This window comes from Cydia amplana, chromosome 9, assembly GCF_948474715.1.
Source record: "Cydia amplana chromosome 9, ilCydAmpl1.1, whole genome shotgun sequence".
Classification (NCBI taxonomy): domain Eukaryota; kingdom Metazoa; phylum Arthropoda; class Insecta; order Lepidoptera; family Tortricidae; genus Cydia; species Cydia amplana.
Window position 1 is genome coordinate 13,224,410 of NC_086077.1, and position 288,358 is coordinate 13,512,767.

A 288,358-nucleotide genomic window follows, 5' to 3' on the forward strand; every position below is an offset into this window, starting at 1 on the left:
AGACTAAAAATTTACGTTATTCACTTCTTTTATTTTCAAGTTTACTTAATTCTACGGTTAATTTAAACAAGAGTAAATGCATAATAAAAAAAATGGAATTACAATTTTACAAGTGCATTATTAATTCTGTAATGTTAATATTAATAATGCACTTGTAATCTTAATATGACTAAATTACGTACAGTCTAATGCATCAACGGCATCAACTGTTTCATTATACATATTTATCAGCATGTCGAAATTAACTTCACACTTAACACTTTCGCATCTAAGTAAAAAAAAATAATGATCCTTTAAACGCCACCACTTACCCGACAGGTTTGAAAAAGATACCTAAGATAGGACACTTTTTAATTTCATAAAAAGCTGAAGGCTTCGCCTAAAGGCGTATTTGTTGACGCAGTTTCTAAGAACTGTATACATGTTCCTTTTGCCGTTTCCTGGCTATATTTCCTATTAAAATCGTGAGCGCAAGCGAGGGTTCTAAGCCTATCCAGCGTAACGTGAACTTTAGTATCAACTGTATGTTAATTGATAAGCGCACATACACATGTTTACCCGTGCTTTCGGCTTACTAGTAATGCTGGTTAATAATTCGAGTCCTTGAAGTCTTGGAGACTCAATTATTAAAATAGTCATTAAACAAACAAATTTGTTAGAGACTTAAGTCTTCTCTAGAGATTTGATTTTTTTGAGATGGGTTCATATTTTATCTACTTACAAGAGTCACGCTTTCTGCGCATACACTGCATGTCTTAGCTTAAAATAACAACCTGAATTAACCATTTTTTTAACTCTTAAATAAAATGAACAACACAGAATCTTGATAATAGGACTCAAATCTTTATGAGTCGTTCTTTAATTCTAATTGAAAAAGAATTTCGCTTACGGCTAAAAAGATTTGGAAAACCACCTAAGTTCCTTAAATTTAGACAAATCATCACCGGCAAGTCACTTGTGCTCGGTAAGCTATTATAATGATACTCAGCAGATTCTTTCCATAATAGTTCCTAATAGCGACTCGCCTGTAATCATAGTTGGGACATCCTAACGTGGACAGAATAATTTTGTGCTTGCCACAAAGGGATGAAGATAATTTCTTATTAAAAGATGTCGCATGAACTGAATGGTACAGATGATTATAAAATACTTTAGATATCTTAGATAGGTATTATCAGCATACGTAGAAATTAGTTGTGAATAATATTTTGTCATAGCCTTGTTTTTAACAATGTTTATAGATTTACTACCTATGAAAAATTACATCAGATTACTTTTTAGTTACCTATATTCGGCACGTTACAAGTGGTATAACAAAAAAAAACGACAAATCGAATACTAAACTAGTTATCAATTAAGCCGTTGCTACTTAAGTATTTCAAATTACAATTAACGAAAAAGAATAAAATGCCGATAAAATCCATAAATTCAAAAAGTATCTACTGAGTACCGTCTACATAAATACGAATTTTGACTAATTAATCGATTGAACAATAAATATCGCGCAACGGTCACCCTGGGTTATTTCCAGATATTTATCCAAAAAGTAACCATAGCTGCATAGGTTACTCCTCTGGATTTACATATTATGTTATATTGTGATATACGGTAGCGGTAATTTCAAATCGATGTGCGTTGCAGGCAACGCGATTATATTATTATCACATTGACATAAAGTATTACGTGTCTGAATACTCCTCCAGACATACTATCCGCTTGAATGGCCATTTCTTACATACCAACTCTTGCAATACTAATGCTAGTAGCTTTAACAAGCAGAACCAGGAGTTATGACTATTCTGACCCGTTACGCGATAAAGCAGATAGTCGTCGTAAAACAACTTTGGATAACAAGTGTGCTAGCGAGATGGATTGTTATGGCTACGTACGCGACTGTGGCATCCGCCTGGTGGCTGTATCCTATAGGACACATACACATACCCCGGGGTTTATTATGAGGCCTGACAGTTCAAAGGTGACATTACCTTGGCAGACAGACACACTGAGGCAAGGTCAGAAGTAGACCGGGAGAAATTATGAGTGAAAAACGTGCTAGTTTAAATCAATATATATACCTGGGGAGGTTTTGGGTTGAAGATTTTTTGGGGTGCTCCCGGTCTCGGTATAGGTTTTCTACACAAATACAGTACCTGAACCGGGAATTCCCGGTTCTTGTCATACAAACGCAGTACCGGGAGCATTCCATATTTTTATACTAGCCAAAAAACAGTTAAAAACAGAAAATATACTCAAACACACCCATTAAAAAAGAAATATAATTATAAAATAAAAATATGTTATTAGATAAGTACAAATAATATCTACACAATTATACACACATTTTAAGTGATTTAAAAGTTTTTTGTCTCATAAAAGTAGTTTCTAAATCCTACTTACGGTCTTTGGTACACATTTTTCATTACTTTATTTGAATTAAACTTAAAAGTGCGAATTGTAGAAACAATACAATCAGAGCGTAACAAAAGCAATAAAGCCAATGACAAATGAAGATAATGACATTTTACATATGTCAGTAATTTCCTGACTTAATTACTTTACTGTTAAATAACTGTGTGTGTTTACGGTTTCAGATTTCAATATACCAAAAGTAGTTACTTGTATATTTTGTACTAATCTAAGTAGTGTAAAATATTGTCTTTGTGCGACAGTTGTGAAAGTTCTGGTAATTAATTCACTTGTCTTGGAAACCATGTTGTACGTTATCTGCTTTCATTAAGATTAAAATGAGTATATCCGAGTAATCATAAAAACACAAATGTACATTCAAGTCCCTTTCCTTTGTACAATAAATTGTAACTTTAAGAAGATAACATTTGCGCAAAACGACATTTGTTGGAGATCAACGGATTTCTTTTAAGCATTAAGGCATTTACAAACGTTGCAATACATGGCATGCGATTTTAGATAATTGCCGGATAAGTAGGAACAACGAATTCAATTCATCGATCAAATGCCGCAATGTATCGCAAATCGCTTGCGATTTTCGGTGACGTTTGTAGAGGTCGATACTAAATGGAGTTATTAGAAAAAGTAAGTGTAAGGCCTGAGTGGACGCTCGAGTTGAGCGTGCAGCGGGGCGGGGCGTGCGGCGTGCATGTAAAGCCGGGTCTCCACCAAGCGCACGCGCTCGCGAGGCAGCCTCGGATGTGTGGCTCGCGAGCCTGGCCTCGCGAGGCAGCCTCGCGGTTTAGCTCGGAGACACTGAGGCGAGCCTCGCGAGGCAGACCGAGCCATCAGAAGTCCGAGGCAATTCACGTCGGATAGTTGTGTTATTTCTGCTGGTGCTATTTTTCTAGTGGTTTATTGTTTAAAAAAGAGGAAAAACTCACGTTTTAAGAAAAGACCAAGACGCTGGTGGATAAAAAAACTTTATGAGCGTCGCAATAAACACGGGAATACCTATATTATTTCAAGATTTGAAACATGACGAAACCGTACATAATTTTACACGTATGTCCCTGGGAGATTTTGAAAATTTGTGCTCATTGTTGTCTGAGAAAGTTAAAAAGTGCGACACAAATTATAGAGAGATTACTATTTTGTCGCTCAGCCGTTTCTGGTTGAATGGGTCTATCTGAGGAACAATGGGGGCACGTAGTGCATCTGTTGTTACTAGCCGGTTAACTGACCTGGCTTGTGCAAATTGTTTTGTTGTTCCTTCCTGGTTATTTATTTGTGCTTTTGTTTTATTCTGCCACGGTTTTTCTTTTGTTCGTTAATATCTCACGTGTACATAGTCGAAACTAGCAAACAGTGTCCCTTTATTTGTTAATGTCATCCTTTTCTAGTTTAGTGATAAGGAATTGGTTGAGGACACATTTCTAGTGAAGTGCACAATGTAGTAAATTCACATTTTTACTACATTGTCTACACAAAAACAGCGCTGTTGGTCGTTACCAACAGCACTGTTTTTGTGTTGGGTAAGGACAAAGCAAAAACATGTTATGTTACAAGCACCGATTATTCAAAACTATTTGCGCTCGCGAGCCAAAACCACCACCAGTCCACACCGAACGAACAGCGCACACTGAGGCACCTTTGAGCATGTCACATTTACCGACAGCGGACGGCTCGACCCCGAGGCACGCTCGGCCGAGCCAACGTGCGCCCGAACGGCCTCGAGGCACGTCCACATAGACCGAGGATTTGGCTCGCGAGGCTGCCTCGAGGGCGCGTGCGCTTGGTGGAGACGCGGCTTTAAACAAATGCAAACGTATAGTAGCGGCCTTAGTGCACGCTGCTCAAATCACTTGAGAGCCCGACGCCCCGCCGAACGCTCCGCTCCGAGCGTCCACTCAGGCCTTACTAAAGTGTTGTCTATAGAGATAATATTTATATTAATAAAAACTGCTGCCTGTAGCAGTGTTGCTATAACATCAAATGTGATATCTTATCAGTGTAGTCCATTTAACAGGTTTTTCGATAACATGCCTAACAGCGGGGTGGAAAAATGGGATGGAGGGTAGTTTCACGATTTATACACGTGCGTAAAGTATTGAGAAGAGGCTAGTGTTGTATAAACCGGAATACGGTTCTCGGGAAGCTATTGAAATGACACGCCTGAGCACAGATTCAACCTAACCATGTGTTAAAAATCCTATTACAGATAACAAGCGAAGAATGTAGACCACCTCACAGATTGCCTAACGCGTACTTAATGAAATAAATTCCATTACGAATTCACTTTCAATCGTTACTAACAGTTTCGATTGTAACTACTAAGTTCGTTGCCCTTAATAAACAAACCAATTCGTTAAACAACACTTTTTCAAAGTTTCCGAACTGTTGTACCATCGTCTACGAAGTGAAAAGACAATAAATGAACCTTATTGTAAGGACATAGGGTAAAGCAATGGTCAGTTAGTATTGCTGTTAATAAGTAATAGTTGTAACACCTTGCCGCTTTAACGTGACTAATGAAATACTAAACAAAATTTTGAAGAGGGTTAAAGTGATATGGTTGTAAGTTTTCGCTCATGACTCACACCTTCAGTGTGGAATGATTCAGCTATAATTCAACTGATTGGTCAATTTTATGCTTTTTATTGATACCCTAACTGTGTAACGACGGTAAAAGTAAATATTATTGCATTAGTTTAGCTCAGGGTTTTCAGTATTCAAAATTATACAAAGTGCTATATTGTTTTTGTTGAATTCTTATTTAACTAAGTAAGTAAATATATATTTTAAAAACAACTTTGTATTAATAAATTATCGAGATTGTCCGGTATCTAAACTATTCGTACATATGCACTTATTAAGTACTAATTAATTCTAATTTTAAGGGTGCGTTGTCAGTGTCGTAATTGTCATAACATATAATATCTAGTTAATTAGGACTAAATATTTATATAAATGCACCGATTAGTCCATCTACAGTTGTAGCACTAACGTTTTAAACAGTAAACGCAAAAAATAAGAATATATTTTCATCAATAAATACATAATATATACACTAGACAAATGTTGTTTTTTTTTTTAAGTTAACCTCTTGTCTGTGCAAGATAAGGATCTTGATCGAATTTTTAGTCATGTTTAATTTGCATTTTTTCGAGATTTTTTCCGCTATATCCAACACAACCAAGGTTTGAACCCGCGATTTTATACCACCACACACATAAGAAAGGTTAGTACCATTACTAATTGTCATTAGTCCAAGTAGCTAATGAGAAAAAAACTCAACGTTATGTTATAATTTTCTTGCTATATCGGCTATATCGGCTATAATAACGTTTAATAACAACAAGGCGAGTAATATCGTCTGTAACTGAGGGCCTACCGCGAACCACGTTCGACGTGTTGCCTCTCTGTCGCACTTGTAAATTCGTACGTAAGTGTGACAGGGAGGCAACACGTCGAACGTGGTTCGCGGTAGGCCCTCTGATCGCTGCAGGTGAATCGTGCGGTGTCGTACGAATACTAGGGGCCCGATTCGGATTTTGTAATAGACATCTATTAGATATCTTTTAGACATCGCCAAGATACGATAACGATATGTTTAAGATCTAACCTGTCAAGTTTGACATTTCCGCGATTGTGGAGATACTCTTGAACGATTTCCACAAGATATTAGAGACTTAGAGATCTAATTCACATCTAATAGATATCTAACACGATTTATCATAAAAGTGACATTGGTTGCCCGAATGGCGCTGCAAAAGAGAACTAGTTAAAATCTAAACTATAACGTATCTAGAATGGATCTAGTACGTGTCGTCTCTTGTGAATATCTTGAAGTTCGAATACGGCAGTAAGATCAAGAATGCACGTTGCATCATTCCGATCTCGCGGAGAAACTTAATCTGTATTGACAATACAGATCTCGGGTTGGCGCTGTAGATGGAGCTATGCAGTGCTACTGGGTCTAATTTTTTAGATCAAAAACCGGCCAAGTGCGAATCGGACTCGCGCACGTAGGGTTCCGCACCATCAACAAAAAACCGGCCAAGTGCGAGTCGGACTCGCGCACGGAGGGTTCCGCACCATCAACAAAAAATAGAGCAAAACAAGCAAAAAAACGGTCACCCATCCAAGTTCTGACCCCGCCCGACGTTGCTTAATTTCGGTCAAAAATCACGTTTGTTGTATGGGAGCCCCACTTAAATCTTTATTTTATTCTGTTTTTAGTATTTGTTGTTATAGCGGCAACAGAAATACATAATCTGTGAAAATTTCAACTGTCTAGCTATCACGGTTCGTGAGATACAGCCTGGTGACAGACGGACGGACGGACGGACGGACAGCGGAGTCTTAGTAATAGGGTCCCGTTTTTACCCTTTGGGTACGGAACCCTAAAAATAGAGCAAAACAAGCAAAAAAACGGTCACCCATCCAAGTACTGACCCCGCCCGACGACGTTGCTTAACTTCGGTCAAAAATCACGTTTGTTGTATGGGAGCCCCACTTGAATCTTTATTTTATTCTGTTTTTAGTATTTGTTGTTATAGCGGCAACAGAAATACATCATCTGTGAAAATTTCAACTGTCTAGCTATCACGGTTAGTGAGATAGAGCCTGGTGACAGACGGACGGACGGACAGCGGATTCTTAGTAATAGGGTCCCGTTTTTACCCTTTGGGTACGGAACCCTAAAAATTGCCTGTCTGCATACCATTGTCGAATTTAAATTGAGTATGGATCACCTGCCGGCCTAGCCAAGCTGACAATCGCTATCGCTTCGATAATTAAGCGCTTTGTGTCTCTCTATCACTATTCAATATTAGTGCGACAGTGATAGTTGCGTTTCGATCGCTACGGAGCGTTAGCGATTGGCACGTTGGCTACGCGCCCTGAGGGCCTACCGCGAACCACGTTCGACGTGTTGCCTCCCTGTCACACTTACGTACGAATTTACAAGTGCGACAGAGAGGCAACACGTCGAACGTGGTTCGCGGTAGGCCCTCTGATCTTTTTTTGCGATTTCAGGGTAGCCCTCTTTAAAAAAGTTGCTAAAGTAGTCATGAACTCATGAATGAGTAAAGTCGCGTATGTATATCTTGTGTCACATAAAGTATATTGTTACACCCCGTAATATTAATGCCAATTTTAGAACAAATAAGTCTTAGTCTCCTTGAAACCTTTTTATGCAGTTTTTTTTAATCAGAGGTAGGGACGAAAACAAAAAAGGTCACAGAGTAAATTTGTCGGGTAGATTTGCACCAACCAAATGTGAAATTTAAAAAATATGAATTATAAATATGAATTATAAAAAAATAATTATACGCTCTCATTCGCACTAACGTGTAACCAATTGTATATAAATCAATCAATGGGAATTGATTTAGTACCAGTTTTCGCTTGATGTAAGCCATATACATAAATATACGTATGTAGTTACATGGCACCTCCGGTTTGCGGTTTCTAATACAATAGACAATAGAAACTCAACTGGCTCACTTGGTTGAGCATTAAAACTAAAGACTTTAAATACGTTTAAAGAAGAAATACTGCGGCCGTACATATAACATAAGTAATGTACACAAATGCAAGAAAGATAGGCTTAATATTTTCTTATAATTTTTACTTAGCATACACTGGATATAAATCTTAACCAAACGAGCACCGCGCGATGCCACTGATGGTAAGAACGATAAAAACAAAACTGACAGATCGTTTAAAATGCTTTAAAAACTTCATCCAATCCGTCACCGGGAACTTATTACAGATGGTATGTGGTGGAGATTAAGATGTGGAACTGGTTTGCTACTAGGTACTTCTGTTTTTCTTTATTTGTTTGTTTCAAAACTTGCGAATGGTTGGCATGGCTCCCGGTACTGAGTTTGGATGGCGAGAACCGGGAAGCCCCGGTTCTGGTATTATGTACTTATGTAGCTATGGAAAACCAGTAGGTATGGTATTACCTATTGGGCAGCTGGGAACACTCTCTAGCAGTGTTCGGAATCGGCTTTTGGCAAAAACTTTGAAATAACCATATTTTTCGATTTTTCTATACTCGAAATGTAGGACTCAGTTGTGGTTACAGGTAACGACTTCGTATTATTAGATTGCCTAATTAGAAATGAAATAATATTTTAGCAAAGAGCGAAAAAATACCGTTTTCGTTCCCATACAAAAAATACCGTTATCCGATCTCTGCTCTCTAGCATGATATAAAATTCAAAATTAAGCAGAAGTTTCTTAGCGTCCTAATAAACTATCGGTTCACAAACGATGCGATTTCGTCGCACGAGACGATGAAATAGGTACCTAATCATAATATATAATATCTCAGATTATCCTAAGTACTAGTATTGCATGTCATCGAGCGAACACATAAATAATTTTCTCCTCGCAATCGCTATAAAATCCTACAGATTGTAACTGTGCGCGTAGGTACAATCAATCATTCTAGAATGCCTCATAATACGTATAGTGTGTCAACATTTTTTTTAACGCTCATTTTGTAACACAATTAGCATTAAATTAGAGTGAAACCAAAATACGTCTCACAAATTTTGAACATATACTTGTTACATAGAACTACATGACGTCCTATTTTACAGATGCAAACGAAGAAATTGGATGGCATATTGTAAGCCGATTTAAATTTCATACCTTGTAGGTACAAAAATAATATATAGTACTAAAAAAGAAGTAACATTTATAAATATCCAACAGTAATCTGAAGGAAGGGCGAGCAACGTTAAAATGTTTAAAACTGTTTGTAATTTTTGTATATTTTCCCAATCAATTACTTAAATTTTAAATAATATTTGCCTTATATCTTACCTACTCTTCAAAGTAGTTCCAGTTCCTCAACTCCTGAAACAAAAATAATTAATTTAAATCACAAAATCACTTGACCCTTTTGCACAATTTAGATTAGTTTCAATAACTCCACAAAGTATATACGGTAACACTCGTACCAGTGAAAGCGAAAACTATAATGACCACTAAATTCGAAAAAAAAAGCCGGCAAATTTGAAATAAAAAAAGCGGCCAAGTGCGAGTTGGACTCGCCCATGAAGGGTTCCGTATTTAGGGGATTTATGACGTATTAAAAAAAACTACTTACTAGATCTCGTTCAAACCAATTTTCGGTGGAAGTTTGCATGGTAATGTACATCATATATTTTTTTTAGTTCTACCATTCTCTTATTTTAGAAGTTACAAGGGGGAGGACATACATTTTACCACTTTGGAAGTGTCTTCCGCGCAAACTATTCAGTTTAGAAAAAATGGTATTAGAAACTTCAAAATCGTTTTTGAAGACCTATCCATTGATACCCCACACGTATGGGGTTGATGAAAAAAAAATTGAGTTTCAGTTCTAAGTATGGGGAATTGGGGAACCCCCAAAATTTATTGATTTTTTTTTCTATTTTTGTATGAAAAGCTTAATTCGGTTCACAGAATACCAAGTTGCAACAGTATAGTTCTTATAGTTTCGGAAAAAAGTGGCTGTGACATACACGGACAGACAGACAGACAGACAGACAGACAGACATGACGAATCCATAAGGGTTCCGTTTTTTCCCATTTGGCTACGGAACCCTAAAAAGAACGCAATTGTAGTAGACACATAATCGACATTGGCGGTCTGAGATGGCCGTTAGCAACAAAAGTGAATCGGGCTTTGGTCTTATCGTTACGGCTCTAGCGTAGTGAAGCGCCGATGCCGCGAGAATCGGTGAAATCCCGGAAATAACCCATATTGGTCTAGACACGGGAATATATTTTCTTCTTGGCAGAACAATGTTTCCCAAGCATATTTTGTTTTTTTTTTTATTTGCTTAAACAGTTACTTAAACCTAGATAGTGAACATAACATTTTTCGGTCGATTAATAATTTAATTTTGTTTTGATTATTCAGATTTTTATTTTTAGATGGCACTCGATATTAAAAATGTATTTTTTTTCATGCGATTTAGTTTTTATAAATTTTATAGTGATATTAACGAAATAGGCTGGAATCTATAGATGGTCAAGCAAATCTTGTCAGTAAAAAAGGCGGCAAATTTGAAAAATGTAGGCGCGAAGGGTTGTCTTCTCATAAAAAATTTGATTTCGCGCCTTTTTCTACTGACAAGATTTGCTTGACCATCTATACATTATCTTAACATAAAATTATTTTTTTTAATATCCCCTTAAAATGCCAATATAAGCACAACACTAACTCCAGCGTAGTGTATGAAGAATGTTTAACAATCTCTATTGCTGACTGTACACCGGACAGCCGTGTCAATTGAGTTAACTTTTTTACCCATTTTTTGTCGGCTCGCAATTTTTTCGTCGAAGAAAGTGGTCGAAAAACGATTATTATGTTAGGAAGCTTTTATGCGTCGTTTCATTATCGTCACACGATAATAGAAGCCGACGGTAAATATTTACCTACCTACAATCATGACTCGCGTGCATGTAATTTGCAAAATATCACGTTTAGTTTGCCTAAAGGTGTTTCACGTAATACGGTAAAAGTATAATTTTACTTTTCAATGACCGTGTAGTAATGATGTAGTGTTTTCCACGTTTATTATTCGGAGTTACGTCTTTTACTACCGTAGTAATTCTGATGTTTTTCTGTGTTACAAAACTTTTTCAAAACTTTAACGTGTATTTGTTTTGATGAAACACCATTTTTTACAAAAGTTTGTGAATTCATTTTTAAAGGAATGAGTATTAATATTGAAACGGATCACTCACGGTTTTTAAAGTCGAAAATTGCTCTCGTTTTTGTGAGTGGCCAGTTTAAATATATTTTTTTCAGACATTAAACATAGCTAGAACGATTTTAAAAGATCAGTTCGTCGTCAAAAGTTTATATTGTAAATGTTTTCGTAAAGTACCTAGAGTTCGACCAAACTACTCCTTCAAATATAAAGTGTGGAAGTGTCATCACAAACGTCAAATTTCTGCAAAAGTATGATATTTATTATGGCACTTCACACTTTACCAAGTCAAAGTCGGTAACTTATAAAAATATAAAAGCAAGTCCCATTAAAGTTTTGTTGCAGTAATCTTGCAGGTATAAACGGAATGATGTAACCGGCCGGCTATTATATTTGTAATTGATTCGCGGATGAATATTCATTAGAGTCATGAGTCTAAGTAGTTATAATCGTCAATTAAACCGTCAAAGTGGTGCTTAGCCGCGATCTATTTAAGACCAATCGGATCGTTGGTTTATTCTATTGAGTTTATTGTGTATTGGGGTTGTTAGTTCAAAATGTAAATATCTAAAAATTTTGTAAAAAATGTTAGGTATATTTAAACTGCAAAATACCTATGCTAAGTACAAATCATAAGTAAGTAAATATTAATAAAGGAGATAGGCATACCACAATTTAAATGCCGACAATAGTGCGCGATTTGAAATACGTTTGTTCACAATAAGTTTATAAAATAAATATTGTTACGAATAAACTTACTCATTTTCTTCAGCCAAGCCAGACCCGATAATAAATCCCGCGCGATTTAGAAATACGAATAAATACGAATGGCAGTCGTATGAAATACAGGTCTTAGAAATATGAAATATCCTTTTAGCATAGTGCACGGAGTCCGTGCACGGCACCGCCCGGACAATGTGCATCGGATCTACGGACGGACAATGCACAGATATAGAATGGCACAGACGTGCAATGCATATACAGTGTGTAAGTCTAATACGGGCAATAAATTAAACCAGATATAGAATTTACCCGTCTTATCATTAATTAAAATGTTTTTTTAAGTTACACTTAATTATGACCCCGTGATTAATTTTTTCCACATGTACCGAGCAGCAATGTACTGCAAACATTAAGAAACAGAAGATGACATGACATTACTAGATACGAGCTTTTTTTAGTAACTGCCAACAAGCGTTGACAGTTACTTTAAAAAGCTCGTATCCCGTAACTTGTGTGGTGTATTACATTGCGGGCCGAATTATTTTGTATGGTTAAAATTTTCAATGCATTTCTAAGTAAAATCTATCTCAATATACTTTTTAGGTCCTATGCTAACCACCGTTTAAATATTCGCCCGTATTGGATTTACACACTGTAGATCACAGCCGTCGCCACAATGGAGACAGAAGGAGCGGACCTCACACGGAGATTTACGAGGAACAGATATAATTATGGTAAAGCTCACGGGGTAAAAGTAATAGTGGGCACTTGAGAGTCATACTTTGTATAAGTTAGAAATTGTAGTAGGTACAAAGGCGCCACCGCATTCAAAAGTAGCTTGCCAAAATAGTCGGGGAGAGATAGTCAAAATTCTGGACCTCGATGACGAGGCTGAATGCTAAAGAGCAGAACGAACCTGGACAGGCGTGGTTCACTCCGAGATTTCATCGCGTCGCTACAAGTACATGCTGTCCACACCAATTTTGGTGTTAGCCATAGTAGCTGCCGCGCACCGCTACGGAACGGACACCTGCTCGCGCTTGCGCCACCTAGCTGTCATAACTGTCGTAATAGACGTTATGCTGTAGAGAGTGAACATTCTGTACCTAGTACTATTATTTATTCTGTGCTAGCGATCAAGTGTATTCTAATGCTGATATAAAAGGAAAGCCCCATTTAGACCATTCAAAAACTTGCATGCGATTTTTGTTTCGTATTTGGTCGATCGACTGAATTCATTGTACTCTCAATGTATCGAATATTGCATACAAATTCTTGAACCGTCTAAAGTGTTAAGGAAATTTTATATTAAATAACGAATATATCTTCCCTAATACTTAGGTAAATATTTTATTTTAATTGGGTCATGAGTCCGTGGACAATTTGTAGACATTTATTATTAAATATGTAAGTATATAATTATTATCTACAATATCTTGAATATAAACCAGTTATACTGGCAAATTTATAATTAAACTTTATGTCTTGCACATTATAAGATACCGTAACAACTACCGTACTTTTAAACGTTAGTTGTAGTTAGAAATTAAGTAAACCTATAACATATAGATAACTACATATAAATTACACCATTAGCTCGTCAGAACCCAGACGTATAATATACCATAACATATATCTTCTAACAACGATATAATATTCAATACTGACATCATATGTGACATGTTTGTACCTTACCATAAAGACGAAAATTGCTTGTATATTTATACAAACAACCTGCCAGAGCGTCCATATGGCAAGGAACAATGTGGTACCTTTTGATTGAAAACGTCACCAAGGGGTTAATTCTAATTAAAGGAACTTAATGTTTCTATATATCTCCACTCTAGATCTATGTCTTGCATATTACGTATATTATATATTTTTTCCCCACAGATCCTCGTAAAAGCTCTTTTTATTATTCAAGACAATCTTAAGAGGCAAATAATCGTCAATGACCTTGAAAGCTGCCATTTGTTTGCATACTATATCTTCCATTCCATCTTTATCACTGTACCACGTAGAAAGAGATCTTTCTCTACAGACTTTTTTGTATGTAGAAAGAGGTTTATATAGCACGGGACTCCACTCTTATGGTGAGATCTGCATTAGATGTGTTCTACATTCTATAATAATTGCAAATTAAAATATAATCCGATAGAAAAAGTCAACAAATTTAAGCAAAGTAATCGTTTGTGAAAGCTGCGAAAATCATTTAAAAGGCCACACACATCGTTTTTATGTAAAAAAAACTATGACAACGGCGAGGTATCACACAATACTCTCCCAAATGCACATAGTCATAAAATTCAAGAAAACAATTGAACATTAAACGTCAGCCCTGAAGCATTGATATCGCAATCGCAAGATGCAAATTTCGATTGGAAATTCAAAATTCGATGTCACCCGAATAAATCCCTCTGCGCTTTACGCAACGGACAATCGCGGTTGAGTTTATTTTTACGCAGTCCCATGCGCATAGAGATGTCACAGAGGTGCGTCTATAGTCAGCAAAAGCCAGGAATCGGGAATATAAATCAGTGCGACGCTACAATGGCCATGAAATGTCTACAGTAGGATTACCAAGCTGAATTTGTATTAAATATAGCGTTTTCCCGGTTTTGTATGTTTCGTTTTGCTTTTGAACACTATGTTGTACCAATGTTGTTTATGCAACTAGTGACACTTACTGCTCAATTTTGCTTCTTTGATCTGCGGACTTTAGAAGCTCGCATAATAATGATAGATAAATTAAACAATTATTGTTGGATGATTTTAGCTACGCAGAAGAAGTGATGGAAAGAAGCTTTCAATATTTGCACTGCATAAAAGGTTTTATTCATTCTTCATAAACAATTAAGAAAAAAAATATAATTATATCCTCTAGAGAGGCAAAGTAATTTGACACAAATTTTAAGTTTTTTTTCCTCACGTTGGCTCATATGATGGATGGATTTACGCTGTAAAGGGTTCGAAACGTCGGGATGTAGTATAAATTCAATATACACGATATAATCTGTTTTAATAGTTTAATTTCATTCAAAAGCATTTAGATTCGTTTTGTAATGTTTTTCAAGTATATGTAATCCTCGGTTTAAGATTCACTTTTGGTATTTTTTCTTGCGCGGGTATCAATCCTTTTCCCCACAAAAACAAATAAGCAGAACTAAATTAAATTAGAAGAATTATAAATCCAAGGCCATATTGAAGGCAGGCGGTTCTGAGTTAAAAGACTTTAACTCAGAACTTGTTACAGTTAGACGTAGCACTTTAATAAATAGTTGTACATTTCAATCACCACCATGTTAATGAAAATGGATATTATCCATATTGAATATTCATTCCATCCAGGTACAACTTATGACTTTAGCTAAAGTTATGTAGCCGCTGCTAGTGTCAAGACTTATGGAGGGTTAGCTCTAGTTCTATAGCCTAATGTCCTTACATACGATGTAGATGATTTTGAGCTTTATTGCAACTAGGCAAGATGTAGTTTCACAATAAAAAAAGTACGAGATACGACCTTGCGAAAGTTTCTATTTATAAAACAAATTTATATTTGCTATTGGATAAAAATAGAATACATACAATTTCATGGCTTTCGTTCGATGAAAGCGGTTTATGATCTGAATCGACGACTTTGTAACGCCAGATATCCAATAACGAATGACTTACGCTGGTTTACAATGTATATTATTTATCACAAATAATATCAGTCCTATGTGGCTACCACGAGTTTGGCACTGACATAAACGCCAATGAGAACGTAATTTATTTTCTATGCATCTCGGTCGTACTCGCATATTAGTGCGAGCGAGATGTATAGAAAGTAAATTACGTTCTCGATAGCGTTTACGTCAGTTTTGACACTGTCCTCATGACTCATGGTACGGGCTCTGGAAAATTGAATGTTTATTGAATTTTGTCGATTAGGGGAACAAACATTTTGTTTTTGAGGTCTAAGTTTAAAAGAGAACAGTTCGGCAATCTCATAGTTTATTAAAAAAAACCGGCCAAGTGCGAGTCGGACTCGCGCACGGAGGGTTCCGCACCATCAACAAAAAATAGAGCAAAACAAGCAAAAAAAAGCAAAAAAACGGTCACCCATCCAAGTACTGACCCCGCCCGACGTTGCTTAACTTCGGTCAAAAATCACGTTTGTTGTATGGGAGCCCCACTTAAATCTTTATTTTATTCTGTTTTTAGTATTTGTTGTTATAGCGGCAACAGAAATACATCATCTGTGAAAATTTCAACTGTCTAGCTATCACGGTTCGTGAGATACAGCCTGGTGAGAGACGGACGGACGGACGGACGGACGGACGGACAGACGGACAGACGGACAGCGGAGTCTTAGTAATAGGGTCTCGTTTTTACCCTTTGGGTACGGAACCCTAAAAACAGTTCTGATAAAAACCGGGTGAGACAAGGTCATTGTGGTAAGGACGTCGCCTTAAATGCCTTAGTAGAGAACTTTTAAACACAACAAAAAATATTCAAACGAATTGAGAACCTTCTTCTTTTTGTAGTCGGCTAAAAAGTAAAATTACGTTTTTACGGAGTTACAGATGAAGTAAAATGATGAAGATTCTAATCATACACATAATATTTACAAAATTTTACAGATTGTACAGGAAAGTCAGCAACACCCACAAAAAGGTAAAAACCGGCCAAGTGCGAGTCGGACTCGCGCACGGAGGGTTCCGCACCATCAACAAAAAATAGAACAAAACAAGCAAAAAAACGGTCACCCATCCAAGTACTGACCCCGCCCGACGTTGCTTAACTTCGGTCAAAAATCACGTTTGTTGTATGGGAGCCCCACTTAAATCTTTATTTTATTCTGTTTTTAGTATTTGTTGTTATAGCGGCAACAGAAATACATCATCTGTGAAAATTTCAACTGTCTAGCTATCACGGTTCGTGAGATACAGCCTGGTGACAGACGGACGGACGGACGGACGGACGGACGGACGGGGACGGACGGACGGACGGACGGGGACGGACAGCGGAGTCTTAGTAATAGGGTCCCGTTTTTACCCTTTGGGTACGGAACCCTAAAAAGAACCCTTCTATAGTGCGACTTTGTCAGTCTATCTGTCTCTCTGCCACATTGCTATTTTACAGTAGATGTTGCTTAATTTGCTCCTATCTGCCACATGTTCTATCTATATGTAAGCGATCTGTGCTATATGCAATGCGTACGCGCCGGCATTCAATAAACTCGGTTAGTTAACATGCGTATCACACATCGGACTAAACGATGCCAATTTATCTGGCCCGTACCTCCGAGCGGTGCTCAGGAAACATAGTATGCGCCGTTTTTTGTTTTATAAGGGTTCTGTAAGGGCCACTTGCACCATTCACTAACCCGGGGTTAATCGGTTAAACCTGGAGTTACCATGGTTACCAGTACAATTTGACACCGGGTTAACGGTTTAACCGCTTAACCCCGGGTTAGTGGGATCGTGCAAGTGGGCCTTAGTGTTCAAGTATGATTTAAGATATGGGAGCATTTTTTTTAAACAACTGATACACAAACAGGAGATATATTTTATTGCAGATAGCTAGACGTCATCATACTCCTAATAAGTAAATTTGAACTATTATTATCTCTAAATTTAAATTTTTTGTAGCAATTTATTTCAGATATCAAAAAAAAGAGAAGAGATTATCAACCAAATTATATTGCGCCCCGACGAAGTTCAGGGTGACTTTGGGCTGTCGGAAGCTTGGTTTCCAGTCGCGTAACTCGTGTAGTAAAGTCTTTATTATTGAAATAAAAATCCCATCAAAAACATTACATGTAAAAAGGTGCAAGTCTCGCAACGCTTTTACTACAAAAAAGTTTTGAGATGTAATGTGAAACCAAGTCGGTTATTTTAATCAGTGCCAGTAGGTATTAAAACCGTATCAATAAGATATCTTTAATTTGCAATACGTATAATGACTTGGCCATCGCACGGCTGCATAATGACAAAAGGATCATCGTCACCTATTAAAAATAATTCTAATTGAACATAACGCTAGCGCTAATTGCAGTTTGAGCAATACACATATTTACGAGTACGGTACGAGTAAAGCATTATGTGCGATTGCCAAGTCATTATATGTATTACAAATTAAAGATATCTTATTGATACGGTTTTAACACCTCCTGGCACTGATTAAAATAACCGACTTGGTTCCACATTACATCTCAAAACTTTTTTGTAGTAAAAGCGTTGCGAGACTTGCACCTTTTTACATGTAATGTTTTTGATGGGATCTCAACTCTTTTTGTAGGCAGTCCTTCTTTTCGGGTACTCATACTATGTATACACATATCATAACTAAACATATCTTCATTTATACTCACATCGTACATCGTAGTGTACCTTTACTTTACCTGCTATTTGTAGAAACTGCAACAGTAACTTTGTAATATCATATATTTATATGGGATTACAAACTTACTTATGCAGTTCTTAGATCTTTAAAACGTGACTGATATTTACTCACATTTATAGACGGGTCTAACGCGAAATTTATTCAATTACCTTTATATACCGACGTTTCGACACAGGTTTCTGGTTTCACAGGTGACTGATATTGCAATATTTTAAGGTTTTCCCTTTATGTGGCCATTAAACCCTAACTCTGTACCAAATTTCAGCTCTCTGAGTTTATGGGAAGTACTAGTTCCATTCTGATGATCATGAGTGAGTGAGTGAGTGTCATAAATGCGAAACTTTGCTTTCGCTTAACTTCGGAACCAAATGACCTACAGACTTAAAATTTTGGATTTTAAGTATGTGATTATAGCTTACTGGATGACAAAAATTTCTGCGTTCTGGTCTTATCCAGAGGTTCTCAAATAGAGGCCTGAAAATGCGGCGAAATGGTTCCAGTAAAGGATGGTACGGCAGTGTTTGCTTCGCGCTCGACTTGGCGGGGGCACTGCCGTGCCCCCAGATAGTAAATGATCTGCTAACAAATACAAATGTTTTCTCATTTTTGAGAAAAGCACTATATACGAGTACATACATACCTATGACTCGGCTGGATTATTGCTGGCTTAGGATTCAATTAAACGGACTCCCAAGGTAGTCCGTTTAAAACGAATGCTCAGCCAGCAAGTAGCTACTTCCGAGCCTCGACAATAATGTACTATTATTAATAACAAAAAGTTACAAGCCGTGTCTAACGAACAAGTCTACTTAAACTTTCTTAAAAATATTAAATTTACTATTGATCCGCAGTTAAGTTTATGTTTTAACCCTAAAAACTGGATTAAAGTAACAAACAAAGCTGCGGTCCGGTTAAAAATAGACTGCACGCCAAAATTAAGTGCTATTATATTTTCTGTGTTTGCACTATTAGTGGAGTCAATATAAAGTTAAAGTTACATTAATTGCACAGTCAAATGTTTCTACACGGGTGAATTATATATCATATTGAATACCCGGCTGCGAATTAACAACTTGATATCTGTTCCCGTTTTTGAGAAATAACATTTTTTTTATTTTATATTTTATACTACCTAAACAGTAATTTCACACTAGAGATTTTTTGAAGAATGGGCTATGAAGCTTACACGACTACACGGTCAGAATTTCTCCCGGCAATAATATTAATTATAGATTTAATGAAAAAAACAATAACTTTGTAAGTTTTTCATGACCGAGAATATCCCACACTGAGAGAAAAGTTTACTATTGTGGTTAATAGTGTTTGTTTCGATCATGTTTAATTTATCTGCCTGAGGAACTGCTATATTCGCAGAATAGCAGCATGATATTGGAAACAAACAGCAAATAATGTTCTACACAATTAATGGACACTTCTAGTTTTTTGACAGTAAGTGTACAAGTTATTGAAGAATAACATACTTATTTTTCTCGCAATTATTAAATCAATTTCCAGCATAAAAAGTCAATGAAGTATGCTGTATTTCCAGGCTTCCACAGAGGCCAAGTCAAACTTTGTTTAAGATGTCAAAAAGATATCATTTTGTTATCATTCGCCCAACCGTCTCGCTCGCACCAATACATATTTCATCTAGTACGAGTGAAATGCACGCGCGAATGATATAAAATGACATCTTGTTATAAAAGAGAAAAGAGAAGTTCGAATTAGCATCAAGGTATATTAGGAAAATATACCTTATGACTTATGGCATTGCGTTAAGGTTTAATAATTCAATGCATAAAGTGTCTGTGTTTATGTGAAAAATGATAGGTGTCAATTTTTATATCTATTCACAAAACGTTTAGAATACAGGATGCACAGTCAGATATAAATAGACCCTTGAAGTCTTACAACTATCTATGATACTGGATCTCAAGCTTATTTGGTTAGTAAGTACCGTCCACCAAGTTATACTTCGAATAGCCACCCGGACAAATTCCAAAGCTAATTTCGAATTTTAAAATTTGACAATTCACGAGAAGAGTAACGTAACGTCAAAGGATATGTTTGTCCCTTTTCAACGATCCTGTCATCCGATGCTTGAGTAGAGTGAAACTAAAAGAAGCAAATATCAGCAATTCGTAACGCTTAGTTTTTGTTAGCGTTAGCGCATCGCGACATGAGAACTAGTATGAGCCTGGCCCTCGATTACGTATAATTGCAAGGAAACTTGGGATCAAGTTATCTTAGTCAATTTAGAGCAGTTGGAATTCAACTCATTGTGAAATTTTTGAACGTTTTCAAATAATTTGTTGGATTAAGTAGTAAAAGTGTTACAGTGTGTTATATATTTGTGATCTACTTACAAGGCCCTTTCATTTGGTACCCCACATGGTATGTTTAAAAGAAAAATGGTAAAAACTTTGCGTCATAGCAACTACCCTCACCACTTTCGCGCTTGTCATCTCATATATTTGTGTTCAGGTAATTATGCTGAATGCACTGATACCAAATGTACTCATATCCGAGACGACATGAGCGTAATTTTTTCTAGAAGACTTTTCGAGAAAAGGCCAGGCTACAATATCTTTACAGGTTGATTGATACTGAGTGTATTAACACCATGTTCACCCATATCCAAGACGATATGAACGAAAAGTAATCTAAAGCCACCCTACCAACATTTTCGTAACAATGAGAGATTATTTCTTGGAAATAATGTTGTAATATAAACTCCTTGTAGAGCACCTACCTGCGAAGAGATCGTGCTGTCAAAGTTGTTAATGATTTAATATAATATTGTTAATTAACTAAAGTTTTATTAATGCATCATTTCATTTTATACACCGCGGGATTTAATAACCCGAAAGATTTAAATCACGTATTTTTGACGACAGTACGAGTAAATAATGTTATATCAACATGGGTCCAATTATATATTTTAATTAAACTACTATTTCAGTACAAATTAAATCATATTAATTTACCGCTTCTTTGTGAACAAACCTTTATTCAGAGAGTGAGCGAGTTTAATTAATCTCAAGTAGAGACACAGAGAGCGAGCATGACATTTCATGAATCACTCCGATATCATACGATGCACGGCGAATGCAGTGACATGTGTTCCATGACAAGAAGTGTCAAGTTATGTCTAGGATCATGTTTACGTTGAAATTATTTCAATTGATTGGCACCTCAAAATACCACAAATTGTATCAAAACTTTATTAATTACTACAACAGTAGGTATAGTGCAGTTATTATTGTTGAAACTTTGCGATAAAATCTTTTCCTTTGAGTGAGGTAACCAAAGCCATTAACCATGATTATATCCGAAAGAAATCATGCCTCTTATTGTTTTAACTCATACTACAGCTGGAAAGGGATGATTACTTGAATGAGCTTTTGTTAAAATATCGATCATGCTTATCAGTACGTATTTTAAATTCTCGATGTGTTGATTTATACTGAGTAAAGTAAAATAAACAACTATGTTAAACAATTACGCTTTTTTATTAATTTAATGAATTAGGTTTTCGAAGTGTGTACCACCGTTTTCAGCACAAAGATTTAATTTTAAACGGATTTCATTATTTAGGTTTACAAAAGTGTTCTTTATTTCTTCGGAAGCCGTTCGAATTTTTATTCATAATTCTTCTCCAGAGTTCACTGGTGTTGAGTATTCCTTCCTTATCTTTCAGAGTTCCCCATAGAAAAAAACCAATGGCGTTAAGTCGGGTGACAGGGCGGGCCAGGTTAGGACGTTGCTTCCACGGCCAATCCACCTCTCAGGGTATTGTTCGTCTAGCCAATTTACGAACTTCTAGGCTGAAGTGGGTCCGTCGTGCCGGAAGCACATAGTTCTTCGGGTTTCCAAATCCGTACACAAAGTGAATATCCGCTAAATGAATTTTATTTATTACAGTCAATCAAATTTAAAGATGTTATCTTGCGCATATCTTGTGTGACATATGAAATATGTCATTTTATTGACATCAATTTCGTCATTTTCGTCAAACTGGCCAGTTATCGTAAAGGTAAATAGTTTGTACTCTCGTGATTGAGAACAGAACAAAATTTCGGTAGTGAAACCTTTTGTAGGATATCAAACTTAATTAAGTGAAACTGGCTAATAACCATGTAGTTAGTGCGTCTGCGTGTAAAATTAGTTGGTGGCTACGTCACGCATAAGGGTGTGTTAGAATTGAGATTTTTTTACTTGTGATTTGTTTTAAATAATTAATATCTCTTAAATTAAGGGTTTTTGGACTATGTGTTATATAACTTTATATACTCTAATTAGGCTCTAAAATCGTTGGTTTAAATCTTTCGGGTTATTAAATCCCGCGGTGTATATAACCCTATTACCCTTTGAATGACCTTTTTCACGTTTTCTACAGCAATGCAGTCGACTGCAGCAATTTTGAAGCGCGACATTGCTACCGACTGCATTACTGTGGTAAATGTCAAAATCGAAGTTCCTGTCTGGATTTTGGCGTCCATTAAAAATAAATAATCAAAGGAGGTCATCGATCAAATGGGCCGGAGGACAAGCCATCGTTAACTGGTAGAGAATGCCTTATGGCATTAAGTCCGCCTCTTGTACTATAAGGTTTTTCTTTTGTGCAATAAAGATTAACCACTTTATTCATAAACTTTACGGGCCTGATTTAGTTCAATTATGTTTATCCCTTACTTACAAATACATAAGTTAAAGTGACAGATAAGGACAAACGATTATTACTATTATTAGCTAATTGAGGTTTGTAGCGCGTTTATGAATAACGGGGGTTAAAGAAATAAAATAAATACAGATGATGACAGTAATTATATACGCATTTTATTACGGAAAAAGATTTAATATTGGGTGTAAATGAAACGGGAATTGGAAATATAAAATAAAATGATATTATATTATTCATTTCCGTAAGTCAAACCATCATCTTTATTAGCATTGACATAACGCTCAACTTCGCACAAACCGTATGGTTTTTCACTAAGGAGTGATATATTCTCTTTACGCTAAACTTTATGGTGGGTTGACAAGTCTGTATACTTCTTTGGAACTAACTGCCACAGTCTGTCATAGCCATGTCATAGTCTCATAGCTGACATATGTGACGTATAGGAGATACAGCAATGCATGCATGCATTGCGCGTTTTATAGGAGCTTGGCCTGAGGTGTGTTAAGTAAGCGCGCAACGCATACCGATGAAACTGGGTAAGATAGTCATGGGAGAATTAACGGTCGACCGGATCGCGAACTCTCGGCTGTTGAAGCGGAACAATCGTCTGCCGCGAACATTGAAGTGAGACGGAGATATGGAAGTCGATAAAACGTTCTCTACAGTGAATCAGTACCCGCCATTTAGGGTAATTTAAATAGCTTGGATGATTTAATAATGGTTTTATTCCATACAATATTACATATACGTGGGAGATTTTTTGTTGTTACACTAACATGAGAAAGAGATTTGAGAAAGTGAAAAACAAACCCACTGTCCATTTTCTCGAAGCAACGAAAACATTTTCAAAACAAAAATGGTTAATAGTAATTAAATGGATTAATTTACGTGAGAGATTTTTTTGTAGGATATAGTAAATATACAGAGCTTAATTAACATGTAATTGTTATGTACACATAGTTGTTATTTTTATATAAAAAAATATTTTTAATAAAGAAAATTATTGGGAGCTGGTTTTGGTGTCAAGCTGGGAGAAAATATAAATACATAATGAGTATATGTTTGAGAACTGCATATTAAAAAATCTCGAGTGTCGGATTCATGTTTTGATATATTTTTTCTATTTTAATAATAGTTTGGATTTATTAAAACCATGTGACATATTTTGTGGAGATTTTTTTTTAAATATAGTATTTGCAACATAGGTTATCACATCTCAAAAAATCTCTAGTGTGAGAATTCATGTAGAGCTCTCATACATTATGAACTGTGCTGACCCGCCTATATCGGTATTCACTGTTAATACACATCTTAATAAAGCTACAACACACTGTATTTCTCAACTATACCTAATAATGACAAGCTAAAAACAGCTTAAGCGAATTAGGATAAAGTTCAAATTCAAACCAAAATCTGCGGCGTCATAGGAGGTTGAAGAAATTATAACCTTTTGGACCGGGTACTCTAGTGGAGTGTAATGTGTACCCTCGATCATCTTTAATGGTGGTATCGTTAGCCTTTGATAGGGCCGATAGGTGTAAGATCAATTACATCGTCATTAAACAGCAGTTAATTATTTAGAACTCATAGTTAGTTAGCATAAAAAGCATTGTAAATACAAAGTAGGTACCTAATAACTCCAATGGGCTTAAGAGTCACACGACTCGCCAATAAAAAGCCAAATGGAACTTAAGAAGGAAGATTAAGCCACCGCGAGGGCGTTCCGTCAACATGATTTTTAGCTTTTAAGATTTTTTGTGTATTTGCATTCTTAGTTATTTGCATGAAAATAAATTATTTTGATTTGATTTGGTGCGAGAGTAATTCGGAGTAATGTGAACAACCTTTATTTATATTTTGTGCTGCGAGTAAAGTCAAAATGCGATTAATTTCTGATGATCTCGTCTGGTTTCCAAAGGCCCAAAGGCGCCTCTAGACGGTTTAGCGGAGGAAGTCATCAATATAAAGTGAATTTATCTAACTAGTATATCTTATAATAGCAGGGGTTGCCAACCATTGGCACGTGCTCTTGGAAAAATAATTTAGACATGTTTATTTGTTTAAGAATTAAATAATTAGGTTGGTTTATGATGCGTCATGGCTATACACTTTTAATTAAATTGCGCCTTCAGCCATTTATTTATTAATTCTAAACTTTATAGCAAATTAAGAGTAGGTACAATAAGCGAAATTAATACATTCTCTACCCTTGAAAAATATTATAGGGCTAAACATTAAACTGTCAATGCTAGAAGGTTTGCAATCCCTGACTATAGGGAGAGTATTTGATGGGCTATAGATCGCCGATAGCGTCTAAAGGGTTAATTCTTGGAGGTAATATTAATTATATTAATTATACAGGTTACACCGTTATGATTTTAAGCTTCCCATTCCATGTAATCCATGGTTAGTTGCTATTTGTATGGAAATTTTCTGCAACGGCCTTTAGGCAGGAAAAGTTGTCTTCATACACTCAGGGGCAATTAAAACATTCAATACATGTTTTCATATAAATTGGCCTGTTTTATTGCTAATAGTCAATAGAGTCTAGAATATTACAGAATCAGACTCTAAGCCCCATTTAGACGGATCAAGGACTTGCATGCGATTTTCGTTAGATTTCGGTATTTGGTTGATCGACTGAATTCATTGTAGGTACTCTGTAGTATATCGTATGCAAGTTCTTGCGCCGTGTAAATGGGGCATAAACCGATTTCGATACAACGTAAAAGATTACAAAAGCAAATTGTAGACAGTAATTAGACCATCGTAGTCCTCTGCCTCTAAAAGTGTTTTATACGGAGAACATCTTTATTTATCTTATACCTTTAAACGAGCAATTCTTGTTTATTTATTTATATATATATATTTCGGGGATCTCGGAAACGGCTCTAACGATTTCGATGAAATTTGGTATATGGGGGTTTTCGGGGGCGAAAATTCGATCTAGCTAGGTCTTATCTCTGCACTCTAAAAAAAATTTGGTTGGCCCTATCAATATCTTGATAGTCGTAATCAAGCATCTTGATTCCATACGAGCCTAACAAGAACTTAGACACATCAAATAAGGTAATTCTGATTGCTATTACTATATCTATGTAACTGAACCAATTAAGATCTTGTTCAATATTTACACGAAAAATAATTATGCTAACTAATTGATCCTAGCAAGATCAACTAAGGGCTTGATAATTATTATCATGATAAGTTACTGTACCAACTAATACAAACAAGTCAGTTTAACTAAGATGTAGGTCAATATTAACATGAAGAATTACTGTATTAACTATTTGACCCAAATAAGTTCAAATAAGTTCAACTAAGAACATGATTACATCGACTAATGCACCTTATTAGCCTGAACTAAGATATTGTTAAATTTGAATCTCAATTGTTTAATCATTTCAACTAAGATGTAAATCAATGTTAACATGAAGAATTACTGTATCAACTATTTGACCCTAATAAGTTCAACTAAGAACATGATTGCATCGACTTATGCATCTTATTAGCCAGAACTAAGAAATTGTTAAATTTGAATCTCAATTGTTTAATCAGTTCAACTATATGAAGCTTGTCTAGGACAATATACCATTCTTCATCAATTGTACTAGTACAATAAAACACAACAACAAACAACAAGCTTCATAGTTGAACTGATTAAACAATTGAGATTCAAATTTAACAAAGTAAAGTTTTATGAAAAGGGGGTAAATGAATAAAACAAAAAATATATATAATAAGATGTTATTTATTCGTCTAAACATTTAGAAAACTAAACGTTTTACATTTAAAAATCGAACTTTCTTTTACATACCTTACATATATATTATAATTAACATTTAAAACGGGCTACAAATATAATGACCGTTTGGCGTACAACCGTCGATTTCCCCCTTATGGGTACCCGTTGGCGGCAGGCTCGGGGGACGTCTGTCGCCTACACGAGGGTCCCTGGGATGGCCAATGCGCAAAAAATGGCGCACTCTTAGAGAAGTAAAGGGAAACAGTTCCTCCGAAATCGAGTCCGCAGTTCGGACAGCCGCTGGCGGGGTTTCGGAAGCATGGTCCCGATCGTTTCGCGTGCCTCGCCTTAAAGCCTTGAGGCGGCCAACAGGGGTTTTACTGGGTCGACCTGGGATCTCATTAGTCCACAACAGGGATTCTCACATAACTATCCCGGCCCGTCCCCGCGCCTTTTATTCCCGTCGCCGCGATTAGCACTTGCTCCATGTTGCACATACACTATTATACATTAGGTACACAAAGCAAAGGTAACACGTTCACTGTTCCAGGCTTGCCGTGAAATAAAGGCACAAGTAAAGTTTATTTCGTTGACGCGTACTTGAATGACTAAGTAGTTGAATGTTGAACGTCGAGGCTGAGACTGACTCCCCACTCGCACGGTCACAGGCGCCGCAGGGGCGCGGGCGGGGAGGACCGCGGGTGCACCGGCGCCCCCCTACTTATCTCTTGATTGAACGGATTAACTGATTATTTAATTTAATTATGAAGAAAATCGATTTAACAAATAATTCTTAATATAATGGAATATTAGTTTCGTAATTAATACAATAACTTGATCATAATGGGATTGAATGTTTTATCTTCGTTGTTCTAAATATTATATGTTTAGTTGATTAAAATACCAAGTCTTATGTAAATCAACAAAGAGAAAATAATCACATAAACTATTAAAATGTTCATAACTATTAACATATTTATCTGTTTTAATTAATTTGTTAAGGATTGAATCAACCTACGTTACATAATTATGCCAACAAGTTAATGATAGATGCAAAGTATACAATTGTTAGGATTAATAACATACCTACTTTATTAGTTCAATCACAGATACCCTTATTGTTTTAAGTAATCAGGTTTCTTTGATTTATATAAGATCGTTATTGTTATAATTAACTTAACGTCAACTAAGAGAAAACTGCTCTTAGTTGGTCTTCATTTTTTAGAGTGTGGGAAAACGCTATTTTTTGAGTTTTTATATGTTTTCCGAGCTTTGCTCGGTCTCCCAGATATTTTATTGTAAAAAAAAAATTCTTTCAAATTCAAAATCATTACAACTAGGTACCTACTCTTTGTTTCAAGACAAAACTCATGTCAAAAACTCCAAGAAACTTTTCCCTCGAGCAATTATTATTATTATCTAATTCTATTATCAACTATTAATTCCCGTTAACGGTGATCATTTGAACCTCTCCACGCAAGGAGGCGTAAAGCTCTGTTTATTTTGATAAATGACCGTAACAATATCAGTTAGTAACTTACGAACAAAGCAACGACAGCAAACGTATGGGCAATCTATTTAAATGTTAATAAGTTTGGTGATTGAAGAGAAAAATCAATATGTATGTACAGTCGACTCTTGTTAATTCAAACCTGCGATAATTCGAACCTCTCTATAATTCGAAGTTATCACGAGTTCCCTAGAACATCTCTTTATACATATTTCGAAATAAATCAATACATTTTTAAGCACTTGGTAATTCGAACAAAAATAATCATCGCTAAGTAACAAAACGACGCGTTAATTCGAACTCATAGGCGTCAAACACTCTACAATTCAAAGTTATCAGATTGCAGACCTCACAGAGGTAATTAATAGACCGCACATTTTGGGACAAGTACAAGTTCGTCGTTGCAATCTTTCGTTGGTTATGTCACATAACTTATGTGTACAGATTAAAAGTTAGTGTTAGTTACAACTCCTAAAAAGTATAAATGCTTGACTATTGCTGAAAAGAACGAGTTAATCGAAGGTGATAGGTGAGAAGACAAGTGCATGATGTTGCAAAAGAATTTTCAGATCACTCTCAGCAATGTGCATTGAAGAAAACTCATGTTTCAGGCTTCTTCCGAAACTAACCTTATGATATTGTAAAAAAATAGCAGTTAATCAATATTTGATTATTATATACCTACATACGTACTCAATAATTCAAACTTTCATATTTTTTCTCTCAAAAAATTCGAACCATTTGATATTTTAAACTCTCGATAATTCGAAATATTTTAAAAGTTCTTCCAGTTTCGAATTAACGTGAGTCGACTGTATAAGGAATAATTATAGCAAATATAATGACGTCTGTGATAGACGGACAAGTGAAGTGACCATAAGTCATGTTTGTCGTTTTTGGTACAGGAAACTTAAAACGAAAAAGCATGAATACAAAAGCTCTTTTACAATGTTCTATAATAAATAGGTAATTAAATGAAGTTTACGTTAAGCGGACCACCATACAAAAAATATTAGCAGTATTAGAAAATACATAGGTATACCTATGTATTTTATAGGTATACAATATATATATATAATGAATTTATTATTTCGTTTTGAAATCGAACAAAACAAATTCGTTCACAACTGTTAGGTTTAAGATATCGGGTAGATGATATTTTCACGTCAGCCGGTTACACCCGGAAACAGTCTTGTCAGTCGGAATATAGCTATACGATAAACGGCCGTGTCTCATTTCTCGGCACCCTTTTCCCTCCAAAATAACAACAACTCTGTTCCATTTAATTAGACGTAATTTGTACCTACTAGTATTAAGACCGTTGGACGCTAGCGTATACTCATAATACTCGTATGAACTTGTGTGTCCATATGTTCCGTTTGTCTATGACTCAGCCCTCAGTTGTCAGTCAAGTGCGTGTAAGAATTTGACTCATTACGCGAGTGAGGACTGAGGAGGCGAATGCCTGCGCAATAACTAAGAAGATATGTCTGAGCGATTTGTATGTTATTGGTAGACCAGTAGATGTGTTATGAATTACAATTTTCTTTCAATACTTAGTAGGACATGGGCATTGGTAGCCTAGCGGTAAGAGCGTGCGACTATACGTAAAACCGGAGGTTGCGAGTTCAAACCCCGGTTCATGTCAATCAGTTTTTGGTATATTGTACAATCAGAACGTGTGTGCATACAATATATCATTTGATATTAACCAGTCGCTTTTGAGTAACGAAAACGTGAGAAAACCGGACTAATCCCAATAAGGCTTACGGCGCGATTCGGGAAATGATTTAGAGATTCACTAGATATGAAAAAGTATAGATATGTGACGTTCCACAGCAAAAGGTACCATTGCCCCGGCTGAATATTGGAGCGGCGTTAATAATAGCGTAAGCGCCAGCCGCCATAAGGTACCTTTTGCCGTGGAACGTCACATATTTTTACTATTTCATATCTAGTGAATCTCTAATTCCTTTCCCGAATCGCGCCGTTAATTTCACATCGGGATTGGAATGCCCGATGGGAGTCGCTTTGGTAAAAACTATTCTCGGGATAAGTTACCATACGGACGTCAGGTTCCCGTGAACCATAATAAAATTTCGGGATATCGCGATGAAGGCGATGATGACCTAGCAGGTCATTATAGATACATATATTTGCTTAGGCACTTACTATGTTTTGGCTTACTGAAGTTATATAGGTAGGTACATTTGTATTTTTTCTGTTTTTTTGTATTTCGGTTTTTCGTGAAGTTTTTGTACAGTTGGCAGTGGGTGTGCAAGGCCACTTTATGAATGAATTCCGTTCCTAATGTGTCTATGCAGTCTTGCAGCGTGCTGTACACAACCTCGGCTTGTGCTGTTGATACTTGTGTATGTAACTGATTTGTAATTATATTTGTTCTTTGTATATTTAATTTTTATAAGTGAGAACCTGTAATTGGCTCTGTAAATCTATATTAGCTCTTAGACATGTTTATATTGTTTATAGCTGTTGGTTTTCCAAGTATGTAATAAAAAATAAATAAATATGTTTTTATAGTTTAGCGTTGCACGTTGTGGATAAAACATTCGTCACGTTCTGTCTCACAAGTATGTAAGTGCGAGAATAATGCGTGTCTTATTAAGTACGCTAAACTATAAAACCGCCACTATAATAGGCCTTTTATAATCTCTTACATGAAACAAGCCTATGTTGTAAAGAAAACGGGATGTGTTGGTATTAGATTGAAATCGCATTGTTCCGTGCGCACGCTAAGTTTGCGCTAAGGTGCAACCAAATGTGTGCATTGATAATGCAATTGAAATAAATGAATTGTCTTAAGACAATAATACACGCTAACGGTAGAAATAGAATAATTTAAAAAAAGCTTGTCTTATGTCGGATCAATTTCAGACAAGTCAAGTCAGACTAAAAACATATATGTACAATACAATAGAATACTATAACAAGTACTCCTTATTGCACACCTCAATATAGAAAACAATACAATGAACAGGCTGTCTTATCGCTAAAATGCGATCTCTTCCAGACAACCTTTAGGTAGCGGAAGTTTCATCACTCTTCTTTTTCATAAAAGGTGTAATTCTATAACGTACAGGGAGTAATAGCTTATATACTTACTTCAGTTTCGAATTGTTTAATCAAGTATATAAGAATGTCCTCAACTCAACATGTAAAAATGTCGATATGTATCACATAGAAATGGAAGATACAATTTATTTTAGAACATATGCGTATGCGCAGAAAAAAGACTAAGTCTGAAATGCCTCTAATGCTGAGTGATGGCAAGCAGCCAGTGTAATATCTTGCGTCATGCGTCATGACCGTGCATCCTAATGCCTGTAATTAGCATCATTCGTCTGGAGATGAATCGTTCACGCTGGACCTTAGATAGGGTTAAGGCTGCTACTTAAATCGACTCTTTCGAGTACTACTATAAATTTCTTTAAAGCTTAAAATAGAGAACCGACTAAAAACTAAATTGCTTTCAGCAAAGCAAAACCTGTACAACCAAGTGATTAATAATATACAAAATTCCTGGTCATAGCGTAAGTTCCGGGGCAAATTTCCGAATTCGACTCAAGAGCAGACGATTCTCGTTGATTGTTTAGTTTTAAGTTTATAAAATGTATGTACATAAGTTACTTGTAATATAGGCCTTGTGTGGCCTAATGGAAATTTTAAATAATATTCTCAAATCTTAGTTTGGTTTCGAAAGCAGCAAATCACTGAGAGTTTCTTAAATGTCCACCCATTTGTTCTTAATACACGTACAGTACGAGTATATGTCAATTGCAAATCCAAATACTTCGGGAAAAGTATTTGCAGAGCAGTGAGAGACATATAGTCCTTCAACCAAATCTTGTCAGTAGCAATGTAAAGCAAACTAAAGTAGGGCAACACTCAAAGAGCAGTATTGCGCTAAGAAAAGCAGCAATGTACATCGAACCAACAGTTTTTTTTTCCGCTGAGCGCGCCCTGTACGTCAATTCAAATTGTCACTCGCGGTTTATTGAAAAAAATTGAAACATGGACGGACAATTTAAAAGCGATGTTAAAACAATGTTAATCAAAATGATGAACAAATTTGAAGATATCAAAAACAACTCTCTATCGTAGTGCTTATATTCTCTTTGTTCCCTATCTATGTCTTCTAAGTTTACTAAAATAAAAGCATATCAAAATGCAGATAATTAGATAGTGCATATATTTGTTATTTACAATATAATATGCCACTTGTTAATGTAAATTAGTGTACTGTTCTGGATGAATATGACATACCTGTGTAATTTTTTTGATTGGTATATATTGTACAATATACATATTAAAAATAAAACAACTGATATTTGGATGTTTATTTAATTTAAAGGTAAATAAGATAAGGGTCACTTTTCGACTTGGTTGCGTTGTACACGTACATAAACCGCCATAGGTAAGTATTGTCTGAAAAGATACTACCTACTACGAACGCCTTATATTGGGCAAGATTTAATCCTGCAACAAACATGTATGGATTAGGTAGATATTGCGAAAGAACGGCGATATAATCAAGGCTCTTAATACTGTTTAAAAGATTTACCTTTGTAAATAGTCACAACTGATTGCTGAAAATATTAGACATGTGGGCCTATGGACGGTTTCCAGGACACAATTTATGGTCTTGTTGGATAGATTTAGGCATACGTTTTAATTTTATTTATGCCTTTTAACCCTAAAACAAAAAAACTGAACATAATCTTAAAAGTTCGAAAGAGTTCTTCCAATACTTGTCATAACCTCAATTTTTAGTAATGTTTACCATCAACGAGCATGATTGTACATTGTAGGCCCCTTAGCTTTGCTTATTCTTATTTAATGTATTGGTATTTAATGGTGACAGCAGAAATATCTCTTGAAACAGAAACGATTCAGAATGAAAACCAAATGAAAACAAATAAGGTGACGGCTGTCATTCACGGTCCACATTCCACAGATAAAACACAGATGACACGCGTTTTGGAATTATTTGAACACAGTGTTGCTAACCCGCGATTTTTCAAATTTGCCGCCTTTTACTACTGACAAGATTTGGTTGACGGACTTTAATACCCATATCGGCTATTATGAAAAAGCTTACAAGTTTAATAAAAAAACTTCCGTGAGACACAGCCAACGCACCAGTAACACCCCTCAAGTTGCTGAGGACTAAAAGTTACAGCTTTTATTTTCTAGAAACTATACTACTAGTTTCCAGACAGTGCCAGCCCTGGATATAAAATGTAATAAAATAAATATCATCCAGGGCGGAAGCGTTAATCCTTCTGATTAGAAATGCGCCTCAGTTGCACCAGTCACTCGCAGCCTTACTTCTACCAAAGACCAGCTAATAATAAGGACGCATAATCTGTATAAGATCTTGCGATCCTTATTATTTATACTGTGGTGTTGTGCATGTACCTACAGTGTGTTGCAAAACTTGCAAAATTGCATGAACAAAATGAATGAATTCATTTATAGGAGTACGTACTCTGCTAAAATTATAATGCTTTGTGCTTACCATTTTATTATAAAATATAATAATTATAAATAAAAATCTTAATCTTAATAACTAATTTTACCTAGTCAGCATGTGCATAATGACCTTTACAAACGTCACCGACAATCGCATGCGATTAGCCACACATTGCGGCGTTTGATGGACCTATTTAATTCCTTACACCAGTTATACCTGCCAGCATGATCCCAAATTGCATGTCATTTGTTGCAACAGTTTTGAAGCCTTACGTTATAAACTTCGGATTCAATTAATAATGTAAATACATTAAATCAATTCTTCATTGTATTTTTTTCTTTTAACAAAATACCTTGTTTTCTCAAACACCGTAAAAGTAATTTAGAGCCTCTGTAGAATTTCTTAATTACATTGTTTTATACGTTTCTAGATGGTATCGGGTCGAGATAAGCAAATTGTGGAAGCGGCGGCGCCCGGCGTCAGTGAGCATCTGGGCTAGGCGATCAACACCACAGAACTTATTAAAGAGGTTAGAATGGCTATCGCGCACAGTTGGTATCGGAACCGGTGTCGCCGCTCGTTCCTCTCCACATTTACTAACACACGCGCAACGGTAGTAAAAACTAGCTAGCGCCTTGTGTGCGTGGTGAATGGATACGCCTCCTTTAGACAGATTGGACGTCTGGCTTCTTAATCTGAACGTTATTGTGGCGCAAAAAGGCATGTTTACTTCATTCTCGGTCAGCGCGGGCGAGTAGCATGCGAGCGTTTGCTCAAAACCCCGCGGCGACACGTACCCTGCTCTCATCGCCATTCTACTTGTTCTGTGATCAACACCGATTACTCTGACTTTGAATAATCTGAGTGGCTGGCTAATTACAACCGAAGTCACCCTAAAGGTGTGTAAGTCACGCGTCAAGGCCGCAGCAGTATTGTAGCAACAGTAGTACAGCCTGTACAGCTGCGTGCCTTATAAGACACGTCTGTGGGCGCGTATTATGGAATTAAGTAATAGTTTATTAACAAGCTTTTATTAGGTCGACCTGTATGTAACTATGTAATGGAATCTTGCAAGTTGAATTTGATCCACTTCCCGGTTTCCGATTGAGCTGAAATTTTGCATACACATGTAAGTCGGGTGACAATGCAATATTATGGTACAATCGAGCTGATCTGGTGATGGAGACAGGAGGTAGCCATAGGAACTCTGTGATGAAACAACGCAACCTAATTGTGTTAGGGGTTTTTAGAATTGTCTCGATGAGTATTAGTTGTCTGTCGTAAGAAAAGTACAGTCAGCGATAAAAGCTTGTACCAAAAATGAAATTTTTACGAAAAACTTATTTTATCATAGTTTGTATATCATTATGTAATTAGTTACGATAGTTATTTAAATATACGTTACTTTTACCTATCTATTTTTTTTTTTTAATTATATGATGATTATAGAACGTAGAAAGTCAAAGAAGTAGGGCACATGGTTACCAGAGGGCCTACCGCGAACCACGTTCGACGTGTTGCCTCTCTGTCGCACTTGTGAATTCGTACGTAAGTGTGACAGGGAGGCAACACGTCGAACGTGGTTGGCGGTAGGCCCTCAGAACTTCCTATGATACACAGATTAATGACTTGGATCTTCAAGTGTTCACAGCCGAACCTTAATTTTAATTTTCACTTAATTTAAACTACACACTCATGGGACTATCTAATCACGTACATACATAACTTGCATTAAAATTTTAGTTTTCATTACATTTCGGACCTAACATTGTAATGTATGGGCAGTATGCTTGTTTTCTATCGACGTAGTATAAAAAAATGAAGTGTTTTTATATTTTAACATAGTATTTTTGAATAATTTGAAATGAAACATATGAATGCACTATACGCTTAAAGTCTGTGCGGAAAGAGACAAGTTGTGAAATGTATGGGATCCAATACATTCTACGACTCTTCTCTTTCCGCACAGACTCTATCGTTTAACTTCGTGATCAACTTCCGTTTAGTTAAAATAATCGTGGGTACTTACCGATTTTAATTCCGTAATTAGGCAAGTGGGTCTGCATACGCTTCTCACCTTCTCAATCGGGTGTTTCTATCTGCAACAAACAGATTAGCATCAACAATCGCCTATTAGCTGCGACCCAATTCGGCGAGGAGCCGGCGCTTTGCGGTAACGTGAGAAAATAATCAGTTTCAATTATTTTCATACGCATTCACGTCAAAAGAGAAAAATATATTAACATTAGCACGTTTCCAAACAATGTCTGAGTAAAGTCAGCGTCATTCTCACGCCACTACGGTATTTTAATAGTATTTGAATGTTTGTATTATTTTAATTCCTTTGATTTATTTTTATTTGGTAACTATCTAGTATGTAAGCGACTTGGACATGCTCTGTAATGCTAATATCAAATCAAATCCACATACAGAGTGGCTCCATAATACGTTGACGAAAAATTGACAGCAGCATATTTTTGATAATTTTAACAAATGTTTGTTTTTGTCTATCAAAGCTAAAGGATTTTTTTTAAAGATAATACTTACGTTTCTGTTTTAGTGATATGATTGTAGTATTCATTTATTATTTTTAATGACATTTTGTAAAAGATGAGCAAGTAAGAAAATTATTCATTAAAAAACTTTGAATTTTTGGGCTACCAGGGGGTGGGCGTCCAGGGGGACGGGGTCGTCTCTCGCCACATAATAATTGATTGTCCTAATCTAATGTTACGCATAAAACTCTTTTCGCATATTTTTTCTGCAGCTGAAACAGATAGTATTTTCGAAGAACAGGGTGGGTTAGGTTAGGTTTCTTTTATAAATTTTCAAAAATATTAAAAGTTTCAGCACAATAACAATGATGCAAAGTCAGTTTTATGCGTAACATTACATTACGACAATCAATTATTATGCGACCCAATATGGACCCCCCTTGGAACGCTTGTGGAATCGCGCACGAGCGCGAGAAAGGTTATTTCAAGTTAACTGATCAAGTGATCAGCGAAATCATAGTCTGCCTACCGAGTTATATTAAGATGATAATTATACAAATGGCGACTGCAACAGTGACTGCTGCAGCGTTGCAGCAGCAGCAGATTGAATGTTTTATTAGTGATAGCAATGCGGCAACGCAACGTTACGACATCAACGCAATTTTTTGCGTCAACTGCAGTCTCGAGTGTATAATGTAAGTATGTAAATATCTAGTAGTTATACACATATATAATTCATTACTACTACCTATCTGTTTAAAAATTAAAAACAGGATATTAACCATGTACGAGTACATTTGTTTCAATAAATGCACAAATTTACATAATAATACCCCGTTTCTGATAAATGCACTTTACATGATAATACCCCGTTTCTAATAGTTTCAGTAGTAAAGGTAATATAAATGACCATGTTAGATTGAAATCGCATAAGTATGAAATTATCTAGGTATGTCATTCTTAAGGAATCTTGGAATATTAAAACGATTAGCACCGGATATTTAAAAATAGCTTTGCCGCCACATACAGACATAAGTAATTTCTGTATTACAATCATAAAACCGGATAAGATGCAAATATGGACCGACCAATAATCGATAGTAAAACGTTTTATTACAATCGTTTAATAGTTAGAGTTATCCAGCATGACATCACTTTCCTGTACGTCACTTTCTAATGTTGTTTTGACAGCAACTCAATGTTACGAATCACCAGTCAGTGTTTTAATTGATAACAAGAAAATTGAAAGGGTTAGGTTGTCTCTCCATACCATCCACTAATGGGCTTGGCCAAGACTGTACGAGTATAGTGTAAGTATACAAATGAAAGTAGGGAAGAAGTGACATGACTTTTGTGTTAGTCGAATGTTTGTATGTGATGAAAAAATAATAATGCAAGTTTTTTTCATAACCTGGCTCCTTCGTGCCAGTTCTCCCCTACTTAATTATTACATCCGTTAATTTTATAAGTAAATAAATAAACTAAAAAAGCAATTGACTGAGTTAGTTAAGGTTGGGTTTCGACATTACATATAAAAAACACATTGTTAGTGTATGTAACCCGCATAACATTAGTGGATTGTACGCGGTGGGCGAGACACCGCGAAACCCATCACAGCATAAACACCAGCAGCTACCATCAAGCCATTAAAAAGGAACAAATTCCTTTCCTGTCCAATGGAAGAAAGGGTTATTAGCTAAAACAATAAAATCAGTCCTCACTCGCAATAAAGACGTAAAACTGCCAGTAGCCCTTAATTAGTACATCCAATAAATATAGTTTAGATCGAAACAAATTGCTAATCTAAGAACTGTTTTTACAGTCCTAATAAAAGCCAGATAAAATAGGCCGAGACGTATTGAGGTTGATTCTGTTGAAACAATTTGATATAATTTTCATTTCATTTTGACACGACCGTGAGTCGTATCTTCAGGCATCAGAGGGCCTACCGCGAACCACGTTCGACGTGTTGCCTCTCTGTCGCACTTGTAAATTCGTACGTAAGTGTGACAGGGAGGCAACACGTCGAACGTGGTTTGCGGTAGGCCCTCTGGCCCCAATAACTGCAAGCTAAATGCCTTATAAGACTCCTGACCAGCTATCATGGTCGCATTTTTATCACAATGTCATGCCATGCCCATGCGTCACTTTCGCACTTATTTGTTAGAACGTGACAGCTATGGTGACAAATGATAAAGAGTCGGCCATCTTAGCCCTACTGATTGCATTTCGCCAGCATCAATCAGCTAGAGCCGCAAACGCTCATTGGTCGTATCATATCCGATTGTCCAATCACAATCGGCCTCAGGTTCCTCTTAAAATCCATGCTCATAAAAGGTGAAATTATTCAACATGCTCATGTTCTGCTATATTATGTTCGTTTTAAGATACTACGCATTTTACGAAGGCAATTTGATGACAATGAGTTTGTGGTTAGAAATTTTGCCTTGCTTTTCCTAACTTGCGTTTTAACGTTAAGCTTTACTGCGCTAAGTTCACATGTACGACTACTGAACGACTTTTGATGTGGAATGACATGACCCGTAAATCGAAAGAAAATTTTCATATACAGGGTGCCATCTGAGTCGTGATCAGTAATATGTTTTTCTAACTCCATAAACAACGAGCAATTTAATGCCCCTACTCTTACTAAAATTAGACAAGATTTTTTTTTTGTTTATTTTGTGTCATTTATTTTACTTTTACAGTGCCAATGTGGTATTTAAACAGCTTTGCAAGATGTTTCAAATGAAAAATTAAGTAAATTTTATTTCTAACTGGGACAAATGACAAAATTGATGTCAATGACAGTTCCGATTCAAAGAGGCGATTCAATTTACTAATTTAAATATCTTAATAAGCCGTTGTAATATCCTAAATCCACTTATAAAAGAAAAATAAATAAACAAAAAAATAAAAAAAATCTTTTCTGATTTTAGTAAGAGTAGGGGCATTAAATTGCTCGTTGTTTATAGAGTTAGAAAAACATATTACTGATCACGACTCAGATGGCACCCTGTATTATTTAAGGTCATCAGAGATTTAGTTTTTTTCTGGAGAATCTGACTACGCGTCAAAATCTTCACTAACAGCTTTAGCTGTCTCTATAAGTATATTAAGTATGTAGAATAATTAGACTACAGTCTAATCTTTTGAATTCGAACTGTAGAGATTTTTCTCTGTTTGAAAGAGTTTTCCAGGGCGACAGATACGAGTAATTTTGATGTGTTTGTTACCGCTACTATTGATGCTGACTGTACCAATGATCTATTTGGTTTTATTTGCGTTATTTCTTCCATTTCATAATGAATGAAAGAGCTACAACATTTATATTTCCGACCATAGTTGGGAGGTTTTAGACTATACTTGGGTGGTTTTACGGCACTTATAAGCATAAATTATATCAAGCGCTACCTGAACCCTTTGCACGCGATGATTTATCGTCAAACGGTAGTATTGATGGTCGATAAATCGCTTAAATGACTTAATCTGCCCGTCGTGGACGCAAAAATGGCGGAAGCAATCATAACATTCCGATCGTATAGATAACTGTTGATGTTTACAAGTTCAATATCACACTGACTTATTTCATTATAATGCACCTGCATTTTAAAATTTGTAAACAAAGGTATCAACAATTTTTCGCTAATTTATGCTAACTAGAATGGTCTTAACTAGCTAAGTAGGTATCGTACATCGACAAACGCCAAAGGGAAATAAAAAATGTGTCGGGGAGACAGTTCCTACGAAAAGTCACGTGATTATTTCCATACATTATTTAAGTTTCGATTTAACCATCGTAAGCTTGGTTTGGCCCCCAGGTCTGCATCACCTAGTAATCAACTAATCATCGTCGAAAGCGTCAGTTACAGTCAATACGATTTCAAAGTAATATGTAATGGTAATTTACTATATAAATACTATTAAAAACGCATTGTAGGGCTAGCACAGGATGGGCGCGACATGTATCTCGCCCGCGAGACAGACTACCCGTGCCACTCTAATTAAAACAGTCTATCTTGCGGGCGAGATACCCCTCCTGTGCTCTCCCTAAAGCTAGGGCTGCCATCTCTAAATTCGCCGAACACGGACATAGAATAAAAAAACCCGGACATTTGGCGTAAATCCCATATTTGTAAAACCTTCCCGGACGGCCTCCAAACTAGGACAAATCCGGGGAAACCCGGATTATGGTAGCCCTACCTACATCGCGACAGTTAGTCCGAGAAGATGGACTAAATTATACTGGGAACTCTCCAAAACCAATACACATGTTAAATACACTTTATAGGTACCCCGTTTCCAAACTTCAACTTTGGACAGTTTCCAAATTCCAGTCAGTCCAGTAGAACGATAAAGGAAGCCTTATCCTTATAAGGGATCTCTTTCAGTCAATCTTCAAGTACAAAGAGCATTTAGATGTACCTGTCCATATTTTACTCTTAATATAAGCATATTAGCATATAAAACTAAGTTCAACATAATCATGATAAACTAATGCAATTATAATTATCAGGTAAGCAGTGCATGATGACATCAAGCGAGAATCGGTGCATGAACCCAAATGGATTAAGATGTTCAAAAAAACCGCTCACAAGTTTGTGACAAACTTAGTAAAATAACCCTTATGCCAATTGTTTTAAAAACGTTAGTAACGGCTTTATTAAAATTGTTTTGTACGTATTTTGCCGCTATATTACACGAATGAGGTAAATATTTAATGGAAAACAATGATGGGAAAGATTTGAGTTAATTTAGAGTGAGTGACGGAAATTAAGTGAGACATGGCCCGGGCCGTGTTCGGGTTGTTGGTGCGAATTAATTATAATAATGGCCTTTAGTTTCGCTTAGTCTGGGTATATCTGGTGGTGGGTGGGTGGTGGGTCTGTGTTATTATTCCTGACGTATTGGAACGGGGTATAGGTATAGCTACTCTATTGACAATTTAATTATGTTCATTTTTCTAGAATTTACAATGATACCTAATTTTAATTGTATATTATATTTCCGACATACCCATTGTATATAATAATGTAAATAACGCGGCTGTGACAATGTATGATCAATACAAATAAAGAATATGAATATGAATATGAATATAAACGTTGTATCTTATCTGAGATGAAAGAAAAAAAGAAAGAAATTTAAGAGAAAATAGAAAACGATTTTCAAGTACAGTTAGCTGCAGAGATGTCTGACTCAAAGGGTTTACGCAAGAAGAGTCAGGCTATATGCACTAACTAAATGCACCAGTTTATCCACAGACTATATCAAGTACTAGACGGAACACAAAAGAATAAGGGCCATCCCACACTAACGTCTTCTGAGCGTCGACGTATAGTCAACTGTATGGCTGTATGGCATACGGTATGGCTGCTGCTTGACGCAACGTTGGCTCAACTGCGCAGCGACGCCTTTTTCCATAGCGATAGCGCTGATTCGACGCTAACGCTTAAAAGACGCTAGTGTGGGGTGGTTCTACAGATCACCACACAATTTAGTGCTCTCGTAAAAAAATAGTAGGTATGCGAAACGGACCGATTATTTAAGTTGAGACCACAATTACAACCAGCATTCTAGTGAATTAAAAATATTTCCAAATTAAGCTTTAGGGGCTGTCATGGTATAAAATGGTATACCTAGAAACATTTGGAAATAAAATTGCACCTTTACCTCTTGGTTCAACATGGCCTATGGCAGTTACTTCACGTCTCTTAATTTAAATAATAATTGAAGAAATATATTTTACCGTATTTTTATTACTAAAAAGTTCAATTTCTTAATAAATTAATATGCTAAACTTCCAAACAATGTTTAAAAAACTTTTTAATGACAGTTACTTCATACTTACTTGACTGCGACTTGCTTGCCGACCAAAGCCATAAACTTTTTAAAGATTTTTTACGTTTTTGTGAATCAACTACTTAGGAAAATACTTAGGTAGCTTTTTAATTACTGTCATATTTTTTATCTTGTAATTTTATTACCTATAGCTTTATATTATTACTTACTTAATTTTACAGCGCATTGGCGCCCTTTAGGTATAATTACAGATGTGTAAGTTGCGGAAAGTTTCCAAGACTCGGAAATTTCATGAAACTTTCACTAGGAAATATGGGAAATTTAAATTTAAAATTGGAAAGTTTCAATTCTCGTACAAAAATGTAAGAAATTTTCCGAATTTTTCCTACGTTACATTTTCAACAAGTTTCCTTAGGCACATCAGTAGCTGTACTGCGGTAAAATTTTATTTCAATAAATGTCAATATAATAATGAACTGCTATGGGGGCCATCATAAGACGCGAGAGGTAAATATGTGTGCGTGCTCTCTGTAAACGTTTCACAATGCGGCGTCTGTTTATTAGTCTGTGAGTTTATCCAAACAATCATCTAGAATACATTTCCCTCTCATCAGAGTTCAAAACTATGCAAGTCGATTAGCATGGACATGGACGGACGGACGGACGTTTGACGAAATTGCCCACGAATGATTGATGCCCGGTGAATGCGATCGTCTCACGGATTTCCTGTAACGCGCAGCGAAAGTGAAAAAAAAAAACCGGCCAAGTGCGAGTCGGACTCGCTCACAGAGGGTTCCGCACAAACAAGCAAAAAAACGGTCACCCATCCAAGTACTGACCCCGCCCGACGTTGCTTAACTTTGGTCAGAAATCACGTTTGTTGTATGGGAGCCCCACTTAAATCTTTATTTTATTCTGTTTTTAGTATTTGTTGTTATAGCGGCAACAGAAATACATCATCTGTGAAAATTTCAACTGTCTAGCTATCACGGTTCGTGAGATACAGCCTGGTGACAGACGGACGGACGGACGGACGGACAGCGGAGTCTTAGTAATAGGGTCCCGTTTTTACCCTTTGGGTACGGAACCCTAAAAACGTTTAGACTTTCTTGTGAGCCATAATTGTTAATCTTAAGTATTGTTACGTGTTACATATCATATATCATGTATGAAGCACGTAATCGTGCGCAATGAAATTAGTTATTTTGAAAGTTATCGTTTCGAGCAAGGGTAAATGCGCTTACATTTGCATGTGTGCACATTTGTTAACTATTAGATTTACTGACATTTGGTTTGTTCCTATTAAATTAAAATTAAATTCTCATAAGCCTTATAAATATTTTAACATGAGTTACATATTTGGTGCTAATGTTCATATGCCAATAAAAGCCATTGAAGCGGATGAACCTATTTTGATAAAACATGTCTAAGAACCAGCGCTAGAAAACCTGATTTTAAATTAAAAAAAAACGCATACAAATCGCTTTACCCGTTTAAGATCTACGGTGCCACAGACAGATACACACACATAGCGTATAACATCCCTCTTATTGCGTAAGCCGTTTAAAATACGTCACGTCACGAACTCACTAATAAGATCTTCAAATGATATTTGTGAGCTGTGTAGCTGCGTTTCAACACAGCGATACAATTCTTCGGTTTCCTCTATCAACCCTATTTTTGCACGACGAATCCGAAATGTATCGGAATATCCGCGGATCCAGATCCAGATCCGGATAATTTCATACATTTCGGATCCGGATTGCAAATCCTATCAGCCACCTATAACCCGATCATAGTGCGTTTCCAAAATCTAACATCTAGCGCAAACCTCACATTCTGTAACCAAACATGTACATAACAATATAACTGTTGAACGTCTAGGACGTTCCACAGAGCCCAGCGTTCAGACCCTACAAGTGCATGAAGGAATGCGAACGGAAATGCCAGTCTATTCGCGAAACGTTACGTTGTCTGGTACCTTGTTTCTAATATAATTAGATCTTAACCCTTTGCAGGCCAAGAACCCTTGAATCTGTTGTAAGATTTTTTATTTTATTATTTATTAAATTATATTTTTCTACTCCAGCACTTAAATGTGTCAATTAAATGACTGACAGTGATATCTAAAGCAATGTCATTTGAATGATTTGTCTATAGGCTCATAAGATGACTGCTAGCAGTCATCTTATGAGTATAATACAACTGCTTTATTTTTTTTAAAGATACAAGTTCCGATCATCTTGATTGAAAGAGGTATGTTTTCATTTACAATAATAACTCTTTTTTTTTTTAAATAATAACTCAATTTTTTTTAAATAATAACTCTTTTTTTTAATAATCTCTTTTTTTTAATAATAACTTTTTTTTTTTTTGCTGCAGCTGTCATAGAAAAAGTAATGTATGCAACAGCTCATAATTGGTTCTTAAAATTCTCGGGTCTTTTTTTACAAAACTCGACTACGTCTCGTTTTGTAACTTCGACCCTTGAATTTTAAGAACCCTTATTATATCACTGTTGCATAAACTACTATAGAGAAGCGCCAGAAAATGTTTTTATTCTTTATGGCGTACGCTGTCAAAGTTAGGTACCTAACCTTTCTGACATTATTAGGAATTAGATATGTAGACTGCTGTTTGGTGAATGAGTATTTTTTAGTATTTTCAGTGTTTATTATTATTTGTCAAAAATAGTTACATTATAGATATAAATGTATACATTGATAGATTTTCTCAAGATGTTCGAATGATAGCTCAAGGAAGGCCACAGTGCGATTGTGGTTTTAATTGTGACAGAGTTTTTCCAACACTGTTGTCGTTTTTAGATATCTACTTTTTCTGATCTTTTATCGAGCCAGTAGGTATGTCAGTAATCTTTGTGAATGTCCACAGGATACAGGTACCTACGCGGTAAACCAAGCCCGGGGCGATCGCTGCGTCTGTAATTTCTAACCGCCGCTTAATGGGTAGTGTGTAGCCGCCTTTAGGCACAGACCATACGGCAGAGAGCTGCGCTGCGCTTCACCGCGTTGAGAGGGGACGTAAAGCCAGAAAATTAGAAGGAGACAAAACATATGGCGCGGCGCGCGAAACTTGCAACGAAAGATATGGCCGGCGCGTGGGTTTTTACTTTTTATATCAAATACTCTGTAAACAATAAATATAAGGTGCAAGGGGGGAAATTTGGACTGTGGGGGGGAATGTACATAACATTGTAATAACACCTGTAAACCAACCCTTATTATAGCAAAATAAATTGATTGATTGTGGGAAAATTTCAACATATATGGCACTCTAGTTAATAATGTAAAACATGGAACATATTTCCATTACATGAAATTTCCCCGCAGTCGAAATTTGCCCCCATGCACCTTACCTACTTCTGTTTAAAATTTTTTTTTTTTTCGAGACAATTTTGATCTTACGACGAGCTAGTTATATGTGACATTTCTGTATTATGTGTATTTTGAATATAGGTTCTTACCTATATTGACGATATACAAACCTCACAGAAGCAGATGGGTGGCTTCAGTTTTAACACCTACCTATTGTTATAATTTTTGTATAACAAAAATTGCATAACGCTCTGCACCCCTAATACCACATGATTAGCGCGACAGCATCTCGCGGCGAGATAAACTACCTGTCTTTTTCTAACTATGTTAATATCATCATGTGCTAGCCCGGCTCGGCTGCCGCGGTGCGCGGCAATAAAGCCCCCCGTGTGTGCTCTTATGACTTCAGAAAAGTGAAATTATTATTTGTATTTCATTTGTCCTTTGGATTGATAGGTACTTATATGCGAGGATTAAGACCAGTTTCGCACCGGTAATGTTATGATAATACGGCGGTTATTTTGCATCATTTTGCACAACTGCCACTATTTTTTATGTTTTGTAGGCTATCAATACCTACAGTCAGACTTCAGTTGTTTCGATTTAAATACTATTTACAATATATTGTACATATTTTGCCTTGCCTAAAAATATTTAATTCGTAATTTTCCGACTACATATTAACTAACAGAAATAAACTTCGATGAACCATTATATTCCTTGTATCAACAGAACTCTAGAGCGATCAACGCATCGCACCGAGAAATTCGTGTACTTTTTGTATTTACTCCTTACATTATAATTTTTACCAATTTACAAGTTAATATTTAAGGTCATTAACTAAATGTTTTTGCAATTTTATAGTAAGCAAATTATCAGTAGCAAGAATACCTACATTATAAAGGCGGGCCGGTACATTTTTGAGGTGACCGCAACACGTAGGCTCAATGTAAATATAGTTTGTGAACGTTTATGCAGATACCAAAGCCTCGCTATGTTGTGTGGTTAGTCTGTGGCAGATGCTTTTGAATTTACGCAGAAACTAAAACGTTATGGTGAGTTTACTGGACATTGCTTTATATTTAATGCAATGTTTACAAAGGATCGACCACAGTACGGTTACCATCAGTTTGTCACTGACATAAACGCCGTCGAGAACGTAATTTACTTTCTATACATCTCGCTCATACTCGCATAATTAGCTCATAATTAGTGCAAATGAGATGTATAGAAAGTAAATTACGTTCTCGACAGCGTAAATGTCAGTTTTGACACTGTCAAGTGACTCATGGTACGGGGTCAGTATATGGAAATTCAGTATAAGCTCAGTTTCGTTACTTAGATATAATCAGACAACGCACAGCCCACCCCGCAAAAAGGAGGACTTCGCGATATGATTTTTTTTAAAGCAGAGTTCCCAATGATTAAGAAAATCCTTCGTTTTGAAGTCTGTTAATCTCTTGGCTGTGTTTTTTTCTGCTTTATACAGCACATCCGAGGTTACATATGTATAATGAAAGATAATCGACGAAAAAGATGGTGGCAAGTTAGCCGTAAGCCTAAGGACGACGTGAGAACTCTAAGAGGTCATCACCAACGCTCTCGTGCTGGCCATTCTTGCAGCAACATCTCATTGACCATCGGTGAACCTTCCTGTCTTAGCAATAAGGTTCATGAAATGTCAATTAACAGTGTAGACAATAATACTTAATCAATAATCATTGATCGCACGTTCACGCTGTAAATCACACCGGATCCTTCTAGACTGACAGTGTAATGTTTGATGAAGTGGTTTTAGCCCGATTAGGGGATAATGACATAAGAAGAAGCAATCTGATCTAATGCGGCATTAACAGTAATTAAAAAGAAAACGCGTTTTTGTCGTATCTAGACTAGCCTACCGATCCTACCATACACGGGGAAGTCTTACATGTGAAATCGATAGGTAATTTTTGTCATTAAGAGATGTACCTATTTAATTACAGTAAAAGGCTAGCCGCTATTGAATTTTGGCTTTCATGTTAGTATATTAACAGACAAACAGAATCATGTAGATTACCTACGACCGGCCGCGAGCTTTTAATATAATTTTTCATGTGACATGGACATTATGTAAACCAGTGTTTTAATAGTAGTTTCTGTGACTGGTACATAATAAAAATCATTAAAATACGACCGTGGGTTTATGATATGAACTGAAAGGAAGTTTCTTAAAAACATCACATGTTTTAATGCCTAATATAATTATGTACAGTTAAATACATACACTGCTTTATCTGCATAAATACATTATAAGCTCTGTATTATGTGTTGCTTATTAGGTATGTATGAGTTATGATATATTATGAATTATGAGCTAAATATTTAAGAACCTACTACTAGTTTGTGTTATGCTAAATGTAGTTTATATAAATGTGTCCAATAGCATACTGTCCATCGAAATCAAAATAAATCCGAAGAAAATATTAAGTGTTTTAAATTATCATTAATTAAAGAAACATTTCTAGGTATGAAACACTTATTTTTTATCTGTGCATAGGAGTAATGTCAGTGATAATAGAGACATAAATAACCCCACACCAATGATCGCACTATTTTTTACAAGGAATACCACACTCTTTTCTGCGAAACTGCCTCCTTATATGGATTGCCAGGAAGGCATTGAAATAGAAACAAGAATTTCTAATAAGAAAAAATGTCGTTCGTCGTTATTCAATTATTTTTCATATAATGATCCCAAATACCAAGAAGTGAATAGGGACATAAAATAAAATAAAAATCTTCCAATAGAACTGGATTAGTTAGATATTTAGCGTCTTTTTTTACCCAGTTTTCTTATGCATTACCTACAAATAAAAATAACTCTCCTATACAAATACCTTGAATACAAATATGTACAAGTAGGTATACCTCCTATTTCCATTAAAGGTATTTTTATTTATTCTTTAATTTTATTGCACGTGACAAATAAATAAATGGTGGACTTAATGCCTCATGGCCTTATTTACCAGACCAGTCAATCATAGGGTCAAACAAAAAATGTCACTAAGATGGATAACTACAGTGGGAAGAGTTTAGGAATTTAGAACATTTTCTCTTTGGAGTCTGAATTTTCAAATATACCTAGATCCTAGAATAGTTAGATTTTTTTGATGGCATTTTCCCTATTACCTATCTAAACTTGCAACGTATCTAAGCTAAAAATATCTTAGTGTCATTTACCTCCGGAAACAGATTTTTCTGTAGGTATTCTCAACTTTTTTGCCTGGTGATATTGACTTCCAAGTCCCATTTTAAATTGAACAAGTATCAACTCTCAAGAAAATGTATTACAATTTCAAATGCTGCCCCGATATTCGATTGGATTTGCAACATTATAACGAAGGGAACGGCATATTTGATCGAGAGCCATTTCAGGGCAGGCTTGAGGCCGATTCTGTAGGCCTTTCTAAAGGTATTCTATGCGGCATAACAGAGTGAGATGGAGCGATAGTTAGAATGTGACAACGGATCGCAGCCGACATGTTGGAAGCGTTGCCGTTGTTGCTAAGCAATCGTGTCCGACATGATTTCGACTTTTTTTACGCGCAGTTTTCAATCGTACAATAATAATAAATATAATATATATAATAATAAATACAATAATATAAATAAATATATATAAATTAAAGGAATTATTTAACATTTATTTATTCTTAAATAAATGAAAACATATCGGTTGAAAACGTCGTAAATGAGAATTCATGTCATGTTGTGGGGGTGTGGTTAACGATAATATGAAGCCAACGTTTTATAATGTACTTATTTAGAGATCTCGTTTTGACATTTGATATAGTTTTCATACTATTCTGATACGACATTGAGTCATTCACCAATCAGCGTTAGTGGGTCATGCTCAAGAAATGCAATCAGAAAGCGTCTCGTGAGCCATCTCGCTCCCACTTGTTGGTGCGCGTGAGATGCCAAATAACACAACTTAACGTCGTATCAAAATAAGGTGATAGCCATATCAAAATGTTGACACAGAATTTATCTCTTGTTAGAACCCGGCTTTAATCATTCAGATTACAAGGAATCCGGGAAATGTATTCGTGTTGGCATGTCTGCTAACGTGATGTTTGATGTAGCGTCATTTATTATTTCTATAGTATACGGTAGTAGCCTATAGATCTTAGTGTAAACTCAATGTAGTCTTGATCTGATTATTCTTCATAACTCTCATAAGAGTCATAATTAAGTTCTTAAGAAAAGCGAATAAGCCGCTCCCATATATTTGAGTTTACGCTCTCGTTTTAAAACGACATTCAAAAATAATATGAAAGACATGAACGTTCAAGAAACATATCTATGTCTGGTACTAGTTCTAATATTCTAGTTCTAATATACTGCGGCAGTCATCAATTATTATTATTATTATTAATTAATTAAAATATTTACACAGCATTACAGTTCGCACCAAAGCGCTGTCAAATTTATACATACAACCAAAAGCAAAAAAAAATAACATAATTGAATTATAATTAGTCATGCAAATAAGTCAATCAATGATTATGTTAATATTTAAGTTTGATCTTCTTCCTCGCGATGTCCCGGCGTTTTGCCACGGCTCATGGGAGCCTGGGGTCCGCTTGGTAACTAATCCCAAGAATTGGCATAGGCACTAGTTAGGAAAAACTAGGCCTTATTGGGATTATTCCGTCACGATGTTTTCCTTCACTGAAAAGTGACTGGGTAAATATCAAATGATATTTCGTACATAAGTTCCGAAAAACTCATTGGTACGAGCCGATATCATGTTGATAGGTAAGTTTGATGACATACTAAAATTAATTTTCTTTCGCCGCGCCGTGGAAGTGGAAATGTTGTAAAACAGGTAATTTGACGTAATTATCGCGCTGATACAATCTCAGTTACTATTACTTATTAAGTTATTGCTTAGTCATTACATGCATGGTTACGTGAGACAGTGTAATTTATATGTACAGGTTGTCCCGCGGCTGTAAAATATGGAGGAAGAAAGTGCTTTAAATACTTAGTGTAGTTTGTGTCAAGTTAGAGTACGTAATTTTATTTTTAAAAGTTTTAAATTTTTTAAAGATAAATCTGATCTAGATTAATTTTTATACTGTTGTTACCTCGTCCAAAACTTAATTTGTGGATTGTAACAAATTTTAATTATTATGTGTTTTTTTAGAAATACTTAAGTATTAAAAATAGTTTAAATAACGTGAAAAATCACTTTTTAAATATTACATAAAAATAAAAATCAAGTGTAGTCGATGTTGTAATTTTTTTTATACTTTATTAATAATTACAGCATTTTTTATAAATTAAGGAAACTATAGGTCTATTTACTGCTGCTTAATATACTGATTAATGTTAATGAATGACTGTTCCTCAATAAATAAATAAAAAAAATTAGGTAAGTTGTATTTTATAATTTGGCGTAAGTGTTTGTGTAAAGGTAAACGAACGTTTTATTGTGTTTGCAAATGTTTTCCGCCTAGTGTTTGCATGTGTGCTTAGATGGACAGATTAGATTAAATTTGTCGTTAGATTCGTGACCATGCACAAGGTGTCTACACATAATTGAAATGAGCAAACACATGAGTGATACGTGGGTTAAAACTACTACAATTTTAAATCCAACTGTCAAATAATTTTGATGACAATTTTGTCACGGACATAAAAAATTGAAAATGGCACTCATTTGCCATTTTAAATTTAGTGCCTATTGTACTGTTTATTTTTGTAGTTCTCAAGGGCGAAAACATGACAATGACGGGCGCACGCGGGTCCAGTGTCAAAACCTTAACAAAATATTACATCACAACCAGTTTCCTAGTTACAAATAGGTTTTCAAAACAACCATGACAACTGTCAGTTCTAACTTTAACTTATTCTAAACGTTGGCACAATGATGAGCAAATCTCGTTAAAACAAGTAAACTCGTGTTAAGGATGCCTTATATTGCTTTAACCACTTCAAGAAACATTACCATTAAGTCCGTCTAAATTATGGCCAAGTTTAAAGCGGTGTAGCAAAAGCGGGTTCTGTGCTTTTTTTTTAGTTTTTAGTAGCATGATTTTTTATTCATTTTACTCAAAGAAAAATACTTACTAGATTGTACTTATATCCGTTGATAGTGAATTTGTGGGTTAGTAAATAGGTTTTATTGCAGAAATTTCTAGTCTAAATGTAAATCGCAATCGGGAAACTAAGTTTATTAAAATACTCAAAAATATCTCATAAGTATTCGAAGTTCTGCACTTTATTATTAACATTCATATCTGAAAATGCAGTTAACTGCATTGATATTTTGGACAGTGAAATTAGACGACAAATGAAAACAAAAACAAAAGCACCATTTTCTTACGGAACTCAGAACCATGGCAGTTTGATGAAAAAAAAAATGGTGGTCAAATAAAAAAGATCACGAATGAATACAAAAAAACGTTGTTCTACTTTAGGCACATTAACTCTAATTTTGTTTTAAATGTAAAACGTTTACAAATGTACCTAGTGTAAAAAACTTACCTACATTTTTATTCAAGTTTAGCATTTAACGGTTGTTCAATTGAAAATCTTTTCATGCGGTAATGCGATAAACTTAATAAACTTTATGTTTATCTTTATAAAGTAAAGACGCTTAGCACGAAGGATTTCTTACATTTCGTAATAACTATGGTTAATGTACAATTTGTATTTTTGTAAAAAATATTCTAAAATTTCAATATGCAGGATGAAAAATGGGGAGTACGTTTGTATGAAAAAGCGGTCGTCCATTATCATCTTACGGTGTTATTCATAAAAGTCTGTTAAGTTAATCAGCTGATGATCATCGTTTGTCCCTCTCTATGGCATATCGACAGATAGTGACAAACTACGATCATCAACTGATTAAGTTAGCAGGCGTTTATGAATAACGCTATTCATCTTTGCAATAAGCTTTACGTATTATCAGTCAGTCTGGACGATCGGTACGTTGCAAGACTTGCAAGAAGTGACTTAATAAACCTATTTCTCGCTACCGTGCCCCTAGCCTTGGCAGATAAGTTGTTTCCATTCTGACGCCTGCAGTCGCGTGTCGGCATCCAACGAGCCGTGTCCGTTCGTCCGTCCGTCACTGGAATACACAGACCACCTAACACTAGATAGAACAACTAGCACACGTTGTCTGACACCACGCATGGGCGCTGTTCCAAATCTAAACGGCTATTTTATGCTCTTCTTTCGTATAAGTCGTTAATTTCCTCCCCGCTGCTCTGGGGGCCTAGCCAAGTTGACAATCGTTTGCAGAAATGAAACGAAGCGTTATTGTATTAAGCAGGACACCATCGCAAGCGCGGACTTCTGGCCGAAGGGGGTGGTGTTTCGGCGGTTCCGGGGCAACCTGCCGAACCCTACGCCGAGTCCGTCGTCTACGAAGCCACGCTGTTACGTCGTCGCCCAAATCTAGTGTTTAGTTAATTTGTCATTGGTTTTTATTTGTAATTTTATTTGTTTCCTTGTATCTTGTTTTGTAGTTTCACAGTGCCTTGGTTTTTTACTAAATAAAAAATAAAATAAAATAAATTGTTCTATACATTATTTACGTTTATGTTAGCGTTTCAGCTATGCCCCCGTACCTTCACATTTCTCAAGAGTGTTCCTTGACTTCCGCCGTACTTAAACTACATGTGTCGAACTTTATTTGTTCAGTAATGTTTAAAGTATTTTTTAAATTTAAAAAAAAATGTAAACATGTAATAGTCTTAACCTCCAAACATAAACACTTTTACATTAATTACATTAAAAAGGAAAAAAGTGCAAGCATAACTAAACTAATTTCTACTAACTTTAGTTGCAGCATTCAAGATATTGCGCGCGTACCCAAAAACCTCAAAATAATTATAAAAAGAGCGCACCTGTCCTCCTTCTTCCTTCACAATGCGGAATCTAACAAAGGCAATCTATCCTGGAAACACAGCAAAAACCCACTAGAATATGTAATGTATGTATTCGGATTAGATTTAGCCGCCTATTCCTGCAGTTTTCCGTTTCTACGTGACAGTTGTAGCAACAGACATATTTTTAAATTGCAAATCAGTCATAACTGCATGTGTTGCATGTTTGGAATGAGCATGGGCATATTTTCAATTTAAAATAGATTTACATGAGTGACACTCAACTATGTATAAGGGCCACCTCACATTTGGCGTCTTTAAGCGCTATGGCCGCTGCTCGACGCAACGTCGACGCTACTGCGCAGCGACGTCATTTTCCATAGCGCTGACCAGACGCCGACGCCCGAAAGACGCCAAATGTGGGGTGGCCCTAAAAATTAGAAATTTTAAATATCAAGATCTGTGAGACTCGAACTTATTAAAATTATTTTCAACATGTTAGGGCTCACATTCAGTCGGTACGAGAACTCGCATGTGCGTTTCATTACATTTCGTATTTGATGGTGATCGGGTCGGGCGGCTGAATTGGATGTAACCGCAATAGTCCGCAATGTAACTAGAATCTCATGCGAGGTTGCGCGCCGTCTAAATGAGACCTTACTTACTAAATTTTAGTTGACGCATGACATGTTTCAATCCGTTTTGTGGAGGATGAACAATTTAAAAAAGACTTCGAGAAAGATTCGGTAAGAAGTCTATAAAATTGGAAACTATTTCAAAACGCGTAACGCTCCATCTAAATCCTAAAAAAAAGGACACTAAAACATTAATAAAATAGCAATTAAAGTAAGGAAAATGTACCGACATCAAACAGCCGGTAGAAGGTGAAATTAAGTTGACAAATCAATCCATTAATAGTCCAACATGACTTACGATTTGCGTGGCGTAACGCGCGGTGTCACATAATGACAGTAATATATTAAATTATACACCTCGGTGTTCCACGTTAGGCGATTCGCGCGTTTAACTTCCTAGTAATAAGGGTATGTAGATGTATTCATGTTGATACGGATCTGTAGACAGGAAGCTGATTTGTAAATGCATGTTAAGTGTATCAATTAAAAGTGGTAAAATACCTACTGTACACAAAAAGAGGTAGGAGTTTTTTTAGACTTGTGTAAATACAACGCATAGGAATACTGGGTGAATGATTCTACTGTTTAGTGGTAGCTGCATTGTGGTGACTTAAAGTTAATACTTTAATTTATATTAATTTTTTTGACTTGACTTGAATTTTAACTTAGGTGAGTACCACCTATTTTATGATAAGTATAGACGCGGGCAAAATTCACTGAGAACAATTAGAAGTCAAAATCAAAATAAAAAAGTTTGAATCCCGCTCTAGTAAAAGATTGGAAAAACAGCATGCTACCTATTAAATTTACGAGAGCCCGCGAGAGTTATTTCTGTAAATACTTGCAAGTCTAAAATGTAAATAGAGTGTAAGTTATCTGACTTAGAAATATATGAGCTGGAACCCTTATGTGGTCCTGATTTACACCGTTTATGTTTGCTACTATTTATTTTGAATATTTATGGACTAAATGATTTAAATATTTTCTAACTATTTGTTAAATTATGGTAATTGGGTAGATCAACCATTTCTAGTTGTTAATTTGTCCCGTTATACATCACTACATAGTATAAAACGAAGTCGCTTCGCGCTGTCTCTCTGTCTGTCGCTATGTACTTATGCTTAAATTTTTAAAACGGATTTAGATGCAGTTTTTCTATAATTTGTTAACCCGTGCGAAGCTGGGGCGGGTCGCTAGTTGGACAATAATAACAAAAGTTGTTTAAAATAAATGTTTTACCACGTTTGAGTAACATGTAGATGGCCCATTGTGGAAATTTAACTGCCACAAAATGCTAACCAAGGTTTTAAGGGAGACGCAAAGCGTAACCATGACAACGAGTGACACCATGGCAAAATGTTGATTCAGATAGGCATTTTTTAAGGAATCTTATCAAACCACCCGTGATAATTTTAGTTGCTTATATGCTATGCGTCGAAAACTTTAATGTATGTCCGACAAGTGAGAGTTTTATATTATACTTCCCACTAATGGATCATAATTGGTCGGTGTCTGTTTAATTCATAAGAAACTGGCATACCATATTAATTAGTGACCAATCACCTGTAGTATTTTGTCGCTTTTACTTACTTGACTTTTAGGTTTATTTTAAATCAACAATTTTTAAACGAAAAAGTGCCAACGATTCAAATTGGTTTTACTTTCGTCACGGACAGTAAAATGAAACGCAGAATCTGGGTGGTACACATACCTATAAATTTCCCTTTTAGTTAATTATTAATTACATTATAATTATATATGATTAATAATTAATTACTTGGTTATTATTTATTAACTTGTAACTTGTATGTACCAGTACACAAGTAAGTTGTCTGATTTAATATTTTCGGCTTTTTTCTGGTATGGTTTGACGTAAAATTTTGTAACATTTGTTACATCATCAAGATATTTTAATGATGGAGACAGCAGATGATCATAGGAACATAAAATAAAACAAAACAACCGCAAACTTAATGAAAGCTCACGTGTGCTCAATAATGTGTTGAAAATTATTAATTGACAGATTTTTTTTTAACATCGTTTCCAGAAAAATTTGTAAGTGTATGTTTATGGCTTATGGCTAAATCATACAACTAGCTGTTACCCGTAAGTTATTTATTCAAACACGACGACTACATTTGCTGCAATAATGGGAAACAAATGACAATCGATCGTAAATGGTCAAACGTGTGAACATTTGACCATTTCGCATTTCGCTCGGACGTGAGTCCGAGCGAAATTCTCCCAGACTATAAAATATATAATGGAAAGTATATATATAGGCGAACTTAATGGTCACTCGAGAGTCATTGTAGATTATTGTGCCTATTTTTTGTTGACAATTCGTGAACATTATTTCAAAGATATAAGAGCCATATTCAGTATATACATAATATTTATGGAATGGGTCACTCACGTATTTATAAGTCGAACATTGCTCGATATATTTCGCTCCATAACGAGGAGCTTCAATTGAAGCACGCGTTGGCGGTACAACGCAAACTGAACGACATCTGCGTCAGTCCGCCAACAGGTAAGCGAAACTTGTCGAGCAATCTTCGACAAGATACGAGAGTGACCCGTTTTAAAATATTGAATATGTCTGTGTCTCACGGCAGTTTTGTTACTAAAATTGATATTTAAGAGCCACCGCTGGTCAGTTAAGGGTGTTGTTGTTAGTACGGTCTTGGAACTTAATTTCTGTTCCATTTTGTACCGTATCACCGTGACAATAATGTTACATATCTACCGAGTGACAGGTATGAAATGGTACCGAAATAAAATTCCTTAACCGTATATTGTGAAAAAAGTTCATTTTGCTGGCACGTCATCACGAAGTACCCGCCTACGAAAAATCGGTACCTACTCGTGGTAGCCAGTTGGAGTGTTTTCGTATTTCGTTTCATGTTTTGAGTTTTAATATTACTTAGTTTAATATGAATTTTATTGTAATAGTGTTGTTTTTAAAGTAGAAGGGTACTGAAAAAAACATATGTAAAGAAATATTTTTATTATTATTTCGCATAAGTCGACTAGGTATTAATTATTACAACCTAGTTTAATTACTTAATGGCTTAATAATCGAGTATTTCACATTTTTCTCACGATTGAGGTCCAACCTGTATTATTTTCAGTTGAAAACAAGTCTAAAAGCCCGATTCGGATTTTGAACTAGACATCTATTAGATATCTATTAGACATCACCAAGATACGACAACGATATTTTTAAGATCTAGCCTGTCAAATTTGACATTTCCGCGATTCTGGAGATACTCTTGAACGATTTCCACAACATCTAAAACGTCTCATTATTTTTAGTTAGATCTCAGAACGATTTTGAAACGATCTTAATACGATAATTTAACGTAAAAGTGACATTGGTTGCCCGAATTGAGCTGCAAAAGATATCTAGTTGAAATCTAAACTACCAGGTATCTAGTACATATCGTATCGTTCTCTTCTCTAGAACGGATCTTGTTTTCCGAATACCGCGGTAAAAATATATTCACCATAAAATTAACACAGCATACAAAATGAATTATCTCCACCATCAACTCGATAATATTAAACAAAGCGCAGACTGTTATTATTTAACGCCTGATTAAAACCTAACTGTCAAGTTCATGGAACTTTGTACAGAAAGAAAGTAAATTTGCAATTTGCATTCTGCAAGCGCGACGCTAATTGGACTTTCGTTAACAATGATACCAGAGACGAGTGAGTAATAAAGAGTTACAGTCGTCAAAAGACGCGTCTCGCATTGATTGAGGTGGTACTATCAGGTGCCACTTCTCAAAATATTACTTACTGCGGTGCCTTAGCAACCGAAAAGTGGGTCTTAGCCACCGATAATATATGAGTTGGCATCAGCGCGCCCTCTCTTGCGCGATTTTTTTACCAGTTTTCTGCGTTCAGGGCCAGTAGATCTCTATCAATTTGGTCTCTCCAGCGGTACCTACAACCTACAACAGGTCGACCAGATGATCGTGGACCATCGAAATATTAGGGTGACCATAATCCTTACTTTTTGCTTTTACACTTCTTTTCCTTTATCTATTGTATTGCTTCGAAATAACACATCATAATGTCTCTTAGTAACTTTAATATTAGTTTTCCTGGTTCTAATTTGTAGGAATTTCCAAATAACTAAGCAATTGGTACCAAACCCCAGCTCAATGGCAGTTTATACCTATTACCCGGCTATTAAACCCAGATCAACACCAGCAGATTTGCATAATGGCCGACCAGCCGTGTTATTTGTCGTAAACCAACCGTATTATATTTGCCTATGATTGAGAAGCTGGTTTTGCTAGCAAATGTCTTTTATGCACGCTCATTGGCTATTCCGGGAACTTCTTCCCATTCCGTTTCCCTGATGGTAGTCTTTTGTATTTTATAAGAGTCATTATTGCATGATTAGTATTTATAGTAAGTAATTATCAGTACAAGTCCGGTAGCTAACTGTGATAATTAGTGATAAATCAAATAAGCGCGGTATTTACAAAGTGCATAGAAATAAACATAAGGATTTATGTTACCGGGAACATTAGGCAGCAAAATTATAACTTAGTGAATACACATTACATGTAAATAATAACATTAATAACATCAGTAGATATTAATTTACATTAGAAAACAATAAACAACAAATCTGTTAAAAAAAGAAACTTTACTATTTATTTTCATTTCACGATAGATAGCATCGATCGACGAACGATCGGTCGGCTACCATAAAGGTTTTCGCAGATTTGTCCCACTTGAGAATTATTTGGGTATCGTCCGGACGGGGTTATTAAGAGTTACGCGAATTTATAATAATTGAGAGCTAGTCCGAGCTTTTGTGAATTATCCAAGGATCGACTCTGTATATTTTAGCCAAATTCTTAATCCGAAATATACATTTTTGCTACATTTTTTTTTTAGAATAAAATAAATAAATGCGGTTTTACCCAAATGTCAGGGGACTTAAACTCTTTGTTACCATCTTCAATGTTCAACACAATTTGTCGTAAAAGTCGAAAAATAATAAATAATTTACCAAGAATCTGCTTCCGTGATAACTGGCAGTTACCTGAAAAGAGAGAAGATTGTTTAAAAACAATAAAATTCCAATCTAGTCATTATTTAAAAATTATTACTTGATTTATTTCATGATCCAATGCTGCGTATAATCGCTCCCACATCTAAGCCCGTACCATGGGTCACTGACAGTGTCAAAACTGACATTTACGCTATCGAGAACGTAATTTACTTTCTATACATCTCGTTTGCACTAATATGCGAGTACGAGCGAGATGTATAGAAAGTAAATTACGTTCTCGACGGCGTTTATGTCAGTGCCAAACTGATGGTAGCCGTACTATTCATAAAGCGATCAGCTGATCACAAGCGAAGTAAAAAAATATAGTAAATAAACCAACACGTTATTACACGTTACATCAGCGTTTTGTGAATATTTGATATTGCAAAAACTTCTAAGCGGCCACCAATTACATATATGTTTATCTTGGCTTGCTGCTCACGTAAACAATAACATACATCCCTTTCTATTTAGCGAGAGGGAACAGGTACAACACGATGCAAAATCAAGCAGAGACAAATAATTAATAAAGACAGTATTTTAACGTAAAAGTGACATTTATTGCCCGAATTGAGCTGCAAAAGAGAACTAGTTGAAATCTAAACTACAACGTATCTAGTAGGTACATATCGTATCGTTCTCTTGTCTAGAACGGATCTTGTTTTCCGAATACCGCGGTATGTCATTACCAGGATTATAGCATTAGAAAAAACATAAACAATCTTTACGTGTCTTTTTATTGAAAATATGTAACAATTATGAATCATATACGGTTATTTACATTCTTTTGCTTTCATTTTAAAAAGCGTTTTAAAAATCAGTAGTTTTTCTAATGCTAAAAACACGAACTATAGAACCTTGACTTTGACTGTACAAAATTAGCTGTATTTTTTGTTTACTGGTCCATGGTAAGTAGATGTGTTAATATTTTTAGACAGGACTATACCAGTTTGCGTCAGATAGTTGTTGCCAATTAAAATAGGTCCAGTTTTTATCGAACCCTCCTAAAGGTCAAGAATTCGTAGCAATCGCGAGTGGGCATCGTTATAGCTCCATTTCGGCATAATCCTTTGATATTGAAATGCCAACCTACGCAAATATATTTTCTTTAAGAGGTACAGGTACGACTGGTACTTAGACCTACACACGTAGTCCCTATTTTGAGTTCTGAATATAATGGGCAATGTTATACGTTAAGCCCTTCGTTTAACTTAATGATTTTTTTAAAGGTATAGAACTAAGAGGCAGAAGCGAAAATAATATTGGAAATATTTCCGTGAAAATACGATGGAAAATAATAATGCACTACATCTGTACCTGTTTATTAATTGCAATGCAACAAACAAAGTATAGATAGGTTTTTGACACATACAGTATGACATAATCCCAATCACTGTAGGATGACCACATTGTATCAGATATAACATGTTTTGATCATATTGATCCTTTTAATTTTATTCGAATAAACCTATTTCTTTGGAGTATTGTAAAACATCCCTCAGTGTTCTGGTTATGATTTTGATCTGGATTTTTTATTGATATGAATCTATCAGTGTGAAAAGTGACCTTTCTGATTGAAAAAATGCCTTTTTTTGACACTGACATTGACTCCATGTCACAATAATAATAATATTAGAAGTTCACGAGTTGCGGCATCTTTCTTTGTCACTCTAATTACGTCTCAATTGGAGTAAAAGAGAAAGATGCCCACAATTTGCGAATTTTGGTGTGCGCGGTAGGCCCTCCGGCTACGCGTTGATGTCTTTACAATAGGTATTAATTAGAAGCTTACATCGAGGGCAAACTAGTATATTTGGATGCGAAGCGACTCTTGGTTCACAATAAAATTAAGATTCTACGTTAGTTTTTACAAAGTAAAAATAAAACCTAATAAATAATGATAAGTTGTAAAAAAACTTGGAAGTGTCCTTAATTGGTTAAATTGGCCTTAATAGGAATCCTCTTTTTCTCGTCAATTCCAATAAAATAAATAAAATCCAAAAAAGGAAAGAATGTTAATTGTTTGGTAGGCCTATTATAATTATGTTTTGCTCTAATTGGCTAATTTTATTGTAAAAATTCAATACAATACAGAGGTCTCTAGTATAGGTAAAACTAGCGACCCGCCCCGGCTTCGCACGGGTAGTTCAACGAATTTACACAAAACCTTTACAAATTATAAACCAAAACCTTCCTCAAGAATCACTCTATTCATTGGTGAAAACCGCATGAAAATCCGTGCAGTAGTTGAACACACCGACAGACAGAAGCAGCAGGGGTTTGTTTTATAATATGTATTGATTGATAAAATAAAAAGTTTTGTTTTAATACCAGTTGAAATTCGTTTCGGCAATTCAGAAAAAAAAATTAAGTGGTTCTTTTAAAACTTATCTGTTTATCTTGTCAGTAAAAAAAGGCGCGAAATTCAGATTTTCTATGGGACGATATCCCTTCGCGCCTACATATTTCAAATTTGCCGCCTTTTTCTACTGTCAAGATCTGGTTGACCAAGTATAGTATAGTAAGATATACTTGGTCAACCAGTTGATCAGAAAGATGATGTGCGGCAATGTTGCCCGAATGATTCTTTTTACATTAAACATTGCAGGTTTCCAAAACGCGCTAATTGTCAACAATCAACATAATTGTAAATAGTTTCTTTGTGTAAGATAATCGTGAATAATTGGTGCGCAGAACAATTAAAATCGCGATTCATTACTTGCGTTTTCTTGATATGGATCGGTTCTTTTAACATTATTTTATGAGAATGAGGAATGGGTGTGGTGTAAAAAAGAGTGATACTTTTACGGAAAAATGATGTACACGCTATAAAATGTGAAGAGTTTTTTGCATAACACGAAGCATATTACACACAGCTTACAAATTGAATTTGATTGGATTATGACCATCCGAAAGAATTAAGAAAAAAAATTGTAAATACGTTTTGATTTTTTTTAACGTTTTGAATAGCATGAATTAGGTTTAAACTTGGTTCAGGCAATAATAATACATACATATATATTGTTACGGGGGGTAGTAGGTAGGTACCTTTTTTATTACCTATATTTTAAAAATGGCACCTTCTGTGTATAACTACCTAAAGGCTAATTTATAATTTACCCTTATTGAAAAACACATACCTGTAGTACAAACCCCTGAGCATATTATTTACGCCTTCGCTAAACATAAATATATGTATCAAGTTACTTCGCACAATAATAAATAACTTTTACGAGATAACCACAACGTAAGTACATAGGAGTTGACATTTACCCCGGACTCTGCGACCAATTTGCTATTAATTTAAAAACACATGGTACCGTAAAAAGGGTGAGTAGGTTTCGCGGGGAGAGGTGGGTTATGAATGGGGAGAGAAGGTTTGAGACGGGGTGAGAAGTGATTTTAAGGCTACTGCTACAAAAATAATGTATTCCAATTTAAAATGGAGTTATAGTAATACGCCTAATAAAAAAAAATCGATCCAACAATCTTCCAAAATCACCTTTGTATGAAAACCCCTCTCACCCCAAATACGAGGCACTACGGGGTGAAGTGGGTTTTCCTCTTTATCGTCAAAGTTATGAAATGGAACTACCCAAAATAAAATAAAAACTAAAATACAAACGTCCGGAACACTTATTATATACACCATTCAGTTTTCATATGTAAAAATAAAATGTTATTGAGGTTTGAATTTCAGTTTTGACCCTACTCACCCCATTTTACGGTAACACTAGTCATGTTGACAAGTGGGTGACCAATTTAAATGTGGATCGAAGACGAATTCGACCTTTCAGAAGCAAAACAAAAACAAAAGATGGTAATGTATTCTCACTGCTTGCGGTAGTCGCTGCAGCGAGTCGAACCATTGTAGCAAGACCTCAGTATACGTAACAAATGTATGTACTTCAAGAGTGTGCTTCTTGATCCGCCTTCGACTCGCCTATATTCGGTAAGCGTTTGGAATGCCTACCTTGTTGTTGACGTATTGTCGCTTCGCATTAACGCAATAAATGGACGGCTATAAGAAAACAACCGCTTTTTCTGTCGTTTAAAATTGATGTGAAATTTAAGTGCAGTCTGATGGACGTGAGGAATAAAATATTTAAAAATATTTGCTGTAAAAACTGTATCATTAAAACATTTAGCAGCCAGAGGACCAGGCGGTCTAGCATGAGTTGCGTTCTCGCGCGCGACTCCATACTTGAAGTCGCGCAAGATGTATGGAATCGCGCGCGAGAACGCAACTCATGCTAGACCGCCAGGACAGCCTAGTAATTTAGATTAAAGATTTTAAGAACGAAAAAAGTAGGTATCTCATACATTACGTAAAATCATTGCCTAGTCATTTTTAGTGTTCAGTATTTTAGGTTTATTGCAGTTTTGCTAATCTCGGTAATTCTCTCGATTATCATTCCATACCAAATAGGTCACCCAGCTATTATATATAGAAGTAGAACAATACTTCTAAAAATGTGTAAACATATTTGCCATAATTGGCCACTGTGATAGAAAGGGTCTTGAGAAGCGAAGAAGAAGCAGTGCAACCTGAGGGCCTACCGCGATAATCGAAATTTCTGTCTCTTTATCGCTCGAATATGCAAGTGATAGTGAGGACATAAAAAAGAGAAAAAAAATTTAATGTTCACTATTCGCAATAGGTCACCAGGACTTCAACATGATGGACCGATCTACTCGTAGTCTAGAGGATCGCAATGAGTACTTTATATTTAATAGTTATGTAAGATGTGTTCAGGTAATTCCGAATACCTACTTCAGATTGTCGAGTAACGTCGAAAATGAATTCTAATATGAGGAAATCATGTGTGATCTACGTAAATAGGTACCCGGATACCTAAAATACATACATGTAGCTGTACTGTAGATACTTCAATTTGTGCTAGCTAGAAGCGATTGGAATCAGACCTCAGATCGCTCAAGTTTCAGACTTGCCCTATTAATTAAACGGGTGCATTGAAAAAACGAGCGAGAATCGGACATATAGACTAATGAGAAAACCAGTTTTCAGTGGTCCAGACATCTTTATTGATCATTCGGGATCTAGATACTACTATTGATAAACTCAACACATTACAATGAGTGTTTGCTGGACAAGTATTCTTGTTAGCTACGCGAGCGACGGAGGATAGAATATTTGAAAAACCAGTGTAACTTGGCTAAATATTCTTCGTTACTGCAGGAGATCGGAGAACGATCTTATACTGGTGATCTTAAGTGGTAAATTCTCAAAGAGAATGTCATAGTGCAATGAGACAGCGGGATAATTTATTATTGCGTTGCGTTTGCGCATCGTGAGATAAATATGTCGTTAAAATATCTGATGAACGAAGTAACTGGGGTGGTTGTAAAAGCCTGATACATGTTCGATGTTGGTTATTAAAATAAATATATTTAATCATCTTTAATAAAAATACGGCTTTCAAAAATGTCTGATTTACACACCAGAATACTGTTATACTATGCAAATTGTTTTTAGATTAGGCTAGGTTAGATTTGTTTTGCTGATCGTTCAAATATAAATAATAAGTTATCAGAATATTTAAATTTAAATATGTTTTTCGATGATTTCCAAGAGTAAATATTTATTCACTGAATCAAAAAACGTTCGAAGCAACCTTTTGAAGACATCAAATGCTGACCCACATGTTGATTTTACTTTTTTTTTACTTTTACACAGTTACGTGTTCCCTTAAAAATATAATTTTTAACATCTATTGAGACTAAGAGCGGGGCACAAAATACACCTTCATTCCAAATTTCATTAAACTATAATATATCTGCTTAATAGTTAGTATGGACAGACAGACGTACGGACAGACAGACGGACGGGCATGACAAAACTATAGGTAAGTATTCCGTTTTTGCCATTTTGGCTATGGATATTTTGGATCCCTAAACAATTACGGCAAAATGTATTGTTTACAGTGTTGGCTAAACCTATCGGCCACTCCATTTGTTTACATGCACAACTGAAACACATTAGCATACAGTTAGTCGTTCATACGCTGCTCACGCGCACATTCCGCCATTTTAATTTTCAGTTCACACGACCGCGTTTCAGCCCGTCTTTAATATTGATGAGACCAAATTAGGTGCTTACGCTTGCTCTGCTTTTTTGCGTAAATCAGTGTCATCTGTGATACTACGGATAATATGGATGTGGTTATTATACATATTATTAGTATACAGATTTTCACTTCATTATTTTTTACTCGTTATTATTTTTCGCGCTATGTGTAACAAATTTATCCGTGAATATATTTAATCGTTCTAAATTGACATACGAACGTTTTTATTTAAGCATGGGAGTTAACTACTTATTTAACGTAATTTATTTAGCTGCTGACGTTTTAAACTTGATGGTCTCCATTTTATAACACAAGCCAGTTTTCATATTCTGTGATTACTTGAATTGAAAGCATATTATTATAAAAATATAAAACTATAATTCCAACGCATATTTTAACATGCTTCCTTTTAAAAGTAGCACTGCTGAACAAAAGACAAATTAATTAGCATGCCAAAATGACACCTTCACGGAAAGTCAATGGTTGGTTCCGACTTCGATTCCTTATGACCTCACCGCTATGTCATTGTGAACTTCTTTAGTCATAAACTTGCAATTTGTTTTCTAATTGCAAGCACAAGAGTTGAGGACGCTTCGAATAATAACAGAGCAGATAAATACGGAATTGAACCTTATCATAAGAAAATAAATGACATATTTCTGAGAATTCTGAGCATTGTTTCTGCCACAACGCGTCCTCGTCAATTAAAATGTCAGTTGTCAGAATAAGGAACAAAGTCAACATTACCAACATGTGAATCTTATTACCAATTACAGCGTAAATACTGCGTGTGTGCGAGTTTATACTGGCAAAGCATTCATACAATTTCATTTCTACCAGGCGTATTATGGATGGGTTTATCCATGGGATAAAAAAGTGACTAACATTTTATTTAAACCACGCGATTGAAAGACACTCACTATCACGCTGTCACGTAGATAAATACGATCATACCATACCATATATTATGTTTATTATAGCCATTTAAGGGTAGATGAAAACATTATACGATTAAATGAAATAGGTTAAAGCCAGAACGATGAAGAAGAGATCCAGGCAGTTTTCTATTTGGTTGGTTAACTGATAATGATAAATATTTTAAGTATCCAAAAATGTAAAAATACATTGTTTAAATTTACAAAGATACGGACTATAGTCGATCTGTGTAACATTATCCTCAAATACGGAGTAACAAACATTAAAAAAACAACGGGTTGCACTCAGGGAGTGCCGGCAGAAGTGAAAACTCAATGACCAGTGCAAAATGCACTATGTATAATTGAGGTTAACGCCATCTAGCGTTATTTCGTCGCATTACTTGAAACCCCTAAGCACATTGGTTAGTACTCGGGTTATATTAATACCAGTTAGAGCGAAACTCACTAGATGGCATTTAAATCAATAAAGAAAAACTCAGTGACATTACATGTAAGTTTTTCGACCAGGTCACGTGTCCGTCTTACGGTCACGTCATCTCTCGCGAGGTTAACTTAAAAAACTTAAAAACTTCAAAAAGTGCACAGCGCCGCTAAAGAAGTTTTCACTTCAAAACACAACCGAATTGATAACCTTTTGAGATTTGGAAGTCGGTTAAAAATTAGATACGTCTGCCGGGTGCATGGTGCAATATGGATTGAAGAAAATAAACCGGTTTCCTAGTACCTAATACTTATTCAGAAGTATTAACAGGGTATAGGTACTTAATTAGGTGACGAGCGATAGTCTGGAATGATGCTGCAACACACGACTTGGTCAATTTGCGTTTTATTTTCTTGACCAACAACATCATCTTCAGTGTTCATCATCATTTAATCTTCAATTTTGTAGGGAAGTACTAGTTACTTTACATAAAAAATTAAGTACCTAATCTACTTACTAAGTATCAACCGGGAATACTTCTTTACTTCTCAAAAACAAGTTGTCTGGTTAATAATTAATCGTCGTCTAATTAACCTGCATTTGTAGTCCATTTCTGAATGAACTTCGTTAACAGAAATAATTTCCAACAGCTAGTTTAATTAAAGTTACAACTTTGTAATTTAAACTTTATTCGCTCTGCGTAGGTTTCATTTCTCTAAAACACAGATGAACGAATTACGAGATCTTGGTAGTTATTTTTACTGCCAAGCGAAATTAACTTTAAAACTTCAGAAGTTCGTGCTTCATATGCCTATAGAATTACATCGCAAGTCTTAAGGCTCTATTTGGCCTGCAGGGTCACCTGGGGGCCTACCGCAAACATCGAAGTTCACAAATTGCGGGCATCTTTCTCTTTTGCTCCAACTAAGGAGTAATTAAAGTGACAGAGAAAGATGCCCTGAATTTGCAAACTTCGGTGTTCGCTGTAGGCCCTCTGTTTCTGCATATTCCGGCCTTTAGTAAGAATTTTAATGAGGGTTGTAGACAAATTTATGCAAACGCGGTGGGCCCATTCATGGAGTAGTTAATGGCTGAAGTCTCGTATGTTTAAGGCAGAACTACATGAAGTGTAGGTAAATTAACTTAATGTTTAAGGTTTAAATTATATCCTTTATCTAGAGCTTAACGATGTGAATGGCGACCGGACCGTTTCGTAGGACTCGCGAGCCGTTCATGCCTCGTTCGGATTAATATTTCAGCTTTTCTAGTTTTCTCTAAAGGGGACAGACCAGACGATATCGGCCTGTCAGGTAGAACAAAAAGTTGACTGTTCCGAACAACTGACAGGCCGATACTGTCCGGCGGACTGGTAATCAGTGGGCCCATTTAAAGTAAGTTCTCGATTTAGTAAGACAGACCGGCGGACATATTGGCGGTTCTTTGACAATTCATAAAATGGCGATTTTTCCTAATTTTGCAGTGCCATTTTGCGGTCCTTTGTCTTATGTTTGTTATTTTCATGTAAAAACTTGAATTTTATATATTTAATACCAAAACGAACGGACATGTCGCAACTATAAGATTTCCGTGTTAATTACGTAAGGATTTTTTTCGGAAAATAAAGGTATTTTATTTTCTATGCTTCCAAGCATAAGGGACCACATTTGCACAAGGTAAATACGGATTGCTGAACAGAGCTTTGAAGCGGCATCCGAACTAATTTGATCTATCTATAATATATATCTATTACTCTTCAACAGCCTCCTAGCCCAGTCACTGCCTAAAGTGTCATTCTATAGAACTTGTAACAAAAGTCACTAGTAAATTCATATTTTTTGACAGTTTCAATATGGCGGTTTGTTAACATAGTTGGCAAGTTCCATAGAATGACACTTTACGAAACAGGAGGGGAGGGTTGAAATCCTGATAAAGGCATTTATTAGTGTGTTCATCACAGATATTTGTTCCTGAGCTATGAAGTTCGTCGTCTAGTACCTAGTACCCACAACACAAGCCTTATTGAGCTTACTATAGGGCTAGGTCAATTGTGTAAGATTGTCCCATATATACAGGGTGATTCATGAGACGTGAGCAGGACTAAATGTAAAATAATCGTTCACCACAATATTGAAGTAGGTACCTAAAACAAGACGCTTTTTTCTGTTGTTATAATTTTCGGTAAGGACAAATTTAATTATCTACAATCATGGATACCCTACAACATTTAATTAACAAAGATAAAACCTTTTTAACCGTTATGCTTATGACAGCACTTGGAGTATGAAGAAAATAAAATGTCACACTTGAGTGAGATACGATTTTACATAAGTAACCAGACTCCGATGACATTCAATTTGGCACTTATTATGGACACAACAAATAGGGTGACCAGAAATGTCGTAAATAAATTTAAACTTCTTTTTTAAAGTATAAAATAAATTAAAGCTAATATTACAAATACTGGTACGAAACAGTTGTTTACAACTTACTGTATGCATAGGCTTGATCCTGCTCACGTCTCCTGAATCATCCTGTATGTATAGTACAGGACCAATGCCAAAATCGCCAAAATTGGCTGTTTCGTACATTCCGGCTGTTTCGCAAAGTATCTCTTTATCATGTTCGACACATTTTTGACTATAACCAGACAAACATTAACTATGCAATTAAGTACAACACAACAAATTGTGAATGGCTATTAATTACGTTGGGTCGTAAAGCGTGTTAGTAATGTGAAATGATTGATAATAAATCATAATGGCCAATTACCGTCCTTAAACATATCGGTACCGGCGGTCAATGAACTGGCGGCGCCATGACTGTTCTGTGCGAGACAGACTACCAGACATAGACTCTGCATATGGTTTGCACGACGGATCCGAAATGTATGGGAATATCCGCGGATCCAGATCCAGATCCGGATAATTTCATACATTTCGGATCCGGATTGCAAACCCTAACTCTGCATTATGAAGTGGCGAGGGCTGCTCGTGGATGCTTGCGGTCACGTCAAATAAGTAGGTATTCAATACCGTAAAATGTGCCTACTTTGCTCCAATGGTACGTATAAAATATTCGGCTCAACATTTTTTATAAGTATATGAAAACTATTTCACAACCGCATTTAAGTGTTACAACATGATAGTAGTGATTGTCTACTTTAAATCGGCATATAGATATTAACGTACCTGCAACATAGTGATATATTTTAAAATTTTAAATTATTAAATTTTACAGAAAAGTATGCACATTTTGTTGTAAATTTAGCCAAACGCGACTCGAACCGCAACGAATTTTAAATATTTGACAACCGTTCATATCGCTCAAGTTACCCTCTAAGATACCTATGATATGTGCCTAGAACTAAGTACATCTTTGTAGAAATTTGGATAGTTTGGGGCTAGACGAATCTGTGTAAGGTTGTACCCGAAACATTTAATTTGGGTAGGTACAAGCAGGTACCTACTGGTAACGTTTTCTGTTCCTGGATCACTTGGAAATTATACTTTTATACAAATTTTTAACAATTTCTTTCTGCTGTCTACTGAAAGTCGGTCTGTGGAAAGAATATAAAAAAAGGTTTCACCAAAATTAGGTAAAAATATTATTTCTGTGTAGGGAAGTGATCTGTGATACACTCGCAAGGCCGCACCAGCATTTCACTGGGCCCATGAAGCTTAATAAGTTATTAAATTTACGAGTATACAGAGTGGCTTTCCAACATGGGGATTCCAAATCCGAGAAACTGTCTTGTCTGTCTATGCGCATATCGGTATCAAAGGTCAATGAACTATCGCAGTCGCAGCGCACTATTCTTTGCGTAACAAGGCCAGAAGCCCGATTCAGATTGAAGAGTTTTTTACGGTTTTGGTCTTATTTTGATACGACCTTGAAAATCGCTCTCCCTGATTGGTGCATGCGAAATGAAGTAAGACAATCATCAAGGTCGTATCAAAACCAGTTCAAACCCATAATTCTCAGTAAACCTGAATCGTGCTACGGGTGCGATACCATTATTCTCATGAAGCTTTAGAGATTTTTTAACTAGGACAGAATAAGGAACTATTAAAAAAAATCGACTCAATATTACCTACAAAAGAATAATATATTTTCATGGAATGAAATATCGGAACAGCTTAAATTGAATTTATCTATGAACTGATTAGAAATTATTGCAGCGTTGACTACTCAAATTAGCAGAAACAGAGGATCTACCGCGAACCACGTTCGACGTGTTGCGTCCCATGTCACACTTAGGTACGAATTTACAAGTGCGACAGAGAGGCAACACTTCGAACTAGGTTCGCGGTAGGCGCTAAGCTCTCAATTGACACCCGGTTTATCACCTCCATTGGACTTCTTCATTGGATTTGAGTTGGCAATTATTAGAAAAGTATCAAGCAATAAGGCAGTTACATAATTATAATATCTTAAAATATCTCCTCTCTTATAAACTCGACAGTTGCAAATGATTAACGATCTTTTTTTAATAACCATCCTGTATAGGTAAACAAAATCATCAAATTACCACAGAACTTTCAGAATAGACTCCTCATTACAGCACAATTCGCACCCGCAATCTCATTAACAGTAGCATTGTTACAAATTCACGGGTTATTTGCCACTCGTTGCCAAAACAACAAAGGCCAGTGAAAGGCCCAGCATTTGCATTGCAAATTAGAAATTCGTTTAATTACATTATCAAAGTTGGCAAAAAAATTTGCTCTCTCCGGTCTTTGACTCGTTGCTCCATGCGGTTTTTGAAGAAATCGCCACATGTAGATCGCACTCATCAGTGGCGTTTCACTTGATCGTTTGCGGCAAATTTGCTTTGGTCTTGATTGTCATCGTACACTGTGTGGGGCGTAACATGCTTTTGCAGTGTTTTCACGGGTCTCTAAAAGTTTTATGTCATAATGTAATGTTTGTCCGCATTTTCGTTAGTCATAATTTATTTGGTTTAGAAACGTGTCAGGATTGCCACAAAACAAACCTAACCTAACCTGTCTGGATAACCTTACCAAAATCCTGAAAGGTTAACGGTTTCAGTTTCATGACTAATGATAATATGACAAACAATTCATTACGACTTAAAACTTTATGGGAAACAAGGGACCCCTGTTTTCACAGCCAGCGAATCGAGTCGCCCCTTTAGAAAAGAACCCCTATTAATATTATCAAATTTATAAAGTTACTCATCACTCTGTCTGGTAGTCACTCATCATTCCACGGAGACGAAGTTGCGGGCAGAAGCTAGTAATAACATAAATACAGATTACAAACAGCAGAGTCACGTAAAAGTTTTTCATACAAAAAGATTCGCGTAAAATTTTTCATGCCGATGGGGTCATGATAAAGGTTGAAAAGCACTGTTTTATGGCTCCTCTACACGATGGGCCAGCGCCGGCCACTCCAAGGGACGCATTTATGCGTTAGAGGGAGCAAGTGATATTGCTATCTCATTCTACCGCATGGCTGCGTCCCTTGGAGTGGCCGGCGTTGGCCCATCGTGAAGAGGAGCCATTACAGCAATGCTGCCGTCTTTGCATATAATGTATTACTTTAAGGGGCCCACTGATTAACAGTCCGCCGGACGATATCGGCCCGTCAGTTAGAACAAAAAGTTGACAGTTCCGAACAACTGACAGGCCGATATCGTCCGGCGGACTGGTAATCAGTGGGCCCCTTTAGATGTACACAGCGTACCGCGTCAACTGAAGACCAAGGCCGAATAGTTTCATGGCGTGTGACGTACAAACGGTATTGTAGGGTTCTCTCTCTCAGATTTGGTATTTTTTATGTTCTTTCTTTCGTTTTTTCGATCCTTCCTTACAATCAAAGAAAGTCTGTGAAAATTATAAGTAACGGAATAGAAATAACAATCTTAGGACACTTTTTCTCCTATCAGGATCGAAAGAGATCGTGTATGAGTAGAAATACCTAACACGAAAAATCTCAAATCTGAAAAAACAAGTGTACCTACAATTTAAAGTAAAATCGCCCAACAATCAGTCATTTAAAATTAAATCTCTACAAACCGAAAAAAGTAAATCAAAACAGCATAAAAGTTGCTACCGCGTGATCAAAAGAGTAACACTTCCTCACTCTTGACCACAAACTGTGTTTTATTTTTGTTGGATTTCTTGCTTATGATTTATTCTGACGTGTGTATGAATAAAAAATCCATATCGCACATGATGAATGAACGACTTTAAATGAATGACGCTGAGTTTCTACAACCGCATGCTGCTTTAATTTAAGTAAGTGGCATATTACGTAATATTAATGTGGTTACTGCTTGAATTATTAAAGTCAGATCTGAGAATTAAAAGTAGTGATGTAAAGTTCCAAAAGTAACTAAAATTAGAAAATTAAAGGAAATTTTTACAATAATAAAGCAAAAATAAAAGTAATGCAATCTTTATGGGTTTATGGTAAGGTTTATGGGTATCGTTCCCATGTTAGACTGGAGGTGTCATTAGAACTTTATTTACAATTATAGGTTTCTGTGCATCTCATTAATTACATCATAATAACATTGGTCTTGTCTTATCGATCGAGGTGGACTGCAAATTAAATCTCGGCTAGTAGCTGCTTTGATAGTGCACGACACCTTGCACTTTGTGACTATGCGCTGAAACTTGGCACAATTGATTCTTAGCTGGTCTTGAGTTGACTCTATCAACAGCCGACGAGAGCCACCTCCTTTTAGTGGGTGGGGGGAGGGGGGGAAGTTCGACGCTGCCGCGCTTCAATTAAAGCAGTATTAGGGCATGTGATATATCATTTTCGGATAAATTAAGGACGAGGAATCTATTTTTAGAACAAAAACAATGCACTTTCTAACAAAAAAAAATGAATAAAGTAGAAAAGACTAAAAAAAGTATATTTGTTTTTTTATAATTACCAATTTTTTTTAAAGTATGACAGAAATCTCAAAACAAAAAATATAGTCGTAAAGCTACACTTATCTAGTTTACAAAAATATAAGTTTATTAAATAAATCTGTTGAAACACGGGAGATAAAAAATAATATTCAGCGTGGGTCAGGGTGATCTCAATGCATGATCGTCCGTGAAGTAGGGCTTAGGTACTGTTTTAAACACACGAATGGTGAATATATTATTGTTTTAGATCTGTTAGCGCCACTTGCATCATCCCACTAACCCGGGGTTAACCGGTTAAACCTCACCATTTAAGCTGCCGGGTTTTCCAATTGAACCAGCCACGGCACTGTTTTATGCATTTGCAGTATTTGCACCTGACAATTTCTAAACGTGCTTCTGCAGCAACAGGCAAGTACGTCCATATAGGCTCCCGGTTGTTGTTGACCTTCGTGCAACCTCAAGTAGACGGACAGGGTAGATTTTGAGCTTGTGCCAATAACTGACACCATACATGCACCCCTTGATATAATATGGCTTTTAAATATGCTGATCTAAAGTAGCTTTGGTCTGTGGGATGTCTTCTATCTGCCGGTCTTTCTTAGTATAGGTACTGTTATTTACGGCACTCATTTACTGAAGTATACGATGCTGATCTGAAATAACAATTATGACCCACAATCTTCTGGTTTAAGCTTGGAGATCCTATTATAATTTGTTTCAAAAAGCAGAAAATCTGACCTATCTTATAAAATGACACTCGAATCATGGTGCATGCATCTGGTGCTGTCGATCGAGGCTTTACGACACTCATAATACGTACTGTGGATACGTACCTATGTGATGTGGTGGTACTGGCAGTTGCACAATTGCACATGTGCAAAATTTACCTTAGCTTGAGGAACTGTGGGTGCATATAGGAACAGGAAAACATAATCAGTATGTGTGCTGTCATGATATCGCCACCGCCTTAGGTATAAATGGTATATTTGGTGATAGAAAATTAATACGTAAATACGTAAAAGCGCCATACGTAAAAGAATTTTTCATAGAGTTTTGCAAACTATCGTGTTAGGGTCGCGGAATGGAAAGATCGAAAAATGTATGGAAATTTTGGGACACTTTTTTTCTCCTATTAGGATAGAAAGAGCTCGTGATTCTGAGTAGAAATAACATAAAAATCCCAAATTTGAAAAAAAAGTGTAGGGGACCACTTTAAAAAAAACGCCCAATGGTAACGCACGGACAGCTATTAAAAAACCGCTGGTGCGCACGTGCGGCGTACGCTCCCGATATTGATATACTTGCGAGATTTCACGTGCTCTTAACAACCGGAGGTGAACAGTCTAGGAATATATTTGATGTTTACATTGTAATGATTAATAATGAGTACCATATATCCATCACTTTACCGGTTAATTTCTAACTAAGTACCGACTTAATTTTTGTTTTGACTTAAATCTAAGTAACTGTAGGTCGGGATGGTTAAAACTGCATATGTTGCGTGTGAAAAAGTATGAAAACACTGAGCAATTATAATTACACGTTGGGTACACTTTTATCCACAATTATTTTTAAATGATAAATATTAATATATTTATTATAAAGGTACTGCGCCTAACGCCTATTGTAGCCTCCGCTATCCATCTGTATTTTAGTCTGTCAGAAAGGTGTCTCAGTCTGTGGTTTTCTACATTTATATTACAAAAAAATAGGGAAAAAAAAAATAGGGAAACTTGGAAGTCCTTGGAGGAGGCCTTCACCCGATGAGGGGTTCTGGTCCGTCACGAAAAAAAGAGACTAACTATATCAGTGTAAATACCTAAATAAAATGTAAGCTTTTTCGACATACCTAATCATAATTTTGACATAGAAACAATGCAATGTAATATTAAAAATAACTAGCTAAGACTATAAAATTGATGTACCTTCTTACATTTTTTCCAATGACTAGAAATAAAGGCTTTTTTATTTATTTATTATTACAAAAAAAATATCTCAAACAAAAACATGATTCTCGGTGCATTTCGGTTTCCGTCCCGAAGGATAACAAAAAAAAGTGTGATGTTACGGAACCCAAAAGCAGCGCATCTGGCACAGATTGTCGGATTTTTATGTGTTTAACAGATAATAATTACATATTATATTATCTGAATGGATCGGCACTTCAAATGTTTTATTAACTTATAATATTCTACGTCCGTGTATGCTCGTCGGTTTATATCTAATATCTTATTTATCACGAATCACGACGATACCAACCTAACAAGTGTTCTAGATACTCACATTAGCGTGTGAAACTAACAATGAAGATGTCGCAGTCAGATCGTATAATCCGCCGTATTACATTACGGCTAGCCGTTTTCTAAAACAGGGGCGTTTTGAAATGCGGCGGTTCGACGATTAGCCGGATTGTCATTACGATACGTTCTTCAATAAGGCGGCCTACGTTTAGCCGCATCGTATTACTTAGATCGTACATCGTACTATTTAGATTATAGAGTGACCAGTTCTTTCGGTCGCCTACGTAACCGGAGTTTGACAATGTTTGCAATTTAATTTATTTTTACCATGGTATGTATCACTACATGTGTTTCTTTTCCAAAACATTTCCCTCACAACTTAAATAGACGGAGCCCCGCTTTGCGGGGCTCCTATTTCTGGGCGGTTTGCCCTTCGGGCATCTGAAGCTACCTAACGAACCTTCGCGGGGCTCCGTCTAGTTAAGTTGCGCAGGAAATGTTTTTTGAAAAGAAACAGTCCGACGAACTCCAGATTTGATGGACACCCCAGCGTTTGTCATAGTTTGTTGTTGTTATGTCAGGCAGCGCCACGAGTGTTAAAAATGGGAACTAAAAACTGTCAAAGCGGCGGCTAATGACTCGCTGTATTACATTACGGGTAGCCGTGTTGAAGAACGTATGGCGCCGAATACATTCCGGCGGATTCTCATTCAGCCGCATTCAATCCCGCTAATCGTTAAACCGCCGCATTTCAAAACGCCCCGGTTTTAGAAAACGGCTAGCCGTAATGAAATACGGCGGATTATACGATCCGACTGTGACAAATACATTAACATCCGTTACACCGTTTTCCACCGGTCAAAAGTCACACACATAATTGAAACATCAAAAACATATTTCACTGAAAAATAAATAAAACTAAAAAATTTACTACTTACATTCTAAATTCTGTTACCAAGTACCAAAGCTCAAATTTGAATTAGCTTTGACTGTCATGAACATCGTTTTAACTCCAGAGTTGCAAAGTGTCCATCATTATAAAGTCATAATTTAGCGAAAGTGACAGCATCACAATAACTTTAAAACAAAACAAAAAACCACGGAAGTTTGAATTTTATTCCTTTGTAATAAAATCCTAACCCATATTTTAAAGAGTAGTGCACACTCGCCATTTGCGTGCCAAGTCAATCTGCGGCTAATTTTAGAAATGTCATATTTGTAATTTTGATCGTTTTAAACTTTCAACTTTATTTACTATACAGGAAGGTTGATTTTGCAAATAACAACTGAGTATTTATTATACCTAAGTGGGTAGATTCGAAATTCGTACGTCAATTTTCGTTTGACAAATTGCGAGTAGGTATGGCGATTCGGTCAGAGGAACGTTTTAAACAATTACGTGCCCACTTTCGTCCGATGAAATCGATTTGAGGCGTGTGAATTATCCGAGCACATTCGTTTTCTGTAACTAACTACTGATTTCTAATTTAGTCTAAAACATATTGGGGTTAAATTACTTTAAAAAATTGCGAGACGAAACCGCAACTTTTTGTAACTCTACTGAGCAAGTGAGCACGTTTCAAAGATTTGTGGTCGAATCTAAACGTAAGGACTGCCAAGTTCTATTAATAGTTATAGCAGGCGTGTCTTACTCCGCGATTTCGTCGCTTTGCTACAGGTAGCTAAAAGTACATCCGTTCGGCCCCAATTTTGGGGAAAGCCATAAGCCGCGCGTGGCGCTATCGCCACCTAGCGCCACAGATATGCTGTGCTGATCGTAACAGACGCGTTTTGTTAAAGAGTGAATCTTCTGTACTTAGTTATTTATTCTGTGGTCATAGTGAATAAAAATGCCCAACATATTGATAGGTATTTAAATTTGATATTTGTCGATTAGAATCGACAGTGATCATTTTAAATATACAAAAATAAATTCCTGAAAGGCCTAATAAATAATGGGCTGAGAATCTACTGCTATTAGGTAGAAATGTTACCACACAATAAAATTGCGCGTTTTTTCTATCGATCCAGTTATTAGAAAACTGTCAATAAAATTCCTCAGATACCGATAATCCAGCAACAGCTTTCCACAACCGCACTTCTAACTTAGTATATTCAATTATCGTATTGTATAAATGCATTTACAAAGTCTGTAATAATACAAGGATTAAGCTTAAAATCGCTTGAAAAACGTGCATTGGTGGAAAGAAATCAGATTATTAAAACATGAAGGTCAAGATGGTTTACTGGCGATTTTCCGCCGTTCGATTTTCACGGGCCACTTTTTTAGTCTCGTCATCTCGTGTCTTCTGCAGTTAGCCGATATAAAATCGACTTTCCTACTGATAGGATAAAGTTCAAAATTCAAATGTTAGTTGACGAGATATAGGAGGTTCTAGAAGTAAGTGGGCGGCTAGCCGTTCCGCACTACATATCTGATTCGCGTCCAATAAGCGATAGCCGACGAATTCCTAGAATAAAGTGACATTGGATTAATAACAGGCTGTTGTTCACACGTTAGCGGACGATGAAGCGATATGCGAATTCTTTTTTAATTTGTTGATGTTTTTTTTTTGTTAGATTTGCATAGTATTTGGCTGGTTTAAAGAGCTCCTCATTCTGGGCAGAATAAATACGAAATCTCAAGTTGTACCGAAAAACAAACCGTCGAGTTACGAAAATACCACGTTTTCGTTTCGTTTCTTTATTTCTTAGGACATACGATGTAATTACGCTTTTTTTTTTACAGAATAGGGAACTGTTTTATAGACATCTGACGGATTTTTTTTACAACAAAATAAAAATCGGCTCAGATAAAAGCACAAAGTATATTATTTCATCATGTAGGTACTTTGTATTATTACATCGAAATTAAAACAGAAAATCAATAATATTTTTACAGCCGCAGTTAAGTACAGTACCTTCTCAGGCACTCACTGTGTACCTATTACCTATATTAATAAAATAAAATAATGCCAATAATTAGAGCAATATTTTATTATTATATTCAAATAGAAGTTTGAGTATAAAGTTTTATTTATAAATTATCCTTACACGTTCCTATGCAATTATAAGGAATAAAATAAATCATAAAAACTTAATATCAAACACTATCTTTTTATGGCAAAGTGATATTACACTGCAAAAGTGTAGTAAAAACAGGAGCTTAAGCAAAAATGAAAACGTAATATTTATCACTATAATAGTACTTAGTTGATTTTAGTATCGAGTACAGTACAACTATAAATGGGTATAAAATAAATTGTCTTTTAATATACAGTGTGGAAAGGTAAGTCGAGCCCTGGAGGGAAACTACCTTAAATCCTTAAGCTGGCTCATTTTACTTAATGGAGACATTCCTTTATTTTTAAAAAGAAACAAAACTGCATTCAAAGTATTTTTCTTTTTTTCTTCGATTTGGCTTGTCTAAAAAAATCTTGAGTACATATTACATTTTATGGATATTTTGTACGACAGACGAGTTTAAGACCTAATGTTTCTTGGAGAAATGTCATCATTAACATTAACTGTATCGACTAGTAGAATAAAATTGCGAGTTTTTATTTTTTTGAATTTTTAGTCGGTTCGAGTCCCGGGCGAGGCAAGCGAGTTTTAGAAAATCTTTGAATGCAGTTTTGTTTCTTTTTAAAAATAAAGGAATGTCTCCTTTAAGTTAAATGAGCCAGCTTAAGGATTTAAGGTAGTTTCCCTCCAGGGCCCGACTTATCTTTCCACACTGTATAATCTCAAAAGTACTTTAAGATAACTCTATCTAATGCCCGTTAAAATTAATTTACGTAATAAAAATGTTACGAAGCCGATTCTGATGTATCCATTTGTTATCGTTTTATGCATCTCACGCGTACCAATAACTGCGAGCGACATGTCTAATGACACCACTTCCAGTAGATTTTAGTCCAAACACCATGAAGGTCGTATCAAAACAACAAAATCTTAAAAATAAAAAACACCAAAAAGGCGACAAATTGTTAAATCAGAATCAGCCTCAATATTAATTGAAGCTTATCGTAAACTGTTGCGGACTCAATAATTTTTATTATACAGGTTGATGTGATCGAACATAAATCTGTAAGCAAGTGTTAATAATTTGCAGCAAAGTAGCCCTTACAGTAGTTGGACCTTGCAGTAGTAGGGCCGGGAGCTGAAAATAAATATGGTTTCCAGGATTTTAATTATTTTTACCAACTCGACTATTCTTGCGGAGCAAATTCATTGACTGATATTATATTGCACATATTTCAATTATGCAGATTCATTAGTATGTGCAATAAGCGTTAGGCTTTTTTATTATTATGCCCTGTTCTACGTTATGCACAATTATGTTATGCCAAATCAGTTATGCGAATTCATATTATGACAAATAATGTTAGTCGTATTAAGGGGCACCCATTGCACACAGCTGTAAATATTACAAAATAACTACGCTTGTACCCAGAACAGCTATATCCTAATTGCTAATAGCTTAGAACTAAAAAAATCTACAAATACATCAGTCATACTCATTGTCTTGAGCCGACATTGACAAAATTGTATGTATTTTCCGTGTACGAAACAATGGTATTCCGTACATTTGGGAAGCGTACGCAAAAACAAAGGCCACAAATAGAAATATTTTCGACAAATGAAATGTAAGATTGAGGTACACCAAGTGGATGCTGCCATTACCCGTGCCATGGACCGCACGCAGAGGCAGCACCCACCATGGTCTTGTACAAACTATTGAGAATTGATGAAGGCGTAGTGATAGTCATTACTAAATACTGGATAATAAAAAACTATGTGCGAGAAATCACAAAATCAAAATCGTAAACAAAATGACCCAGTTCAACAGTAAGGTATATCAGCCATATTCGAACTTTAAGATACGTCAAATACTAGAGATTGAAACGAAATGGATTGGATATGTCAGTGTCAAACAAGTGTCAAAAATGACGTATTTGTTTGAAGAAACGTCACTTTTCACAGTTGTTTGAAACTGACATACCTATCCAATCCATATCGTTTCAATCTCTAGTATTTGACGTATCTTAAAGTTCGAACATGGCTGTAACGTGTTGGGTGTACATGAGAAAACATCAAATATCTGTAATAAATATACAAATAAATACCTTTACCGGGATTCGAACCCGGGACCTCCGGCATCGTAGGCAGGGTCACTGCCGACTAGGCTAGAATACCGTAGGTTATGAATGTAATACAAATAATCTTTAATAGAAAAAAACCGACTTCTCTAACTACTAGCCTAACCCACTTAACGGTGCTTATACTTTATTTGGTAATATGTATACATTTTATGGTAATCATAGTGGTTGATTTAGTTTAGGTATCATAGTGGTTTTCCGGGTCAAGGTAGTACGGAGTCCGAGTACGGGTCCGAGTCCGGAGTCCGGGGCCCAATCCAAGTCAAAATCGAAATTGAAAATCCCAAAACGTGTACTATGCGTCGTTGAGGAGTTCTGTTCTGATCATCATCAGCAGTTCCACTTCATCAAATGCCACAGTTTTTAATGTAAATGCTTGATTTTCTGATGAAAATATATAAAATTCTATACGGATGCCTTTAAGATTTGAGAAGTTCCCTCGATTCCTCATGGATACCATGTTCAGGACTTGAGATTGACATAAATGTGCCTAAAAACCTAACTTGCTTAACAAACATAACGAAAAGGACAAATCGCCAAATGCGAGCTATGCGTCGTTGAAGAGTTCCGTTATGATCATCATCAGCAGTTCCACTTCATCAAATGCGACAGTTTTTAATGAAAATGATTTTCTGATGAAAATACAAAAATCTCTATACGCATGCCTTTAAGATTGGAGGAGTTCCCTCGATTCCTCGTGGATCCCATCATCAGAACTCGAGCTTGACAAAATTGTGGCTTAAAAACTTAACTTGCTTAACAAACATAACGAAGAGGACAAATCGCCAAACGTGAACGCGTCGTTGAAGAGTTCTGTTCTGATCATCATCAGCAGTTCCACTTCATCAAATGTCACTTTTTTTTATGTATATGCTTGATTTGTTGATGAAAATACAAAAATCTCTATACGCATGCCTTTAAGATTTGAGGAGTTCCCTCGATTCCTCATGGATCCCATCATCAGCACTCGAGCTTGACAAAAATGTAGCTTAAAAACTTAACTTGCTTAACAAACATAACGAAGAGGACAAATCGTCAGACGTGTACTATGCATCGTTGAAGAGTTCCGTTCTGATCATCATCAGCAGTTCCACTTCATCAAATGTCACTTTTTTGAATGTATATGCTTGATTTGTTGATAAAAATACAAAAATCACTATATGTGTGCCTTTAAGATTTGAGGAGTTCCCTCGATTCCTCATGGATCCCATCATCAGAACTGGGTTTTGACAAAAACGGGACCAATCTGTATGCATATACATACAATCAAAAAAATAATTTTCAAAATCGGTCCAGTAATGACGGAGATATGGAGTAACAAACATAAAAAAAAATAAAAAAAAAATAAAAAAAAAACATACAACCGAATTGATAACCTCCTCCTTTTAGATTTGGAAGTCGGTTAAAAAGTAAGTTATATTGTTAGTGTTTTTAGTAAAAATAAATAAAATAAAAGATAGTTTATTCAAGTAGGCATAATTACAATGCGCTTATGAACGTCAAATAAAGCTAGGTAGACCGGCTCCAACCCTACACCTCTGCCCCGAGAAGATTTAAATCCCCCCTCAATTGGAGGAGGGTATCCCAATATGGGACCGGCAACAAACTCGGCGGGACACATCTTTTCAAAAATAATTACATCTTATAATTAACATGCATTACGAGAAATTACGTCACCCTAGGCCTGAGAAAATCTCACTTCCTGGCCAAGGCAAAACGTAAAACTTTAGACAAACCACGGGCGTAAATTCGTAAAGCCCCGTAATGTACTATTATTGATAGATACGACATGAACAATTAATTAGGTCAGAAGCATCCTGTATACTTAATCCTGTTATTTCAATCCTCATTGGCTGGATTAATTGCGTTCTAAAATAAATCGACACAGGAAGGACCTTGATTCGCACCGTTACTCTGCACTTATGTTTATAAGAAAAACAAATTAATGTTAATGCTTATCGGATACATAATAATACAAGTGACAGTTTTATTTGGTAAGTTTCATGTGTGAATGAGCGCACCGGTTTATGTACAGTTGCCATCAGATATATCGGAGCGGCCGAGTTGCTAAAAAATATCTGAACACGTCCAAAATCTTGACAATAGAGGCGTGATCAGATGTTTATGAGAGCCGCTCCGATATGTCAGATGGTGACTATACAAACATAATGCATGCGCCCCTCTTACACTAACATAATTATTATTATGTTATGTAGGTAGTACCAGTAGCAAAAACTGATGGGCAGATAGTAACTTTCAAAAGTGAATTTTATAAAATTTTAGTTCTACGTTACGGGGTAAATTTAACTTGATTAGATTATGTGGAAGATTATATTACTGTAAAATACACATAAATCATCAAATTTGTAACCGGCGGGAACCAAGTCTAGACTAGGTAACGTTTCTCTGTAAATTGAACCACAATTACCGAGACAATAGCAGTTAGGATCAATGCGATCTTTAATTATGTGAATTTTGTGAAACTAAATTAGCATAGAAATCGTTCTGATCCAAAAAAACCATCAGGTCTAAAAAAACAGATCTTGAATAAGGCAGCCTAGGCAACGACACAACTAATTTACCAATCATTCGTAAACTCTGTTGCAACGACATAAGGTACATTATTGGTTAGTTACCTCCGTATGATTTTCACAAGGCAAATAACAAGGCCATAAAAGTCGACTCTCATGACGACTGGTATAAGAAGAATCTCATAAATTTGAATTTTAATAAAAAAAAAAGTTTCTTGGTCTGCCGCCGGCCTAGCAATGGACCAGGGATCAAATACCGGTATTTTTTTATGGGAACGAAAACGGTATTTTTTCGTTCTCTGTTAATTACTTCATTTCTAACTGGGCAATCTAATACTACGAAGTCGTTACCTAAAAACACAACCTAAAAAGTCCTACATTTCTAGTATAAAATAATTCAAAAAATATGGTTATGTCCAAGTTTTTGCAAAAATACCGGTTCCGAAACCTGCAATGGACATCATTTGGTTGAATATGCCGCCACCACCACGTAAAAGTGCCATTATGCAAAGCCTATTGAGAAAGGATGTGCACTCGATTAAATGTTTAAATTGTAAACCGCGGGAAGTGTGCTTGTAAACATTAGTGTATAACATTTTAACGAGGTAGAATCTAAAGAGCAATCAACTAGATGATTGACTCTAGAATGCTTCCGACAGAAGATTAGTATTCTAAAGCAAGATCTACTGAGTAAGTGTGTGCGAATAATTGGCATCAAAATAATTCAAAATAAATAATTTAAAAATATTAATAGGTAAATAAGTCTGAACTTAACTCCCTTATTCATAAACGTCTGCTAAGTTAATCAGCTGATGATCGTCGTTTGTCCCTCTCTATGTAATTACGACAAACGACGATCATCAACTGATTAAGTTAGCAACCTACTGACATGACATTTTATTAATTCCCGCTACTAGAGATCGCTTTTTACCAATAAGACCGCCTGTTGTTTAACCTCTTTTTTTCTGTATTATTTGTATTGTTTTCTGTAATGAGGTGTGCAATAAAGAGTATTTCTATTGTATTGTATTGTAAAAGGGTACATTTATATGTCAATAACCTAGATAAAATTATCAAGTAAAGTAAACATTGCGAAATTGACACAAGTGTTAAAATGATGCAACGGTAAAATTTATCTGGCAAATTTTTTTTATTCTTACTTGTCACTATTTTTAATTTATTCGCTTCCGTTTTTATTTCCATTTTCATATGCCAGAATAGGGATTGCATGCCTCGTATTTCTAAACGTATTATATCACTCTCGACATGCAATCATTATTTCTAGACTTTAAAAGATTGTGCTATTCTTCCACAAAGTAACAGCCCTATTCAAGCCCCTTATCAAGACTTTAATGGGAAGATCGTTAATATAATTTAAAAAAACCTTAAGAATATATACATAACCAAATAACCATACTAGCCTTCCATGGCTTTAAAGTTAGGTTAGGACAATGTGGAGCCGACCGCGACCGTCTATAAGGTAAGACCATCCACAAGGTCGATCTTCAAGGTTAAGGTTCCTACATATCTATATTAGCCTTCCATGGCTTTAATGTTAAGGACAATGTGGAGCCGACCGCGGCCGTCTATAAGGTAAGACCATCCTCAAGGTCTTCAAGGTCAAGGTTCCTTATCCTTAAAGTCAAGGTCAATTCTTGTTTTAGTACACATAATTCCGCTAACAGAAGGTCGGTAGACCAGAAGGAGCGAAGCTCTTCCTTTCTGTAATAGGTACGAGAGTTCATAAGATGTCGGTCATCCCCACATTTACCTAGGTACCTTAAATAATTTTAACTAGGTACTTTAATAAAATACTTTAAAGTATAAAATCCTTTAAAATTAAAATATGTTTTAATATTAAGGTAAAAAGTTAATAAAAATATAAGTACTTAAACATTATTTTAAGGACTTTAAGGTTACTACTTCTAATCAGGAGATATAAAACTGAGCTCTAAGAGATGCAAAGTGGTACAAGATATTGAGCTTATCATAATGTAAAAATAATATAAATTTTGCTTGCATAAAGTTACTTACATTATTATGTAATTATTGGACAACTTTGTTACGAGTAAAATAATGTTTTTTATCCAAGTACTTACACTCTTATCGTAAGTAAATGCAGTTTAGAAAACGTAGACAAAACAAAATTACTAGCACTTTAATTTTACTAGCAATAGAATTTAACTACTTATAAGTTTCTTGTTACAAGGAGTTACTTTCTGAAACCAATATTTAGAAGAAATCTGTGTGGGTTGACTGGTCAATAGTAATTTGATATAAAAATACCTATGTATAAAACATATGTGTGTCTGTGTAAACATATGCGTTGGTGGTTGACTGTACTTTGCATAGTGGTAGAAATTATGTCAGCTGACTTTGAGTGCACATCAACATATGTATATATTGTATATTTAACTTATTTCTAGTATCAAAACTATAATTCCTACTACACAAAGTGTGACCCCAATTTTTTTTTAATTTCCCGCCAAAAATTTGTGTAATATTTCAACTGCCAGACTTCTATATGAGTTAAGTTTTTTTTTCTAAACGAAAATAAATCAATATTATAAAGTAGATTTTAGGGCATACCATGCACACTGCGTTTTTTTAACGCGTTTTTTCCCTACAATTCACATCAGAATCGTCACTATAGTTTGTGTGGAAAGAGAAGAGTCGTAGAATGATTGGATCCCATAAATTTACCGACTCTTCTCTTTCCGCACAGACTCTAATTTAAAAAGTTAGTCAGGCTATTCTGACCAAAGATTTTACAAAATAATATAACGATGGATGTACACTATATAACGATTCCCCGTAATGCATACTCTGCGAGTCTACTTCGAGAATGTCTATCGATTAAATCCTAAGTATCTTTCTACTAAACACTCGGGGTTGTACTTGACTCGTTACTTTTTGATGGACCTTGAGGTTGATTCTGATTGAATAATTTGTTTTAGTTTTGATCTTATTATGTTTTACCTTGACACAATTCACAGTGCATCTGACGCGTACCAATAAGTCCGCTCGTGACTGGCACAGGACAGCAGTTTGTCGTATCTCTCGTATATTTTATCCGATTTTTTGCGCAATTTTTAGTGATAACTGCAATATTCTTAAGATTTTCCCTTGAAACTCGGCAATTTAAGACTCCATACAAGGCGACGCTGAAATTCGACAGGAACTTCACTGTTTTACTCGCACTTACGGGCGCAAGCGAGATACTAAAGGTCGTATCAAAATAAGATGAAAACCATACTAAAATTTTAAAACAGAATTGGTCTCTGGACGTTTTATACTTGTTCCTCAAGCTTGTACCGTAAGGAACATAAATATAATTATCTACTCTAGCTACCAGCTGCATACCTACTACCTACTTCAATCTTAATCTGTAATGAGAATTTTAAACATCGTCAAAATTACACCGAAAAATAAGTTATGACTTTAAATGGCGTTTTTTTTTTTCTTAGCCGATCAATTACATAATGATTAGTCACTACATAGTATAAAACAAAGTCGCTTCCCGCTGTCTGTCTGTCTGTATGTATATATGCTTAGATCTTTAAATATACGCAGCGGATTTTGATGCGGTTTTTTTTTAATAGAGAGAGAGAGAGAGAGAGAGTGATTCAAGAGGAAGGTTTATGTATAATTTATTAACCCGTGCGAGGCCGGGGCGGGTCGCTAGTATTTTAATAAAGTGTTAACGGTTTTAGTAAGCTCATGCCGCCGTTGATACCTTTAATTTTTAAATTACCTATTCATTTATCATTTGAAATTAATTGACTAAAAGATTTGAATATTAAAGATTAAGGGGCAGACAAATCGTCGGTAGGTAGTTATTACATAAATCGAATTTTATATGTACATTTCCACATACAATGCCAGGAATTAGTATAAATAACGGAATTTACAGTTGTTAAGTATGTAATCATAGAACTAGACGGATTAGGAATACAATTTGAATCCATGTTTATGCAAGTTTATGGCAAGATGACAATAAAATAATGGCAGTGCCGTTATATTGAAATATAATGATAATTAGATTCCAGGCAAACGGCAGACTCACCTATTTCAATATTTAATGTATGAATATCAACATCATTGGTTGTGTAGAGGTAATACGCTACACAAAAATAATATCGCACCGACGAATAATTTTCTCAAACTCGTATAAAGCTTAATCTTTCCTTTTAATCTAAACCTTATGCAAACCAAGTAAAGTCGAGGATGAAACTAAGAACAGTATTTTAATAATGTCTTAGGAAGTTATTTCCGGATAGTCCGATATGACACACAACTTTCTATGTTCGCACAGAAATCTAACACTTTCGCGGTATGTTAGCTATTTCTCTGCTAAATCGATTACTCTAAACGGTAACGTCGAGAATGTGGAAAAATTGGTGTTCTTGTTTATAATTTTATGGTCCATTTAAGAGATTCTAGTGTGCTCGCACTCGCTTTAACGATTTGGATCGAATAAGAGATTGAAAGTGCCTATGTATATGTCAAGATGCAGCTTTTATTGAATGTGTAACTTACTTAGGCCATAAAGGCCACATCCACATACTTAATATAATTATTGTCGTCCATTTATAGTAGGTTTACCAAAGGCATATTTATACTTGAATACCTAGATACCTACCCTTACGCAATTGGCAATAAAGTGTTTGTGTGTTTTATCAGACCTTAGTCATTTTAGGTAAGTATACTCGTAACCACATCTGAATAAAGTTTTGTATTATAATATATATTGACTTTTTATTTGTTTTTATTTTAGTCTTAGTGCACTTGTGGACAGTACTATTACTTATGTGTGCATAATTAATCTAATACCTTTAAACGAGCAATTCTTGTTTATATATATATATATATATATATATTTCGGGGATCTCGGAAACGGCTCTAACGATTTCGATGAAATTTACTATATGGGGGTTTTCGGGGGCGAGAAATCGATCTAGCTAGGTCTTATCTCTGGGAAAACGAGCATTTTCGAGTTTTTATATGTTTTCCGAGCGAAGCTCGGTCACCCAGATATTATGTTTTAAATTTCACATTCGGTGTGATAATTTCTCGGACGTATTCACCTACTGTTACTATGTGTTTAAGCCGAGAGTTGATTGGTAATTGCCTTCTAGTATCAAGTTCGTCATAAATAAAATAATAATAATATACGTCCCACTGCTGGGCACAGGCCTCCTCTCATGCGCGAGAGGGCTTGGGCTATAAGTCCCCACGCTAGCCCAATGCGGATTGGGGACTTCACATACACCTTTGAATTTCTTCGCAGATGTATGCAGGTTTCCTCACGATGTTTTCCTTCACCGAAAAGCTAGTGGTAAATATCAAATGATATTTCGTACATAAGTTCCGAAAAACTCATTGGTACGAGCCAGGATTTGAACCCGCGACCTCCAGATTGAAAGTCGGACGTCATATCCACTCGGCCACCACCGCTTACCGCTTCGTCATAAATACATTAGAGAAATATCAAATAATAAACACGCACTAGGAATTCAGTAACATGTTCTTGTGTTTAAAATTGAGAGAAAACAACGAATTAGTTTCAGTGACAATTATGGAATTTTATCATTATTTATTGCTCTAAAATAATTACATTACGTAATTGGCAGATTGGCTATAACTATTACTGTTGTAGTTATTTTTACCACAAATAGTTGTAAAAATTACACAGGTATTACATTGTTGCAAATAAGCAAACAGGTACAGATAAGTGTTTTCTTAAGTTATTATTTCTTTGCAGCGAAACTTTATGATTTTTATTTATTCATAACACTTGTGCATGCAGTGTATGTTAAAAAGAAGAGTGTTGCCCTTGGCGACATACATGTAGCTGGCTATTCCTTGACACTTGACAAATTATATCGTATCTGTTTTACTTATAGCTTCACCCTATGAATATTTATAGCAAAATTAATATTCCGAAGAAATATTATGTGAAAACGTGTAAATATTAAATCACACAGGCATTATTAAAATTAACTGCTTTCGATTTTCAATAGGTAAAGTATTTTTGTGTTATCTATTAGTAATGTATTTGTTTTATATAATAAATGGGTTTTACGTTTAGGTATATGAAATGCTATTTATTAAAATAAAAATCTGTTTTCATTATAATACTTGAAATATATGTCGACCATATTTGTCTTGAAACTGCTGAATTAGGTATATTTAGTTTAATTTTTTTAATAAATTAAATTATATTACATATTTGTTATTCGACTACTACACTTTAAATATAGGTACTTTATTAAATTCTAGCTCAGTTTGTTTTTATTATTCTCTCTAAAAATTTAGATTTTTAACATGTTGGTATGAAAAAATAAAAAAAACAAAAATATTATTCTTAAAACATAACAAAACAAATGTATTTAAAATTTCAATTGTAGGTACTTACAAATATTTCTTCCAAAAAATATCCTAGACATGCATACGAAATAAAATAAAAAACTCACCAAAAAAACCCTTCGCATGTAATCACAGAAAACTCACAACAGCAACACAACACTCGCGGTGCGCGCGGTGACTCGCGCGCTAGTGGCGCAGTGCGCGTGCGCCGCCCGCTTTTACGTGCGCGGGGTGCACTTTCGCTCGCAGGGCTAAGGGTGCAACTGCCTCTGCCGGCATTTTCAGCCGGATTCTGAAAGGATCTCAATATGGTATTTGACTATTTTTTATGAATGGTATCAGTCGATCAGGTTTGTTTTAAGGATCAAATATCAGTATGGGACCCATTGTTAAATCAATACAAAAGTCACAAATGATGGTCAAAGTCTGGCACCCGCGCTTCACTGACGAAACGCTTCAAACAAATTGGCAATATATCGTAACGTCACCATGTAACGTTAGAAGCCGTTTCGATGTATGGAAAACAAGGAATTTTGTTGGTGAAATATTGCGTTTGTGTATATTGTTGCCATACAATTTTTTTTTAATAAAATGTAAGGAATCGGATGGTACCATTTTTTTCCTATTTGGAAGTTAATTTTTTTTTTTACTTTAAGGTCTTGTATTTTTTTTAATATTCCCATAAGTATATTTTTTAAGTTTCCAATGTATTGTGATAAATTGCTCATTTGTCTTTTTGCATCTGTTATATATGAGTAAATAAATTATTTAGTTTTATTTCCTTTTCAATACATACGTGATTCTACGCGTGCTGCAGGATTCACTTGCGCTCGTACAGGTCTAAGGGTGCGAACTGCTGACAGTATGTTCAGTCGACATCCAAAATAACATCTATTCTTTTTTTGTAACTCTCACAAAAATTACGCCGCAGCGTTTTTAGAGTTACTTATATTTTTCACTCATTATTAGTATCGCCTTTTACGCAGGTTTGTATGCACAGGGCTAAGCAGACCTAGGTACTTCTGCCGATAATTTTATCCGGATCCGAAAAGATTCTCATTTCCTTTTTATTATTACTTAGTACATTTTTCCTGCACAATAAGTCTTTTTTTATCTTCAGCTTGCACGAGTTTTTCAGTATTTACATACAATTTTGGAAAACTAAAGGGGCCCACTGATTACCAGTCCGCCGGACGGTACCGGCCTGTCAGTTGTTCGGAGCTGTCAACTTTTTGCTTGGAGGATATAATCAAACGGAGACGCCATGTCTGTAATTTTCTGTACAAAACAGTCTGCCGATTTTTGCGGGGGAGGGGAACGTCAAATGTATGCGTAACGTAAAAATAGCCATGTCAGATAAACGTCAGTCCATACATTGTGTATGACCGCTGGCCGCCTATTTTCGACAGAGGGGAAAGCCTGTTAATGGCTACTCCGTTTAGTTGTATCCTCCAAGACTTTTTGTTCTAACTGACAGGCCGATATCGTCCGGCGGACTGTTAATCAGTGGGCCCCTTAATACGAGCAGCTGCCCTACGTTTCCGCTACCGCAACTGCATTGTTCTAATCTAATCCAAGAACTGTGGGACGGATTTTATTTCCTCATTTTGGGGATTGGATTAAAAAAAGCGGCCAAGTGCGAGTCGGACTCGCCCATGAAGGGTTCCGTATTTAGGCGATTTATGACGTATTAAAAAAAAACTACTTACTAGATCTCGTTCAAACCAATTTTCGGTGGAATTTTACACGGTAATGTACATCATATATTTTTTTTAGTTTTATCATTCTGTTATTTTAGAAGTTACAGGGGGGGGGGACACATTTTACCACTTTGGAAGTGTCTCTCGCGCAAACTAATCAGTTTAGAAAAAAATGATATTAGAAACCTCAATATCATTTTTGAAGACCTATCCATAGATACCCCACACGTATTAATAGGTTTGATGAAAAAAAAATTTTGAGTTTCAATTCTAAGTATAGGGAACCCCAAAAATTTATTATTTTTTTTCTATTTTTGTGTGAAAATCTTAATGCGGTTCACAGAATACATCTACTTACCAAGTTTCAACAGTATAGTTCTTATAGTTTCGGAGAAAAGTGACTGTGACATACACGGACAGACGGACAGACAGACAGACAGACATGACGAATCTATAAGGGTTCCGTTTTTTGCCATTTGTCTACGGAACCCTAAAAAGAACATATTTTCGGCCAGTTTCAAACATATGCATATTAATAAAAAAAACATTTTCCTGGGATATTTGTCTTAAATTTTCTGATTAGAAATTTACATCCCAATTATAATTATGATCAACGGAAGCGAAACCATTTCAAAGCAGTATACTGCATCATAAATCAATTATATTAATTAAAATGTCGATTACAGAACAGATTTAAAATAAAAAGAATCTGCAGGGATCCTAGGTTTACGATGAAATCTTATCATTTTATGGTTTTATAGAATCTTCCTAGCTACGCCATTAAGGGCTCTAGAGACAAATTAAAATAACGACTACCAAAGTCCATACAAAGTTTACTGTAGGTAAGTATTCTATTCATGGTTTAGGGCGGCGCTAGTCAGAGTTGTATATAAAAAACAGCTCATCGCCATCCAGTTAACTCTCAGCCAAAGTTAAAATAAATATCGTTATGGTGTAATTTCTGTGCTATTTTGTATAGTTTAACAGTCTTATTACCTGTCTCTGTGACCATAAAACCATTAAACGTTTAGGTATACGAGTAGGTATTTTATGCAAGTAGCAAATAAACTAAATAAAATAAAGACGAATCACCTGGTTGTGTGTCCTGTATTTTTACATTGTAGCAAAGACGAAGTGCAGAGCCAGCAAATTCTTTAAAGGTCTCACCTCGCACTCGTATTTTTCATTATCTACAATCATATGACGGTAATTTGCCCTTTTCTACGTCTCTTAAGCAATCCAGTCTTTCCCGGCGTCTACGTCATTATTTTCATTATTTATATGGGATTAACTACAAGAACGGCTTAAGCGCCAGTAAATTGTTATTCAGCTTTGAGCAAGTCGGTGTTTACCCTATAATTAAGCCACGTTATGCTTTGTTCTAATTGGCTGCAATTGTATCATGTTGCGTTTTTCATTAGCGCTTTATGAATATTAATCTTGAGCCCTTGTTATACTACATCGGATGAAGTTTAAAAAAAACGTCTTTTGTACTATTTTTAACACCTGAGGCCGTAGCCAATATGATAAATTATTCAAATCAATTCAATATATTTTTAATAACAAAACTTCCGTGAGACACAGACATATTAAATATATTAAAAACGGGTCACTCACGTATTTTAAGTCGAAAAACGCTCGACATGTTTCACTCCGTACCGAGGACTGTCATCAGGAGCTTGCGTTTACGGTGACGGACAGGCGTTCCTGATGACACTCCTCGGTACGGAGTGAAACATGTCGAGCGTTTTTCGACTTAAAATACGTGAGTGACCCGTTTTTAATATATTCAATATATGTTTATTTCGAATTTCGAAGGGAGTCCTTCGTAGAGATTATTTCACGAGTGACATCATCATTTCCATATTCGTACATCCGATCCCTGCTAATATTTTAAATGCGAGAGTAACTCATCTGTCTATCTGTCTGTCTGTTACCTCGTCACGCTTAAACAGCTGCGCTGATTTAGATGAAATTTTGTATGAAGATAGTTTGAGACCCAGGAAAAAACGTAGGTTAGTTATTATCAATCATCATCGCCATACCACGCAGACGAACTCGCGGGCAGAAGCTAGTAGGCTTGGATAATCTAATCTTAGCTCAGTCGAACTGTTAATCTGGATGGGATTTCATAATCCTACAAAATTCCTTTTATACTCGTAGTTTCGCCATGTCCAGTCTTTTTAGGAGAACAAAGAGAACATATTCCTATTTTATATTAAACTATTTTATAAAATACCATTTTATTTATATGTTTGTGTTATAAGTACTTTTTTTATTTACTAATTTGAGCGTGTTCGTGCTCAAATTGGATAAGAAACTTACTGATAAAAGATAAGCCTTATTAAGATCTTGAAAGGATTGGCGGTCCTATAAAGCCTATAAAAGAGCATTGTAAAGATAGACCGGAACTCTGATCAACGAACTCAGACTGTGTTGCATAATTGCCTGCATACCCATTAGATGCATGCACACCAGATGAATGAATAAACCACCGTAACGTGACCTCGACTATCATAACAAGTATTCATCATTAAAGAGAGCACTTATACTGGTTAGTTCAGTTCGTCTGTGGTCTGTTAGATGTTGGAATAAACTTGGCCACGCTTTAACGCTTTTTATGGTCCAAGATGTCGGTTTATTTTACTTTAATATGGGCTAATGAAGTCTATTTAAGACGTTATTGACAAGCTACTAGTTTCAAAGGTAAAATGTGTAAGGTGTTTTTAATAGGGGAGGTAATTTCGGTCTTGTAGTTTCATTGCTTTCTTGGAAATATGGATCGATGGGAGGACGTGTTGATCGCAAAATTAACAAGTAAAACATAAAAACAGCATATTAACAGCCTGCTTTAAATCGTACCTAACATGATTGGATAACAAGACTTGACAGAAAGGACAAGAATTAGCAGATATAATATCTTTCTTTTGACAAATTTTAGTTACAATGATTTTTAGCTGCATGACTTATTTAGGTACATATATACTAAACTCTTCAAATAATTAAAATAACTGTAGAAAACCAAATCTAAAATGAACCCCTACCTACATGTACGTGCCTTATTTCTGTAGATACTTTTTTTACGCGGTGAATACTAAATGTTCATGTCTTTTTGAATAATTCAGACAAGCCTCGTATTTTTCATGTCGCACTCCTGTGGTGTCGCAAAGTGTCATATAAACGTTCATAAAATTACAATCTGCAAGGCACTTGGGAAGATACGCTGAATAAACAATTGATTTTTATATTATAAATAAATACGTCCGTCTTGGGCACTAAAAAAATAAGTGAAGTGGTTCAGCAAGACGTGTGATTTTCAAATCAATAGTTTCTAGTGGTTGTGAAATTAAAGTTAAAATCTGAATAATTATCTCAACAATTGCTTTTATAAATATGGGACCGCGGAAATTCTTGGGATTTGGTTTTAGATTAGCAAGGGAATTTGAAAATAAAACTATAGCAAACTATAGTAGGATCACAGACCTCCAACCAGATAGGGGGATGATATAAAAAAAATACTGCAAGCCCACTGTGGAGGAGAGAAGCAGCAAACCGGACTGCGTGGAGGAAAATTTGAGAGGCGTATGCCCAACAGTGGGCGCATACGCGCTGAAGAAGAAGAAGATGGTATTTTCCTAACTCAGCGGAAAATTACATAGGTGCTTGCATATTTTGTCCCAAATTGGATTTTGTACTTACTCCACCAAGAATGAGGCGCTCTTCAAGCCAGCCTTTAATACGAATCTAACGAAAAATAAATCGAATACCAAATGAAAATCGGATGAAACAACCAGTATGAAATGTAAAAAAACACAATTTCCTGTAAATTCTGAGAATAATCCGGCTTTAAGCTCGCTAGTTACATAGTTACGCAGATACAATCACATTAATTCAACGACCGACGAAGATAAAGCAATCTCGAGAGCCTTTGAGAACACCAATATGAGTTCCACGATCGTTGCGTGCACGCACTTTGTGAAAGATTTTAATTTTGAGGCGTTTCAAAACCGCTGTACTATACAAAATAACCCGTTTATTTTTATTCAAATCAAAATCAAATCGAATATCATTTATTATCAGGCAACATAGATACATACCTTACAAACTAACATACATACAATAATAAAATTCTATCAAGCTAAAAAAAATATTTCGGCGACACGGTGGTGGTGGTGGTTTATTTTTATTAAGAATAAATTTTGATTCGATTTCGTATCTAAAGCTAATCAAGTTACCATGTATATGTACCTACTTAGAAATGTCAATAATTTAATTTCCGAACAAAATAAGCTGAGAAAATACCCAAATAATTGAATTGATTAATCGGTATGTAGGTACTATGTAGCATTATGTCCTTGCTATTGTGTCTATTGTACATTGTTTGTACGGTTAATTGAGGAAGCTTCAGCCCTTGTTGTGTAGGTAAAGGTAATAAACGACGTTTCATTAGTTGCTCAAAAAGGTGCGCTTCATTGTCATGTTCTCTTCCTATGTTAGCAGCAAAAATGTACTGAGAGGAATGTATACTCAATTATAAACAACGTACCTATAGCATTAGGACATGCTTAATATGGAATGATATTGATATACGTAGGTATCATAAACCACATTCTTCATATGATATTTTATCGATATTACGACATAAAACTAAGCTTCAAGATGTACTATATTTAGTCGTGAACTTGACAAAAGCCCAAAACCAATAAAAATATTAAGAAACCTTTAAAAATAGTATGGCTACCGGCCCCGCGAATCAAACAAGCATTAGTTACAGGAAATTTGAAGTGTATCCCACTAATTAGACGGCAACAGAGGAGTTTCTATATCAGATCGATAGGCGAAACAGACTGTGTCAGGATGTACGGGCACGCGACCGATGTACAAGATAAATGTACTTACAAGTATTTTCCGAACTGTGTTCAGTGGGCTTTCGAGTAACAAAGTAAAAAAGGGATTTAAATTTGAATGTAATGAGGTATTTTCCAGAATATTACGAGGATTTTAATTGTTGATTATTGAATATTTGAATAAAGTATAGACCGATCTCCGTAGCGTTTGGCGCAATAAAGTACAAGATACTCGTAGTTATGTTAGGATCTTTAATTGGGCCAGCAAGTTGCTGGTTGATATAAGATTTTAAGAATAAGTAATAAGTACTGGAGCTTTATTCCTTTTAGTTTCTTAAGGACTCTTTCAATATTTGGCATTCATTCTAGCATAATATCAAACGCACGGCTCTATTTTGCCAAGTTCATTACCTAAATATAACTGATCTATATTGGCCCTATCCATCCAAGGCAAACCAAAGAAAAGCTCCTTGTTGACTCTCCATCCTATTAAAGAAAACTCTCCTCAAATTTCGCTCAAAAAAGGTCACAAAAGGCCAGGTTTAAGCACTATTTTACGCCACTTCTGAAGAATAGAATCAACGAGTTATGACCAGCAAATAATGCAAAAATAAGCAGGCACAAGCGTCTACGTATTTACAGTTCGGTCGTATTAAAATAATTGTAGCGCGTCTGCTATGCATGAATGAAACACCTAGTCACGACTCTGCAATGATATAACTTGAGCCGTATTCTGTTTGTGACTAACGTGACCAAAACTTGATCAGAAGCTATGACTATAGGTAAGCCCGCAAAGAGCCAATATTAATGTATCCAGACTTCTAAACGCTAGTTTCATGTTGATGGAAAGTAAATGATTGACCCAAAATAGTATAAGAGACCAGATCAGAGGACAAACCAGTAAGGTATCTAATAGACGTAACGTCAAAAAAAACTGTTCTTAAAGAGTTGCTCATAAAACTGGGCAATTAAAGACATGATTCTGATCTTTTAGCAAGTGGTTTATGAACCCTTAGCTGCGTTGAAAGAAAAAGGAGCAGGAACTACGTATAATAGACAATGCTTGCCAAAATGACATTAGTAATCAGTAATCACAGTATTAATGTCACAGTATTAGTGTGTTGGTATAAATTTTTGACTTTGTGTTTTAATTATGTAATTTGATAAGATGTGTACGTTAATAAAATAAATTATATCTAAATAAAAAAAAACATGTTAAATTGTATACCTATGTTATGAAACTTGTGAATGTATTACCCGCCGTTTACAAGTAAATTTTGACATCCGTCAATATAAGTACATTTTATGAGTTTTTAGGGTTCCGTAGCCAAATGGCAAAAAACGGAACCCTTATAGATTCGTCATGTCTATCTGTCTGTCTGTCTGTCTGTCCGTCTGTCCGTCTGTCCGTCTGTCTGTCCGTCCGTATGTCACAGCCACTTTTCTCCGAAACTATAAGAACTATACTGTTGAAACTTGGCAAGTAGATGTATTCTGTGAACCGCATTAAGATTTTCACACAAAAATAGAAAAAAAACAATAAATTTTTGGGGTTCCCCATACTTCGAACTGAAACTCAAAAATTTTTTTTTCATCAAACCCATACGTTTGGGGTATCTATGGATAGGTCTTCAAAAATGATATTGAGGTTTCTAATATCATTTTTTTCTAAACTGAATAGTTTGCGCGAGAGACACTTCCAAAGTGGTAAAATGTGTGTCCCCCCCCCCCCCCTGTAACTTCTAAAATAACAGAATGATAAAACTAAAAAAAATATATGATGTACATTACCATGTAAACTTCCACCGAAAATTGGTTTGAACGAGATCTAGAAAGTAGTTTTTTTTTAATACGTCATAAATCGCCTAAATACGGAACCCTTCATGGGCGAGTCCGACTCGCACTTGGCCGCTTTTTTTAAATAGCGTCGGATCAAGCCAACTCTACATTATATTTGTAATGACACAGTATGGCAATGTCATTACAAATATATATGTCATGTTTCTGTATGAAGATATAGCGTTTATAATGTCACTCTCTCACTTTGTTCTCTTCAAATCGGTGCAAAGTTGACAGTTCACAATAAAATTTTAAACGGTCAGCAGCAGTACGGTTTTGCTACAGTTAACTCGCCAGTTTCCAGAATCAGGCGTCGGTAATCGTAGATCCGATATCTTTGTTGCCCATTCATTGAGTCCTCACTTTCATCCGACTCCATTAGTTTCAATTACAATGATATTAGCACGTATTTTTTATGACAGAGATAAGTAGATCATTAAGACCATTTACTTGTCTCGCTCTAAGTTTGCAGATTTACCGAGGGAGTTTGGATGGCTAGTGGATTTAAAAAAAACCAGCCGAGTGCGAGTCGGACTCGCGCACGAAGGGTTCCGTTCCGTACCATTCCGTAATATCGAACAAAAACCGGCAAAAAAATCACGTTTGTTGTATTATTCTGTTCTTAGTATTTGTTGTTATAGCGGCAACAGAAATACATCATCTGTGAAAATTTCAACGAAGCATTTGTGTATTTATGTTTTCAGTAACTTTTAAATGATAACTGTAAGCCGAGTGCGAGTCGGACTCGCGCACGAAGGGTTCCGTTCCGTACCATTCCGTAATATCGAACAAAAACCGGCAAAAAAATCACGTTTGTTGTATTATTCTGTTCTTAGTATTTGTTGTTATAGCGGCAACAGAAATACATCATCTGTGAAAATTTCAACGAAGCATTTGTGTATTTATGTTTTCAGTAACTTTTAAATGATAACTGTAAATTGGCCTGAACTGTAAATCGTATCGTAGCTTTCCTAGTTCTTACCTACCGAAAAAAGAGCCAGCATCCAACGAGTACCACGATTACGGCCAACGTGGCACACAAGAGTCCACTAAACCACCAGCAGCTCTCGTCGCAGCAGATCGGCCTCTCCTTATTTATCATTACTCCTTAACTCTGTTGACAACCGAAAGTCAGTATTGAGAATGGCACTGTGCATGTAATGTCTCCCAAACCGCCATGGGGCCTATAAAATCCTTCCTACTGTTATACTTTATCCATCAAGAACGCTAAGGTATATTATATTAATATATTGTGGCAAACCAAGGCCGTAAATTTTTTTAAGTTGCCGTCTTTTTCTACGTACTGACAAAACTGGATTGTTTGGCTATAAAACCGCGGTTTTCAACTACTAAGCCGTATAATGCTTCAATGCTATGTAAAAAAAAGTACTCAAAAACCAGTTTAATGTCTTATACACAGAGCAAAGAAGGCTTTTTTTGAAGAAATCATAATACATAGTCAGCAAAAAATTAGGTATATATTGGTGAACTAAAACAGGTAAACAAACAAAAGAAATTTTAGGATTCACGACAGTTTATTTAAAAATGCAATTTTCATCGATTTTCGTAGAATTTTTTATTTTAAACCACAAACATTCCAAATTTAATTTTTGTGTCTTTAATCACAGCATAGGCAAAATGGTAGCACAACCCCAGGGTCAAAATGCTGCCAACCATCCTACAGAACCAAAAGCAGCTTGGTTCGTAACACACTGGTCTTCCCCGGTTTTCTGGTACGGCCCGTCCGACTGGTATTCTGATGACAAAAAAAAATCGGTTGCTAATATGTCATCGTCGTAATTTACCGTCCGTAATTAAATTTTATTTTTTCTGCCCTTTTGGACGCCAATGACCGATATATCCGCACCGTAGGTTCAACGCCAAAGACCGATTAATCGGTCACAGACCACAGAGCAACATCGACCTACTGCATATACGAGTACATAAAGTTCAACTTCAGTTTTGACACTTCAATGATGTGGCGTCTGAGTGACAGCTTTTGTGTTTGACACGGCATGGAAAAGGTTAAAAATTTCCGACCACCCGGTGGATGGATACCAGGTTTCCAGCTTAATGCAGCCAAACAGAAATAAGTAGGTACTCACAGTCGGATCAGGAATTTGTCGGATTATTTGGTAACTTAACTGTGTTTTCGGAATTTCTCTCCTCTTTACCTACATATTAATGAATCTGTGTAACTATCAAGAGCAAACTCATATTGACCATGTTGTCTGTTAGACATCGCGAAAATATTGCTGTCTGATAGACTCCGAAGAGTCCGAAGCACAACATTTTGGGCGCGATGGGCCGTGGCGCCTCAAGATCTACCGCGAAAAACGTAAATCGTTTTTTTTAATGGAATAGTCATTCTTTGCTTTGCTTTTTCCGTTTCAAACAAAGCCAGCAATTGCCTGTTTCCTGGTTTAACTATGTACGTTAAACCATTAGGTATTCAATAATCGGTAATACTTACTTTACTTCCCGGTTTCCATGGTCCGGCAACGGACTCATTTCTTCGGATGATGTATTACGTTAATTACGTATTAGCCACGTGCCGTCAGCCAAATATCTAAAAATTATGTATTTTCAGTTACTATGTATAGTATAAAAAACACTTAAATGGACTTTTTTCTCTTGTGTCACTCGCAAATATGTGAGTGCGAGAAAGACAATTAGACAATTATCTTTGCAAATAAGTACGGTCAAACATCAAACGTCGCACGTTGGCAAAGTATTCTTTTATTTGAAGTAAACAAGCGATTATTGCGAATTATTGCGGTTACATCAAATTCAGCCGACAGATTAAATACCGCAATGTAACGAAACTCGCATGCGAGTTCTCGCACGGTGAGCCCTTTAGTGAGAGAGAGGCGATAGACTCGAAGGTACTGTATGTATCGGTCTACAGTGGTGTGGGCGAAGTGGGCCGTCGCCCACGGCCTCGCGGCCCAAGAGGGACCGCGCGAGGCCCCTTCGGGCACAGTGAAAGAAAAGGGCCTCGCATATGCAATTTCGCCCACGGCTAGATTAGTTCACGCTAAGCCGCAGTGGCTATTTAATGGAATAGAGACCTATATAATAAAATCACGGATATTATGGTAGTAACATGGAGTAGAACTTACTTCTTCGAGTAATCGTAGAGAGGGTTATACTTTGGATAATTTAAGCCAGCCATATAAAGGAACAAATGGAAAAACAATACGAATAAAATAAGAAATATTACAAACTCGATATACCAGAGCGCGCTGGTGAAAATAGCATGTTGACCTGCCATTCCGGGTATGGCTGAGTTATTCTGTCATTTTTGACTGTTTTAATATCATTGAGCGATTTTTGCGTTTTTTTTTGCGATATTTATATGCCAGCCTAATGATAATTCCCGCATAATAAAACCTTTTTAGGATTCCGTACCCAAAGGGCAGTCTGTGCGGAAAGAGAAGAGTCGTGGGACGTATGGGACCCAATACATTCCACGCCTCTTCTCTTTCCGAACAGACTCTAAAAAACGGGACCCTATTACTAAGACTCCGCTGTCCGTCTGTCTGCCCGTCCGTCCGTCTGTCTGTCACCAGGCTTTATCTCATGAACCGTGATTTTATAATAAAATAAGTAGGTAGGCATTCACAAAGGTGTCCGGTAAGCCCCAAACTAGGCTGAGCATGTATCTTGGGGCTTACAAAAGAGTAGGTAACATACAGTAACTAAACCTAATTAAAATTATATGTGAGACAACTTTAGTCACCCGCGCTACATATTTCGGAGAGCCTCTAGGCATCCATTATCAAGCACTAACAGTGCGTGAGCGCCGGTCACTGTCACGCACGACGAGATGTCATTAAAATATCTTAAATACCGACCTAGTCTCTATTAATTACGCTCTTAAAATATCGTGACGTTAATTGCAACTACCAATTGTAATAAATAGGGTATGTATTACCAATTGCAGGCTTGACATATACTGGGTGCTTCCTGTAACAGGAGCAATAAATTAAACTGTAGGTTCCTCAAACTGACATACATTTGTTCAGCAACTTTTGAAAATAACTTATGTTTTGATTTTTATTACACTTTTAAGTTTATTCTAAGACCCAATCAATGTATTGCAAATTTTGTTATGTTTAAAGCGTGACAAGCAACGTCAAACACACTGATGTCAGCGTACATTGAAGGCAATATTTATTTTGTATGAAAAAGAGGAAGTCTAAAGGATTCATAATTTTTAAAAGTTGCTAAACAAATGTTGGTCAGTTTGAGGAGTACAGCATTTAGTTTAATTTATTGCTCCTGTTACAGGAAGCACCCTGTATATTTTAAGGCGGTTATCACACTAGCAGAGCAATCGTTTTTTTTAATAGCCTATTTTGCGTCCCACTGCTGGAAAAAGGTCCCTTTCTTCCGCCTCTCATCGCGGTTTGGTAAATGTATGATCCAGCCAGTCGCTGCAAAATGCCTGGAGGTCGTCCCGCCATCTCCTTTTTGGTCAGCCTCTACAAATCTACAGAGTGCCTACTAAATAAAAATAATTAAACTCCTAAAGTGATCGTACGACATGCAACTAAATACATAATTGTTTGCACGTATTACATATCACCGCGCGGAAGTCAACAAATTGATAGCGCACAAAAAGTAAAAATTATCAATTGGCAGACTATACCGAACCACTTTAGTCTGATCTTATTTCAATTAAACTTTTTGCGGTAGTAGGATGTCCGTGGACCTAATCACTTTTGAATTACTCGATCCAGTGAAAGCTAACGTGCAATTTCTTTTTTCGCGCGTACGATTTTGTTTTATTTCGACTGTGTTAGTGGGTTCTCTAATAATTGTGAAAACTTGCACTTTCATAAGATTAGTCATATGTCTACACAAGTACTTACACAATCGTAGGTAGGCCGACGACGGTTGAAGTCAGGGTTCCAACTGTAGGTTAGGCCTGTTAAATGAGGCTGTCGGTAAAGAATGTAGGGTACTACCTACCCTAACAATTATGGTGTGCTACAGGCTGGTTAAAGGCTTAACTGCATGAAGACTGATTTTTTTTACCTATCTTGTTGCAGGCAGTAAGTAGTTACAAGTAGGTATGCCCCGAATAGTCGTTTTAGCTGAGTACCGAATATTCGGCCCCTCGAGGCCGAAGCGCCGAATATCCGGCGACCGAATAAACAGGGGCCATTATCCTAAAAAAATCTTGATAGCAACCCAGGAGAATCCTAAACTAAAGACAGTTTGCAAGAATCACACCTAATCACATTTATTTATTCATAACATAATAATTTAAGTAACTAGGGTAACGTACCTACCTATACCTATATGTAAAACATGAACCCAGACAGGGTGTAGCAAATTAGTTTTATTTTAATAGTAGGTACCGAAAGGCATCGAAAGGTATCTACTTAAACTAAAGTTTTTTTACCGCATCTTAATAAAAATCAAATCATAGTGGGGCGATTTAGCATTTTACTTTCATTTGCAATCATTTACTACCGGGCCTACTTTCCCTAAAACCTAATCCAACCAGTATATCATCCCCCTGCACCCTGCACTTATCCATTTCAGCCCTACTGCCCGACACCATAATCATAGGGAATATAGGGATCATCGGTTTTTTCGAAATAATACTTTTTGACTAAACATTAGGTTTTGTTTACAAAAAGCTTTTAAAAATGTGTGCCGAACAGTTTTCAACCAAACGTCAGTTTGACATTGACACATCAGCTGGAGATATTTTTATGTTTTTACGTTTTGGTTCACGCATTCTCAAAGAAATCACAGAATGCAGATATAGCTTCATGATGATTTCCAAACCCACGATGAACATTTTTTTTTAAACAGCCATCGATAGCTGTTATCATCTTACTAAATATAAATTCCTAATAGTTTTTATCATAAATTGTAACATTTTAGCATAATAAAATACTAAAAAATTTGTTTGTCGCGCAGATTGGAACGTCAAATAGGTTGTAGCAATAGTGTTTTTGATAGATGACAAAATTTACTTATGATTTCATGGGGTTAAAATAAAATATTTTCGAAAATGTACCATATTATTCGCCACAATTCTCTTCAATCATCTTTTAGTGCTGCATACTTAGTCAAATTAAAAATCGGGGTCATTACATCCAAAAATTGAGTGCCAATGTGTCAATAATAAGTGTAAAACTCACACGTTTCAATATCGCTAACTAGTTTACCATATTTAGTTAATTATACCGCTAGTCAGTTAGTGTTTATCAGCGAATGATGCGATAATATTTATCTAAGTTATGTATAACTACGACTTGGAAGAGCGTAAAATGAATAGTTCACTCCGGGACTGGCGCAAAGCACTGCGTACTCCCGCCACTTACAGGGTCGGTAACGCTGTGACATTGCAGCCCCGCTTGATATTTTTAGTCGGAATGTTTGCCGCGTTTCTTTTAATATTATTTTACTGTAACTGGACGAGCAGCCAGCCGCATATTGTGCAGAAATGGAGTAGTATCACAAGGCCATACAATGCCACTTATCCATTGACGAAACCTGTAGTCTCCGGGGATGTGGTGACATTTAGAATTGGTATAGTGGCTGACATGGATACTAATTCGAAGAGTAGTACACATCCTTATACATTCCATAGTTATTTCAAGAAAGGGATGCTGCATTATGATGCAGTGAAGAAACATGTGACAGTTGCGTGGGACAGTCAGCCAGCGACACTTCTATCCTCTACTTACTCTCACAAGGGTAGAGGAATGGAGCTGTCGGAGCTGATTGTGTATGATGGGAGACTTCTGACATTTGACGACAGATCAGGAATGGTAAGTTTTTTCAAGTACAGCATAACCAATATTAAATATTTCGTAGTTTCATATACAAAAATAATATAAGTAAGATAATAATACTACATTCAGTGCCGAAAACCCGTATCGGGTATTTTATGATTTCGTTCCCAGGCCGGACAACCCAATAGTCGGGATCGTGATACTGCAGCTTTATATGACGAAATTGTTGTGTCCTGGTGCGGATGTCTTATTTGGCTGGGTGGCAATGAATGTGTTAAAGAACTTAAAATTATTAACTAACCCTATTCAACTATACTTACCCTGATAAAAAAAAATTGTTGAATACATATGGAAGTACTACTTGATTTAAGTTATTATCATTCCTTTGTTCAACTTCTCAAATTGACATTGAACCTGAGATAAGAACACAAAAAAATTATCATCATTATAATTTATAAGACATCAATCAAAAGGTCAATTACTCCAGAGCACAACTTATTATCATTATTTCTTGAATAAAAACCTCTGAATATTATTATGTTAACATACAATATATTGATAAATGTGGAGTATTTTTACCATAGAGCCTCAATGAAGTAAATTCTGAATTAAGGTGTATTTGGGATATTCCCAATACTTCAGAATGGCAGGTAATTCTGAAAATGATCCATAATTTCTTCTTATTAGAGTCCATTTTGGGAACTACTCAACATTCTGAAGTAATTGAACAATAGACATATAATGAGGAAAAACCTATTTTCTCATGTGAATTAATTGTTAACATTGACTGTACATAGTTAACTAAAATAATTACAACTATAAGAATAACTATAAGTACCTAATTATAAATTTTTTAAAAGTTGGGAAGATGTTATAGTAAACCTTTTTGGCTTTTGCTGAATAGCAAGTACAGTCAGCAGGCGCGGATCCACCGTTGTGGGCACGATGGGCATGCCCACAACCCTAATAGTATGTCCTATCGATTCCCCGGCTAAAACTACGCCGATTTTTCGCAGAAACTTTGGCAGAGGAACCTTTCGCAGAATTTCTTTACGCAGAGTTGTTGGCATAATACCTATTGATATGCGGATTAACTTTACTAGACTGATCGTTTGGTACCTAACTGTCACGATTACCCGAGTAGGTAACCATTAGTTGAAACGGTAGGTAATGTGATCAACTGGTACCTATGAATTAGAAATTCTCGTAAGTTAATATCAGTTGACAACAGAGTCCTAATTATTTGCTAGCATAAAGATTATTTACTAACAGGGGCAATTATTTTTAGCTTAAAGGGTCTTAGAAATCTTAAACATTCACAAATATTAGTACAATTGTCTAAATTAATAATGCTAGCTTTTAATTTACAGGTGTATTTAGGAGTTTTTTTCCGCGTAATAAGCGTTGCATTTAATTTTATATTTATCTATGTATAAAAAGTGTTATACATATATGCATCAATGAATCAATGTTGTAAGTAACGCAATTGCTAAATCACTAATTTACCTGTAACTTTAGTACTTTTAGTAGTCTAGTCTACAAGCTCAAAATGATGAAAAATATAGATACTGCACCCAATAATACGTGTGATAGTGATAGGTGTGATACCTGATTCGATTCGGAATAATGTCTAGAAAATGTATTCGTAGCGCACATCAAAAATTGCTAAAGTTATAATTATAAACATGAAAAAATACATATGGTATTTTATTTTTGGCCAGTACATGCTCATAAACTAATTTAAGATATGAAGACAAAATATTCCAAAAGAGGAGGAAATCCCCATTAAAAAATTCTAGCTCTAGGTTAGGTACTCTTTATACTCTTTATAGTTTTCATTTAACACTAAAAATAGCCCTCCGCGCGTCATTTTCAGGATGCGCACGCGGCATGAAAGGGTAATATGTTTTTTCATTTCTCATGCTCTGAAAGAAGGTCATTGTTGTTCTAAAAGGTGTGCAGAAAATGATACGTTTCTGCACTAGAGCATTTTACGTTCCAAGTACGACTATATATTTTTTACGATAACCAATTGAAAATTGGGTTTAAATGGATTTGTTATAAAATTGTCATTCTGATATTTAACTCCCCATTCCATAAATATTGATACTTTTGCCTAAATGTTAATTGAAAGTACCCTCAAGATTTACTATAAAAAATTGTACTTTCTCATGTTTAAAAAAAACACGTACATTTTACTTTCTTCGTATTCGAAATGAAAAGTAGAGTGTTTAACTCGGATGAAAGGCATCATTTCAGCCTCGGACTATTGGCGCTCTCACTACGTTCAAGCGCCAAACTACCTCGGGAGGAATGAGTGCCTTTCATCCCTTGGTTAACAATCTACTATTAAAGGTATTAAATATTCATTTAAAAATTTGGAAAAAAATAATGCATGGTTTATGGTGTATTTTAACCATGTCATTTTGACGACCGGTCTGGCCTAGTGGGTAGAGACCCTGCCTGTGAAGCCGCGGTCCTGGGTTCGAATCCCAGTAAGGGCATTTATTTGTGTGATAAGCACAGATATTTGTTCCTGAGTCATGGTTGTTTTCTATGTATTTAAGTATTTGTATATTATATCTATCGTTGTCTGAGTACCCACAACACAAGCCTTCTTGAGCTTACCGTGGGGCTTAGCCAATTTGTGTAAAAATGTCCATTAATATTTATTTATTTAATTCATGTTACTACTGTTAGAAATTTTTAGACATTATCCCGAATTCAATGAGCCATCACAAGTATATCTACTTTCCACCACCCTGAACTTCTCGACTAGACTATCTACTTAACGAAATCTTTAAAAAAAAACCGGTCAAGTGCGAGTCGCATTCGCGCACGAAGGGTTCCGTAACATTACGCAAGAAACGGCAAAAAATCTTACTTTAATTAAAAAAAGATTACTCTGCCAAATGAAATTCTTACAATAATTGTTCAACACAAAAGCGAATTGAACGGTATGTAAACCAAAACTAGAAAATGTCGTCTAAAAGTTAGATGTTCGCCGAAACTCTCTGAATCGATAATCTGCGCAAAATTGCTCGGAGAATCATTAGGTACCCCCCTAATAGACTTATGACGTCATCACGGTCTATTGAGATCGGGATGGTCGTTCAAGAGTCATGATTGTTCATGAGCGAGTTCGACACCTAATACTCTGACTCGTACTTTAAGATTTTTGGGTTGCTGTGACCACAACCTTTTTTGAGGGCTGGATCCGCGCCTGACAGTCAGCAGCAAAAGTCGCCCGCTTAGCGAGGTGTTAAAAATGATCTTGACTCGACTTTATTGTTAAGAGAATAAGAGCGTGTCAAGGTAATTTTGAACACCTCGCCCGCTTAGTAACTTCTGCTGCTGGCTGTACCTTACACAAAACATGGACTTTTCTAAAGACGAAACTATATATGTTTCCAGGTATTCGAAATAGTGAACCACAAGATGATACCATGGGTGATATTGATGGACGGCAACGGTCATGTAGAGAAAGGCTTCAAGACGGAGTGGGCGACGGTGAAGGATGAGATACTTTACGTTGGCTCAATGGGGAAGGAATGGACTACCGCTGCCGGTGACTTCCAGAGCTATGATCCTATGTGGGTGAAGGTCATTAACATTCATGGAGAGGTAAGATTTATTCATATATATGTTTCATTATGTAGCTGTAGTTAGTTAGCTATAGTTCGTTTTTAGGGTTCCGTACCCAAAGGGTAAAAACGAGACCCTATTACTAAGACTCCGCTGTCCGTCCGTCCGTCCGTCTGTCACCAGGCTGTATCTCATGAACCGTGATAGCTAGACAGTTGAAATTTTCACAGATGATGTATTTCTGTGGCCGCTATAACAACAAATACTAAAAACAGAATAACATAAAGATTTAAGTGGGGCTCCCATACAACAAACGTGATTTTTGACCGAAGTTAAGCAACGTCGGGCGTGGTCAGTATTTGGATGGGTGACCGTTTTTTTGCTTGTTTTGCTCTATTTTTTGTTGATGGTGCGGAACCCTCCGTGCGCGAGTCCGACTCGCACTTGGCCGGTTTTTTAGCATTAGAAAAAGACTACGCGATCTTGACGTGTCTTTTAATTGAAAAACGCTCTTTAAAAATCAGTAACTATTAATTATTAAAGTAAAAGATTGTAAATAATCGTAAATGATTAATAATTGTTACATATTTGCCGTGACTTATTTTTCAAGTGTTTTTCAATAAAAAGACGTCAAGATTGTTTACCTTTTCTAATGCTAAAACGAACTATACTATTATAACATAATAATTTTCCGTAATCAATGTTCCAGGTCCAACACTTATCCTGGATAAACCAATACAAAGCCATCCGCAGCGCGATCAAAATCCAATGGCCCGGCTACATGATCCACGAAAGCGGAGCGTGGTCGCCCGCGGCCCGCGAGTGGAAGTTCCTGCCACGGCGGTGTAGCCACACTTCGTATAATGAGACTAGGGATGAGATCATGGGCTGCAACTATCTTATTACTGCGGATGCTGCATTCGACAGGGTTGAGGCTGTGGAGGTTAGTTGCTTGTTATTATAGAAAAAACACAAATCGTGACCAATGGCCCGGTTAAATGATCCACGAGCGGAGCGTGGCGGTGTAGCCCGCGAGAGTTCCTGTCGCGGCGGTGTAGCCACACTTCCTATAATGAGACTAGGGATGAGGTCATGGGCTGCAACTATCTTATTACTGCGGATGCTGCCTTCGACAGGGTTGACGCTGTGGAGGTTAGTCCCATGTTATTATAGAAAAAACACACAAATCGTGACCAATGGCCCGGTTAAATGATCCACGAGCGGAGCGTGGCGGTGTAGCCCGCGAAAGTTCCTGCCGCGGCGGTGTAGCCACACTTCCTATAACGAGACTAGGGATGAGGTCATGGGCTGCAACTATCTTATTACTGCGGATGCTGCGTTCGACAGGGTTGACGCTGTGGAGGTTAGTCCCATGTTATTATAGAGAAAACACACAAATCGTGACCAATGGCCCGGTTAAATGATCCACGAGAGCAGAGCGTGGCGGTGTAGCCCGCGGAAGTTCCCGCCGCGGCGGTGTAGCCACACTTCCTATAATGAGACTAGGGATGAGGTCATGGGCTGCAACTATCTTATTACTACGGATGCTGCGTTCGACAGGGTTGAGGCTGTAGAGGTTAGTCGCTTGTTATTATAGAAAAAACACACAAATCGTGACCAATGGCCCGGTTAAATGATCCACGAGCGGAGCGTGGCGGTGTAGCCCGCGGAAGTTCCCGCCGCGGCGGTGTAGCCACACTTCCTATAATGAGACTAGGGATGAGGCACAGATCATATAATACTAGTACAGATACCCAATCCCATACTAAAAACGCGCACCGTCCTAAGTAGCAAATACTTGTAGGCAATTTTTTAGTTCACAGTAACAAACTAGATGGCGCACGGAGCCCCACGGAGCTAATAAAACTCTTACGACAAACATGCGTTGAAATGGCGTCAAAACACCTCTCGCGCGACATCTGTTGTAGCTTTCACGCACTAAACCTACACATCACATTCATTTTTAAGGTCAATCATTACTAGAGGGCGTTTCAGCCATCGGCGACAAAATTGAAATTTATTTATTTTTATTATTTTTTTTGAAATAATTTACGATTATGAAATCAATTTGACTTTTTAATTTTTTGTTATATTTTTTGTATTGTAAATATTCTTGTCGTATTCTTATCGCTTACCTTGCTTCGGCAAATCGGCACGACAAGCGTTCGGGTAAACCAGCATAACTGTGACTTTGAGATACACAATAATAATGCATAATCAAAGAGGACTCTTATGCTGGTTTGAAGGTATCTACTACTAGCACGTACCTATGCTTCACATTAGGGCAGAAAGAACACGGCATTGCGGTATGATCTGTTTTAATAAAATAATTCTTGGAGCTAAGCGTTGCATTGCCGCGTGCCGTCCACATGGCCTTGAGAGGCCCAAAGCCCAAGGTCGCGCCGACGAAACAATCTATTTTTAACGTCCGTTAAATAAAATCGAAAGTATTAACTTGAAAAAATATGCGCATATTAAAATCTAAATTTATATGTGACGTTATCTATGAAAATGGATCTTATTGTCGATGGCGCTTACGCCATTATTGACGATGTTCAGATATAAATAAAAGGCCACGCGACGCCGTGCGGCGTAAGCGCCATCGACAATAAGGTCCCTTTTCATAGATAATGCCCCATATTAGTACCTAGAGATATAGATATAATACTACGCGGTATTTTCTTAGATTTATTATGAAATAAAAAACCGGCCAAGTGCGAGTCGGACTCGCGCACGGAGGGTTCCGCACCATAAACAAATATCGAGTCGAGCCAAAACAAGCAAAAAAACGGTCACCCATCCAAGTACTGACCCCGCCCGACGTTGCTTAACTTCGGTCAAAAATCACGTTTGTTGTATGGGAGCCCCACTTAAATCTTTATTTTATTCTATTTTTAGTATTTGTTGTTAAGTTGTTATAGCGGCAACAGAAATACATCATCTGTTAAAATTTCAACTGTCTAGCTATCACGGTTCGTGAGATACAGCCTGGTGACACGGTGACAGACGGACGGACGGACGGACGGACGGACAGCGGAGTCTTAGTAATAGCATGCCCTCCCATTCCGAAGGCCGTATAATTCTTTTTAAATCGATATCATAGATGGCGCTATATGTCACAATCGGCGATAACGAAATTTTTATCTTACAGATTAAGATGTATTAAGAGACATTTAAAGTGTCATAAATTAAAAACATTATAAATGAAATACAAACATTAATAACAACACGAATTCAATGCATTCATTTTCAAAATTTGAAATCACAATTATATCGCGACTGACTACGTTATGAACAACAGCGCAGGACAGTTATGTGGAGCTGTCGAAGTAATATTGAATATTGTCACTAGATGGAGCCACCACGGTTCTAATATGTGGAGTTTGATTTAGAATAATTACATTTGAGTTATGAAACTTATGAATTACGAAATTTAGTACATAATGTAAAAAAAATAGATCGGTCGATAAACATGCCTACTCTAAATGAGTACCTATTTTTTTTAAAGTAGGCCTGACGTTAAAATATAAATTTAAAAAACTCGTAAGCCGATGTTTTTCAAAAGAAATGAATGCTTTGTTTTTAAATACAATGCAAGTTTTTATTTCGCTTGATGTCCAAGTCAAACGCACATTTTACTCCTTTATTGACCGACGCGTTTGCGAAGGTCTCCGTTTTAACTCGGGCCAAATTTCGTTTGAGGAGAACGTTCTCCTCGGTTTAATTCTCAACCGATTCTCATCAAATTTTGTGACCAGATTCTAGGATAAAATAGTTTTTTTTTTCAATGTGATTATTTCAAAATTGCGGAAACAAATATGTAGTCGTATCAATATTATAAGAGCATTTCTTTTCTTTTTGAGATATATTTACAGTGCTTGGCAAAAATGTAGAAATGTTGTAATGGTATAGGCGGTATTTAGATATGTATGTAGGTTTTTACTCGAAAATAAGTAGCCAAATTTCGTCAAATTGGCTAAGTGCTATCATGGCGCAGTTTGCAAACAGTTGCTTTGATGCATGGAGGTTCCAAGTTCGAACCCCAGTAAAGTGCGCTGCTAACTTTTTGTAAATTTTTACACTTATATTATTGTATTATTATTTGTGCAAAGCACGGGTTAAACGTATTCGTTTCATTTTTCCAATCTTTTATTAAACTTTTTGTTAATTTAGTTTTCCTAAATAATTCTAAACGGCGTACCCATATATTTTTTATTCAGTTTTAAGCTATGCTCGCGAGGTCTACAGTTTATTAATTTCCTTGTTGTAAACGACGATCGGCTTAAACCGCGAAAATCGAAGTTTGCAAACTTCATGAGGTAGAACAAACTAAATTGACAGCGATTTTGATAACACAGACTATGCAAGTGTTCTTTTAATTACATAATCTAATAGAAGTTTGATGTTTAAAATAACACTAATAAAATATGCTTGGTATGACTCATGCAACTATCTCTGTCACTCGAATTACAACTTAATGTTAGTAAAAGAGCCCAAAATTTGCAATATTCGGTGTTCGCGGGTCGCGGGGCCTGCCTAGTCGAATTTTTGTTGACGGACAAACTCCGACAATGACTGCACTCATGACTACGACGGGAAGTATGGGGGTGGTCATGATTTGGTCATGGACTGGCCACGGTGTGACATGCGAGTTACCCTTGAAAAAAATGCTACCTAGGTGTTCGTATTTCCAATGCAAGGTCATGACCGCCATGACTGGTCAAAAGTCGATGTTTCGTTTCTAAACTGAACACAGTGCGCGTTTGCAAACTTGAATTGACAATACGGTGTGTTATATCTATAGGTTTGTATTTATTTTTAATTTAATACGAGTACTTATGTTCTCAATCGCTCCAGCGTCTCAAGGCCGCACAGCGACGTGCACACGCACACTCGGATTAAGTACTAATTGTAAGGTGCGTCTGTGTGCTTACAAAAACTACCATACAACTAGGTACATAGGCGTGAACGGCCACAGTCATTCGTGCCGTCCTCTTCTTCTTTCTAATAGGAGCGACAGGGACAGCATGCACGGTTTGAAACTTCTAACAGTTCTAACCATGTTAATAAAAGAGGGACGGGCAATATATCTCGCCGCGAGATACTGTCGTGCCTATCATGGGCTAGCCCGGCTGTAAATATTTGTTTTTAGTGCAAATATTTCCTTTTTGTATTTTAAAATACTACAAAATAAATCGTGTTACTGCCGTTTGTACGAGAATGTACATTTTTAACATGAAATAAATGTTTAATAAATAAATAAATATTATAGGGACATTCTTACACAAATTGACTAACGATACAAATGTGTAATATACAATTAATACTTAAATACATAGAAAATATCCATTACTCAAGAACAAATATCTGTCTCATTATATAAATAAATTACACTTTATTTTCAATATAAAAAAATCGATCGAGTAGGTAATTCAAGGTCACTTTTTTTGTAACGTTGTGGACCTGCTACTTACGGGTTAAACACCCTGACCATGGAAACCGGCATACCCTTATTATTTTCCCTCCTCTTTTTTATTTCCGAGACTTGGTGCGCGACTGACACTATCAATAGCTGGCGCGCTCGAGTAACATTTTTAATAACTAATCCGTTTTGTATATATGTTTTCTTAGGTACAGTCAGCAGCAGAAGTTGCTAAGCGGGCGAGGCGTTCATAATTACCTTGACGCGCTCTTATTCACTTAACAATAAAGTCGCGTCAAGATTATTTTGAACACCTCGCCCGCTTAGCAACTATTGCTGCTGACTGTACATGATAGGACAAGTACGGCTACCATTAATTGACATTTGACTTTTACGCCACCGACTGCGTGAACTCGATCGCACCAATACATCAATGCGAGTGCGAGCGAGATAGACTGCGATCGACTTCATGCAGTCGCTAGCGTACCTAAACGTCAAATGCCAACTCATGATAGCCGTAGCGAATAAGCTACAAAACTTTTAGTAGCTAAATAAAAAAATGAATAAATCGGAAATACAATTAGTTTATTTATTAATTTAAAAGCATGGCAAAAAAAAACGTTACACACATTTTTTATTGCAATATTACGAAATAGAATGTAAAACACGCAAAGCAACGTACATATATGGGGCATTATCTATGAAAAGGGACCTTATTGTCGATGGCGCTTACGCCGCACAGCGTCGCGCGGCATTGTATTTATATCAGAGCATCGTTAATAACGGCGTAAGCGCCATCGACAATAAGGTCCCTTTTCATAGATAACGTCACATATGCTACTTAGGGCGGTGCGCTTTTTTAGTATGGGATTGGCGGATTGGGTATCTGCATGTACTATGTAATTATGTATGTACTAGTATTTTATGGGGCATTATCTATGAAAAGGGACCTTATTGTCGATGGCGCTTACGACGCACGGCGTGGCGCGGCATTGTATTTATACCGGAAACCGGAGCATCGTTGATAACGATGTAGGCGCCATCGACAATAAGGTCCCTTTTCATGGATAACGTCACATATGATCTGTGATCCTTACAAAATACCTACTCCTTCCTTTCCTATATACATGGTCTTTTTAGGGTTCCGTACCCAAAGGGTAAAAACGGGACCCTATTACTAAGACTCCGCTGTCCGTCCGTCCGTCCGTCCGTCCGTCTGTCACCGTGTCACCAGGCTGTATCTCACGAACCGTGATAGCTAGACAGTTGAAATTTTAACAGATGATGTATTTCTGTTGCCGCTATAACAACTTAACAACAAATACTAAAAATAGAATAAAATAAAGATTTAAGTGGGGCTCCCATACAACAAACGTGATTTTTGACCGAAGTTAAGCAACGTCGGGCGGGGTCAGTACTTGGATGGGTGACCGTTTTTTTGCTTGTTTTGGCTCGACTCGATATTTGTTTATGGTGCGGAACCCTCCGTGCGCGAGTCCGACTCGCACTTGGCCGGTTTTTTATTTCATAATAAATCTAAGAAAATACCGCGTAGTATTATATCTATATCTCTAGGTACTAATATGGGGCATTATCTATGAAAAGGGACCTTATTGTCGATGGCGCTTACGCCGCACGGCGTCGCGTGGCCTTTTATTTATATCTGAACATCGTCAATAATGGCGTAAGCGCCATCGACAATAAGATCCATTTTCATAGATAACGTCACATATAAATTTAGATTTTAATATGCGCATATTTTTTCAAGTTAATACTTTCGATTTTATTTAACGGACGTTAAAAATAGATTGTTTCGTCGGCGCGACCTTGGGCTTTGGGCCTCTCAAGGCCATGTGGACGGCACGCGGCAATGCAACGCTTAGCTCCAAGAATTATTTTATTAAAACAGATCATACCGCAATGCCATGTTCTTTCTGCCCTAATGTGAAGCATAGGTACGTGCTAGTAGTAGATACCTTCAAACCAGCATAAGAGTCCTCTTTGATTATGCATTATTATTGTGTATCTCAAAGTCACAGTTATGCTGGTTTACCCGAACGCTTGTCGTGCCGATTTGCCGAAGCAAGGTAAGCGATAAGAATACGACAAGAATATTTACAATACAAAAAATATAACAAAAAATTAAAAAGTCAAATTGATTTCATAATCGTAAATTATTTCAAAAAAAATAATAAAAATAAATAAATTTCAATTTTGTCGCCGATGGCTGAAACGCCCTCTAGTAATGATTGACCTTAAAAATGAATGTGATGTGCACGGATTTAGAGTTAATAAACTGGATCGAGTACATTGACCAAAAAGTGTGTCCACATGAGAAGTCAAACTAGAGCCCTGCATCTCGTTCTAATTAGGGTGACCATAAGACATCTGTATGTGGGATATTAGGATAACATGAAATATATCAGTAGGGTGTGTCATTTTCTAAATAAAGTTCAATTTTAAGTAGTCGGGTTTTTTCTTTCATTTGTAGTCGGCCTCTTTAGGGAGCGTTCAAGTATTACGTAACGAATTTGGGGGGAGGGGGGGGGGGTCTTGTAAAACGTTACGAGGCGTTACAGGGGCGGGAGGGGGGAGTTTGAACTACGCGTTACGTAACATTGTTTTTTAACCTTTCAGAACTTTTCGCCATTTTACGGTAAGTACTTTACGCCACATAATTGTGGCCTTTAGGTAAAAAAATGGTCACTTGGTGGTTACGTCACGTTTTACTAGGGGGGAGGGGGGGTACAGAAAAACGTTACGGCGCGTTACATGGGGGGGAGGTGTCCAAAAATTGCGTTACATAATACTTGAACGCTCCCTTAGCACTCACTCATGGTATGTTCATAAAGGTAGGCTTCCCTTTTGTACATTTCAGCTTTTTTTAAGTGTAAGCGTCATTGAAGATCTGTTTAGCAAATATGACGTTTTTTTTAAAGTTGGTGCCTTTTTTCTATTGACGGAAATGTGTCCTACCTATAAAGAATCGATTGCATATATATAAACAGTTTGACACACCTTTTCCGTAACAAAATATTATGTATAAATGAGAGTCTGTAATGTTTAAGGAGTTAAGCACTTTGGTTTTTAATTTTGGCAATTGAAGGGATGTTTACAAAAACAACATAACTGACTACACTGGTTGACACCTGAAACGATTAACATGTTCTTAAAAAAAATGACAACCGCTCTAAGCAGTTATGTTGTTTTTGTAAACATCCCTTCAATTAGGTATTCTATAACAAATCTTAAATTAAACATGCCGAAATAAAGACATACCTATTAAGTTAAACTTACTTTTACATTACCTACGTTAATAATAAGAATTCTGTGAGACCGATTCACAACGTGCCGACATCATAGTCACCCTAATGAGTTTGACAATGTTGTCTTGTATTTTTATAGTAAAATGTAATCATTGTGGCTTTCTTGTGAAACAATATTCCACAATTAGCAATTATTTCACTCCAACAACCTTTAACACAACATTTCTTCACAATTTTTAAGAAATTTCGCATTCACGTGTTTTGAAGAAATGTCATCAAATTGGGGATACCAATTAATATTTAAAGTTACTACAAATCCTACCATACTAAAATTTAGGTTTTTTTTGCTGTGTATGCGCTTGGTTTAATCAGTTAATAATATTGGCATCATAATTATTTACAAATTACTTAAAATATATCAGAACTGTAATCTGAATATAGCACTAAAATTGTATAAGAAGGTAATTAAATTCAGTAGTATAATGATATAATTTCTACCACAGTGGTATTTTTTTAACATTGGCAACATGTGCGAGTGAGACACAGGGCTCGGGTTTTTCTATCTCAAGTGGACCGTTTTCTCTAGTCTGGTACGAACAACTTTCTGTCTCGGTGATAAGGTTCAAATTAGTATGGCAAAAAAAGTGACAACTCGCTCCAGTTTAAAAAATATAACTTCATGGTGATGTGTAGGTTTAGTGCGTGAAAGCTACAACAGATGTCGCGCGAGAGGTGTTTTGACGCCATTTCAACGCATGTTTGTCGTAAGAGTTTTATTAGCTCCGTGGGGCTCCGTGCGCCATCTAGTTTGTTACTGTGAACTAAAAAATTGCCTACAAGTATTTGCTACTTAGGACGGTGCGCGTTTTTAGTATGGGATTGGGTATCTGTACTAGTATTATATGATCTGTGGTAATAGGGTCCCGTTTTTACCCTTTGGGTACGGAACCCTAAAAAGACCATGTATATAGGAAAGGAAGGAGTAGGTATTTTGTAAGGATCACAGATCATATGTGACGTTATCCATGAAAAGGGACCTTATTGTCGATGGCGCCTACATCGTTATCAACGATGCTCCGGTTTCCGGTATAAATACAATGCCGCGCCACGCCGTGCGTCGTAAGCGCCATCGACAATAAGGTCCCTTTTCATAGATAATGCCCCATAAAATACTAGTACATACATAATTACATAGTACATGCAGATACCCAATCCGCCAATCCCATACTAAAAAAGCGCACCGCCCTAAGTAGCATATGTGACGTTATCTATGAAAAGGGACCTTATTGTCGATGGCGCTTACGCCGTTATTAACGATGCTCTGATATAAATACAATGCCGCGCGACGCTGTGCGGCGTAAGCGCCATCGACAATAAGGTCCCTTTTCATAGATAATGCCCCATATATGTACGTTGCTTTGCGTGTTTTACATTCTATTTCGTAATATTGCAATAAAAAATGTGTGTAACGTTTTTTTTTGCCATGCTTTTAAATTAATAAATAAACTAATTGTATTTCCGATTTATTCATTTTTTTATTTAGCTACTAAAAGTTTTGTAGCTTATTCGCTACGGCTATCATGAGTTGGCATTTGACGTTTAGGTACGCTAGCGACTGCATGAAGTCGATCGCAGTCTATCTCGCTCGCACTCGCATTGATGTATTGGTGCGATCGAGTTCACGCAGTCGGTGGCGTAAAAGTCAAATGTCAATTAATGGTAGCCGTACTTGTTCTATCATGTACAGTCAGCAGCAATAGTTGCTAAGCGGGCGAGGTGTTCAAAATAATCTTGACGCGACTTTATTGTTAAGTGAAAAAGAGCGCGTCAAGGTAATTATGAACGCCTCGCCCGCTTAGCAACTTCTGCTGCTGACTGTACCTAAGAAAACATATATACAAAACGGATTAGTTATTAAAAATGTTACTCGAGCGCGCCAGCTATTGATAGTGTCAGTCGCGCACCAAGTCTCGGAAATAAAAAAGAGGAGGGAAAATAATAAGGGTATGCCGGTTTCCATGGTCAGGGTGTTTAACCCGTAAGTAGCAGGTCCACAACGTTACAAAAAAAGTGACCTTGAATTACCTACTCGATCGATTTTTTTATATTGAAAATAAAGTGTAATTTATTTATATAATGAGACAGATATTTGTTCTTGAGTAATGGATATTTTCTATGTATTTAAGTATTAATTGTATATTACACATTTGTATCGTTAGTCAATTTGTGTAAGAATGTCCCTATAATATTTATTTATTTATTAAACATTTATTTCATGTTAAAAATGTACATTCTCGTACAAACGGCAGTAACACGATTTATTTTGTAGTATTTTAAAATACAAAAAGGAAATATTTGCACTAAAAACAAATATTTACAGCCGGGCTAGCCCATGATAGGCACGACAGTATCTCGCGGCGAGATATATTGCCCGTCCCTCTTTTATTAACATGGTTAGAACTGTTAGAAGTTTCAAACCGTGCATGCTGTCCCTGTCGCTCCTATTAGAAAGAAGAAGAGGACGGCACGAATGACTGTGGCCGTTCACGCCTATGTACCTAGTTGTATGGTAGTTTTTGTAAGCACACAGACGCACCTTACAATTAGTACTTAATCCGAGTGTGCGTGTGCACGTCGCTGTGCGGCCTTGAGACGCTGGAGCGATTGAGAACATAAGTACTCGTATTAAATTAAAAATAAATACAAACCTATAGATATAACACACCGTATTGTCAATTCAAGTTTGCAAACGCGCACTGTGTTCAGTTTAGAAACGAAACATCGACTTTTGACCAGTCATGGCGGTCATGACCTTGCATTGGAAATACGAACACCTAGGTAGCATTTTTTTCAAGGGTAACTCGCATGTCACACCGTGGCCAGTCCATGACCAAATCATGACCACCCCCATACTTCCCGTCGTAGTCATGAGTGCAGTCATTGTCGGAGTTTGTCCGTCAACAAAAATTCGACTAGGCAGGCCCCGCGACCCGCGAACACCGAATATTGCAAATTTTGGGCTCTTTTACTAACATTAAGTTGTAATTCGAGTGACAGAGATAGTTGCATGAGTCATACCAAGCATATTTTATTAGTGTTATTTTAAACATCAAACTTCTATTAGATTATGTAATTAAAAGAACACTTGCATAGTCTGTGTTATCAAAATCGCTGTCAATTTAGTTTGTTCTACCTCATGAAGTTTGCAAACTTCGATTTTCGCGGTTTAAGCCGATCGTCGTTTACAACAAGGAAATTAATAAACTGTAGACCTCGCGAGCATAGCTTAAAACTGAATAAAAAATATATGGGTACGCCGTTTAGAATTATTTAGGAAAACTAAATTAACAAAAAGTTTAATAAAAGATTGGAAAAATGAAACGAATACGTTTAACCCGTGCTTTGCACAAATAATAATACAATAATATAAGTGTAAAAATTTACAAAAAGTTAGCAGCGCACTTTACTGGGGTTCGAACTTGGAACCTCCATGCATCAAAGCAACTGTTTGCAAACTGCGCCATGATAGCACTTAGCCAATTTGACGAAATTTGGCTACTTATTTTCGAGTAAAAACCTACATACATATCTAAATACCGCCTATACCATTACAACATTTCTACATTTTTGCCAAGCACTGTAAATATATCTCAAAAAGAAAAGAAATGCTCTTATAATATTGATACGACTACATATTTGTTTCCGCAATTTTGAAATAATCACATTGAAAAAAAAAACTATTTTATCCTAGAATCTGGTCACAAAATTTGATGAGAATCGGTTGAGAATTAAACCGAGGAGAACGTTCTCCTCAAACGAAATTTGGCCCGAGTTAAAACGGAGACCTTCGCAAACGCGTCGGTCAATAAAGGAGTAAAATGTGCGTTTGACTTGGACATCAAGCGAAATAAAAACTTGCATTGTATTTAAAAACAAAGCATTCATTTCTTTTGAAAAACATCGGCTTACGAGTTTTTTAAATTTATATTTTAACGTCAGGCCTACTTTAAAAAAAATAGGTACTCATTTAGAGTAGGCATGTTTATCGACCGATCTATTTTTTTTACATTATGTACTAAATTTCGTAATTCATAAGTTTCATAACTCAAATGTAATTATTCTAAATCAAACTCCACATATTAGAACCGTGGTGGCTCCATCTAGTGACAATATTCAATATTACTTCGACAGCTCCACATAACTGTCCTGCGCTGTTGTTCATAACGTAGTCAGTCGCGATATAATTGTGATTTCAAATTTTGAAAATGAATGCATTGAATTCGTGTTGTTATTAATGTTTGTATTTCATTTATAATGTTTTTAATTTATGACACTTTAAATGTCTCTTAATACATCTTAATCTGTAAGATAAAAATTTCGTTATCGCCGATTGTGACATATAGCGCCATCTATGATATCGATTTAAAAAGAATTATACGGCCTTCGGAATGGGAGGGCATGGATGAGGTCATGGGCTGCAACTATCTTATTACTGCGGATGCTGCCTTCGACAGGGTTGAGGCTGTAGAGGTTAGTCGCTTGTTATTATAGAAAAAACACACAAATCGTGACCAATGGCCCGGTTAAATGATCCACGAGCGGAGCGTGGCGGTGTAGCCCGCGAAAGTTCCTGCCGCGGCGGTGTAGCCACACTTCCTATAACGAGACTAGGGATGAGGTCATGGGCTGCAACTATCTTATTACTGCGGATGCTGCGTTCGACAAGGTTGAGGCTGTGGAGGTTAGTCGCTTATTATTATAGAGAAAACACGCAAATCGTGACCAATGGCCCGGTTAAATGATCCACGAGAGCAGAGCGTGGCGGTGTAGCCCGCGGAAGTTCTCGCCGCGGCGGTGTAGCCGCACTTCCTATAACGAGACTAGGGATGAGGTCATGGCCTGCAACTATCTTATTACTGCGGATGCTGCGTTCGACAGGGTTGAGGCTGTGGAGGTTAGTCGCTTGTTATTATAGAAAAAACACACAAATCGTGACCAATGGCCCGGTTAAATGATCCACGAGCGGAGCGTGGCGGTGTAGCCCGCGAAAGTTCCTGCCGCGGCGGTGTAGCCGCACTTCCTATAACGAGACTAGGGATGAGGTCATGGGCTGCAACTATCTTATTACTGCGGATGCTGCCTTCGACAGGGTTGAGGCGCAGGAGGTTGGTTGTTTCTTACAGAGTGACTATACTGAGTGTTCCAAATTCGGCAGAGATATCACGTCAGAATTGTCAGAAACTACAAGAGATAGCTTCTTAAGACGAAACAGGAGCTGAGATTTAAATATTTTAGGTAAATATACCCGTCTCGCTAACGGAAGCGGCTCCTAAAACTAGTGCGATAAGGACAAGGCGAAAAATCTGGCTTCCTGCGTAAAAATCTCAAAAATCGAAGTCTCGTACTCGACTGTTTCCTCCTCCAAAACTTAACCAATCGTAACCAAATTTGGAAACCTAAATAATTATGAAATTATCTGTGTCGGACCGTTTTGCTTTTTTGGCTAATTGATATCAGTTTTGAGTACCACGCCTCTCATTGCGGCATAGTCAATTAGCCCATTTTTGAAGGGCTCTAGCGCCTTAAAAAACTAAAATATCATAAAAAGCAAAACGGTCCGACACAGATATTGACAATATTAATCTGTGTTGAAAAAATCATTGCTCTAGCTTCAAAACCCACGGAGGAAACAGTCGAGTACGTTTGTATGGAGAAATGACCACTCCTGTTGGCTCTTAAGAAACACGAGGACTATAAGTTTAACATGAAAAGAGATTTATTCTTTATCATTATCATTTACACAGGTTATCAGATCCCGTGGTAACACTACATAGTATAAAACAAAGTCGCTTCCCGCTGTCTGTCTGTCTGTATGTATGCTTAGATCTCTAAAACTACGTAACTGATCATGATGCGGTTTTTATGTATAATTTGTAAACCCGTGCGAAGGGCGTCGCTAGTTGCTAATATAATAAAATATTTTGCTAACTAATGCATAATTTTATTTGTTCCCAGATAACAAAGCACCAGCCGAAACTCGGTTTTTCCTCATTCAAGTTCATCCCCGGCTCTAACGACGAGGCCATAGTGGCCCTGAAGACCACAGAATTCGAGGGTAAGACCGCCACATACATATCAGCCTTCAGGACGGACGGAACAGTGCTACTGCACGACACGCTAGTGGAAAACTTGAAGTATGAAGGCCTGGAGTTTATTTAGTTAAAGTTAAAATAAAGTATTCATAGGTATTTGTATATATGTATAATAAACGTTTAGTTTTGTTAGACCTTGTTTTCTTAACACATTAATTGCCACCCAGCCAAACAAGACATACCGTAAAATGGGGTGAGTAGGTTTCGCGGGGAGAGGTGGGTTATGAATGGGGAGAGAAGGTTTGAGAGGGGGGTGAGAAGGGATTTAAAGGCTACTGCTACAAAAATAATGTATTCCAATTTAAAATGGAGCTATAGTAATACGCATAATAAAAAAAAATCGATCCAACATTCCTCCAAAATCACCTTTGTATGAAAAGCCCTCTCACCCCAAATACGAGGCACTACGGGGTGAGGTGGGTTTTCCTCTTTGTCGTCAAAGTTATGAAATGGAACTAACCAAAATAAGATAAAAACTAAAATACAAACGTCCGGAACACTTATTATATACACCATTCAGTTTGCAAGTGTAAAAATAAAATGTTATCGAGGTTTGAATGTCAGTTTTGCGCCTACTCACCCCATTTTACGGTACGCGCCAGGGCACAAAAATTTCTTCATATAAAGGTAAAGTACCACGATCCCGTCTATCGGGTCGTCCGGCCTGGGAACGAAATCATAAAATACCCGATAGTCGGGTTTTCGGCACTGAATATAAAACTGCACACTAATAGGTAACTTTTTTTAATCGATAGACAATCTACTCTAATAGTTATGATTGCTAAGACTAGAAAGCTTTTTATACCTAATAGTTGCACTATCAACTATGCGCTTTAACACATTCAGTGATAGTACGAGCTACGCGCTATGAGCCGGGAAAACCCGTATGTAGCGAAAAGCGCCTACGAACAGAGATAATTCTCTGGCGGGATCTAAAGAAAACATGAATATTACTATTGGCGGGATTGATAGGGAAACCTATACTGGCGCCATCTGTAAATAGCTTCGACCGGCCAACTCCATTGGAAAGGGGGGAAAACTAAAAGAAAACAAAATTCTTGTGCCCAAAGCTTTATTTGACCATCAAAAATATATAACATTTCAAAACGATTAACAAAATAAGGGTTATACATTTACGTAGTTAAACTACAACACACATTTCCTGGTGAAAAACATTAAAATCATAGACTAAGATCCAGTAAAATAAGTAGTCATTAGATTTAGTGCATCTAGCACGCTATCACTTTCTAAAACAACGAATTAAACAGAGACAGCAAGTTTATGTAACTGGTTATAACACTATATACATGAACTGATTCTCCTAAAACATAACAAGAAAAAAACACGTATAACAGTCTATCTAAATATAGGTATAACAGGAACATATCACCCGAAAATCACATAATACATTCGAGCAGCGATTTCTGCCAATGTGTGCGCTTAACCATCTGAACGCCAAAGGCCTATAAAATACTCAGTGTATAAAATCTACTATTAAAACTATTTAGGGTACATTTGAAACGAGTATAATGTAATATATGTATTTCCATTGAGTTATACTAGATTATTTTTAAGAATAATTTACATTTGTGACCGCTACATATTAGGTACGTCAATATATATCGTACAAGAGTACCGAAAATAGGTTTAATTCCTATAATCATTTCATCAAAATTAAATCTGTTCAATCAGCTCCTACATTCAAAAATCAACCTAAGCTCTTCACTATAAGGTTCATTTTGCAAGCGCATGGCATTCAAAAGATTAAGGTCCATAGATTCAACTCTTAGGACCATTTTTAGGGTATCATTTGAGACCTATAGATCTAGTAATCTCTTCAAACACTGTCCAGGCCATGGCAGCGGTGAGGGTACGACGAAGCATTCTGGGCACTGCACCTTTGAAGTAGCCTTTCATCCCATATGTCTGAAAGAGAGAGATATATGTTATTGTTGAGAATAAGGGAGATAACTAAAGGTAGTTTAAATAAATATAGGGTTGTATGTATTTGACATTTAATGCCAGTTGCACCATCCGCACTTGACAGACTCATCAACGTCACCAGGCGCACCTCGGCGGTTACTATGAAGCTTTCCATACAATAAAATTTAGCTAACAGTTTTATGATGACTTGATGACAAACAGTTTGGTGCAACCGACCCTTAGTGTTATCTATGAATTGTATAGGTGGGTGAATCAACTTTTTCTTGTCACTCGTTGCCATGATTACGTTCCTCTGGGTCACTCTTTAAAACCTGATTTTTAGGCATTTAAATTCTTCAAACACGCTTTTTTGTGAAACTTATAAACCCTTTCCATAGAGGGTCGTTTACCGAGCGTGTCAGAAGAAGGTGGTGTACAATGTCTTCTAACAAACTACGCTACTATTGTCTCTTGGCTGACCGGACAGAATAACAACAAGAAATAGTTGATCCACGTTGCCATACAAAACTAGATTTAATTATGTAGGATCGGCCATTTTGAAAAACTAACTTGAACTTTATTTGTACATAAACAGGGTCCTGAATTTATGCGCTGAAAGCGGTAGGCAACTCGTCTGAGTTTTGCCACGTTTTGCCCGTTATGGTGGTATATACTCAATTAGAACTAATTAATCTAATTGCAACCTTAACTCTAAGATTGTAAGGTATATTTCCTTTGTTCACGTAGATAACGAGCTCAGGACGAACGAACGAGTGTTGATACTTCTCCCGCTTCAAGCAAATTAAAACCGTAAATCAAAGTCGTAAAGTTTATTATCTGATGTACGTAAAGGGTTGCGGTGAACGCTTTAGGAAACTTCTCATCTTCGTTTTCAGAACATCGGCAGGATTGGTTACTACCGACGCCGCTATGCTCATGCACTATAAGCTAATTTCAACCTTAATTCAAAGTCGTAAGGTGTATTTACCTGATGTACGTAAAGGGCTGCGGTGAACGCATTAGGAAACTTCTCAGGGTATAGCTGCATCTTCGTTTTGAGAACATCGGCAGGATTGGTTACTAGCGACGCCGCTATGCCCGCTATGACGCCGCACGTGAAATGTATGGCGCTGGCCGCGCTTGGTGATTGCATCCATTCTGTAAAGAAAGGTTGAAATTGAGTCTTAGTGTGAAGTGATAAGTTTTACATTTGAGTGGAGGTGAGACTGAGAGTTAAGGGAACCTGTTGAAAAATGTAAAGTAGCAGTCAAAACTGTGCCTTACTTTGAAGATGTAAGGAGCAAATTGGAATGGAGTTATTATACGATTGAGAGTGAAGATAGCAGGATTTAAAAAAGAATAATAAATGTTGGTGATTAAGATTGTGTTTTATAAGGTAAAATTACAATGACCATACATTTATTAAATAAAATTTAAAATTGTACCGTAAGTACGATCATGTGAATAGTGTAGGTACTTAATTATAATTAATTAAATATAAAAAAAAAGCTGTAATAATAGTAACTTTGTTTGTTCGGAATGTGTTTGCTCGTAAGTAATTATTGTATGGTAACCGAGAGCACATAACGTAAAATAAAAAAATAGGCGCATACAATTAAAATTGAACCTTATGGCAAATATTCTATGGCTCATTTTTAAATGAAACTTTACCTGTTATTGTAGCTATGATGATTAATATCTAGCAAATATTAAACACAGATGGTTACGTATTTATCGATACAGTTGCCAACGAATACTTTACAATGTAAGATAATGATGATGATGTTATCATAGCCTCCTAAGGCCCAAGGTCCTACCCATAGTCAGGGCCGGATTAAGCATGTCGGGGCCCCTAGGCAGTGCAATGCTCGGGGCCCCCGTACAGTTAATTCTGCATACATAAGTTCAGTTGTTCAGTACAGGCAAGTAAGTTTGCAGTTTTAATTTCAACCTTCAGGTGTCGGTTGAGCCGATCCGAACATGCCGAATGTTTTTTTCGCTCTTGCGTGGACATAAAGGTTTTTTATATTAGTTTTTGCCGATTCCTCCTTGCGTCCAGTGTGGGGAGAGCTCTTTTTTCTCAATAAGTAGTTAAATATTTTGCGAGGCTGAACAGCGATTGTCCGACCATATGAGCCACATGATTAAAATTAACCTAATAATAAAGATTTTACATGTGTTTAAATGGTTATTCATTAACCAGTCAAACTAGCATGTAAGTACAGGGTAAATCGGAAAAGTAATAAAAATCGCGAGCGCAGCGAGCGCGAAATTTTTTGTGAAAAATTTGTGAAAGCGTGTTAAAAAGGCCTAAAAATCCGAAGTTACCCAGTGAGGTGAGCTTTCATGCGAGGTCAAAGCCGTGCTTCTGGATAAGCTCAGCTAGATCACAGACGACAACCAATGTCCATTGTATTAAAAAGCGAGACCGCAGGCCGAGCTTGGCGCAGCGAGGCCAAAGGCTAAGCTGAAGAAGAGATTTGGTAGGCGAACCAAAAATTGAGGTAAAAAGTGAGGCTGAAGGTCGAGCTCAGCAATCTCCACATACTTAACAAGCCCGAAGCGTACTTATAACCAGCGAGGTGAGCTTTCATGCGAGGCAAAAGGCTAAGCTTCTGAAATCAATGAATCAAAGCAGCGCTCTGATACGAACCAATCGTCAAATGTTACTCAACAATAATATATGTGTCATACAATACAAGAGTTACTCGGAGGGCCGAAGTTTCATTAATGAGGTTTTAGGCCCACGGGAGCCTGAAATTCGAGCTCGATTTACAGACTTTAAAAGCTATAAAATAACATAATTTACATAATCATTTGATGATTGTGTGTCTGAGAAACTGATATTGAACATTAGGTATAAGTAGGTAACATAAAAAAATATTGATGAATTTTGGCCATATGCCAAACTTGGCAAATACATTTTTTTTTTGGCGCGCGCGGGGCCGCCGGGGCCCCCTAGCAGAGGCGGGGCCCCCTAGCCGAGGCGGGGCCCATAGGCAGTTGCCTACTCTGCCTTAGGGTTAATCCGGCCCTGCCCATAGTACTTATTAACTTTCTTATTCAGACCCAGCTCCTACAACAATTGTGCAGTCATAGCGTACCACGGTCCTACCAGTAGGACTTAATAGAAAACCCATTTCAAATTTTGCGCTCATCGAAATTGGCCTGTACGAACTTCTAAAGGACTGTTTTGTTTTGTCTGTAAGCCCCAAGCTCAACAAGTTCGTAAAAAAAAATCAAAGTGCTGTACAAGGTGCTGTATAAGTACAATAACATTAAAAAAGCGGCCAAGTGCGAGTCGGACTCGCCCATGAAGGGTTCCGTATTTAGGCGATTTATGACGTATAAAAAAAACTACTTACTAGATCTCGTTCAAACCAATTTTCGGTTTTCAAACCAAACCAATTCGGTGGAAGTTTACATGGTAATGTACATCATATATTTTTTTTAGTTTTATCATTCTCTTATTTTAGAAGTTACGGGGGGGGGGGGGACACACATTTTACCACTTTGGAAGTGTCTCTCGCGCAAACTATTCAGTTTAGAAAAAAATGATATTAGAAACCTCAATATCATTTTTGAAGACCTATCCATAGATACACCACACGTATGAGTTTGATGAAAAAAAAAATTGAGTTTCAGTTCGAAGTATGGGGAACCCCAAAAATTTATTGTTTTTTTTTTCAATTTTTGTGTGAAAATCTTAATGCGGTTCACAGAATACATCTACTTACCAAGTTTCAACAGTATAGTTCTTATAGTTTCGGAGAAAAGTGGCTGTGACATACGGACGGACAGACGGACAGACAGACGGACAGACGGACAGACAGACAGACAGACATGACGAATCTATAAGGGTTCCGTTTTTTGCCATTTGGCTACGGAACCCTAAAAAAGTCTTTTAAGTACTTGGGTCTGAATGAGTATAAAACAATAGTACTACTGGTAGGACTACGGGCCGTACTGACTACATACTCAACTTTTCGTTGGGCCTTAGGAGGCTATATTAATTTCACTAGGTATCTTATTGTCGAAGAAGTTTCTAGTACGTAGTTATATTACTTTTGAATTAAACGTGGAAAACATTTTTTTATCTAAGTAATCATAATATCTTCGTGTATAAATGATAAATTGGTGTAAGGAAATATTTACTCGAAAATTGACAAAACATGACATGACTTTTTTATTTAATAAAAGATAATGTTGTTTACTGCTTTTATCATGCTAGGCATTCATACCTTAAGCATCATAGAGTAGATATTTGATATTTATAATAACGGTAAGTATTTTGACATGAACTTTTGAAGCAGGGCATGTTGTATAAAACCGAGTATTAACTTGTAATGTGAACCACTTACTTGATTTTGTTTCTGTGTGAACTCTATTGCCTAGGTAAGAGAGATCGCTGGTAACTAGAGCAATCAAAACAAGTGAGTCGGTAACAATAGGGCCTTCGGCCTTCTACACTGTTTTCAGCCAGCCTGCTTGATCTGCGTGTAGAACCTACGGTAGAGCCCCAAGAACGTAGCATCCCTTGCTAGAGTCGGTTCGAGGCCGCAGGACAGGCTTCGCAGTCCTTCGGCCTTGTATACTGCCTCCGGTTAGATTCGTACTTGTAGACAGTTACCTTTAGGAACAGCCTGCTTGGTCTGCGTGTAGAATATGAGGTAGAGAGGACTCTACCTCTCTTCGAGGGTTCTCAGGAGAGAACGGAGCGTCCCTCGCTAGCGTGGGCCCGAGGCCGCAGGACAGGCCTCGCAGCCCTTAGGCCTTATAAAATGCCTTTGCTTAGACTTGTGTACTTGTAGACAGTTTACCTTTAGGAACAGCCTGCTTGGTCTGCGTGTAGAACATAAGATAGAGTCCCGAAAATGGAGCATCCCTCGCTAGCGTGGGCCCGAGGCCGCAGGACAGGCCTCGCAGTCCTTCGGCCTTGTATACTGCCTTCAGGGCCCCGGTTAGGCTTGTATATTTGTAGACGCCAGATTCGTATCTGAAAGTAAATAAAAATAGTTATAAACTGATATGTTTTATAGGTACGAAAGAAAAAAATTACCAAGTTGTCCGATGCCCAAAGTTGAAATAATACCAGCCATAATAATAATTCCGAATTTACGGAAGATATCATAATGTAGTTATTCTAGGTGAGTGCACCTTCATTAGTCAAATTCTTAAATAGTTTTACGTAGTAATGTTTTCAATTGTCATACGAGGTTTTTATGGTAATCGGGTTAACTTACAAAGTTTTTCATCACTACCTACTAATTTAAGCAATGCGATAATGCAAATTGGTTATCATTCAATGTAAATGAAATTATATGCAACTGCGATTCGACCGCATTAGTACTTCTACGCGGTAGTTCATGTAAATCAAAACTGGAATAAACGATTTACGTATGTGATTATTTACGTCATTGTATGGGATCATAAGTTATCGAGAAATCAAGGAAAAACAATTGAAGGGATGTTTACAAAAACAACATAACTGACTACACTGGTTGACACCTGAAACGATTAACAATGTTCTTACAAAAGTATCAACCGCTCTAAGCAGTTATGTTGTTTTTGTAAACATCCCTTCAATTGCACCACGCCCCAGATTTGAAAGTACGTCATTCGTCTTTATTGATTGTGTTTTTGATAATGATAATAAAAATGTAGGTTATTACAGCAAATATTAAATATACTCTGGCAAACCCACTTTGTCAGTAGAAAAAGGTGCGAAATTCATATTTTCTAAAACAAGACAGGACCACCCTCCACGCCTATTTTTTTTTAATTTGCCGCCTTTTTCTACTAACAAAAATTGGCTTGCCAAACTCTATCTATGTAAATAGTTGCTTGGTACATTCAAACTTCAATGACTTATAGAACCCTATGGACCTACTACTATCCTGCTACTTCCTGTACTAATTTTAAAACAAATCAACGCATTTGCGTTATAATTCAACAATTAAAACAATAATAAAGTCGCAACTAACCTCGTCTTGATCACAGTAATAGGTATCAGCGCCACGCCGCTCATGCTCCTCGCAACAACACCCAAAGCGACCGCCTCCAACGCCCCCAAGTCCTGGTTCCTGGTCTTTCCCATCTTGGCTTTCAGCCAGTGCAGGGACGAGAAGTAAAGGCCGACGCCGGGAACGCAGCGGGCGACAGACGGCACCATGCCGCGCCATAGCCCGATGATGTGCTCTTGGCGGACGATATTCGCGAAGATTGTTATCATGCCAGGTTGGATGCGGCCACTGAAAGGAAAATTGATATCAACCTCCGATTTTCTGAGGATCCTGACAGAATTTTCAGTTATCTATTGCATTTTTTTCGAGAACAATTTTTTTGGTCTGTTTTAAGTACAACAACCACGGTTTTTGACGACATATGAAAAGTTAACGCCTGGTTCAGATCTTGTATAGGCGTAAGAGGGAAGATAGTCTCAATTTTAAGAATAAATAGTCGGTAATTCTTATAATTTTAATTATATTTCTCATGAGTTTTGACAGCATACGACCGCTGTTAGATCTTAAATCGTAAAAAATTAAAATAGGGTCACATTGCCTTTTAAAAAATTAGATTTTTAAACACAAAATGGGAATCCTTCCACCGCCATTGTTTAGAGTCCTATAATTTCGTGAGTAGATATGAGATAGATACCCCCTTTTTAATTGCAGATAGGTTAGGTACCTACCAACTTATCAGGGATCTTTATTACTGAAATCATAAAACTATAACATAGAGCAAATAGCTTAACAGCATCGTTCGCAGTCGTTTCTGCTTGATAAAAAATTAATTTATTACAATATAGTTTCAGATTAAGTCATAGACTAGGAATCCTCTAGACTGAGTTTAGAGCAATTATTTCATGAAACCGATGCTGCCAAAAATACGGGGGTGCGGGGGGACGAGGTGAGCGAATCCCGTGCCGTGATTGGTCCGTTCAAAGACACCGACCAATCACGGCACGGGATTGACTCGAAGATGGAGTAAAACTACCGTATAAGTTGCAGAGGGGGTAGCGTTACTATACTAATTCTAGAGGATGTCTTGTCTGTGGATTAAGTAAATTAGAAATACTATAAGGGCAACTCCTATCCACTTCTATGAGAAAATTACAACACGAGCTATAAACAAAACAGTCAAAGTTTTGGCTTTAAGTAAATAGAAAGTAAACAACCCGGGCACGTGCCATCGCGTGATATCCGAGAACTTCGTAATAACCCGACCCGTGATTATATTATTTGATGACAAATACTACTACAAAATAATGATCTAATGTACCCAATGCATTTTAATAGATTCTTATGTGCTGATAGATATTAGGTCTCGTCGGTTGCCAGTTCAATTTTTGTGAGAATAAATAGTCTTTATACTTGCACGAGTGAATGAAACGTGTAATTCCCACAGTAGAACCTCACCCGAGGCGATTTTTTTCACTTCATAGGTACACAGTACACAGTACAGTTCACAGGTACATAGTATAAAACAAACTCGCTTCCCGCTGTCTATCTGTCCCTATGTATGCTTAGATCTTTAAAACTACGCAACAGATTTTGATGCAGTTTTTTAAATAGACAGAGTGATTCAAGAGGAAGGTTTATGTATAATTTGTAAACCCGTGCCAAGCCGGGGCGGGTCGCTAGTTCCAAATAAATACAAATGTAACTCACTTGACGTTAGCCGCCGCTACCAGCTGCCCAGGGTTCTGGAGCCGAGTCTTCACCAAGTCCAGGGGCTGCAGGAGCACCGTGCTGAAGGTCCCGGAGAAGGAACCGGCCAGGAACGCCTTGAACACCGGGTGGTACTGCAAGGAACAGCTCCATTAAACTCTGTGCATTACAAATTTCAATTAGTTGACTGGACCTCAGTCTAAAGTATTAAGATGGATTCGGATAACTTCGAACGCGGAATAATTTTTATAAAGACAAAATATCTACTAAACTGGAAGCAGTTTATACTGTAGCAACAGTAAGCAAGACGTATGTGTGTGTAGTTTAGTGCTTCTGGTTTATAAATATTTGCAATTTTCAAAATTATCCCGCGTTCGAACTTATCCCAATGCACCTTATTAACGAGTTCTTGTTATTAGTGGTTTTGGTTGTCAACCGGCAAGACCATCTGTAAGTAATAATGTCTCTATTCACACCATTCTAGGCTCTAAGCTTTAAGAAATTAGTATAATAATTCCGTGAAACATATTAAATTTAGCTAGTGTCGACGTACGAAGTACGATACACTTTGGCCTCAAGTCGATTTAAGATAAGACTTTTTGTTTCATAATGAAATGATGAAGTAACCGGGTTTCTGGTAAACTTTAACAAAATAATAAGTCAGTGTTCCTTGAGAGGAAATTGGTGTAAAAAAAGGTTGAAAACAGAGACTTTAGGGTCGGCCGTTCATCAGTTAGCCACTATAGTAGGTACACAATTAGCCAAGCGAATATTTACTATTTAGCGAACGCGACATTGCCGCTCGGTGCAACCAAGGGATTAGATAACCTAGGTACTCATAACTTACATTTGCCACAATATCCATGATGACTTATAAACGCTGTCAGGTAATATCTTTGGAGTACACACCAAACTTGTAATTATCGAAATTGTAAAGCCAATGGCAGAATGATCTGGAGAACGACTTTACATACAATCTTAGATCGTATCCGAGTAATCTGAGTAGTAGATCGGGTTGATACGGAACATAAGAGTAATGGTCATTTTTTGCAGCAATTCGCTCGAAAAGAAATGCATGTATGCGACTGTCAACGCGAATTGTTGAAAACCTGCAGCACAGGCGACCGAAAACTTTGAAAAGTCTTTAAAAACAAACACAGAAACGAAACTAATTGGGGGAAAGGAAATCACTGTCAACGAATTTAGCCATTTAGGAAAACAAAGGAGAAACGAAATTATATAACGAGTTGAACACAGTTGAAGAGAGTTTTTGTGGATACGTGCGCACTGTACGAAGCGTAGCAATGTACTGTTCGTTCTTGGGTTGTTAGCTCCTATATAGAGGTTCTTATCTTCTGTCTTGAGGCGTAGGTTACGACCCCCACTGATTATTAGTATCCGTGCCTTCTGACTAGGGGGTACAAGCTACTGATACCCTCGTCTGAGATATGCTCTGTACATGTACAAAGTTGAAGTGATAGTGGTTTAGCCAATCGTTAAAGAGTATTTAGAGCTAAGTATTTTCAAATATTTAAAGAAACTGTCACTGATGATTTAGTCAAATAAGAGTTTACACAACTATTTGAATAAGTTCTTAATAAGATGCTTTGTTTGAATAGGTACTTTGAACTTAACGACTTGTGTGATTACGAAGGTATATCTCAATTTTTGTGTGTATTTACATGTAGGTACTATTACGGATTAAGTTTTTTATTTATTTAATTCTGTCAGTCTTTCTTATTATAAGTATGCTTATAATTAATGAGGTCACTGCAACTGCATACACAGTAGACAAAAGTCAATATTATTTTGCAGGTAAACGACATACCTAAGTCACATAAAAGAGTAAGAAATAAATATAAAATATATAAAATAGTGACGTAAAAAATAACTATCATTTAACAGAACACCATAGCAACTCTCAGTGTTACTATGACATAACATTTACAGTTATCTGGTGTTACCACGCGTAATTCGATGTTTTTCTTTAAACAATCACTTAGTTATGAGATTATAACCCCGTTTAGGTACAAGCTGATAGAAGATAATTAATGTTAAATTTATACGTAATTTTTGAGTTGTTCGAATTTCGATTTTATATTAATTAAAATCAAATTTCAAATATAAATGACGTAAAATGTCCGGGAGCCGGTTCCTGCCACTTCAAGGGATAAATACCTATCTGGTGAAATCTGGTGTTATGGCATCATGGATTAATTTTTAAATTTATATAAATGGCCTAAACCTAAAGTATAAAAGGGACCCACTAAATTTCTGCGCAAAAACAAATTATCATGAAGAAACCTTTAGATAAAACATAAATTGACTATTCATTAAAAATATCAATATCCGCATATTAAATTTTGCACATAAATACAAACTAAAACTCTATTCATCATACATAAGATTCGTTTTTGCTTGGCTGCGGCTGATTTCCATTTTTCACTACACTAACACATGATATCTCCAAATCAAAGGTCAGGAGAGTTCATAATTAACAAATAAATAAAAGAGATATCTGCTATTATGTTATGCAGTCTAATTGACTAGCTGATATGGGTTTGAGACATCTACTTGTGGTTCAGTGTATCAGTGTACCAGGGATGTTGCGGATGCAGATTTTTTGACATCCGCGGATGCGGATGCGGATGCGGATTTTTAAAGGCTCACATCCGCGGATGCGGATGCGGATGCGGATGTCAAGATTAGGTACTTAGAAAACGTCAAATATTACATTTTTAGTATTTTTTTATTTAAAAAAACCAAACGTTTAGTATATGAGCAAGAATATAGGTGCGTTATATTTAATAAACAGTAACTTCGCCGACTTTTCTGGATCTAGACGATTTCGTTATAGGTAATGACGAAATTACCTAGCACTTACGCCGCCGCTAAGACGTTCCTGTACCGACTTGTTCGACATCCGCATCCGCATAAGCTCCGCATCGATTTTATGCGGATGCGGATGCGGATGTTGAAAATAATGCGGATGTTCCGCGGTTGCGGATGCGGATGCGGATGTTCGCAACATCCCTGCAGTGTACCATCAGAGGTGCACATTGTATTTATAATAGACTTTATGTTAATACAATAAGGTCCGTTTTGCAGTGTATTTTGGTGCTAAAAAAAGGTTTTCGACTGTATACATCTCTAATAATTTAATGTTTCAATGATTCCATATTTGATATATTTTTTTTGTAAGTTTGGTTATTTTTATTCCCTGCAAAAATTTTACATGTAAAAGTGCCCCTGTGGCCTATTTGCTGAATAAATGTTTGATGTTTGATGGTACCTATGTAGAAATAATTTAATTAGCATGTTTAAATGTTGACAAAATAAAAGCAAGAATGCTTAATAGGGAATTAGGGGATCACCTTAGTACCAATACAAATATTTATTTTTATATCTTGTGTTAATTTTTGCACAACATATTTTCACATTAAGTTTTCTATTAATTAAATTTTCCATAAACAGTGATTTATAAAATTATTAAATATATTTATGAAAAGTACTCCTTTATGTTTATGTGATAAAATGATTAGTAATATTTAAATGCCGTTATCTTGTTTATGAAGATAAATATCTTTTTCTACATGTTTTCCACTGAAAAAGAACAATAACATACCCAATAAGGAAAACTAATATGAAGAAACCGTGATAGCTATGCCTATTCTAAACTACCCAATTATAGGCCTTTTAAAGTTCTGCATTGTTCCTTATTTTTGGCCAAGCAATTGGTTCGGCAAAGCAATGTCTATAATAGACATCACTTAATTATGCTTAACAAGAGCTTAACTGATGTTACTGGCCCGAACATGTTAATAATCCACAAAACTAATATCTAGTTCACAGTAACTATACCTGAGTTAAGTATTCCATCGTTTAAAAATATCCACCGAAACTAACAATCTTGTGACCACAGCACTAATGATTCTGATGACTTACCATCCATGCCGTTAACTAGTAGGCTCGCATGACGACATTTTAGCGACTTTTGCAGGAGATCTTTGATAAGACATGAACGTAGAGCCACATTGTTATTGTCATCGCCTGACAAACACATGGCTTCAAGACCATTGAAGCATAAATTTAGTTTTATTATATTAGCTATTATGGATCATAAGGATACACTTATACTGGTTGGACTGAGTGGATGTGCTTGGTTAATGAGAATAATGAGTAAAAGGTCAAAGGCGACTTATCGATAGCTTTGACAAACAAGTCCGCAGGGGGCCGCACTTACTTCGTTATCCTTATCGCTGAGGTCAACCGGAGCAGCCGTGTCAATCGCCCATCCGTTCTGAAACGCGCCTAGCGCTTGAGGCATACTTAGCGGAAAATATTTATATGCAAACAACGTAATGATTTGCGCATGTTGAAAACGGCGTGATAACGCCAGCTTTTAAACAAATATTTGTGCAGGAGGCACACCCCATACGGAAAAACATCACTGTCGGACGGTTAACTATTTTTCTGGTCGTCAGAAAACATTGCAATGCAATTTTATTCTTGTTTTTCACAAATTGCGCTAAACATGAAAACCACTGACATTGAAATGACATCACACAACAGGTGACTTTGACAGTGACAATTCAAAGGCGAATTTTTCTATGGAATTTTTGTTTACATTTTTTTTACAATTCTGGCATGGATGCGAGTATTTTAAGTTTGCTTACTTTGGTAAAGGTATTTTTACAAGGTTGTTTTAACGCCTCTAGCTATGACCAACCAAATCTTGTCAATAGAAAAAGGCGGCAAATTTGAAAAATGTAAGCGCGAAGGGATATCGTCCTATAGAAAATTTGAATTTCGCGCTTTTTTTTACTGACAAGATTTGGTTGACCAAGTTTATATAGATGGTCAAACCAATTTGTCGGTAAATAGGAACAAAAAAACCGGCCAAGTGCGAGTCGGACTCGCGCACGGAGGGTTCCGCACCATCAACAAAAAATAGAGCAAAACAAGCAAAAAAACGGTCACCCATCCAAGTACTGACCCCGCCCGACGTTGCTTAACTTCGGTCGAAAATCACGTTTGTTGTATGGGAGCCCCACTTAAATCTTTATTTTATTCTGTTTTTAGTATTTGTTGTTATAGCGGCAACAGAAATACATCATCTGTGAAAATTTCAACTGTCTAGCTATCACGGTTCGTGAGATACAGCCTGGTGACAGACGGACGGACGGACGGACGGACGGACAGCGGAGTCGTAGTAATAGGGTCCCGTTTTTACCCTTTGGGTACGGAACCCTAAAAACTATACTCATCCTTTTCTTTTGGGTGCTAGTACTATAGTTCGTTTTTAGGGTTCCGTAGCCAAATGGCAAAAAACGGAACCCTTATAGATTCGTCATGTCTGTCTGTCTGTCCGTCTGTCCGTCTGTCCGTCTGTCTGTCCGTCCGTATGTCACAGCCACTTTTCTCCGAAACTATAAGAACTATACTGTTGAAACTTGGTAAGTAGATGTATTCTGTGAACCGCATTAAGATTTTGACACAAAAATAGAAGAAAACAATAAATTTTTGGGGTTCCCCATACTTCGAACTGAAACTCAAAATTTTTTTTTTCATCAAACCCATACGTGTGGGGTATCTATGGATAGGTCTTCAAAAATGATATTGAGGTTTCTAATATCATTTTTTTCTAAACTGAATAGTTTGCGCGAGAGACACTTCCAAAGTGGTAAAATGTGTGTCCCCCCCCCTGTAACTTCTAAAATAAGAGAATGATAAAACTAAAAAAAATATATGATGTACATTACCATGTAAACTTCCACCGAAAATTGGTTTGAACGAGATCTAGTAAGTAGTTTTTTTTTTATACGTCATAAATCGCCTAAATACGGAACCCTTCATGGGCGAGTCCGACTCGCACTTGGCCGCTTTTTTTAGCATTAGAAAGAACTTGCAAGAAGGTAAGCGATCTTGACATGTCTTTTAATTGAAAAACGCTTTTTTAAAATCAAAAACTATTACTTATGAAAGCAGAAGAATATAAATGATCGTATTAGATTTATACTTAATTGTTACATATAGCTGGTCAACCAAATCTTGTCAGTAAAAAAAGGCGCGAAATTCAAATTTTCTATGGGACGATATCCCTTCGCGCCTACATTTTTCAAATTTGCCGCCTTTTTCTACTGTCAAGATCTGGTTGACCAAGTATATTTGCTGTAACTTATTTTTTCTTTATCTTAATTTTTAAAGGGGTTTTGTCACTCAGTGACTATGTCACCCCAGAACTTATTTTTAAAATGTGTTTTTCAATTAAAAGACACATCAAGATTGTTTACCTTATTTCTAATGCTAAAAAAAACAAACTATAGTGTAAGACAAAGATAGTATGTCTCTTCCTATCTATGTTTGAAATAAGACAGTCCTTTGACACACTATAGCTTATTTTTTCTCCTCGTATACTCGTCCTATTTATTTGATCCATATTTGATCACTTTTTATCTCCTAGTTTATAGTGTGTCAAAGGACTGTCTTATTTCAAACAAATTGGTTTGACCAACTATAGCTTTCAGGTAGAAAGAACCTAAAATTTCTCGGAATTTGAATACCTACCTTGTCAGTAGAAAAAGGCGGCAAATTTGAAAAATTTAGGCGCGAAGGGATATCGTCCCATAGAAAATTTGAATTTCGCGCCTTTTTTTACTGACAAGATTTGCTTGACCAGCTTTACGTCCTGAACCTACAATCTTCTGAAAACGCCCCTCAGCAGTTAAAAGCTGCTTTCTTGCCGGTCAAGAGATAAAATTGTGGTAACCATCCGGGTGAATAGAAAGGTTCAACGCAATTACATTAAAAATATAATATATTATAAACACAAACTAATATCGAATGAATCTAATGATGGAACAGCTTACCTACGTCAACGATAATAATATATTAAGGTCTTATACGTAAACATTAAGATTTTCCAGCGCCTCCTATTGGTCCTCGTATTATTTTTCCACAAACGTCTGATAAAAAGAGGTCTTGTTTGAAATAGCAGGTTTATCGAGGGGTCATTAGGCGATAAAACCGTCGCTGGGGGTACAGTGCAGGGATGTGGCGGAGGCCGATTATTTGACATCCGCGGATGCGGATGCGGATTTTTAAAGGTTCACATCCGCGGATGCGGATGCGGACGCGGATGTCAAGATAGATACCTACATAAAAACATCAAATATTACATTTTAGTAATTTTTATTTCAAAAAACCGGCCAAGTGCGAGTCGGACTCTCGTTCCAAGGGTTCCGTACTTCCGTACATTAAGTCCCACTCACGCTTGACTGCTCAATTCTAACAGGTTTTTTTGGCTAATGAATAAATTACCTAGCAGTCTAGCACTTACGCCGATGCTAAGACGTTCCTGTACTGACCTGTTCCACATCCGCATCCGCATTAAACACCGCATCGATTTTATGCGGATGCGGATGCAGATGCGGATGTTGAAAATAATGCGGAAGTTCCGCGGTTGCGGATGCGGATGCGGATATTCGCAACATCCCTGGGACAGTGAACGTCTCTCCTTGGCTGCTATTCAGAGTACTTGCCGTTGACGACAAAATTATCAGTCATCTCTGAGCTCAGATGCTACTTGTTTGTTATGAACTTTAAGCTCAAATTACAGTGAATGGACTAAGTCGAATGAGATTTGGTAAGCGGTGGGAGTGTCAGGGCCTTGTCTCCATCCATATTGCTGGTGCTGTGGTCTCGACTCGTCTGGGACCCGGGACATATCCATTAATCATATAGGAAGATTCCAATAAATATGTTTACACGTTTTGTTATTCAAAGATAGGTTTGGTATATTAAACAAAAACAAGTTTTATTGATTTTCGATTCCTACCTACATATATATTATGTATATCTTTTGCCAGGTTACAATACAAATTCACATAGAAAGGTTATTCTAGGTAGGTACCTACTTCCCTATCCTTCTAAGTAGAAACATAGCAGAAAGTTTCCGGCGAAAGGATAGAATTGGTTTTCAGAAGTAGGCTGGAAGTAGGTAGGTACACTACTAGAATTACTAGAAAGAACACTCAGGGGTTCGCGACAAGTAGGTAACTATTTTCTCGTAAATTAAATGAAATTGTTTAAAAAATAGGTGAATTATATTCATCATCATCATCTCAGCCATAAGACGTCCACTGCTGAACATAGGCCTCCCCCTTGGACCTCCATACGTACCGGTTGGAAGCGACCCGCATCCAGCGTCTTCCGGCGACCTTAACTTGGTCGTCTGTCCATCTTGTGGGTGCGCCTGCTAGTCCGTGGTCTCCACTCGAGCACTTTTCGACCCCATCGGCCATCTTCTCTGCGTGCAATGTGGCCCGCCCATTGCCACTTCAGCTTGCTAATCCAGTGGGCTATGTCGGTGACTTTAGTTCGTCTACGGATCTCCTCATTTCTGATTCGATCACGTAGAGAAACTCCGAGCATAGCCCTCTCCATAGCTCGTTGAGCGAGCGAGTTTTGAGATGAGGCCGATAGTGAAAGACCACGTTTCGTTATACCTATTACTTAACATTATATTACTTAAGTATAATTCCCGTACAAAGTGTCCCATTATCTTCGCTCATGATTACATTAGCGTGCTCATCGCGTGCTGAATATGGACTTCAGCATCTTTTGCGCAGTTAGCTTTTTGAAATGATAAGTAGACCATGAACCAATTAACTTGGCATGTCTACCGCACGATAAGGTGTCTGAACTCTTAACCCTTGGTTGTCAGAAACTTAAAAAAGCGGCCAAGTGCGAGTCGGACTCGCCCATGAAGGGTTCCGTATTTAGGGGATTTCTGACGTATTAAAAAAACTACTTGCTAGATCTCGTTCAAACCAATTTTCGGTGGAAGTTTGCATAGTAATGTACATCATAATATATTTTTTTTAGTTTTATCATTCTCTTATTTTAGAAGTTACAGGGGGGGGCACATTTTACCACTTTGGAAGTGTCTCTCGCGCAAACTATTCAGTTTAGAAAAAAATGATATTTAGAAACCTCAATATCATTTTTGAAGACCTATCCACAGATACCCCACACGTATGGGTTTGATAAAAAAAAAATTTTCGAGTTTCAGTTCACAGTATGGGGAACCCCCGAAATTTATTGTTTTTTTTTTTTATATTTTTGTGTTAAAATCTTAATGCGGTTCACAGAATACATCTACTTACCAAGTTTCAACAGTGTAGTTCTTATAGTTTCGGAAAAAAGTGGCTGTGACATACGGACGGACAGACAGACAGACATGACGAATCTATAAGGGTTCCGTTTTTTGCCATTTGGCTACGGAACCCTAAAAAGGGAGATAATGGTTTGTATATTGTGATACTTGAAAGTGCTTTTATCGCATAATTAACATCGCTTTCGCTTCTCTCTGTTACTATGAGGGGTCGATATGAGAGAACAAAGGGAGGGTATGATGAAACGATCTAAAGATAAAACATCATTCTAGTATATCGAGCAAGGTACTGGCGCATCAGAGAGTAGGTATAGGTAGGTATATACCCTTGAGAACCCTGAATATCTGCTTCTTGAAGAACCCCATGCAGTGTTGTGAATAACGCTTATTTTTAGGCTTAAAGACTCGACTCGAGCCCTCAAGACTCGTAAGTCTTGAAGATCGACTATATTTGAGAATTGTATGTATTTATTTATTTAACGCGTATGGATATAAGAAATCGTCTTTGCCGCCTTTGAGGCGTTAAGCCTCGAGAGTCTTAAGAGTTCGAGTCTTTAAGCCTCGAAATGAGCGTTATTCACAACACTAACCCCATGTCGTAGCGCAAAGGCAAAAACTCGGGAGGTAACTCTTTCCCCATTCTGCACGTTCGGGAAGAAACGAGAGATGCCTCCGCTTATAGGCCTCGTCAGTCACTCTTTTGAGCCACTATTAGTCAGTTTAACTTTAACCCTTCAGCTCCCAGCAGTCAAAAATTGGCAATTGGACATACCTATATGTCTTTTATAAAATCGCTGTGGGAGGCAGAGGTGATTTATCTCACTTATATGTCGATACAAAACTGCTATGGTTTGTGTTGAAAGGTGGTTAACATAGGATAGGTATATAAATACCTAACTATGTAGTCTATAATTATTGTATATTTTTTTTATGGGAACATATAAAACAAACACAATATAATTTAAGTACTTATTTATTCCACGTACTGCATACAGCTATGAAGTATATATGTACCTACTTTTGTTAAGATGAAACTTAGTCTAACGTCTTCGAGTACGCAATACGAAAATATATAGAAGAATGTCCATAAAAAAATATTAATCACAGTATGTACTAATGTAGGTACTTATTAATACGTCTAAATTGTGGAATGATTACTTTATATAATTAATAAATTAACAAGGAAACCCTGATATACGTATAAATCAATTTATAAATGTTATACACATCTTTTCAATAGTTTTTGGCTCCTTCGGAGCTTGAAGGCACATTCAATAAATGCAAAGTTCGATTTATTATACTTTTGAAGTTATTGTATGGTAATAGAATAAGCAGAAATATTAAAATGGAAGAAAATGTAATAACATTGGCACAATTCTAAATTATTTAATTATTAAGTCAAAAAGCTAAGCCAATTTTAAAATGTCTTAAATTCGTATAATACTAAGTCAAAGTCAGATTTAACAAAAGATCTCAACAAATACACCTATGGTACAAAAATAATCCACAAAATGGAATGACTTGGGAATGATAAAACGCTTAAAAAATAGAATGTCAATTTGAAACCGAAATTCAGTTTTAAAACACGCAGAGATTCAAAACTCGAGATTGTAGAGAAACGCCAAAAATGGTCCACTGTCAAGTCTTCTAAAAAAACATTTTGTTTACTAATCTAACTAGTCTATTAATGAAATCTCTAGTGCAATTAATTTGTGTCTTGTTACATTATCAATTGTATGTATGGTGTATGAAAGGATGATTAGCTCTAAGGTTACGAATGCTCGCACTTTTCCATCATTGTCCGAGTTTGAATATAAGTTTGAAGAAAACTTTTCACATAGGCCCCGCTCGATTGAGTGGAAACGCAGTGCCGTGTTTTCCAGAAGTTCTTAGTAAATACATTTAAAATTAGAACACTATTTCCTAGTGTTAATCTTGTCATTACTCACATACAAATGCAATTTATGTTAATGTATCTTAGACACCATGATGATGCATTTTGCAATCTAGTAACGTATAGAGTTCCATGGAAAATAACGCGCCAGCCGAGGCTTAATGCTAATCATCCTTTAGATATAAATAGCTTAGAGTTTATATGGTAAAACGTTTGTTTCGCAAAAACGTTAATTTAGGCTAATTTAAAAATTTCCCTCTGAGCTGAAAGATATTTTATAGCAGCCCCTCTCGCATACTGCCTACGCCAAATTTTGGAATAGGTGTAGCCTACGGGTCGGCATACCACGGCTCTTTCGAAGTATTTTTGCGGTTCTTCAAGTTACCACAAAACAATTAATAATCAAAGATCTTAGACCAGACTTAAAAACTTCACCACCATGGTACTTTAGGTACTTTTGCCGCTCTAAGTTACCCAAACATTTTTATCGACTCCGTTTGGCTCTTCATATCAAAACCCCGCCCTTTTAGGATACAACCGAGAAAACATTAAGAAACTAGACGTTCTTGACTTTGTAATATTTTTATGTTATTTCAGATTGTGACCATAGCCTTACCTAAATTAGCCCTTCCAGTAATCCGTTTTACCATATAAACAGCACGTTAACAACAGCCTACATATGCCTCGTGTTGCCGAAGTTGATGCCGCTCTGCGTGGCGCCCTTGTTCGAGCCGTACTGTAGCGATATGACCCCCTGGCCGGCCCTCAGCTGCTCCTCTGAGAAGTTTCTTACGTTCTTCTCGGACTCTTTGGGCCCGATGGATGGCTTGCCGAAGTTGTGGGCCTGGAAAAAAGAAACATAATCAAATACCTTATGACGAAAATACTTAAAAATCCGGCAAGTGCACTCACATTTTGCCGGCGCAGTTTACCTTTTGGAGTAGGTATCTTATAATTTGACATATCTCTCGTCAAATTATAAGGTAAATAGCTCACCCCCGCCGAGCTCTGCTCCACAGTCATGCATCATTATTTTACAGTTGACAGCTGCTAAATAGTATTTTTTTTTTTTTTTTTTTTTTTTTATTTATTTCAAAAAAATACTTATGTCTAGGTATACAAAAGTTTCGCCAAACTGTAGACAGTTTGTTGGCGAATAGTGCGCTCTCGATTATGTTTATAAGTATGTACTTTATGCGTTATACCTACAGAGTACAGAGCAAACTGTATATATATTCTTAGGTTAAGTTAAATCTAAAGTTACCATGCATAATATATAATAATTGAACAAGACCGGTTTGTAACACTGTACGGTCAGCATGCGTAGGTACCTACTTCACCTCACGACAACATCACCCTGATCCTTATTATTATGATTTTATGTTTTATTATTGTACTAGGCTTCTCTCGTGAGGTGAAATATTCACCCAAGGTTAATGCAATATTGCAATAATACAAACGAACACTAGTAAAACTATACATTCATACTATGGATTTATATTATCTAGAAATAGTGATTTTAATCTTTTTTTAAACATCTGTTTACTTTTACATTGGTCTATTGAACTATTTAGTTGGTTAAGAATCTTAGGTATTAAGTATTTACGAGTTCTTTGGCCGTAATAATTATTAGTATTATATTGTACATATTTTCGTTTTGTGCTTACCCTAAAATTACGTAATGGTTTTCTACATGTTTTAAAGCTGTCAAGGCCATAGTTTTCTATACATAATAAGTATTTAACTTTTTCATGAACTGGTAAAATTTTTAACTTTTTATACAATAACGTGTAGTTTTGTTTGCAATTAAGTTTAGTGTTTTTATCAACTAATATATTTTTAATTATTCTAATTTGGATGTTACATATTTTATCTAGGTAAGTTTTAAAAGTTCGCCCATATGCATTTAAACCATAACAAATTATTGACTCGGCTAACGAATGATATAAAGTGTGCAATATTTTCCTGTTTACAATATTTTTTAAACTATATAATTTTGTCATAATTGCTCGAAGTTTATTGCATACTATATCTATGTGGATGCCCCAATTGAACTTGGTATCAATAGTCAAACCTAGGTACTTATACTTATCTACAAATTCAATACTGGAACATTTACAATTTATTTGGTTCTTATGTAAACATTCATAGGTATGCCCTATTATGTTAATAATAATATCGCTCGGGGCCTGCAAATAAGGTGACTTAATTAACATACATTTAGTTTTTTCTTGAAGGTATATTCGCACGAAAGTAAATATTTTCATCACGTCGTCGTGCGTTGGCGTCGCTTGTATTTCCCCCACCACCAACTTCGCACATAGCCCATATGATAAGGACAGGGGTTTCCAATTCAAACTACGGCCCGCGAATGGGCGGCAGGCGAGCTTGGTCCGAAAGAGTCGAGCTATGAAAGCTAAATTTGTGAATTTATCTAATCGAAGGTGGGCCTCAGATAAAAATAATTTCGGGACCGTGGTAAACTGTGGCAAATTGGCAATACCAGTTCACGAGAAAAGTCAGAAATTCATACACGCTTAGGAAAAACAATGTTAGAAAAGCTAAACATCAACCCTTGATCTACAATTTTGAACGCTCCCGAACCGATTTAAGAGTTAAACTCCCTTCAACTTCACAGTTACAGTTTTAAGTCGTTCATAAACTAGTGATGCTGATTAGTACTCCAGCAAACTCGTGACGTTGTTTGCCTCATGCATAAAGGAAATGGGTTCTCGCATAGGTACTAATTATTTATTTTGCACAAGCTGATTGCGAATGCTTAGTGTGCAGGCGAATCTTAAGTTCAGGCAAACCAGTGAAACTGTAACCCCTTCGGCCTTCATTCATTTCTGTTCATTGATTCAATTAGAATGCAGTCTAAATGACAAGAAAGTAGTTCTTCGGTCAACCGGTAGGCTTTAATCCCATTGTGCGAATCAAAATATGCGCATACAAAGATTGTACCTACATTTTTCTTTATACGGGTAAGTACCTGAGTAGACTTCTTGACAGACAGACAGACGAATGGACAAAATTCATGCATTTAAAAGTTAACTACTAAATAGCCTCGTGCCGCCCAATGTAGGTACCTACATTAATTAGGACGTACACTCAGTTTTAATGGAATGTCAACCTTAGTTAAAAACAAATTAGGTTGCATTTCATTTGTCTCGGAAAATTTTCGAACAAATGAAATTCAACCTAATTGAAAATACAACAAGGTTCTAATTTCCTTGGCTATAATTTTTTATGGTGGGCGGCACGAGCCGCACGAGTACCGGATCCGTACGCCGCTCCGGTTCCGGTCCGGTGTGAGAGCGAGAAAGCACTATGCATATAGTAAGAACGCCTAATTATAGTTCGGTTCACCAGCGCTCAGTAACCGCTTGGAATAATATTTCAGGGCAGGCCTAAAGGCACATAACGGTCGTCAAGTTAACGATAATTTGCAAAGTAAACATGTGACCTTTTCTCATTTTCCTTAAGTAATTGAGAATGGTATTATGTTGCTATACCGACGTCGGTCAGTTCGGGAAATCGGTTGCGTGATTTAATTTTCGGAGTAAAGTAAAAAAATAAAATAAAATAAAATAAAATAAAATAAAAATAAAATAATCTTTATTGCAACTTTGAGTGGTTACATAGCATTGGTTCCTGGCTCTCAAAGTAGGTGTCCCTGTGTCTCAAGAGCCAGTTCCTTCCCAATTACAAGCGTCAGTAATGTTACAAGTTAGACATTTTATATTTCAGTTTCAACAATATTACAATTAAAATTAAAGAAAGATAATCTAAACATACGAAACTATGATGTGTGTGTACGCGCGCGTGTGTGAGTATTCTGTATGTCTGATTTTTAGAATATGTGTGTGTTTATGTGTGTTTACGCGCGTGTGTGTCTGGTTATTTTAGATTGTATGTACTAGAACACGCTTCGTAATAGCTCTTCCGCTTCAGTATAATTTAATGATTTTAACCAAGTCTTGATTTTGTTTTTTAATTGAAAATTACTAATGGTGTTTATATTAAGGGTTTTGTTTGCTTTATTATATAAGTATGGTGCCAAAAAAGAAAAATGCCTTTTAGACCATGCACTATTACAGCGAGGTACGGGGTAGTGAGCTATGCGTTTGTTGCCAAGTGTGATTGTAGGTGCTATTAGTCTGTGGTATCTTCGTAGTGTTTGATAAATAAAAAGTTTGCGTACACTTAATACTTCTGCTATGTTGAAAAGTAGCTCAGTAGGGTATCGATATGGAAGATAGAACATTACTTTTAGAACTGCTCGTTGTGCCCGCTCGAGCTCGATAAGATGTGTTTTGGAGGCACCTCCCCATGAGCATATGCAGTAGGTCAAGACACTTTGACATAGGGCATCATATGTCTGTAATAAAAGATTTTGATCCGCCACCGTTCGCAAGCTTTTAAATATAAATATTAGTTTTCGAATTCTATTAGCGGTGGTAGATATGTGGGGACCCCATTGCAAGTTATCGTCGATCACAACGCCAAGATATTTAATTGTAGCCACTCTAGATAAGATACCGCAGTTACAGTTCGTGGTAATTTCACTGTTACTTGTCTGTCTGTTGCAGGGGTAGGTATGAATTTTCATAGTGTCAAGTGCTGAGTCAGGTGCTCCTGCAGACGTTTTGCTAAAGCATATATATTTGGTTTTACTAATATTTAAATTAAGGAGGCTGTCCTCGAGCCAGCATGTGACACTACTTAATCCTGCCTCTACTAGTACTTTGACATCTTCCCAAGTTTTTCCGTGGAATACCAAAACTGTATCATCAGCAAACATTAAAAGTTTAGCTCCCTTGATCTTAGTTTTACAAAGGTCATTTATATAGGCCAGGAACAAGGATGGACCTAATGTGCTCCCCTGGGGGACACCGTAATTACAAATAGCTTCATTGCTTATGTGGTTGGAGATACGCAATCTTTGGGTACGGTTTTGGAGATAACTTTGAAACCAATCTAGAGGGGTTCCCCGGATTCCCATGTTCTGTAGTCTAGCTAGCAAGATAGGTATTGAAACAGTGTCAAACGCCTTTTGTAAATCCAAGAATACTGCTACGCATTTGTTACCGTTATCGATGTGAGAATTCACCATAGAAGTAAAAGCTAGGACTGCATCTTCAGTTGAACAACCTGACCTAAAACCAAATTGATTACTTTGGAGAATATGCTGAGATTCTACATACTGTACAAGGCGTTTATTAACTATTTTTTCTAATATTTTAGAAAAACCTGTCAGTAAAGCTATCGGTCTGTAATTTGACGGAAGTGATTTGTCACCTGATTTAAAAATGGGCGATATTATAGAAGTTTTGAAAATTTTAGGAAATATTCCTGATGAGAGGCTCAGGTTGAAAAGATATGTGAGGGGTTCTACTAAACTTTCGCATGCCGATTTAATTAGTTTATTCGTAATGGTGTCACATCCGGGTGCACTACTCTCTTTGAGGTTAATAATTAAGTTGCGAATCTCAGTCGAATCTGTTGGAAGTAAAACCATTGAAGTTAGGGGAGAAATTGACGAATGTGCAAAATTGGCCAAATCGTTATCCGTTTTTTCCATTTTTTCCAAAATACTGTTTGCTAAGGTGCGTCCCACAGAAGTGAAGTATAAATTTGCTTCGTCTAGTGCCTCAATAGGGTCATTCTTGACTTTAAGTAATTCTGTATTTTTTATTTTTGTTTGGTTAAAGTTACATATCTCTTTTATAGTTTTCCATGTCTCTTTAGAATTATTCTTACACTGTAATAATTTAGTCTTGTAATGTTTCTTTTTAAGTTCTTTAATAAGCTTATTGCACCAGTTACGATACGATATATATTTTAATCGAATGTCATTATCATTAGGATTTCTTTTTACTTTTTTATATAGTTGGTCCCTTTTTCGAATAGATTTTACAATGCCTACTGAAATCCGTGGTTTTAGCGGTCTCTGTTTTTTAGGAATATTACTAGGTCTTGTGTTAGAACGAATTATTTCTTGTACTTGTAAATGTTTCGGTTGCGGTATTTACATCATCAATGCAGTAGAGGTGATCCCATGACAGTGTTTTTAGCTGATCCACGATTTTACGCACGTCAATAGAGACCTTATTACAGGTGGCAACAGATACTGGTTTTCCAACATTGCGAAGATGGAGCAGGATAGGGCTGTGGTCCGTTAATGGATCAAAAACCAATGACAGTACGTCACTGTCAGTTTTAACCATAAAATGATCAATACAGGTTTTCAATCTTGTCGGTAGGGAGATAGCTTTACGTAATCCGTGGGTGGCCATTAGTAACAAATAATCTACCGAGTGGTTAGCATTATTATCCGGCATTACATCTATATTGATATCACCCGTAAAAATTATATGCCTATTTCGAACGGTTTTCAATATGTTGTCAAGAGAATTAAGATAATTTAACGGATTGTGGCATGGAGGTCTGTAAGAACATACTATGGTTAGACTGTTAAACAATGAAACAACCAGGCAGTTACCGTCAGCTATAAACGGTTCATAACACGAAGAGTGTAAAGTGTCTCTGACGTACGTGATTACCCCGTCGTTTTGGTTGATTGAGTACGTAGTATGGTATGATATATAATTGTTTATTTGTGGTATTAATGACTCACCATCTGTCCAGCACTCGGTCAGAACAATAACGTCTATGTCAAGGTTAAAACTGGTAAAGTAATAAAATGTAATAAATTCCATCGGCATTATTAATTTTAAAATAAACATACGTATCAAAATTAGGTAGTAACTTAGGGTAAAGAAAGATTAAAGGTCAAATTCTTATACGCCTTTCCTCGGTATTAGCATAGAGAAAAAAATACATAGAGTGCTCACTCCATACATCAGTTTTAGTACCAAAAAGACTATTAGCATCTAGCATCGAGTAGCGGAACTATCAGTACTGCTACTTGACAATAGATGTCGCCACCGACCGGAAAGTCTTATGCTGTTGAGATAAGACTTTCCGGTCAGTGCTACATCTATTGTCAAGTAGCAGTACTGATAGTTCCGCTACTCGATGCTAAATGTAGATACTGAAATTAATAGTCTGAACTGATGTATGGAGTGAGCACTCTATGTATTTTTTTCTCTATGGTATTAGACACAAACAAGTAACTAGGCGATTACAAATTCTTTTTGACATTACTACAGGGATTAAAAAAAGGTCAGGGGAATGGCATCTACTGTGCTTTCTTACCACGTGAACAAGAAGTAGAATGGCGGTAATTGATGATAACGGAGTTGAGGTTGTGACGCTACCACAAGTCCACCATCCAAGTAGATGCAGCTAAATGTAGGTTTACCTTTCTTCTAAAAGACTGCACGCAATTGACCACAGGCGGTCTAGCACAAGTTGCGTTCTCGCGCGCGAGTCCATACCTACTTGAAGTCGCGCGCGAGAACGCAACTCATGCTAGACCGTCAGAGTTAAGGTTTTGTCGTTCCACAAGCCTGCCGCCTACATCTCTTGAGCAGGAACGCTGCCGCCTTGACTACCATCTTGAGTCACTTAAGGTTTAAATTTCCACCAAGTGACTGATAGATGACCACAAAGTTAAGGTTCTGTCGCTCCCAAAAATCTACCGTCTGAAAGGTCTCTTGAGCGGGCACATTGAGCAACATATGAATATTCTTCATAGGTACTGTGGAAATAAGTCTCTAGAGGTTTACCTTTTTGCCAAGTGACTGCAAACAGTTGCCACGGAGTTGAGGTTCTATCATTCCGATAAGTCGACCGTCTGGAAGGGAAGAACTCTTCATACTGTTTAACTAGATGTCGCTAGACGTTTACCTTTCTGCCAAGTGACTGCAAGCAAATCACAACGGAGTTGAGGTTCTGTCGCTCCCACACAAATCCACTGGTCGGAAGGTCTCCTAAGCAGGTACCCCAAGCTACATACGATAACTCTTAATACTGTGTAACTAGATGTCGCTAGAGGTTTACCTTTCTGCCGAGTGACAAGCCAAATCAGAAAGTGCAAGCAAATCACAACGGAGTTGAGGTGCTGTCGCTCCCACAGATCAACCGTCTGGAAGGTCTGAGCAGGGACCTCGAGCTAGATACGAGAACTCTTAATTAGACGACCGGTCTGGCCTAGTGGGTAGTGACCCTGCCTGTGAAGCCGCGGTCCTGGGTTCGAATCCCAGTAAGGGCATTTATTTGTGTGATGAGCACAGATATTTGTTCCTGAGTCTTGGTTGTTTTCTATGTATTTAAGTATTTGTATATTATATATATCGTTGTCTGAGTACCCACAACACAAGCTTTCTTGAGCTTACCGCGGGGCTTAGTCAATTTGTGTAATATGTCCTATGATATTTATTTATTATTATTTATTATTATTTATTATTTATTAATACTGTTTAACTATAGATATCGCTAGAGGTTTACCTTTCTGCCGAATGACTGCAAGCAAATCACAACGGAGTTGAGGTTTTGTCGCTCCCACAGATCAACCGTCTGGAAGGTCTTCTGAGCAGGTACCTACTCCGAGCTACATACGATAACTCTTAATACTGTTAACTAGATGTCGCTAGAGGTTTACCTTTCTGCCAAGTGACTGCAAGCAAATCACAACGGAGTTGAGGTTCTGTCGCTCCCACAGATCAACCGTCTGGAAGGTCTCCTGAGCAGGTACTCCGAGCTGTCTCGCGGCCTCCAGGAAGGCGTTTATGTTTTCCATGCATTTGAACGCCATCTTTGACTCGTTGATCTTCTTAACTTGGCCCGGCTGGATGGTGTTGACTAGCCTGGAATGTGACGTTTTGATTTATTAGAAACTAGCTTTTGCCCGCGACTTCGTCCGCGTGGAGTTAGTAATTTGGGTAGCTTATTTTTGATCCAATCTGCTTTTTATCGATTCCCCGTACAAACTTCCACCCCCCTTTTCACCCCCTTAAAGGATGACTTCTGGGATAAAACTTACCCTATGTCCTTCCCCGGGACTTCAACTATCTCTATACCATATTTCAAGTAAATCGGTTCAGCGGTTTAAGCGTGAAGAGGTAACAGACAGACAGACAGATACACTTTCGCATTTGTAATATTAGTATGGATGAGCACAAGTAGTTATATTGAATTCGTATTAACATTATTTACCTACTTATCGTGGAATATACTACACGAGTAAAATACAGCTGTATCAACCAAATAAATTGAGCGAACATATTCGTTGAATGTTAATTGAAAATGTCGTCTCCAAGTTAAATTTACGATGGATCATCTTCATTTTATTACCACGTTCGTTATCTGATGGTATACCTAATTGAAGAAATCTAACTTGCATCAATATCCGAGCAACTGTTAATAGTATGCCGAATCGGTGTAAATAAGTAAAGGCACGACAAATATTATCGGTTGGTTTAGTAGTAAGCACTTGGACGAATGGAAATCCAGAGATTTTATTTGCGCGTTGCCAATCCATTGGATGGTTGTCTCTCAACAATAGTCACCTAAGTACCTATATATCTATCATTTATTTATTTAAACTTTATTGCACAGATAATAATATTATTATACAGTGACAAAAGGCGGACTTAATGCCTCATGCAAGTCATTGAACCGTAAAAATTAGTCTTTATTTGTTATAGTATGGCTCTTCTGAATAACCACATTTCATTTTTAACACCACACTAAGTATCAAAATAATATGAGCGCCGTATCGCTTCGGGGCGGTTTATCGTCCTACACTACCAAAACGTAATATCTAGAATATCAGTGACATTAAATTTGAACCTTAATACTATGACGATACCGGTTGTTTTTCAATATGAATGTTGTACTGGCACGTGCTAAGTCGGGAGCAAGCGGTTTTGCGATAATAGAGACAATGGTCTTTGTTTGAAAGATTAAGGTTCGAAGCGAAAAGTTCACCTCAGAAGAGCCGTACTATAACTTCGGCCCGCCGCGCCGGCGAAGCGTCGAGGCTTGCGAAAGGCCGAAGGTTGAGCTCCGCGTAGGGCCGAAGGCCCGAAGCGTCACCCGAGAGGGGGAAGTTGGAGCTTAAATTTACACGACCCAATAGTAAAATTGTCTTGACAAGCTCACGTCGGGCCTACGGCCTTTTAACATATACACAAAAACATGCTTACTTGCAAAGCAGGGTCCCGTCCTTGAGTATTTCGTAGAAGTTGTCCATGTCCCCGGACACGTTTTCCGGCTCGCCGGTGATCTGCCGGATCCATTCCAGGCATTCCTGCGCGAGCTCCTCGCTGTATTTGCTGTTTATCTGAAATAAACAAAAGGAAATGTTAAACAGGTAAATAGCACGATAGCTTTAGGTATGCAATCACATCTGGACCTATTTCTCGTACCTACATTGACAAATTTGTCCGTCAGACACAACCGACAGGAACATCATTACGTATTAGGTAATTAGACTTAGAATACGAAAAACTTGTTTTAATATTTTCAGCAGTATTCAAAGTGTTTCGTAAGCAACACTAATTGTGGAATACTCTATGACTAAATGTGTAGGTATGCTAGCAATTATCCCTACACCAAATTGACCAAATAAGAATAATTTAGAGAAATATTTCATTTGAATGGCAATAACAAGATTAACAAGCTATCGCAATATTACAATACATATTTCTTGTTTAAAAAGGTTCTTTAAAAACAAAATGTGTTTTCAGTTTTCTGCTTCCTGTAGGTAAATAGCAATAATCAAAACTTAATGTCGAGACAAATATTAGGTTATCGCAATTTCAAGATATATGATAATTACTTCAACTAATAATACAGATGACACAATATTCATCATACTCGTATTGTTGTGGTTCGTACCGTACGTAGCTAATGCAAACACAGTGATGTGTTTAATGTTTATGCAACAATTTAGCTCGAAGCGGAAAGTGAAGGTCATTTTGATAACGCGACGGTTTTCCGATAAAATATGCTCATGTCTGAGATGCTGCTTCGATGTTATATTAATTAGAAAGGATTGGTAAATCTCAAATAGGAGACTATTTGGTAAACAAGAGAGCATTTCTCAAATAATTTGTACATTCCGATCACATCTTATGAAACATTCCTTTTTTGTTACCAAATGTGTAAGGAAATCTGGTAACAAAAACGGAAGTTTCATACAAACTTTCTTGGACATTTTGGGAAATATGGTGGAAATTGTTCAGCTTCATGTCCTACTTTACCAGCATACCAATTTTTATAGAAATCTAAGATGTGATCGGAATGTACAAATTATTTGAGAAATGCTCAAGAGGCTAATATTGATAGCTACAAGTTTTCAACTTGCAATATGCTATATTAGGAAGTGTGAAGTGGCTATTATTAGTGTTGTGCAGATCTTACGAATATTTTATGTTATGTATGACGTCCTCGGACCTTCGAGAATTCATAATGGAAGACGTTCTAGAATCTAGCTAGATGGTGCCACATCTCTAGCGCCAAAATTCAACGCGAAAAATAAATAAGTAATAACACATACGGCTCTTCTGAGGAACAAAATTATGGCTCATAAAAATCAAAGATACCCAAAGGTCCCAAAGAAGAAAAACTGAAATGGCGGGCGATCTAGCATGAGTAGCGTTCTCGCGCGCGAGTCCATACTTGAAGTCCAAGTATGGAGTCGTCTTCCATTATGAATTCTGCTGTTTTTTACTGTGGCTGGCTCTTTTTCTCGAAATGATTCTTACCCCTGACCAGACCAACTGTTTTGACAACTATTGGTATTTGATATGGTTAGTAATTAAGAATAGTACTTATCTAAATTATTAGTAACCTACTCATGCGGTCAGAACAACAATATATGTGGAGTACTCAGGAGTGACGAGCTGACGAGTGAGACATTTAATAAGGGCAAATTAGTGGTCTGAATGTAACTAGCTAAAGTTGTTGAGGTCAAGGCTAATAAAATAAACATCTTGGCCTGTGTTTCCTGTATGAAATTACTGAAATTAGTTATTATTACTACTACATCGACCGTCCAGTGGCGCCGTCACCGAGGAATTATATTTTCTAATAAACCAATTAATTTATGTATAAATCAGTATATCACCTACTATGGTTGTATTGCCGATTCCCCAACTTTTGGTCTTCTTTAATTTTGCTTTATCACCTAAACGGAAAAATGTGGCCACCTTAATAGTATTTTATGCAACCGTTGTTTAAGAGGGGTCAAAAAAGGCGAGTGGCGTGAGTAACAATTTGAGGCGAAGCCGAAAATTGTTAATAAAGACGCCACGAGTATTTTTTGACTCAGTTAAACAACGTTGCATACAATACTTTTTCTACGACCAAGCACTTACTTTGAAATGCAATGAAATAATAATAAAAATGGATGATGATGATTGTTTAATTTCCTAATATGATAGGTTGTTCAGTGCGTGGGATTCTTAAAGGGGACGAAAATTTGATTATTTTTGCGCTACGACGCACGGTTTAGGAGATACAGCATTATAAAGTTTTTTTTTGTTTTTTTTTTTAATTTCTTTTTTGTTATTTTTTTTAAATATTAATTAGGAGTTTCTTACAGAGGAATGAACATTTTATTATTTTTGCGCTACGACGCACAGTTTAGGAGATACAACCCATAAACATTTTTCTTTCTTTTTTTTAATTTTTTTATAGTTTTTTGTGTTTTTTAAATATTACTTACGGGCTCCAAAGGGAAACGAAAATTTGATTATTTTTGCGCTACGACGCACGGTTTAGGAGATACAGCATTATAAAGTTTTTTTTTGTTTTTTTTTATTTCTCTTTTGTGTTCTTTTTTAATATTAAGTAGTGGCTTCTTACAGAGGAATGAACATTTTAATATTTTTTTCTACTCCAGCACTTAAATGTGTCAATTAAATGACTGACAGTGATATCTAAAGCAATGTCATTTTAATGCTTTGTCTATAGGCTCATAATCATTTTTTTTTTTTTTTTTGCTGCAGCTGTCATAGAAAAAGTAATGTATGCAACAGCTCATAATTGGTTCTTAAAATTCTCGGGTCTTTTTTTACAAAACTCGACTACGTCTCGTTTTGTAACTTCGACCCTTGAATTTTAAGAACCCTTATTATATCACTGTTGCATAAACTACTATTGCGCTACGACGCACGCTTTAGGAGATACAACCCATAAACATTTTTCTTTCTTTTTTTTTCTTTTTTTTTAGTTTTTTGTGTTTTTTAAATATTACTTATGAGTTTCAAAGGGGAACGAAAATTTGATTATTTTTGCGCTACGACGCACGGTTTAGGAGATACAGCCCTATAAAGATGAAAACTGATGATGATGATGATGATTAACCAAAACATGTCTATGGTTCACTCATCTGTCAGAAATGACAATTAAAATTAGGTTGGCAACAATGTATTCCATACAATATTTTTAAGTGGTGATTACACGAAGTATCGTAAAAGTGCCAAAAAGATACTGCGTGTATGCACAAATACTTTTTTGGGGAATAGACTAAAGACTTGTCTTGACAACTATAAGAGAGGGGTTTAAATGTGTGTGCACGACCCTTTAAGGGCCTACTGCAGCCGCGTCTGGCGCTTCGTAAACCACGCCCGCTAGTTCTTCCCTCCCCGCTAACACGCACACATGGAAACGCTTCGCGCCGCACGTGAAGTTTGTGTGACCTTTTAGCACCATCTAACGTTACAGAAGTTAACTACCATTATACGTGGTCGCTGCGGTCGGCCAGAAACTTAAATTCGGAAAAAAATTAAACAGATGGCGTTGTTACTTGTTCATAATAGCAAACAATAAAATAATTAATTCATAAACCTGCATATTTATTGTTATTTTGGAAGATGTTAACATCATAGAAGCAGCAGCGTATATAGCATATAAGTTAAGAGTATTGATAATAAGAAAATAGCACAAGAACAGAAAAGAGATTATTTTTGATAAAATATGATGAAAACAGATTTACTTGATTACGCTCACCTGACTTTGCGGTCACTAAATGCAAATTTCAACCTTATTGTTATGGGGTTACAATAACCCTGGGGTTGCAGGCGTCCATGGTCGTTATTATTATAAATGCTTTGGTTGAAATGCTTTTTAACCCTCGAATTTTTCATAGGTACAGTCACCTGCAATAATATGTTACTCTTCGCCGCCCGAAAAATATGTGACACGCTCTTATGGCTCTACAAATAAGATCTAACATGATCTACCGCAAAACGGCCTTCGGTGTGTAACATATTATTGCAGCTGACTGTACTCGTATTCATTGTTGTATAGGTAGGTATTAATATCTTTTATCCGATCGATTTGCATTTATTTGAAATAAATCACAGTGTTTAGTAATTATATGTTTTATTGAATAAGAGATTATTTAGGTATGTAAGGAATACAGGGTGCCTTTTTGAAACACTCATTTTTAGGGTTCCGTAGCCAAATGGCAAAAAACGGAACCCTTATAGATTCGTCATGTCTGTCTGTCTGTCTGTCCGTCTGTCCGTCCGTATGTCACAGTCACTTTTTTCCGAAACTATAAGAACTATACTGTTGAAACTTGGTAAGTAGATGTATTCTGTGAACCGCATTATATTTTCACACAAAAATAGAAAAAAAAAATTTTTTTTGGGGGATTCCCATACTTAGAACAACTGAAACACAAAAAATTTTTTTTCATCAAACCCATACGTGTGGGGTATCTATGGATAGGTCTTCAAAAATGATATTGAGGTTTCTAACATCATTTTTTTCTAAACTGAATATGAACTTCCAAAGTGGTAAAATGTGTGTGTCCCCCCCCCTGTAACTTCTAAAATAAGAGAATGATAAAACTAAAAAAAATATATGATGTACATTACCATGCAAACTTCCACCGAAAATTGGTTTGAACAAGATCTAGTAAGTAGTTTTTTTTTAATACGTCATAAATCCCCTAAATACGGAACCCTTCATGGGCGAGTCCGACTCGTACTTGGCCGCTTTTTCTGGATAATTTTGAATTTCAATTGTCAGGGGTGCCTACATTATTTTTTAATACATTTTACAACGACAACAAACAAAAGTTCAAATTCGCCGTATTTTTATTACCCGGGTCAGGTTTATTATAAGGATGTGTGTTTCTTCATGTTTTATGTGTCTTTTTGTACAATAAAGTGTTTTACTGCTACTAATATATCATATTAACGATTAACTAAAAAGGTATTTACATCTAATTTAACTGGTAAATTATTAAAGTCCGCTAAAATTAATATATATTCAAAAAAATATTTGTTAATATGTCCCAAAATCATGGCTCATTTTTTACCTGACTTACCAAACATATCGCAACGAAGGCAAGGGTACAACGCGGCATCGTGAACCTAATAACGTAACGTTTCAGTTACTTTTTTAGTCGCCGACCATTTTATCCGGGGTAGGAAAAGAGGTATTAGATCTATCCTGGGTCTAATATGTTATAAAAACATAGTTTTTTGAAAAATGTTCGTAGGTAGTACACAAAATTTACATTTTCTTTTAAATGTGATTTGGGTCATCGTTCTCCCTGGTGACTTTTCTGGTGACCCAAGAGACATCAATTTTATTATGACAGGCGACTTTTTTCTATGCACTTTGATTTTTTTGATGCGCTAATTTTGTAATCTAAAATAACTTTAAACTGCTGATATACTTATATCACTTTGCTGATGAGTGGAAGTGGAATTTAAACTTAATTTATTGTTCTCTCCCTTGACATTTTGGCATACATTTGACATGCTGCAGTGCACTCCTAACGTTAATAAAGACATAATTTTTAGAAAAAGCTTTAGGAAAACTCACTCTTGAGCTTAAAACGATTAAGTCCTTATCATATTATGTTAGATTTTTAGTACAGACCCCAAATCAGAGAAAATGTGTCTTAGCCAACTAAATTTGTCTCTGGGAAAAGTAGGTACGATATCCCTAAAAATTGTACGTACATTTCGCATTTTTCTGAAGGAACGGAATTCATAAATTGGGTTATTATTATTTTTTCAGATTATTTGATTGCATTGACATATCACCAAGATAGATAGAACATTTAAGTTACCAGAAGAAATGCATTTGTGTTCTTTTATACAGTGTGGAAAAAGTAGGTTCGATTCCCGGGCGCGACTAAGCGAATTTAAAAAAAAAAACAACGTGTTGCATTCCGGGAGTGCCGACAGAAGTGAAAACTCAATGACTAGTCCAAAATGTCTGCAGCACTATGTATAATTGACCCATCCTCCTTTCTATTGAAAACTTTTGGTTCCGAAATTGCTGGTCAGTGAGCTTGTTTAAAATTCGAAATTCAAATTTATAGCATTAATTGTTTAAAATTCGAATAGAAATTGTAAAGTTACCTTGCAGACCTCGCGTCTAAATATATTTGGTCATGATATTTTGAGTTTTATTCACCAGTACTAGAGTTCACTTTTATTAGCGATTTCATCAAGATGTAGCTTTATTGAATTATATTTGAGTGATATAAAGTTATAATACTGTGAGATCCTCGTATTTCAGCCCGTACAAGATTATAACCTTTTTCATGTAATGTCATTGAGTTTTTCTTTATTGATTTAAATGCCATCTAAACCTTACGGTCACATGATCGCCTTACGCTGTCTCGAGTTTATCATTTTTTCCCCACCTCATAAAGTGCCTAGCGCCGCTAAAGAAGTTTTACTTCAAAAATCTTTGAATGCAGTTGTTTCTTTAAAAAACAATAATGTTTCATTTAAGTAAAATGAGCAAACTTAAGGTTTTAAGGCACTTTCCCTCCAGGGCCCATAATTTTTTTCCACCCGGTAGTAGACAACTATTTTTTTCGACTAAATGAAGTTTTATTAGATAAATCGTTGATCACATGGTTCGTTTCACACATCACATCAAATCGTTTGTCATCACAATCAAAATTTGTCAAAAGTAATGAAATTTATGCCAAAAAAACATAAATAAAACATATAAATTCAACACATTTTTTTAATAAAAATCTTTCTCGATGATATAAAAAAGAACATCGACAAATTATGTTCAAAGAATTAATATCAAAACAGATGTCATAATTAGGATTGGCTACTTTAAGAAAGGGACAGAGAGATTTAATCCTCTCGCTCTGCACGTTTTTCTCATTCCTCCTTGTCAAGCCAAAATAAACTATAAAATGATAGTAACACAGTACATTGTAATATTCACTTTTTCCACGGTATCATGTCATTGTAAATTACTTATGTGAAATTGTAGTGGCGTGCGACTTTCAAACCGGAGGTCACGGGTTCGAACCCCGGCCCGTGCAAGTGAGTGTTTGTAAGTAGAGACCTTTTTTAGTGGTACTTAAATATAATAACTTTTCGTATTATTGAAATAAAATATTTTATTCAAACATACTTAATAATATAATAATTAAAACGAATAATATCAATTAGTTTTTAATATTTATTCAATTATTTTAAATTATTTGAGCATGAAACATACTAGATTTATTTTTATCATTACAATAGAAAAAAAGCAAAAAATATATTCTTATAGATATTTTATTTTCAAACAAAAATAAAGCAAAAAGTTACGGTTAGATTCTGATGGCTAAATACCAAACAGCTACCGATACATTTCAATATCTGTCGAAATTTCCTAACCCGTTGTAACTGACAAAGAGTATAGATTTCGACGTAGCATGACGTAGCTAAGCAAACACGCACACATGCGTAACGTATAGGCCTGTAAGAAAGCACCATCATAAGTTTACCTCCGATTCCGTTACTACTCAATGGAGTTACGACTCAACGTTTATTGGATATTAAAATTTTACGTAATTTGGAGCGCTGCGCGAAGTGACATAGATCTTACCTCTTTGAGGCACGACGGCCATCTAACATTACTGGCATAAAGGATGCATTTATGACTTTGACGCATGACAGAAAGAGAAACCGAACTGCGTAAAATGGGCGTTTTCTGTTGAATTCATAAAATCAAAAATCGATAATAAATCCATCGGTAAAGGATAATAAGTTAATATTTAGTTCTTTGAAAGTTAACACGAGATGAAAACCTTTGCTGTAAGGTGGATTGTGCTGGATATGGATGTGTTTTCTAGTTACACGAAGCTAAAACCGAAAAATGAACACGTAAGTTTGGATTTATTTTCTATCGAGAAAATTTTAAGCATTCGTGTTTCGACTACTACGGAATGTCTTATCATATAGTCAAGAAACATATATCCGAAAATCACTACTGTTTGTTTCCGGGGCTAGCCACTGCCACGTTTCTAAGATCCTGTTATTTTTCGATGCACGGCCTTAAATGACAAATAAAAGTACGGGAGTAGAAAAAATATATTAAAAAAGTGAACAGAAGTTTCAAAAGTAGGTAGTTTGATTTCAGTGTTATTACTGATCTACCTATAAAAACATACAGAACCTATATTTCTACCACAAACGTTTAGTACAAAAGTGGCACACCTAAAGCATTTTACATAGAATTAACTTACTAGTTAGCTATTTATTTGATTGTTATAAAAACACCCGGGTCAGTCTCCAGAGTTGTGCCTCCGTCTGAACTCTCCCAAATTATTCTATAGTACATTCTGTAGGTACATTACATACCATAATACATTACAAAACTGCCAGGCTAAGGTGAGGCCGACCAAGCCATACGTCAACAGGTTTATTTTAGCTATTATAATCTGTTTGTTTCATTCTATTTTTCGATGAGGTAAATTGTAGCTCTCACGTGGTACCACAAAATTGGTCGGACACGGGAACCTGCCAACACAGGATTTGGCCGACCACTTTTTTTTTTACTGTCCTCAAAGGCAGCTATCGTACCATACAAGTTTCATACGATTTTTCGATAAGATTTTTTTGATGATTTAAATTTTTTATAAATGTGGTCGAACTGCAAAAACTGCCAGGTTAAGGTGAGGCCGACCAAGACATACGTCTACAGGTTTATTTTAGCTATTATAATCCGTTTGTTTCATTCTATTTTTCGATGAGGTAAATTGTAGCTGTCACGTGGTCCAATAAATCTGGTCGGACTGCAAAACTTCCAGGCTAAGGTGAGGCCGACCACTTTTTTTTACGGTCCTCAAAGTCAGGTATTCTACAATACAAGTTTCATTCTATTTTTCGATCAGGTTTTTTTTGATGAATTTTTGTCCAATTTTTTTGCCATTTGTACAAAATCTGCCAGGTTAAGCCTAGGCCGACCAAGTGCGTTGGAAGCTACTAAATGTCAGGTACCTCCACAGGGTAGGTATATTCTATTTTTTTATCAGGTTTGTTTCATGCAGCCGGCCACCGGACTATAATAAATATCTTTAACCCGAAATAGGGTAACAGCACCAGTGACCAGCCAGGTACCAGTAGTCAGCCTTTTGAGTCGTTTATTGGTCATAAATATCTGGTATATTCGTTTAAACAAATCGCGAGTACTCAAATAGGAGCTTTGATTCCTTATTGGTTAATACGTCACACGACAGGTGCGGTGAGGGAACGGGGGCAAGAAATATACTCGTTCATACAAGTGCTGTTTGTCGACGAGTGCAATAGTGTCATGTCCGCCATATTTTTTACTGCACGTGGTGTTCTCTTAACAGGCAAGAAAAACTATGTTTTAATGTTAAAAGTTATTGTTTTTGTTAATGATTGGTTTATTTATTAGTTTATCAATTAAATTGCATTATATTTGAATGAAAATATCAATATTTCACTTATAAATTGAGGGGGCTGGCCACTGGATAACACTTTTTTCCAAAGAATCCAGTGCCCAGCCCCCCACGGCTGACCTTTGGGTTATTCGTTTATTTTATTATTTTCGAGCCAATGCGACCGTTAGGACCGTTAAATTTACATTTTCAAATTTAGTTAGGCATGCCCTAGTCAATTTAAAGTAAAACCCAGTAGTCAGCCGCATTTGAAATAACGTTTTAATGCGGCTGAGCACTGGGTTTCGCGGATCCAGTACTCAGCCATTGACCTTGCATGGTACGTCGCCGCCAAAAATATGTCCACATTTTAAAACCCTATCTCATTGAAATAAGGTTCAAAAGTGTATACATATTTTTGACGTTAACTATACATAACTATCATTTTGTTTTTTCCTGGTCGGTATATTAAGTACCTATGGCCAACAAATTTCGTGTCATAAGAATTGTATGTACCTACCTATAAGATTTTTTTTTTATTAAATAAGTAAACAAGTAGGTAAGTATTACATATATGGAACAAAATATAAACTAAATTTAAAAACTACAACTAACTACAATAACTAAAATTATAAATAAAAAATAGATATTATTTTAACATCGTTGATTTTGATTTATGCAAAAAATTATAAACTAAAATTAAAAACTACAACTAACTACAATAACGATAACAAAAATTATAAAGAAAAAATAAATATTATAATATCGTTGATTTTGATATAAATATTAGTGATTTTAATCTAATTATTATGAATAGTTTATATAGGCTGAGTACTGGGTACACAGAGGCTGCTTACTGGATTTTGGAGGCTGACTACTGGAGAAAAGTGCCACTTTTTGTTTAAACTTAATTAGAGATATTATAAAGATGATTGTTATTTTTTAAAATATTTTGTTTTAAAACTATGATAAACAATTGATCTAACCATGCCATTTGTTTAATTATCCGACTAATCCTGTAGAAATGCCGAACGTTCAAACTTAAAAAAGTCGTTATAAGGCTGACTACTGGTGCCTTTACCCTATGCGATCTGGGGCTTTACGAATTACCGCCCGTGGTTTGTCTAAAGTTTTACGTCTTGCCTTGGCCAGGAAGTGAGTACAGACCTAGAGTGACGTAAAAGCTATGAAAAGTTTGACGGAGTTGAGGCTGCCCGCAGTCTATAATATTTTGAGAACGACCCACCCCAGTCAAGTTTAACATGAAATTTGCTGCATAAGGTAGGTATATTCGTATCTCGATTCTTGGAATATTACTAGGTCAACGCGTCGTGTAAGCAATTCGTAATTTAAGGAAAACATCACGTTTACAGAAACGTACAGTCACTTTTGTTGTAAATACCAATTTCGGAATGTGTTACATTATATTTTTAAACAGACTGAATGATTTTAAAATGACTGAGAAACATGGGTAATAATCTAATAATTAAACGTTCATAGACATTTTACATTAATGATGACATTGCCACACTTTTTCATTGCAAATGTTAAAGAGTTAGAGTAAGACGAAAATAAGTCTGCAACGATTTTGATAGCAGACGCAATGCAAGTGTTATTTATATATAGGTACGACATAGAAGTGAAGTTTGAATCAAAACCATTGCAGACTTATCTTGGTCTAACTCTAGCTTTGTCCGACTCAAATGTCGATGTCGCAGTGCAATAAAACTTTCAAAGTCACCGCGAAGCTAAAACCTGCTCATTCGAAACCACATTCGCATGTTTGCGTTCGAAATCAAACACTGCAGAGGTGTATGACCCCGGTCGAGTTGCGGCCGTATGGCCATTGGCCATAAACTGAGTTTATGAGTGAAAACCTCTTCGGAATAGAAATATGACCGTGTCAAGTGCAGGGAAACTGGCTAGCCAGAGACAAGTGGATGTAAGGACTGGCTCAACTTAATCTTGTGAATCATACTAGCTACTAGGCTAATTTTGGTACCGTTTTCGTATAAATCGGGGTATCCGAATTGATTTATGGTAAGTATCATATTGACACCATTCCGAAGTAAAAACATAATATAATTTTTTTTTTCTCTTGGCGTGTAGTGGTGTAGGATGGCTTATAGCGCGGCGGGATGGCGATGGGATGGCCGCGGTGTCAGTTTTTCGTCCGCACATCAAAGGTAGTGGGCCAGCGATTGTGCGTACGTATCTACACGTGGCCCGGGAGCCATAGGTAATATATGCAGAGGTCGCTGCACTACACCAAATATTAAGGACTGTCACGCAGCGTACTTCGTAGGCGAACAACACGCGAACGCGAAGCGATACGATGCGGCGCGGGGTCAATCATTCCTTTGATAGCTATGGAAGTGTAATGTTATAAACCTAGCTAACGTAAGGTGTCCCAACTGTGTATGGAAGTCTAGTCTTTATAATTTACTAGTCGCTAGGAACGTAGGAACAATAGTGCATAGTTAGTTTGTTGTTGCTCTCGGTAAATGCGTTCGAAGAATGGGATTGGATTGTTTTTGTACCTTCCTCTAGCTGGTACTACGTATGGTCGTATAATATTCTTCAATTTCTTAGGTGTATACTGCTGTATAGTGTATAGTATGCATACTATGCTTAAGTGAAATTAGTTCGTGAGATTTAGCAACCATAAAATCCAGCTCTTAAGCTAAACCTAAGTAATAAACTAAATTAGTGTAGTCAGCATCGATAGGTAGTAGCGTATGAAAATGGTATGAAACAACGCGCTAAAAGTATTTGCCACCCACGAGTATTTTTCCAATTACAGAATATTGAGGATGATATTTGATATCTTTGCAATTTTAACGGTTTGGCAATACATTTTATATTAATAACAATAACCATAAAAGAAAATAACAGAGGCACATTAATATTTACTCAATGATTATTTCAAATGAAACGATCTTAGGAGTGATCATCATAAAATATCTAGCAATTGACTGAACGATACAGACTGCTAAATTACAATCGTAAGTTGTCAAGGTGTGGCGTCCATTAAGGGAGTGGTACAGACAGACAGTCAAACAATGCATTGTGGTACATATATCGTCGTCACTATACTTGCTATCGTGACGTACATACTTGTATCTATGCGGGCAGATACAGGATGAAAAAAAAACGTGATAGAAATGAAATGTTATGATATGTTTGACTCAATTTAATTAAATTTAACTTTATTTCAGGAGCCTACACAATTCCTAAAAAATAAACTGAATATTTTTATTTTTTGTCATTAGTGAGGCGGAAAACGCTAATTTTGAATCACGTCGTTCGTTACATATCCTGAGACCATGTTTAATTGTTGAACACGAATTGAATGACTAATAGCAAAGCGAGACAGATATAGCTACACACGTTATCAATATATTCTAGATACAATTTTGATACATCGAACGCGCATTCGAAAACCAGGCCCACATCCCGTAACAAACAATTGCACGTGCTTGAAATTGTCGCCATTGATTTATGCATGTGGCAACTTAGCGCCAGTTTTAATCGCTTCTAGCATATCGAATGAACATGGCATTCTAAGCCGCAGCTACTTGTGAAGTATATTACATCGAATATTTATCGCTCTTCCACTTCTTTGTGGTTAGAAACCAATAATGTATTAAACTTACATACATTGAAACCATTCGTTTCTTTAAGGCTTATTATTAACCGAGCAACTAAAATATTAAACAGGAACTTCATTAGGCATATAATAATATAATTTGGCTGTGCATTAATATTTTAGCGCCAATAAATTTATATTAGCCTCAAATATAAGCATCATATTAAGAAAACTGGCAGCAAAGTCAAGCCCCCCAAAAAATTTATAGGGAATTTGAAGTGATAGGCTGGCGTCTAAAATAATAAGTTGGCAACTAATATTGTAAAGCGATCATTAAATTTGTTTGTCATCTATTTGTTCACAACTAATTAATCATATTGAGCATATAGTTTCAGCTACGTAGTACATATTTTAATACGAAAGCAGTTAAATTTAATGCGCAATGGTCAGTACACTTATAGTCGAAATTCCTAATCATGACACACCTAATGGCCATTATACCATTAGATCTTTCAATTTTTAATTACTAATTTCAATAGTTACCACTGTGTTCTGCCAGAGTCAAAACATATTATGTGCGATGACGAGCGAAGCGATGAGGAGCGTGTTAGGTTGACCATATAGTGACCAAACAAAATATTAAAAAAAAAACTTCATTTTTGAATTAATAGATAGCCGTTTTATTATTAAAATGCGCTTCATAAATGGTCTCCAATATAATAATACAGTTGCCAAATAAATACTTGGTACCTGCCTAAAAATTATCAAAAGCTGTAACAGCATTAAAATACAACTTATTTTGATATATTTTAGGGCACCGTTTTTGTTGCCAATCTATTAATTTTAGTACCCATTTCTATTTTTTTAAACTACCCAAATTCGATTAATTATTTAGTTGACCGGTTAAATACGTGCCTCTCTTTAAGTCGTCTGTAATCATCATCATCGGTCGTTGTCATCGTAATCTGTCGTTTTAAGCCCCTAGCGCTTACAAACAAAGCTATATAGATATATGGCAGTTTTAATAACTGTATTGACAGCTATTAAAGTTCAAATTTAAACAGATAATTTTAAATATCATGCAGTAAAGGGTTAAGTTCGGTTGAAGGATATGACGAAGACAAAAATGATACTGTGCAATGAGAATAAGGCCCACAAGGTAACGGGCGCGCTAATTCTGTGTTCATGTAGATATGATATAATACGTGTAGGTATATTAATATACATATTACATTCAGTAATTTTGCTTATAACATGGGTTTTACTATCGAATTAACACAATTTAAATGCGCTTTTAGACTAAAGATTTATGTTTAAAATTAAGCTAATGATATAACCAACCGATTTTGTACAATGACTAACTAGCCGACTAGACATGTACAGTGTGCTCGTGCGCATGACGTAATCGAGGATTCTTTAAACGTGATTCAGAAACGAGGTCCGACTGAATTTAGGACAAAAAACCTGACTAAAGGTCCGCCCAGTGATTCAAGAAGTGGCGAAATGAAACAGGATTTTTAATTTAAGGTACTGACAACGAATGAATAATTTAAGAAATTAAACAAAATTATTTAAACAAGTCTTCACTATTGGTAATTGACGTTACAGAAATACTATTAGTAGATGTGTATAAACGACAATACAATAAACGAAAAAGGAGTCGATGGAAAACTTTATATTTTGCAAAGTAAACGTCAAGTGTCGTTAAGTTTTACATGATATGACCGAAAACTGGAATTATAATTAATACATGACTGCTTATTTGTGGCTTTTTATCAGAAGAGGTTCCTTATGCTGCATAAGGACCCTTCTCAAGCCACATTTTTATCACATATTGTGTATTTTTGTGAGCGCTGTTTTCATTGACAACATTTATTACATGTTCGCCCATAAAAAGGCGGTATAACACTTTGCCTAGATGGGTCGAGCTGATAAGCGAGCTTCATCAATATTCTAAACCGCCGTCTAATTTACGTTTGGAGACAGAGGAAGTGGTCTCTTGTAAACTAAGCAGGCGTCCTCCTTGTGCTATTTCGGCGCACCTGCTTCTATCGGACGTGAATTCCAAGAGGGGACACTAGTGGAGCGGTTGTGAATATATTTCACGAATTTATAATAATGGAAAAATTCATAATGTTCTGCAACTTGTAGGCTAGCAAGTCCCCGAGCATCACCCGAATGGCATAACTCATAACTTGTTATTACAATCAGCATATGCCTCCAGCCTACAGGGTGAAATTTCTGCTCTTCAAAACTAAAGCGTTCATTTTCTGTACAAACACACCCCTTTCATGCTTTTCGGTGCCCCTATTGTTGCATTTCTCTTTGTTGAAAAAAACTTATTACTCCAGATAAAATGTAGTAGGTACTTATGTTACCTCAAATACCTCAAAATCGTTTCGGATAAAACACTTTTTGGTTAGAAAATGAATATGTAAATTATTGAAATTATATTATGAAATAAGTACGTGACATATCTTTCCATAGTCATATAGATATGGATTCAATATTGCATTGCATAGTGAATGCAATAGGCAATATCATTCAAGAATTCTTAGAAGCGATGCAAAGCCAAAGGTCGATGTATTATACAATCGGAATACGAACGTTAGTATGCATGCTATTTAATTAGCACGTACGATAATATTATCACAACGAATTCATATTCATGATAAATGTTCCTAACAAGCTTTTCAAAATAAAAATGAAATAATTACCTATTAAGTCATGTTTAATTAAACTGTACCTATACTAATTAACAAATATACATTTATTGCTAAATTTACTATGTTATACTTATTATACTAAATCTAATAGCGTGCACGAAGAATTCACATTGTTCAGATCAAATGACTATTATTATAATGAAAAATGCAATTGTATTTGTTTTTCTCTGCGGATCAGTCATCAAAATCTAGGATGATTTTATTATTTTCACTTAGTTATAAAATAGCACGAACCTCCCATATGTTTATGCATTGGAACAAACTATGCTCACTCAACATGCGATCAAACTTTGATCCGAAAAATTTGACTCTGTTATTTTACTTTCGGAAAAAGTAATTTTACGAGTAGGTAAGTATAGAATTGTATCCATTTTTTTTTAAATGTAAAGAATTATAAATTTAATATCTTCATGAAACCGTCCCGCTTTACCAATAAGCATACCACCATACCGCATGGAAAATTGGTCGTTACGTCCGTTATCAACGCGTTCATTCATTCGCTAATCTACACATACCTACACTCGATAGACGTCAAATAAATATATACATTTGTTTCCTTATTACAATGGAATAAGGTGCAAAGTGCACACGTATTTGTACAAATTCAGGCTAGTAACCAACGGTCATGGACACAAATAACGATGAGCAATGTCGCCGGACTTAATTACGTCACTGGTAGGATTTCATGTGCTCAATTTGTACTTGGATGCTGGTTTAGGTATTATGAGAGTGTGACTTTGAAAATGCACGATCGCATGGTCATTATAAGAGATAGCTTTAAGTCATTATAATTAAGTTAGATTTAAGTTATATTGCAGTGCCCTACAGGGTTTCATAGCTGAACCAATAAAATGTACCAACCTGTATAACCTATGAAAGCAATAAACACACTGATTACTGATTACTGATTACTGAATGTTTGTTTTACTAATTCCTACCTTAAGAGCCAACAGGAGTGGTCATTTCTCCATACAAACGTACTCGACTGTTTCCTCCGTGGGTTTTGAAGCTAGAGCAATGATTTTTTCAACACAGATTAATATTGTAAATATCTGTGTCGGACCGTTTTGCTTTTTTTGATATTTTTGTTTTTTAAGGCGCTAGAGCCCTTCAAAAATGGCCAAAATGGCCTAATTGACTATGCCGCAATGAGAGGCGTGCTATTCAAAACTGACATCAATTAGTCAAAAAAGCAAAACGGTCCGACACAGATAATGTCATAATCATTTAGATTTCCAAATTTGGTTACGATTGGTTAAGTTTTGGAGGAGGAAACAGTCGAGTACAAAACCTCGATTTTTGATATTTTTACGCAGGATTTTTCGCCTTGTCCTTATTGCACTAGTTTCAGGAGCCGCTTCCGTTAGCGAGACGGGTATATTTACCTAAAATATTTTAATGTTAGCTCCTGTTGGCTCTTAAACATTATTCGTGTAAATAATCCTTTTCAGCATAGTAAAATATTACTATGTAAAACAATAGTTTTACATTCATGTTTTGAATCAGCTTGCAACACCTCTAGGAATTACACATCTACAGTTTTTGCGCAACAGAAATACTAACTACAATGTCACATGCAGAAGCCACACTTGCATCCCGTAGGTACGACTCAGAATGTTTTTGGTGAAAATTTATATAACTACTACCTAATTAATTAATATTAGGTATTATAAGACTAAGTGACCTTGGATTTTTCGCCCTGTATACGGTTCATAGACACGAATTAGAATATTCGTATGTTTTGACTTGATCTACATGGGTATAAATAATGACCGTGAGCTATAAAATCTCAGTTCATATACGAAGATAAACGTCATCAGCAATGGAAACGTCCAACGGTAAACCATAAAGGTACCGAACTAAAAATACTGACCCCGTGGGTAGATCCCCCTGTATGAAATTCAAAAAGCGGCCAAGTGCGAGTCGGACTCGCCCATGAAGGGTTCCGTATTTAGGCGATTTATGACGTATTAAAAAAAACTACTTACTAGATCTCGTTCAAACCAATTTTCGGTGGAAGTTTACATGGTAATGTACATCATATATTTTTTTTAGTTTTATCATTCTGTTATTTTAGAAGTTACAGGGGGGGGGGGGGGGCACACATTTTACCACTTTGGAAGTGTCTCTCGCGCAAACTATTCAGTTTAGAAAAAAATGATATTAGAAACCTCAATATCATTTTTGAAGACCTATCCATAGATACCCCACACGTATGGGTTTGATGAAAAAAAATTTTTTGAGTTTCAGTTCTAAGTATGGGGAACCCCAAAAATTTATTGTTTTTTTTCTATTTTTGTGTGAAAATCTTAATGCGGTTCACAGAATACATCTACTTACCAAGTTTCAACAGTATAGTTCTTATAGTTTCGGAGAAAAGTGACTGTGACATACGGACGGACAGACAGACAGACAGACATGACGAATCTATAAGGGTTCCGTTTTTTGCCATTTGGCTACGGAACCCTAAAAACCATAAATCTAGTATTTTAACTGGATAGGGCATGAGTGGTGGGGATAACTGACAGAACGGGATAGTCTTATATATCTTTCAGTAGGAGTAGCAGGGAAAGCGCTATTATTGTTTGTTCTCGTCACAGTCTCATTTTTTTTATTCCCCACCGTAAATTAGTAGGTATGGGTTATGGTGGGGTATCATTGCCTATGTTTTGTCCCTCACGGAGGCACGCGTATACCATTTCTATAGAATCCTACCTTCTATGTATGTCAAAAACGGACTACAAGTTCCAAAATTACATCAGCATTTAATTTATTTTTGACCTGTTCCTTTGTATTAAACTCAATCAAATCTCAGGTGATAAACATAACTGCAACTGCACCAGTTTTGAAGTCCAATGGCCCATATAAAGCAGGCAGCCTTGCCGACAATAAGACCAGCACGGCAATAACTATTATGATAGCTAAAATAGGACTATTATTTTATTATGAAACCAAATAAAGTCTTAATACTGTCGCCTTGAATAAATTACTAAATTTGTAAGTACCTATTAAGTTAACATGGACACTGCCCTGACTATTACGCGTTATTTACAGCTGTTTTAATATTTGTGTAGATATTGTTATTTTGAATAAATTACCTGAACAACAACCGGGCAGAAACTGCACTTGGGAATGGAAGTCTAGAATAGTTCTTTGTCCAGAAGTGGGAAACTACTATCTATCTATCAACCGAAAAAAAAAAGTATTATTAATTTTACTGACCTCTTGGATTTTTCACCCTGTATAAAGTTTTACATGGACGAAACGTTCCGAAATTTCAGCTGCATTTTTTAAACATTTTTGACCTAAATCTATTAAAACGGATTACGGACGGATTTTTGACCTGTTCCTAGCCATGAGCCTTGCCATGCCAACAATACCGGTAGCTAAAATACGATTAATTATTATGGAACTAAGTGTCCTTACACCTATTAAATACATTTAAATCATATTGGTGAATATTGCTCGGACATAGACACGGACTATACGTTCCAAAACTCCCGTATTTATTCGTGTGGGTACTGTATTTTTAACCTGTTCCTTAAAAAAGCGTGAGATTCAATAAAATCTCAGTGGATAAACATAACGGCACCAGTTTTGAAAACGTCCAACGGCCCATAAAAAGCAGGCAGCCTTGCCGACAATACCGGTAAGGACTGCGGAATGGGGTCGCGGTCAATGCGATGCAACGAGTTATCCGCAAAAAGGGGGACGGCCGTAATGGAAGACAGGTAAATGTAGACTGTTGAACTGTTACACTACGGAATGCATCGGTTTAGAACCCGGGGAAATGAGACCCGTGGAGGATAAAGATAGGATATACCTGGAATTTTGTATGGTGCCCGAAACTTACTTATAAGATGCTCTTCCTACAATTTGCAGGATTCGGACATAATTTGTACATAGAAACAATCAATTTGTCGATCTGATGTTAAAGTGCATCAGTTCTGAACCTGAGGCAATTAGCCCCGCGGGAGATAAAACAGCAAGGGGTTGGTAGGATCTTTTACATTTGGTGATTGATTGAAATAATTTTTAAATGGTTTGTCTAATAGGCCCGTAATAATTTTGAAAATGTTGGGAACCAGTGAGTAGAGCCTACCTAATAGCTGTTGTGATTGATGCCAATAGATGATCAGGCATAGATATATCTGAACGCCATCTATTGAGCTCCCTAAGTGCCATCTAAAACAATAATGAGGCATGTATGGATATTAGCAGTCTTTATATTAACTAGTCTCTGATTATATCGGCACTGCACATATGTAAGGTGACGCATTATTGCCATATATAATTAATAAATGTAACGTGTGAATATAACTGTGAATCGGACCTCGAAAATTATTGAATACCTACATATATGTTATTTACACTCGTACATTCAGAACGTTCCCAGCAATTGCCGTCTTTGAATTGAACATTGAAACTTGGAAAGGACAGATAATTAAGTAATTTTGTAGTAAAGTTGGAGCGGCTAATAGATGACGAAGGACCAGCGGAAGGAAGCGCAGCCCGAAGATAAGATGGGGCTATGGCTATGTATGAATAAATTATGGGATTAATGGGCCGACCTTACCTGCATGTAATTTTCATTGGTTTCGGCGGCCGCCAGAAATGTGGTTCGTTATTCCTTCTTCCTTCTCCGTTCTCTTTTAACCTCTATATTATTCACACGCGAAACGTATTTTTATAATAGTTTATATTGATCGATGTATTTTTGCTCAATGACAGCAATGCCAATATTTAAATTGTTTACTTTTTATTTGCGGTTTGATAGGTCGGCAGAAAAGGCGGGTGATGTGAAAAATGAGGTCGAATATATTTATGAAAGAAAGAGTGAGCGATATGGATGAATGTGAATGATAATGAATGAAAAGGGGCGCGAACATTCTCCCCCGGCTTTAAAGGGTTCCTTTAAAGGAAACAAAACTGAATAAAGTAAGAGATAACCCTTGTCATCAAACTAAGAAACGAACATTCACAACAATAGCGAAATAACAAACTAAAGAAAAATATTATCCTAACGAATTATACTATGTACATATTATTGGTTAGGCAATGGGCACAATCGCACGACAGGCCGTACAAAACTTCCCTTATTTGTCCTGACAGTGACAACGCGGGTTGAGCCGTCCTTTGAAGGATGTTCTGCCTCTACAACGCCTAAAGGCCACGAAAATGGCGGCGCATTATCTACCTTTATAACAACCACAGTGCCAATTACGATAGGAACTGATGACGTGGTCCATTTAGCTCGAGACTGCAACTGATGCAGATACTCTGCACGCCATCGCTGCCAGAAAGACTGCACTATCTTATCCAGGAGGGCATGTCGGTCACGTAAATTTCCTGACTCCACCAATGGAACAGGTAAAGACAACAGCGGAGCAGTGTTGAGAAAATGAGCCGGGGTGAGAGCTGACGGTTCAGCGGGATCACTGCTCAGGGCTGTCAGTGGTCGTGAATTTACCAGAGCCTCTATCTGCGCAAGCGTGGTCAGAAGTTCCTCGTATGACAGTATTTGCGTACCGATTACCTTGAAAAGGTGATTTTTGACTATTTTCACCATACTTTCCCATGCGCCTCCAAAGTGTGGAGAAGCGGGAGGAATAAACTTCCAATCAATACGGTTCTCCGCGAGCTCCATCTCAAGATGTGGACGTTGTTCGTCCAAAAACTTGTAGAGGTCTCGCATATAAGAATTGGCGCCAGTAAAATTAGTCCCATTATCCGAATATATGCATTGGACGGGGCCACGCCGCGCCAAGAAGCGCTTTAAAGCAGCCAAGAAGTTAGCGGTACTCAATTCCGTCGCTATCTCGATATGAAGGCAGCGCGTCGTGAGGCAAGTGAAAATGCATAACCAAGCCTTGCGACTCTTGACTCCTCTGCCACGAGTAGGTGTGTATTGCAAAGGACCTGCATAATCACACCCCGTATGCGTAAAAGGTTTATCTACCTGATTCACGCGACAGCTCGGCAAGTCTGCCATGAGTGGGAAAGACGATTGTGGATTCGCTCTGAAACACGTGTTGCATTTGGAAACGCGGTCACGAATGACACGACGAGCCGACAGTATCCAATACTGAAGCCTAAGTATAGACATCAATGACTCAGGACCAGCATGCAAATGCTTTCTGTGGAAGTAATCAACAATCATATTAACTACATGATCACGTCGCGGAAGCACAATTGGGTGTTTCTGCGAATATTCTAAGTCAGCATTTGATAGTCGGCCTCCAACACGAATCAGACCGTCTTTATCTATGAACGGTTTTAGCTTTTGTAAGGCCGGTGAGCAATACTTCTTGCTCTTAATTTTGTCAATATCGTCACTAAAGTGTTGACTTTGTAACGATGAAAGAATTTTACCTTCAGCGAACTCTAAGTCAGATCGAGTAAGTGCCGTAGAGCGCGGTTTCGGTTTAAGAATGCGATACACGTATACGATGATGCGCAATAATCGAGACCACGACGATATCCGCTGAGCGAGCGAATAAAGTGGCGACTCTGACACATCCGTAGTTGTAGCGTGTGTAAGAGGTTTAAGCTCTGGCACTTCACCGATGGACTCTCGATCGAGCTCCCTTAAAGGCCACTCTGATGGATGCTTGGAAGCCCAAGCTGGTCCCGTGAACCACAAAGGATGATCCACTAGCTTAGCAGGCGTCAGTCCACGGGACAGGCAATCCGCGGGATTTTCCAAGCCCGCCACATGATAGAAGCAGCTGGCCGGAATAGCTTCGATAATCTTAACTACCCGGTTGGCAACAAACGTTTGCCAGCGGTGTGGTGATGACTGAATCCAGCAGAGGGCAACCTTCGAATCAGTAAACGCGTAGATCTCGTTAATGTTATAACGGGATTCGAAGTTATCTTGCACCTTCCGCATGAGCTTTGCCAGGAGGACCGCAGCACACAGTTCTAACCTCGCGACGGAGACTGTTTTAAGGGGACAGACCTTCGACTTGGAACACACCAGCCGGACAGTCACTTCGTCTCCCTTTAGAACCTGAAGATATACTACACCTCCATATGCACGCTCAGATGCATCACCGAAGCCTAAAAGGTTTATAGTACAACCCTGTACTACTCCAAGATGGCGCGGTATGTGGATTTCATTGAGTTTAGGCAACTCCGAACGGAATCGTTCCCATAAATCCACAATATGGGGTGGGGGAGTCTCATCCCAGTCGCATTTGATCAACCAAAGCTCCTGGATGAGGAGTTTTGCATATAAGACCACTGGAGCTACTAAGCCCACATTATCCCATAGACGTGCCACTGCGGACAAGATCGTCCTTTTAGTGCACGTTGAGTCTGGTTCTTTCACTTTGAAATGGAAGTAATCCCCAGATTTATTCCAACATAAGCCAAGAACCTTTTGCGAGACCCCTGGGTCAATTTCAATGTCTACGGAAGCCCGATGCGAAGCAGGTATTTCACGTAGCACGGCGTCTGAATTGCAGGTCCATTTCACAAGATCAAATTGACCGCATTTGAATAGATCAATCAGCTCCTTAGCCGCGGCAATAGCAACAAACTCATCCTGCTGTTGCGAGTCATCTGACATAATGCTAAAGCATACGTCATCCATGTAAGTACAGGAGGACGCAATCGCTGCAGCCTTGGGAAACTTATGCCCGTCGTCTGCAATCAGCTGACGGACGACGCGGAGCGCGTGATAGGGACTCGACTTCATGCCAAAACACACACGATTAAACTCGTATGTAGTAATGGGATCTGCCGGGCGGAATCTATATAAGATTCGTTGAAACTGGCGGTCCGCTTCGCGAATACCAATCTGTAGAAACATTTGACGACAATCGGCCGAAAGCGCTATTTTGAATAAGCGAAAGTTTAGAAGGATTGAAAACAAATCCCCTTGAAGGTTGGGCCCTGAGTGCAAAACATCATTCAGCGACAGGCCTGTGCTTGTTTTGCTACTCGAGTCCAGGACCATACGCACTTTTGTCGTCGTTTTGTCCTCGCGCACGACAGCATGGTGAGGAATTATATACGCGATGGCTAGTGAGGCGTTCATGGAGTTAGTTACCTCCGATATGTAACCCTTACTGACGTATTCACGAATGATATCGTCATAGGCGGCACGTAAGATACTCGATAACTCTAGCTTCCTTTCAAGGCAAAGAAAGCGCCTCTTAGCAGCAGAGTGCGACTCTCCAAGCTTGAACACGTCATCTCGGAAAGGCAATGCGACAGTATATCTACCACTAGCGTCGCGCGTGGTGGTAGCCCGAAAGTAATCCTCGCATTCAAGGTCATCTTGACTTTGAGCGGGCGGAGCGAAAACTTCCTCAAGCTCCCAGAACCTTTTGAGGAGGTGGTCCATGGAGTCCTGAACGGAAGTACAACATGCCGAAGTATATTTACGCGGTGCCTGTAAAGCAGGGACCGAACCCATTAAAATATACCCCAATACCGTCTGAATAGCCGGTGGCATATGATTCACGTCGCTTTTAACAATGTGCGGTAGCAACAAATGTGGGAATATAGTTGCACCCACCAGCACATCAATTGCGACGGGCGTATCTAACGTGTCGTCAGCTAAAGGAAGTCCATGAACATGCGTGAGTGTTGACATGTCCACGGGCACTGACGGCAAGTCGTCGGTAATGCGATCTACCACAAGACTCGAAACGTCAAAGTTGACGTTTTCGTCAAACCGCGAAAATACTTTAATGTTTGCGTTCCCTTTAACAATTTTTTTAGTTTTTCCAATGCCAAATACAGCGCTTGGTTTTTTATTAAAATTCAAACCTAATCGCTTACAACACTCCTCAGTAATGAAGTTACTTTGTGACGCGGTGTCAAGTAAACATTTGATGACTTGTGTGCCACCCTTATTATCGCGGACGATAACCTTTGCGGTGGACAGCAAAACCGTATCACACGAAGATGTTGAGTTTTGATTTGACATCTTATTGTTAGAGGCCGCTATTGCTTGAGTCACGATAGACGTGTTACAAGATGTGCTCTCCGGCGGTGAAGACGACTTAGCCGCGGCGCTCGCAGATGTATTTGACACATCAGACGTCGTAGCCTTTTCATCCTTGTCGTTGTCAAAATGCAACAGAGTATGATGCTTTTGACGGCAAACTCGACATTTCACCTCGGAATTGCACTCGCGGGTGCGGTGTTTGATGCTAAGGCAGTTAACACATGCCTTAAGCTCTTTAGCGCGTTTGAAGCGTTCGGAAGGCGTTAAGTTGTTGAGGGACGGACATTTAAATAAATGTTCATGGACAATATTGTCACACAAACATTTAGTAGTGCTCGCGCAAGCGACATAACTTTGTAGTTTTGGTGCGGCACTACGCGGTTGAGACGACTTAACACCTTTTTCGCGCGATGGATTTACGGCGGCGGAGACGGCGGTACATGGTTGCACATTTTGACAAATCCTAAACTGACTCTTCATAAAATCTGACAGATCACGAAAGGTAGGCAACTTCGTATTGCGGTGCAGCATTTCAAATGCTCGTAGAGATTCCTGGTCTAACTTTTTTAATGCTATATGCAGAAGCATAAAGTCGCTTAAGTCATCAAGCTTAAGCGCTTTAAGCGCATTCGCAGCTGTGACGAATTTATCGATGAATGTCTGAAAGTTAGAATTAACCTTTAAATTGAGCATTTGATCCATGTAGGTCGAGGCAAGAGTGCGCTTGTCTTGAAATCTGTCAATTAAACTATCGAGGATAAGCTGATAATTTTCAGCGCTCGGAGTTATACCCGCGAAGGCAGTTTGAGCTTTTGGTGACAATTTCCCAATAAGATAGAAAAGCTTCTCTTCGTCGGTAAGCGACAGATTGTCGTGCACTCTAGATTTAAAACTAGCGTAGAACAGCGGCCAGTTACGTATGTCTCCATCGAACGCTATCAGTTCCATCGTTGGCAAAGAAGGTCTGGCTCTCTCCACTATAGAAGGTGGCGAAGAGGCCGGCGGTGCGGCTGGTTGCAGCCGCTTAACCGCTCTCCTGATGCGGCAGTACAAATCTTCGAAGGCTATGATCGGCTGATAATTAGGGACAGCAGCCGCCTTAGCCCTAAGCAACGTGCGATTATACTCATTAACAACCTCTTTGAACTCCGAGCGAAGTTCGTCGATATTTTCCGCAGCGGCAAGGAAACTCTCGCGACTGTCTGCATCTGTATCAACGACTAGCGACTTATTGTAAATGCCCTGGACGAGTTCAAAGAAGATATTGCGTTTTGCTTCAAGCATCAACAACTCATCTTCATAATACGCGCTGTCGACGCTTTCGATTTTTTTTGTATCTTTCGCCATAGTGCAGGAGACGGGTTAAGTATGCGGTAAAACAATTTATGTTCCTATAAATAAGGATAAACTCTTATAAACGTAAGTATACCTAAATTGCGGTTGCGGTTAAAAAATTATATTTAGGTAACTAGATTATAAGGGCGGCGCGGAGAATAATAATACACATATAAATAAATACCTAAACTGCGGGAGCGATTAATAAATAATAATTTAGGTAATATTTATACGGGCGGTGCGGGAGGAGAACGATTCGCAATGAATGTATGAGGAGAGAAAAGGGAAAAGAAGAGAAGAGAATCCGGTTCGAAGACCAGAAATGGAGCGGCTAATAGATGACGAAGGACCAGCGGAAGGAAGCGCAGCCCGAAGATAAGATGGGGCTATGGCTATGTATGAATAAATTATGGGATTAATGGGCCGACCTTACCTGCATGTAATTTTCATTGGTTTCGGCGGCCGCCAGAAATGTGGTTCGTTATTCCTTCTTCCTTCTCCGTTCTCTTTTAACCTCTATATTATTCACACGCGAAACGTATTTTTATAATAGTTTATATTGATCGATGTATTTTTGCTCAATGACAGCAATGCCAATATTTAAATTGTTTACTTTTTATTTGCGGTTTGATAGGTCGGCAGAAAAGGCGGGTGATGTGAAAAATGAGGTCGAATATATTTATGAAAGAAAGAGTGAGCGATATGGATGAATGTGAATGATAATGAATGAAAAGGGGCGCGAACAAAAGTAATGCAACAAATTATCCGCAAATGGCGTTCCGTGATATCGGCCATATCGGCACAAATAGAAAATGTCTTGTGATTTTATTGCCATTATATTCTAATGGACAGATGGCCCCAATAAGAAAGAGACCTTTAATTAACATACACGCCAAATTTCGGACTCTTCCAGAGATTTCGAGGTTAGTCCCAATCCGATTGTGCTATTTGTCAGGGATTGGCAAATAAAATAGCTATTATGATTTAGGACTTAGGTAATTCCACGTAGGTAGGTTCCCTCTGGCCCTGACATAGGTACTATAGCGATCTGCGGGCTCAGCACGGTTCCATTTTTATCGACTATCACTATGCCCGTCACTTTCGCACTTACATACTTGTTAGAACGTGACAGGCATGGTGATAAACGATAAAAATGCTACCGTGCTACTAGGGCTGAGTAATATTTCCTTTACCTACAGTAATAACTAATAACAAACTTAAGAAGATTTACCAACACAAAAAATGTATTAATTAGATTCAATATTAATAACTTTATTTTATTTAAATTTACCTACACGTCAATTTAATTAATTTGATTTAATATTAGCGACTGTAATGATATCGATTAATGTAGTTACACAATGTGGTCATTATTTTTGTTAATGAGAATTATGCGGAAATAAACAGCCATTTTAATGAAACTACGAGTATATATATACGATAGGTACTTAAACATTTTAAACATCATATAAGTAAGTACGTATGGTGTGCCTAGTACCAAAATCATATAAATTAAATAGGACACACACTTTAATACTATGGAGAAATTTAATCAGTAAGGAATATTACGCAAGTTTAAGTATAATATTAACTTCAGATGGGGCCACTGCGAGGCCCTTAAATAGCAATTTAATTGGTCAAATATATTTCCTTGCAGAAACGTTCTTATTGCCCCAATAATAAAGTCTAATTTCGTCAAATAGCGTGAAAAAGTAGGGGAGTTGGATTGGTTAAGGAAGGACTTTAGGAACGAAGATTGGGACACCATTAGAAGTATGTAATTTTTATAGTTCCATGCCCTAAAAAATCAGCTAAGTGTCTAAAAAGCTCACATTTATTTTGTTAGTTTCGTCATTACTCATCATACTTATTAAGTCACCCTGTATATGACCATTTACAATGAAAATAATCATACAAGCACAGATTATATAATAGATACAAGTTACATTATTAAAGCCAGGCAAAGCCAACTCTGCAGCGATTTTGATAGCACACCCTGTACAAGTGTTATTGTAAACGTCATCATTTCATGGAAGTTTGAAGTTTAAAATAACACTTGCACAGTCTGTGATATCAAAATCCAGAGTTAGCTTGGCCTGACTCTAGGTGCTTATAATTTGGGATGAGTTTTTCCGTAAGATCAATAATTAATGTTAGCTATATTCAGTTTGCAGAGTGTTTTGGACGGTGCTTTTTTGGACATGTTTTTAGAGTTAGCATGATTTTGATTAGGTTAAAAGGTTCAAATTATAACCATCTGTACACAGAAATTTGGTCAACCGTCAATCTCGAACATATGGCAAGTTTTGAAAGTAGCTCGTATTTAAGCCTTATAAATACACGTGTAAAGGCCGGGCCTTATAAGGCCCTGTTGCAAGACCGGCCTTATGAGTCATCGTGAATTAGTATGAAATTCAACAGACTGCTAATTGAACATATGGTTCCTTGCTTATTTGAACAGATTACACATTAAATAAACAGAATATGGATAGTCTGTGACGTGACTAATAAGATGTGTTTCAAAACAGCGTTGACTAGAAGGACATTGATGATGTCAATAAATCGTCACTTGTATTTTTATTTCACTTAGACTAAATTGGCATTTCTCGTTTAGGTATTTAGGTTTTTTATTTGACCGTACAGGAAAGTTACATGATTATTTCGAGAAGTTTTTATTTATTTACGTAGGTATTTTTTTAATTACTTAATATCTTTAACCAAAATTTTAATTAAGTATGTTTTTCCTAAAGGTGATAATCTTTTCTCAATCACTGAATAAAAGTGAACGAAAAATCTTTCCAGTGTAGGTATTTACGAATACCTATTGGTCTTTTTATGTTCACGTCCTGTTTATGTTCATGTTCATGTCACTGTCTTTTTATATTCACGTCCTGCATCCCAAACATCTCGTCTGTTTTAACGTAGGGTCATTGTGCTAGTTTCCGTCCATATTCTAGTTTTCGTCCACTTGACGGATTAGCAAATAATATTTTTCATTTTTAATTTGCTACTTGCGAGATATCATTTAGACCTGCGGTCGGCAACCTTTTAGCACCCAAGGGCCACATAGTAGTTAACGAAGTTGACGCGGGCCGCACTTTGTTAATATTTATTACTAGACTAGACATTGTCGTTTGTCAATATTACATACAAAATAGCCAGGGACGCTCGCGGGCCGCAAGTGACAGGTTCACGGGCCGCATGCGGCTCGCGGGCCGCGGGTTGCCGACCGCTGATTTAGACATTAAGGATTGCAATAAGTCCAAATGTGTACAGTAATGTAGGTTTATTATATTCCAATTTCGTGAAGTGGACGAAAACTAGCGCACCTATAAGCTATATAATAATATTGAAATACCAAATGACTGACGCCAGCGACTACCTAATGCTATGTAAACATCATTGACCTAACCTTTTCCACGATAAGCTATGTCGCATAACACCACGTCTCTAGTTGTGATTTTTAGGGTTCTGTACCTAAAGGGTATAAACGGAACCCTAATACTAAGAGTCCACTGTGCGTCTTGTCTGTCACCAGGCTGTATCTCATGATCTGTGACTAGCTAGACAGTTGAAATTTTCACAGATGATGTATTTATGTTGCCGCTATAACAAGAAACACTATAAAAAGTACGGAACCCTCGGTGGGCGAGTCCGTACGTCCGTTATTATAACATTTATATATAAGTTTTAAAACATTGTTCATATGTGTTGTTATCAAGCAAAAGGTAATAAGTATGTTGTCGCTCTTCAAGCCGTTGCATTATCTATAATGGTACCTTTTGCTGAAGACGTCACAATATAATATAATAAAGATGTATAAGCAACCGACATCTATATAATGTAGGTATTGAGTAGGTATCTAGGTATTATGTTGCTATAGAGAAATACATTACGATGTAGTAGTTTAAAGGTATGCAATGTGTTTGACGTTGTATGGCGTCATATTAGGAAATCGCCTTTAGGCGTGATAGAAATGAGCTCTGACCACGCTAACTAAAGTTGGCAGTAAGAACGCTACGCATACATATCCCTAAAGTTCCATAGACGTAGCACTTCAAGTAGTTGGCATCAAAACTTACCGACTCTACTTATTGGGAAAGAAAAAATAATAATCCAACAACAGGATACCCAGGAGCCCGTTTCTCAAAAGTTTGTAACTTGTAATACAAGTGGATGTCACTTTTTGATAGCATTTGTTAGACAGGGACTTCCACTTGTATTACAAGTTACAAGCTTTTGAGAAACTGACCCCAGTGCCCTGTCTATCAAAAGCTTGTAACTTGCAATACAAGTGGAAGTTCCTTTCTAACAAAAACTGTCAAAAAGAGACTTCCACTTGTATTACAAGTTACATGCTTTTGATAAACAGGGCACAGGTCTAAGTTATGCAATATACAGGGTGAAAAAACATGGGCATAAAACTTGAAACGTGGAAAATAAAACGTTTTATTCGAAAAAAAAAGGTTATCTAAAATTGTAAAATGAGATATTGTGTTACAAACAAACACAATCAAATTTACGATCTTATTTTCTTGTAACACGTTAAAAATATTTAAATAAAAATAACTTTAAAGTCTTTGGCTTCAATGTGTCAATGTCAGACCCAAATTAAACTATCACTTTTTTTGACTTCCTTTACAAGCTCACTATTTATTGGTGTTATAATTCGAGACGCTACTTAATGAATTAGCTCCAAACAATTATGGCTGTTAAATCAGTTTAAGCCACAAATACCGAATGTTAAGGCATTTTAGTCACGCGCCGACTTAAAAAAGCGTTGTGGAACCGGTCGTATAGCTCAATAGTGGTTATAATACGGAGCCTTGACCCGTATTTGTGTCCGTGCTCCCAGTGGGAAGAGATTTCGTTCACATAATAACAGGCATTATCAGTCGTGTACCAATACCAACTGCGCCTAACTAAAGTCGACTTTATGTCAATGCAAAAAGGTTTATCAAAGTTGCTGTTTGTGTGACCGATTCAGCGATTGCTTAATAAATAGGATGTACTAAACATAGAGTGGCCAATGATGTAATGCGTATTTTTTTTGTTTTTTAGCATTATTTGTAACATTATTCAGTTTTGTTATAAATAGATATGCGTACAAATTTACAAAATCAAAATGATAACCGGAGGAAGCACCCAAGTATATGAAATTGAAAATTGTAGGTAGGTATCTAAGTTTGATGATTTTAGAACATATTTACTAGTGAGGTACATACATAGTTTATCATGCCTGGAATATATCTGCATTCATAACTTTATTTAGAATTGGGCGCTTAATTCGATATTACCGACCAAAGATATCACATAACTCAGTCCAATTCTACTTCTTACCTGTTATAAATCAACTTACATGTAATTGTTTGCGACGAGATTTTCATATAACCTCAAAACATGCCTTATTTCTTGCAAAAACAAACAATGAAAATAACTGATTCAACTGTAGTTTTAGTAAATAACGGGACATTTCGGTGTATCGTTCGCCAAATTTGGTTTTTATGGAGTACTTGAGCGCCGAAGCGTACCTAAGAAGAACATCGACCCGGTAGTTAAAGTAGGTACCTACCTACATTAAAAATGTATTCGTAACTAATCTAGCTAATTAAATTCTTCCGGGTAGGTATACCGAGTAAACCGTATTGTGGGTTTCCCTGTCATTTACGGTATTTCTAATGGAATAGGTATTACAAATATTACCTTAAGTCTTAACAAGAGCATTACTTAACGATCAAAAATGACCGAAATTGAATGAATGAAACTTGCTTGCTAAGGACCGAAGTTATGTCTAGGCTATATTATTATCCAAGCAAATATATTTTTTTTTATTATCCATAACTGTAGACATATTTCAATCCCTTGCGATTGTTGAAATGTACTGAAAAAACACATTATTTATAGTATACCACACAAACTTAAAAATTGGCTTCACTATGTAAAATAAAGGAAACCATACAACGGTAATCCCTACCTTTTAACCACTTTTATTAATTAGATACATTGCCAAAAGACGGAAAAATCTGGTTTATAGTAATTAATAAATAGTCAATTTATACAAAGTACCTAGTGGGTAATTATATAAAATCCCCCCTGTAATTGTGTAATAAATGCAATCGAATAGGTAAGAAAAGGTACGAGTCTAAGAGTAGACTCGAACTTGGACGTTTTGTTGACCCTAAAACAAAAACAAAAATACATTTATTTAAAAATTAAGAAAAATATTTATATTAAATCGAATCGTTGGGTAGGTATACTAATAATACAATACCTACCACAGAGGTACTTTATATCTACTTATGTTCACTATAGACAGGTGGGTGTTCCGTCAGGTTTTTTGTTAAAGAACCAGTTTAAATTCGGCCGTTTAGGATGTCTACCGATACCAGCTTGATTATTACAAATACAAAGTTATATTATATCTAAGAACATATACGTATGATACGTAGGTAAGTATAGCCAAAAAATATGATTTTGTCACGCTTAACATGTCACCCTGTAGGTATAGTTTACAACCCCTGGATTTTTGCCGCCTTTTTCTTCTGAGAAAGTTAGGTGAAACCATTTTTAAAATACAATTGCGGTAGGTTTAATAATTATAAAATGATTATACAATATTTGTCATAGCTTTCCGTTGCGTTCCGTAGGTTCTTAAGACAAATGACATACAGTTCATCTTCTAATGTTCTATGCCTAATCTAACCTGTTACATGCCTAGTATGCGATCATAGTTTATATTCATTACGTTTCTATTGTTAAGACTAGGTAGGTAGGTACCTACTACCCTGACTGCAAGATGAATAAGGTGCCTATAAAATGTTGAATCACTGACATGTTTTTAGGGTTCCGTACCCAAAGGGTAAAAACGGGACCCTATTACTAAGACTCCGCTGTCCGTCCGTCTGTCCGTCCGTCCGTCCGTCTGTCCGTCCGTCCGTCCGTCCGTCCGTCCGTCCGTCCGTCTGTCACCAGGCTGTATCTCACGAACCGTGATAGCTAGACAGTTGAAATTTTCACAGATGATGTATTTTTGTTGCCGCTATAACAACAAATACTAAAAACAGCATAAAATAAAGATTTAAGTGGGGCTCCCATACAACAAACGTGATTTTTGACCGAAGTTAAGCAACGTCGGGCGGGGTCAGTACTTGGATGGGTGACCGTTTTTTTGCTTGTTTTGCTCTATTTTTTGTTGATGGTGCGGAACCCTCCGTGCGCGAGTCAGACTCGCACTTGGCCGGTTTTTTTTTATTTAGCAAAAAGCTTGGCGCTATTGAGTCCATGTCCATTTTTTCATTGATCAATGCGATAAATCTTAGGTACCTAACCTATCTAAGATAGTCCGAGGAGCTATTATATAGGTGGGTATTAAATATCTGATATAGCTCTACGGCGTTAAAAAAGTAGGTTTATTTTCGATCTCGTCACTATTGACATTAATTTTTGCCTATTTTCGGCGGAGGGCGGAGATAAGCTCCGCTCCGCTAAGTTACAACCCCGCTAGAATCGCTAGATTCACCGCCTCAGTGGAAGGAAAGACAGCCTAAAATTTTCCGAGACAAATGTTGCTACCTACTTTTTTTTAACTAAGGTTGACATTCCATTAAAACTGAGTGTATTATGTACATTGGGCGTTGGGCGGCACGAGGCTATGTCAAAAGTTCTTTGGGTTCTATAAATAAGGCTATAAGCTAGGTACGTCCTTTCCAGGTAAAAGCGTGTCAAAAACTGACCAAACACTCAACAACTCACGTTCTTTAAAATTTAATCGCTACAGCATAAATATTAAGGCTGAAACTACTATGACACACTGCACAAACAAACACTATGCCAGCAATTTATCAACATATGCTTAATGAGGTAATTACTGAACAAGTACGAAGGTAATGTAAAACATGTGTTGACATAAATGTAGGTCATCCCGCCGCCCTCCTAACCTATATAACTACAGCATCCCTGTAATCGATATCTAGATGAGATGAGACGTTACTCCGTCTCGTTGGAATTTGTTTCCAAATTCAAATACATCTACGGTAAGTGGAAGTACGAGACGAGTAACGTACTTACGGTATGAATAAGAAGTCAACGATAAAATTTGAATTTGGAATCTTACCTTGCGCTGAGCTTCGGCGGCAAAGCCAGACTTGGCTGCGCGGTTATTGGCCATTCTAGCTAACTAATTAGAATAAATAAATCACAAACACTCGGTCACTTGGTAAACACGGTCGCGACACGGGTTACGTGTGTGAGTGCGTGAGGATGAATGACATCATGCCGCGACGCCGCGAGCTTGGGAAGGATGTAGTGATGCGGCGATGTCGATAATTTGGGACGCTTTGAGGGGGAAATGCTTGAAATTTTGATCTATCGATACAATGTCAGAAATTTACATTAAGTGAATGTAAATATCCTAATAATTTATTTTATTTGACAAGTGACAAAAAATACTGATGAAAACACGTTTCCTTCATAAATACTGTGACAAGTGATTGTTGTCTGTGAAAACTTGTCAAAAAACAGTTTAACGTACAGTATGTATAAGTTACTCTATGGTGTACTTAAGGGCCTACTGCAGCCGCGTCTGGCGCTTCGTAAACCACGCCCGCTAGTTCTTCCCTCCCCGCTAACACGCACACATGGAAACGCTTCGCGCCGCACGTGAAGTTTGTGTGACCTTTTAGCACCATCTAACGTTACAGAAGTTAACTACCATTATACGTGGTCGCTGCGGTCGGCCAGAAACTTAAATTCGGAAAAAATTGAAACAGATGGCGTTGTTACTTGTTCATAATAGCAAACAATAAAATAATTAATTAATAAACCTGAATATTTATTGTTGTTTTGGAAGATGTTAACAGCATAGAAGCAGCAGCGTATATAGCATATAAGTTAAGAGTATTGATAATAAGAAAATAGCACAAGAACAGAAAAGAGATTATTTTTGATAAAATATGATGAAAACAGATTTACTTGATTACGCTCACCTGACTTTGCGGTCACTAAATGCAAATTTCAACCTTATTGTTATGGAGTTAAAATACCCCTGGGGTTGCAGGCGTCCATAGTCGTTATTATTATAAATGCTTTGGTTGAAATGCTTTTTAACCCTCGAATTTTTCATAGGTACAGTCACCTGCAATAATATGTTACTCTTCGACGGCCGCAAAAATATGTGACACGCTCTTATGGCTCTACAAATAAGATCTAACATGATCTACCGCAAAACGGCCTTCGGTGTGTAACATATTATTGCAGCTGACTGTACTCGTATTCATTGTTGTATAGGTAGGTATTAATATCTTTTATCCGATCGATTTGCATTTATTAGAAATAAATCACAGTGTTTAGTAATTATATGTTTTATTGAATAAGAGATTATTTAGGTATGTAAGGAATACAGGGTGCCTTTTTGAAACACTAATTTTTAGGGTTCCGTAGCCAAATGGCAAAAAACGGAACCCTTATAGATTCGTCATGTCTGTCTGTCTGTCTGTCCGTCTGTCCGTCCGTATGTCACAGCCACTTTTTTCCGAAACTATAAGAACTATACTGTTGAAACTTGGTAAGTAGATGTATTCTGTGAACCGCATTAAGATTTTCACACAAAAATAGAAAAAAAAATTTTTTTTTGGGGTTCCCCATACTTAGAACTGAAACTCAAAAAAATTTTTTTCATTAAACCCATACGTGTGGGGGATAGGTCTTCAAAAATGATATTGAGGTTTCTAACATCATTTTTTTCTAAACTGAATAGTTTGCGCGAGAGACACTTCCAAAGTGGTAAAATGTGTGTCCCCCCCCCTGTAACTTCTAAAATAAGAGAATGATAAAACTAAAAAAAAATATATGATGTATACTTGGTCAACCAGATCTTGACAGTAGAAAAAGGCGGAAAATTTGAAAAATGTAGGCGCAAAGAGATATCGTCCCATAGAAAATTTGAATTTCGCGCTTTTTTTTACTGACAATATTTGGTTGACCAGCTATACATTACCATGCAAACTTCCACCGAAAATTGGTTTGAACAAGATCTAGTAAGTAGTTTTTTTTTAATACGTCATAAATCCCCTAAATACGGAACCCTTCATGGGCGAGTCCGACTCGCACTTGGCCGCTTTTTCTGGATAATTTTGAATTTCAATTGTCAGGGGTGCCTACATTATTTTTTAATACATTTTACAACGACAACAAACAAAGGTTCAAATTCGCCGTATTTTTATTACCCGGGTCGATCGCAACAAAATAGAAAATCATGTTTCTCAAATCTAAGCGTTATTGTAATTTATCTCAAATAACCAAAAAGTCAATCTGACTAGAACTTAAAAACAAACTGAATTATTTTAATATGTCGATTTTTCTTGGTGACCCAGGAGAATTTTTTTTTGTATCCCATACAAAAAGAGCGTATTCCAATCGCGTATCGGTTTTGGTTTTTACTTATAAGTGTGAAAAATATATTCTACCATATACGAAGGATGTGTGTTTTTTCATGTTTTATATGTCTTTTTGTACAATAAAATGTTTTACTGCTACTAATATATCATATTAACGATTAACTAAAAAGGTATTTACATCTAATTTAACTGGTAAATTATTAAAGTCCGCTAAAATTAATATATACCTATTCAAAAAAATATTTGTTAATATGTCCCAAAATCATGGCTCATTTTATAAGTCTCCTGACTTACCAAACATATCGCAACGAAGGCAAGGGTACAACGCGGCATCGTGAACCTAATAACGTAACGTTTCAGTTACTTTTTTAGTCGCCGACCATTTTATCCTGGGTACGAAAAGAGGTATTAGATCTATCCTGGGTCTAATATGTTATAAAAACATAGTTTTTTGAAAAATGTTCGTAGGTAGTACACCAAATTTACATTTTCTTTTAAATGTGATTTGGGTCATCGTTCTCCCTGGTGACTTTTCTGGTGACCCAAGAGACATCAATTTTATTATGACTCAGGAGACTTTTTTTCTATGCACTTTGATTTTTTTGATGCGCTAATTTTGTAATCTTAAATAACTTTAAACTGCTGATATACTTATATCACTTTGCTGATGAGTGGAAGTGGAATTGAAACTTAATTTATTGTTCTCTCCCTTGACATTTTGGCATACATTTGACATGCTGCAGTGCACTCCTAACGTTAATAAAGACATAATTTTTAGAAAAAGCTTTAGGAAAACTCACTCTTGAGCTTAAAACGATTAAGTCCTTATCATATTATGTTAGATTATTAGTACAGACCCCAAATCAGTGAAAATGTCTCTTAGCCAACTAAATTTGTCTCTGGGAAAAGTACGATATCCCTAAAAATTTTACGTACATTTCGCATTTTTCTGAAGGAACGGAATTCATAAATTGGGTTATTATTATTTTTTCAGATTATTTGATTGCATTGACATATCACCAAGATAGATAGAACATTTAAGTTACCAGAAGAAAAGCATTTGTGTTCTTTTATACAGTGTGGAAAAAGTAGGTTCGATTCCCGGGCGCGACTAATCGAATTAAAAAAAAACAACGTGTTGCATTCCGGGAGTGCCGACAGAAGTGAAAACTCAATGACTAGTCCAAAATGTCTGCAGCACTATGTATAATTGACCCATCCTCCTTTCTATTGAAAACTTTTGGTTCCGAAATTGCTGGTCAGTGAGCTTGTTTAAAATTCGAAATTCAAATTTATACCGTTAATTGTTTAAAATTCGAATAGAAATTGTAAAGTTACCTTGCAGACCTCGCATCTAAATATCATCTAATATTTGGTCATGATATTTTGAATTTTATTCACCAGTACTAGAGTTCACTTTTATTAGCGATTTCATCAAGATGTAGCTTTATTGAATTATATTTGAGTGATATAAAGTTATAATACTGTGAGATCCTCGTATTTCAGCCCGTACAAGATTATAACCTTTTTCATGTAATGTCATTGAGTTTTTCTTTATTGATTTAAATGCCATCTAAATGATTGGCCATCTAAACCTTACGGTCACATGATCGCCTTACGCTGTCTCGAGTTTATCATTTTTTCCCCACCTCAAAAAGTGCCTAGCGCCGCTAAAGAAGTTTTCACTTCAAAAATCTTTGAATGCAGTTGTTTCTTTAAAAAACAATAATGTTTCATTTAAGTAAAATGAGCAAACGTAAGGTTTTAAGGCACTTTCCCTCCAGGGCCCATAATTTTTTTCCACCCGGTAGTAGACAACTATTTTTTTCGACTAAATGAAGTTTTATTAGATAAATCGTTGATCACATCACATGGTTCGTTTCACACATCACATCAAATCGTTTGTCATCAGCATCACAATCAAAATTTGTCAAAAGTAATGAAATTTATGCCAAAAAAACAAATAAAACATATAAATTCAACACATTTTTTTAATAAAAATCTTTCTCGATGATATAAAAAAGAACATCGACAAATTATGTTCAAAGAATTAATATCAAAACAGATGTCATAATTAGGATTGGCTACTTTAAGAAAGGGACAGAGAGATTTAATCCTCTCGCTTTGCACGTTTTTCTCATTCCTCCTTGTCAAGCCAAAATAAACTATAAAATGATAGTAACACAGTACATTGTAATATTCACTTTTTCCACGGTATCATGTCATTGTAAATTACTTATGTGAAATTGTAGTGGCGTGCGACTTTCAAACCGGAGGTCACGGGTTCGAACCCCGGCCCGTGCAAGTGAGTTTTTGTAAGTAGGGACCTTTTTTTAGTGGTACTTAAATATATTAACTTTTCGTATTATTGAAATAAAATATTTTATTCAAACAAACTTAATAATATAATAATTAAAACGAATAATATCAATTAGTTTTTAATATCTATTCAATTATTTTAAATGATTTGAGCATGAAACATACTAGATTTATTTTTATCATTACAATAGAAAAAAAGCAAAAAATATATTCTTATAGATATTTTATTTTCAAACAAAAATAAAGCAAAAAGTTACGGTTAGATTCTGATGGCTACACACCAAACAGCTACCGATACAATTCAATATCTGTCGAAATTTCCTAACCCGTTGTAACTTACAAAGAGTATAGATTTCGACGTAGCATGACGTAGCCTAGCAAACACGCACACATGCGTAACGTATAGGCCTGTAAGAAGGCACCATCATAGGTTTACCTCCGATTTCGTTACTACTCAATGGAGTTACGACTCAACGTTTATTGGATATTAAAATTTTACGTAATTCGGAGCGCTGCGCGAAGTGACATAGGTCTTACCTCTTTGAGGCACGACGGCCATCTAACATTACTGGCATAAAGGATGCATTTATGACTTTGACGCATGACAGAAAGAGAAACCGAACTGCGTAAAATGGGCGTTTGCTGTTGAATTCGTAAAATCAAAAATTGATAATAAATCCATCGGTAAAGGATAATAAGTTAATATTTAGTTCTTTGAAAGTTAAGACGAGATGAAAACCTTTGCTGTAAGGTGGGTTGTGCTGGATATGGATGTGTTTTCTAGTTGCACGAAGCTAAAACCGAAAAATGAACACGTAAGTTTGGATTTATTTTCTATCGAGAAAATTTTAAGCATTCGTGTTTCGACTACTACGAAATCACTTATCATATAGTCAAGAAACATATATCCGAAAATCACTACTGTTTGTTTCCGGGGCTAGCCACTGCCACGTTTCTAAGATCCTGTTATTTTTCGATGCACGGCCTTAAGTCGCTAGTGCTGCACTCTGGCGGCAAAACATTGCAGAAATACTCTCTATTTGAAGTATGTACCTACTAAAAATTACTATGAACTTCATAAACTTCAAATCATTTCTAATGGCATTACATTTTATTTTGTTTCGTTCAATTTTAAAACAATGAAATTTCAATTCTATTGTGTAATAACGTTGATTCAAATTATAATGCCAACTTTTCTTGTAAAGTGGGTCGCTAGAGGATATACACGTATTGCAGACAGCTTAACAGTAGGTACCTAATATTTACTTTATAAAACAATCTCGTATCGTTTATTTTATACCAACTCTCTATCAACTCTATACCAACCTGTGGAAAAAAGGTGTCAATATTTATCAAACTTTTTCATTTTCCTAATCTAATCAGAACACGATATTGATGACGTGATGACGAAATTTAACGGATCATGAGAGAGATATTATATGTAAATATGGCTTCTAAATATACTATTGATAGAGTCTGTTCGTAAAGAGAAGAGTCGTGGAATGTATTGAGCCCCATACATTCCACGACTCTTTTCTTTCCGCACAGACTATACTATAAATTAAATACCAATTTTTTTGTCGACAAATGAAATCGTGAGCAACGCGCAGCACTATCCGTTCGAAATGTAAAACGAAAACCAAGTATGGAATACAATGAGAGCGAGCAGCTCGGCGATAGCGTAGCTCTCGCTCGAACGTCTCGCCGGTGTGGCGGCAACTGGCAAGGTGATCTGTTATCGAAGGAAGGAAAGGAAGGAACATTTTTGGGAATCTTTATGTATAAGTAGGTTAAAATCCACGAATGAGAAAGTTTTGAAAGTCAAAGTAACTTAATCAAAGACTGCGTGGCAGGTACAAACTTCATGATGAGTTCTTTACTTGTTTTAAAAGGGTACTTTTTCATTTAAATTTTACCTTTCTATTATTTACACATGTTTATGATGTTCCAACTTCCAAGTAGGTACATACTTCAAGAACATAAGAAAACTAAAGCACACCTATAAATTTTAAATTTAACGTAAGTATACAAAGAAAATAATTTGAAAATATGTAGGTAACTTCTTTATAAACGTGTCAAATGTTATAGTATTGAAATTGAAGCTTAAATAATAACATAAATGAATTTTGTTAAATACCTAAATCTTAGTTTTAACGCCATCTAGTGAATTATTACGGCACTACGAGATTTATGACGTTGATATTTCGACAGAACCCTATGGCAACTTGAGTATTTTTGGTGGCACAGATAGTTTTCGAAAATTCCGCTAGATGGCATTGAAATACAAATTTAATTTTTTTAAGATTTGGTTATTTTGTTTTTCTAATTGCTTTCGGTAAACCTTAAGGGCCGACACAGACGGACTGCAACTCGAATGCAATTTGTATGGGAACTACACGTCGACGTTGCAGTTGGCGTGCAGTCGGCGTGCAGTTCCCATACAACTTGCAGTCGGGTTGCTGTCCGTCTGTACCGGCCATTAGAACCCGCATGTCATGTATACTTACAGTGCTACACATTAAGTTGGCAACCATCTTGAGACCGAGAGCGTTATGATTTATGAACGGGGTCTCGACTTACGAATGATGAATTACTTACAGTACGGTTACCATCAGTTTGTCACTGACATAAACGCCGTCGAGAACGTAATTTACTTTCTATACATCTCGCTCGCACTCGCATATTCGTGCAAACGGGATGTATAGAAAGTAAATTACGTTCTCGACGGCGTTTATGTCAGTGATAAACTGATGGTAACCGTACAGATCCAAGGAATTAATTACCGGGAACGCATTTAAGACGAAACAGGAGCTGAGATTTAAATATTTTAGGTAAATATACCCGTCTCGCTAACGGAAGCGGCTCCTAAAACGTGCGATAAGGACAAGGCGAAAAATCCTGCGTAAAAATCTCAAAAATCGAGGTTTCGTACTCGACTGTTTCCTCCTCCAAAGCTTAACCAATCGTAACCAAATTTGGAAATCTAAATGATTATAAAATTATCTGTGTCGGACCGTTTTGCTTTTTTGGCTAATTGATATCAGTTTTGAATACCACGCCTCTCATTCGGCAAAGTCAATTAGGCCTTTTTGCCCATTTTTGAAGGGCTCTAGCACCTTAAAAAACAAAAATATCAAAAAAGCAAAACGGTCCGACACAGATATTGACAATATTAATCTGTGATGAAAAAATCATTGCTCTAGCTTCAAAACCCACGGAGGAAACAGTCGAGTACGTTTGTATGGAGAAATGACCACTCCTGTTGGCTCTTAAGCAGTGTTAGTGGCTCTAGGTCTAGAGACAGATAAATTGTAAAGAGAGCCAATGTTCACAAGAAAGGCATCGGCACTGAAAAGATGACAACAGTGAGAGTGGGATGTGATTTGAGACCACTGAGGTTAATAACTTTTTCTCAATATTTCCGAGAAATTATTAATCTTTTCGGATAAGTACCTAGTTAATCTTCCATAACAAATTGATAATCATAAAAATAAAAATACCTATATTACACATACTATTAGGTAGTTATGTAGTTCGTTTCTCTCTACTGTACCATACCAAGCTATATTTACCTGTTACAATTACATGTATACCCAAAGTGTATCCGTGAGTCTGTGACTACACTGAGGGGCTACCGCGAAAACCGAATTTCGCAAATTGCGGGCATTTTTCTTTGTCACTCTTAATAACGCCTTCATTGGAGTATTCCTTGGAGTAACTTTGAAATTTGGTTTCCGCGGTAGCCCCTCTGACTACGTGTATTAGGCTGTACACGTGGATGTTTCAGCGGCTCAATGATATATCGGCTCACTTTATAGGGTGCGCGGCGCGTGGTCAAACGTCAGCCGCGATATATTATGTCTCCAACCAAGATGGATGCGTGTCGGACTGATTTTGTGGGTCCAATGAATTGAGAGAGATTCGTCGCTTTGTATCTGTTGAAAAGGGAAAACAAATGTACGTGTATTGACTACATTCATGCTTATATGTGACGTTATCTATGAAAAGGGACCTTATTGTCGATGGCGCTTACGCCATTATTAACGATGCTCCGATATACCTAAATACAATGCCGCCTAGCTGACGCTGTGCGGCGTAAGCGCCATCGACAATTAGGTCCCTTTTCATAGATAATGCCCCTTATGTCGACGGAAAATTGTTTCTACATTAGGTAGAAAAAATTCGGAAAATATAGAGTCGGGCCAAGTTAACTTTTCATCGCATTTGCAATGACAAAGTTTGGAGATGTCATCATTAATGGCATTATAAATTGAAATAAATGTCATATACTAAGAAAAAGTGACCCAAGCCTCTAGTGCCCCAGGCTGGAATCGAACCCACAGCGCGGGGGGGGGGGGGATGCCGTAGTCCCCTTGGGTCACTTTTTCTTAGTATATGACATTTATTTCAGTTTATAATTTATATAGTAGTGTGACTACTTGAAATAATAACAAATTCAAATATTTTCTGAAAATAATTTAATTTGTTCTAGTAAGTATGTACCTATTAATGGCATTGTCTATGAAAATATGACACTATTTCACTTTGTACCTACTATTCAAGTTGGTGCAAAGTAAGCTTGCAAAGCCTTTAAGGACTAACATTTTTCTAAAATGTGTAACTTCATTGTTCATGCGAATTTGTCATAAATTTTCGAAAACGTTAAATTTTTTTGGAAATTTTCCATGAGTTTCCTATTAATCGGCATAACCGAACTTGCCCTGTTTCTACTTATTACCAATATCATTATTTTATACTTAATGGAACTATAGGTCTTATTGTATATCTACAAGTTTAAACATATTTGTATGAGACTGTTTGTTTCCTAAAAAAAAAAAAGTTGCACTTGTATTCCGTGAGGTTTTGTAGGTACCGGACACGGGGAACAAGTCAGTCAGTGCCGCCCACCAAGCTAGGCTATGGGACCCACTAGATCTAGATCCTTGATATTTTGACAGATGTCAAATAACTATGGGCACTAAAAGAATACCTCATCGTCTTTAGATCACCCACAACGCACTCCACACATAGCCAATATCCAATAAAGGTACAAAAACAATGAAATAGGCTCTGTAATAACCGTAAGGTCTTTTATTCCCATTGAATGCGCGGGCGCGGGAGAGTTGTGGGCCTACCGCAAAGCACAAACCAGGGATGTTGCGGATGCCGATTTTTTGACATCCGCGGATGCGGATGCGGATGCGGATGCGGATTTTTAAAGGCTCACATCCGCAGATGCGGATGTCAAGATAGGTACCTACGTAAAAAACGTAAAATATTACATTTTAGTAATATTTATTTCAAAAAACCGGCCAAAAGCGAGTCGGACTCGCGTTCCAAGGGTTCCGTACATAGTCCCACTCAAGTTTGACTGCTCATTTCTAATGGTTTTTTTTGGCTAATGACTAAATTACCTAGCAGTCTAGCATTTACGCCGATGCTAAGGCGTTCCTGTACCGACCTGTTCCACATCCGCATCCGCATTAAACTCCGCATCGATTTTATGCGGATGCGGATGCAGATGCGGATGTTGAAAGTAATGCGGAAGTTCCGCGGTTGCGGATGCGGATATTCGCAACATCCCTGGCACAAACCAAGTTTTACCTTTCTGTAGCATTTACGTACGCATTCATAAGTGCGACAAAGAGGCAAGACTTCTTTCGAGCCCTCTTGTTTTTGGATTTCGTGTCAGCCACGCTTGTGTACCGTTTTTTTTAACGGTGATATAGTCAGCAAACGATCCCTCGACGTTCGACGAAACGTGGTCTCGAGATTCGTTAAAGTTCCGAGTAAACCTAGTCACGGTTTCTACTGGTCGCATTTAAAAAGCAAGAGGAAGTTATCTGATAAAGAAAGGACGCAGAGCACGAGGAATTTCGTACGTTGACCCGCTCTGTTCCTACTCGCACAGTAGCATTGACCGCCTGCATCATGGGCAATAGCAATAGGTATAACTAAGCGCGTGCGATAGAGATAAGAATAGGCGGATCAATGTACTAAATTCCTTGTGCTACGTCTTTTCTTTAGAGATCGACTAAAGACAATGAAGGGTTCTTTTGTTTATATATTCGCGAATTTGTTTATAAATTTTGTCTCACCACCGTATTAGGTAATTGTCAAGTGTGATCCAGGCAATATTACAGCGAAGTACCTATATTACTAATTGAGCCGTATTCTGGACGTCGGTGAGCGATTGGAACATAGAAGGCAGGATCCTATAGAAGTGGTATATTATAGGTACGCGTGTCTCCGTGAGGGACAAAACATAGGCAATGCGACACTATGATTGGTCGAATTTATTTGTTGCCGACCATAATACATACAAAATTTACGGTGGGGAATAAAAAAATGTGAGACTGACAAGGACAAACAATAATAGCGCTTTCGCTGCTACTCCTACTGAAAGATACATAAGACCGTTCGGTCATTTCCCCCACCCCTCATGCCAGATCCAGTTAAAATACTAGATTCATGGATTGGAATTACACCCAGGAGCGGGTGCGGGGTGCGGGTGCGGCAATCCATCATGGCGTCGGTGAGTACTGCAACTTTATTGAGAACATGGTAAAAATCTCACCAAATACTCATTGCTGAAGGAATTGTTGGAACATGATTGGAGTATCACTGAATTAACAACGGTACTCCATTTCACATCAATCGTCTACCATTTTCAGTGCAGTAAGAAGCAGAATCAGTACAGCATGTACAGTTTTTGGTTGTTTTTTGGGCGCAATACCAATGAATGCAGTGCAATACTGCAATACAGTGCTTAATCGTATGGCAGGTGGAGTACCTCTAACCTCCATACTTAATAGGGTACGCATCCTCTTTTTAGGGTACGTATTCTAATGTCAGTGCTACTGTCATCTGGCATTTTGTAAAACTACGAAAAATATTAAACACATTAAATTTATAGTTTGAATAACATATTATGTAATTAATTTCCACATTTCCAGAATGCCTCGTCGTTTGAGGGGTGTCAAAAGTACAATCACGGAAGTAATACTTTATGTAGGCCTGTTTGCCATTGTCGGGCATCTGTGCCAAAACTTGTGTGAAAGGCTCATGATGATATCGGAAGTAAAAAGTATGAAATCGGATCTTTCTTCACTTGAGGTAAGTAAAAATAATGCTTACAAATACCCACGATCTGATATCAATGATTAAAATTTTCACCCTGAAAGTAAGAACACATCCTCACGCGTACGCCATTGCGACCATTGCCTAGTTTGCACTAGAGTCTGTGCGGAAAGAGAAGAGTCGTAGAATGTATTGGACCCCATACATTAAACGACTTTTCTCTTTCCGCACAGACTCTATAATTACATTTATATTTTTTTTATGTAGATCATAAGGTTTCTTTTAGCAGAACAGTTTTTGTCGAACTGTGCAATCAAATTAGGATTAAATTACCTATTTTGTTAAACTGCTTGAAGGCTTGTTTTTAATGGGATATGCTTTATTCTACAGATAGTCATCAACAATATAGGAATGGCCTATGAAACCCTGCGAGATGAAATTCAAAGCATTCTAGATAAACAATCCCACAACTCTGCATCTCCGTGCTTTAACCGAAAACATACTTGTGTGCGATGCTTGAAAAAACTGGAAGCTGTGGAGACAGACGTTGAAAAAAACATAAACCATTTTATGGATAATGTTAAAAAGAGAGCAAATGACTTTATGCAGCAATGGAATACTCCAGTTAACGATAAGGGCACTCTCTCTGAGTCCACTACATTTATTGAGAGTTTACTTAGATGTTTCGATCTTGATAAAGAAGACAGTGGAAAGAAGCTCTGTAAATGCGTCGTCGAATGTATTAATGATTGCGGAAAACATTACAAAGTCCTAAGTTTTTATAATAATGACACGCATTCGAATCAATCTATACAAAACAGTTCTACTGCCAGTAACTTGAGACTTACTAACTATCCTGTTTGACAAACCTATGGAACATATGATCGTATTTGGTATGTTTGTGATTGACTGATTGTGCTATGTTGCAGCAAATTAACATATACATACTATTGATTAAAAGTAGACTTATACAAAAGAAACAGGCAATATAAAAATATCTTGTTTAATTTAATTTATGCGATCGAATTAATAATTATGTAAACAGAAATGTCTCAATTAGGAAAAAATTAATGGTCAAGTATTTTTTTTTTTTGTATTTTTTACTACTTTACTTTTTAAGCTGTTGCCGCGTCTGCGAGAATATTAAAAATAAACACTAATGAAGATCACGCGTTCTATTTATTATTTAATTCAAAAAGTCCACATTATCTTTTTGAGATTCCGATAACAAATTCATTTCAGTTGAATTTGTAGTTGGGATCCGAGTAAGGTTGAAATGACTCAACTTCACGTCGACATATGGTAACGTAGCGTGTACCCTGGGGTTCCATCCGAATCTGTTGATGTCTATTGCTTGTGCCAATGACTCCAGGGATGCCACCTGCTCCTCAAGCTTAGGAATTTCTTGGGAATATAACGCAAGTTTGTCTTCTATAAGCTGGTAGTTTCTTTGAATGGTTTTCAAATGTTTCTGTGAACAAAAACACAGATTGGCTAAAAGACTGACTGAATTGATTTTTATCGGGTTCTAAATAGTCTTAAGTATACAGTTAAATAAACTAAGTAATAGAGCCTCTGTGAGCATAACTTTATAATTGAAAAAATGTATGGGTGCGCAATTTTGAAAAAAAAAAAACAAAAACTGAATCGACGAACAAAAAAACATCCTTCAAACCTGCTTACAAAATTTCACGATAATCGTTTGACTGCGACCTATAAAGGGGAACATGAGGACATATGAAAGCATTTTTGCCCAAGATTAAGGACACCTCCGCTAATACTCTGTCAATAAATGTTACTAGTGCCTAGTTATTTTGTTTTATTACACAAATTGACTAAGCGCCAGAGTAATATCAATAAGGCTTATAGTTTATAATCTAGGTACTAATAGGTATATTGCTAGTAAACAAACAATCCTGAAGAAAGGCCAGGTCAGCACCCTAAACCGGCGAGCGTGTATGAGGAATGTTATGAAAGTAACGGAAGCGAAAGAGGTATGTCAGGATCGTAGCAAATGGAAATCCGTGGTCTCTCGTGGAAATAGGCGTGATTTGATGTAGGTATGTATGTATGTAAACAATGAACTTGTGTCAGTTACCGCTATATCCTCGACACTGCTAGTAATCTTCATCAGCTCTTGTTTCGCGTAGCAGTTCCTACAATTGTACTGGAGCATGATAAACGCAAAGATCAGTGCAGCAGTGATCAGACTCTTATTGCCGAACAAACTGGAATCCAGGGCAAGGTAGCCTTCGCGTCTTCCCCTAGACCGTCTTCTGCTTCTTCTGCCCCGATTCTCCATTTTCTACGTCTGGTGTATGGAAGTAGGAATATCTGCATTTACGTGTCCATGTTTTTTTGGGTATTACAAAATACTTGTAAATTTATCAAATTTACCTAATTTGCTTTGTTGTCAAGCTGTTGTGATACCATCTGTCTCGGTGATTTTTAGTCATTGTTTAGTGGTTGTCTATAACATACAGCTGACATAAGAGTAAAATAGTCTGTCTATCTAGATTTCAACAGATTTGATACTATGTTAACGGTTTAATCGGTTAACCCCGGGTTAGTGGGATGGTGCAAGCCTCACTTGGTTGAAACATTGCATTGAATGCGTAGGCTAAGTAGTGATGAAGTAAAACATCCAAGATCAATAGGTGTTCAAGAAAACTTAAATCTCTGCACACGTAAAACGCAGCTTACCTCGCGTAACATTTAATGCAGCTGATAGGTAGGTATACAATCGTACGTGTAAAGCAATAGGGTCGAGTCGAGTGTGGCTCGGCGGCGTGTTGAATTGAAGTGATATATAGACGTCTAGGAGACGTTCGGCTCACATTTCTCGCTCGGTTGATAATAAGCCTCGCTATAGAGACGTGCCGTCAAATACTTACAACTTTTAACTCTACCAAATATGTTATACCAGCGTCATTATTGTTTACAGTAACGCTGGCTTAATTTATCCGAAGAAAATCCGGAACAACTTTTACAATGGGGCCAACCCCGAAAACGTACAAAAATCGGCGGTCTCTAACATTACAGCCATTATATTTAATGCATTGCGTTCTATGGAACAGCAGATTTTTTTTCGCAATTTCGTGGTTCCATAATAGAAATTGTTGACTTACATAGGTCTCATTAATATGGTCAGACATAACAAAATCATTCTGTATAATTTACGTGTTAATATCTCGATTTAAATCTGCACTTGTACTCGTACAAATACGCGGGTCTACTACGAGGGACTGCGTTATTTACCTGTTCCCTAGACATGAAATAAACTGTGTGCTGGTAATCCCTCTTGCCGGTCGGGCCCGGAAACGTCTTTTATCCCAGCCAGCGGATATCGTACTGGAGATAGGACAGATTCTGAAATGTTCACTGAATGTACTATTGTGAGAGAATATTAATTTTGTATGAAAGTCTATGTATTGTAATCTTTTAAATAGAAAGTAAATTCATTTCGTTCAAGTCAACTGTCTCAAGAATACAAGATATTAACGAATAAAAGATTCACTCATTTCTAGTTTTCGTAAAGTTAGTAGAAATTATATCGATTTTGAAAACTCCAACTCCTCTAAACTTCGCTTATGTTACAGAACTAAGTATACATTTAAATTTAAGTGGTACAACAAGAGTCTTGAATTTAATTTGTCGAAAGATAAATTATGTTATAAATTTGGGAGTTATTAAGTTTTTCAGCAGCTGTTGCCGAAATTTATTAGGCGAGTAGAACATGTTTCATGCTATAAATGGTTGGTTGAAGTAATTATTAGGTATATTACTTCTAAATAAAGGACCCTTATTAAGTATAAATGTTGTGAAAGTTTCCTATTAACAATTTTTAAATTATTTGCGTTCAAATTCCGCCATTTTGAGTTTATACAGGGTTAAACTAATTAATTTGCCATTTAGAAACTTTTGCACAAAAAAATTATCGGAAGTCTATGGATGTAAGTAGTTTTTAAATTGCAAAAATAGAACCCATTATGTTTCGTCATGTTTGTCTGTACGTCTGGTTTGTTTCTTTAAAACGGCCTCGTGGTTTAATTTATCTTATATCAAAGGACAACGTTCGTCCGTCGTTTTTAGGAGTCTCCCTACTATACCCAGCGTTGCCAGATGGTCACAAAAGTCACATTTTTCGTGACTTTTAACCTGCTCGTGTGACATGCGCGTGACTTTTGATTTTGAGGCAATAATTGTGACTTTTTAAGATAGTCGATTTTTGGACAAGTTTATTTTTGCAATTCGTATTATTTAGGAACTCTCCCAAGTTTACTAAGCTCTTTAAATTTGACTCTTGCACTGACCGTTGACGTTACATCAACAATCATGTTTATTATCATAGTCATGGCAAAATGAGACTTGTTACCTTGACGTGACGGTGTTATATAGTTTGATAGTAGTAGTTTTTTAGTGTAAAGATTCATTTCTTTTAGTCTGTATCTATACTACTCATTGTACTGCATCAGTCATTTTGAGATTTTAGAGCGCTCTAAAACCATTAATTTTATCCGGGGGTAAATTATTTACGCATATACTTTTTTATTTTCTTTTGATTAAAGATTCGCAAACAGGGAAATCGACTCCACACTCGCGTTCGCGCTTCCACACCGCGACAGTGTAAACTTTTAAAACTTTTTTCGCACTGACTGACTGTGACTCGTATTATCTTAGTAGTTTGTGGACTGAGGGCCTACCGCGAACCACGTTCGATGTGTTGCCTCTCTGTCGCACTTGTAAATTCGTACGTAAGTGTGACAGGGAGGCAACACGTCGAACGTGGTTCGCGGTAGGCCCTCAGATGTGACTGGGTTAAGGTTGGTAGATTAAGGCGTGCCCAGACGAAGACAATCCCCCCCCCCCCCCCCCACTGTGACCAAACTATCCGAACCAAACGACGCAAACACCAATTTGGCCAGTTTCATCAATTTTAATTTTATGGTGATATTTTCTTGACTGCACATTTCTTATAGGTTTTTCTGTCATCTATAGGTAAATAACTATTTTATGTATTGTTTTCAAAATTTTAGTCCCAATAGTTTCGGAGATAAGGGGGGGGGGCGGGTAATGGTAATTTTTTGCCTATTTTCTTGAATAACTGCTAAACTATTTATCCTAAAATTATATAAAAAAAAATATTTAGATTCTTACAATGAGCTCTTTCATTTGATATGTAACACGATATAGTTTGAAAAACTTTATTTTTTAATTTTCTCATTTACCCCAAAAGTGGTCTCCATATTTAAAAGTCATTTATTTACGTTACACGTCCATTTTTGGGTCACAAATTTACATGTGTGCCAAATTTCAACTTAATTGGTCCAGTAGTTTCGGAAAAAATAGGCTATGACAGACGGACGGACAGACAGACAGACGCACGAGTGATCCTATTAGGGTTCCGTTTTTTCCTTTTGAGGTACGGAACCCTAAAAATGCCCCTAACCGCGAAAACTAGAGTCACAAATTGGTATTCTTGCGTCCGCACCCCATTGTATCGGTAGTATCGGTCATAATCGGCGAGCCAAATTGGCGTTTGCGTCCGCACGTCCCGACCCAATCGGACAATTCAATCAGACCGGCGAAAAATTGTCCTCGTCTGGACAGGCCTATACTATAGTCTGTCAAGCCATTTCAGTAAGTAGAAAAAAGCGTCAAATTTAAAAAATGTAGGCGCGACGGGTCTATCTTCCCATAGAAAATTTTAATTCCGCGCCCTCTTCTACTGACAAAGTTATTTGACTGACTTTATAATAACTTATTATCGTAATTTTTTTTTTTCGTTTTCAACAAGAAAAAGTAAAGAAAAAAAAGGAACTTACAATTCATGAAATCGATCCCAAATAGCATTAAGTATAAAGAAAAATCATATAAGGTTAGTAGATTTTTTGTGAAAAATATTATTTTCTGATTTTTTTCTAACTAAATCGATTTACCAAATCATACTATAAAAATGTGACTTAAGCAGCAAAAACGTGACTTTTAGGGAAACGAAACGTAACTTATGACTCCAGAGCCCTGGCAACACTGACTATACCTTCACTTCCTATCGGATGTAACACGTCAGCGCGCCACATTTGTTATTCGGGATTACCGAGAGACAAGTGACAAAACACTATAGCCATACTGTATGGCTAAGATGGCCGGGTCTTTCATCATCATTTGTCACCATGTCTGTCACGTTCTAACAAATATGTAAGTGCGAAAGTGACGCATAGCATGACAGGTGATAAAAATGTGACCATGATAGCTGGTCGGACAATGTTCACTGTTTAGACCGCGCTTGTGGTACCTATATAGTTGCGTGAATGGGCATATTAATCACTTATCTGATGTGTACCATTAACGGCAGGTTTGCAATCGTCACAAAACTGACGGTCAATGTCAAATCCCATACATATATCAGGAATGCACGGAATGTTACGTTACTGAAACACGACTTAGCCCCTCGTTTTTTTTTGTTTTCGTTTTTATGGCATTTGCTCTTTAGGTTATATATACATTGTATATTTGTCAACAAGTTTTTGTCATCTGTGTTTGTCATAAATAAATGTATTTTCTTTCTTTTTTTCTTTCGTATGCTTAGACACGGATCCGTGCGTGGGAATTTTAATGTATTGTTGTAAATATCAAGGTTACTTTTTCAATTATCAAATTTGACAGGCAGCATACTAGGGGTTAAGTCGCACTTTTAAGTACAATTTAAAATGAAATTGCCCGAATTCGTAGTTTCTCAGGTTGGTTCATCTTCATAATATGTATTTTAAATATCTTATCGAAATTCAGTTAGAATCGGACCAAGATAACTCTGCATGTCATTTGCAATGATTAAGTATCGCAATGCCATCATTAACCTTTTCCACGCCGTGTCAAACACAAAAGCTCATCATTGAACTGTCAAAACTGAAGTTGAACTTTATGTATATGCACGTAGGTCGATGTTGCTCTGTGGTCTGTGACCGATTAATCGGTCTTTGGCGTCCAAAAGGTTAACGTCACAAGTCACATGAAAATATGACGTTTATAATGACACCTTTAGGTAACTATGTCTTCTGTTTACGATTGCTCGGTCAGATTTCATTGCAGTTCTCATAATGGCTCCTTTACACAATGGGCCAGCGCCGGCCAGTCCAAGGGACGCAGCTATGCGGTAGAATGAGATAGCAATATCACTTGCTCCCTCTAACGCATAAATGCGTCCTTTGGAGTGGCCGGCGCTGGCCCATCGTATAGAGGAGCCATAAAGTGCCTAATCTAGTTTTTAATAGGCTTAGAAGCTCTTTTTAAAATGAAACTGCGAGTACTTAAATGAGTAGTTATATTGGTTCACCATAATCTTAACTCACTCGCTTTCGGTTAGCGGTCGTAACAGCTCCCCAGTTTAATGGTTTCGCGGACGGATGGATCACATTCACACGGTTGGGTCCCGAGCAACAGTTGGGCATGCAACAGTGCCCGCCGAAACGCGTCGCTGAGCCGTATTATCGTACCTGCGGGCCTACCGCGAACCACGTTCGACGTGTTACCTCCCTGTCACACTTACGTACGAATTTACAAGTGCGACAGAGAGGAAACACGTCGAACGTGGTTCGCGGTAGGCCCGCTGAGGGGCTACCGCGAAAACCGAAATTCGCAAATTGCGGGGATTTTTCCCTTTTTCTCAAATGAAGGTGTAATTACTAATTAGTGAGACAGAGACAGATGCCCGCAATTTGCGAACTACGATTTTCTCGGTTATAGCCCTGTACGGATATGATGGTCGTTCTTGTCTACGTGACAGCGTGATAAAACGGTGTCCGTCACTTTCTTTCCCACGGTGTTAAACAGTGACAGTTATTTTATCACGTGGATAAAGATGGATAAAGCTATCCATAATAGGCTGGCTTGAACTCTGAATTTAATCCTTGATCCTTGAGGTTTGTTCAGAAGCGTAGATAGGTACAAATGTTTATTTCTTAGAATATGGTAGGTACAGAGATGGTCAAATTACAATAGGTGCGTCATATTCTGACTTTATCGGCGTAGAAATATTACAATTAAGTTGCTATACCTACTTGGTTATTGCTAACATGCAAATAAGATGCCTTCAAGTATTAAATAAAGGTGTTGCACCTAAGAAAGTAGTTGTACATATTGACTTACTTATTTAATGAACACGAGATGTGTACGAGCGATGCCCTTCAGCCAAGCTTTATCTGGCATCTTTCCGTAAACGCGGAGGGTCTCAGTACTCTCAGGGCGGGCTCAATCTCCTAATGTGCGAAGTACAAATTAGGTACTATCTGATGCCCTTTAGCATTATTTTATTAGGTTTTTTGGCGGTGATTTTTAGGGTTCCGTGCCAAAAGGGAAAAACGGAACCCTTCGGATCACTCGCGTGCGTCTGTCTGTCTGTCTGTCCGTTTGTCACAGATATTTTCTCCGAAAGTACTGGACCAATTAAGTTGAAATTTGGCGTCTGTAAGTTTGTGACTTACAGACGGACATGTAACGTAAACAAATGAATTTTAAACATGGGGGGGCAATTTTGGGGGGTTAATGAGAAAATAAAATAAATCGTTTTTCAAACTATGTATATCGTATTACATATCAAAATAAAATAGCTTATTGTAAGAATCTCAAATATTTTATTTTTATTATTTTAGGATAAACAGTTTAGCAGTTATTCAAGAAAATAGGCAAATAATGACCATTCCCCTTTATCTCCGAAACAACTGGGCCTAAAATGTTTTGAGAAAAATACACTCTCGTTCTTTACCTACAGATGAAAGGAAAACCTATTAGAAATGTGTAGTCAAGCGTGAGTCGGACTTAATTAGTTAGTTTTTAATCCGACCCCTACGGGTTTTTTAAAGACATTTCACTCACGTTTCACATAAAAAAAAATACATAGTTAAAAATTGTGTAATGTACGGAACCCTTGGAACGCGAGTCCGACTCGCACTTGGCCGGTTTTTATTTATCACAATCTTGATCTTAAAGTACCTAATTAATCTTCCCAATCAAGGAAGTGTAGGCTGTTTGGAATTGCTTTATACGTTACATTAAATATGAACACACAACTTAAAACAAAAAAAAGTAAGTATTACAAGAAAATGTCGTTTCCTCACCAGCACCATGATGCAAATTAAAAAATCGAAATATATTTATTTCAAGAAATACAAAAATATCAATAAGTTTGGCCTGGGGCGGGGCCGAATACTTCGCCTTAACTAATTATAAGAGTTACATCTTATTAAACATTTTCTTATTAAAATTCTACAGAAAAACAAGAGAAGATTAATATTATTGAGATCATCTTAAGGAATATTAGCTAAATAACAACAAATACAACAAATATGTTGATAAACACAAAGGAGGAAACTAAGTAATCACTCTTTAGCTTTTGAGTGGTATTAACAATGCAGTATAGCTTACTTTCTAAACCCCAAAATAATTCTTGGGTTTTAGAAAAATGTATATACAAATCATTAACTTTTGTATTGTCTACAGAAAAGACCGGGTTTTCCCTAACGTTTTTGAACCAGGTCAATATCTCCTATGTAAAACAAAATTGAATTAAATTATTTACCTAATTAACTCACTGCCTATCTCTGGTAACCTGAACGTACCTAAAGTCTATTTTTTTATTCGGTAGACTGAAATGACAGTTAATAGTATGAAATGAGTAAATGACATTTCATGTTCATACTATTAACTGTCATTTCAGTCTACGGAATAAAAAAACAGACTTTAAATTAAAGCCTACCTGTGTAATAGCAAAATAGTTATTGAGAGAGAGAGAGAGTACATTTTATTTAACACCAAATATGTACATTAAAGGTCAATCTATAGTAAGTAATTCTAAAGTAATTTAAATTGTATTTTTAACAAGCTTTTATTAGGTCGACCTGTATGTAACTATGTAATGGAATCTAAGGTAACTAATTTAACCATCTTCCAAGGATCGTAGCGTCATGAAAATTGGCAGCTGTATGTAGTTCTGATGACAATACAATAATATGGTACTGTCGAACTGATCTCATGATGGAGACAGGAGGTGGCCATAGGAACTCTGTGATGAAACAACGCAACCTAATTGTGTTAGGGGTTTTTAGAATTGTCTCGATGAGTATTAGTTGTCTGTCGTAAGAAAAGTACAGTCAGCGATAAAAGCTTGTACCAAAAATTTAATTTTTCCAAAAACTTATTTCCTTATTATCGTAATGCATGTTAATTATAAGATGTATTTTTTTGAAAAGATGTGTCCCGCCAATTGAGGGGGGATTTAAATCTTCTCGGGGCAGAGGTGTAGGGTTGGAGCCGGTGTAGCTTTATTTCACATTCATAAGCGCATTGTAATATGCCTACTTGAATAAATTATCTTTTATCTTTATTTTAATCATTAAAATATAAGTAAGTAGGTATTTAATTAAGTTGACATTGACTTAATTGATACAGCGTGGTGCTAAAAAGGGTCACTCAGCATACTGTTGCAGTAAAATTGCGTAATAAATTGCGTAATATAGGTTTTACACAGGGGCACGAGGACGTGGAACGTTTGTATGAAGCGTGCTAAATGGCATCGCCTGAGACAAAAGTGCATACTGCTTACTGCTCCATACATTTCTGTACTTAGGTAAGTACCTAATATGCATAATGCGTAAAAGGCACTGGTCGTTTGTCGGGAGAGTGAGTGAATCGACGAACAGCATTGTTAATGTAGTGTACACAACCTGCTACTGTAAGAGCGAGATTTCCGCTGCACCTAATAATAGTACGTAATAATTATTACCTACTTTTTTAGTTGTAGTTTATATTTTTAATTTTAATTTAATATTGTAATGAAATGTAATGGGTTTATATTTATACCTTAACCCTTAAATGCATGATTTTTTCTTCCAAGATTTCCGACATTTCGTCTATAAACAAATGTAATTTTTATAAATTAAAATACTGCGTAAATTTATGTAATAATTCGGAAAATTTATTAGTTTTACTATTGAAATAATATACAGGAACAAATAGAATTTGTTTAACCCTTAATCTGTGAGCTGTTTAATGCTTTGTAGACATTTGGCAACACTATGCATTAAAGGGTTCATATTTTTTTTTTTTATATAATACTTACCTATAGATCGACTCACGCTAGACCGGGCGAGGCGTCCGACATGACATGTCATTTTCTATGACGGCTGATCGGTGATCACGTGGTACTTTCCATAGAAAATGAAGCGCCGTAAGCTCCGGCCCGGCCCCGGCCCGGTCTCGCGTGAGACATCCTAACGAGTTCAGTCAAGTCATGCTAGTATTCGCGCGCGCTCGGAAAGCATCGAGAATAGAACCGAGGAGGGTCACGAATGGTCGGACAAGCGGATTAGTAAAATAAAACAAAGGTCCGAAAGAGCGACCTTTTAAAGAAAACACACACGTAGGCTTAGTGCATGCGGTCGCGGATTATGATGTTGAAGTAAAAAGAGGCAGTAAAACCCTTTGACAGGACGTGACGTATCTCGCAGTTTTACATTTCAACACAATTCATGAAGATGTCATTTACAGGTGTTTAAGAATAATGTATTCACTCGTTAGATTATACTTCTTATTACTAGGGTATTTAACTGTATTAAAAAAAAAATTACACCATGCATGAAATAAAGCACCAGAAGATTAATAGAGAAACGTAGATAGCAGTTATTTTAAGACACAATTTCTATTTTAAAACTCGTTTATAACTATAAAGAGTAAGTCATTTGACGGTGACGTCACATGCTAATGTTTCATATAAATTCCATAGAAACAAAATCGTTTTGACAGTTCGAAAAAAGAAACTTATTTGACTAATAGTAGTCAAATACCCTATTGGAGTAATATTGTTCGACCTCTATTTTGTATGAACTGGATGAAATATAAAAATGAAAAAGCGTTAAGAGTTAGACCAAGAAAATGTCAGCTGAGAATACGTTTGTGCCATATCCATTTTTGAGCAAAATAGTTTTTTTAATGATTACTAGAATAACAAAAAATATGCTATAATTGACACTAATCGGTTTTTGGAAAAACATATTTTTAAAAAATGTTGTGCCATATTCGCATTTTACTATAGGATAATTACACTCTGTTAACAGAAAATTATCACAAAAGTGTGACATATCCAAAACTTTTGTGTCATATCATACATTGTACGTTTAACATTTTACTCATCAAAAACGGATATGGCAATAATAAAAGTGCTTTTATTTCATGATTATCCCTATATTCACAATATTTGTATACTTAGTACTATAAATAGTAAACATATATATGTGCCTAAATGATAAATAAGTTCAATATTTCCTAAATGTAAAAGTTTTGAGAAATATTTTGTTTTTGCTTCTTTTCGCTCTCCTGTAAACCAATGTAAGTGGCGTATGGCACAAACGTATTCTCACCCAGCGAAAAGTCTACAACGGTTTAATAGCGTACGCAGTGCAAGTGTTATTTTAATACGTCACAATTTCATAGAAGTTTGACATATAAAATAACACTTGCACTACGTGTGCTATGAAATTCGTTGCAGACATATCTTGGTCTAAGGGTCTCCCCATACTTATCGACGCGGATTCGGCGAAAGCCGATAGTAAACAGCATAAACAGGTAAGGTTCGGTTCGGCTCCGTTCGGCCGTCGACGGCCGACGCGTCGGCGTCTTTTTCGCTCTTATTGCGTGGACATAAAGTTTCATTTCTATTGGCATTGCCGATTCCGCGTCGATAAGTTTGGGGAGACCCTAAGTCTATCGAGTGACATATAATAATAGGGTACCTATTATACTGTATTTAAAATAAATTATTTTAGACCATGCATGAAATAAAGGACCAGGTAATTATGCGAAAAAAACAGATTAGGAGTTATTTTTAAACACAAATTCTATTTAATATATCGGATAGAAAATAAAAAGTAGGTGTGTTGACCGTTGACCGTGACGTCACGATGTAATGGTTCATATAAATTTCATATTAGCAAATCGTTTTGACTGTTCTAAAAAAGTAACTGATTTGACTAGTAGGAAAATACCCTATTAGGTACATATTTGTATACTCGTATTTATAATCTCATGTCTATAAATAATAAGAATGTGTTCGTGAGTTCTTATCAAACTCTACTTATTGTCAAATGGAATTGTTAAATATCTACTCGTTCCAATTTCCTGCACTATTTAGCAATAAATAACTATCGTTCTTGTATTTGAGGATGATCTATATTATGCTAGAATGATAAGACCGATTAGATACCGTGTTTGTTTCAGCCAGTGCCTACCGCAGCGCCGCGGCGCGCGCGTCTCCCACATCCCGCGCTGAATTATGCGCACGCGCATCCGACACAATGAGGCGCCTGGCGAGATCTTTCTACCTAGTGTCATTCTTGTTTTTCATCATTTTCCTCTATCACACTTTAAAAGAAATGAAAAGGACACAACAAGAATTGCAATCAAATAAAATATTTGAAATAGAACAGAATTTGGAAAAAATTGTGGGAGAGTTGGAAAAAAATGTTAAAGCCAGTGAAAAAATTGAAGACAAAGATAAAGTGGTTAATAATAGTAATTTAAAATATATTTTACAGTGGACTAATCCGAAACATGTGCCTTTTGTATATATGGGTAAAGGTCAACAAGGATTTATAGACAGAAAGTGCAAATATACTAATTGTTATGTTACCAGTGATAGAAATTTACTCGGGGACGTTAGCAAGTTCGACGTTATTGCGTTTGCCGGACCTGAAGTCTCTTACACACCTAATCAAAAACTAACGCCTCCGAAGCGATCACCACATCAAAAGTATACTTTTGCAAGTATAGAATCACCAGGGTACTACCCGATTTGCTCCAACAGGTTAAATAACTTTTTTAACTGGACGTGGACCTTCAGATTAGACTCTGAGAGTAGATGGGGCTACGTAATTGTTAGAGATGCTGAGAATAAAATAGTTGGCCCGAATATTGATATGCATTGGATGAACCTAGAGGATATGGACCCTGTCAGTGAAGAATTAGCGGCACAGTTGAAAAATAAAACCAAAGCAGCAGCATGGTTCGTGTCTAACTGTAGAACAAAAAGTGTTCGAGAGAAATACATTATGTATTTGCAAAAAGAATTAGAAGCTTACGACTTAACAGTAGATGTGTACGGCAAGTGTGGGCCGTACAAGTGTGAAAGAAGCACTGAAGAGGAATGTTTTCAATTGATAAAGAGGGACTATTATTTCTATCTGTCGTTCGAGAACTCATTCAGTAGAGATTACGTGACTGAAAAACTGTTACATGGCCTGAGGTACAATGCGATCCCTATTGTCTATGGAGGTGCTAACTATACAAGGTAAATTACATAAACGATAATTGTTGTATTTAGGTAAATTTAAATTATATCTAGTTCAAACTCAATCAAAGAAGGTTGACTCCGGTTGACGTTTAGTCATATCCTGTAGGATATTATAAGTTCATGGGCCTAAGAATAATAAAAAAGTAACAAAATGTAACTAACATTTGTAAATGAGGCAACACATAGAATACCAATTCTTATAATTTGGCATTGCTACTGATCACAAAAACATACCTAAATTGGATAAAAATGGACTACAAAAGTATGCTAAGTAAAAACACTAATTATAAAACAAATACAAGATATATAAAGCCTTTGAACTCCTAAAAATCATACAATGTACTTGTTTACATTAATCTCTCCTTATGTACGTGATATTGATGTAAAGTCCTAATTGATGTAAAGTCTGATTGGATCCGCTTTCTTATCTGCTTGTATAATTGAAGTTACGGTTATTACCGATTAATTTCAGTTTGGCGTTTCATGGATTGTGGTGATGTTGTACGCTCCGTATTGTATTATTGTATAGGTACAAGTTATTGTAGGTACTCTGCCGTCAATTGGGAGAGGGCGAAATTAACATATTTTCAAAAATTTTGTGAACAGAAAAGTGTTACTTTGCTCCGTCCTAGCAGAGAAGAAAAAGCTCTTTTCTAAATAGGAGGTGTGAAAAAGATTTTGTAGTCAATGTTCTAAAAAGTTTTGACAACCAGAGTTACCGCGTAATTACACGGAGCCAAACATCCCTTCTTTACACATCTAATTAACCTATGCTGATTGTAGCTTGTATTTTTTAGAGATGCCCTAAATAGTGGTATTGGCCGAATACTGAATATTCGGCCCATCTCGGCCGAAGCGCCGAATATTCGGCGATTTGGCGCCTACAAAGTACAACGTTTGCTAAGATATATTATTTGTTGAACAGAATTAACTAATGTATAGTTATTAGAGGCAGTCATATTAGACCCATTATACAAATAAAATATTTAGTGATCAACAAAAGAGAAAAAGAGATGAAAATGACTTAAATTGCCAGCATTTATCGGAAATCATACTACATACATACAGTTTTTGCAGAATTTGCTAAATTATAGCCTGGAAGGGTGCCAATTATACAGCCCCGAATAATATGTCACCTTCAAGATGTTTTAAATAACTTTTATAACTTTGAAAATATTATTGTACCATCAGCCGTAAAAGTGCATAGCGAATTTATCAAATTCATTCATAATGTCTCCATGCAATTTTGCAGGTCACTGTACATTTTTACATTTAGCAAATAGTAACATACATATGAAATAACGCACTAATAATTGCTTCTTTAGAATTTTTTCATGATCGATCACAAAAATGATATGAACGACCCATAATGACTTTGTTAGTACCTCTCGGGTCGAATAATGGACCATTCAAGTGTCTTTTCATTGCACGTACTTTAAAAAATAATAGACAATATTTGTTTTTACCATAAATATTTTCATCACTTAAATGTAACATTTCTAAATAAATTAATGTGCTACATTTTCAAACAACAACTACATACATTTTACGAGACCTACCTACCTACCTACCCCATATGAAAAAAAATAACTGTCATAGGGAGCGTCATTCGATGCGAGAGGTATAAAGAAAATACGGTACCGTAAAACGGGGTGAGTAGGTTTCGCGGGGAGAGGTGGGTTATGAATGGGGAGAGAAGGTTTGAGAGGGGGGTGAGAAAGGATTTTAAGGCTACTGCTACAAAAATAATGTATTCCAATTTAAAATGGAGCTATAGTAATACGCATAATAAAAAAAATCGATCCAACAATCTTCCAAAATCACCTTTGTATGAAAACCCCTCTCACCCCAAATACGAGGCACTACGGGGTGAGGTGGGTTTTCCTCTTTATCGTCAAAGTTATGAAATGGAACTACCCAAAATAAAATAAAAACTAAAATACAAACGTTCGGAACACTTATTATATACACCATTCAGTTTTCATATGTAAAAATAAAATATTATCGAGGTTTGAATTTCAGTTTTGACCCTACTCACCCCATTTTACGGTACTGTAAAGATTTTCGTACAATAACCCGCTTCTTGCTATCTCATTTGCACGCAAATAAATGTCCCGCCCATGATGCCGGCCTGTCAATGTCACTGTGCGAGCGTGATAGCAGTATAATTGGACGGCGTTATGGAATAAGCGATCAAGCGTCATTTAGTTGAAATCGAGAAAACGAGCTGGAATTATTTGACATTTAAATTGGTTGAATAGTTTAAGTGAATTTTTAAAGAAAAAAGTTCAATTTTCCTGTGAACCTGTAAAAGTGTTTATAAATTGTATATCTGAAGACAAAACACTATACCTTTTAAAGTTTTGAAATTATTAGCGCTCTTCCGCTTAATTCTTTTTTCAATCAACGATGAGGGTAATTTGTTTCGTAGTATCGTACTATGCGACATATGTATATGTTGCCGCTTGATGCGATTTGTTGAGGTGCGGAAGCGAAAGAGAGTGCGATTTGAGATAATGTTATAACGAATTAAACGGCTCATTGGAGGCGGTTAAGTCGATATTGCGTTTACAAATAATTGAAACCAAAAAGAATTAACGAAAGATTTTAGGCGTTTCATTCATTTTTAGGGTTCCGTACCTCAAAGGGAAAAAAACGGAAACCTTATAGGATCACTCGTGTTTCTGTCTATCTGTCCATCTGTCACAGCTTATTTCTCCGAAACCACTGGACTAATCAAGTTGAAATTTAGCACACATATGTAAGTTTGTAACCCAAAGATAAACGTGTAACATAAATAAATGAATTTTAAATATGGAGGCCATTTTTGGGGGGTAAATGAGGAAATTAAAAAATAAAGTTTTTCAAACTACGTACGTTACCACATCTTATCTTATGTTTTTACCATCTTAATCTTCTTTTTCAGGTTCATGCCAGATGGAATATACTTGAATGCAAGAGAATTAGGGCCGAAAGAATTAGCTAAGAAGATGAAATACCTCATAGACCATCCCAACGAGTATAAAGAGTATTTCCGATGGAACAACCACTACTCTTACTATAGAAGAGCCGAAAATGTTGAGACGGACGACTATTGTGGTTTCTGTGCTCTTCTCAACAACGAGGGTATGGTGAAAAAGACGTCCATATACAAGAACTTCAAGGATTGGTGGAATGACCCTCACCATTGCCTTTTTGGTTAGGTGCATAAAATGCAATACCGTAAAATGGGGTTAGTAGGGTTCGCGGGGAGAGTTGGGTTATGAATGGGGAGAGAAGGGATGAAAGGGGGGGTGAGATGGATTTTTAAGGCTACTCCTACAAAAATAATGTATTCCAATTTAAAATGGAGCTATAGTAATACTCATAATAAAAAAAATTGATCCAACAAACTTCTAAAATCACCTTTGTATGAAAACCCAACTTACCTCAAATACGAGGACCTACGGGTTGAGGTGGGTTTTCGTAAAAGTTATGAAATAGAACTACCCAAAATAAAATAAAAACAAAAATACAAACGTCCGGAACACTTATTATATACACCCTATACACCATTCAGTTTGCATATGTAAAAATAAAATGTTATCGAGGTTTGAATGTCAGTTTTGCACCTACTCACCCCATTTTACGGTAGGTATCCCGCGTAATCCAAAGGCCATTTTGAAAATCGAATCGACATAATCTTAAAAAAAAGAAGTGGACAAATCGCCAAGCGTGAACTGATCATCATCAGCAGTTCCTCTTCCTCAAATGTCACTTTTTTTAATGTATATGCTTGATTTCTTGATAAAAACACAAAAATCACTATATGTATGCCTTTAAGATTTGAGGAGTTCCCTCGATTCCATCATCAGAACTGGGGTTTGACTAAAACGGGACCAATCTGTATGCATATACATACAAACAAAAAATAATTTTCAAAATCGGTCCAGTAATGACGGTGATATGGAGTAATCAACATTTAAAAAAACATACAACCGAATTGATAACCTCTTCCGCCTCCTCCTTTTGAGATTTGGAAGTCGGTTAAAAACAGCCATACCTATAATTATATTATCACAAATTTTACTTAATTTTAATTTTACTTACCTACTCACAATTTTTCTGGAGAATATGTTGAGAAATGCGACATGTAGGTAAATGAAAACAGCCGGATAGTCATACGTAGGTAAGGATTTTTACCCAAGCTAAAACTACGATGTTTTAATAGTGACCCGTTTTCTTAGCTTTGAGTAGGTATAAGTGTTTTGTACTTCTTTGTGGCTACCACCAGCTTAGCACTGACACAAACGCGTTCTCGATAGAGTATATGTCAGTTTTGACACTGTCAGTGACTCATGGTACGGGCTCTGGTATCAGTGTGAGTAAGTATTAATATGTTAAACGAGCTATCAGTGGCTGGACGTTCATACATTAATAACTAGAGAACTCTATTCCTACCGGTTTGCATCTTTCAAAAATATACAGCAGCTTATGAGAGCCCTCCAAGAAAAACGAGCCGAATACTTTTAACTATAGGTATAATTTAATCTTTTGAATGCCAAGACCAACTAAAATCGTCGTTACTTAGTCGTGCCCGTAGTTAGCACCAAGGACAGCTAAGTGCATGCAGAGCCCGTACCATGAGTCACTGACAGTGTCAAAACTGACATTTACGCTATCGAGAACGTAATTTACTTTCTATACATCTCGTTTGCGCTAATAAGCGAGTACGAGCGAGATGTATAGAAAGTAAATTACGTTCTCGACGGCGTTTATGTCAGTGCCAAACTGATGGTAGCCGTATAGGTGTTATGGCGGATGCTGTCAAAGTAACCTTCACACTTTCAAGTAAGGTTTATATTACAGATGTAGTGCATAATTATTTTCCATCGTATTTTCTCAGAAACGTACGAACGTGTCTTTGCTATTTCAGTCAGGCTCGGTACAAAAAGTACTTACCAAGATTGACTGAAGTAGCATGACAATAACGAACGTGTCCGAGAAAATATGATAGAAAACAATTATGCACTGCATCTGCTCATTAGCTCCCTTGAGCCCGGGATCTTGGCGTTTGTGCATGTTTATGACATAACTAGCGACCCGCCCCGGCTTCGCACAGGTTAATCTGTCAGCTCCCACGGCTCATATATGAGCCGGAACGCTTATGGTGACGTCATATCGTGGGATTTGACAGGTTAACAAATTATACATACACCTTCCTCTTGAATCACTCTATCTATTAAAAAAAACGCATCAAAATCCGTTGCGTAGTTTTAAAGATCTAAGCATACATAGGGACAGACAGACAGCGGGAAGCGACTTTGTTGTAAGTGTGTGGAAGCGACAGTATGCAGTGAAGCGTTCAAAGGGTTACGTACGTGCATATTTTAAAATTATCACGCGCCTAATATGCTGACAATTCTTAGAGTCGTGTAAGTGCACACTTAGATCTTGAAGTAGAGCTGTTAACAACCAACGGCATTGCATGCAATGATTAACATGAGAGTGACTAATGTGCCTCTTTTGACACCCAATTTAAGTCGGTCATAATAAGCCTCTGTACGAATGTTCGAAAGTATGTATTCACGGTCAATGACCTTATCACGGCACAACAAATCATTCATAATTTTATCGTATCTTATATCAAATTCTACACCTAGTTGATATTAACTGAATTAATGAAACAGTACATATGTAATTACTAATAATAAAGTTAGTATAACACATTCACTGCCCCCGACGCACATGTGCGTCCACCGTCATACAAATGGGGCATAATCTATGAAAAGGGACCTTATTGTCGATGGCGCTTACGCCGCACAGCGTCGCGCGGCATTGTATTTATATCGAAGTATCGTTAATAATGGCGTAACCGCCATCGACAATAAGGTCCCTTTTCATAGATAACGTCACAAATGTGTCCTAGGCCCCTGGCAGTGAATGCGTTAATGACACTCAGTACCTGCACTGCAACTAATTAGTTAGAAAACAACGTTTCAATTTGATGGACCGATAAAACGGATATCATAAGATAAGTTATCATATCACTAAGTACCTACTATCCACAGTTTTATTTACCTAAGCCTTAGTTATCAGCAACTCCAAGAGCGTAATTTTTTTTAAATATAGGACATTTTTACACAAATTGACTAAGCCCCACGGTAAGCTCAAGAAAGCTTGTGTTGTGGGTACTCAGACAACGATATATATAATATACAAATACTTAAATACATAGAAAACAACCATGACTCAGGAACAAATCAACAAATATCTGTGCTCATCACCAGGGATCGGATATTCGGATCGATATTTACCTAAACTTGGCAAAATTCCGGAAATTGTTGGGAAAATATGGAGTCGGCTTCTTTTTTATTATAAGTTTAATAAATATGCTCCGGGACTCCGGGATCGCACGAAATGACATAAGATGGTACAAATTTACCTAGTAGTTTAGTTTATGGCTATTTTTGACAATTTTTGTAAGGAAATATGTTGTTATATAGATCTAACAAGAACAGTGTATGTAGTGTAGCCGCAGCGTGAATTGGCAAAATAATGTAAGCATTTCTCTATACATATCTTACATAACTATTTACTACTTATTATAGTAGATTCAAGGGTTCTGTAATATAAGAGAATAATAAAACATTTTTTTTGTATAACACATATATGTGACGTTTTCAAGCAAAAGGTACAATTTTGTCAGTTGTACATAAGGTTCACGTCTAGTTAAATCTTGATGGTATTCGTGACACTATGATTTACTCTCAACACCCCACTTAATCTCTAAGGCCCTGGGTTTTCTGACCACCCGTCGCCGGCGGCCGGCGACCGACGCGTGTCCGCCGCCGACGACGTTCGGATGTTTTGTTCGGGAATGTTTGAGGGTGGTTTCTCTGAAACGCCGCCGGCGGCGGGTAGGTCGACGGGCGAAGGTCACACGCTGCACGCGTCGGTCGCTATCATTTTTGTAGAATAGCGACGGACGGCGGGTGGCGTCTTGATATTGAAAATGTCTCATTTCAATAAAGATTCATTACTTTTGCAAACTGTTCTCGAGTTAGTCGAAAATAAGATGTAAATTTTTCTTCATTGCACATCAAGTGTTTGAGAACCAGGTTAAAAAATGCACCTTCATTTTCCCGATTTTTAAATATATCGGTTGGCTCTCTTTTATTTTTTGATAATATTAATATTTCATCGTCTTCTTCTTCTTCTAACAATAAAAATGTTAGTATTTTTCTATTCATTTCATTTAAAGCACAGCACACCAATTCTCAAAGCGGGCACAATGCGACTGAGCTCCTTCCCCGACGACGGGTGGCCGCGGGCCAGAAAACCCACGCACCCGCGACCGACGGCGTGTGGCACAGCGTGCGACGCACGTCCAGACGCCGCCGGTCGCGTGTGACGGGCCAGAAAAACCACGGCCTAAGATAAAGCCCACGTACATACATAAAGTACACGTGGTGACGAATTTTCTTTGTATTGCCCGTCTTTTTTTACCTGCTATGCGTAAGACAATGCCGGTAGCAGAGATAGCGGAAGGGAAAAAATTTGAGACCACGGGCATAATGTCGTCCTTGAAACGTCGAAGGAAAACAATTTCTAAAGTACTCGTAGTTTTAAAAGTACTAGTACTCACGACAAGTTCCGTTAAACTAAGTTATGATAATGATATTTCGCTAGTTGAATAAATCTCAGGTACATTGAATTTAATATTTCTCCATAGTAAATTACATTAAATACATAATAAATAAGCGTATTAAAATGTTCAAATATGAGTTTAGATTGCCTTGTTACATAGTTAACAAATCCCGGGAAATCCCGGGAAATTTATTACGAAAATAAAGTTGAGTCCGTCTCCATACCGTTCACGCCGCCAAAGTTTAGGTAAATATCAATCCGAATATCCGATCCCTGCTCATCACACAAATAAATGCCCTTACCGGGATTTGAACCCAGGACCGCGGATTCACAGGCAGGTTCACTACCCACTAGGCCAGACCGGTAGTCAAAATATCTAATGGTAGACACCCACGTTCATAAAGCTCCGATAGTTGTCAATATCATTAAAACTTTTAATCATAGCAATGAGGGTTAATTTTCCAGACTTCTATAAGTTTTTTATAAGTCAATTACTTTAGCTGCACCAATATCAAGCAATGGGGACTAGATATACCTAGTATATAATGTACTAATGAAACATTAGATGGCGCTGTTACAAGTATTTGAGAGTCTGAATTGCACTGTTTAATTTTTTTTTGTACCTAAGCAATATTCAGATCATTTTGTTTTGATACCTATGTTGGAAATGTTTCGAATTAGAATTGAATGCGTGTTATGGTATTATTTTGAGATGCTACATCACACTTCCTTTTTTTAATAAGTGGTATTCATTATTTTAGTAGTAAAAATGCTTCTACACAGTGAAGCCCTACTGAAAGAGGAACGAACATCCGAATATACAAACTTTCATAAGTATTAATAATATTACCTACAGTAGGATGGTAGGATTACACAGGTATTGCACGCGGTAGAATGCTGTAGCGATCCCGCGGCGCTCTACTACAAGACGGAGCCGGCATCAGTTGATGATTTTAGACGGTACTGACGGTAGTCCTCCACTGACCCCTCCTGGTTCCCCCGGACCAAGGGGGCATGCGGCAATAGTACATTACATACCTAGGGAGGTGAATTCGTGAATGCCCCAGATCGCAGGTGTTTGTGCGAAAATATGCGATTTGGGGCTTTATGAATTACCGCCCGTGGTTTGTCTAAAGTTTTACGTCTTGCCTTGGCCAGGAAGTGAGATTTTCTCTTCGCGTAGCGGGGAGAAAATCCCACTTACGGGCCTAGGGTGACGTAAACGCATTTTTCCATTAGTGTAAGGCCTGAGTGGACGCTCGAAGCGGAGCGTTTGGCGGGGCGTGCAGCGTGGCGTCGGACTCACAAGTGATTTGAGCAGCGTGAGCAGCTATACGCTTGCATTTGTTTAACATCCACGCCGCACGCCCCGCCCTGCTGCACGCCGATCTCGAGCGTCCACTAAGGCCTTACACTTACGCAGGTATTTTTATAGAGATGAACGAACGATTCATAACCATATCGGGATTTCCGAGTTAATAACATTCATTCATGATTTGATGAACCAATGCTCTATTTTTTATGAGCTTAACGACAACGTGGGAAAATATGCTATTAAGTTAATGATAAAAATCCGAATAGTTTTGTTTGTAAATCGTTTATGCATAACATAATGTCGGCTGTGAAAAATGTGTTAGAATAATGTGTTTCCGGTAGTTAACTTCAAATGGACGCTTAACTACTTAATACGAGTAATGCGCGGTGTAAAATATTGCCTGAGCTGAAATTATACAATTGCTTGTAGTAATTTCATTAAATTCCCATGGAGTGTCAGACTTTGTTGCTAATATTTTGTCTAAAAGGGTGATAGGGTGTGCATACCTTATATGGCGGACGCCTTATGGGCATGGTTGTCTGTCAGTCAGCGAGCGACTGTACTGTACCAGGGAACTCAAAAAGTCAGCTTGCGTGGAATGACCTTTCGCTGTAAAGTCACAATAGAGCTTACTGCGAGCGCCGCGAGCGTGGATGATGCGAGGCTTCTGATTCTGACAGTGTCGCGGCCAGAATTAGGGGCATGGCTGCACGCGTTGCCTTCGCGCCAATAGGGATGATGACACATGTTGAATTTTATAACAAAATCTAGTAAAATAGATAGCAAATGAGCAATTAATCACAATATTGTGAAAATTAAAAAAATATAAATGGAAATAATACAAAAATACAGCACCTGAAAGTTTCAATATTTAAGTTTTTTTTTAACTTCCAAAAACGAAATAAGTAAGGATACCATTCGATTCCTCACATTTTACCCAAAAAAAGATTGTATAGCAACTATATACATAAACGCAATATTTCACCGACAAAAACGCAATTTTCTTGTTTTGTTCATAGGTACTTCAAGATGCGCTCTCAGTGACCTTGACGTCACGTTCACATATCTATTTGTTCGGGGCTGCAGCTTAATCGACGGCGACTCGTTGAGAGTTGCCGTTGCTCTCCACCTGGGATGTGATGTATGCCAACCACACTTATGCATCTGCACTCTGCTACCATGGTGGGTGCTGGCGGCCACCACGTACCGAGTTACTACGTTACTACCGGTACGTAGGTAGGCATCCGCGTCACCAATTCACCATGCCCTCAATGAACTATTTAAAATTTCCGACATACGCGCGTATAGTGCTAGTTGGAAATGTAAATTAGCACCATATTCTATTGTAATAGCCAGGGATCGGATATTCGGATTGATATTTACCTAAACTTTGGCGGCGTGAACGGTATGGAGACGGACTCAACTTTATTTTCGTAATAAATTTCCCGGGATTTCCCGGGATTTGTTAACTATGTAACAAGGCAATCTAAACTCATATTTGAACATTTTAATACGCTTATTTATTATGTATTTAATGTAATTTACTATGGAGAAATATTAAATTCAATGTACCTGAGATTTATTCAACTAGCGAAATATCATTATCATAACTTAGTTTAACGGAACTTGTCGTGAGTACTAGTACTTTTAAAACTACGAGTACTTTAGAAATTGTTTTCCTTCGACGTTTCAAGGACGACATTATGCCCGTGGTCTCAAATTTTTTCCCTTCCGCTATCTCTGCTACCGGCATTGTCTTACGCATAGCAGGTAAAAAAAGACGGGCAATACAAAGAAAATTCGTCACCACGTGTACTTTATGTATGTACGTGGGCTTTATCTTAGGCCGTGGTTTTTCTGGCCCGTCACACGCGACCGGCGGCGTCTGGACGTGCGTCGCACGCTGTGCCACACGCCGTCGGTCGCGGGTGCGTGGGTTTTCTGGCCCGCGGCCACCCGTCGTCGGGGAAGGAGCTCAGTCGCATTGTGCCCGCTTTGAGAATTGGTGTGCTGTGCTTTAAATGAAATGAATAGAAAAATACTAACATTTTTATTGTTAGAAGAAGAAGAAGACGATGAAATATTAATATTATCAAAAAATAAAAGAGAGCCAACCGATATATTTAAAAATCGGGAAAATGAAGGTGCATTTTTTAACCTGGTTCTCAAACACTTGATGTGCAATGAAGAAAAATTTACATCTTATTTTCGACTAACTCGAGAACAGTTTGCAAAAGTAATGAATCTTTATTGAAATGAGACATTTTCAATATCAAGACGCCACCCGCCGTCCGTCGCTATTCTACAAAAATGATAGCGACCGACGCGTGCAGCGTGTGACCTTCGCCCGTCGACCTACCCGCCGCCGGCGGCGTTTCAGAGAAACCACCCTCAAACATTCCCGAACAAAACATCCGAACGTCGTCGGCGGCGGACACGCGTCGGTCGCCGGCCGCCGGCGACGGGTGGTCAGAAAACCCAGGGCCTTAGAGATTAAGTGGGGTGTTGAGAGTAAATCATAGTGTCACGAATACCATCAAGATTTAACTAGACGTGAACCTTATGTACAACTGACAAAATTGTACCTTTTGCTTGAAAACGTCACATATATGTGTTATACAAAAAAAATGTTTTATTATTCTCTTATATTACAGAACCCTTGAATCTACTATAATAAGTAGTAAATAGTTATGTAAGATATGTATAGAGAAATGCTTACATTATTTTGCCAATTCACGCTGCGGCTACACTACATACACTGTTCTTGTTAGATCTATATAACAACATATTTCCTTACAAAAATTGTCAAAAATAGCCATAAACTAAACTACTAGGTAAATTTGTACCATCTTATGTCATTTCGTGCGATCCCGGAGTCCCGGAGCATATTTATTAAACTTATAATAAAAAAGAAGCCGACTCCATATTTTCCCAACAATTTCCGGAATTTTGCCAAGTTTAGGTAAATATCGATCCGAATATCCGATCCCTGGTAATAGCACATTACGATACAAGTGCGAAAAGTAGGAAATTCGCAACGAGTGGCGATAAATTAAAACACGACCGAAGGGAATAACCTTTTCGCACGGTTTTGTACAACGTTTTACAGTACATATGGCCCTTTAAATTATTGACATAGGCACGCATTGCCTTTAATCCCACCCTAGGGTGGTTAAAGTAGCATCACCATATGTAGGTACTGTAAAACATTATACACGTGAAATTGCACCTGTATGTAGTGATCGACCTCATTACGCTCTTCGTAATATCAAAATGCGGTGTCTGCTGGTATTTATCTAAAGAGTACACTGTAGATTGTGTAAGTATTGTGTAAATGCTGTGTAAATGTAATTATGTATGACTCAATTCAAACAGAATGTTTATCATCGATAACTCGTTAGGCCTTTAATGAAGGATAATAATTCACTTATCAATGGCATTTATGGTTATAAAGATACAACACCCTTTTTATACTCGTTAATTATTCCTAACTATATAGTTACTACATACTTAGTCTATTTCTGACCTGCTAGCATGAGTTGCGTTCTTCACGTATGAACTCGCGCGCGAGAATGTAACGCAACTCATGCTAGACGGTCTGACGATGATTTTGTCGTAAAATCACTATGCACATTGCACTAAGCAAGGGGAATTTGCTAAAAGTTTTCACCAGGCGTTACAGGTTATATGTACAGTCACCTGCAATAATATGTTACTCTTCGAAGGCCACAAAAATATGTGACACGCTCTTATGGCTCTACAAATAAAATCGTGTCAGATATTTTTGCGGCCTTCGTCGTGCAACATTTTATTGCAGGTCACTGTACCTATTAGCACAGAATAAATAATAGTACTAAGTACAGAAGACTCACTCTCTAACAAAACGCGTCTGTTACGATCAGCACAGATATGGCCGCGAGGTGGCGACAGCGCCACGCGCGGCTTATGGCTTTCCCCAAAATTGGGGCCGAACGGATGTACTTTTAGCTACCTGTAGCAAAGGGACGAAATCGCGGAGTGAGACACGCCTGCTATTAGCAATAATGAGGTTGACCGGTGAAAAGTTTAGATGGCTTTGATAAACGATGAGCCTAACAACCTGTTACCTGCTGGGTCACAAAAGCCTTTAACTTTTACCACGAGGTATACAGACATTGTCAACACTGACATACGCTAATGTAACTTACTTTCTATGCTTCTCGTTCGTACTGACATATTAGCGCCTTGCTGCCTGCGAGATGTAGAAAGTAAATTACGTAGACGTTATAAGCCAGTTTTGACAATACCAGTGACTCGTGGTACAGGTTCCAAATTCAAAAACAAATCAAAAGCTTCTGAGATTCAGAGGGACTTATACTTAATAGTATTTTATGCAACCATTGTTTAAGTGAGGTCAAAAAATACAATTTTAAATTTAACAAATATTCTTCATACAGGAAGTAGCAAAAATGGAGGGTACCTACGGGCGAACAAGAATGAATGATATTAAAAAAAAACCTGTCTATGGTTCACTTATTTGTCAGAGATGACATTTAAAATAAGATTGACAACAATGTATTTAATTCAATATTTTTTAAGTGGTCATTACACGAAGTATCGAAAAAGTGCCAAAAAGATACTGCGAGTATGCACAAATGCTTTTTTGAGGAATAGACTAAAGACTTTGTCTTGGCAACTATAGAGTTTTAAAGATGTGTGCACGACCCTTTAAATGACAAATAAAAGTACGGGAGTAGAAAAAAGACTTTAATCCACTTATTAGTAAGGTGGTACTTATTGTAGTAAAAGGTACTATAGGCTTACCACGGCCGCTAGCTGTGTCAAACAGACAATAATAACACACGTGCTAATAGCTAACGTCTGCGTAAGTTAGGTAGGATTCGAACTTTAAGATACGTCAAATATTAGGTCTAGATACGATATGGATCTGATCGGATATGTCAGTGTCATAAGTGATGTTTCTTCATATAAAAACGTCACTTTTGACACTGACATGTCCGATTCATATCGTATCTAGACCTAATATTTGACGCATCTTAAAGTTCCAATCGGGCCGTGCCAGTGTCAAATTGGTGCAAGTCGTACCTACTGGCGATTTAGGTTTAGCGAATGAGCCGACTTGTACTCTCAATTTTCATATTATAATAATACCTACCAAATATTTGCGTAATGTACGGAACCGTATAGATAGAGCCATTATTACCTTAGGTTTGATATTATCTTGTCCAATGTAGGTAGTTTCCTCTTTTCCTTGTCTATTCCACGTTACCTATACAGGCTATACATAAATGATGATTCAATACGAGTTTCTTAGAAGCGCCGCCATTCAAACCAATTTAGGCCCATTTTTTATCAATTCTGTTTAACTAGTTTGCCCCTGAACTATTTACTATTGCTAGGTAATACTTACAGTTCCACACGCGATTCTGGCCTCTTTTAATTATTAATAGGCATTAAAATTATTCAAATATAAGACAATTTGAGATTGAATTAAAATTTTCATTAACTAACCTAATTACGCATCCGTGAAGCCAGTGGCGCGTACAGAAAAGAAACACTATACAAATCTGATACCAATCTTCCTCGCGTTGTCCCGGCATTTTGCCACGGCTCATGGGAGGCTGGCGTCCGCTTGGCAAATAAACCAGGAATTGGCGTGGGCACTAGTTTTAACTACTGCCATCTGACCTTCCAACTCAGAGGGTACACTAGTCCTTATTGGGATTAGTCCGGTTTCCTCACGATCTTTTCCTTCACCGAAAAGCGACTGGTAATTTTATAAAGTGAATTTGACCCCTAGGTACAACATACTAATTCGGTCCCATATCTTTAAAAACATTAGGACTGATCTTTAAATATTTTTTTATCGCCTGCAGGATGATCGAAGTGGTATTAAATTCATGTTGCCTGCAACTCCGAATTATTTTTAAAAGAAATACATTGGCAATGTTCCACAACATGCCCGAGATTACGGAAATAGTGTGGGGATACCTTGTTCCAAGGTCATTGTAACCACTATCAATCACACAACTAGTTAATAATATATTCCGTGCTATCAATTATAATTTATTATAGTGCACCTAAACTTTCTTTAAGTACCTACCTACTTACCTATGAGCTATAAGTATGTTGGTAAGACTTCATACAACCTATGTACTGTGTTGAATTTTACATGTAAAAATTACGACTAAAATCCTCCCATTCGTAAAACTGCGTGCCCCATCATTATTCTTTTTCCTTATTTTAGTACTGACGTCACTATTTTATTACTAAACAATGACCGAAAGATATAGATCTAATATACAAGCGGAATTTGGAAAGCATCATTTTTAGGACGTGTTTCCGCCTTTAGGTACTTACCTACTCCCTACTCGTATGGTTCCACAATGTCTGGCAACTACCAACTTGACCGTTCTAGCTGGTATGTTTTTACAAGTCTTTATCGTCTAAGCTTTAAAGCTCAAAATCGAAATAACAGAACATTCGCAATGCGCACAAATTAGGCACCCCGTAGTGACTGTTGAAAGTTGCGTGACGATAATTTTTATAAGGCTCGGGTTTGATATACAATGCGTGTTTTCTACCGAACTATATAGTTCACTTCATAGGTTAGAAGGATATGAATAGCGGCTTGTTCGCAAATTAGGCGGTTCTGCTGCGTTGACCTTGGGCTCCCAAATAGCAGGGCGATGACTCATTGCTTGACGTCACTTCACTATATTATTGAGCTATATTTTATGACCAAAACTTGAAAAAATAAGAAAGATTATGAATCAAATATAATTCCATCTAGTCTACAGAACAGTGCAGGATGCACGTACAGAATCCAAATATACGATTTTCTGGTCTTTGTTTTCGCTGCAAAAATATATTCCTAAAATGCTAAGTAGGTACCTACCTATCAATGTTGACCTTTGGTAATGTCAAGCGCGGTTGAGCAGCCAAATACTTACATTACAGGGAAAACCGTTAGGCACCAATATTTTCGGCACGTTTGAGCTTACGTCATGATTGGCTTGGTGATTATAGATACCCCATGTTTACTTCGGTGTTATTTCTTCAGTCAGTGCTAGTCAGAGCGTTGCGGCGCGCGCGTCCGACTCCCGCACACTCCAACCATGTGCATCTGTGATCTCCGCAATGAGAAACCTAGCGAAACTCCTTATCTTAGCATCCTTCCTTTTTGTTATTCTGTTCCTTTATTTAACCTTGAGGGAATGGAAACATTCCGAACAACAGTTAGACAAAATCTTCCAAATAGAACAAAACTGGACAACAATCGCTGGAAAACATGGAAAAAGTGAACTGAGAATGAAATATATTTTACAGTGGACTAATCCGAAAAATGTGCCATTTGTGTATATGGGTGTGGGCCAGCAAACGTTTATCGAGCGAAAGTGCCAGTTTACTAACTGCTACGTCACTAGCGATAGGAATTTCCTGGGGGAAGTTTCCGAGTTCGACGTCGTAGTGTTTTCGGGAACCGAAGTCATCGCTTGGCCTCTTGAACAAATAAAACCTAGAAGGCGATCGCCGCACCAGAAATATGCTTTTACTAACATAGAATCAGCTGATAACTATCCATTCTGCTCTCACATGTTGGATAACTTTTTTAACTGGACGTGGACGTACAAGTTAGACTCGGAAACTAAATGGGGATACATAATAGTAAGAGACGCTAATAATAAAGTGATAGGTCCGAAGAAAAATATGCATTGGATGAGGTTAGAAGATATGGACCCTGTGAGTGAAGAGTTAATAGTACAGTTGAAAAACAAATCGAGGGCAGCAGCGTGGTTTGTGTCCAACTGTAACACGCGAAGTGGTCGAGAGAAGTATGTAGAAGATTTGCAAAAAGAACTACAGCCTTACAATTTATCTATCGACGTCTACGGAAAATGTGGACCCTATAAATGCAGCCGAGATGACGAAGAAGCGTGCTTTCAAAAAATAAAAACAGATTATTATTTTTATCTCTCATTCGAGAATTCGCACAGTGAGGACTATGTGACTGAAAAACTGCTATCTGCGTTGAAATACAATGCGATACCTATTGTCTACGGAGGTGCTAATTATACTAGGTAAATTATAAATTACGTATTCATTGTGTTTACGCATTTAAATTAGGTGGTCAGCATGCAATCGTTTCGCTTCCTGTGATTTTTATTCTGTTAACGTTTTCCCCTTCGTATCTGTTTTTTCAACTAAGTACGTTGAAATTGAATGGCACCAACTGGTTGTCTCGGCTAATCAGCAAGTGACAGTGTCCTAATGAGGCATTCGCGCTAATGAGAGTTGATTTGATTATTTTCGCTTTAAAATTTAAATTTCAATCCAAGTTTTGTTTCATTGCGCAGTCAGCAATCGGAATCACCCTCGTTGCCATGGAAATGAGGATGTGTTGCGAATGCGATATAATTTGTTGTCACAAACAATTTAATGCTAACTGCACTGTAAGACTTGTGAAATATACCTACCTAGTGTAAATGCCTATAATAAACTCGTCTAGGTCTGTCTGCCATTAAAATGAAGTAGGTCTTAGCAAAATATTTTCATAGATGACCCCAATTGTTTTTAAAATAAGCCCGCTGTGCAGTTTATATTCTATCTCATTCTTTTATCAGTGTGAGATATAATAAGTATATAACTGGAACCCATGCCAAATTTCCGCTTTGTAGTATCAACGATCGTCGATCACTAAGCTAAACCGAGAACGGACGTGGTAGTGTAACTATAAGTTCACTACAGAATTCTAAAATTGGGGTATTAGGTAACCCCATATATTCAATTAATTTTGTATCAGAAACCTCTGCGAACGAATACCCTGAATACCCTGAATATTTATAATTTTCAGGGCCCAATATGTCGGCACTGCAAAGGTTGCAAGTAGGTAACATCTTCAGGGCAACTTACGTGCTGCTGGTTTTGATGTGGTCTACCCACAAGCGACCTACCCTCTTACCCCCTTATTCATGAACATCTGCTAAGTTAATCAGCTGATGATCGTCGTTTGACACTCTATGGCCATAGAGAAATATAGCACAGTGCTCACTCCATACATCAGTTCAGACTATTAATTTCAGTGTCTACATCTAGCATCGAGTAGCGGAACCATATCAGTACTGCTACTTGACAATAGATGTAGCACCGACCGGAAAGTCTTATCTCAACAGCATAAGACTTTCCGGTCGGTGCTACATCTATTGTCAAGTAGCAGTACTGATAGTTCCGCTACTCGATGCTAGATGCTAATAGTCTTTTTGGTACTAAAACTGATGTATGGAGTGAGCACTCTATGTATTTTTTTTCTCTATGCTATGGCATAACAAAAGATATAGGGACAAACGACGATCATCAACTGATTAAGTAAGTTAAGTAGCAACTGTTTATGAATAACATCATTAACTGTTTACTTTTTACTAAAGGTTTTAGACGAGGCCTAAAGTCTTATCGACCAAATTATATTTTAACGCTATTTGTTTTCTTTTTCAGATTCATGCCAGATGGAATTTATTTGAACGCAAGAGAGCTCGGACCTACAGCTTTGGCAAAGAAAATGAAACGTCTAATAGACAATCCCGACCAGTATAAAGAATATTTTCGGTGGAAAAACCATTATTCTTACTACAGAAGAAACGACAACGCAGAGACCGATGACTACTGCGGTTTCTGCAGTCTCCTCAACAATGAAGAGATGGTGAAAAAGACGTCCATATACAATAACTTTAAAGAGTGGTGGAATGACCCACATAGTCGATGCTTGTGATGGACTGAGTATTGTATTTATTTTGTGAATAGTATATTTTTAAATTGAGGCGTAAGTGTGTGCCTACTTGCCTAGCTGTGAAAATGTGTGCCTCAGACGACTTAATAGCTATTAGGATACATATAATATTCTCAAAGAAGAAAGCCAAAGAAAATAAATTTCGTGAACGTCCACGTAAAGCTATCGCGATTTTGAATTTAGATTTTTTGTCTCGTCACTTTGTACCTCTACATACCTATATAATTCCACCCTATCATAATTTCATTCCATTAGTCTATTTTTTTCCTGCGACTTCGTCTTGGGTAGCTTACTTTGTATCCAAAAAATTCTTCAAATACCTAGAAACCGCGTATACAAAAAATATATACTTATAATTTAACCATGAGCCAAATGAGAAAGTGGCATCATATTTAGTAAATATTATCTACTAATGTTATAAAACACCTTATAAAAGACCTGTCATTTTTTCGAGTCGAATAGTTCTTATTTTTAAAATACTAGCTTCTACCCGCGACTTTGTCTGCGCGATGTAATGATGATAAAAACTATCCCATGTCCTGCCTCAAACTATCTCCATACCAAATTACTAAATCGGTTCAGCGTTTTAAGCGCGAAGAGGTTAACACACAAATAGACAGAGATACTTTCGCATTTGTAATAATATTAGGTAGGGATAATGTATTCAATATTCCAGGAAATTCCCTGTTGGCTTGAGACTTCTCAAATACACCAGACAACAACTTGGGTTTTATCCGAACTGACTCATGTGTTTATTCTCGGGAATTCATGTCGTTAATGCTATGTGGATTTAATCAACGGAAGTCGGTTGCTGTTTATTAAATTATTTAAATTAGTAATTTTATTTTGTTACAATCGGTGACTGGACATGATTTTTTAGGGTATTTAGGTTATTTAATTCGAGGGGCGTCGTGGTAGTATGTTTGCGGCCCCATGGCGCCCCCATAAATGGTAGTGCGGAGATCGCCGCAGGGGATGTTATTGGAAATTATCCTCCCCTCCCTCAGAGGGAGTTGCAGGAGGAGCGAGTCCTACATACCACCCCCCTTATGGTTTTCCCTGGCCCAGGGGTGAGATGCGTAAATGAATTTACCCAAACAAACAAAAACCAACCAACCAACCTTGCGACAAAAGAAAAGGTTATTTAACACCCCCCACAACCCCTCAGGACGGCTCGTGTTCGTGCCAGCCAGACGTTTGAGCGTTTGACCTTTGCAGGGCTAAACTGTCTGGCCAACCGTGTGGTACGCCCTTTGCCATGACGCATCTTTTCACTATCGCCGGGCCGGCTTCTCCCATTGTTTACCAGCGCCGTGCTATTTCAAACTATAAAACTAGTGTAGTATGACCTCCAGGTTCGTAACAGTTATGAGTAATTGGAGAGCTAAGTTAAACTGTTTTTTGCATTAAATAGAATATCACCAAAGTCTCAGTTCGCGTTGCGAAGTTATTCCAGTCCATTTTGAACCTTAATCATTAAGTCATAAAGACTGATATAAAAGTTGTCATCTGCTCTATGTCCTTGGTGTGTTGCAGGGCGTTGTTTCTACCGAAGGGTGTGACTCTATTATGTAATTATTTTTTTGTCTTTGTCATAGTTTTCGTGTGTCTTTCCAACATTTATGTATTGTCAAAACAGCTATTGCTGATTCTCACAAATAAAAGCGAGTTTTTTTAGTTAATTTCCTCGAAAATGGATGATCAAAAACTAAAATCATATACCTGACATATTTACTTTCTGTTATGTTACCATTAGGTACATATGATTACTTGTATGTTGTTGAACAGATGTAAAATCTGAATATAATAAACAATTATGTTACAACTAAAGATAGGTTATAAGCGTTCCAAAATGGAAGCACTTACCTTGTACAAATTGTACAAGTTGCCTTTAGTCGCGCCTAGGCAAGCACACCGAAAGAGAAAGAGAGAAGCTTATATTTAACAACGAGTACGACAAAGATGAATGGAATGCGAAAATTATACAAAAACAACAGATTTCTTCGTTGTTATTGAAATAAATATGGAAGTATTTTTTGTGCTCCTTATGTATGAGTATAACCAACCTTTAGATATATAATATCATTGAAAAAAAAGGTACAGATGTCTATATCGGATTAAATAAGTGATGTTGATCAAATTACTTAGTCAATTTATTTAATATAATTTAATTACCTTACCTGCTCCAAAATATTGCCACCGTAAGGTCATGGTGGCAATACTGGCAATTCACATCATTGGTTTGTTATCGGGTGCACTATCTGCATCTCTTTCAAATAAGTCAACAAAAGTGACGCAGCGATAGCGATGCAATGCAATAACAAAACGAATTCAGTGCGGCTTTATATGTACAAACACAAATCAGTAAGTAGGTACAGTCGGCATCAGATATATCGGTGCGGCCGAGGTATTTAAAATATCTGAACAAGCATTCTAACGCCTTGACAATAGGGGCGTGATCAGATATTTGTGAGCAACTTGGCCGCTCCGATATATCTGATGGCGACTGTACCTACTTACTGATTTGTGTTTGTACATACAAAGCCGCACTCAATTCGTGTTTTGTTATTGCATTGCATCGCTATCGCTGCGTCACTTTTGTTGACTTATTTGAAAGAGATGCAAACAAAACATTGGTAGCCCACGTTACTAGTTCAATATGTCTCAAGGTCACATGTGGCGTTTATCCACATTTCGGACGGTTAAACTTGCATTATAAAGTAGTGATAAGTTATCGGTACGAGTAGTAAGCTCAGTCGGTGTCGGCCCGAGCCCTGCGGCGCGCGCGTCAGTCCGAGTGGGAACAATCATGCGCGGCGCCCCTCATCACCATGCGACCTCTAGCCAAACTATTCTTCTTCACTTCCTTCCTCTTCGTAACACTCTTCCTATACATGTCTCTAAGAGATATAAAAAACACGCAACTACTATTTGAAACAAAAAATATCTTCAATATAGAAAAGAACTTGACAAGATTTAATTTTGTTGAAAAACTAATAAAAAGTGACAAAAGTGATAAGAAAATCAAGTACATATTACAGTGGACTAATCCGAAAAATGTGCCTTTTGTGTATATGCTCGAGGGTAACAAAGTGTTCATAGAGCGAAAGTGTGAATATACCAATTGTTATGTCACTAGTAACAAAAGTCTGCTAGGGGACGTTAGTAAGTTCGACGTTATTGCGTTTTCGGGTACTGAAGTCGTTTACTGGCCTACTGAAAACTTAATACCTCCCAAGCGATCGCCGCATCAGAAGTACGCTTTTACTAACATAGAATCGGCTGATAATTACCCATTCTGCTCCAACAAGTTGGATAACTTCTTCAACTGGACATGGACATTTAGATTAGACTCTGAAACTAAATGGGGCTACATTATTGTCAGAGATGCAAACAACAATGTCATTGGGCCTAAGAAAGAAATGCATTGGATGAAGTTGCAAGACATGGATCCTGTGAGCGAAAAGTTAAGTGCACAGTTGAGGAAAAAATCGAAAGCAGCAGCGTGGTTCGTGTCAAATTGCTGGACTAGAAGTCGCCGGGAGGCCTTCGCGAAGGACCTCCAAAAAGCCTTAAAGCCTTACGACTTAGAAGTAGATATTTACGGAACATGTGGCCCTTACAAATGCGAGCGCGACGACGAAGAAGCATGCTTTCAAATAATAAAGCGGGACTATTATTTTTACCTGTCGTTTGAGAATTCATTCAGTGAGGACTACGTGACTGAAAAACTTCTGTCTGCGTTGAAATACAATGCGATACCTATTGTTTATGGAGGAGCCAATTATACGAGGTAATATTTTATGTATGTGACACGCATGTGACACGTATGTCCGAATCCAAACCAACTAAAAAAACTAAAATGATTTCTAGGTATTTAGCTTCAAAAATTAAGGTTTAAAAATTGCCGTGATAAGGAGGTTTTTAATAACAATCAAGAAATATTATGCAATGGTCACTATGATACGATTTAAAGTTCTGAAGTTAACTTTTGATCGTTCAAAGTTAAATAAACGTTCAACTTATTTTTGACACTGATATAAGAACTCTTGGCAGAATATAACTGAATTCGTGATAACGTAGTAGTTAGTAGGTATGTTGGACGATTTGGCTCAAAATCTGAAATGTCCCGTCAGTGGCACACTTATCTAGAAACTTGAAATATGTGTAGCTATATCAGTAGATAGTGCCTCAATCGTATTTTTTTGTGAGATTGACACGCCAGTAAGCAATGATCCAATTGGCGATGCTCATAACTTGGTTTGGTAAGTCTGAATATTTTTAGAACTGAACTTTTATTTTTCAGATTTATGCCAGACGGAATATATCTGAATGCCAGAGAACTAGGTGCGGAAAAATTAGCAAAGAAAATGAAATACCTTATAGACCATCCCGATGAGTACAAAGAGTATTTCCGATGGAAAAACCATTATTCTTATAACAGAAGAAACGACTATGCAGAAACTGACGACTATTGTGGTTTCTGCACACTCCTTAATAATGAAGAGATGGTGAAAAAGAAGTCTGTATACAAGAACTTCAAAGAGTGGTGGAATGATCCCCACCGTTGTTAAGAGGAAAGGGGACGACCGCTTCTACAATACAAATGAAGCCCTCATTTTCCTCTCTGGATATGAACATTACAGGAAATCTTTTAATACAATTTGATGTATGTATATTAACTATAGCTATGTCCCTTCGTTTATTTTTTATTTACTTATTAATTAAAAAAATGTATGATAGTTTGCGCTCTTAAATATTAGAATAAACAAAAAAATTAAAAAGTCGAACGTATGGTTCTATGGTTATTAACCCTTAACACGGCAAGACATGAAATAATGTATCCACCTATCTCATGGAATGTTTTTAGGGATAGTAATGAGTTAAAAAGTACTATAACTTGCGAAAAAAAAATTAAAAAATTCTGAAAGTAGGGTTTTTAGGATGTCCGTTAAAACGGACATTGCCATGAACCTTATAGATTGATTGCTCCCAAGGGTGTCCTAAAAAACGGACAACGCTGTCATACCGTTTCAAAAAATGAAAATGAATAAAGTATTACAGGGCAAGAAAACTGTAAATTCTTTAAATAAAACACTAGTAAATGTTTTGAAAAACGTTTAATTACAATATCAAATAGAAAAAACTTATGTGAAACATAATAATACTATATTTACTTCCAGTGTTAATGTATAGAATGACTCACATACCGAAATATTAAACAAAAACTATAAATTTCAAGGCTACTTATACATGCAAAATAGGCTCATAAAGCTAGTTACACATTACAATTATTATAAGTAACATTTTGCTATACTAAAATGACCAAACCATTAACACTATGATCTCACAGTTCTGTCTTGCTTGTTTCCTTATCACACGGACTATCTGAAATCTAAGCTGGTGGTAGAGAAAAGCTGTCGTTCCTGTTAAAATTTTAGATGTTTTTCAGTCCCAATGGCATCTTGAACAATTCTGGGATTATATCGCTCCTCCTTGGCAAGAATCAGAGGTTTATGCACATCATTCTCCCAGGCTGCAGACTTTGGTTGGCGGTCCTTGACAACAACTATATATATGTTCCTGTACCCAAGTAGAAATGCTTTCATCTCCTTCCCATCCTTTACTACGTCTGCCCCACATACAACTCGATTCAAATTTAGGTATTTACTCTCCTGAATTTTGAAGGGATTACATTTTACAGGCCTCGGGAATTGTAACATCTTCTTCATCGACTTGAAAAAGGTTTTAACCGTAGCACATTTCAAGACGTGCCAATCATTTGGATACTGAAGCGAATTATGCGTTTGCTGACGTGGAATTAAGTTTTGTAGATAGAGTACTAGGGGACAGGTCATGTTCAGGTCGAGTCATTATATTATTAAACGTTTTTCACACAAGGACGTTTGACTTCGAAATCATCTATAAGTACAGATTCACGATGTGGTGCACTAAACTTTAATAGCATGGCAATAAGAATAATAGTACGTGTCTTCGTAAATGAACCGATCTATATTTGTCCATCATATCTGACCTCTCCGGAGAAACTGACTTGGCTGAAAGAGAGTCGGATTGGGGCAAGGTACGTACAAGCTGTCTCTAGTAGTAAAATTTCGTCATCGTCGTTTTTTTATTATCTCACTCCTCTGAGTCAGATGGTGGAACCACCTGAAACTAAAATACAATAAAATGTATACATATAGTTATATATCACACAATCCCAACGCAACGTCAGCCTATAAAATGACAATAAATTAAAAAATATATATATAACCAAAGTATGGCATTGTCCGTTTTCTGTCACAATCGTGTCTGCGCACAAGGCGGCACGGTCCGTTTTTTAGGACGTGCATGCATGGTACTTGGTGACCAGTACTATCGACAATGTCACAAAAATGGGACAAGATTTATTTCACAGTTTTTGACTTATAATTAATCTATGATTTAATGAACTTTAAAAAAAAAAAAAAAAAAAAAAATGTTATTTATTTAGGTATAAACCCATTACATTTTACAATAATACAATAAAATTAAAGCTAGGTATACTAAATCTAAAACTAAACAAGTAGGTAGCTACTAATTATTAGGTGCGGCTGACATCTGCATACAACCTGCTACTGTATGAGTAGACAGTAGCAGGTTGTGTACACCACATTAACAATACTTTATATATAGTAACAATCTTTAACTCACCTAGTAATAATATCAACACAATGAAAGCACTTTAGCCTGTTACTTTATATTCTACGACTTCAGGAACACACTCCGTCGCAAATTCAGCAAATTTCATATTTCAATTGGCGCTTGCGCATAAACCGAATGTTGCCTGATATTGCCATAAGCTAGAAAAAAAAGTACAATTCTTGCACTTTCTTCAACGTACTTCCTTTTCTAGCTCGCACATAGTGTTTAAACTTGGCGCCGCATTTAGTACCTGTACTAAAAAAGTGACATAAACGTTTTAAGGGTTAAATTGTGTTAAAATATATTATAAGTACATATTTCCTAATGTCAATATCCAGGGAGTAAGCCGTTCACAATCCTCTTAACGATATTAATCTAGTACGTCAAGCAAGATATATACAGTGTATGACTAAAAGAAATTAAAAACTAGCTTAAATCTAAAATAGGCCCTTGAGGCATTGTACCAAGGATGCTGGCGACATTTCCTCGCTGTATCGCAATGCTGATACGTTGTGCGAGGTAGCCGCCAGCTCTTCGGTCACCAGTTACGTCAACCAGACGCTTCGCGATTTCTGCGAACAACTTATGCGCGCTGGGACCCCATGGACCTAGAGTTTCAACTCCAAATGGTACAAAATGGTACGTGTAAATATATGGATCAACAATTTCTTGTAGTTATTTTGCCCGCCAATAAGAAGAATCGTAATTAATAATTATATATATGTTTATCTTGAGTAAAGCCCCTCTAGCACGTAATTGGGTACACTATGGATGTATATAAGAGTAATTACTTAATTAATATTAACAAAAATAGATATTTAAAATTTTCATATGTATTTATTTGGTTATCTAAATATATTCAATTGAATATTAATGAACATAGCACAGATAATGACTGTCATTGCTCATAACAATTTACTTGACATTGACAACTTAGGTACTTATTTACGCTTAATCTTATCACTGAAATAAATTACAAGAGGAGTTAATTAATCAAACATTTTAGCGAATTGTAAGTAAGTAAATACTGATTTTACTTGCAATGTAAACCATGCATCAGATAACAAAATACTTACAAACACAATCATAATTCATAATTCTTGTAAGAGGGGCTTCGCTAAGTTATGAATAAATGCTGCTATTGGTTTTGAAGAAATATTGTAACATATTGTACGAGTATGTAACTGTAGGAACATAATTAAGCATTAAAATATACTCGTGTGATCCTTTTATGAAATTATAGTTCGTTTTTTTTACCATTAGAAAGAAGGTAAGCGATCTTGACATGCCTTTTAATTGAAAAACGCTTTAAAAATATCAAAAACTATTACTTTTGAAAGCAGAATAAGAATATAAATGATCGTATTAGATTCATAATTGATACATATTTGCCGTAACTTATTTTTAAAATGTGTTTTTCAATTAAAAGACACATCAAGATTGTTTACCTTATTTCTAATGCTAAAAAAACGAACTATAACGAAGTGAGTAAACCCACACTCGTATTTTAATGCCTTTCATTATGTGGCAGCCACATAAACTACCAAGTAGTAATTTAAATGCTATTAAAACGGTAAATCTATTTCACCCAAAAGGTGAATCTTGTTTTTAATTCTATAGGTTTTTGGTATTATTTAATGCATTTTTACTGAGACCAAATATTAATTTTAAAATTACTTCATACTGAATGTTATATTATAATACACTTATCAACATGAAATGTTGTCAGCTTACTTACCAATGTGATTTAGACTGTAAAGGCTGTGATTAATTTAGCATTTAGGCAATGAAGTACGTAAATATAAATGAATGAAAACAAGAAACTTGACAGTTTTAAATTTTTTTATGACGTGTATTCGCGCGAACTGTACATTTTTCTCTCCTGTGGCCAATAGTTAACAGCTTGTGGGCATGTAAGTAATGTTTTATCATAGTTCTCTAAATAAAAGGAGAACCTTTTCACGTGGATAAGGATTAAATAAGAAAATTAACCTTTATAGCCCTTAACTCTTGTGTATGTCTACAGGAAAGACGTGAACACAGTATTCTTTTTGACCCAATCGCAGTTGAAGAACTTTAGAAAATAAATAAAATGAAATTTCCCTATTAATTACGGCGCTTATCTGATATCCCATACTATTTATAAGTATAAAGATAACATATAAAATTATACATATAATAAAGTATAACACTGACGCTGATTGGGTCTGTGGGTTAACCCAGCTGTATGTGACGCCATTCTAGCCGCCAGACAGTAAATACGAATAGTAATTTTATTATTCTTACAGTGTCGCTATGACCTGTCATACAATTGGTATATACCTACTATTGAAGTGAAGAAACATTGACATTATTAATTTTTATGAGCGCTCAATTATCGTCGTTAAAACTACGCAATTGTGTTCAAAGGATAGCACATTCTATTGAGCTCGTCTTGTCAATAAATTCATTATTTCATTCGATTTTTTAAGGATATTTTATAACTTTCACTTTGACCTCCTGTGACCAGCATCCTACATGTAATGGCTTGGGTTTAACCACTGGGCATGACAAATATCTTGGTAGCCCGATTTAGGATTCTCGTGCAAACTGAAACTCATGTTGTCGGTTACTACGTTTCTGCTTTTAAATAATAAATAAATGATGCTGTTTAGCAAACATGTGTCAACCCACATTAATTTTGCAATAAAATGTCAACTTTAAGCGTTAATTTTTTGAGTTGGCATCTTATTGCTAAATTAATGTGGGTTGACACATTATTGCTTATCAGCATCCTTTTGTCATCGATATATATTCGTTATAAATGTCTCCTAATTTTATTTGCAGATTTTAACTAGGTACTGGTAGGTAGGTACTGTAGGTTTTCTTTCACAGCTGAGCTTGAGCGTTTCTTTACATTTATAGGTACCTATGCAGATTATTTTTACCTCTAAAATTATACAACTTCTGACTGCCCCTCAGTTACCTACTAAACAGTTTATATAGTTATAGTGTTATAGTTTTTAGTGAATTGTATTGTTGTTCAAGGTCATCCTGACAAATGAGTGTTATAAGTAAGTATTCCGCACCCCATGTGGTACGAGCCACACCTTAACAGGGCTCGATCTGTTATAGACATAATACTGTTCAAACGTAGCTTATTGTACTCGCCTAGTCAAGGGGCGTTTTTTTTGTTGTCCCCTACACTTTTTTTCAAATTTGGGTTTTTTTATGTTATTTCTACTCAGAATCACGAGCTCTTTCTATCCTAATAGGAGAAAAAAAGTGTCCTAAGGTTTTTATTTCCATTCCGTCACCATTTTTCATAGACTTTGTATGGCGGTCGCGTAATGGAAAGATCGAAAAATGTATGGAAATTTTGGGACACTCTTTTTCTCCTATTATGATAGAAAGAGCTCGTGATTCTGAGTAGAAATAACATAAAAAATCCCAAATTTGAAAAAAAAAAGTGTAGGGGACAACAAAAAAAAAACGCCCCTAGACGTCAATCGTACATGCATCGACAAGCGCCAAAAGCATAGATGTAAGGTAAACGTACTAATGCTCGACATGCTAATGCCCTATAGGTGACACCCTGCTGTCACCTCTATTGACAGTGACTTACGTTTCAAGATGACATGTACTGGGACCGCGTCGAGCACCAGTACGTTTACCTTATACTTATACGGATAGATGCTACGGGAAGTCACTTGACTATTTCCATACATTATTTAAGTTTCGATTAGCGTTTTCTATAACATCTTGGTTAGGACCCCTGGGAAACTATTCGTCTTTCCAATGTGGCAGTGTGATATGGGCGATATGGTTGCCATAATTATATTTATGTATGAAGAAAGTAGAAACGATATGCTAGCCGTGTCACATCTGTAACTTTGGCAAGTCGAATCCGCCCTCATTATTTAGCTGAGCGGCCAAGCGTTTCTGAGAGCAATATTTTCAATGAATATTGTATTTAATGATTCATTACAGTTTATTTGTGTAGGTATTCTGATACGAGTATTATTACCTAGTCGTGTGACCGATTAAGCGCCAAGGCTAAAACGTTCCTTCGATTTTAATACCGTTTTAATTACTTACCTACATAGGTATTAGAGAATAGACTTTGTATGTACATAGATTTCTCTGCTCCATAAACTTTAAAATATAATTACAATTTTATCTTATCGATAAATTTTTACTAAATAAATTAGTATCTACCACAATTTGTGGCGTTATCTATGAAAAGCGACCTTATTGTTGATGGCGCTTACGCATTATTAACGATGCTTCGATATAAATACAATGCCGCGCGACACCGTACGGCGTAAGCGCCATTGACAATAAGGTCCCTTTTCATAGATAATGTCCCATTTACCGGAGCACCATCTAACGTAGAATTCGTAAACCAACTTCATTCGTACCCCCATATGGAGTACTGCTGTCACCTTTGGGCAGGAGCACCTGGATGCCAGCTTGGACCCTTCGACTCAATCCAAAGGCGCGCTGTACGAATCGTCGATGATCCCAAACTCACAAGCGGTATTGAACCTTTAAGTCTGAGGAGAGACCTTGCCTCCTTATGTGTGTTCTACCGCTTGTACAATGGGCTGTGCTCTGAAGAATTGTTTGACATGATGCCAACGGCAGCTTTCTATCACCGCACCGCTCGCCATCGGCAGGGTGTTCATCCACACACCCTAGAACCTAAATGGTCGCGTACTGTGCAGTTTAAGAGGAATTTCCTCCCGCGGACGCTCCGGCTGTGGAATGAGCTCCCTTCCGAGGTTTTCCCGAGGGTCTACGATATGGGGTTCTTCAAAAAAGGAGTGTACAGGTTTTTAAAAAAAGGTCGGCAACGCGCATGTAACACCTCTGGAGTTGCAGGCGCCCATAGGCTACGGTGACTGCTTACCATCAGGCGGCCCGTATGCTTGTTTGCCACCTATGTGGTATAAAAAAAAAAATTCGTAGTAGTATGTAGATATTATCTACGCGTAGCACGGCTAAACGGCGCTAATGGGCGGTGTGACATTGTGCGAATTTTTATGGGAAGAAACCTTCATACTATTTGTCACTTGTCAGATAACTGATGTGTCGCTAAGCCATTACATATTGTAGGGCCAATAACGGTAATTTCGCTACGTAATTATAATCTACGACGTTTCCACGTGGTACATGTACCGTACATTGTTGATTGTAAGAGCAGATATTTTAAGTTTATAAATCCTAACACGCGCCAATATCCAGGGTTTTTCGTCGAATCTGCCCAACAAAGCCGTAAATTGGAAGCAGACTGTGTTCCGGATCTTTTGAATAAATAATATTTTACTAGGGGCGGAATCTAATGATCTAAAGATATTCATTCTTAAACTTTTATTGAAGATAATGAACGAGTGAACGAGTAAATGAATGAACGAGTTATTAGTTTCACGCATGACATTAGAAAATTTTGAATAGAATAGAAATGTTGATTTGAAGTAAAGTTAAGTCAGTGAGTAAGGTACTTAAGTAAGTAAGTATCAGTGTCCGTCATAGTCAAGCGAGGAAAATACCCATTCTTTACGTACGTAATACGTGCACAATTAAATTGATAGAAGTTGGCATTTAATTTATTTTTCATGGCCCAAAACAGTTAAAATTAAGTATCTAGTCCTTTGTAGATCTGTGGTGTGGTGTGTACCAGTGGTAGGTACCTAACAAAACCTTATTAACTGTGTCACTTTTGCTCCGTCTTCTAATGCAGGCGCGGTTCATATCCTGATAAACATTTTGCTTAATATTTATTTGTGGCCCAAGTCCAGGCGCCAGCCGCCATCCGCCAGCCGGATGTCACTTTTTGACAGCTTTTGTTAGAAAAGGACTTACGAGGTATTACAAGTTACAAGCTTTTGAGAAACGGGCCCCAGTGCGTCCCTATGTATTTTTTGACATTTCATAGATGTAGGGTCAAATGATCTTTAAAATATTTGTTCATGCTTATAGAAATTAGTCGATGTAAAATAAAAAGATTATCAAAATATTTCTTATATCTCCTCCTAAACGCTTCTGGACTCAGCAGTTATCCAATGGTAGACGTATTTTTTTTTTGTTGCCTGTTTAGTTTATTTTACTTAAAAAAAATAACGAGAAAAATATGACCCAAACAACACATAATAATCAATAAAAAACGTTTTTCAATTCCACCCTTTGGCACAACCCTGGCTCCGGACAATAGGGTTCGGATAAGGGATAAGGAAGGCCCATGAGAATCCACCCTAAGATTACGATCAAACGAGAGTTCTTCCTAATGGGGTATTCGCGCCATTATTTTACAGTAAACCAGCTGTATTACGCTGCAGCTATAATACGAGCAAAAATTCAACTGTACAATACTTCTCAAACTGACCAACATTTGTTTAGTGACTTTTAAAAATAATTAAGACTTTAGACTTCGTATTTTTCATACAAATTAAATATTGTCTTCATTAAGTCAGTGTCTTAGATGTCATCTTTGTTATTGATGGTGCTTTTCACGCTTTAAACAAAACAAAATTCGCAATTTAGTAAGTAAGTAGGTAACAAAAGTTATTTAAATTTTTTTAAGTTTGGAACAAATGTTGGTCAGTTTGGGGAGTACAGCCTACAGTTTAACACAGGACACTCCCGGTAGCTAATAGAAAATGGTTTTATAAAAGGTATATGCGAGCAAATTATGCAAAGGTACTTGCACCTAATTTAAAAAAAAAATCTTTGCAATAGACAGAAATAGGCCTACACAACTTAAGCCATAAATGACAAACAAAGCGTTAGAAATATCTTTGCCTTTAATTTAGGCATCTTCAAATAACCGAAACTTCAAAGAACGAACAAAACGGCTGTATTAAATTAATTGATATACGAAGTTTGGCTCATTTATCAACATTAATATCCGACGAAGTTTCCTTTCCTAACATTTTAGAAAACAATCCGTCTTTTGTCATGCGAAAATGTTTAAAATAAATTAGATATCAATTACAATTAAGGGTATGCTGATTACAATTACAACTGTTTGACCTATCTTCATCAACTGAAATAGCTGAGTTAGGTAAAGTCACCACACCAAATAGCTACAAGTGTTGTTATTAAATTATATGTAGAATCTTTCGCTTTACGCTTAATAACTATTTCGAACTTTGCTCTCTCGTTGCACAAATAACTACATATTATTATAACGAGGAAAAAATTACATTTTATCTCAAGTTACGTAGGCATCCAATTGCACTAAAAACAATGTTTTAAACAAGAACACAATTTTGACGCATTTAATTAAATTTATGTGCCCAAGTGCTAATGTTGGTCAAATTTAGCCAGTGGATCTTCAAACACCGGTAATTGATCCAAGATTTCATCAAAATATTATCTCTAATACGCGTCCTCCACAAGTTAATCGATCTCAAGTCAATATTTCCATTAGCGAGGGGCCCCAAGATTGACACAGAATACAAACTTAGCAGATGGCTCGCAATTATTGTCGATTCTTCTCTGTAATGGCTCCTCTACATGATGGCCCAGCGCTGGACCAGCGAGATGGCTATGCGATAGTTATGGCTCCTCTACACGATGGCCCAGCGCTGGACCAGCGAGATGGCCATGCGATGGTTGAGACTGTTAGAGAGCACGCACTATGGAATTAGCGAGCGACGTGTAGTTAGATGCGTACGCACCGTCACTGGCCCACTATCTTTGACGTGCGGACGAAAAACCGGCACCGTGGCCATCCCATCGCTATCCCGCCGCGCCATAAGCCATCCAACACCACTGCCCTCTCTACCCATCTTAGTGGGCCATTATGATGGCCCATCGTGTAGAGGAGCCATAAGGTATATGATGCCTTCTCATGCTGTCTTCAATGTCGCCTGTGAGGGAACGTTTATCTATTGCTCGTAGCGCTACGTCGTAGCCGATATCATTAGTTTCCCGCTATGTCGCGAAAATTCTGCGTAGAATATCTCGCCCGCGAGATACACTACGCGGTTATTTCTAACAGTATTTATTAGAGATGGCGACACTGAGCCCAATCCAGATTTAACAACTTGTTACGGTTCCTATTTTGATACGACCTTGAAAATTGCTCGCTGATTGGTGCGTGCTAAATGAAGTGAAAGTCGTGCATGAGATTGCGCGCTAATCAACAAGACAATCGTTAACGTCGTGTCAAAACCCGTTCAAAAATATAACAAGTGGTTGAGTCTGAATTGGGTTCACTGTCTCAAAAATGTCCGACGACCGGTCTGGCCTAGTGGGTAGTGACCCTGCCTGTGAAGCTGCGATCCTGGGTTCGAATCCCAGTAAGGGCATTTATTTGTGTGATGAGCACAGATATTTGTTCCTGAGTCATGGTTGTTTTCTATGTATTTAAGTATTTGTATATTATATATATCGTTGTCTGAGTATCCACAACACAAGCTTTCTTGAGCTTACCGTGGGGCTTAGTCAATTTGTACAAGAATGTCCTATAATATTTATATATTTATTATTTATTTATTAATGTTCCCCGGTTGCGAGTGGTGCGAGTGGTTAATAGGAGAGGTTAGTTATCCTGCGTCACATAATACTTATTCGCTTTTGCTATTCGCCTCGCGACTAGTCGCATATGTAAATGCGACTCAACTAACTGTTTGCAGCTGCTCTGTGGCGGCATGTTGAGGCTTGTGATGCAAATTGCAGTCACACGAGGCGTTATCGCCTCCCCCAGAAGCCTTTAATTAAAACTAACAGCATGTAACACGTTTCTACCCATGAGCCGGGAAGCATCTATAAGATATTTGCACACGCAATCTTATGGGCGACACACTTGGCTTTTTGAGCAAATATGGTATCAAAACTTTCCAGCTTATACACCAAATTGTTATATTTTCAATACTATTTCTACGGCCTCTTTACTGTGTTCGGACTCGTCAGGGAGATTACAAGTCACTTTCATTTACGATATTATGGCAGTTGTCCCACCAAGAGCGAGAAAGCGATTAGCTATCAGCGATTTTCTCGCCCAAGAAACGAACGAAAGATAGGGATCCTGTGTTAGTAAAAGAGATACATATATTTATAGTTCATCGCTGGCTGTTCACACTGCCGGCGAGAACACTCGCTCTACTAGTTTGTCGCCGAGATAAGAGCGATGAGATAAAACTAGCTCAGCGGTACTCGCTCGACGATGCTCGCTTGGTAGTTGAACTCAAGCTGCGAGACCAATAGCCCGTCGCACTCGAACACTCGCCTATAGCCGAGCGACAAAACTATTGAAGCTACACTCGCTTCTCGCCGCTCGCCCACTCGTTTCTAGTTTATCGTCCTACTCGCTTATAGCTCATCGCTTGCGGTGGGACAACTGCCTAAAGAATGAGGCGCAAGACGAATATTTTGGCTAATACGATACGATCTTGTGTCTTGACAGAATCCCGGGATCTCTTACTTATTCGCTCTGTGCTTGACTGTGGTTCGCTCTGTGCTTTAAAAAAAGTGAATGTTTTAGACCTATGTTGGTGATTTTTCCCTACAGGTATATAGCGAAAGTTGTTTAATCAGGTTCTGAATCGATGTCAACAAATTAACTACCTACGAAGTACGAGTGTATAATTTATAGGAAGTCTCATTAGAGACTTCCTATAATTATTATCTATATGAGCTTGAGCGAGGTTTCAAAGTAGGTAATTATGATTAATAATGTCTCAATGTCAGATAAACAAGTTTTATTTACCCTGTTATTACTTATTACATTAACCGTTATCAAATATTCCTACGTGTCATGCATTTCATGCACACATAATGGCTGTTTTTACTTAAATGTGTGTTGTACTAGCATTTGCTAAATGATTTTCCTTACAAACCGATCACACGAGTTCGTGCTTATCTCAGTTCCGGCGATCTCTTTCTTACCCTGTGGGTACTTAACACGCTGTCCGCGATGCAAGATAAGATTTGCAATTAGTTAGAAACTTTGAGGCTTATTCTGGCTATGAATTTGATCTGGATTTGATACTGACATGATCTGTAAGACGTGCATGTTTGTCTGTGGGCCCGATTCGGATTTTGAAATATACATCTATTAGATATCTTTTAGACATCACCAAGATACGATAACGATATGTTTAAGATCTAACCTGTCAAATTTGACATTTGCGCGATTCTGGAGATACTCTTATTTATTTATTTATTTATTAGGTTCGCCAACAGGTGCAATACAAAAAATACTTATAAATAACAAATTATAAAATAATATTGCTAGAGTATTCACCCAATTACAGGCAAACACGGCATGCTTGTAACAGATGTTGCTTGCATATGTTTTTTTATCCTAAGTACTAAACTAGTAGGTACTAAATATAAATCAAGGTTGCTGAAATTAGGTAGTAGAATACAGAAAATAAGCTTAATAACTAATGACCTTGATACTACTTTCCATAGTCTAAATTAATCTAAGCTCTTGAACGATTTCCACAGGATATGACTTCTAAGTCATTGGATCTCTAGATCCAATTCACATCTAATAGATATCTAACTCTATCTAACGTAAAAGTGACCTTGGTTGCCCGAATTGCGCTGCAAAAGAGAACTAGTTGTGATATCTAAACTATAACGTATCTAGAATGGATCTAGTACGTGTCGTCTCTTGTGAATATCTTGAAGTTCGAATACGGCAGTGAATCTTTCGTAAACTTTTGCTTGTAAAAATAAATGTAATACTTACAATAAAGATCTTGGGAGTGACCTATATCATCATTATATTTTCAGCCTGTCATCGCCAGCTGCTATACGTTTTTTATATATCTAACATTTTTTTACATGAAACGGCCACAATTCGTTCATATTTTGTTTTTTTTTTCTAAAGGGTTCCGCTATTCTCGCAATCTCTATTAATGTTTATGCATGCATGTAAATTCTTATAATCCATGGGGCGGAATTCACAGTTTTTTCAGGCTGCAAAAACATACCCCGTTGACGGCTTGTCAGCGTTTGATGCAAAGTAAAGGCTCGATTTTGCGAAAAACTCAATACCTATGCTAAAGTATGCCAACCTATGCCTTTCAAGCGATTTATTAGGTATTTGGAGCTGTCTTTGAGTTTGAAAAATGCTTAAACTACGGATTAGTCTACAATTAGGTTTAAAACTGACCCAATATAAGCATCTTAGTATACTGTGAAGAAGTTTGCACTCTAATCAAATTTAAATGTACATATTTAATGCATAGTATTCCTTGAAATGACTAATTGTATACTTTGAATTTCCTGTTTTTTTAGGGTTCCGTAGCCAAATGGCAAAAAATGGAACCCTTATGGATTCGTCATGTCTGTCCGTCTGTCCGTCCGTATGTCACAGCCACTTTTTTCCGAAACTATAAGAACTATACCTACTGTTGAAACTTGGTATGTAGATGTATTCTGTGAACCGCATTAAGATAAAAAAAACAATAAATTAGGGGGGATCCCCATACTCAGAACTGAAACACAAAAAAAAATCTATTCTATCCTATTCTTTCTAAAATGTGTCCCCCCCCCCTGTAACTTCTAAAATAAGATAATGATAAAACTAAAAAAAATATATGATGTACATTACCATGCAAACTTCCACCGACAATTGGTTTGAACGAGATCTAGAGTAAGTAGTTTTTTTGAACACGTCATAAATCCCCTAAATACGGAACCCTTCATGGGCGAGTCCGACTCGCACTTGGCCGCTTTTTTAGTAATTTAGGATCAATAAGTGTAAAAATCTTAAATTTTTTGACCTCATTTTTGACAACAACTTCCCCACACTCTCCTAAGATGCTAACGATAGTAATGATGCTATATTTATATATGTACCCAGGTCGTTAAATTTTATTGTTATGTCCACGGAAGGGACCTTTTTCTTAAATGTGTTTGACTTATATACAGTTATCGTTATATAAACGATTTGCCACGGCTATAAACACGAAAGGTTAAAAAGATCAGGATGACATCATGTGATCCATGCAGTGAAATTCATATTTATACGATAACTTACGGGCAAATCTAAAAGCGTGGACTTTTTTCATTGGTTTAATGTTATCTGAGTTTACAATTTACATGTACAGCGAACTATGCTTTGTTTGTGAATAAATATGCGTTGAAATAGAAACACATACAACAATTTACAATTCTACATTTACAATTCTCACATTATTAAATTGTACAACGGGACTTAATCGCGTATCTAAGTTAAATCTTAAAAACTTAGATTCGTGATTAAGTCCTTTTGTACAATTTAATAATGTGTAAAAATAAAGTTTAAATCAGTGTAATTCTCACATTATTAAATTTATTTAACTAAACGGGACTTCTGTTACGATAGGTACCTAAAATCAAACGCTCACTCCACGTGCATGTAGTGTGCTCTCTTTCACACCAACCCGCCGAAGGTAGGTGTGATAGAGAACACATTACTTATTCGCGTGCAGCGAGTATTTTATTTTACTACAGCTATAAACAGTTTAGAAACTTCTAGAGCTCCTATTTAAGAACCAATTTAATTCAACGCGATACGTTTGCCAAATTGAGTCAATTGTTTTTAAATCAAAGGTGAATGATCTCTTTAATTACGTGTCTTAGTTGATATCGCTACAATGTATGATATCGTTACATGATGAATTGATGATTATAGTTTGTCAAAGGACTGTCTCATTTCAAACATTGACAGAGAGAATCATATTATCTTTGTCTTACACTAGTACTAGCACCCAGCTTTCCTGGTTCTTACTGACTGAGAAATTGGTTTGACCAACTATAGTTAGCTCCTGCCCGCGTTATCGACTGTGAAAAAGTCGTTACATCAGTAGACCTTATTACAAAAGGCATAAGGTCCACCGATGAACAGTTAACAGTATGGGCGATCGTACAGTCAGCAGCAGAAGTTGCTTAAGCGGGCGAGGTGTTCAAAATTACCTGGACGCGCTCTTATTCTCTTAAGTCTCTTAACAATAAAGTCGCGTCAAGGTCATTTTGAACACCTGGCCCGCTTAGCAACTTCTGCTGCTGACTGTACATAAATCTACACTGTAGGTAATTTTTACAACATAAACAGTTCAAAGCCACAATCACAACCTATATAAAATATTTGTCCCGACTTAATGGAAGAAGTAAACAAGATAGAAATGTCTCTAACACTCCATTCTTCCTCGACAATACCTACGACCTACGAACAGGCACTTAATTACATGTTACCACAAAAGAGACGATAGTAAAAGAACGCTTTCTGTCTCTTTGAAGTAAACAAGAATTCGATAAAGAAGAAATGTTTTTCTAGCTCCTAATCAGAGACGAGTGATATAATAAAGACTGTTAACGTTTATTTCATCATAACTATAGGTGACGCAGCTAAGAGAGGCATCTGAGGGCCTAGCCAACATGACAATCGGTGATAGCAAACGCCAATTGAAACTTACATAATAAATGGACATATAGTCACATGACTTTTTGTGGGAATCCTCCTGATAAAATTTTTAGTGTTCCGTACAAAACTTTGTTCACGGAACACTTATGGGATCACTTCGGTTTTTTTTTTCTTTTGTCTATGTAGGTACGATTTTCATCTTGGCTAACCCCGCTGTATTTACTCTCTTACGATTCGGCAACATACCCTCCGAGCGAACAGGGGACCTATGTATCTACCTCAAAAACCGATTTTCGCAAATTGCGAGGACCTTCCCCTTTACTCTCATTAAGACGTAATTAGAGTGACAGAGAAAAATGCCTGCAATTATCGAACTTTGATTTTCGCGGTGACAGCCCAGACCCTGACGCCGACCGCCATATATTGGCAATTGGCAGCAAACGTATGGCAGTTGGTGTCGTGCAAATCGTCGGTGCGAATAAAAAAATCGCTATGAGTTTTTTTACGATTTTTTGATTTTTGGATATTCTAATTTCTTTTTTAATTTCCCGTCGACCTATATCAATATTTTTTTTATATCTATGTTAGTTTTGAATATAACTAACAAAATTTTTACAAAAAAATAGCTATGTGATTTTTTTGCACATAACGAAATTAAATGCCTTGTTTTCCGTCGAGGGTGATGGCGATAATGTTGCACATGGCGATTTATTGACCCTAAAATCCGCTATGTATCATTTCTCGTGCTACGTTACTTTGGCAACAAATCGCTATGTGTAAACTTTACACATGACGATTTTAAGTGAACCAAATTTAAGTCGCTATGTAGCAAAATTCTGGTTATAATAATTTATATTGTAAAAAAATACGAAAAAAACTGTTTATTTTCTGCATAAGTATCATGTAAAAACCATTGATCTACCAGAAAAAAATACAGGTTCAACAAATATATTACAAACGGGAAAATAAACAGTTTTTTTTGTCTCCTGTAAAGTAGCTAAAAAATACATGGCGATTTTTTTATTCGCACCGATGAAATTCGGAGCGTGCTTCCTTGGCCCTCAGGTCAGAGGGCCAAACGCGATCACCGAAGTTCGCAAATTGCGGGCATCTTTTTCTTTTACTCCAATTAAGGCGTAATTAGAGGGACAGAGAAAAATGCCCGCAAATTGCGAACATCGGTGTTTGCGGTAGACATTAATGAAGCACACGTCTTTTTAAGATTTACAGTCTCTTATATATTTTTCTCCGATTCTAACTTAATTGAATTCGAAACTCACTGTAAGAAGCTCCGTCCACTTTCTGTGTTAAGACTTGAAACAAATTACTTTTCAGGCTAATTTGGCTCTAGGTGAAATTTTTGATTGATTTAGTTTTTCGATTCGATTAATCTTGCTTACTGTATTATTAAAAATAAAGTAGCCTACGTTTACCATGAATTATATATATTTTTTATTTTAATTACTATGTGCAATTAATTAATAAGCACCTATTTAAGGAGAGAGCACCTATTTAGAGAGAGAGAGAGAGAGAGATTTGACAGTAAACCATAAATGAAGTTGTAGTAATTTATTTATTAATTTAAGTTTTGATTCAGAATGCAACAACCTCATATTAACTACAAATACCTTATAGACAAAAGAAAATACGAGGGGCGTTCAAAATATTCTCGGTATTGATATCTTACAACCTCTTCTAAAATTTCTTTCGTTACTGGCCGCTAAGGTTTATTCATTGACATTAAAAAAAAGTATAATTCGAACCGAGATGTTCTTTTGTTTTTCTGCAATTGCTGAACAAACATGAACATCATGTGGGAATTGACAATGTTAACTAAATTAGAACATCGATGCGTGATAAAATTCTTGACAAAACAGGGTAAAAATCAAAAAACCATAAAAGAGGAAATGGATTGTGTTTACCGTGAGTCTGCTCCTTCTTTATCTACCATTCAAAAGTGGTCAAGCGAGTTTAAACGTGGAAGGGAGAGTGTTGAAGACGACCCTAGACCTGGCCGGCCTGTAGTAGCTACTTCACAAGAAAATATTGATAAAGTGGAAAAACTTATATTGGAAGATGGTCGAGTGAAGGTAAAATCTATAGCACAAGTAACCAATCTCTCTATTGGTACCGTACATGATATTATCCATGACCATCTTAATATGTCAAAAGTAAGTGCAAGATGGGTTCCGCGAATGCTGACTCGGCTTCAAAAAGACATGCGTGTAGCTTGTTGTTCCGATTTTATTGACCTGTGCGGTGAAAATCCTGGTGAGGTGCTGCAAAGAATAGTTACTGGAGATGAAACCTGGGTTCATCATTATGACCCAGAGAGTAAACAAGAGTCCATGCAGTGGCACATTAAGGGTTCAGCTCATCCCAAGAAGTTCAAGGTCATCCCTTCAGCTGGCAAGGTCATGGCCACGATATTTTGGGATTGTGAAGGAGTATTACTGATCGATTATAAAGAAAAAGGTGTAAATATCACAGGACAGTACTACGCTAACATTCTACGTCAATTAAAGGTTGCAATCAAAGGAAAGAGGCGAGGAAAGTTAACCAAAGGTGTTATGCTTCTGCATGACAACGCCCCCGTCCATACTGCTCATATTGCCAAGGCAGCTATTGTTGAATGTGGGTTTGAAACTGTTACTCACCCACCGTATAGTCCGGACTTAGCCCCCAGCGACTTCTTTTTGTTCCCCAATCTTAAAAAGGATCTGCGTGGAAATAAATTTTCCGATGATGAAGCATTGAAGGCGGCAGTGGAGGAGCATTTTTACACCAAAGATAAAAAATATTTTTATGCAAGATTAAAAAAAATAATTGATCGATCTTTTAAGTGTATGAACATAGGGGGGGAGTATATTGAAAAATAAAAATATCAAACTTTTCGTACTTGTTTGTTTTCATTCTCATACCGAGAATATTTTGAATACCCCTCGTAATGGTTCAGGCGGAGTATGTCACTTTCTTAGAACGTCACATTCTGAGTTTGTCACTTTCTGACTTTGTCACTTTCTGAGATCGTCACATTCTGAGTTCGTCACTTTCTGACTTTGTCACTTTCTGAGATCGTCACTTTCTGAGTACGACACTTTCTGAGGACGTCACTTTCTGAGAACGCCACTTTCTGAGGACGTCACTTTCTGAGTTCGTCACTTTCTGAGTTCGTCACTTTTTTTAGCATAGGTACGATTTAACAGTATAATATACCTGCACGAAAGATGTATACTGCCAGCAACCAGATTAGCTGTTCGACATACGGTCGCTTTTATATCCTACATACCAATACCAATCTCTGTTTGCCTTACGCCTGACTGGTAGAGAATTCCATTTGGCAAAACGTCCTATGTGTCGTGCAATAAAGTGAAAATAGAGAAATAAATAATAATAAAAAACAATCTAATTATGTTTCAATCAGAGTATTTAATTCAGAATAAATACTTAGAAACTACAAGCACCAAAACATTTAGCCACAGATTGGAGTTAGGCCGGCAACAGCTTCGATTCAATACACATAAATAGGGTTTGCACGACGGATCTGAAATGTATGGGAAGATCCGCGGATCCGGATCCAGATCCGGATAATTGCATACATTTCGGATCCGGATTGCAAACCCTACACATAAATGTTTCGCACAGTAGGAACCATGATTTTATCATTCGCCGCTGTGATTAGCTCGTGAAGGTATCACGGCAAGCTCGCTGACACCAGTAGAAGGTCATTCCAACATATTTACATTTAAACGGACTGCCGCTCCTTTCGTGATAACATATTCTTCAGCATACCGCGTCTTCTGTCATGTCTCCATAAACTCAAACGTCTTTTTTTCTGATGATAGTGTAAATTTTGGATACCTATCTGCGTATAAAATCAGCATTGCAGTTTTGTTTCAGACAATATTTCTTCTCGTGTCATCTGTGGAGAATAGGCGTCAATGGATTTTTTCTTCAAAGCGTTGCCGAATTTCAGAATATATGTTCAGCCATCAATCACTTCTGCGTATGGAGTGATCCATACTCTCATAGTTCTCATGTTCTTTATTTGTTTGTTTTCTTCCTATATAGGTTACACGATGAATTTTTAAATTATTATTACATTATACTTTTAGCCTGACAATAAAAATCTAGCATGTCGCCGATTTGACATCGCTGATTTTTTTCTATTTAAAATGCGAAACTACAAAAAGGTTATATATAAGTAGTTTGTCAAAGGACACTCTCATTTCAAACATAGACAGAGATAATCATACTATCTTTGTCTAACTCTAGTACTAGCACCCAAAAGAAAAGGATGAGTATAGTTCCAAATATAATTAGATAATATGGTGCGCTAGCTTCGACCCGCGACTTCATCTGCGTGGAAATATGATGATGATAATAATTATGTCCTTCCCCGGGCCTCAAATCATATTCATGCCGAATTTGGCCTACCATTCGATAAGCATGCTATATACCTATACGATAAATTTAATCATATTTCTTGGAATGTCATACATATATTCGATTCCAAGGGACACTTTTTAGTAACGAGAATAAATTAAAGAGTAATTAAACCAAATCAACACATCCCACGCCATTACATAGAATGAATGACATTTTATAAATGGACGTCTAGAGCAAAGAGAAGAGTCGTGAATGTATTGGGCCCTATACATATACAATATAGTCAATATACATTCCACGACTCTTCTCTTTCCGTACAGAGTCTATATAAGTTACGCTATGGTTTGAGCTGTATATTATACTACTCTTTGTGCTGTACTCTGGCGTCGGCAGAACATTTCAGTAACTCACTATTTATATTTACATAAAATTATGTATGGATGTGATTTGAGGCCCGGGGAAGGACCTAATTATTGTTTATAAATCATCATCATCATCATTATATTTCCACGCAGATGAAGTCGCGGGTCGAAGCTAGCGCTACATATTATCTATAGTTCGTTAACTCTAATGACCTTCGGATTTTAGAAAGATACTTACATCGGGTATCGGCGGTAACACGCGAAGGTGATACTGCTGTTCTGCTTTCTTACTCACTCACTTTAAACTTACCGCAAAAAGTTAGGGATACCTATTGTCTCAACGTAAAATAAGCCCTAATTTAATGACGTTATGCTTAATATTTGGTTGATGACTATATTGCTATTTGAGTTTTTGTCATATTCTATATAAAATAGAATCAGAATTTGAAAGCCAGCCTATTATGGATAGCTTTATCCATCTTTATCCACGTGATAAAATAACTGTCACTGTTTAACACCGTGGGAAAGAAAGTGACGGACACCGTTTTATCACGCTGTCACGTAGACAAGAACGACCATCATATCCGTACAGAACGTCACACCGTCATTTACTACTTCTGGCTGAAATTATATAGAGTGGTAATAACAGTCACATTTTTTTTGTAGGTAAGTAAGTATATTTTATAGTTTGTGTTTTTTATTTTATCTCTAGTTTTAATTCAAACACATCAAAAACATAACATGTAAAAAGGTGCAAGTCTCGCAACACTTTTACTACAAAAAAGTTTTGAGATGTAATGTGAAACCAAGTCGGTTATTTTAATCAGTGCCAGGGGGTGTTAAAACCGTATCAATACGTATAATGACTTGGCCATCGCACGGCTGCATTCGTCACCTATTAAAAATAATTCTAATTGAACATAACGCTAGCGCTAATTGCAGTTTGAGCATTACACATATTTACGAGTACGGTACGAGTAAAGCATTATGTGCGATTGCCAAGTCATTATATGTATTACAAATTAAAGATATCTTATTGATACGGTTTTAACACCCCCTGGCACTGATTAAAATAATCGACTTGGTTTCACATTACATCTCAAAACTTTTTTGTAGTAAAAGTGTTGCGAGACTTGCACCTTTTTACATGTTATGTGTTTGATGGGATCTCATCTCTTTTTGTAGGAAGTCCTTCTTTTCGGGTACTCATACCCATACTATGTATACACATATCATAACTAAACATATCTTCATTCATACTCACATCGTGCATCGTAGTGTACCTTACTTTACCTACTATTTGTAGAAACTGCAACAGTAACTTTGTAATATCATATATTTATATGGGATTACAAACTTACATATGCAGTTCTTAGATCTTTAAAACGTGACTGATATTGCAATATTTTTAGGTTTACCCTATATGTGGCCATTAAACCCTAACTCTGTACCAAATTTCAGCTCTTTGAGTTTATGGGAAGTACTAATTCTATTCTGATGATCATGAGTGAATGAATGAGTGTCATAAATGCGAAACTTTGCTTTCGCTTAACTTCGGAACTGAATGACCTACAGACTTGAAATTTTGGATTTTAAGTATGTGTTTATAGCTTACTGGATGACGAAAATTTCTGCGTTCTGGTCTTATCCAGAGGTTCTCAAATAGGGCCATAGGGGCTTGAAAATGCGGCGAAATGGTTCCAGTAAAGGATGGTACGGCAGTGTTTGCTTCGCGCTCGACTTGGCGGGGGCACTGCCGTGCCCCCAGATTTACTTTAAAATAAAAGAATAAATTAAAACAATAATTTGTAAATATAGTAATCTACTACCTAGTTATAATAATATAGTTTACCTACTAGTTATGGTGGTATTAACTACTCTATACAAGGTGGTACAAACCACGATGTCCTAAAAAGATTCAGTACACTTTTTCGCTAGGATCAATGTTTTAAAATATATTAAAGTGGGAAAGTCACGTATAATTTATTCTAAGGTTGTTATTTTTTAGTTATTCGTAAATAACTCGTAAACGGTAGCCCACAGCAAAAAATTATCTTTTACGTAAATAATCTATTTGAGATTTCTTATAAAATAAATGCTACTTTTTTCGCTAGGATCAACATTAAAAAATATATTTTCTATTTTCTATTACGCGATTACGTCCGATTTTACCCGAAAAACGAAGTTCATTCTGAGAGTTAACGGACTGTAAGTATAGTTGGTCAAACCAATTTGTCATTAAATAAGAACAATACAAAATATACTCATCCTTTTCTATTGGGTGCTAGTACTAGAGTAAGACAAAGATAGTATGATTATCTCTGTCTATGTTTGAAATGAGACAGTCCTTTGACAAACTACTTATATATAACCTTTTTGTAGTTTCGCATTTTAAATAGAAAAAAAATCAGCGATGTCAAATCGGCGACATGCTAGATTTTTATTGTCAGGCTAAAAGTATAATGTAATAATAATTTAAAAATTCATCGTGTAACCTATATAGGAAGAAAACAAACAAATAAAGAACATGAGAACTATGAGAGTATGGATCACTCCATACGCAGAAGTGATTGATGGCTGAACATATATTCTAATTCGGCAACGCTTTGAAGAAAAAATCCATTGACGCCTATTCTCCACAGATGACACGAGAAGAAATATTGTCTGAAACAAAACTGCAATGCTGATTTTATACGCAGATAGGTATCCAAAATTTACACTATCATCAGAAAAAAAGACGTTTGAGTTTATGGAGACATGACAGAAGACGCGGTATGCTGAAGAATATGTTATCACGAAAGGAGCGGCAGTCCGTTTAAATGTAAATATGATGGAATGACCTTCTACTGGTGTCAGCGAGCTTGCCGTGATACCTTCACGAGCTAATCACAGCGGCGAATGATAAAATCATGGTTCCTACTGTGCGAAACATTTATGTGTATTGAATCGAAGCTGTTGCCGGCCTAACTCCAATCTGTGGCTAAATGTTTTGGTGCTTGTAGTTTCTAAGTACTTATTCTGAATTAAATACTCTGATTGAAACATAATTAGATTGTTTTTTATTATTATTTATTTCTCTATTTTCACTTTATTGCACGACACATAGGACGTTTGGCCAAATGGAATTCTCTACCATTCAGGCGTAAGGCAAACAAAGATTGGTGTTGGTATGTAGGATATAAAAGCGACCGTATGTCGAACAGCTAATCTGGTTGCTGGCAGTATACATCTTTCGTGCAGGTATATTATACTGTTAAATCGTACCTATGCTAAAAAAGTGACGAACTCAGAAAGTGACGAACTCAGAAAGTGACGTCCTCAGAAAGTGGCGTTCTCAGAAAGTGACGTACTCAGAAAGTGACGTCCTCAGAAAGTGTCGTACTCAGAAAGTGACGATCTCAGAAAGTGACAAAGTCAGAAAGTTACGAACTCAGAATGTGACGATCTCAGAAAGTGACAAAGTCAGAAAGTGACAAACTCAGAATGTGACGTCCTAAGAAAGTGACATACTCCGCCTGAACCCTCGTAATTGCTCGAAACTCAAAGAAATTAGTCACAATTCGTAGTCTTCAAAACTAATAATCTCAACTCACAAATTAAAACGCTCTGATTTATCCAGAAGATGAGCGTAACCTAATTAATATAATCTTATTAATAACGACAGTCCGTAAATTTCCCGGGCGATTAATTTCCGTTACCTAAAAAGTTCTGGCCTCGTTGTTCATTTCAAAATGTCTTGATTATCTTACAATTTGAATGCCATATAAGCCCTTTCTTTTAAACAAGGGAACTCTTAACGGTATTTTGAATTATAAAAGGGAATCCTAATAATCCTAAGGCGGGGCTCTGGTTTGTTGTTCCGACCTATGTATGTATTTAGGTAGTTACCTCAGTAAGATCTTCTTTAGCGCATTATTTTTTTACGAACCGCAAAGTATTTATAGGAGAAATGTATGTTACTGTTACACTACCTGTTATACTTATAGACGCTGTATTTAGGCAACTAGGCATAGGTATTATACCTATATAATATTTAAAACTTTCGCGTTTTGAACACATATTAACTCACATTTATAGACGGGTCTAACGCGAAACTTATTCAATTACCTATATTTACCGACGTTTCGACACAGATTTCACTGGTCGTGGTCGCGGGTAACTGATGTCCCAGCAAAATGTCAAAACAGAGATTTGTGCAACTACCCGACGAAAAGTGTATGAAAAAGTTTGGGGTAGACATCACATTTTCAAACCACCCACTACACGTAATGTTAATTATTGTCAATAGTCCGACACACAATTGTCTACCCCAAACTTTTTCATACACTTTTCGTCGGGTATTTGCACAAATCTCTGGTTTGACATTTTGCTGGGACATCAGTTAGCCGCGACCACGACCAGTGAAACCTGTGTCGAAACGTCGGTAAATAAAGATAATTGAATAAATTTCGCGTTAGACCCGTCTATAAATGTGAGTTAATATTATACCTATGTCATTTGTTCTTGATGGTGAGTAAAAGTTGCCAAAACCTCGAAGGTTGGACATGCTAGAGGAGGTTGGAGAGTGCTTAATCGTTGAATCGAAACTTAAACAGTTTTGCTGTTGTGGTTTGTCATCTTGGCTAGGCCTTGGAGCTGCGTGCGCCCAAAAACGGCGCTGCAGGCCGCACATTGTAAAAGCTCAAACTTATACTGGTCGATATTCGGCGAACGTTCCGTAAGTAGTTAGAATACTAGCCCTGGTTTCTATAGAATACGGAACAAAGGCATCGTCAGGTTTCATTTGATCGGGTTTGCTTTTTGATCTGGGACTCCGTTCAGGAACGCGTGAACTGATGTATTGAGATTTGAGATTAGATGGAAATTGGTATTCGTTGGCACATGCTGGTATCTTACGTCAACTCTCTAACTTATTTTCCGAGGCATTTCAACTTTTTTTTGACACCTTCTCGGCCAGGTTCCAGGTAATTTCAGAAGCTCGTCAAGTTATCATGGTTGGATGTGTTGAAGAAAACATGATCAGAGGGAGGAGAATTCCACCAGTATCGATTACCTGTTCCATAGCTTGGTCTGATGATGTTCCATAGTTCGGCCTTAAATTTCCAGTAAATCAAAAAGTTTTCAAGCTTGTTACTCATAACAAATAGTTTGAAAGACATTGGTAAAATTCTCCAGGGGCTATAAATTACCAGAGAAGGATTCACCTAGCTCAATAAAAGTACTTAATAAGTTTGTTGGTCTTGTTGCCGCTTGCACGTAGCCTATGTTGAGATGGCGGGAGGTGATATTCCTTATAGAGATTGGTTTTATATTTTGCAGTGCCGAATTAAGGCTCTGAGTTGTTAGTTTTGGGGGAAAGCAAACAGCCTTTCTTTGTCTTTTGGGAAAATGATGATTAACAGGCAGCTCATTTTATGTAAGTACAACTTCAATATACCTAAATAGGTAAGTAGATTTTCGTTTACCTATTCTTATTTCAAAAGCATCAAATTTCCAAAGAAAAAATGGACTGAAAGTTGCCAAACAATAGGCTATCAAGCGACAAAAGTTTCTGCAAAAGGAGCTTAAATTACGTCACGAAGAAGAACTTATCGGAAAATAGGTACGCTTGCAGGTTCTTGGAGGAAAAACCTACGGAATATTAAACCAAACTTGCACACGAAGTTCTTGAAACAGTTTCAAGTTTTCAAACTGAGGTTTCATTCGTCGATTTATCGTTCGAGCACTAAATTTATTATTTTTAGTCTTAAGTATGGATAAAAACTGAAATTGATGTCAAAAATATCTGAATAGAAAAACAGACATTAACTGGCGGTAAGTAACTGGCAAGGTGATTGGGGGCTCATTTCGATTCGTAATTCATGCGCGAACTGTATCTGATTCGTTGCCTATGGAACAGCTTATTTCGAACAGATGAAGTGAAAATTTTTCTTTCTGCAATCAGCAATATCCATGAGACATAATCAAAGTCCAACCAATTTGCAGAATTAACTTGACTTTTAGCAAGTAATTTTGGTCCCGGGGCAAATCAGGTAAGTTTTTCTGGAAACTTATCATTCTCAGGGGATGTCACAAGTTCTTAATTAAACAAAAGGGTGCATGTCACGGTAGATATCACGGCGGATAAGTCGCTTTGTAAATGGAATGGTTACATGTGTCGCTCCCTCGTCAGGTTAATAGACGTCTACATACGTGACTTGTGCTAAATCATGAACTATGTTGCCGAGGAATTATTAAAGTTGGATTTAAATTAGTGAAACTAATTCATCTCATGGAGTGAGAGGTAAGTATGTTATACGTACACCTACGTAAAGTTTATCTGTCTTCTTGGGCTCTTTGCGACCTTTGTGTCTCTTAGTATGGGTAATAAGATGCTGAATTAGAATTCCTCCCTTGTTCGGGACTCATAAGCAGCACTCGCAACTTACAGTAAGAAACATTGCTCTCTTGTTGCACACATATCATATCTCGTCAGATGACAACCAAAACTCCCTAATTACTAAGTACCTACTACAAGTTCAGAACCATAGTGAACCGTACTATTAATAAAACAAGGTTGATTTTAGTGTACCTAATTTTCTTTTTGCAATTAGTAAGTTTGGGTTGTCACCTGATAGATACAGCAGCATGTATAGAAGCAGCAGTAATAATTGTATTAATGATTGAATTTCAGATATTTACATCAAAACAAACAAGACGGTAACTAACCTAAATAACACAATTTAATCATGAATCCCAAATGCATTTACCAATACCAAATTATCTAGCCTATAATTATTCAATGAATAGTGAATAATTCAAGTATAAACCGCTGTTAATGGACCTAAGGGCCGGCCATCATTAATTCGAGCCCCATCGACCCAACGCTGGGCATAATTTTGCTCCAGATCTTTTGATAAATGAATTAAGTCTCAGTCCAGTTAATAGTACTAAAATCCGAGCTCTTGAGTGAGATTGCCAATTTACAAGATTGGCAATGTTGAAGCTCTTGCTCTAATTGAACATCATACGGGTTGATTTAACTTTGTACATTATGAAAACTGGCTCTCGCGTTACTTTTTAAGCCCTGGCAAACAGAGTGGTGTAAGTTTGACTGTGAAAGGGGGCGTGATTAGGGTTTGCAATCCGGATCCGGAATGTATGACATTATCCGGATCTGGATCCGGATCCGCGGATCTTCCCATACATTTCGGATCCGTAGTCACAGGGCGGACACGCTATACATCAAAAATGATTTGCGTTTATATGTGTGCGCGGCACGTCTGTACACGCGTCATTGAGCTTCTGACGGAATCCTGATGGAATCTCAGTAGAGCGACTTACGCACACATTCATGTCGCGGCCTGTCGCGGGCGAGGTAATCCGAATTGGGGCGGGGCGGTGCGTGTCCGTTCTGTATGATAATACTATTACTTATTCTGTGCCGTCGTGCTAAGTCTAGGCGTGATAGAGAGCGTGCATAAAGTAATGATACTTGAAGATTGTTTGAATTTGAATAGTTCAATTTAACAGTACCTATTTTCACTTTTTTTCATATTAAGGGACAATAAAATCGGTCTCTAGGTTGGAGTCTCTGTTTTTGGAGCTGAAAGCCACAGAGTATAATAACACGGAGTAAACCACCAGCGACAGATGCGAAGCTTAATTTAAATTTTAAACTAGATATGCGAAACTTCATTGACACACTCCGAAATTGTGAAATGTAGAGAGATAGGTAGGTAGTTGAGTTGGCGCTGATTAGAATCAACTGAATTTAAAGGTTGACAATAATAAGATGGCCTTGACGATGAAGAGTCAAAATAGCCCAAAATATTCAAGTTTACAATTAATGGGTGCCCCGCAGGCCCGCAGTAATTTTGTGTTTGGCGATAATTTTAAATGTCAAAATAGTAACCATGCTACCGGCAATACCGGCCTATACTATCCTTTATTTTAATTCAAAACACAAAGTCATCGGAACATATCCAATTTAGTAATGCTTCGACCACGGCTATGTCACAATACTGGCAATATGGCAAGCAATTACAAATAAAACCGAATAAAGTCCCATGCAGTCACATCGTCACTGCTACGCCTGTGATTTAATACTCACTTGTTGACGCGAACTGATCTATAAGAAGGCTATAGCGCCTAATTCTCAATGTGACGAGTAGTCTATAAACGAAGTCGAATACTGTCCTTGCAGTCACGTCGCTTCGCCTGTGATCTCTACTCACCTGTTGATGGGGACTGAGGGCCTACCGCGAACCACGTTCGACGTGTTGGCTCTCTGTCGCACTTGTAAATTCGTACGTAAGTGTGACAGGGAGGTAACACGTCGAACGTGGTTCGCGGTAGGCCCTCTGATTTGAAAGCCGGCTTTTGCGGCAAAAATCGATGCGGTAATATTCAGTGAGCGAAAGGTATAGTTTGAAAAAAACCGGCCAAGTGCGAGTCCGAGTATCCATCCCACCTAGGGTTTCGTACTTTTTAGTATTTGAAATGGATTATGTATTATGTGGTTGTGTATATTTATTTAAACACGTATTTATCTTGGTTTCTTATTTATTAATAACGAATACATGTTTTATGCAAAATCTAAAATAGAAAAGTCACATTCTTTTTAATGTCTAAACGGAGAAGGTTTTAATACCGAACAGTATTTGTTGTTATAGCGGCAACAGAAATACGTCATCTGTGAAAATTTCAACGGTCTATGTATCACGGTTTATGAGATACAGCATGGTCACAGACAGTATTTGTAGTTTGAATTTGTAAATCGCGTTTAAACTATAGTTTTTTAGGTTATCTTAAACATCGTTTTGAAAAATGGGGCATTATCTATGAAAAGGGACCTTATTGTCGATGGCGATTACGCCGCACAGCGTCGCGCGGCATTGTATTTATATCGAATCATCGTTAAAAATGGCGTAAGCGCCATCGACAATAAGGTCCCTTTTCATAGATAACGTCACAAATAAGAAAGGGCTCTTACATCGTTTCAGTACGGAGCGGCTAAGATTGTCATCGCTCACTTGAACGGGCTCTACTTTGGAGATATTAAATGCTGTGCTTCGGAAATGAGTTTTGCAACAATGGTTCAAGTTGCATAAAAATGAAGATCTTACTGGTTTATACAGAGTCACCCGCATGGAAAACCACAAAAAGGTCTTTTCGGATTAAAAACTATATAGTACATATTTCCGATATTTTTCGACCGATATTGTCATACCTATTCGAATAACAATAATTAATTGATCGATTTTTATAAGATACTAGCTTCTGATAACCACGGTGTTAAAAAATTGTGATGCGACGAAAAAAACCTGATAAAAATACTATTGGTTTTAGTCATTTATTGTTGTCGCTTGGTATCAAATTAAATTCATATTAGATTAAGACAAACAATTTAAATTTTTGCAGAATTACAGATATTATGTAACAACAAGTACCTATATTTATGTTTTTTTTTAATATATATCTCTATATTTTGTCATTTAGCGAACCCACATCAACGGCAATCCTTGTACCGCAGCTCTTTAATTAGTGTAATTACTCCAAACCCAAACACACTTCTAAAGGTTTCTAGGTACTCTAGCTAGTGACCACTCCCTTTGCCAAAATTATATCTAATTAATAGGAACGTTGAAAAAATAACCATGTCATGTTCGTAATAGGGTTTTGATTCGGTAAAAACCGACTGGTTTGATAAGATGGTTCGTAAGTGACTAAAAATGCTGTAATAGGTTTATCATAATGCCACTTCTTCTTTCACTAGCATCGAATCTCATTGTGGCACTGTTATTGTATAAACAACTCTATTGACTTTAATATAAAGTTCCAATTCTATTGTTGAATATTGGCCCGATAAGAGGTAGTGTAAGTAAACAGAGATATCCCACAGCTAGCCTGACCTGTTGCTTTAGCTGGGTCAAGGCCTTACCTCTCGAATCCCCGAATATTATATTCACGGCTTTTGCTTTTGTCCAAAAATTGGGGCATCAGGAATTAAAAAGGGCTATAGGACATTTTAAAAGGAAGAATTTTAAGTAGACGTATTTATTGTAATATAGGGAAAGTGTACTGTTATTATATTGAAGGGATGTATTGTTATAGGAAAAAATTACTAAGGACACGGGATTTATATTGTATACTGTTTGGCTTTATTATATTCTTAAAGAATGATCCTTAAAAAAATCTGTCAAAAACTTTTCTTATTTGAATATTTGAAGATGTTCAAATGTTTAACATGATACTGTACAGATATGATAGTCGTTCTTGTCTACGTGATAGGGTGATAAAACGGTATCCGTCATTTTAAATCGCGGGGCGTTAAAAGGTGACGGATATTTTGTCACGTGGATAAAGCCATCCATAATAGGCCTACTGGAATAGGTACAACACATAATATATACACCTACACATATTAACATATAGGTACATGTATGTACCTATATGTTAATATTCCAAAGTTTCCATTTAGGTACTCTTTAAAATTTGCAGAGTAAAAGGCCTAGGTAATAGGTATTTTGCCTGCCTTCTACTTCAAGTCATAACTGTAAGTTCAAGAATTTATGGTTACATGATGTCCTACGCAACGTGGCACACTGAGGGCGTACGTGCCCGGTTTAAACAACGCCTAGAGGCTGATACTGCTTTAAAATTTAACAATATTTTGATCATATTTTGATACGACCTTGAGTTTTTCACATGCACAAATAAGTGCCAGCGAGATGCCTTATGAGACGTCTTCTGATTGCATTTCGTGAGAAACAACGTTATAAATAGAAATATTTTCATTCTTAAACATACACGTAACAAAATACATATAAGATAAACGTACAAAGAAAAAGTTGCCACGAAATCGACTCATATCAGCATGTTGCTGGCGATTTCTAGTGCTAGTGTTCCGATGAGACCATCAAGTGAGAAGAATCACGGCAGGTAACAAGCAATAAGCCAAAAGAAAAGAAACATGAAATAATAAGATATAAATTACATACAAATTACATACATTAAATAAGAAAAGTTGTACAGACAAAAGATGCGACATACAGATATAACTATAATACATAACATTAAAATAAATCAAAGTCTACACAGATGCTCGGAGTACGATACTGTATCAGGTCAAGCATAGGTCTACCTTGGCCTAGCATTCCATCTGCATTACACCTAGCAATATGAACACCATATCAAATTGTTAAAATAGAATCGGCCACCGAAATGTCGGCGGTTTTTTATTGAGATGGCTGTAATACAGGCCACCCGGTGCATACTTTATTGCCGTAATGTTGAACGTCAGAGTCTTATGGACTGTGTGAGCTGGCGCCGTAAATGGCTTTAAAATAATGGTGTGTAAATGTGAAAATAGTCAAGGTTTTTTTATAATTACATCCAGCGAAAAAATATGGTTGTCTGTAAAGTCGGTTTACGGAGGATAATTTTGCGTGATAACGTCATAAGAAACGTAACGTGGCCGTAACGTTACCATGGAGCTCTGTCCACAACGTTACCATGGAGATCTGTCTACAACGTGACACTTTTTCGTGCATGCTACCGGTGTTCATCGATTTATAAGACGTTATCACGTCAAAATGACATTCAAACTAACATGAACTGATAAAGGTTTCCTTTCGCCATCCAGTCTCAAGGCGCATTTCCCTGGGTGCGGAAATGAATCTATGATTGTCAATCTGGCCCTCATCCGTGCACGGATGTCCACTAATGGACACGAGTGCTGACTTAACTCGATTCTGGCTGAATCGCTTTTGTTTCCTATGCGACTCGATTTGGGATTCACGGTCAAATGTATGCGTACCTACCGTTGTTGCTGAGATTTAGAACATTTTTAACATTAGAAATAATTACATTATGTACCTACCTATAGCGTTACAGTCAATATTATACCAAATAAAAACTAAAATAGGTCGATCAGCTCGGTATGACGATAACAAATGGTGTGTTGTTGGTGCTCTTTTTGTATTTGCTTTTATGTCCATCCGTACATTTTTACATACCTACTATTTTACATACCTATTCTTGTTTGACAGTACACATGAAAACTACCCCACTGTCCGTGATTTGGCATGCCATGCAATCGGCTGTGTTTTATTTTAACTCAAGTGCAATAAATAAATTATAAGCAAAGATAGATGGAATACTGCAGTCAATTAAAATTAATTGATTCGTTCAATTTATTAACTATCCCTGAAACTTCTACTTATTCCCAACCCTGCTGCAATTTCATTTAATGAAAGCAGTTCTGCTTCAAGCAATATTTATTAATAACGATAAATTAATCATTCCTTAAGATTTGAATCAAATAAATTACTCTCCTCGAGTGATTATTTCAATTCTTGAAATTACTACTACTTAAACCTAATAGGTAGTAATGACAACAACAAATCATAATAATATGATTTGATGTTATGGCTATTTAAACAGTTTAATTTTGTCAACTTTGCAAAAATACCTAGGTATATGTTACCTAATAATAACTACAAAAGTTGTTGATTTAATAGCAGAAATATCTTGTCTGTTCTAAGTATTTTTACAATTAACGCTAAGGTAATGCCGGCGAATTGAATCTCGCCTGTTGCTTCACTCAACTTTCTGAATATCTATCCGCCACTCAAAATACTCGGAAACCGCTCGCGGCTTTTTCTCCCATCGGAGTGATGAAATTCCCGCTCAAACTCGATGAAAGAATTTCCACTGAATGGCAACTTCAAAGAAAAGTGCTCCGCTGTTTGTTGAGCCCTCAGATCGGAAATTATGGCAGGTTTTTCATATTTTTGCGTGTGAATTATTAGGACGAGGCCATTTTATTTCTGTGTAATACGTATTTTAAAATCTACGATAACGACACTACATTAACACATTTACTACCAACGACTTGCTAGGCGGGTACTCTGTTCGTAGACGCTTTTCGCTACCTACGGGTTTTCCCGTGTTGTCGGCTATGCTCGTAGCGCGTAGCTCGCGCTGGCACTGAATGTGTTAATATCAAGGAAATAACTACCTGTGCAAGTCTGGGTGGCTCCACTTCTTAAATCCATCCTCGGGTCCTAAGGACCAATCCTGCCAATGGAAATCGCTTGTTCATGCAACGCCGTCGTTGAGCACACTCGACTAGATGTACTTATTAGCTACCATATGGTTATGGCTAAAAGCAGGTATCATACTTATTTACGGTATTATACTTTTGTGTTTGGTTTGGTCTTGATGCCAGGGCCCAACGATCACATCTTAAAAGGCGTTTATGTATGAATTCATGTCTCACGTCAAAGTAGGTAGAGTTAGATCAAGAAAAGTCTGCAGCGATTTTGATAGCCCACGCAGTGCAAGTGTTATTTATACGTCATAATTTCATAGAAGTTTGACGTTTAAAATGACACGTGCACTGCGTGGGGTGGCGTGGGCTATCAAATCCGCTGCAGACTTTTCTTGGTCTGACTCTAATCACTAATCACTGTGACGATGACGTGATATCTAGTCTATATGAAACGTCAGCTTCACATTCCCTGGCGGTCTAGCATGAGTTGCATTCTCGCGCGCGACTCCATACTTGAAGTTGCGCAACTCATGCTAGACTACCTGTTGTGGAGTAAATACTAGTAGTCTAACTAAAGAGTCTATTGCAGACTAATCAAGTGTAAAATTCCTAAAGTAACTTCAGAAGGCGTCAGCTTGCGGCTGGTTTGTCCGGTATTTCCATATAATTGGAATTTTCCAAACAATTTTAACCATCGGCTCCATTGAGGTTGAAGTAATGTACTTGAAGGACAATCAAATTAGACACTTAACACTTTAACCGCCAGAGTCTGATATGTAAGACATTACAGATCCAGCTTATTTCGCCACAGTCTGATAAATAAGACAAAGATCTGATTTGGTTTTTACAGTACATTTATAACTCCCGTAACTATGCCAACCTTACTCTGCGTGGTACAATTACTGTCGGTGGCGACACGAGCACGCTCGATCAAAAATTGCTGGCGGTTAAAAGGTTAAAGAGAAAGTAAATAAATAATATATTATAATACTTAGTAGAGATATTAGCGATTTATTAGGATGGGAAAACCTACAAATTTACGAGTAAGTATATCGTCATAATTGCGAGTCCATACAGCCTCTGCTTTAGGTCGCCGTAAATAATTATTAAAAACGTTAATTGGATCTGGATTAGAGACGGGGATTAAATCGCACCTGCTCATGTCCGCCGTTAATTGAATCTGCCGTGAGTTATTGTTTATTGTCCGGATTCAGTTTGGACAAAAAAATGTTATTAGCTATCAGTTTTCTGGTATGTCGTAGGTTTTCGTGATTGCTTTTGGGGTGCAGGTGAACTTGTAATCAGGGATGTTGCGAATATCCGCATCCGCATCCACAACCGCGGAACTTCCGCATTATTTTCAACATCCGCATCTGCATCCTCATCCGCATAAAATCGATGCGGAGTATGCGGATGCGGATGTGGAACAGGTCAGTACAGGAACGTCTTAGCATCGGCGTAAGTGCTAGACTGCTAGGTAATTTAGTTATTAGCCAAAAAAACCTATTAGAAATGAGCAGTCAAGCGTGAGTGGGACTTAATGTACGGAACCCTTGGAAAATGAGTACAACCCATGAAATAATTACAAGCAGGTATGTTGCGGATGTCGATTTTTTGACATCCGCGGATGCGGATGCGGATGTGGATTTTAAAGGCTCACTTCCGCGGATGCGGATGTCAAGATAGATACATAATAAACGTCAAATATTACATATTTAGTATTTTTTTTATTAAAAAAAAAACGAAACGTTTAGTATTTGAACAAGAATATAGGTGCGTTATATTTAATAAACAGTAACTTCGCCGACTTTTCTGGATCTAGACGATTACGTTATAATAAGTAATGACGAAATTACCTAGCACTTACGCCGCCGCTAAGACGTTCCTGTACCGACTTGTTACATCCGCATCCGCATAAGCTCCGCATCGATTTTATGCGGATGCGGATGCAGATGCGGATGTTGAAAATAATGCGGAAATTCCGCGGTTGCGGATGCGGATGCGGATGTTCGCAACATCCCTGCTAGAGTTACACATACATACCGTGATAATCCGAATTAGTGTGTCTAAAATCCTCAACGCCAATCGTGCATACAGCTTCAGGGAAAAATAAAGTAGGTAATATATCGCCAGGTGACAAGCAAAAGTCACTAATTACTATTCGCTAGGTGCACGACTGGTGCTGCCCTCATTTTGGCAGAATTTCTACGTTAAATCTTATGGAGTAAAATTAGTTCAAGCGGCTGCCGCTAGTACTAATGGCGGACATTCCATAAGATTACCTGTGTTTGTGACGATCAGCGCCACTTCCCCCTCCACCGACTTCGCACCTGGCCAATAAAATATTTAAACAAAAATCTACTTTTCGTACTAATATGGTTCGTGATATGGCTATGAACTTGTGGTGGTACTTAGTGACTTTTGCTTGTCACCTGACGATATTTACATTGGGCTTGTGGTCTTGGGTTACCTGTCTCCGAATTTACTGTGTTATTTTCTATGCCAAAAATCGCGTCTGCAAGCAAATGCCATAGAAAAATACCTCTTAGAGAATAAATAAGTACTTGCGTTCTTATACCTGAATGGAACACAACTTGATAAATATTATGCCTCATCTCCTGGAACGTAAAAATAAAGTATTCAATAGTAGCAGAATACCAAAAAGATTTGATTAGGGGCTTAGGTATCTGTCAGTCTTTTCTATTCCTAAAACTCAATTTGACTATCCCTATACAGCCTCACAATAGCGTGATCAGAGAATAAATAGCAGACAAAAGATAAATGTTCACGAAATGGATGGCAAAAGGTCGAATTTGGCACGACAATAGCCATATATTGGCAGAAAGAGTTTGTTATGTCCCTTGGGACATACGTACGGGTTCCAAATGTGAATGTGAATAAAATTGAGCGATATTTTTTGCATTATAGGGCGCCGTGTAATACGATAATGTCGATATTGCTTGCGAAATTGAAATATTCCGCGGTGGATTTTTTAACGGTCTGATTCATTTATAAAAAACATTTTAATGAAATGCGAACATACGAGTGTTGAGTACAGGCCTACATAAGGAAAGTAAGTACCGAGTGCGTAGGTACGGATCTGCATAATATCGATATTCCAAATTGTTTCCTCTTATTTCTGCGTTCCCTTTTTTATTTGTTCTAACTCCCGAACGTTGATATGTCCTTCCTTCTTAATAATCCTGTCCTTACATAATTTAATTTTCTGGCAATAGTTCATTTTTGTGGGGTAGCAGTTCTAACCCACTTTTCTGGCAAGAGTTCATTTTTGTGGGGTAGCAGTTCTAACCCACTTTTCTGGCAAGAGTTCATTTTTGTGGGGTCGCAGTTCTAACCCACTTTTCTGGCAAGAGTTTGTTTTCATGGGGGTCACAGCTCTTATATAACCTTACCCAACTTTCTAGCAACAGTTCGTGGTCGTTGAAGCCGCTACATTATGTATAGCCGTAATAAAAAGATGCTTATTGATATTTATGACATGAATGATTAGGACTTATTAATTTTAGTATAATTTATAATGGCAAATGAATCTTATGAATAGTAAGCTATATATATACATTAGGGCTAATATCCATTAAGAAAAAGCTACTAAATTAAAATAAAACAACGAAAAAATATTTTTTTTAAAGTACCTAGTTGAACAATTTCGCCGATACCACTTAACGTAAAGAACACACACATAAAAAAAAACTGCTCGAAAATTGCAATAGGTACTTTAATTTTCCAATTATTTTAGTGGCATCGTTGACAACAGGTATTACATATGTATTACCAAAACTCCGCATACCGCTTTTACTTGGTAATCCTTTAATTAAATAACCGTAGTATTTGAGCACAAGGATCGTTGACAATTCTCAAAGGCCTATCGCACGTTTGTTCAAAGGTAATTAAATAAAGGCACGTGACACGTTACATGCGGTTGCTTCAATTATAAAGGCTGGTTTTAAAATTCAACCCCGCCTTGCTGGCGGTTGGGTCTGGGTTGTTGCAGTTTTCAATGTAAAAGAAACCATAGCATGATATTTACACACTATAGTGGAATTATTCTTATTTGCGTCTTTTGACACATTATGACTGACGTAGGTAGGTATATTTAGAGGTGTAACTAACCTAAATGAATTGTCACAGCAAGCGATTACGATTGGATGGCACCTAGACTGAGGTATCGAATTGTGACGTTTAATGAATTTTTATTTGAGATTTAAATAAAGCTAGAATTATATGGTTCATAAATAATAATAAGAAGATATAATAAATTTAATAATGATTTGTTATGAATATCTAATAACTATTGTAATATGAATGATTTATAACAAAATTTACCTAAATTTAATAATGTTTAAAAATTTGACGTGTATATTTTATGAATAAAACATTGAATTGAATTGAATTGTTGAGACCTAAAATGAAAAATTTGTATCGATTTACTTAGACGACTAACGATTTATAACGGTGGTGTCCGGCCAACCCTAAATTTAAAAAAAAAGACGTAGAACGTAAACGTTCGCAGTGCAATTGTCTTCCTTTGTAATTTCGATGTGCAAGATATTTTACGTTCTATTGCTGTTGTCAGTGTCATGTGTCAAATGACGCAAATACGATTGCACAAGGTTATACCTTGCAGCACACTTAGGGCTACTTGCGTGTTCGAAGGTGAGCCAACTAACTGGAAGTTACCCTTTTATTCAGTACAGTTTAATCCTGTATAATAAACTGTTAACTCCGAGTTAGCTAGCTAACCCCGGAAAGCGCAAGTGGTCCTTAACCAACCACTGGTAGACTTTGTCTTGTTGCAATAATAGGTACATATACTAAAAAATCGGGATTGTAAATCACTTTTAAGAACATAATTTGGTTTCAGTGACAGTAAATTTGACTCACGAGTGTACTGGATATGGAAACCGATTACTTAGCCTCCGAGACTGAAAATGTAATCCCCTTCAGCCAGCATTCCTGAAGGCAATTGTTGGCCACCAGTTGGCGCGGGGCCAGCAATTTGTATGGATATGTCGCCGAGGGTTGCTATGCGCCGATAAAACTTCAACGATATTGCACAACTTTGATTAAAATTAATCTATAGCGGGGTTTTCGGGTAAATGTATGTTTATATCTACTAGTATTAAAAACGTGGTATCTATATTAAGCACGTTGTTTTTATCAGCTCTTAATATTTCGGTACAGTTGCACATGCTATCTTATGGGTTATGGGGTGAAATAATTCTAGGCTTTACATATTACCTATTGGTTTGAAATCGTTTAATGCCTCGTGTCCGGCTAAGACGGGAGGGTACTGCCTAAAGTCTATTTTTTTATTCGGTAGACTAAAATGACATTTCATAATATGAACATAAAATAACATTTCATAATATGAAATGTCATTTTAGTCTACCGAATAAAAAATAGACTTTACGAGTGTATTCTGGCAACATTTTGTGGTACTTCGAATGACAATATCATGTTCACGCAACCCACAATATGTACACGGTGGAATATGCTACGAAGACACAGTACCTATACATATAATAAAGCCAATACAGAGATGCAGACATTATTCTGTGTACTTATTGTAATATATGTAACAGACATGTACCTAAATATTAATACACTAATATTGAACTCAACTCAATATGTTTTATTCGAGCTCAACTTCTTAAATCTCAATCAAAAATGTATTCTATGGCATCATATTAAAAACATAGTTTAGTTTAAATTACCTTTCAGCTAAACGTGTCCTCGTTAATATTGCAATCGGTTGAATTTAAAAATAGTAATAGGAAATTCTAAAATCTCTAGGCGAATCTAGGTTAGTATTAAACTGTAATTCATGTAAGTAGTATGTATTTCATAAGATACAAGTATCATGCAAAATTGTATACAATAAAATAAACTTAGCCTATTAAATCATGCATAACATTCAAAATGAAATTCAGAATAACATAAATTGACAAAAGGCTGATACATGTCCTAACTAACTTAAAGATGTCACATTTAAAAAAATAATTTATTAACTATATAATTATCTTTTATTAAATGAAGCAAGAGCAGTAATTAGTCATACAAATAGCAAAATACTCATCGAGACTGTAAAATGGTCTCGTAGCCAAATAGCTACGAGACCATTTTAGTAGTTTTAGTATTCATGATATTCATGGTATTCCTGTACTATCTCGAATAGGTTGGTAAGTTTCCAAGCATGACGTTGTGACGCCTGTATTATGCCTCATCAAAGTGAGTCGCGACAACGACTTTGCTCGCGTCATTGCTGTAGGAGCTTTGCATTTTTGCTCTTGAATTACCATTTACATAGATTAAACCTGCAATTTGGATAAAAATAGACGCCTTTTACGTCTCGAATAAAGTGATAATTGGCAGAAGAAGTTTTTTTTTAAGTTGATAACAGTGCAGATTAAAGAACTGCTCATTAATGCACAGAAGTACCGAGGAAAAGCAGTTATCTTTTCACATGTCTGACAAATTTTACCTCTAGATTTGGCTAAACAAATTCGAATATTTTAAAATAAATAATCGGAAGGTAGGTAGTGCCATATTACTTACAATATCTGGGAGACCGAGCTTTGCTCGGAAAACATACAAAAACTCAAAAATTAGCGTTTTCCCATGCAGAGATAAGACCTAGCTAGATCGATTTTTCGCCCCCGAAAACCCCTATATACCAAATTTCATCGAAATCGTTAGAGCCTCCCGAGATCCCCGAAATATATATAATATATATATGTATGTATATATATATATATATATATATATATATATGTGTGTGTGTATATATATAAACAAGAATTGCTCGTTTAAAGGTATTAGATTAGATAGATAGATAAATAATATTTTAAAATTGTCTTTTCACTTGATTTTTGTAGATGTCATTTCTTAATCACGATTATTTCAATTTACTTAATGAAAGCATACGAAAGATAGGTATTTAAAAAAAGGGGCCGCTACGTACTGTATCTAGTACCTTTTGAATACATCAAACTAGTTTCTATGTTGCTGGATTCGTCAATGATCTATAAACTCAAAACAAAAACGGCCGTTTTAACTTTGGACGCATAGATTGGCGAATCCAGCAACATAGAAACTAGTTTGATGTATTCAAAAGGTACTTTAATACAAAATACAGTACGTAGCGGCCCCCTTTTTTAAATATATTTCCTTAAATTTAAATAATCACGATTATATAGCAGTGGGGCTAGTGTGCACGTTGATGGCGTCTTAATGTTACCTAGCTAATATTTCAGTCGGTAACTGCGTTTCATAACAAACAATAAAAGAAAAAAAAAAGTGTTGTGACCAAAAACTTTCTAATCAGTGGACCATTAAGCTATACGAAATTACTGTTTGGGCTTGTTTCTAAAATTATTGCGTGGTTATGTTAAAGATTTCTTTTGATTTCTGAAAATTATGCTTAATGGTCAATCGCAATCTAGATAAAATATATAATTAAAATACATCAATATTATTTGTTCTAGTTTTTCTACAGGTTATATTATGAATACGACTTCCATTACTAAGAAGACCCCGGTTTCCGTTTCCACGCAAGCGGTGCGCCGTCGCTTATAAGGATGTGTGTATAACAACGCGTACGTTCACTTGAACGTCGCCGCGCACGCATCCGATGTGCACAGGCCTTTATATTTACAGACCTAGCCCCTATTTCACCACGGTGACAGGTGCGACAAATGTAAAACATCACTGTTGCTGACGTCACAGGTATCCATGGGCTATTACGGTTACCGCTTACCATCGGGCGGGCCGTATTCCTGTTTGCCACCATCATTGTATTATTTAAAAAACTTTATAGTATCGAAAAAAAACGGATATTTCTCTTGCGATGTTTATGACAATTGTCACAAGATTTCAAAGAATTTCGTGAAATTCTTAGGAAATGAGTTCTGTGTCGGAATTTCGTGACAATTGTCGTGTTTCTTGTAACAATTGTCATTAGCTTCGCAAAATAAGTACTTATTTATTGGCGATTTAATGGACTTCAAAAAAAAAATGTTGGTAGCCAACAAGCACACCGCCCGTCCGATGGTAAGCGGTTACCGTAGCCTATGGAGGCCTGTGACGTCAGTAACAGTTATGTCGACAATTGTCGCACCTGTCACCGTGGTGAAATAAGGGCCTGGCAACCCTAAATACGTCAAGTCAAGACATTATAACTGTCGCCAATGGCGCTATCATTAAGATAGCCGGGTTAATTGCCGCGATGTCGGCGTAAATAAAGATTTCGAGATAGCCCTATGTTGCAAAATGGCGCGGTTTTGGTATGAGATGCAATGCCAATTCACAACATTCAGGATCGAGCATAAATATCTATACTCGCCGGTAATAAACGGTACAATACGATAAAATAACCAAAGGATATCACGCACTGGACTGACCTGATACTGCAGTAATGGCGGAATCCTCTCGATGCGACTGGTTCTTCTTTTACGTTCAGCACCTTCTCCTCCTTCACACGCCGGCCGGCGGTACTTTAAATAGTCTTAGGTCTTGTGTCACGCACGATATATCACTAAAACACATAGTTTTGGAAGCTTAAAACATATAAAGCGATTTAAATCGATAGCGGTCGAAACGTATGCCGCGGCGTTTCGCTAGTTCTCGTTTTCGCCAACAGAGGCGCTGCTGAGGCGTTGTCCTTAGCGTGTCGTCCGAGCAGTTTCGGACGATCCTATTGGCTAAAATGTCAATATTGTATCGTTGTGAAGTGCGTTTTGGCTTTGCATCGATAAACGGTAGAAGCGCGCGGAATTTTGATTAATTACTTAAAAACTAAACGTTAAGAACGGAACATTCCGCCCACCAAAATACCAATGGGATTTTCCCGAATGAAAAAGAAAACGTTACTTAACTATTGGTAAAAATACGATTTACGAAACTAATCTTAAAACTAGGGAACGTTGTTAATGGGAGCGATTATTCGGATGGAAGGGGACATAGTTTGACCAGGGGCCTTTTAACTAAGTTATCCTTCGCGGTTCGCACGGTAGCTACCCGAACTACTCCGTCAGGTCCGTTATGGAGAGAGACAACTCGTCCCAACGGCCAATGAAGAGGAGGTCGGTTCTCGTCTTTGATAAGTACGATTGAATTTACGGTTAACGGTGTTGAGTCTTTGGTCCATTTTGCCCGCAGAGTTAAGGCGTGTAGGTACTCATTTTGCCAGCGTTTCCAGAACTGCTGTTGGAACGCTTGGATGAGCTGCCATCGGTTTAGTCGATTAAGTTTAACGTCCGCGTAGTCAGAGTCTGGCACTGCGGTCAGGGGTTCTAATGTCAGGAAGTGACCGGGTGTGAGGACGTTCAGATCGTTAGGGTCGGAACTTAAAGGACACAAAGGCCTCGAGTTCATAATCGATTCAATTTGGGTGAAACATGTCGATAATTGTTCGAAGGTTAAGACCTGGTCGCCAACGATGCGATATAAATGTGTCTTGGCGGCCTTAATCTGGATCTCCCATATCCCTCCAAAGTGTGGAGCGGACGGGGGGTTGCGTTTGAAAGTGATACGTTCTGCGTGCGAGGCTCGTTCGATACATGCCGCTAGTTGTGAGCTCGCGCCGACAAAGTTAGTACCACAATCCGAATGTATGACGTTACAACGGCCACGGCGGGAAACGAAACGACGTAAGGCTGCGATGAAGCCATCGGTTGATAGCGTTGACACTACCTCCAAGTGCACGGCCTTTGTGCTTAGGCACACAAACAGGCATAAGTAAGCCTTGTCGATTTTCGCACCGCGATGGGATCCGAGTTTGATGCGAAATGGACCACCGAAATCAACGCCGACTACAGAGAACGGTTTAGCCTGATTGACTCGAAAGTCAGGAAGGTCGCTCATGAACGGTTGCAGAGGCTGCGGATGAAGACGATAGCAACGGATGCATTTCGAAAGCTGGTGTCGTATCGCTCGCCTAGCCGCGAGGATCCAGAATTGTTGCAGGACTAAATAATGAGTCGTATTTAGACCAGGATGAAAGGTTTTCCGATGGACGGATTCGATTACGCGTGTCGTAAGTACACACTTTCTAGGCAATAAGGCAGGGTGCTTATGTTCGAATTCTAAGCCGGAGCGCGCGAGTCGTCCGCCCACCCTGAGAATGCCTTGGTCGTCTAGGAACGGATTTAGTTTGCGAAGACTACGAGGTAGCTGTTTTCGCAACCTAAGTTTCGATATGACATCGGAAAAATGACGATCTTGGAAATGCTTGACGATTTCTAGTAGCGCGCGATGGCGCTCGATGTCCGTTATGAGCAAGCTTTCAGATCGTGAAGCGGTGCTACGCGCGTTGGTACAAAACCTACGCACGTAAGCTAGAATGCGACAGACTTTGTCCAACGACGAATATCTCTCTAACAGCTGATCGATTATTGACGTTTGCTTGATAGGTTCGGTTTGGCTTGTTACGAGAGTTACACGACGCTGTTCGGAAAGTACGACGTTATCGGTGTTGCGATCTTTCGATAGATCTGTTGGCCATTCAGACGGTGAGTGAGAGAGCCACTCTGGGCCCGCCCACCATAGCGTATTGGTGAGAAGTTCCCGAGGCATCTGCCCTCGTGAACAGATATCTGCGGGATTCGTTCCAGAGGGAACGTGTCTCCAGCAAGCGGTAGGAACGATGTCCTGCACGTGGCTAACACGATTTGCGACGAATGTCACCCAACGAGAGGACGGAGCGCGTAACCAAGCCAATGTAACGGTTGAGTCGCACCAAAGGTAAGTTTCTTCGACAGGCAGCCGCAGCGTGTCCTTGACGAACTTGATGAGATCTGCAAGCAGCACTGCTGCGCACAATTCTAATCTGGGCAAAGATTGTTTCCGGAGAGGACAAACTCTCGCCTTTGCGCAAACGAGGTGGACGCGAACGGATCCATCAGACTCGGTGACACGTAGATATACGACGGCGCCATACGCTACCTCAGAACTGTCACAAAATCCGTGCAACTGATACGATTGAGCACCTTCGATGGTGAATTTGCGAGGGATTTTCAGATCTCTAACTTGAGGAAGTTGCTGAGAGAAATTGCTCCATTGGGACACAATTTCCGGAGGAGGAGTTTCATCCCACGAAGAGCCGAGAATCCAAAGTTTTTGGATCAAGGCTTTGGCTTGGATTGTCAATGGAGACAAGAAACCCAAAGGGTCGAAGATTCTGGCGACCTCACCTAGAATCGTTCGTTTGGTACACGGTCGATTGGAAGGTTGGACGTTAAAAACGAACGAGTCTGAAGCGGGTTCCCATTTAAGGCCAAGGACCTTAACGGTGGTGTCTTCGGCTTCGGTAAATGCGATGGCGTCCGAGAGACACATTTCCGAGGGCAAATCCTTAAGAAGTTCGGGTTGATTGCTTACCCATTTTCGTAGCTCGAAAGCGCCGAGCTTGAAAAGTGCGATAACCTGTGACTTGATGTCACAAGCGTCATCCAGCGAAGAACTTCCGGTAACGACGTCATCGACGTAAATATCGGAAGTTAGAACGGTTTTGGCCTTCGGGTACTTATGACCTTCATCGTTGGCCAATTGCTGGATCGTTCGGCAAGCAAGAAACGGAGCCGAGGAGACCCCGTACGTTACGGTGTTCAATACGTATTCCTGAAGAGGCTCATCTGGGTGAACTCGCCAGAGAATACGCTGGTAATCCCGGTGATGCGGAGCAACGGTAATTTGACGGTACATTTGGCGCACGTCGGCCATAAAGACCACTTCGTGCTCCCGGTAATGAAGAAGAATCTCCGCAATGTTGGATTGTAACTTTGGGCCTGTTAATAGCGAGTCGTTAAGCGATTTGGAATGCGCATCTCTAGCTGAAGCGTCAAAAACAACGCGAAGCTTCGTTGTGGCGCTCTCGGGGCGCAAAATGCAGTGATGCGGCACATAAAACTTGCCTTGACCCATGTGCTTAGCAGGCACCAAAGTCATGTGACCACTTTCGATGTAGTCGGTCATGAAATCAACATATTGTTGTTTCAAGTCTGGATCACGAGAAAGGCGCTTTTCGATAGCATGGAAGCGTCGTAACGCTATCTCCCGAGAGCCTTCAAACACAGGCTCAGCGTTATCTTTGAAGGGGAGACAGACGACGTACCTACCAGTCTCGTCACGGTAATGCTCGTTTGTGAAACTATTTTCACAGAGCTGTTCATCTGGGGTTAATCGGGAAGAATGTGGAACGGTATCGATTTCCCAGAAGCGTTGAACGATATTGTTTAAGCTGTCATCCTTATTAGGTGTAGGTACACTTAATAAAGACGACGATGCTAGTCGGATTCTTCCGACAATCAGCCATCCGAAGACAGAGTTGAGAGCACGCGGTTTATTGACGCAGCGTTTCAAACGTTGGTCGAGAAGTGACTCAGCAAAGACATCGGCAGCGAGCAAGACATCAATTGGACCAGGAATATCAAAACCAGGATCAGCTAACGGTAATGTTTTGAGTTCTTCCCATCCACTCGTATTGAGTCTTCCGATTGGTTGTTCATCACAAATGTGCGGTGAAACAAACATTTCCAGGCGGAAATGTACGGTATCCTTGGCACCTATTATATCGCATGTGACCTTGCCAGTCACTGTTGCGGGTGCACCTCCTAGGCCGCAGGGCCCCTCACTAGTCGGTGTAGGCTCCAACTTTAGCCGTTGAGCCGCTTGTGTAGTGAGAAGATTGTTTTGACTCCCGGCGTCCAATAACGCCCGGAATGTCTGAAACTCGCCTGAAGCATCACGAATTTGGATGAGCGCGGTTGCCAGTAGCACGGTCGTATTCGAAGGTGAATTGGACGGAGTCAACGATTCTTTAGCCAGTAAGACGACTGAGCTTGATTTTTCACCAGAAGGTTCAGGATTGCTGGCAGCTTGTTCCCGGTGCAACAGAGTGTGGTGCTTCCGCTTGCATTTCTGACAAGAGAATATCGATGTGCATCGTCGCACTGAATGAGACGCGTTAAGACAGTTGTAGCACCATTTCCTCTCCGTGGTAATAGCCATTCGTTCATCCACCGATTTAGCTATAAAGTCCTTGCAGGCTGATATGTTGTGCTCTTCACCACAGAAGGAACATTTTCGGACAACTTTCGGAGTTCCCGAAACTTTCGGTTTCACCTCTTGTTTGTCACCACCCTTTGGAAGGGGGTTCACGGTAGGAGAGAGGAGTGTATGCGTGACGCTATGTCGCTTCGGTTTCTGTAAAGTTCCCGTTGCCTCTTTAGAAGTATTCGCGTTTTTAGAAGTAACGGCGGTAAAGTGCGTATCGCGCAACAAAGCTTCACTTTTCGCGTGTAAAAATGCCCTAATTTGCTTATACTGCGGCATCTCCACGTTGGTGTGTTTCTCCTCAAACTCGTGTCGCAGCTTTGTATCTAACTTGGCTAGAATATTATAACACAGGACAAAGTCCCAATGTTCGGTCGGTAACTTCAACTGTTTTAAAATAGTTAGATTTTCATCGATTGTATCTAGCGCGTGTCGAAAATCTTGAGCGCTAGTCGTTTTAAAACTGACATCTAAAATGTCACGCCAACACGTAAAAGCTAAGTCGCGTTTGTCCTCGTAACGGGACTTGAGAGCCTCGTATGCACTTGAATAATGTTCACTTGCAACAGGAAACGTTCTGATTAACGATAAAGCGTCACCGCGTAAAACGGACACTAAATAATGAAATTTCTCAATTTCACTCAAAAGGGTCGATTCGTGAATAAGCGCATTGTAAGTCGCGATGAACTCGGGCCATTCCTTAATAGTACCCGAAAAGGTCGGTAGCGAAATTTTTGGAAGTCGCATATTACTACTATGCGAACCCGGTGTTATGTCCTGTCTCGAAATACCCGGTTGTTGAGACGAACACGGTGAAAATTTACGCTGTAAGGCCACTACGTTAAAATACGCTTCGTCGAATCGTTCCTGAATTTCTTTCTCACTGTCGTCGACCTCATCATCCCCTAATAGATCCGAAATGATAAGATGAGCCTCTTGAAAACTATCAGCGATGTTTTTTATCTCCTGACAATATGAAAGAAATAATTCAACTTGTGAATCATCGGTATTGGCTAAGGTCCCTATTTCCAAAGCCTTCGCTATACGGTTATACGCTATAGTTCGTTTACGTCGTAAACTCGGTAAGTTGTTGACAGTGTAAGTTGTATCGGTACCTTTTTTACCTACACTGGATTTAGATTTACGCCTTGTTAGGTAAGACATTGTTTAAGGTTAGAAAACAATGTTTACTAAATACGCAATAATATACGCTAAAACAACAAGCTCGTATTTAAAAACACTATACGTTATCAGTGATAGCACAATAAAAACAGCGTCGATGTTTGTATAATGCGGCAACTATTAAAACCGGCACCCCGAGTTCGCGGAATTAATTTAGTAAAATTAATCAATTTAGTCAATTTATACGAAAATGAACTCAAAAGGCACTCGGTACGGTTATCGATAATCGGTAAAGTCGATAGAAAATAAAATGAAAGAAAGTCCAGTATAAAAATGTTATAACACGAAATTAATTTGAGAAATCCGGAACTACTAAAGTTAATACCTAATTAAACGTTTACAATACCTATCTTCCGTTAAAGTTATTAATACGATAAGTTGGATTTCCAAAATATAATTACAATTTCCAATACGGTAAGTCGAGCGGTAAGAAATAAGAAAATTAGTCGAGTTATACGAATTCCGAACACCTGTGTATAAAACACGCTCAAGACCCGAGTCGCCGTATGCTACGCCTCGGACGTGGGGTCAAGTTATGTGGTTCTTTGAACAAAGGGAGAAGACCAACGAAACGCGTGATTGAACTACGTACAAAACTCCGTAAGACGGAGGTCTCGTTACACTGGGAAGTTAATTCTCAGAATACCCGTAGGTAGGAAATATTGTACCTAAGTTGTAGTTTTCGTTACAAAATTATAGGATTAGGTACTTAACAATTCGGTTATAAAAGTTATAAATGATTCGGTATATTTCAATAGTTTTAGTGAAATGATTAAGCAGTTTTAAATTCGGTAGACGCTGGAGTAAGCGAGACAACATGAACCAAAGACTATGATTTTAACTTCGTAATTACGCGATAGATTGACGTTGCAATTCGTTTACACGGTAGGAAAGGATATTAAACGAGTATTAACGACAATGTTAGAAGGTTACGAAGTGAAATTGGTACTTGGTAGGCCGAGTGTGAATAGAGGTCAAAAGGTCGTTCCCGGGTTTCGGCACCAACATATGTTGCAAAATGGCGCGGTTTTGGTATGAGATGCAATGCCAATTCACAACATTCAGGATCGAGCATAAATATCTATACTCGCCGGTAATAAACGGTACAATACGATAAAATAACCAAAGGATATCACGCACTGGACTGACCTGATACTGCAGTAATGGCGGAATCCTCTCGATGCGACTGGTTCTTCTTTTACGTTCAGCACCTTCTCCTCCTTCACACGCCGGCCGGCGGTACGTTAAATAGTCTTAGGTCTTGTGTCACGCACGATATATCACTAAAACACATAGTTTTGGAAGCTTAAAACATATAAAGCGATTTAAATCGATAGCGGTCGAAACGTATGCCGCGGCGTTTCGCTAGTTCTCGTTTTCGCCAACAGAGGCGCTGCTGAGGCGTTGTCCTTAGCGTGTCGTCCGCACGGACCTAGAGAATAAACTGGATCGAGTACACGGGCCAAAAAGTGTGTCCACATGAGAAGTCAAACCAGAGCCTTGCATCTCGTTCTAATTAGGGTGACCATAAGTCATATGTATGTGGGATATTAGGATAAGTTTAAATGTATAGTTTGCCCAAAATTTTTTCTCATTCGTGCAGAGTCGTAGAGAATCATACTGTCTTTTCCCTATGCTAGTATAAATGCTCCAGAAAAGGGATGGATATAGATTTTTTTCTCTTCTGTAAAACGCTTCACACAACCTTACTAAAGTGGTATCCAGACAAGACAATTTTTCGCCAATCTGATGAAATTCTCCGATCGAATCATTTCGTTCACTGATTTGATCAGTCCCGTCTGGATACCACTTTAATTAAGTAAGTCAGTTATAAAAGCTGTTACAGATGGGATGAGCGTATTGGATCGCGATCATTGTTATACTTGGTCAACCAGATCTTGACAGTAGAAAAAGGGCGGCAAATTTGAAAAATTTAGGCGCGAAGGGAGATCGTCCCATAGAAAATTTGAATTTCGCGCCTTTTTTTAATGACAAGATTTGGTTGACCAGCTATAATTGTGACGAAGGTGGTCCGCCGTACGTCCATTAAAAACACAGCTATATGTGAGAGTGAGACAGATATCCAGGGTCGCGGACCGGTATGCCCGTCTATTACAGTTTTTAACTAAGGCGCTTGTCACTAAGATAAGCATATTAGAGTTAGATCAAAGAGAATTCTAAATTTTCTTTAGCCCCCTCTAGACTATGTGCGTGAATCGCGGCTTCGCGCCGCGAATCACGCACGGGTGTGGAGGGCCCTTTTGGTTCACTATTTATGCTCTTAATAATTTTACAAACTACCTATCACTATCAATATCATACTCATGGTGTGTTCATATACGTGATGGCTTCCCTTTTGCACACTTCAGCTATTCATTAAGCGTAAGCGTCATCGTACTCATCGTAGATCTGTGATTGCAACAAAATTTTCAAATTTGCCGCCTTTGTCTACAGACGGAAATGTGTGTTCAGTCTATATAGAATCGATTACATATATGTAAATAGTTTGAACCAACGTTTCAGTAATTAAATATTAAGTATGTTTAAATCACATAAATATGAATCTGTAATGTTTAAGGACTTTGGATTTAAATTTTGGCAATTATATAGCTCTCATTACGTCACTCAAATAATTAAACATGCCGAAATAAAGATATACCTATTTATGTAAACTTTTTTTACATTAAGTACGTAATAATAATTCTGCAAGATCGATCCACATCGTGCCGACATCATAGTCACCCTAATGAGTTTGACAATATCGTTTTGTATTTTTATCGTAAAATTGAATAATTGTGACTTACCTGTGAAAAGATATTCCACAATCAGCATAGCTTTCACTTCTACAACCCCTCACACAACATTTTTTTAACCTTTTTTTTTAATATTTTACGAATAAATTCTGAGCGGCGCCATTTACGTATTTTGAAAATACACGAAAAGTTTGGGATACCAATTCATATTCAAAGTTACTACAATTTCTACCATGTTAAATTTAAATGCTTTATTTGTTGTGCGCATGTTTGGTTTAATCAGTTAATAATATTGACATCATAATTATTTACAAATTACTTAAAAGTTATCAGAACTGTAATCTGAATATAGCACTAAAATTGTATAAGAAGGTAATTAATTTCAGTATTATATTGATATGATTTCTACCACAGTGGTAACTTTTTAACATTGGCAACATGTGCGAGTGAGACACAGGGCTCTGGTTTTTCTATCTCAAGTGGACCGTTTTCTCTAGTCTGGTACGAACAACTTTCTGTCTCGGTGATAAGGTTCAAATTAGTATGGCAAAAAAAGTGACAGTTCCCTCCAGTTTAAAACATTATAACTTCATGGTCGTCCGAGCAGTTTCGGACGATCCTATTGGCTAAAATGTCAATATTGTATCGTTGTGAAGTGCGTTTTGGCTTTGCATCGATAAACGGTAGAAGCGCGCGGAATTTTG

The 288,358-nt window shown here is 37.0% G+C and overlaps 7 protein-coding genes and 2 long non-coding RNA genes across 11 annotated transcripts; 5 read left to right on the forward strand and 4 right to left on the reverse strand.

Annotated features, from left to right (window-relative positions):
- Window positions 1–58,785: 58,785 nt before the first annotated feature.
- On the reverse strand, window positions 58,786–101,212 carry LOC134651223 (uncharacterized). Its single transcript, XR_010097085.1, has 4 exons — window positions 101,051–101,212; window positions 100,402–100,497; window positions 98,915–99,042; window positions 58,786–58,896 (listed from the first exon to the last, which is right to left on the reverse strand). It is a non-coding gene; the product is annotated as an uncharacterized LOC134651223 (long non-coding RNA).
- On the forward strand, window positions 91,228–171,952 carry LOC134651224 (uncharacterized). Its single transcript, XR_010097086.1, has 2 exons — window positions 91,228–91,402; window positions 171,823–171,952. It is a non-coding gene; the product is annotated as an uncharacterized LOC134651224 (long non-coding RNA).
- LOC134651194 (apyrase) lies at window positions 103,888–123,246 on the forward strand. Its single transcript, XM_063506248.1, has 4 exons — window positions 103,888–104,725; window positions 108,104–108,313; window positions 108,984–109,217; window positions 122,978–123,246. Exons 1-4 carry the CDS (start codon window positions 104,192–104,194, stop codon window positions 123,179–123,181), a joined length of 1,182 nt encoding a protein of 393 aa, XP_063362318.1. The 5' UTR covers window positions 103,888–104,191; the 3' UTR covers window positions 123,182–123,246.
- LOC134651200 (mitochondrial glycine transporter B-like) lies at window positions 124,769–137,266 on the reverse strand. Of its 3 annotated transcripts, none has more exons than XM_063506261.1 (6): window positions 136,951–137,266; window positions 132,708–132,841; window positions 131,022–131,288; window positions 129,858–130,033; window positions 126,026–126,195; window positions 124,769–125,040 (listed from the first exon to the last, which is right to left on the reverse strand). In XM_063506261.1, exons 1-6 carry the CDS (start codon window positions 137,032–137,034, stop codon window positions 124,921–124,923), a joined length of 951 nt encoding a protein of 316 aa, XP_063362331.1. In that variant the 5' UTR covers window positions 137,035–137,266; the 3' UTR covers window positions 124,769–124,920. The 3 variants fall into 3 exon arrangements, with proteins under 3 accessions (XP_063362331.1, XP_063362333.1, XP_063362332.1); XM_063506263.1 differs by lacking the exon at window positions 136,951–137,266 and adding an exon at window positions 136,569–136,617; XM_063506262.1 differs by lacking the exon at window positions 136,951–137,266 and adding an exon at window positions 133,555–134,053.
- On the reverse strand, window positions 144,444–188,259 carry LOC134651209 (myophilin). The gene is made up of 4 exons (XM_063506278.1): window positions 188,087–188,259; window positions 153,892–154,028; window positions 152,346–152,550; window positions 144,444–144,620 (listed from the first exon to the last, which is right to left on the reverse strand). The coding sequence occupies exons 1-4, from the start codon at window positions 188,138–188,140 to the stop codon at window positions 144,450–144,452; spliced, it is 567 nt and encodes a 188-aa protein (XP_063362348.1). The 5' UTR covers window positions 188,141–188,259; the 3' UTR covers window positions 144,444–144,449.
- A 12,693-nt stretch (window positions 188,260–200,952) lies between these two features.
- LOC134650848 (uncharacterized) lies at window positions 200,953–202,068 on the reverse strand. Its single transcript, XM_063505780.1, has 2 exons — window positions 201,865–202,068; window positions 200,953–201,237 (listed from the first exon to the last, which is right to left on the reverse strand). The coding sequence occupies exons 1-2, from the start codon at window positions 202,066–202,068 to the stop codon at window positions 200,953–200,955; spliced, it is 489 nt and encodes a 162-aa protein (XP_063361850.1).
- A 10,952-nt stretch (window positions 202,069–213,020) lies between these two features.
- Window positions 213,021–217,307, forward strand: LOC134650849 (alpha-(1,3)-fucosyltransferase C-like). The gene is made up of 2 exons (XM_063505781.1): window positions 213,021–214,101; window positions 217,031–217,307. The coding sequence occupies exons 1-2, from the start codon at window positions 213,110–213,112 to the stop codon at window positions 217,305–217,307; spliced, it is 1,269 nt and encodes a 422-aa protein (XP_063361851.1). The 5' UTR covers window positions 213,021–213,109.
- Window positions 217,308–230,015: 12,708 nt separating this feature from the next.
- Window positions 230,016–232,836, forward strand: LOC134650728 (alpha-(1,3)-fucosyltransferase C-like). Its single transcript, XM_063505661.1, has 2 exons — window positions 230,016–231,129; window positions 232,541–232,836. The coding sequence occupies exons 1-2, from the start codon at window positions 230,189–230,191 to the stop codon at window positions 232,812–232,814; spliced, it is 1,215 nt and encodes a 404-aa protein (XP_063361731.1). The 5' UTR covers window positions 230,016–230,188; the 3' UTR covers window positions 232,815–232,836.
- A 2,729-nt stretch (window positions 232,837–235,565) lies between these two features.
- LOC134651192 (alpha-(1,3)-fucosyltransferase C-like) lies at window positions 235,566–237,502 on the forward strand. The gene is made up of 2 exons (XM_063506246.1): window positions 235,566–236,625; window positions 237,139–237,502. Exons 1-2 carry the CDS (start codon window positions 235,664–235,666, stop codon window positions 237,404–237,406), a joined length of 1,230 nt encoding a protein of 409 aa, XP_063362316.1. The 5' UTR covers window positions 235,566–235,663; the 3' UTR covers window positions 237,407–237,502.
- The last annotated feature ends 50,856 nt before the right edge of the window (window positions 237,503–288,358 follow it).

Excerpts from the sequence above, each read along its gene's own strand:
- LOC134651194 (XM_063506248.1), top strand. The coding sequence starts at position 104,192 with ATGTATAACTACGACTTGGAAGAGCGTAAAATGAATAGTTCACTCCGG. Across the intron at positions 104,726-108,103 it reads TTGACGACAGATCAGGAATG|GTATTCGAAATAGTGAACCA; the intron begins GTAAGTTTTTTC and ends ATATGTTTCCAG. Across the intron at positions 109,218-122,977 it reads ACAGGGTTGAGGCTGTGGAG|ATAACAAAGCACCAGCCGAA; the intron begins GTTAGTTGCTTG and ends ATTTGTTCCCAG.
- LOC134651200 (XM_063506261.1), bottom strand. The coding sequence starts at position 137,034 with ATGCCTCAAGCGCTAGGCGCGTTTCAGAACGGATGGGCGATTGACACG. Across the intron at positions 132,842-136,950 it reads TCAGCGATAAGGATAACGAA|TACCACCCGGTGTTCAAGGC; the intron begins GTAAGTGCGGCC and ends TGTTCCTTGCAG. Across the intron at positions 130,034-131,021 it reads ATTACTGTGATCAAGACGAG|ATACGAATCTGGCGTCTACA; the intron begins GTTAGTTGCGAC and ends ATTTACTTTCAG.
- LOC134651209 (XM_063506278.1), bottom strand. The coding sequence starts at position 188,140 with ATGGCCAATAACCGCGCAGCCAAGTCTGGCTTTGCCGCCGAAGCTCAG. Across the intron at positions 152,551-153,891 it reads GACGGGACCCTGCTTTGCAA|GCTAGTCAACACCATCCAGC; the intron begins GTAAGCATGTTT and ends GTCACATTCCAG. Across the intron at positions 144,621-152,345 it reads TGCAGTCACTTGGCAGAAAG|GCCCACAACTTCGGCAAGCC; the intron begins GTAAACCTCTAG and ends TCTTTTTTCCAG.
- LOC134650848 (XM_063505780.1), bottom strand. The coding sequence starts at position 202,068 with ATGGAGAATCGGGGCAGAAGAAGCAGAAGACGGTCTAGGGGAAGACGC. Across the intron at positions 201,238-201,864 it reads GCAGTGTCGAGGATATAGCG|AAACATTTGAAAACCATTCA; the intron begins GTAACTGACACA and ends TTTTGTTCACAG.
- LOC134650849 (XM_063505781.1), top strand. The coding sequence starts at position 213,110 with ATGAGGCGCCTGGCGAGATCTTTCTACCTAGTGTCATTCTTGTTTTTC. Across the intron at positions 214,102-217,030 it reads GGAGGTGCTAACTATACAAG|GTTCATGCCAGATGGAATAT; the intron begins GTAAATTACATA and ends CTTCTTTTTCAG.
- LOC134650728 (XM_063505661.1), top strand. The coding sequence starts at position 230,189 with ATGAGAAACCTAGCGAAACTCCTTATCTTAGCATCCTTCCTTTTTGTT. Across the intron at positions 231,130-232,540 it reads GGAGGTGCTAATTATACTAG|ATTCATGCCAGATGGAATTT; the intron begins GTAAATTATAAA and ends TTTCTTTTTCAG.
- LOC134651192 (XM_063506246.1), top strand. The coding sequence starts at position 235,664 with ATGCGACCTCTAGCCAAACTATTCTTCTTCACTTCCTTCCTCTTCGTA. Across the intron at positions 236,626-237,138 it reads GGAGGAGCCAATTATACGAG|ATTTATGCCAGACGGAATAT; the intron begins GTAATATTTTAT and ends TTTATTTTTCAG.